At 42.4% G+C, this 260,338-nt stretch overlaps 13 protein-coding genes across 17 annotated transcripts; 4 read left to right on the top strand and 9 right to left on the bottom strand.

Moving 5' to 3' along the window:
• Nucleotides 1–2,590: 2,590 nt before the first annotated feature.
• On the top strand, nucleotides 2,591–8,379 carry LOC306981355 (prostaglandin E2 receptor EP4 subtype-like; the record flags this gene model as incomplete). Its single annotated transcript, XM_079580948.1, has 2 exons — nucleotides 2,591–3,506; nucleotides 8,044–8,379. The coding sequence occupies exons 1-2, from the start codon at nucleotides 2,691–2,693 to the stop codon at nucleotides 8,377–8,379; spliced, it is 1,152 nt and encodes a 383-aa protein (XP_079437074.1). The 5' UTR covers nucleotides 2,591–2,690.
• Nucleotides 8,380–16,244: 7,865 nt separating this feature from the next.
• On the bottom strand, nucleotides 16,245–29,654 carry slc35e1 (solute carrier family 35 member E1). The gene is made up of 6 exons (XM_079580946.1): nucleotides 29,266–29,654; nucleotides 26,368–26,438; nucleotides 22,533–22,670; nucleotides 20,279–20,404; nucleotides 18,661–18,906; nucleotides 16,245–16,562 (listed from the first exon to the last, which is right to left on the bottom strand). Exons 1-6 carry the CDS (start codon nucleotides 29,591–29,593, stop codon nucleotides 16,317–16,319), a joined length of 1,155 nt encoding a protein of 384 aa, XP_079437072.1. The 5' UTR covers nucleotides 29,594–29,654; the 3' UTR covers nucleotides 16,245–16,316.
• A 5,006-nt stretch (nucleotides 29,655–34,660) lies between these two features.
• Nucleotides 34,661–41,444, bottom strand: LOC306981720 (mediator of RNA polymerase II transcription subunit 26). The gene is made up of 3 exons (XM_079581365.1): nucleotides 41,322–41,444; nucleotides 36,879–36,953; nucleotides 34,661–35,922 (listed from the first exon to the last, which is right to left on the bottom strand). The coding sequence occupies exons 1-3, from the start codon at nucleotides 41,391–41,393 to the stop codon at nucleotides 34,912–34,914; spliced, it is 1,158 nt and encodes a 385-aa protein (XP_079437491.1). The 5' UTR covers nucleotides 41,394–41,444; the 3' UTR covers nucleotides 34,661–34,911.
• Nucleotides 41,445–43,368: 1,924 nt separating this feature from the next.
• smim7 (small integral membrane protein 7) lies at nucleotides 43,369–45,658 on the bottom strand (the record flags this gene model as incomplete). Of its 2 annotated transcripts, XM_079580993.1 has the most annotated exons (5): nucleotides 45,593–45,638; nucleotides 45,352–45,393; nucleotides 45,031–45,083; nucleotides 44,794–44,884; nucleotides 43,369–43,641 (listed from the first exon to the last, which is right to left on the bottom strand). In XM_079580993.1, exons 1-5 carry the CDS (start codon nucleotides 45,616–45,618, stop codon nucleotides 43,626–43,628), a joined length of 228 nt encoding a protein of 75 aa, XP_079437119.1. In that variant the 5' UTR covers nucleotides 45,619–45,638. The 2 variants fall into 2 exon arrangements, with proteins under 2 accessions (XP_079437119.1, XP_079437120.1); XM_079580994.1 differs by lacking the exon at nucleotides 43,369–43,641 and having other exon boundaries at nucleotides 44,790–44,884; nucleotides 45,593–45,658.
• A 1,255-nt stretch (nucleotides 45,659–46,913) lies between these two features.
• nasp (nuclear autoantigenic sperm protein (histone-binding)) lies at nucleotides 46,914–58,396 on the bottom strand. 3 transcript variants are annotated; one of them, XM_079581357.1, is made up of 13 exons: nucleotides 58,180–58,396; nucleotides 56,584–56,625; nucleotides 55,476–55,589; nucleotides 54,364–54,444; nucleotides 54,169–54,290; nucleotides 52,076–52,125; nucleotides 51,875–51,945; nucleotides 51,735–51,808; nucleotides 51,376–51,564; nucleotides 49,807–49,979; nucleotides 49,660–49,731; nucleotides 48,273–48,344; nucleotides 46,914–47,077 (listed from the first exon to the last, which is right to left on the bottom strand). In XM_079581357.1, the coding sequence occupies exons 1-13, from the start codon at nucleotides 58,215–58,217 to the stop codon at nucleotides 47,051–47,053; spliced, it is 1,125 nt and encodes a 374-aa protein (XP_079437483.1). In that variant the 5' UTR covers nucleotides 58,218–58,396; the 3' UTR covers nucleotides 46,914–47,050. The 3 variants fall into 3 exon arrangements, with proteins under 3 accessions (XP_079437483.1, XP_079437482.1, XP_079437481.1); XM_079581356.1 differs by lacking the exon at nucleotides 46,914–47,077 and adding an exon at nucleotides 47,771–47,972 and having other exon boundaries at nucleotides 55,476–55,586; XM_079581355.1 differs by lacking the exon at nucleotides 46,914–47,077 and adding an exon at nucleotides 47,772–47,972.
• Nucleotides 58,397–66,221: 7,825 nt separating this feature from the next.
• Nucleotides 66,222–91,088, top strand: plppr3b (phospholipid phosphatase related 3b). Its single transcript, XM_079580933.1, has 9 exons — nucleotides 66,222–66,370; nucleotides 70,533–70,626; nucleotides 75,151–75,336; nucleotides 77,089–77,215; nucleotides 82,449–82,644; nucleotides 84,652–84,709; nucleotides 86,859–87,032; nucleotides 88,232–89,047; nucleotides 90,223–91,088. Exons 2-9 carry the CDS (start codon nucleotides 70,543–70,545, stop codon nucleotides 90,754–90,756), a joined length of 2,175 nt encoding a protein of 724 aa, XP_079437059.1. The 5' UTR covers nucleotides 66,222–66,370; nucleotides 70,533–70,542; the 3' UTR covers nucleotides 90,757–91,088.
• A 17,686-nt stretch (nucleotides 91,089–108,774) lies between these two features.
• Nucleotides 108,775–136,206, bottom strand: misp (mitotic spindle positioning). The gene is made up of 7 exons (XM_079580795.1): nucleotides 136,149–136,206; nucleotides 131,547–131,630; nucleotides 120,900–121,164; nucleotides 117,171–119,048; nucleotides 110,237–110,724; nucleotides 108,986–109,024; nucleotides 108,775–108,895 (listed from the first exon to the last, which is right to left on the bottom strand). Exons 2-7 carry the CDS (start codon nucleotides 131,601–131,603, stop codon nucleotides 108,809–108,811), a joined length of 2,814 nt encoding a protein of 937 aa, XP_079436921.1. The 5' UTR covers nucleotides 131,604–131,630; nucleotides 136,149–136,206; the 3' UTR covers nucleotides 108,775–108,808.
• A 730-nt stretch (nucleotides 136,207–136,936) lies between these two features.
• On the bottom strand, nucleotides 136,937–174,523 carry LOC306981357 (paralemmin-1-like). Of its 2 annotated transcripts, XM_079580955.1 has the most exons (9): nucleotides 174,403–174,523; nucleotides 168,309–168,342; nucleotides 167,206–167,286; nucleotides 158,022–158,149; nucleotides 155,729–155,792; nucleotides 155,620–155,641; nucleotides 155,474–155,536; nucleotides 145,674–146,321; nucleotides 136,937–137,090 (listed from the first exon to the last, which is right to left on the bottom strand). In XM_079580955.1, exons 1-9 carry the CDS (start codon nucleotides 174,405–174,407, stop codon nucleotides 137,068–137,070), a joined length of 1,068 nt encoding a protein of 355 aa, XP_079437081.1. In that variant the 5' UTR covers nucleotides 174,408–174,523; the 3' UTR covers nucleotides 136,937–137,067. The 2 variants fall into 2 exon arrangements, with proteins under 2 accessions (XP_079437081.1, XP_079437080.1); XM_079580954.1 differs by lacking the exon at nucleotides 136,937–137,090 and having other exon boundaries at nucleotides 145,426–146,321.
• A 5,937-nt stretch (nucleotides 174,524–180,460) lies between these two features.
• map1sa (microtubule-associated protein 1Sa) lies at nucleotides 180,461–204,956 on the bottom strand (the record flags this gene model as incomplete). The annotated part of the gene is made up of 7 exons (XM_079580920.1): nucleotides 180,461–180,679; nucleotides 183,304–183,515; nucleotides 184,752–187,704; nucleotides 189,925–190,065; nucleotides 192,671–192,753; nucleotides 195,746–195,847; nucleotides 204,779–204,956. The coding sequence occupies 7 exons, from the start codon at nucleotides 204,954–204,956 to the stop codon at nucleotides 180,524–180,526; spliced, it is 3,825 nt and encodes a 1,274-aa protein (XP_079437046.1). The 3' UTR covers nucleotides 180,461–180,523.
• A 2,325-nt stretch (nucleotides 204,957–207,281) lies between these two features.
• On the top strand, nucleotides 207,282–215,086 carry trmt13 (tRNA methyltransferase 13 homolog; the record flags this gene model as incomplete). Its single annotated transcript, XM_079580794.1, has 11 exons — nucleotides 207,282–207,400; nucleotides 208,957–209,006; nucleotides 209,441–209,507; nucleotides 210,724–210,780; nucleotides 210,875–210,944; nucleotides 211,119–211,225; nucleotides 211,517–211,684; nucleotides 211,919–211,991; nucleotides 212,271–212,345; nucleotides 212,603–212,963; nucleotides 214,900–215,086. Exons 1-11 carry the CDS (start codon nucleotides 207,290–207,292, stop codon nucleotides 215,084–215,086), a joined length of 1,326 nt encoding a protein of 441 aa, XP_079436920.1. The 5' UTR covers nucleotides 207,282–207,289.
• A 2,148-nt stretch (nucleotides 215,087–217,234) lies between these two features.
• On the bottom strand, nucleotides 217,235–227,376 carry lrrc39 (leucine rich repeat containing 39). The gene is made up of 8 exons (XM_079581375.1): nucleotides 227,356–227,376; nucleotides 225,538–225,770; nucleotides 224,197–224,462; nucleotides 221,650–221,786; nucleotides 220,710–220,855; nucleotides 220,464–220,616; nucleotides 218,953–219,161; nucleotides 217,235–217,383 (listed from the first exon to the last, which is right to left on the bottom strand). The coding sequence occupies exons 2-8, from the start codon at nucleotides 225,660–225,662 to the stop codon at nucleotides 217,358–217,360; spliced, it is 1,062 nt and encodes a 353-aa protein (XP_079437501.1). The 5' UTR covers nucleotides 225,663–225,770; nucleotides 227,356–227,376; the 3' UTR covers nucleotides 217,235–217,357.
• A 4,889-nt stretch (nucleotides 227,377–232,265) lies between these two features.
• Nucleotides 232,266–244,267, bottom strand: dbt (dihydrolipoamide branched chain transacylase E2; the record flags this gene model as incomplete). Its single annotated transcript, XM_079580934.1, has 11 exons — nucleotides 232,266–232,513; nucleotides 233,699–233,770; nucleotides 235,295–235,486; nucleotides 235,598–235,675; nucleotides 236,957–237,123; nucleotides 238,103–238,346; nucleotides 238,548–238,675; nucleotides 240,161–240,342; nucleotides 242,163–242,238; nucleotides 242,427–242,559; nucleotides 244,223–244,267. 11 exons carry the CDS (start codon nucleotides 244,265–244,267, stop codon nucleotides 232,346–232,348), a joined length of 1,485 nt encoding a protein of 494 aa, XP_079437060.1. The 3' UTR covers nucleotides 232,266–232,345.
• Nucleotides 244,268–245,313: 1,046 nt separating this feature from the next.
• On the top strand, nucleotides 245,314–260,091 carry LOC306981525 (uncharacterized protein). Its single transcript, XM_079581133.1, has 9 exons — nucleotides 245,314–245,396; nucleotides 245,540–245,617; nucleotides 247,695–247,856; nucleotides 250,388–250,570; nucleotides 252,813–253,016; nucleotides 254,519–254,650; nucleotides 256,937–257,074; nucleotides 258,134–258,268; nucleotides 260,014–260,091. The coding sequence occupies exons 1-9, from the start codon at nucleotides 245,322–245,324 to the stop codon at nucleotides 260,047–260,049; spliced, it is 1,143 nt and encodes a 380-aa protein (XP_079437259.1). The 5' UTR covers nucleotides 245,314–245,321; the 3' UTR covers nucleotides 260,050–260,091.
• Nucleotides 260,092–260,338: the final 247 nt, after the last annotated feature.

Here is a 260,338-nt window from a genome sequence, read left to right as displayed (position 1 = left end):
TGCCAATGGGGTCAGCATTTTTTTTCTTGCTAAGAATTCTTATTTCTAGAATATTTTTCTCATCATAAAACAAGGAAGAAACACTAAATTTAGGCAAATAAACAGCTAGAATTAAGCAAAATGTCCTCAGAAAATGGAATAATTTAAGGAAAACATTCTTATTTAGTGAAAAATTGTGGGTATTTTACTTAAATGTTGCTTGATTTAAGTAAAATGTTCTAAATTATACCCATTTATGTGCAAAATGTTCTTAATAAATACTAATATTTAAGGAAAATATTGCCCAGGGACCCGTCTCCATGATGTGCACTGCAAAAAGTATTTAACTAGATCAGTATAAACATCTCAATTTGAGCACAATAATCCAAATTGTAGTTGTTTTGACTAGTTAAGAAGTTCTTGGGCGTTTGATCTAGATTATTTCACTTGTTCTGAGATGTTTCTGACTCGTTTCGATACATTTCGTCCTTATTTCAGGTCATTTTCTTTGCCAATGGGGTAAGAAAATTGGTCTTATCTCATTGGCAATTTTACTTTCTTATTTCAAGCGAGATTTACCCTAGAACTGGTCTGAAATGTCCTCAAACAAGCAAAGTAAACTTGGTCCGATCAGGAAAAGTGTCTAAATGAGTGAAAACCGCTCAAAACGAGATACATTTCCTCAATTCAAGTCATTTAAGCCAATGCTTGATATTTACTTTTTGTAGTGTGGAGCCAGGCTGATGGTCAGAATCACCTGCTGGAGGATTCACCTATTGTACATGTTTTTAGTGGTAGGGGAAACGGGAAATGGACTATCACTTTTTCAATTAAAGTGATAGTCTAAATGTTTTTAAATGTTATAAAATGTGCAAAATCCACCACCTAGTCTTGCATTTTGACTTAAAGTTATATACATACATCACATACATTACATTATTTGTAAAGTCCCGCCTTCCCGGATCTCAGCGACCAATCAGAGTCTCGCACACTGCAAAAAGTAAATATCAAGCATTGGCTTCAATGACTTGAATTGAGGAAATGTATCCTGTTTTTGTGCGTTTTTCACTCATTTAGACACTTTTCCTGATCGGACCAAGTTTACTTTGCTTGTTTGAGGACATTTCAGACCAGTTCTAGGGTAAATCTCGCTTGAAATAAGAAAGTAAAATTGCCAATGAGATAAGACCAATGTTCTCACCCCATTGGCAAAGAAAATGACCTGAAATAAGAACGAAATGTATCGAAACGAGTCCGAAACGTCTCAGAACAAGTGAAATAATCTGGGACAAATGCCCAAGAACTTCTTAACTAGTCAAAACAACTAAAATGTGGATTATTATGCTCAAATTGAGATGTTTATACTGATCTAGTTAAATACTTTTAGCAGTGTATCCTTCTGCATTGACCAACGAGACGAGCTCTTCCTGTGAACTGGCCTGTCAGGTCCAATCAGGAGAAGGGGGAGGAGCTTGATCGTTTACTTTTGACCATTCTGCTTCTGTTGTCCTCATTTTTCACAAACTAAGAAGACCTTTCTGGTTAAAGAGGGGAGGAATTTGATTGTTTGCTTTCAAATTTCACGATCTCTCTCTCCTCACTTTGCAGACTTACAGATTATCACTTTAACACAATAAACCCATTCCTCTCAAACATCGTTCACAAATCTGGGTCAGTGAGCGCTCCATTCTCCCTCAGAGACGTGGCTCATCGAGGTGCTGATCGGACCGCACTAAAAACATGTACAATAGGTTAATCCTCCATCCAGTTTCCCTACAGGGATTGAGCAAGAATTACACAACGAGGAGCCAAAAACATAGTGAACACAACTATATTTAAGTTGTTGTTACCCAGCTTTCTGTGGTTTGACCATTTCTGTTGATCATGCACGACCCCATGTTGCAAGGATCTGTGCACAATTCCTGGAAGCTGAAAACGTCCCAGTTCAATCATGATCAGCAAACGCACCGGATGTCCTGATACACATTTGTGAGGGGGGGGGGATAATCTCAACAGAGGAGAAGTGCTCACTACAGATTTAAACAGATCTGAGAAAAGCGCAAAAGCACAACCACTTCTATGTTTATCCATTCAGCTGGAGCTACATGAGCCGTTAAGGATTTGTACTTAGACCTTATTACTTTTCACTCATTTCATGGTAACGTTTTTCCTACTTAAGTAAATATTATGCCTAAGTTTTATGTTCATTGTCCAGCAGTAAAATGGAGTGAAAATATGACTGATGTAAAGTGATCTAAAGTCCACACGGGCTTCACAGGCTCTTGCCGATGTATAGATGGAGTCAGAGCCAACACTAAGTCTCCCCCGCGCGCAGACGTCAGCCCAGGTGACCCTCAGCGTCATGTATGCGTCCATTCGCATAAATGACGCTCCATGTCCATCCACGCGCTCCATCTCCACACGGGCCTCTCTGAGCAGCACTTGCAGATGCGTGGGAAAAGTCTGCTTGAACTTGAGTCGAACCCTCCCCTCTCTCTCCCTCCCCTCTCTCTCTCTGCTGACCCCCTCCTCTCCTCTCCTCTCCTCTGCTCTTACGCAGTGTGTGATGACGGCAGCTCTTGCAGAGGATATGAAAGTATACAGACTGAGTCCTCCTCGTGGGGCTTGGCTGTGAGCGGATCACTGATGGTGCGGGAGTCACTTTAAACCCCGCGCAGAGCGGACCTGGCTGCAGCGCGCGTTCACTGAGGATGTATTTATCGGTGCCAAATAACTTTACGCAGGAGCGCGCGCCCAACAGCACGCGAGTGGACGCTTCCCTGGCGCACGGAGCGGGGCGCGTGCTGCTGCCGGTGCTCATGTTCGTGGTGGGGGCGGTGGGGAACCTCGTGGCCATCGCTGCGCTGTCGGTGTCACGGCGGGAGCGGAAGTCCTCGGCCTTCTACACGCTCGTGTGTGGGCTCGCGGTCACGGACTTGTTGGGCACGTGTCTGGCCAGCCCCATCACCATAGCAACATACCTGGACCCACACGTGCTCCTGGACTCGCACCTGTGCGCGTTCCACTCTTTCCTCCTTCTGTTCTTCAGCCTGGCAGGACTCAGCGTCATCTGCGCCATGGCGGCGGAGCGGTACGCGGCGATCTGCTGCGCGTTCACGTACCGCCGCTGGCACGTGGGCCGTAGTTTCGCACAGAGGGTCCTCCTGGGCATCTACCTGAGCCACGCGCTCGTCTGCTGCCTGCCGGCCATGGGCATGGCGCGCAGTGAGCGGCAGCGCTCGAGCACCTGGTGCTTTATCGAGTGGCGCTCACAGGCCGCAGTGGCCACGGCGTACACGGTGCTGTACGGAGTCACGAGCCTCCTGCTCATCCTCGGGACCATCGTCCTGAACCTGGCCGTGTGCGGAGCACTGCTGCTCATGCGCAAAAGGACCGTGACGCGGCCCGTCACCAGAGCCAGTGTCCGGGAGCGCTGGAGAGACCTGTCCTCCGCCGCGGAGACGCAGATGATCGCTGTGCTCGTCACGACCTCCGTGATAGTGCTCACGTGCTCCGCTCCGCTCGTGGTGAGTGATGTACGCATGATACAGTAAGAGTGGGTTGAATATGGGTAAAGTGGGACACTTAACTTTAATCATGACTATTGTTTAATGTGTCCTATTATTACTAAAAATAATAATACAAATAAGGGAGAGGAGGATCCGGCCGATAGTTGAACCTCGGATCCAGGAGGAACAATGCGGTTTTCGTCCTGGTCGTGGCACACTGGACCAACTCTATACCCTTCATCGGGTACTCGAGGGTTCGTGGGAGTTCGCCCAACCAGTCCACATGTGTTTTGTGGATCTGGAGAAAGCGTTCGACCGCGTCCCTCGTGGTGCCCTGTGGGGGGTGCTCCGGGAGTATGGGGTCCGGGGCCCTCTGCTAAGGGCTGTCCGTTCCCTGTATGACCGCAGCAGGAGCTTGGTTCGCATTGCCGGCAGTAAGTCAGACCTGTTCCCGGTGCGTGTTGGTCTCCGCCAGGGCTGCCCTTTGTCACCGGTTCTGTTCATTACTTTTATGGACAGAATTTCTAGGCGCAGCCAGGGGCCGGAGGGTGTCCGGTTTGGGAGCCTCAGAGTCTCATCTCTGCTGTTTGCGGACGATGTTGTTCTGATGGCTTCAACGAACCAGGACCTTCAGCACGCACTGGGGCGGTTTGCAGCCGAGTGTGTAGCGGCCGGGATGAGGATCAGCACCTCCAAATCCGAGGCCATGGTTCTCCACCGGAAAAAGGTGGCTTCCCCTCTGCGGGTCGGTGGGGAGTCCTTGCCTCAAGTGGAGGAGTTCAAGTATCTCGGGGTCTTGTTCACGAGTGAGGGGCGGATGGAGCGTGAGATCGACAGACGGATCGGTGCGGCGTCAGCAGTGATGCGGTCGCTGTATCGGTCTGTCGTGGTGAAGAGGGAGCTGAGTCGGAGGGCAAAGCTCTCGATTTACCGATCGATCTACGTTCCCACCCTCACCTATGGTCATGAGATTTGGGTAATGACCGAAAGGACAAGATCGCGAATACAAGCGGCCGAAATGAGTTTCCTTCGCAGGGTGGCTGGGCGCACCCTCCGAGATCGGGTGAGGAGCTCAGTTACCCGGGAGGAGCTCAGAGTAGAGTCGCTGCTCCTTCACGTCGAAAGGAGCCAGCTGAGGTGGCTCGGGCATCTGTTTCGGATGCCTCCTGGTCGCCTCCCGCGGGAGGTGTTCCAGGCATGTCCTAGTGGGACAAGGCCTCGTGGAAGGCCCAGGACACGGTGGTGGGACTATGTCTCCGAGCTGGCCTGGTGTCGCCTCGGGGTCCCCCCAGAACAGCTGGAGGAGGTGTGTGTGGATCGGGAAGTTTGGGCATCTCTGTTGAGACTGCTGCCCCCGCGACCCGGCCCCGGATAAAGCGGAAGAAAATGGATGGATGGATGGATGGATGGAATAAGGGCCGATACTTTTATCGACTAATTACGATTAATTAATTACATCAGGTTTAGTGCGATAAAAAATATTACTATAAATTAATCACACTTAACTTTCCACACCTGCAGACGCTGCTTAGGCACAAACAACAGTAGAGCCAAAAACTATTTGAGACAGTTGTTTATTCACACAGTTAAGCGCCAACATAAATTTGAAATTTATTTAAAAAGATCATTCTCCAAAAAGTGTTTGAAATGTTCACACAGGCCTCAGACCTCCACTTCAGTGAGTTCAAATGCCGGAAAATACAAAGAAGCTTCTAAAATATAATAAATACACACAATGCATAACTACAATCCCTAAATAAATGATGAGTCGAGTCCCACCACTATTAAAAATACAAACACACCTAATAATTAGAATGTGCAGGAGAAGAAAAATAATGGTTCTGTGGATATGACTTAAGATAAGATAAGATAAGATAATCCTTTATTGATCTCACAAAGGAGAAATCACTTGTTACAGTCGGCGTTCAAGAAGATCACTCAGAGTTAATAAAGTGCAGCTGATACAGAGACTTCACTTCATATGACATGACAAACCATAATCTACGACCAAGTAGTAAGAAAGCGGAGGTGTGTCCAATGACAAAGCATTTGGGGATTTATGCTTCAGCTTCATATTGGCAAAGTGGGACAGTGTATTTTTGTGGAAAGTTTTAACTGTAGCTCTTGTTAACTCTGTCTTGATCGCCATTTAGCATTTCAACATTAAGTTGTTCTTTGAGGTTTCTAAGTTCTTTAATTAATAAAATGATACATATATATATTTATATATATATATATTTTAGGGCTGTTAACGTTACTCGCGATTAATCAAATTAATCGCAAAAATAATTAATATTAATTTAATCATCCTATTTCAACACAAAAAAAAACAAATTGTCCTTAAAAGTTTGCCGTTTCTGTCCTAAAGGTTCAGCACAAAAGAACATGTCTCTAAAAAGTGAGTTATCAACCCCGGGATCCTCAGAAGTGGCTGAAGATCCCGGTTCTCAGCTGTTGGGCTTCTCACATAAATATGAAACTGTGGATTTGGTCAATGAAATGTGCAATCAGTAATTACATGCTTTCAATGTAAGTGTTTTATGATGGATAAAACATAAAAACATTAAAAATTAATATAATTATTAGAAAAAATTAATCACCCCACGCCACATGTCTCACACCACAGTTAGAATGGTTATTATTATTCAGAACCTCTTCACATTTTCATAAAAGTAGTTTCTACAATAAAATTAATCATTTTGAATACAAAAATGACCACGTTAATAGTGTCCCACTTTACCAATAGCACTTCGAAAAATGTGTCATTAGACCCACCTGTGTTTGAGGCAAAATTATTACTTCTGTGACTTTTTTTCCTCCACTGGTGTAAAATGTATAGAACATTAAAGACTTTGGCATTTAATTCCAAACAAAAAATGAGGTTTCAAAAAGTGTCCCACTTTACGGACTCTGGGTCTATAGTCTCGTTTACAGAAATCCACTTTCATGCTCTGAAGGTTTGTTTTCTGATTCACAGCTCTTTTGATGTTCCCACAGAGAGAATTTATAAATGGAAATATTCTAGACCAATGGTTCCCAAGGGCCTTTTTCTGCATGGTCAGAGGGTCAGGTCACAAGAGATATTAAGTCAAATACTGACAGAGAAGTAGCCGATGTGCAAAAACACTCATTTCATATGTTTGAAACGGCTTGTTGACCATGATTTTACGTTTTGATGCATTTGTGGGGGTTTGAGACTGGCCTGACTCCAACACACAGGGTTCTTCAAGGAAACCAGTTTGTGAACCACTGTTCTAGATCATTACAGTTTACACATTGGTCTGGTTGGCCCACAGTGTGTTTGATTGGTCAGGTTGGCCCACAGTGTCATTGATTGGTCAGGTTGGCCCACAGTGTGTTTGATTGGTCAGGTTGGCCCACAGTGTCATTGACTGGTCAGGTTGGCCCACAGTGTCATTGATTGGTCAGGTTGGCCCACAGTGTCATTGATTGGTCAGGTTGGCCCACAGTGTGTTTGATTGGTCAGGTTGGCCCACAGTGTCATTGATTGGTCAGGTTGGCCCACAGTGTGTTTGACAGGTCAGGTTGGCCCACAGTGTCATTGATTGGTCAGGTTGGCCCACAGTGTCATTGACTGGTCAGGTTGGCCCACAGTGTCATTGATTGGTCAGGTTGGCCCACAGTGTGTTTGATTGGTCAGGTTGGCCCACAGTGTGTTTGACTGGTCAGGTTGGCCCACAGTGTGTTTGATTGGTCAGGTTGGCCCACAGTGTCATTGATGGGTCAGGTTGGCCCACAGTGTCATTGATTGGTCAGGTTGGCCCACAGTGTCATTGATGGGTCAGGTTGGCCCACAGTGTGTTTGATTGGTCAGGTTGGCCCACAGTGTCATTGATTGGTCAGGTTGGCCCACGGTGTGTTTGATTGGTCAGGTTGGCCCACAGTGTCATTGATTGGTCAGGTTGGCCCACAGTGTCATTGATTGGTCAGGTTGGCCCACAGTGTCATTGACTGGTCAGGTTGGCCCAGTGTGTCATTGACTGGTCAGGTTGGCCCACAGTGTGTTTGACGGGTCAGGTTGGCCCACAGTGTCATTGATTGGTCAGGTTGGCCCACAGTGTCATTGACTGGTCTGGTTGGCCCACAGTGTGTTTGACTGGTCTGGTTGGCCCACAGTGTCATTGATTGGTCAGGTTGGCCCACAGTGTCATTAACTGGTCAGGTTGGCCCACAGTGTGTTTGATTGGTCTGGTTGGCCCACAGTGTCATTGATTGGTCAGGTTGGCCCACAGTGTGTTTGACGGGTCAGGTTGGCCCACAGTGTCATTGATGGGTCAGGTTGGCCCACAGTGTCATTGATGGGTCAGGTTGGCCCACAGTGTCATTGATTGGTCAGGTTGGCCCACAGTGTGTTTGATCTGTCAGGTTGGCCCACAGTGTCATTGATGGGTCAGGTTGGCCCACAGTGTGTTTGACTTGTAAACTTTACTCGCAGCAGCTCAGAACTAGCCCAATATTTGATCTATTTCGTTGCACGATTGTATAAAAACAATAAAGTTCTTGATTCATTCACATATTCCGTGTCTTGTTCCAGGTGCGCGTGTTCGTGAATCGCTTCACGCTCAGGAATGATCCGGACGCGGACCTGGCCGCCATCCGCATCGCCTCCGTGAACCCCATCCTGGACCCGTGGATCTACATTCTGCTGCGGAGGTCCCTGTTCCGCCACCTGCGCACCGTGTCGCAGCGGAGGCGGAGTGGTACGCGCACCAGCCCCCCCTCGTCACCACAGACCAACCTGTTCTACCCAGACCTCTCGAGAGACAGTCATGTGATCACTCAGCTCATGTGCACGGCCAACGTCATCACGCAGCTGCCCACGGCCGTCAAAGTCCCCGCGCCGACCAAAGAGTGGCGGGTCCGGACGTGACGCACACTGTGTATGAACTGGAACTGTGCGCATCAGACAGTGTCCCGGCCGAGGAGGACACGGGGCGGACACTTCCCGGAGAGGAGGACACGGGGCGGACACTTCCCGGACAGGAGGACACGGGGCGGACACTTCCCGGAGAGGAGGAGGTCACCTGTGCAATGAACAAGCTCCTCATCTGAGAGAACTTCTGCCCTGTTTGCAAAGGGACGTCCGAGGGGGACAATCGTTGCTGCCTCTCGGCCCAGGCAGATTTTTGATCTCAATGAGATTTTTCCTGGTTAAATAAAGGTTTGAGTTAAAGAAGCACCAAAATGGTAGAATTCTGTTCAATGATGTGACCATGATGGGACTCATAGGAAAAATATGAGTGTTACCATAATAATTCAAAGTCAAATATTCTAAAAGGAAAAATAGTCACGTGACTGAAGCCCATGCAGTGTGTGGGGCGGCAATAGGCCAGGATTCATGTCGTGTGTGAGTGAGTGAGTGAGTGAGTGAGTGAGTGAGTGAGTGAGTGAGTGAGTGAGTGGTGGTTGTCAGAGGGGCCGATGGCACAGACTGATAGCTTCACTTCCATTAGTCTACCCCAATACACTACAAAAAGTACCCTCCTAAAAACAAGGGAAAAAATCTTAAAATAAGACATTTTGTCTTGTTTTAAGAAGAATTCTGCCAATGGGGTCAGCATTTTTTTCTTGCTAAGAATTCTTATTTCTAGAATATTTTTCTCATCATAAAACAAGAAAGAAACACTAAATTTAAGCAAATAAATAGCTAGAATTAAGCAAAATGTCCTCAGAAAATGGAATAATTTAAGGAATACATTCTTATTTAGTGAAAAATTTGGGGGCATTTTACTTAAATGTTGCTTGATTTAAGAAAATTTTTCTAAATTATACACATTTTTGAGCAAAATGTTCTTAATAAATACTAATATTTAAGGAAAGCATTTCCCGCGCCCCCGTCTCCATGATGTGGAGCCAGGCTGACGGTCAGAATCACCTGGCCGGAGGATTCACCTATTGTACATGTTTTTGGTGGTAGGGGAAACGTACGCAGACGCAAGGAGAACATGCTCCACACAGAAAGGTCCCGTCCTGGTGGGAATTGAACCCAGGACCTTCGAGCTGGGAAGCTGAGGCTCTAACCACTGTGCCACCGAGCCGCCCACTTTAAAGAATGGAATGTATTTTCTCTCTGTGAGAATCAGTTCTGACATTAAGAGTTGTTGATCTTAGTTTTTCTTAAAATAAGAAAAAATATTCTTTGTCTAAAGCTGAAGAAGATTCAAAAAGTTTTTCTTTCTTGTTACAAGAAAATTTTGCATGTTTTTTAGCAAATATATCTGAACAAGAAATGGCTAGATTTTATTTCCTAGAATGAGATTTTTTTTCTCAAGAAAACTTTTCTCGGCAAGACATTTTTACTTTCTAGGGAAAAAATAAGAACTTGTTTCTTAAAGTAAGACATATTTACTTGCCTAGAATCCACTTTTTGCAGTGTAGTCACTTACCACCGAGTATGGGGTGAATGAATAATGACATAAAAACGATTAGAAACTTGTGCAAGCCACAATTATTATTATTAACTCTTACAAAAAATTCAAATTGAGCAATTGCATGACTTTTGGGTTATTTCCAATGAACCAGGAGAGGGTGCAATTCTACCACCTAAGTTCACTTCATGTCTAATGTTACATCTTAAAGCAGATTGGTAAGAGGTCAAAGGCATCAGCGTCTACCATGACAAGAAGCATCCGAATAGGGCTGTCAGTTAGGAAGGAGGTAGGAAAAGGAGCCTCAATGCTTCCTATCATACCTCCTTTAGCATAGGGACCTCTGGTGGTTCCTCACCGGCGAACCAAAGGACAGGATTTGGTGGAATATTTGTCTAAAGCATCATTTGTTTCTGTGATGAAGCCGTAGGTGTGGCTTCATGTGATTATTGTGGTTCATATTTGAGCCTTAACCAAATGCATTCTGTCCTCTTTTGGCTGTGTAACACCTCATTTGAAAGCTAAGACCCACAAAACTGACCTTTTTCCTTGCGCTGTTGCTTTGCTCTGTCACCTTTTGTATGTTTTTTTTTCTTTTACATTTTTGTCACATTTTTGTTGAATTTTTGTCACTTTTTGGTTGAGTTTTTGTCAGTTTTTGTTGAATTTTTGTAATTTTTTTGTTGAAATTTTGTCACATTTTTGTTGAATTTTTTGTTGAGTTTTTGTTGAATTTTTGTTGATTTTTTGGTGAATTTTTGGTGAATTTTTGGTTTGAGTTTTTAATTATTTTTTCTATCACTTTTTGTTGTGTTTTTCTCATGTTTTCATCCTCTTTTTCTCGTTATTTTGATGCTTTTCTTTTTAGCTTTTAGATTTGGGTAAAGCTCGGTTAAGGCGGGACCGGTGGCCCTAGAGCCAGTGGCCCCTCTGTGCTCTTCCAGAATGGACATATGGCCAGTCCGCCCCTGGATTGAGCAAATGCAGCTGAAGCTCTAGTCCCAAACTGCAAAGGGATCGAACAGTTGACCTTATCATGTCACAACGGATCAGGACATAGGAGATTTGAGGAGTTCAGACGCAACCTAAGCCTTTCCAAATGCCCTTTTGTTTTTAACACAAAGACATATTTATTTTATCTCGCAAAGTGTAAGACTATTATCACATTCTGTCAGGGGCGGACTGGCCATATGTCCATTCTGGAGGAGCACAGAAGGGCCACTGGCTCTTGGGCCACCGGTCTGGCCTTTCCACTTTCTCCTCTTATCCCCCGCCTTAACCGAGCTTTACCTAAATCTAAAAGCTTAAAAGAAAAGAATCAAAATAGCGACGAAAATGAGGATGAAAACGGAACAAAAATGTGCCAAGAAAAGCAACAAAAACCCACAAAAACATGACAAAAAAGAGACGATAACACAACAAAGCAATGGAAAAAAGCAACAAAAAAAGCCACAAAAACACAATACGAAAGTGACACAAAAGTGACGAAAAAGCAACAAAAACATGACAAAAATGTGGCGACAACGTGACAAAAAGTTTCAAACACTTTTGTAAGTCTTAGCTTTCAAATCAGGCATTACACTGTTGCTCTTCAGTCAGGAAGCTTTTAGATTTGGGTAAAGGCGAACTGGAGGAAATGCACTCGGTTAAAGGTTAAATATGTATTTGTGGAAGTGTTGCATCACCAGGAAGTTGCTGCTTTATTTTGACAAAAGCACATTAGTTTGATGCATAAAATCATGATTGAACGAATTAAAGCAATCTATAATTCAAATTCGATTTTGTTTTGCTAGCCATTCAATTACTTACATCCTACAGCAAGGCCTTTGTAATCCTTAAAAAAAATATAAAGTAAAAATGATTGTCCAGTAGAAGATGAAAAAAAGCGGGAATCACGGGCTAGCAAACAGGCTAAAAGTGTTTTTGGCTAACTTCCTGATGCCAGTGTAGGCTAACAACTACTTCCCCTCCATATTTATGATTGTTATCAACAAATGAAAGTAAAAGAACATTTACATTTTATTTAAAAATATAAAAGCTGATTAGATTGCAGCGCAATTCTAGCATTTGTTAGCGTCAAACCAATGTTAGCCTTTAGCAGCTGAATTTCTAATCAAGAATGAACACAAGAAAACACACCGTCGTACCCACAATGCATTTATTCTCCATTTAAAAATAGCTCTTACTAAACTTAAGCTGACATTCCAGTACGTTACAGTAAAAAAAAAAAGATCTAGAAACGTGTTGAACCTCTTTTTCAAGTTCAAGACGCACAAAAATAAAAAATATTAGCCTGTACAAGTTTTACAAAGTCACTGCAGTTCGTTCATCACATCCCAAAAAAAACAAAGAAAAAAATGATACGAGAAAATATTCAGATTGCAAGCGTGTGTTCGTCCGCTGTTGTGCAAAGAAGGCGGCCATTTTGTTTGAAGGAGCAGCAGAATTTGGCAACGTCGACATTCAGACCGCAGTGTGTGTGAAATGGAGGGAAAACTGGAACAAACTGTTGGTAGGGGCCGTTTTGAGCAGCAATTGCTAGCTTACTGTTATATCGGTTTTAGGTCTCAAAGTAAGTTTACCTTTCATTTATTATTTATTTGATTTATTACCATAGCAGCTGCTAGCTAGCTCCGTCAACAAGCGGAGTTTAAGACATGTCATAACGGGGGAGGAAGTGAGTGTTTGTGACTCTTTTTGGTGCAATACCAGCACAATATCCTCCAGATATATCAACCTTAGTCTTACCATGGCTTACAAGTTAGCAGTCGCTCTTTTAAGCTTTGTTTTTCAGCTCTGACACTAGTTTCTATGGCAGGAAATCCAAAGAATGTCTGAAAGCACCGGTTGCTATGAGGTATGAGTGGACAATGACCTAGGGATGGGCGGATCGATATATCGATACCAAACGGCTACTTTTTAAGTATCGATATTGGGCAAAAAGTATCAATACTAATTTGCATATGAAAAAGGAAGGCGGGGCAGCAATTATCAACACAAAAGGATGATTTATTTCTTTGTTCTGAGCCAAAACAGTCACAACAGCAAAGGATTGAACTGAGCCAGGCATATCATTCTGGTTTAGGTTCTATTTGTCAATTAAGCATTAATTTTAAATGTTGTTTATGTATTTAATTTCACATTAGCATTGTTTAATTAACCAGTTAATGTAATATAATTTTAATTGACCAATTAATTGAAAATTGAAATACATTCATATGAAATGACCAGTATCGGTATCGACAAAAAAGACCCCAAAAGTATCGGTATCGTATCGATTCCAAAAAATGTGGTATCGCCCATCCCCACAATGAACGTTATAGATACAGACGGCATCTCGTCATAGAAGGGGGCGTGGCCTCGCTGAGGGGGAAAATAGAATCTTTTGGGAAACTCAATTTTCCACTCTTTTTTTTGCCATTTTCTGGTGGAATATGAACTTATTTATCACATACAAATACAGTCCATTGTAAATCTGGCCCATATGGATATTTTCTCACAACAGATTGTTCAGTAGAAGTGAAAAAACGGCTGTTGTAGCTAGCGCTAGCTAACTGTTAGCATTAGCCCGATGCTAACATGTAGCATTATGTTAGCATTCTCCGTTATTCATGTATTTATGGGCTGTTGAACCACTTTGCTCCTCCCCATGTCTTTGTATCTTTATTTAGTAGAAACTATATTCATAATTCAGCGTTTGTTACAGTAGTTTTTGAATAATTAGAGAAAGTTTATACTTTTTCAAAATTGTTTTCCCCCTTAACTGTTTTCAAACATGACCTTATATGGGCGAGTCCAGAGATGCCGTCTGGATCTATGGGGCAGGGTTTTGTGTGTAGATAATACTCCCATTCCTGTTTATTTGTTGTACGAGGCCCTTTGTGGGAGCTGCGTCTTTGGACTGACTGCAACATTCACATTGGGAGCATCTTTTCTTTTTTTACTTAGTTTTACTTAGAACGACCCAGCGTACACCCTGCCAAATCTGATGCCCGTTTTGACTTTTCTTTTCTTTTTGCCAGTTCTGCCACGCAAACCCAAGGACCTAAGGAGGAAGAAAACACACACAGATACGCAGAACACGCCTTCATGATGTGCAAACTCTGCCTTTGGTGTCTCACACACAATAAATAATTCATTTAAAAATACTTTTAAATCAATTATCTGAGCAAACACGTCCTCGCACTTCCAGTGATACTTTACTCCGCCCCAGACAGGAGCGCAAAAACAAACCATTTGCATAAAATTATTAACTTGTTTTTTTTTTATTCATTTCACAGCAACGTCTTTTTGAAAGTATGAAACTACTCTATAGGTCATAGACTGTTCTCGATAACAGAACATCTCACAATTTTTAAAGGTTTTCATGGATTTGAATGATTTACAACTTTTTCTCAAGCTGCGCAGAAAACAAGAGCCTGATGACTGAAGTTTGTTCTAATGAGGCCGCCGTACAGAGCACAAAATAGTTCTACCATTTCTGCTGCTATTTACAATGTAGCGATGCGGTGTCCTGAAGGCCGTGTCCAGACTCCGCCCTGGAGAACCCGCTGCAGTCTTGGTGCTACATATGGCCGCCTCGCACCAGCGCCTCCTTAGTCCCCAGCGCCGCTCCGCTCGCCGCCGGCGGATTGAGGAAAGAGAAGAGTTTAAAGGCTGTAACATAAAGGCTGGTATCCATGTGTCAACGTTATTTCAAAATATCAGTACTGGTGCGGTCAATCCATTCATTTTTTAAATTGCGATTAATCACACACTTGTGACATTCAGTTCATTGTGGTAACATTGTTCTCTAGCCTAATAATTATGTTCATTATTAATAATTGGCTGATATAAAACACTAAAATTTAAAGCATTTTCTCACATTTCATGAACCAAATATTCAGGGTTTCATAATTCTATGGGAAAAGCCCAACGCCCTATAACGTGGGTTCTCGCTCGCCCAGGGCTTTAAAGGAACAGGCCACCGTTTTTACATACTGAGATATGTTCTTACCTTAGCTTTGACGAGTTTTTTAGGACCTGTCTGATCTTCACCCGTTTGGCATCCGCACAGTAAAGTGAAGATTACTGCGCGGATTTCAAACTACTCCCGGTATTATTACGCCTTACAATATAGTCCCCCCTTTTATCCGCTTAGAAAATCCACATTGTTTAATTTTGTGTAATTATACTTTGTAGTGGAACACTTCACGTAACCATATTTAAATAGGGAAAACGTGGAAGAGCTTGGTAGCTTCTATCTTGACCTGTTTTGGAGCTATAGTGGAGAGAGGGAGAGGCTAAATGCTAACGCCGTCTGCGCTGTGTTTACGTGACTGAAGGCACGGGTGAAGATCAGACAGGTCCTAAAGAACTCGTCAAAGCTAAGGTAAGAACATATCTCAGTATGTAAAAACGGTGGCCTATTCCTTTAACATTACTACACGCGCTTAATAAGTCACATTTTAGATTTTCTTTCTTTAGTGCTGAGGGCGCTGCAGCACCCCCTGGTGGATAGTTTGTGAACTGCAGGCAATATTAACCCCTTAACTCCCACCTGAACCGAGCACATTTTCTCCAGCTTTACCCCCAGTCCAAAAGCTTCTGGAAAAAAAGGTGTAAAAATAGCAACAAAACTGAGACGAAAACAAGGATGAAAATGTGAAAAAAGTGAGAAAACATTGACGAAAAAGTGACAATTTTTTTTACAAAAAATGACAAAAAAGTGAGAAGGATTTTACGAAAAAATGAGAAAAATTTGACGAAAAGTGACAAAAATGGACAAAAAAGGACAAAAATTTTACAAAAAAGTGAGAAAAAATTGACGAAAAAGGGACAAAAATGGACCCAAAAAAAAAAAAAAAATGGATGAAAAAGTGACAAAAAAAGTCACGAAGACTTGACGAAAATGAGACGACTGCCCAACAAACAAAAGTGATGAAAAAAAATCTGGTGTGAGGAAAAAGATCTATTTAGTTTTGTAGGTCTTTCAAATGAGGTGTTACACTGGCCTACAGGATTTGGGTAAAGCTGAACTGGAGAAAATGCTCTCGGTTCAGGCGGGGGTTAAGAGGTTAATAAATAGGATTTATGCACAGAAAAAGTATTTTGGGGGTAAATTGGGGGTATAACAAGGGTGAAATGAGAGGTTTGTCGCCTGTGTCTATATGGAGCACGTGTGACCTGAGAGGCAGAGATCGTTTTCACTTATTACTTACTGAAATGTGAGCGAATGCTTTCAATTCGAGCGGTTTAGTATTAATAACGAATAGAATAATTACATTTAACATTTCAAAAGTGTGATTAATCTGATTAAAATAATAATGGATTGACCAGAAATCGCCTGCGCCTTATTTTTTTGGTGTTTCAAGGTGGCGTGGCGGCGGCGGGACTGCGCGGCGTCTCCTTTGCCTTCAGTCTGTGGCGCATGCGGCGGCGGCGGCGGCGCTGGCCTCGCTCAGACCACGTACTGGTGATTGGCGCCGCTGTAGCCCGTCGTGTAGGTCTGCCGGCTGTACTGGAAGTGATCGGGCAGGCCGCTCCACTGGCTGTGCTGCTGGGGGGGCGCGAGGGCCGAGGACAGCGGGGGCGGGGGGGCCGAGCCGTTGGCCTGGGGGTGGGCCAGCGCCGGGTTGTCGTAGAACTGCAGGTCCGATTTGGAGGTGGGCAGCAGCTTCTTCTCCCGGTTGGCGTCGTACTTGGCCTGGGGGGCAGAGGAGGGTCAGTCAAAACTGTGTGTGTGGCAAAATTTGCAAAATATTAGAGAATTCTCCATCATTGACATATTTTTCTTTCTTTTGGCTTTGACAGAAAATGCTAAAGGCTGTCAATTTCAGATTTTGGTATTGATGGGCACCGAAATCTGGAATCATAACGGCCCCGGGGCCACATGTGCCGGTCGACCCAGCCTTATTGGTCTTTTAACGGGGTTGCTCAGAGCCGTGGGAAGATATTTTCGCTAGGGGGCGCTGAGGGACAAAATGTACCCCCAAAATACTTTTTCTGCGTGTATTTCCTATTTATTAACCTCTTAACTCCCGCCTGAACCGAGAGGATCTTTTTCCTCACGTCATCAGATTGTTTTTCCATCATTTTTTTGTTGGGTATTCTACTCATTTTTGTAGCTTTTTTTGTCATTTTTTGTCACATTTTTTCATCCATTTTTTGTCACATTTAAAAAAAAAAAAAGTCACATTTTGTCACATTTTTTGTCATTTTTTCGTACATTTTGTATCAAATATTTGTCATTTTTTCGTGAATTTTTAATCAAATATGTGTCATTTTTTGTCACATTTTTACCAAATTTTTGTAGTAATTTTTTTGTCACATTTCTCAATTTTTTTGTCATTTTTTTGTCATTTTTTCATCAATTTTTCGTCACTTTTTTGTCACATTTCCATCATTGTTTTCGTCTCAGTTTTGCTGCTATTTTCACACCTTTTTTCCAGAAGCTTTTGGACTGGGGTAAAGCTGGAGAAAATGTGCTCGGTTCTGGTGGGAGTTAAGGGGGTAATATTGCCTGCTGTTCCCAAACTATCCACCAGGGGGTGCTGCAGCGCCCTCAGCACCCTGGGTTCCCACGGCCTTGGGTTTGCTGCGTTGCTGCAGTAATCACACGCGCTCAAATAAGGCCACTAAAAAGGCTCACTGCTCCCATGGATGCATCCATTATACTGTAGCTGTGGTTTGTACAAAAGATCTGTCTAGAATCAGCAACATGCATTTATTTTTATTATGAAAAAATAAATATCAATCAATATAAGTATGTGTTGACGTCAAGTGGAATGCTTTTTTAGCCTTCCGTGCTGCACATGAACACAATCACAAGTTTCTGTGAACAGGACACTCATTTGAGAGCTAAGAACCTCCAGAGTTCAGTCACTGAGCTTTATATTATTATTATTAATAATTGGAGGCTGCGCTGGCTCTGACTGGAGCTGGGATTGAGGACATTTATTTCCAAACTGGTTTAAGGAGCTCATTCTGCTTTCTGATTGGATAACTGTCCTTAAACATAGACAGATCATATTTATGAAATCTACAAAGTACAAAACACTCTACAGATGCTCACTTTAAAGTAAAAACAGCAAAAATCAAATGAAAAATTATAGTCTGAAGATTCATGGATAACTAAAATAACAACTATTTCAATAAACGATTAGTTGTTTCAGCCCTACTGTACAGTCAAACCTATACATTGTGAGGATATAGGCTGGTTATTTCACTACACTGAATCGAGAACAGCAGGGATGTGTTAATTTCATCGACTAAAATATCTAGTCTTAATTTTAGTCAAAGTGTCTTTTTTTGACGACTAAAATTGGACTAAAACTAAATTAAAAGTTTCTCATGAGACTAAAACTATGACGTAAATGTCCAGATATTTCAGTCGACTACAATAAGACTAAATAAAAATGAAAAGGAGAGACTAAAATCATCCAAACTTCTATTGAGCGTCTGAAAGAGCCTCAGATCATGTAAATTCTCTGCCAAAGGATCAGCTCTGAGCTTTGTTCATGTGGAGCAGCTCCATGAAGCAGAGGAACAACATTAAATATGATTAGAATGAATGTTATCAATGCAAAGTCGACTAAATTCGTCTTAAATTTAGTCGACTACATTTACTGTAAGTTTAGTCGACTCAAACTAGACTAAAATTGAAGATATTTTTTTGACTAAAACTAGACTAAAATTGAATTACATTTTTATCAAAAGACTAAGACTAAAACTAAATTAAAATATGTTGTAAAAATTACCACTGCAGCAGGGATGTGCTCCATGAATACTTTTGCGTGTCTGACCTTGTTGTAGAGGAACACCCCCACGATGGCCGTCATCATGCCCATGACGTTGGTGAGGGTGACCGGGTTGCGCAGCATGAACAGGGAGATGCTGATCACCATGATCCTCTTGGTCGCGTTGGCCACGGCGTAGCTCAGCGGGCTGACCAGGTTGAGCACGCTGAAGGCGATCACGTTCTGAGCAAAGTTACAGAAGCCGCTGACCAGCAGCAGGAGGAAGGTGCCCGTCCAGCTCGGCATGTCCGACTGTGGAGAGCACAGACACTTACACACTTACAGTACAGTGGAGCACGTTCACACCTTTGTTTGGTCTTCACTTTGAATCACAGTCAAATTAGGATCTGTAAAGTTTTGCTCCAAATCAGCCTGAATCGATTATGAAAGTCGGCACAAAATAACTCAACATTCTGTGAAAATAGTTGAAAAGTCCCCGAGAGCAGCATTCATATACATTTTTGGAGTTTGCACCACAAAGTGAACAATTCAGGCCCCATTCTCTTTCCTCACAGAAATGGGACAGCCCTTACAACAAACAAGCAAATATCCAGGTAGAGTTTGTGATTGTGGCCAGAAAAAAAACACATTGATATCCAACAAAAAAACAGTTCAAGTGATCGGTGATAAAGATAAGATGCTACCCACTTAATCGCATTATCTGAAAAGTTGACATTAGAAAGCTTGGAGAGTAAGATTTTATGATTAACAGTGTCAAAAGCTTTCCTGAGATCTAAAAAGATGGCTCCAACAACACTGTTCTTGTTAAGTAATGACTTGGCAGTTAGCGGTCTCTGTGGAATGGCCTAAATCCAAATAGTAGTGGATGGAGGGAAAAGACAGTGTTGTTGAGGTGATCTTTTCCAGAACCTTTGACATTACTGGCAAGATACTAATAGGTCTGTAATTGGAAATGATTTGTCTGTCTCCAGATTTAAATATAGGGGAAACAATCGCTGACTTCCACACATTTGGAAATTCCCCCTTGGAGATAGACTGATTTATAATTGTTGAGATGGGAGTGATTAGTGATGAGCCTAGATCTTTCAGCATTGTGGTATCCATTCCAAACACATCTTTAGCTTTAGATGTGTTAAGTGACCTGATTAAGGCTTCTATGTTTCCTTCAGAGGCACTGGAAAACACAAGACTGGGCTCGATGAAACTGAACACATTGTCGTGTCTATCTGTGAAAAACACATTGCAATAGATGCAACAGAGTCAACAAAATAGTTGTTAAATGCCGTGGCAACAACAGCTGGATCAGAGATACGTTTTCCATCTAATAAAAGTTCAACAGGTTTTCTTTCTTTGTGGTTCTGTCCCATCAGTTTTTTTTTAATTGGTCCCAGATCAACTTCGAATTGCCCCCTGCTTTGCTTATTATACTAAGAAAAAAGTCAGCCCTTGACTTTGTTCCTCAGCATTGTAAAATGGCGTTTATCATGACATAGTTTTGATTTATTAGCCTTTTTTCTTGCAAGGTCACGTTCTTTCAATACTTTCAGGATTTCAGTATTAATCCATAGCAGGTCTGCAGTGAAAAAGATCATCAGTAACTTAAGGGTCCCACTGTGAGCTTGACTCGATGATGTATCTTTCGAAGAGCAGAAATGAGGCTCACCAGATCGGAGTCCACGAGGAAGGAGGACAGGTCCACCAGGATCCACGTGGGCAGCATGAAGATGACGGCGTTGAAGCCCAGCACGTTGAGCAGCCGCAGGTGGTGGATCCGCGTGTCCTTCAGCACCTGCCGCACACAGTCACCTTGTTTCACGCATTGTAGCTGACGTGAAGCTAAAGTGAGGAGAGCTCCACACTGAGAAATTACACTTGAAGACGAAACACAAGGACATTTACACATTTCTGTAAGAGTGAGTTAGAATGAGTGTCGTTTCCATGTTCAGCTTCCTGTGCGAACCATTCCATCTCTTCACTAAATCTGCAATTCCTCACTTTCAAAATATGTGCTAGATCGATGTTGAGGTGAGAAACACGGGAGAGGGTGCGGAAGTTAGGGCTAACGTCAGTCAAACATCAGGGTAAATGTGCCAGAACTGTGTCATTATATGGGACGCTCTGGAATGATCTTCCGCCTTCCATACGCTTGCTTGATTCTGTCGATATTTTTAAGAGGAAACTAAAAACCTACTTGTTGCGGACGCTTTTTAATTCCAGTACATTTAAGGATTGCTTTGTGACCGTCATATTTTGTAGGGATGCACCGATACCACTTTTTCTAAAACTGATACGAGTACGAGTACTCGGATTTAAGTACTCGCCGATACCGAATACCGATACGAGTACAAGGCATTTTCTTCAACATTCTTACTTTTTTCACAGCAGGTTGGTTTGTAATTAGCAAATTTACTCATTTACATTTCCTTAAGTAAAGTAGGCGACACATTTAAGAGCAGTTATATTAGAATTGTGCTGATGCCATTTATTCATTTATTTTTATTTTCATTCAATATAATTTTTAATTTTTATGTCTCTGTCCATCATAGACAGAAAAGCCCATGTCCAAAAGCTCCCAATGCCTGAGCTTTATTCATTTATGTGTTTTTATTTAACAATAGTATTGAGATGTTACTTAAATGGTCTCTTTTCGTCTTTACTTCAGCTCCTGTAGATTTTCCCGTGTGTTTGTAGCAACTTAGCGAGAAGCTACAGCGTTTTCATTGTTCTGCTGCAGCTCATTTTCCCTCAATATAAACATGCTGTATGTCTTTGATTTGGATTTTCTGAGGACTTTTTAGTCGCTGGGTTAGTTTTTCAGATGAATAAACCCCTGGGCTTAAAACGGCGTCAGAATGGCCAAAACTGCTAGCCGCGAGTTAGCATCGTTAGCCTGTATCTTGTAAACACTGCAGACGCTGCAGCACGAACAACATTAAGCTCTGGTTAAATCCAGCTCAGACTCTGGTTTAGAGAGCGCAGTCTGTAATAAAGTCAGCTCTATGTGGATTATCGTATTTACACTAAACAATTCTCCAGTTTGTTGCTTCTTCTCTCCTCAGCTGAGAGGTGCGCCTCGTAGGTGCGCTGGCCGCACTTCAAATGGTATCGGTTTCTGGTATCGGGACCTCATGAATGAGTATGAGTACAAGCATGTGGTATCGGCCCGATACCCGATAATGGTATCGGCGCATCCCTAATATTTTGTGACCGACAGTAACTGTAGTGTATTTCTCTTATTGCTGTCCAAAATATCGGTGCAGTGTTGACTTGTTGGTGCAAATGAACATCGGACATTTTACACAAATCAATCTACTGAACATCAGACTTTAGCGGCGAACATTTTCCCTCGTTCTCAGCTTAATGAACGGACTTAGCGCTCTACCGGAAGTGTCAATACAATGGAAGTGCCGATCGGTGGCAAAAAGAGGCAAAAGTGGGCAGAATAAGGTGAATATAAATACACTTTACTTACCATCTCTGTAGCACAACCATAAACTTGGTTCCTTACTAAATAAATAGGCTAATGCTAAAGCAGCCACTGCTAACATCCACAGCAGTCCACAAATACACTCACTGAGGAAGCTCTGTCGCTAAAAGCATCATTATTGCAGGGAAAGGATGACCTTGGCAGTGCTTCCATGTTGCATTTAGAGTAGAGAGAACACTTATAGAGTAAAAGTATGTCCTTTTGTCGATGCGTATTAAGTACCCATGTGCTCTGGGTGCAAATGCCTGTCACGGTGAGGGTTTAAATACAGCATCTGTGGTGTTTAAAGCATAACTCGACTCAACAAGCATGTATTTCGGAAGTAAGGAATTGTATTATTCACAACAGTCCTGTTCTGATCTGCATCTTTATATTCCATTGTACTGTGTCATCCTAAACAGTATATATATAACATTGTGCTGTCAGAGACCTTTTTGGAGAAGATGTTCTGCAGGGAGAAGCAGAGCGTAGCGGCCAGAGCGCTGACGAGGCCCGACATGTGGAAGGACAGCTCTGTGACGGTGGCCAGCAGAACCCCTCCGATGATGGGGATGAGAGACACGTACACCTGCGGGGAGGGGGCACAGGGACACACCCGCCGTTAGCACAACATTCGGTTCAGTGTCATTTGGAAGAGGTGACAAAAGGATTTAGCAAAACTCCATTAAAAATCATACTTACACCTCGTTCGCAAGGATTATGCAAATTGTATTTCGGTGTCATAAAAAAAAAAGAAAAACTCATGGATGTTATTGTGTCTCAGGGCTCTTTGAATCACCTGAGACACCTGTAATGATTAGTTTTCAGGTTAAGCCCAGTTAAGGAAAAAACTACTGAAAAAGGACGTTCCACATTATTAAGCTGACCATTTTCAAGCAATATGGGAAAGAAAAAGGGTCTGTCTGCTGATGAAAAGCGTGAAATTGTTCAATGCTTTGGACTAGGTATGAAAACCTTCGATATTTCATGAAAGATGAAGCGTAATCATCGTACTGATAAGAGATTTGTGGCAGATTCAGAGCACGCATGGGTTTGTGCAGATAAAGCCACAATGAGGACAGTTTCTGCCAGACAAACACATCAGATTAAGAGAACAGATGCTACAAAACAGCAGTTAATTGAAGCTGACGAACAGAAACGGCTGCAGTGGCTCAGAAATACATGGACACATTTTCAAACAGTCACTGATGAGGCCGTGTGACCCTGGATGGTCAGATGGATGGAGTAGTGGATGGTTGGTCCACTCCCAACAAGGCTGTGATGTCACCAAGGAGGGGGCGGAGTCATGTTTTGGGCCAGAATCACGGGGAGAGAGCTGGTCGGCCCCTTTAGGATCCCTGAAGGGGACAATGGTTGACTCTTTTGCAGTAGTTTTTTCCTTAACTGACTGTCTGAGATTGATGCCAGTGATTCAAAGAGCCTGGAGACACAATTTGCATAATAATTTGCAACATACTTTACTTTTGAATCATCATTGGGGGGTTTTCATCAACCACGTTCAAATGATCCTCTAACAGTTAAAGACGTGAACATTTTGCTGACTGTCATTTGAGTTGACAATATAAAAATATACTTGAATAGCCACAATATGAAAATCACAAAGGCAGATGCTCGTGAGGTACGCAACATCCTGGTCGTATCGATCGAATGGGGCACGGCAGACCTGGAGACACAGTATGAGATCAGCCACACCAGTGAGTGATGATGGGGTCATGGGACGTGCACTTGTTACCTCCTCCATAACGCATGTCTGCAAAATTCTAATTGTGACGAAAACCATAAACAGTTTCACATACATAAAATGGAAGCAAATTTATGTCAAAATGCACTGGAGGAAACATCCATCTCATGAACCATATGAGCAAAAGACAAGTGTTTTTTCTATGAGGAAATATAAATTGTGATTGTTTGCCAGATTGCCAAGCGTCATGTTCTGAAAGGTATGTGACTCTTGTATTAGTTGAGCATTTCAGATTCCAGTGACTCATGAGGCGAAAAAAACATTTGTAATTAGGCATTTTTCCAAGATGGAGCATGCTCCTTGGGTGTAGCAGCTAGAAAAGAGTGTAATTTTAGACGTGGAAACAACTAAAGGCCTCATTGTGTTTGGAGAGACATTCCTGTCCCACTTTAGCTCCAGCTCACAGGACCAGCACTGTCAACACAGCAGGTGTGTCTGAGTGCACGGACACATTACTGTGGACTGGGTTTGATACTGAGGAATAGAGTTCCCAATCAAACCACCAGGGCTTCATGAAAGAGCGGAATCATTTTGGTGAAAATGTCGAACTGCAGTTTTTCTGATAACAGCGATTTGGTTTCTTATGGGATGCACCGGTCTAGCTTTATTGCTTCCAACGCCGATACTGGGGGTTTGAGTATCTGCCAATATCCGATATTAACGATACCAAGAGACTTCCTTAGAAGTAGTTCATTGCTCCTCAGAGAAAAAGTTGCTCCTCTTTTCTCCATTGTGAGATCAATATAGTCTCATTGATATCACTTATAGGCTCTCTATGAATAAACTGTAATGGGAAAATACTAAACAAGAACAACTGGGACTTTTCTACACTAAAGATATGACCGGCTATTTAGGTTATATTAATATGAACAACTCAAATAAACTTGATCATTGCAACTTGTGCACAACAAATACGTTTTATCGGTATTCCTCAAAAAATGAAATACAAACACGTGGCCATTGACGGTAGTGGTCGATATTATTATTATTTTTATTAGGCTACTTTAGGTGATCCAATCAGTTTCTGACCCAGCCTTGACTAGCTCTCGTCAGCATTAGCTTGCTGCTACTAGCTTTAGCACACTGCACGTTTGCATAGATTCAAACTAACTCTGCGATTGAATTCTCCAGCTTCTTGTCTTCATAATGATTCACAGCCTGCCCCTTATTCCCTGAGTTTTAGTTGAAAGGTGTGTTTTTAAAGCGGTTTGAGCCAAATCTGGTATCAGTTCAGTATTGGATATTTGCCGACACCAGATATCGTGTTTTTTCGGGCATTGGCTCCAATCGTTGCAGCCCTAATCGTGAGTCATGACCATAAAATAAAGCATCGACTTATTGTCGACTTCTTCCTATAACCAGAAGGAAATGGCGACTGGCACCGAAAGTTCCTGACTCCTATGGACTTTTGCATTTAAACTTTTTAGCTCCCCTTTAAGTTATTAAACGCAGGCTTGTCATTCTGACCTCTACGTGTTTGTCTTAAAGGAATAGGCCACCGTTTTTACATACTGAGATATTCTTACCTTAGCTTTGACGAGTTTTTTAGGACCTGTCTGATCTTCACCCGTGCCTTCAATCACGTAAACACAGAGCAGACGGCGTTAGCATTTAGCCTCTCCTGGTAGCTTCTATCTTGACCAGTTTTGGAGCTATAGTGGAGAGAGGGAGAGGCTAAATGCTAACGCCGTCTGCGCTGTGTTTACGTGACTGAAGGCACGGGGGAAGATCAGACAGGTCCTAAAGAACTCGTCAAAGCTAAGGTAAGAACATATCTCAGTATGTAAAAACGGTGGCCTATTCCTTTAACACTGTGCAACATCATCAAATTTCAGAATTGTACTATTTTTATTTTCGCCCTCTTCTAGATAATGAAACTGGTCTAGCCAAATTGCTAGCATGAAACGAGCTTCAGCTAGCCTGCTCTGAACGCTATGGAGGAAGCATCGCTCCTTCAGGCCATTCTTAAATTTGTTGTTCTGGACTGTCCCTCATAAGCCTTTATCTAGGACAAACTATGCTAACAATGTGATACAGTTTACTTTGGAGCCTTTATATAAAAAAGAAGTTGAGTAGAACGCCATATTTGTCTTTCAAATGTAGAAGCGAACGTAATCAATACAGATCCTGAAAACTCTACTGAAGTGAATTTGCTTAGTCACTGGCCTCCTTTAAACAAACCCTGCTCTTTCGGACGTCACTCTCGGTTAACAGCTCGGGCCTCGCCTTTACACACAGGGCCAGCAAAAAAAGGCAGCAGGTGTTGAACGCGAGAATTGTCCAGATGTGTGGGTAAACTTCTTATGCCCCACAGCTGTACCTCCTCTTTGGTAAACAGGACCTGCTCACGTCACCGGCTCAAGAACCAGAAGGCAAATATCGCAGGCACCTGTCAGACCCAACCAGCCCCAAAGGAGAGTCAGTCAAATGCTCTCTCAATAACCCTTAAGACAAAGACAAGGAGGCGGGAAAATGGATTGAATAAACGGAATCAATATTATGTGATTAGTGCACATGAACTCACCCTTGTGGTCTGCTTCTCTTTCATGATAATCCTCGACAGGAGCACCACCCAAATCGGCATTGTGGCTTTAACTGTGAAGAAGAATGACGAAACAGTTACCGAGGCATAATGAGAACGCCAAAATGTCACGCGATGTTGAGGAAAGGCCTCACAAAAAAGGCCTCCATGAAGATTCGGACCAAATAAGACAACAACAATGGGGAATAGGGGTTTGTGGTCACTCTGCTTTGTATGGTGATGCAAGAAAACAAGGCGTCACACTTCATTATTGTTGTTAAAATTGCGAAAGCCACTCATTCAGAGCTTCACAAGATTGCGAGTGGGGATAAGTGTCTATATATATATATAAAGCTGAACACAATTTGTTATTTATCATCATATCGACAGGCATTTCTCCAGATTGTGAGAAGTCTGTGCAGCTTTTCATAATGTGGTCTCCAGAGCTTCCCTCTCCCGTCCTGGCAGAATTCTACACCACGTTGTTCACCACTGACTTGGAAAGCAGTGGAGCGCTGAAGTCTCATTAATATGCAACACGTACATTTCCGGGTTTTCAATGCAACTTTTTTATCACAACCAAAATGTATTACAGCGACATCACAGTGTAACTGTCCCAGCTCAAGTTAAAGGTTGTTAAACTTGCAGAAGTTCCTCCTTGAAGGCCACTCCTCTGAGGTCAAAGCTCAAAGGAGGAGGTACTTTTGATGAGTTGATGATTTTAAATTAGGAGCATGAACTTTTGAAAGAGACTAAAAAATTAAGGACAGAGTTTTGGCCGAGTGTTGCTAAATTTAGAGCCCACACTAACTGAATGGTTAATCCAATATTATGTTCACATGAGGTTTCATTTAAGTTAACTTGAAGCTGAAGGTGGATCTTATTTAATTATTATCTGTGGGGGAGTTAGTGCCGACTTTCAGCCAGAGGCTCTGACTGTGGAACTGGTCCAACAGGTGACAATGAGGTGAGATTTCCAGCCCTACAAACCAAAGTGTATGATCGCAGCAACACACTTTCTTCCAGCCTCGAGAGATGTACAAGTTTATCACTTATTTAGACAGTGGTAAACTTGATTTATTTATTGGTATTCTGTAGTTTGTTGTGCTCAATATAAAACTAAAACACCCTCGAATTCAGGAAAAATTTCAATTCCTTTGAAAATGATAATGAAAAATATACAGATTCAACTTCCAAGTACCCCCACTATGTGTTTGAGTGTAGTGTTTCTCAACCAGGGGGACGGGGACCGCAGGGCATACTAAGAATTAGAAGAACTAAGAACTATTTCATTATTGCTTTTCAGCAAAGGGTTGAATTTGAGCGTATTTTCATTTTGTTTTGGTTTAAAACTTTTAGTCACGTCGCTGTTTTGTGTGCAACACGTATCGCATCGGCGCCCAAGTATCGTGATACGTATCGTACCGCATTCGCAACTGAAGTGGATCACGACACATCTTCTGTTTACGAACAATGAAAAGGGGAGGCGTTTTTAGTTCTCCAGTCTCATTTCTAACTTTACTAACTCCCAAGCACAGGGAACGCAGATGGACACTAGCTAAAGCTCAATCAGGTATAGAATTCGGGAATATCGCTAAGCATTATGGGATGAGCAGCCATTGTAAACTAATGGAGATTTTAAAAGTTAAAATACTGGAGTTATTGTTCACATTAAAACACTTGGACACTACAGTGTGTTCGATGTATTTACCAGCAGTATCTCAGCAGCTAACGGAGTCATTCCACTGGTTTTTTCTCCACTTTTTATACTGTTTTTAGCTAATGTTAGTCTATGGAAATGTATGCTAACAGCTGCAAAGATGGCGGATCTCCATGGTAACTGTGGACATTCCCGAACTCTATAAAGCATCTTTTACTAATGTTTTTTGCAGTGTCCCAGGTAAATAAACGTGTTAGCATGTTTGAAAAGCAGTACTATCACTTTAATGCTAACGACCACTAGCCTGCTGGTTCACCATGGTTAAAAATACGGTGTTTTTTTTAATATACACATGCAAAATACAAGAGACTGGACAAAACACATTTTATTCCAGTGCAAGAAAAAAAAAAGTCAGGCTGTCTACAAGGCCTACAGTATTTTCGCCCCATTAGAACTACAAGTAACATTTTTTATGCTGACAAGAGTCATTTTCTAATCATTTATTTGGCACGGCAGCGGAGCACGAGCGGACCCTCCCCCCTGACGTAGCGCTAATTCAGTGGCTAACGCTAGCAACAATGCCAATTATTATTTTATCAAGAATTACTTTTAACATTTAAACCTCTCGCTGTTGCGCCACGTCGGGGATACACAGCGATTAAAGTCACTTTCTTTATATAGCCCGTGTGGCGGAAATGTGATACGGGCCCCGGCTGCTGCGGCGTAACAGTGTTTAGCTGCGTTAGCGTTAGCCACATGCTAATATCAGCTGAGCGGACACGGCATTTCATCCGGGGGCGGGGCTTAACTTTCTATGACACCTGCATAGTTACTGAACGTATATATTCGGCGATTTTTTATTAATTTAACAATATTTTACTTCCCTGGCGCTAATCTTCAATCAAACCCCTGTTACTGAATCGAATTATTACCGTAAAACCCGTTTGTGAGTTGCATTTTGCGCATGTTCCAGCTCCAAAACCCTAATCTCAACCAGTTTGACAATTGAGTTCAAGCGTGTTATTTTTTTTTTTTATTATTGACCTTTATTTAACCAGGTGTCCACAAGTTTTGCAAAAATCACCGCGGTAAAAGATACCATTCACGACACTTGGACCAAATGCCGAGTATTTAGCGAGTCTCGCGCACAGACAAGACACATCACCAAGTTGTTTCCAAACCAGGCTGCCACGTTCGTTCATCCATCCACGCAGCCAGCACCAAACAACAGCCGTACTCACCCGTGTGCGCGTACGACACCGGGACCTTCCATATGCTGAAGTGAGCCGACACCGAGGCGAAGTACTTCCCGAAGGCGAGCGGCAGGATGTACCAGCGGTAGTACCTGTTCGGCACTTCGGTCTTCGGGACTCCCCATGCGCGCAACAGCGGCGGCAGGAAGACCACGATGGAGAGGATGTGGAAGAGGGAGACCGTGACCGGGTAAGGGAAGCCGTTCAGGATGATCTTGTTGACCACGTTGCCCCCGGAGCTCACGGTGTACCAGAAGAAGCACAGGCACGCTATCCGGATGCCTTCTCTGACCGGGGTCCGCTCCACCACGGCCATCTTCAGAGCGGAGTGACGACGCTCCTCCGGCGGCAGCGTGCGTCTGAGCCACCCGGGTAGGAGATGGGAGGAGAGGGGGGCGGACACCAGCCGGTTCCGGTCACCGCCTCCAAAATACACGCTTTATTTATGTTTGTGTGGTTAGGTTCTCTGTTGTTTGAACTGTTGGGATTTGTAATTGTTTTTTGACGCCATTACTTCGGGTGTAAACGTGCTTTCAACGCTACGATCACAATCTTAATGCAGATTCATCAGTTATATATTGGTAAAAAATTATTTACTTTACAACAGGGGCGGACTGGGACTGAAAAACAGCCCTGGACTCTGACCAGCCTGGCCCAAATTAGCGTAATTGTGACACTTCCACAAAGACATATTTTAACCTCTTACCCCCCGCCATAACATTAACGAGTGCATTTTCCCCAGTTTGTCTTTTTATTATTATTTTTTTGATCGGCATCATCAGCAAAAAGAGCGGGAAAGGTGGTCGTAGAAACAGAAGCAAAATCATTCATATAAATAATAAATAATAGTGGTCCCAAAACTGAACCTTGTGGCACACCATACTCCACGGAATTCCTTTTAGATTCGTGTTTTTTTATACTGGGCTTTACCCAAATCTAAAAGCTTCTCGACTGGAGAGCAACAATGTAACGCCTCATTTGAAAGCTAAGACCTACAAAAGTGACGGAAACTTTTCGTCACGTCGCCACATTTTTGTTGTTTTTTTGTCAGTGTTTTTCTCACGTTTTTGTTGACTTTTCCTCCTCTTTTTCTCGCTATTTTGATGCTTTTCTTTTCAGCTTTTAGATTTGGGTAAAGCTCGGTTGAGGCGGGACCGGTGGCCCTAGAGCCAGTGGCCCCTCTGTGCTCTTCCACAATGGACATATGGCCAGTCCGCCCCTGCTTTACAACAACAAAAAGTCAAGTATCCCAGTTTTAACCCCCACCTGCAGGAGGAAGGACGAGGTGGAGCTGACCAGTGCAGGACACCACGCTCTGAAACAGGGACAAACCCAGGAGGCGCTGCAGAGGATCAGAGGAGACTAAAGGCAGTACTCTGGTTACCCATACCTCCACAGTGGCAGTGCGGCTCAGGACTAACACCTGAACACTATTTCAGGTGTTAAAAATGGTTGTAAAAATGACCATTAAAACACTAACTTCAAGGGGCTAGACGCAAGTTAGCCATTTTATACTCACCACTGCCACCTCAGGTCATATGTGTAACTGCAGCTTCTATATTAAGCTCCAGGGGCGGACTGGCCACATGTCCATTCTGGAAGAGCACAGAAGGGCCACTGGCTCGAGGGCCACCGGTCCCGCCTCAATCGAGCTTTACCCAAAATGCAAAAATGTGCCGGAAAAGCATCAAGAAAAGTGACAAAAAATGTGATGAAAAGTCAACAAAAACACGACAACAGAGCAACGAAAAGGCCACAAAAACGTGACAGAACCATGACCAAAAAATGATAGAAATAATGTGACAACAATGTGACAAAAATTCAAGAAAAATGTGACAAAAATTCAAGAAAAAGTGACAAAAATTCCTCAAAAATGTGACAAAAATTCAACAAAAATGTGACAAAAATTCAACAAAAATGTGACAAAAAGTGACAAAAATTCAACAAAAATGTGACAAAAATTCAACAAAAATTCAACAAAAATGTGACAAAAATTCAACAAAAAATTGACAAAAATTCAACAAAAAATTCAACAAAAAGTGACAAAAATTCAACAAAAAGCCACAAAAAGTAATGAAGAAACAACAAAACTATGACAAAAAATGCGGCGACTTGACAAAAAGTTGCAATCACTTTTTAGGTCTCAGCTTTCAAAATGAGGTGTTACACTGTTGCTCTCCAGCCGAGAAGCTTTTAGATTTGGGTAAAGCCGAACTGGAGAAAATGCGCTCCGTTAAGGCGGGTGGTAAGTGTCACATTTACGCTAATTTGGGCCAGGCTGGTCAGAGTCCAGGGCTGTTTTACAAGAGCACTTGTAGAAAATAAGCTCAATAAAAATACAGTAATACAAACTGGAATGTCCAATAACTTTAATATTTCTATTTAATTCAAGTGCCAATATTATTCACCGTCACATCTGGTTTCCAAATGCTTTTGTATGCAGACATCTCCAGAAACATCAACTACATATAAAAGTACAAAAAGGAAGACCGTAAAAGTTCATTTGAATAGAAGCAGCCCGTGTGAGGACGTCGTCTTTTGCATCCACCCCGGGCTTTTTTAAAGGTACTGTACGTCTGGAACTGCATCAAGTATTCGCCCGACATCTCGTGATTAATCTCAGTACAAAAAGTGTAGCACAAACGTATAAAACTTTAAAACACTCTTAAAATATCAAGTATAAATAACAATCAAAAAACGTCACAGTTTTACAAAAGGTTATAGATGATTAGTTACGGATCGTACAAACTATTCTATTCACATGGAATGGGCGGTAAACGTTGTTCCATCTTAGGCTGGTGTGTTTTGACCCATCCTTGTATGTGGGTTTATTAAAGTGATGGGGCGACACAGACCTATGGCCCAGTTCACCCTTTCACCCTCAAAAAGGAATTATTTTTAGTATTTGTAAATGAAACAATGAACAACTTCAAGTATGTTTTGGACTGGCAGACGACTCAAGTCTGAAGTATTGATGGGAGCAACATCCGGGCGCTTTTGCCGAGGTCCCGCCCCCTCTAGGTGAAAACAATTGATGATTCTCTGGTTCTTAAAACGCAGATTCAGAGCCGTGGGAAGGTATTTTAGTTAGGGGGCGCTGAGGGACAAAATTTACCCCCAAAATACTTTTTTCTGTGCATAAATCCTATTTATTAAACTCTTAACTCCCGCCTGAACCGAGAGCATTTTCTCCAGTTCAGCTTTACCCAAATCCTGTAGGCCAGTGTAACGCCTCATTTGAAAGACCTACAAAACTAAATGGATCTTTTTCCTCACATCAGATTTTTTTTCATCACTTCTTTTGTTGGGCAGTCGTCTCATTTTTGTCACATTTTCGTGACTTTTTTGTCACTTTTTCGTCCATTTTTTCTCCATTTTTCGTCAAATTTTTCTCACTTTTTTGTCAAATTTTTGTCAAATTATTCGCATTTTTTTGTTAAATTCTTATCACTTTTTCGTCCATTTTTTCCTAAATTTTTTGTAAATTTTTTGTCAATTTTTGTCACTTTTTCGTCCTTTTTTTTGTCCTTTTTTTTAGCAATTTTTTGTCAAATTTTTGTCATTTTTTGTTATTTTTTTGTCACTTTATTCACATTTTCATCCTTGTTTTCATCTCAGCTTTGCTGCTATTTTCACACCTTTTTTCCAGAAGCTTTTGGACTGGGGTAAAGCTGGAGAAAATGTGCTCGGTTCAGGTGGGAGTTAAGGGGTTGATATTACCTGCAGTTCACAAACTATCCACCAGGGGGTGCTGCAGCGCCCTCAGCACCCTGGGTTCCCACGGCCTTGCGCAGATTAGCATTAGCAATAGCAGCTAGTAGATTAGCTCTCACAATCATTGTAGGCAGCAGACATTTGATTTAAAAAAAATATATATAAAAGGGAATAAAGAATAAAAGCTGTAATGACATTATAAACCAACAAGTGAAAAAGTTACACAAGTAAATGTATGTAATGTCACGGGAGTTTCAGCTGCTCGGTTTAAAAGCGCTAACCGTCTTCTCTAGGAATGATCTGAGGCAAGAGATCACTTCCTTTGCATCCTTTTCATATTTGACAAATAAATATAACAAGTAAACCTTTTTTGTTTTCAGATGTAAACTAGAATTTCTCTGACGCTGGGCGAGAGCTTCCGTTTCACCCACAGGGGGCGCAGATCGTTGCTCCCATCGATGATCTAGTGCTGACGTAATCCCACAACACAACGAAAGCTGTGAAATTTCTCATTAATGAACCTTAAAATTTGTGAAGAACATAAGTAACAATAAAGACTTCTTTATCAACATGAACTCCAGTCACTTAAAGTAATAAGAAATTTCAGAACTCAACATTGACATTTGGCGTCTGAGCTATGCAGTTGCTATGAGGACATCATTTGCATAACATGGAGTTTACAGGCTTCATCGCGCTTCATGCAGTGGAGTGAAAGTCGGTTTTCAATCAAAATAAATAATGTCCAGATCCTTAACATCGGTTCGGGATGGCCAAAAATGAGGTAAATAAATCTGCAATTCCTAGTCCTTACAAAATACATGCAAGGTCAATATTGAGGCAAACTGCACATGTGCAAACACGGGGACAGTCCAGCAGCTGGGATTGATGTCAGTCAAACGTCAGTTTAAATGTGCCAGAAAAGTCAGAAATGTGTGCGGAACAGAGGATTTACAGTCTAAAGGTATCGTGAAGTAGCATGGAAAAGTGTCAGTGTCAGTGTCACTCAATTAAATCACTATTTATCATATTGGGTCATGCTGTTTGCTATACCATCTCTGTAGTACCACCATAACCATGGTTACATCATGAATAAATAGGCTAACACACATGATCTGTGTTCGCCTGGATCCACTCCGCCCGGACCTCCGCAGCTATTGTAACTTTAAGAACCCTTCCACATCCTCCGCTCAGAGGGGCATCAGTCGCCAGCCCGCCTCTCTGCTAATCCCCCAGAAAAATACAGACCAAATCTATATTGCAGCTCCGTCAGAGACCGCCGGTTTTCAAAGTAAATACCCTCCTCATGGACTCTATTTTAACGAAAATGTCACTACTTTACACAATATAGCCTCGATATTTCACACGACCCGATAAAGCGTTCACAGAACTTTCTGTCTGCCCCTCTCTCCCTCGCACAGGAGGGGGGATAAACCCCGAACTAGTGATAGTGAAAGAGATGTGGTCTGGCTTCAACGATCGGAGTTCATAGCTCGCTTGCCCCTGAGAAGTTGTTTATCATCTTATTAGAAGTTTTATTGTGGATGTTGCTGCTGTTCGGAGACGTCCAGGAGCGAGTGGAGCCGAGCGAACAGGCGGATGATGTGGAATCTGGGAGTAATGTTACCGCGGCTAGTGCTCCTGTGTTTGCGCATGAAACAACCTAGCATGTATTTCAGAAGTGAGGAACTGACTTGACTATTACAGTGGTTATGAGCCATTTGTGAAATGATAGTTAATTTATGATGGAATTTGTATTGATTGTAACAGCAGCCTTGATACAATAATATGTCGGGCCCTTTGAACTTTTTGCTTGGGCCCCAAGACACCCTTGCTGAGAACCGAGGACCACCTCACTGAAGCATTAGCCCATCGTTGACATCTCCCCATCCCGCACAGATAAGTTAACCCCCCGTCGAGCTCTCAGTCCAGACACACATACGGCAGAACCTCCAGCCGGCTCCCGTCCTCGTGTGCATCCACAGACACCATCTGTGTCCAGTCCGACCAGTTCCCCCTGGCGTCGAAGAAACCGTTCACCCCTGCCCAGCGCTGCGTGTGCAACCTCTCCACGTCCTCTGCGCTCACCTGAGTGCCCGCCCCCGCCAGGAAGTCGCAGTTTTGAGGGTCCGCCTTCACACTTTGGTCAACGCTCGCTTCTTCTAGTAAACATGAAAACTTTGGCACTTTGGCCTCTGAAGACAACATACTACTTTGTTGATTGAGGTATGTTTGTGTACTTTCACTTTTCGACAGCTCTTTCCAGTCGCTTCGCTCCGAAACACTTGCTGTAAAATGACTGTTGGGAACTGAAAGTCGTCCGCTGTTTTCCCGTTTACCCTCATTACTGCATTTAACTAAAATACCACTTTCTAATACAGGTTTTGAGGGCTCTGAACTACTTTGCGAGATATTGTCGTTGCAAGGTTGTTGTCTCTTTCTCTTTTTCTTACTGCGCTGCCCTCTAGTGGCGGCCTGCTGCTGGATCACGGATGCTTTCAGTAGCAGGGAAGTGCTCAGAGGCTTGTTGGAACGCAGCCCGTTTGCTTTCAGGCCGCTGATTCCGTTGCTGGTGTTCGATAGCTTTAAGCGAGGTCCTCTGACGGGAGTCGTCTTGGAACATTTAGTGTCCAGTTGCGCATCGTGGTCCGTCTTGCGCTTCGTTCTGGGTTTCTCTGCGTTATTGTTGTAGTCACTGCGGGTTTTGAGCTCGCAGACCGTTTTTCTGGAGGAAGACACCAAGGAGGAGGAGATGTTGGGACAGTTGACTCCTTCAGAAGAAGGCCGGGGGACCTTGCGCTCAGTCTTGGTGGATCCTTCCACAGGCTGGATGAGCTTCTGCCAGCTGCGCACCAGGCTCTTCGCTCGCTTGGCCAGGTCGGGGTTCTGGGATTTTCTCCGGATGTCGTTGATCAGCTTGCCCAGACGAGTTTCCTTTGAACAAATCATTGACACAAAATGTTGGTTTGTTGAGATACAAGGGCTGCACAATAAGAGAAAGAAGTGATATTTCATAGTTGTTTTGAACACTGTGGTAAAGATACTTCGATTTCTGTACATAATATTACATTAAAGGAATAGGCCACCGTTTTTACATGCTGAGATATGTTCTTACCTTAGCTTAGACGAGTTCTTTAGGACCTGTCTGATCTTCACCCGTGCCTTCAGTCACGTAAACACAGCGCAGACGGCGTTAGCATTTAGCCTCTCCCTCTCTCCTCTATAGCTCCAAAACAGGTCAAGATAGAAGCTACCAAGCTCTTCCACGTTTTCCCTATTTAAATATGGTTACGTGAAGTGTTCCACTACAAAGTATAATTACACAAAATTAAACATTGTGGATTTTCTAAGCGGATAAAAGGGGGGACTATATTGTAAGGCGTAATAATACCAGGAGTAATTTGGATTTCGAACTACTCCCGGTATTATTACGAAAATCCGCATTGTTTATTTTTGTGTAATTATACTTTGTAGTGGAACACTTCACGTAACCATATTTAAATCAGGAAAACGTGGAAGAGCTTGGTAGCTTCTATCTTGACCTGTTTTGGAGCTATAGAGGAGAGAGGGAGAGGCTAAATGCTAACGCCGTCTGCGCTGTGTTTACGTGACTGAAGGCACGGGGGAAGATCAGACAGGTCCTAAAGAACTCGTCAAAGCTAAGGTAAGAACATATCTCAGTATGGAAAAACGGTGGCCTATTCCTTTAATGTTTTCAAATTAAAATAAAGCATTTCATGTGAAAGCATGGCATAAACAGTCTAGAACTGTGGCTACAAAATCTAGATAATGGATAGAGCGAGGTCTGTCTTCCGCCCACCAAAGGTTAAGGAACCACTGCTCTATGGCAACATCTCATTCAGAGTGATTGACTTTATGTGACTTTTTACCTCCAGCGCCTCCTTAGTGATGCGATACTTCTCCAGGAAAGAGATCACGTCCAGAACAACCGCCATGTTGCAAACCTGTCACACAGCAAAAAAAAAATTACAAAAATAATAGAATTGTGTGGACTGAACTTATACATCTACAAGGCCGTGGGAACCCAGGGTGCTGAGGGCGCTGCAGCACCCCCTGGTAGAGAGTTTGTGAACTGCAGGGAATATCAACCCCTTAACTCCCGCCTGAACCAAGCACATTTTCTCCAGCTTTACCCCAATCCAAAAGCTTCTGGAAAAAAAGGTGTGAAAATAGCGACAAAACTGAGACGAAAACAAAGATGGAAATGTGAAAAAAGTGAGAAAAATTTGACAAAAAATTGAGAAAAATTGACGAAAAAGTGACAAAAAAATTACAAAAAAATTACAAAAATGGACAAAAATTTGACAAAAAAGTGAGAAAAAATGGACGAAAAAGTGATAAGAATTTGACCAAAAAATGCGAAAAATTTGACGAAAAAGTCACAAAAAAGTCACAAAAATTTGACAAAAATGAGACGACTGCCCAACAAAAAAAGTGATGAAAAAAAAATCAGATTTGAGGAAAAAGATCAATTTAGTTTTGTAGGTCTTTCAAATGAGGTGTTACACTGGCCTACAGGATTTGGGTAAAGCTGAACTGGAGAAAATGCTCTCGGTTCAGGCGGGAGTTAAGAGGTTAATAAATCGGATTTATGCACAGAAAAAGTATTTTGGGGGTAAATTTTGTCCCTCAGCGCCCCCTAACTAAAACATCTTCCCACGGCTCTGTACGTCTACAATCTACAATCCTCCGGCATTTCAATATTTCTCCAACAGCCTTGATGCGAGGTTCAGATTTGAATGCACTTTCAGCATCTGCAGGTGTATTCAAAACAACAAAAGCTCTAGTTTCAAGTTTCACGATCGAAATGATGAGCTGAAAGCGGCTGTTTGCGTGTGGTTTCAGGTCAGGAGTGGCGGTTTCAGTAATCACTGCTTATTTACGAGACACACAGGCCGATATTCATGCTTGGGGTCATCTTGGACCTATTAACAAAGAAACATGTGATCTGGAAGGGGAGATAGACAGAGTTATTGTCATTGTTCACCAGTCTGACGGCGGAGGGGAAAAAACTGTTCATGTGGCGGGAGGCGAGGCGTGAATAGTTCGTGTACAGGGCGAGAAGGGTCAGCTGTGAGATCTGACCCACACGCCTCTGGGTCCTGTAGGGGGGGACAGGTCCTAGATAGGGCTGGGTACCGTTAAACGATGCCAGTACGGTATCGAAAATGAAGGTGTAGGTACTACCGGTATCGGAAAAATAAAAGTATCGAGAGCAGGTACCGAAAAGAAATATCAAATCTTTGAATTCAAGTTTTCATGCTGTTGGTTGTACAAATTTAAAAAGAAAAAAAAGTGAAAGAGAAGTAAAAAAAAAATAAATAAATAAATAAAAATTGGGTTAAATTTGGGAAAAATTTGGGGAATCAAAAATATCAAAAAGGGAAATAATGTGGGGAAAAAATGGAAGAAAAAAATTGGGGGTAAATTTGGGGAAAATTAGAAAAAAATTTTAACATTTTTCTTTTAAATTGTTAAAAATGGGGGGAAAAATAAGAAAGTTTTTTTCCGCCTGTTGTTAAAGGAAGTCTCATCTCAAACAACTAATACAAATGTAAAAGAAACTAAATGGAAGGAAAAGAACAAATCAACATTATTCATCTGTTTTATGGTTCTAAATGAAAAATAATTAAGTATCGGTATCGGAAAAAAGTATCGTTCAGGTATCGGTCCCGAAAACTAAGCATCGTTAAAGCACCGGTATCGAAAAAAATGTAACGGTACCCAGCCCTAGTCCTAGAGAGATGGGAGCTCACATGCTTGCCCCGGGCTGTAGCGCCGGGGAACCACACAGTGATGGAGGAGGTGAAGATGGACTCGATGATGGCCGTGTAGAACTGCACCAGCATCAGTTTCCTCAGCCACCGCAGAAGAACATCCTCTGCTGGGCCTTCTTGCTGAGGGAGCTGATGGTTGGCTCCGATTTGAGCTTGTCCTGGGTGATGGTGGTGCCCAGGAAACGGAAGGAGATGGGGGCGGGACAGTGGTGCTGTTTCCTGAAGTCCACGATCATCTCCACTTCTGGGCGTTCAGCTCCAGGTTGCTGTGGCTGCACCAGGACGCCGGCCGGTCGCTCCTGTAGGCGGACTCATCACCGTCCGAGATGAGCCCGATGAGGGTGGTGTCGTCCGCAAACTTGATCAGCTTAACGGACTGGTGACTGGAGGTGCAGCAGTTCGTGTACAGGAGAAGAGCCAGGGGGAAAGTACACAGCCCTGAGGAGCTCCAGTGTTTGTAGTCCGAGTGTCCGAGACGTTCTTTCCTAGCCACAGGTGCCGTCTCCGGTCCGTCAGGAAGTCAGTGATCCACTCTCTCATAAAGGGGCTTCTGAACCGTTCTTTGTCTGACCCGTCGCCTCGGACCCGTTTGCCATGGGCGACAAAAACGTGCCGGAAAAGCAACAATGACACAATAATAAAACGACTAAATAGTGATGAAAAAGCAACATAAAAGCCACAAAAATTTGATGAAAAAGAAACACAACATAAACACAACAAAAGAAGCGTAAAACCAGCAAGGAAAAAGATGTAAAAGCAACAAAAACACGGCAAAAACAAAACGACAAAAGCACAACAAAACGAGTGGGAGTTAAGGGGAGACACTACAGGCAAAACTCAATTTTTTCAGTTTTCAGGTTTTGGGCCAAATTGGTCTCTGAACATATAAGCTTTCACCCGGAAACAGAAAATATGCCTAATCTTCACAATAACATGTTTAAATATTGCGCTGATTCAATGTTCCCCCATAGACTTATATGGGAGAATGCAATTTCAAGGGCCTTTTTCTCAAAACACATTTTTCTGTCATTGTGGCGACACTATGTCCACGTCAGTCGGACCTGAAGACTTCACATTTTCCAGCCTTGGACTGAACAATATTTGGAAGATTTTTTCAGAGGGATTTTTTATTATTTAATCCCTAAGCCCCATTTATTGAGTTTTTGAATGTCAAAAAATAAGGTGAAAATTACATTTTTACAAATTTTTCCACTAAAAAACAGCTTATTTTAAAACTCAACAAGATATCCTAAATCCCCTCTGAAAAAGTCTTGGTAACTCATTCATCAACAGGGGCGCACTGGCCATATGTCCATTCTGGAAGAGCACAGAAGGGCCCCCAGTCCCGCCTCAACCGAGCTTTACCCAAATCTAAAAGCTAAAAAGAAAAGCATCTAAATAGCGAGAAAAAAAGAGGATGAAAAGTCAACAAAAACGTGAGAAAAACACGGACCAAAAAAAACAACGACAAAACGTGAGAAAATCACAACAAAAAATGATTAAAAAAACAACAAAAATATGACAAAAATGTGGCGACGTGACGAAAAGTTTCCATCACTTTTGTAGGTCTTAGCTTTCAAATGAGGCGCTACATTGTTGATCTCCAGTCGAGAAGCTTTTAGATTTGGGTAAAGCCCAGTATAAAAAAACATGAATCTAAAAGGAATTCCGTGGAGTATGGTGTGCCACAAGGTTCAATTTTGGGACCACTATTATTTATTATTTATATTAATGATTTTGCTTCTTTTTCTACGACCACCTTTCCCGTTCTTTTTGCTGATGATACCAGTCAAAAAAATTATAATAAAAAGCCGAACTGGGGAAAATGCACTCATTAATGTTAAGGCGGGGGGGTAAGAGGTTAAAACATGTATTTGTGGAAGTGTCACAATTACGCTAATTTGGGCCAGGCTGGTCAGAGTCCAGGGCTGTTTTTCAGTCCCAGTCCAGCCCCCGTTCATCAATAAAATGAAACCATACATTTGAATGTAGCTCTATCCATTATTCAGATTTCGTCGCCGAAAAGATGGGAAATTTGGGGCATTTTTAGGCATAAAACACCTTGTTCTTATATGAAAAGATAAAATGACAGAAAACTTGCAATGCATTTTTTTCTCACATTTATGCCAGTGATCGACAGCAACAGTTTCAAATTGATATCTGTAAATATACATGTTTTTCCCTATTCACCTGCAGTGTCTCGCCTTATTAAGAGGTTAAAATGAAATAATTAGTCAATATTATAATTCCACCAGTGCATGGTTAGTTAGTTAGTGTTATTGTCAAGCCCTTGTTTGTTTTTTCTAACATGAATGAAAACCAGTTCTAAACAATGATGATGATGATGATGTGAACAGCAATGTGCAGGAATGCCATTTGTTATTACCACACTGCTGGCCACGTGAGCGTCTCAGCATCATTCACAGACAAACACGAGCGCACATTCTGTCCGCGTTCACCAAAGATCCCCCAGCTTCGCCATTCCACTTTGACCTGCTACAAAAAAAAGAAAAAAAAAAAAAAAAAAAGACTCACGTTGTTCTGGCTGTCGATGGCCTGGAGCAGTCGGTCTCTCGCCGCCCGTGGAGAGGCTGGCACGGCTGTCATCCTTATCCCCACCTCCGGAGTTCACCGCGGGTCAGAGACACCTCAGCCTCGACCCTCGGCTCCCGGGCTCAGCGACGCGGCGTGGGGGGCGACATGGCCGTTTTTTTGTGTGTTTTTTTTCTAGGATGCCGTGAACTTTCTTTCTTTCATGACTGTCGCGTCGCGCTCCTGGACGAGGCTTGTCGGTGAGGTCTGCTCCTTCTTCCGTGCGCACCGGCCGCCTCCTCCTGCCTCCTCCTGCCCCCACCGCGCTCTGTCAACGGGCTTTTGTTCGGCGGCTCCAGCGAAAGGAATCATGGGAGCTTTTTTTTTTTTTTTTTTTTTACGCGCACGACGTCAGATTCGCTGGTAAACAGTGGAGACGTGAGAGCCAGGCATGGGTCTGTTATTAAAGGTGGTGAATGGAGTTGATATCAGGAATAAGACGAGCTCTACAAAACATCACAGGCTTATTTTAAAATCTAACAACTCCTGCCAGCCTATTATTCCGTTCAATTATTTTATAACAAAGAGGAGTGCATTAAAGTGCATGTGACAGGTTTGAATTATTTTTGAAAACATGACTTATTTAAAAGGATAGGATGCATAATTATCATTTCATTTCAGTGAAGGGGCAATTTTAGTGAAATGTTAGGCAGAAAGGTTTTTATTGGAATGTTTAAGCTGCCGACAGGAAGCGACAGTTTGACTCGTTTCCCATTTACTTTAAAGGAACAGGCCACCATTTTTCCATACTGAGATATGTTCTTACCTTAGCTTCGACGAGTTCTTTAGGACCTGTCTGATCTTCCCCCGTGCCTTCAGTCACGTAAACACAGCGCAGACGGCGTTAGCATTTAGCCTCTCCCTCTCTCCTCTATGGCTCCAAACGAGATAGAAGCTACCAAGCTCTTCCACGTTTCCCCTATTTAAATATGGTTACGTGAAGTGTTCCACTACAAAGTATAATTACACAAAACTAAACAATGTGGATTTTCTAAGTGGATAAAAGGGGGAACTATATTGTAAGGCGTAATAATACCAGGAGTAATTTGGCATCCGCGCAGTATAGTGAAGATTACTGCACGGATGCCAAACTACTCCTGGTATTATTACGCCTTACAATATAGTTCCCCCTTTTATCCACTTAGAAAATCCACATTGTTTAGTTTTGTGTAATTATACTTTGTAGTGGAACACTTCACGTAACCATATTTAAATAGGGAAAACGTGGAATAGCTTGGTAGCTTCTATCTTGACCTCGTTTGGAGCCATAGATGAGAGGCTAAATGCTAACGCCGTCTGCGCGGTGTTTACGTGACTGAGGGCACGCGTGAAGACCAGACAGGTCCTAAAGAACTCGTCAAAGCTAAGGTAAGAACATATCTCAGTATGTAAAAACGGTGGCCTATTCCTTTAAGTTGCTAGGCCTACATAATGTATTACCCCACTGGCGTGAAAATATTCATTCTTTTGCAAGAAAGCTGACAAAAATCTAGAACATTTATTTTTAGACTGTACATTCAGTCAAAAATTAGACTTGTTTAATTATCATAACTTTCAACCTTCCAGACTGGCAACTGAAATTAATGGTTAATCTATTTTATGATACATTTCAAATCCATTAGGGCTGCACGATATTGAAGTAACTTCATATGTGTTACAGCAGTGCAACATTGTGATATTATTGCAGTATTTTACCATGACATGATCTATTAAAATGAAACACAAATCGCACGTTTTTCAGAAGTCGTCATCAGAAAATACAATCGAGATCAAAACAAGGGTAAAATTTAAGATCTGTGAATTTCAAATGAGATTAAACCTGAAGTGTCCAAACTAATCATAAGTTCATAATGTATCTTTAACGTACCTCAAACTACTGGATTACAATTTTTTAAACTTAAACCCACTATATTCAGGTGGCCTGGGTAATACAACATTCACACAATCCATATTCCGAACAAGAGAAAAACATAAGAAACTGCTTGTGATAGAAGACATTGATTTTATTACAAAAAGTAAATAAAGTCACCCATGATCAACACCACGACACACCGGAATGAACCAATCTAAAGGTAATACAATAACTCCTAGTAATGCAAGCGCGTCTATGGAGTTAGAATAAATAGGGTCATCTTGTTTTCTGGGGTTGGTAAGCGCTTGTAGACGGGAGCCGGGCGATGACCTCCTCGACACTGGTGGAGGTGGTGAAGAGGAGGAGGCTGAGGCGGCCGTCCCGACAAAAGCCTCTCAGGATCCAAACAAGCTGTAGGAAGAAAGTGAAAAGGCGGACACATGGGTGGGCTGTGCTTCAAACGCAACAAGTAAAGTCTCGGCATTCGTTAAAGGTGGATGATGTAACTTTTTATGTGTGGTGGTTAGCTTAGCGGTGGTTAGCTTGTTTTTCAGGGTTTTTCAGGGTTTCTGGTAGGCTTTCTGTATGGAATGTATAGATACAGACGGCATCTCTGGAATCGCCCATATATGGTCATTTTTGAAAACAGTTAAGGGGGAAAACAATTTTGAAAAAAATGTAAATTTTCTCCAATTATTCAAAAACGACTAACAAACGCTGAATTATGAAGATAGTTTTCTACTAAATAAAGATACAAAGACATGGGGAGGAGCAAAGTGGTTCAACGGCCCATAAATACATGAATAACGGAGAATGCTAACTTGATGCTACATGTTAGCATCGGGCTAATGCTAACGGTTAGCTAGCGCTTGCTACAACTGCCGTTTTTTTCACTTCTACTGAACAATCTGCTGTGAGAAAATATCCATATGGGCCCGATTTACTCTTGACTTTATTTATGTGTGATAAATAAGCTCATATTCCACCAGAAAATGGCTAAAAAGAGTGGAAAATTGTGTTGTTGTAGCTAGCGCGACCTAACCGTTAGCATTAGCCCGATGCTAACATGTAGCATCAAGTTAGCATTCTCCGTTTTTCATGTATTTATGGGCCGTTGAACCACTTTGCTCCTCCCCATGTCTTTGTATCATTATTTAGTAGAAACTATATTCATAATTCAGCATTTGTTACAGTAGTTTTTGAATAATTACATGATGACTTTACTTATGTGTGATAAATACGTTGATATTCCACCAGAAAATGGCTAAAAAGAGTGAAAAATTGTGTTTCTCTAAAGATTCTATTTTCCCCCTCGGCGAAGCCACGCCCCCTTCTATGACGAGATGCCGTCTGTATCTATAGCCCCGTTTCCATAGAGGCTGCCGTCATGGGAAGTAAAAGTGCCATGTTAACCACCCATACAGCTCCTGGGTCACTGAAAGGTTCAAATCGCAATAATATCAACTTTTTTTCCCCCCACATTCAAAGCTACATAATGCACCTTTAAATCCAACAGCCAAAAAACACAATCTCGAAACCTGACCGAGTCCAGCGTCAACTTACACGATCATGCAGAACATCATGAAGATATTCCACAGGGCGATGAAAATGCGGAAGTATCGGAGGCTGAGCAGGAACTCCCGGATGTTGTCGCCTAAAAACACAAGTCGTTGGGTTAGGACTGGCAGCATGCGGCACTTAAATATCAACCCAAGATAAAGTACATGTTGTAATATTTTTGTTGTTATTTGAGTGAGTAACAAGGACGCCATGATCAGAACATGTTTCTTTCACACTGACCTGTGGTTGGCGCACCAGAGTCATCCCCAAATCCTTGTGACTCTTTTCTCTTCCTGTTGACAAGTGGAATAATTACATTAACATGGGGTTGGTGTTTGCTATTTTTATCATTAGACTTCGATTTCACTTGATTTTATAGCAACTCGTGTTATAGACTTCCCTTTGTTGTGGAATTACATGTTTTTCCCTTTAGTTTATGGTAAAAGTTGACACATGAGGGGAAACTTTGGGCATCTAGGGCCTTTAAATCTATTTACTGTTGTTAGCATCAATACATATGAAAGAATATAAACGTATTATCCGGTATTTAAGGGTACTTACAGTTTGAAATTCAACACAGCTCCTGCGTTCACCAATAATGTCCTAAAAACGGGAAACAGTGAGAACCTAGTTAGTATTTACCTGAACTAGCTTTAGCCTAAGTCTACGGGCAGACCAGAACCACGGGATTTCGCTTCCATTTTTAAGCATAACAAACATGGTGGAGTGCTGCAACTATTCATCTCAAAGACATACATTTTTAGTTGGTAAAAGAGATATGACATAAAAAAAAAAAACATACCCGAATAATAAGAGATCCCCGATCATTTTGTCCACATCACAACACCAACCACTTCCGCGTTGTGGTCCTGGGATGAGCCAATCAGCGCTCACGATGACGCTCAAGTTACGTCCCTGAGTGTAGTCTGGCAGGCCCAGTCCAAAAGGCAAATATTTCGCCTTCTAAAATCATTCGTTTGATAATAATCCTATCCTATTGCGTCTTTTTTGGCACTCTTAATGTTGAATGATAACAAGCAGTGTTAATTTTGACAACATATTTTAATTTAGTTTTAAGTTAGTCTTAGTCTTTTGACGAAAATGTAATACGATTTTAGTCAAAAAAATATCTTCAATTTTAGTCTAGTTTTAGTCGACTAAAATTGCAAGTAAATTTAGACTTTAGAGAATTTCGGCTAAACTTAAGACGAATTTAGTGGACTTTGCATTGATAATATTCATTATAATCATATTTAATCTTGTTCCTCTGCTTCATGGAGCTGCTCCACATGAACAAAGCTCAGAGCTGATCCTTTGGCAGAGAATTTAAATGATATGAGGCTCTTTCAGACAGACAGTAGAAGTTTGGATGATTTTAGTCTCTCCTTTTCATTTTTATTCAGTCTTATTTTAGTCGACTAAAATATCTGGACATTTTAGTCATAGTTTTAGTCTCATGAGGAACTTTTAATTTAGTTTTAGTCCAATTTTAGTCAGAAAAAATATCACTGACTAAAATTAAGACTAAATATTTTAATCGACGAAATTAACCACTGGTAACAAGTGAATTTCTCTATTGTGAGATCAAGTCTTAAGTTAAGTCCCCTCACTGTATGGAGAATTAGATTGAATTATACAGAACAACAAAAACTAACCAAAAATAAAGCAAATAATTCTTCAACAATTTTGTTCACAAAAAGCTGAACATGGGCGAGTCTAGGCATAAATGCTGACAAAACTCATTTAATTGCCTTTGCCACTTCGGGCATTTATTTTCTATCTGCATTTCAACATTTCCCCAATTATTTTCAGTGTAAACATTTTTTGCAATGGGTGTTTCTCATCCAAATTGCATTGCAGCTTTAGCACTCAAGGCATATTTGAAAATAAAGTGGATGTGCCTTTACCCACATCTGAAGGGCTTGGTGCCCCAAACGTCGCTACCCGGTGAGCTATATTTAAAATCCTTTCTTCATTATTGCCATCTTTGATCCAGCACACTGACAGTGTTATGTGCGTGCCTTTACCCACAAAACATGCAAATCTACATTTAGAAAATTGGAAAGCTTATACAACTGACTGAAACTACTCAATAGGCAGGAGTCAAGGGGCATTTCACTTTTGCAAACTCTTTATTTACTACAAGTAAATACAAAACTTGGACAGACAAATCTATGAAAATGGTTATTTACAAAAACAAGTGTCAATGACAGGCATGCTGTGCTGGTTTGAGGTTCAGGTCAGGAAAGAGGGAGGAGCTTCACGCCGCCGTTTCCGTGGAAGCCGACTGTAATGGGAGAGAAACAGTTAAAAATCTGACTGTAAAAGCATCATGGCAAAAGCCTCAAGGCTGGCACCAGGGAACAGCTGCTTTTAGAAGGTTGAAACTTAACATACTCGCACCAACCAAACATTTAATAATGAGACAAAAAAAGGAAAGCTCAATTTCAGATTTCCATTTGTCTTTCCAAATAGAAAAAAAAAAAAGTACCAGCCCAGAGTTTATCCAGTGAGTACCAGGGATACTTTCATTAAACATTGTAGAACCATTATAATAAATATTGAAGTCCATCATTATATATTCGCCAACCTATTTTACCAAGAGCTACTTTTATGCAGCAAAGGTGGCCATAATTGGACTTCACACTGGAAAGTTATTGGCAAGTCTTTTAAAGTGATGGAAAGATCTTTGGTATACAATTATATACCTAAAATAGTAGAGCAGATAGTCGTATTTTTGGCAAAACTGTTCACTTAGGTCACACCAAATAGGGCATAAATCTTGCATTAGACCTTTTCCTTTCCTTAAAAGCCAATGAGCGTCATTTTGATTTTTTGCAGCCAACTGGCACTAATGCCCTTTGTGATGGTCGTAAAGTTTGGCTTTTCTTAAAGTATGTCCCAAAGTTAATCATCTGCTCCACCTCTAAGCCTTTGGGTGCTACAGGTTGGAGATCAAAGCTTTACCGTAACCAACACTTGGCAAAAAGAAGCATTGGGAGTTCAAGATGGGCCTAAACTACGACAGCAAATCCTACAGAGAACCTCCTCTCTCTCCTCCGGGGCAGAGAAACCCGACTCGCCTCCTGTTGCTCGCTGCTAGAGTCGCCGTTGCCATTTAGTTCCCGTTTGGCCTGTTTTGTCCCCGAGTCCTCTACTGCGCTGTCCTCGTCCGGTTTCCTCTGTCAAACAAACCGGACACGTCAAACTGACTACCGCCCTCCCGCAGATCGGCATGCACACAAGCCCCACTCCTCAGAAAGCGCCGACAAAAAACACTCACAGAAGCGCAGAGGTGGGTACCAGCAGGGGGCGTGTTACTTTGAACCACTCGTTTATGCACGGACTTGCTTGAGAAACAAAATTAAAACCGCATTTTTTGCCTTTGCCAGTTAACCCACCTCTGAAACCATCCAACCACAGAGAGAATCTACACACCGAGCATGCAGAGACTGTAGCGGCGACCGACTCGGGAGCTTTACCTTTTTCCTGACCAGGTGAGAGATGTCCGTCACCGCGGAGGACGACGAGCTGGCTGCGGGTTTTACTGGAATCTAAAAAAGGACACAAAACCCAAGAGTCATTACAATTTATTTAGTTAGCCTATTTGACCTTGTGGCGACCCAGCGGCCTGGGACTGAAAAACAGCCCTGGACTCTGACCAGCCTGGCCCAAATTAGCGTAATTGTTACATATTATATACATATTTTAACCTCTTACCACCCGCCTTAACATTAACGAGTACATTTTCCCCAGTTCGGCTTTTTATTATTATTTATTTTTATTTTTATCATAAGCAAAAACTGGAAAGGTGGTCGTAGAAACAGAAGCAAAATCGTTAATATAAATAATAAATAATAGTGGTCCCAAAATTGATCCTTGTGGCACACCATGCTCCACGGAATTCCTTTAAGATCCATGTGTTTTTTTATACTGGGCTTTACCCAAATCTAAAAGCTTCGACTGGAGAGCAACAATGTAACGCCTCAGTTGAAAGCCAAGACCTACAAAAGTGATGGAAACTTTGTCACGTCATATTTTTGTTTGTTTTTTTGTCCGCATTTCTCATGTTTTCATCGTTTTTCCTCGCTATTTTGATGCTTTTCTTTTTAGCTTTTAGGTTTGGGTAAAGCTCGGTTGAGGCGGGACTGGTGGCCCTAGAGCCAGTGGCCCTTCTGTGCTCTTCCCCTGCTGTACCGGATGAGAACAAATGCTGCCCTCTGGTGGGGTTATAGAATCATTCAGGAGGTGACAAGGCAAATACTAGGGGAAAGAAGCAGCTAAAACTATATGCCTTATTTACACCATGTACGTCATGCCCACGGCCCATTTTACGTACGTTGGCCATAAGAATTAAATAAACTTAATCTGGTGGTCTACATCAGTCAGTCATGTGCCAATGGCTTTTTTCTGCAGCGCAATAGTTAGCCATGTGCCTGACAAGGGGGAAACACAGGATAACCACCACCACTTCAGAAATCCTGGAAAAAGTTTTGTCTGTGACCCACGTCTCGTCTGCACATACTCAGCCAAAATGAGCTAAAGACGGGTCTGTCCACCATGACTGCATCGAGACCCATCGCACTGCCTCGCTTTCCTTCAACCCACCCCAGGCACCGGACTGTAGTATCTGCCCATAGAAAAATGGCTCCAGGATCAATTGTTTGGAAGGTTTTCTCTGCTGACGAAGCCTCTCACCAGAGCACCCACAAAACAATTGATCCTGGAGCCTTGTAGAGGCCAGTGTGACAGAAGGTAAAGGTGCCATGCTGACCATACAGCCACTGCAGGATCAAACAAACAAAAACTTTCTTGCATAAACCCTAACATCTGACATATGGAGAGTCAATGCAGTTAACCAGTTCTAACCTGAGAGGCTCCGAATGCCGACGAAGACGAGCTGCCGTTTTCACTGAATCCTGAGGATGTGGAAGCCCCGCCCTGTGACGAGAACAAAAACCTTAGAAACGTTTGGCCCTTTTGAGAATTCCGAGTGGGGGGAACAGCGACCCGTACGAGTGTCTGCTGGATGGCCCTGGAGGCGGCAGTGGCCGTCCTCTGGCTCTCTTTAGCGTCCTCCACCTTCTCCCTGATCTCCGGCAGCAGCAGCCTCAGCTCATCCAGCTCGCCCTTCTCCTTCGCCGCCGCCTCCTCTCCCTCCGCTTTGTCGATGGCCTCCTGCAACATGGCTGCGGAGAGAGGATTGAGAGAACATGAGCTCCTTTAAGCTATGGGTTTAGCTCTGGTCTGAGTTGTATAGATGTGTTGATTGGGGTACGTCCATGTGACACCTGCCGGTCTCCATCGTCTCTCAACTTTATGTTTTAATTTGAGCCATTGTTTTTTTTCCCCCCCCTCAACATTCTTTCATTAGAAATAGCCGTGTTTTTGGACCCACTAAAACGCTCGTGTAGTGCTCGGCCTATGCATAAATGCATTGTTATTGATGAGCCACATTCATTACATTTTTAATGGCTGGTAATTTACCGTAAATGCTCTAGTATAGGCCGGGGCCCTTGTTTACTCAAGGGCATGTAGGACCAGGCCTTTATTGGAACCAGGCCACAATTAGAGACAGGCCTTTATTTCTATTTGAGCAAAACGGACGACCAGGAAAAAGAAAAACGTGATTTGTGTCCATTTGCACCTAAAATATTAGGTTCATTTATTAATGAACATTTCAAACCCTCTCCCAGCGGCTGGAACATTGACGCCTTTTATTTTGTCGGGACAACAGGAAGTGTTTTGTTGCTGTTAGCGGAGCTTTGACATCAATGTCACTGCAGGTTTCTGTTTCGTTTTTACCGCGGACCGGATTATTTGTTGTTATCTTGTGTAAAAGGCGAGTTTAGACGGAGCGTTTGTGTTTGTGATCGATCATGAGACTGACCCGAGAGAAGACGAGACGCTCGCGCTGATGGGACGAGTTATTTTGAGGCGTGGGACTGACCTGCACACGGAGCAGCTGGGCGTGCTTTGAAGACGCGATGGCGACTTTATTAAAACCCTGGAGGGTCACACAGCATTTGTTGCCCTGTTTCCAAATATCGTCACAGGAGGTTTGAAAAGTGAATAAATCTGTGTCAAAGTTACGCTCGGATCAGCTCCTCCGCAGCGTCCCCATCGGCCCGGGTTCCCGTTTGTTACTTCCTGGACGCGAGTTTTCCTTTACACGAGTATGAGACAAATTCCTAACATGGGGAATATTTCTACCGCTATAGTTTCTAATAAAAGCCCCGGCCTGTTTTAGAGACCGGCTTTAATTTGCCTCCGCCAGCCGCGAACCCGGCCTCTGTTAGAGACCCGGCCGCTAATGGAATACAGGCCAGTGTTAGAGAATTTACGGTACATTTAGTTAGAATAGTTTACACAGTGCGAGACAGAGTTTGTTTAACGACTGCGGAAAAACTTGATACTCCTGAAGACACTTCAGATTATCCAGCAGCCAAAGAAAACAAAGACTTGATTTGGCATGCCTGCCTATCACTCAACCTTGAGGTTACGGTTGCCACAGCAGCTCATATCTCAATTCCGATCTGATAAAAAGGTTAATCATATCATTAACCAAAGCTGAAAGCGCCTCACCCAGCCTGGCCTCGATGACGGTGACGGAGCTGTTGTAGTGCTGGATGGCCATGGGGTACTGGTCCATGTAGCAGAGGGTGGTGGCCACATGGTAGTGCGTCTCGGCCAAGAGTCGGCTGTGGGAGGGCAGGTGCTTCAGCTGCAGGGACAGGCACTCCTGGAAGTCCTCCAGCGCCTGCGGGTAGTTACCTGTGGAGAGGAACAGGCAGCCAAACTTCAATTTAGTGCACAAAACTCTTTGGAAAGATGCCGTTTTAAGAACATCCAGAAATAGATCTCACCAGTATCTAATAGGCGTATAACTCACTGTTTTCAATGAAATACTAGTGTTACTACAGAGTACATGTTTCAACACTAACCAGACTCTGCGCTGACTTCTCCCAGTTTAAGATAAGCCTGCGCCGCCATCAGCTGGTCCTCTTTGCTCTCCTTTCTGTAAAGACCATTGTTAGCCCCTAGTTGTCGAATCTTAAAGCATCACCGTAAGACCCGCACATACCTTTTGTAGATCACTTTAGCAACTTCCAGCATCTCCCAAGCCAGCTGCAGATTCCCAACCTCTTCCTCCTCCTGTTGCAAAAGTTTTAAAAGGTCAGTTTGCTGCTCCAGAACTGTGACGAGGAAAGTTCCAGATGGGTCTCCTTTAAACCCAAAGCAATGGCAGCCCATGTTTTCAAATCCTCAAAAAAACGTAACTTACCCCATTTTTCTCTCCTTGTTCATCTTCCTCATCGTCGTCGTCGTCGTCGTCTGTAACGAGCAGAAGGTTTAGCCAGAGAACTTGCAACCACACTCAAAACAGACACCAAGATCCCCACAAAGAACTCCCGAAAGTGCGGTGCGTTTTAGCCAGAACAATCCAAACACCCGTGTGGAGGAACCTCGAGCGCCCTTTTAAAAACTACTTAAAAATTGCCTTCTGGCTCCTCCTCCTCCATTGACCCTTCTTCCTCATCGTCAGCGGAAGGTTCTTTCTCAGGGGACTCGCATGCCTCTTCCTTCACTTTAGGAGAAGCGCTCTCGGCGGCCTCGGAAGTGGCTCCGTCCTTCGCTGGGGAGCTGGCGTCTCCTCCGGCCTCCTCAGCCCCGTCTTGGCTCCGTTTGGCCTCGGCCTGGTCCTCCTCGGCCATGGCCTCGTACACCTGCTTTCGGAGCTCATCTCTAGTCTTCTCTGAATCGGGACCGCCACATTTGAATACATGGGGAAGACATTACGGCTCTAACTATGGATTTTAAACATTGTACTGTCTCAGAAATACTATTAGAAAATAGGAAGCACTGCACAAGAATTAAGATCATTGAGTTCTTTTATAGACTGTGCAGCTGGGGTGCCACAAGGTTCCATTTTGGCACCCCTCTTGTTCAGGACAAATAGCTGGAAGAATATTTATATAACACACACTGAAATTCTCATAAATGGAAGTCCTCATGAATGTCTTAAAAACGGTAAAATCCCAAAGCGTGTCCTCAGCTTTAGATGTGTTGGAGACGGACAATGACCGCTACTGGATGTGGCAGAGTTTCAGTTGATTTCAGGGTGAAATCCTAAGATGCAAGTGGACAAGAGGTCTGTCATTTCCACTAAGCTGAAGTTGTGAGCGCCAGTATTTTCTGTTCCATTTATTTCCAATGGAGATTAGCAAAGACCTGTTTGAATAATCATTTTATTTAAAGGAATAGGCCACCGTTTTTACATACTGAGATATGTTCTTACCTTAGCTTTGACGAGTTCTTTAGGACCTGTCTGATCTTCACCCGTGCCTTCAGTCACGTAAACACAGCGCAGACGGCGTTAGCATTTAGCCTCTCCCTCTCTAGCTCCAAAATAGGTCAAGATAGAAGCTACCAAGCTCTTCCACGTTTTCCCTATTTAAATATGGTTACGTGAAGTGTTACACTACAAAGTATAATTACACAAAATTAAACAATGGATTTTCTAAGCGGATAAAAGGGGGAACTATATTGTAAGGCGTAATAATACCAGGAGTAGTTTGGCATCTGCACAGTACAGTGTAGATTACTGCGCAGATTTCGAACTGCTCTGGTCCTAAAGAACTCGTCAAAGCCAAGGTAAGAACATCTCAGTATGTAAAAACGGTGGCCTATAACTTTAAGATTCTGTGATACAGTTCCTCCTAGATGATCACTTACTGCATGTTTGTTTAAAAAAAAAACAGCTGTGGAACGCACTACCCACAGAACTTAAACTTAGTTTAAAATGTTCACTTCTAGGGTTAAGTCCTGGCTAAAAACAAACCAAAGCTGTACCCATTTGTAAATAGCACCGAGTCTGTGTGAATGTAGGTGTGAGTGCATAGTGTGACTGAAAGTTTTCTAGTTTTCTATGTATTAATGTGTTTTATTTTTGTAAACTGTGTAGAAAGGCCCAACCAGGGACATGAGCTGCGAATTACCACTAGCTACAAGCGCTTCATGCAACGCATCAGCTGCAAATATTAATTGCAACTATGTTGGTTGTATCGTCCCTGACAAATAAATAAAAACTTTTGCTGTAGTTTTTATTGCATGTTAGCATTTAGCTGTGAGACGCACAGTTTTGTTCATATTTGCGGCACATTTAAATGCCTCTAGCTTTAAAAACAAACGGGACTAAGCCAATCTCCATAGGAATAATAATAAAAGTACTGCCACTCACAACTGCAAGTTAGCAGAACCAGTGAAGCCACACAATGAGCTAAATAAACATCGTAATGGCCGAGTTTGGTCGATTGTTTTTCCTCTGGCAAGGCAACAAAGAGCCAAACATCCCAGAAATGACCTGCTCCAACATACCGTCCAGATTGTTTGCGCTCTCGATGTTGGGGTTACTGGGCTGCTGCTCGTCATCATCGTCGTCATCTTCGCCCTCCTCTGGGACTCCCTCCAGAGCGTTACCCAGGACAGTGTTCTCCATCCTGGACGCAGCAGACAGAGAGCGAGGGTGAGAAGATTTGAAATATAATGTAAATAAAATCATAGAGTTCTCACCTGGCGAGCTCCAGCAGGGACTTCCCACACAAGAACAAGGCCTGTCCGCACTCGTCTGCAGTGTCTCCGTATCTCGCAGCCCTGGGGTTAGACATTAGAACAGGGGGGGGGGGGAATTAGAATTCAGAGACGTCCATTTGAAAAGGCCGTTGTAGATCAGTGGAATGTCAGGGTCACTATCACATTACAAGCTTTCAGGGTAGGAATAATGTTAAGTATAAGACTGGATTTTCGGCAAAACTAGGCTATAATTAGTCCACTGATATACCGTCTATGCCAGGGGTGTCCAAACTTTTTTCACCGGGGGCCGTATATAGACATGTATAAAGCATGGAGGGCCACAGATCAATGCATTCAAATGTTCAACTGTGTATTTAAGAGAGGTTTAAACCATTCACACACTTTTATTTAGTCTTAGAACCATAATGCCAGCCCAGTCCCACAATAAATGTTCATTTGAGGTTTTAATTGCGTGGAATTATTAAAATTGGAGTAAAAAGACAATCTCTGGCAATGTGTGGCAATAAAACAAGAAGGCTGTGGGCCACCAAAAATTGGTATTAGGGCCGCACTTTGGACACCCCTGGTCTATGCAAACACAATTTCCAAACCAAGTGGCTCTGAAGTTCCTTGCTCCAACAGACTTTTGCATTTAAACTTTTTGCCTCTTAAGTCAGACTTGTCATTCTTACCTCCATGCGTTTAGTACAATGCTGAGCATGTTGTTAAGACATAGTTTTCCAGTCGCTATTTTCATTTTTGCCCAAGTCTAGATTGTAGCAGACTCCAAAAACCCAGCATAAAACTGCTATGCTTTAGTTAACCCCAGATGAACGCTATGGGGAAGCCCTCAGTCACAGATATACACAGTCTGAGAGTTTATAGGAACTTCTTTAAGGAGAAAGAAGGTCATCACAATGTGTTAAATGTGGAAAATGGAAGCTTCAAAGACATTTTTTTCCTCACAAATGATGTTCCTTCATTCAGCTGATTTAACGTGAATTATAGTTACTTTAGTTTTCAGGTAAAGCTTATACAGTACCAATCTGGCCCAAAACCTGAAAGTCGCCTGTCATTTGTCCTCTTCATGTACATTAGGCTCAGTCACTCACAGCATGCCACAGGCGTCCTGGAACACAGCCACCGCAGACACCACGTCTCCCATCACCAGGTGCCGGTTGCCGGTGCCGATCAGCTTCTTGGCCTCCTCCATCACGTCCGTGCTGCTGAAGATTTGCACACATTGCGAGTTAATATTCCACATCCTTTTCTGCTGAAGTTTGCAATTGTGGCCAACGAGACAATATGTTAGGGCTGCACAACGGGTCACCAAACCATTGTCATCACAACAGGTCACGCAACAGATCCTGATACACCACAAGTTATTGCAAAAGTAAACATTTTTCTCATTAACAGCAACAGCAAAGTAAACAGAGCTGACAAATTAGCTAAAGGTAACCATTAGACACAATTTACCTTAGTTTAATTTTAGCTAGTACACTGTATAGATACAGACGGCATCTCTGGAATCGCCCATATATGGTCATGTTAAGGGGAAAACAATTTAGAAAAAATGTAAACTTTCTCTAATTATTCAAAAACCTCTTAACGAATTCTGAATTTAGTTTTAAAGTAAAAAAAGAAACAAAGACATGGAGCAAAGTGGTTCAACAGCCCATAAATACACAAATAACACAGAATGCTAACTTGATGCTACAGGTTAGCATCGGGCTAATGCTAACGGTTAGCTAGCGCTAGCTACAACTGCAGTTTTTTCACTTCTACTGAACAATCTGTTGCGACAAAATATCCATATGAACCAGATTTACACTTGACTGCATTTATGTGATAAATAAGTTGATTCCACCACAAAATGGCTAAAAAGAGGGAAAAATTATGTTTCCCAAAAGATTCTATTTTCCCCCTCGGCGAGGCCACGCCCCCTTCTATGACGAGATGCCGTCTGTGTCGATTACCTTTATTTTGAAACTAAGCTAAAATATAGATTGCTCATGTTTAAATAGTTGGGTAAATATCCAAGACTTACAAATGTTTTTCTTTGTGCAGCCCCACTAGAGACAGTAAATATATGCTAGACAAAGCAGGGTTACTTAAGCTTTTGTGAATGCAATTCTTATTTTACATCAGAAATGAACAGCCTGCCCTGCACTAAAATAAGGCTCCAGAAAATCCATGGAAAACACTGCATTACAAACTAACCTGTCTGAGGCGGACGTAGACGAGCATGGCTTCTCCTCCATACTGCATGAGAGAAAAGAATATAATGCACACGTTATTAAATTGACATTGACATGCTATATTCACATTACTGCCCCCTCTCCCAATGCAGTGGTTCAGGTTCAGGTATAATCTGCACTGTGTGGCTAGAACCCACAGAAAAAGCAGACTGCTACAACTATTCTTATTGCATGCACCAACAGAGCCAAACAGCAAACATATTTCATTGTTTATAATCCGTTTTATGGTTTGATCCTTGGTCATTCTGCAGTTTGACATTGTTGATTGAACATAAAAAGGGCAAAAGTAATAATAATAAAATTGTTATCATGAAATAACGTGATTCATTTTTGTACAAACATGACATTTTCTTGAAATAACGAGAAAAAAAGAAAGAAAAAAAGTGAGTCCAGGATAATTCTGTATAGAGTTAGGGAATGTCCACAGTTACCATGGAGATCCGCCATCTTTGCAGCTGTTAGCATACATTTCCGTAGACTAACATTAGCTAAAAACAGTATAAAAAGTGGAGAAAAAACAGTGGAACGACTCCGTTAGCTGCTGAGATACTGCTGGTAAATACATCTAACACACTGTGGTCTCCAAGTGTTTTAATGTGAACAATAACTCCAGTATTTTAACTTTTAAAATCTCCATTAGTTTACAATGGCTGCTAATCCCATAATGCTTAGCGATATGACGTCACATTCCCGAACTCTATTTGTATGGTTTTTTTTGGACATTTTTTTTCCCATTTAAAATTATGGAGATGGATATCTATATCTTTGTATAGTTTTTTTGTGTGCAGCACTTCGTTTAAACGTGCTAGATAAATAAAGCAATTGGATCCATTTTATTCAATTACTTCTTTAAACTGGGGAAAGCCGAGAAGTCTTGTAATGATTGGTTTCAGGTGTTCGGTTTAGAAGAAAACACGGCCCCCTAATGCACGTGCTCAAATGGTCACGAGGTGAGGTAAACTTTCAGCAAATATTAAAGTTCAATATAGCAGAGTGACAGAAATACACGCTTTAATTCAAAAACTACTGAAAACATTGCCACATCTGTCCATGCCGGATCAGTTTACAGCCCCGCTCTGCGCATGCGTGCAAACAGAAGCATACGGCTACACCGCTAACTCACAATTCAACACATTGTTTATCGCAATTATGATTTTATTGTCGTTCGTCTTTACTTATGAGCCACGCTTTGGGTTTCACACTTTTAACAGCTTCAGTGGCTCACTTCATTTGACTATTAACATTTCCAACATAGAAAGTTACGATTTTTTCAACACGAATTAACCCGATAAGCTTGAAGTTGATTTTCATGCAGCATATTCAACGTTCACTTCCACATTAGCATCGTTCGGTCACTTAACAAATGCAAAGAAAACCGTGTAATCTTAACGTGTCGGTTCGGATTCACGCAAAAAAACGCAGAAATAAGTAAAAACATCTTGAATAAAAGATGTGCATTCGAAGTACAGCTTTGACAGACCAGTTTGTAGCAACACGCATGCTAACCCCCCAGCCGTCCTGCGGGTTCTTGCGACCGATCAGTCCGACCGTGGCTCACCTCTCCGCGGCGGACGGGGTGGACGTTTCCTCGGGCATTTCTTCACGGGGGGATGGAGGATACGCGGCGGTGCAAAAGAGGACAAAGGGACGCAGAGACGTGGTGCCAAACCCCGGGCAAGACCGCTGGTGCTGGTGGGCTTTGTTGGCGCGCTTAAATAGAGGGAAAAAACACACAGCTATTTCCGCTTGAAGTTCGGACGCGGGAGATTGTTCTTAAAGCGGCCGCAGCCTGTCTGCGCGTGAGGCGTTCAGGGTCAGTGGCTGCCATGGGGACAAGTAGCATCGTCCTCCACCAGAAGGCAAAAGTATGTGATTATTTTTTAGTCTGTTTTTTTTCTACTTGGCTATATATATGTTTGTTTGTTTTTCTTTAATAGTCACGTGAATGTAGCTACGAGACATGAGCGCGTAACAGAAGAACGAATCCTATTTATTAACCTCTTAACTCCCGCCTGAACCGAGAGCATTTTCTCCAGTTCAGCTTTACCCAAATCCTGTAGGCCAGTGTAACACCTCATTTGAAAGACCTACAAAACTAAATTGATCTTTTTCCTCACATCAGATTTTTTTTCATCATTTTTTGTTGTTGTTGGACATTCATCTCATTTTTGTCAAATTTTCGTCCATTTTTTCTCACTTTTTTGTCCATTTTTTCTCACTTTTTCGTCAAATATTTCTCATTTTTTCGTCCATTTTTTCCTCACTTTTTGGCCAAATATGTGTCCATTTTTGTCATTTTTTGTAAATTTTTTGTCACTTTTTCGTCAAATTATTCAAATTTTTTTGGTCAAATTCTTATCACTTTTTTGTCCATTTTTTTTCCAATTTTTCGTCAAATTTTTGTCCATTTCAGTCATTTTTTGTACATTTTTTGCCACTTTTTTCACATTTTCATCATTGTTTTCGTCTCAGTTTTGTTGCTATTTTCACACCTTTTTTTTCCAGAAGCTTTTGGACTGGGGGTAAAGCTGGAGAAAATGTGCTCGGTTCAGGTGGGAGTTAAGGGGTTAATAGTGCCTGCAGTTCACAAACTATCCACCAGGGGGTGCTGCAGCGCCCTCAGCACCCTGGGTTCCCACGGCCTTGGAATTATCAATTTTCCCTACAAATCATTAATGTAATTTGAGATTATAGAGTTCGGGAATGTGACGTCATATCGCTAAGCATTATGGGATTAGCAGCCATTGTAAACTAATGGAGATTTTAAAAGTCAAAATACTGGAGTTATTGTTCACATTAAAACACTTGGACACCACAGTGAGTTATACTACGTATTCACCAGCAGTAGCTCAGCAGCTAACGGAGTTGTTCCACGTGTTTTTTCTCCACTTTTTATACTGTTTTTAGCTAATGTTAGTCAATGGAAATGTATGCTAACAGCTGCAAAGGAAAGTGTACAGTTACCATGGAGATCCGCCATCTTTGCAGCTGTTAGCATACATTTCCGTTGGCTAACATTAGCTAAAAACAGTAAAATAAAGTGGAGAAAAAGCCGTGGAACAACTCCATTAGCTGCCGAGTTACTGCTGGTGAACACGTCTAACTCACTGTGGTGTCCAAGTGTTTTAATGTGAACAAAAACTCCAGTATTTTAACTTTTAAAATCTCCATTAGTTTGCAATTGCTGCTAATCCCATAATGCTTAGCGATATGACATCACATTCCTGAACTCTATAGCCATCTAGTCACGAGAATGAATGTAGCTTCAAGATGGAATGACTTAAAAATACGCATGACATGATGAATTTACAAACTTTACAAACTGCTATGATATACTCGTTCTCAGCAGTTTCGTCAGTATTTCATAGATGTGCACATTGACGAAGATGTATCACAGCTTTGGGCTTTCTGTCTCCGAACTGACGTCGCTGACGCTGACGCTGACGCTTGGAGTGGTGCATCTCGTCTTCGTAGATGATCTTTGACGCCTTCCGCTTTCGTCGCCTCGTTGGCGCAGTAGGCAGCGCGTCAGTCTCATAATCTGAAGGTCGTGAGTTCGAGCCTCACACGGGGCAGATCTTTTGAAGTTGTTTATTACCACGGTGGCATTATTGGCTATAGCTTAATCTTTATGTCATATTTAAACTATGAACCGCAAAGCAACACCCTGGCGCTTTCAGGATGAGGTCACAACACTGAAACACTGTTAAGTTCTCAGAAACATAGATGTATTTATTTTATTGAACAGGAACTAAACACAAGGCCGTGGGAACCCAGGGTGCTGAGGGCGCTGCAGCACCCCCTGGTGGATAGTTTGTGAACTGCAGGCACTGTTAACCCGTTAACTCCCACCTGAACCGAGCACATTTTCTCCAGCTTTACCCCCAGTCCAAAAGCTTCTGGAAAAAAGCTGTGAAAATAGCGACAAAACTGAGACGAAAACAAGGAGGAAAATGTGAAAAAGTGAGAAAACATTGACGAAAAAGTGAGAAAAATTTACAAGAAAATGACAAAAATGGACAAAAATTTGACAAAAAAGTGAGAAAAATTTTGACGAAAAATGGAGGAAAAATGGACGAAAAAGTGAGAAATTTTGACGAAAAAGTGACAAAAAGTGACAAAAAAATGACAAAAATTGACAAAAATTTGACAAAAAGTGAGAAAAACTCGATGAAAAATCTAGGAAAAAATGGACGAAAAAGTTATAAGAATTTAACAAAAAAATGCGAATAATTTGACGAAAAAGTGACAAAAAATGACAAAAAATGACAAAAAATTTAGAAAAAATGTAGAAAAAATTGACGAAATAGTGATAAGATTTTGACCAAAAAAATGCAAATAATTTGACGAAAAAGTGACAAAAAAGTCACGAAAATTTGACAAAAATGAGACGACTGCCCAACAAAAAAAGTGGAAAAAAAAAATCTGACGTGAGGAAAAAGATCAATTTAGTTTTGTAGGTATTTCAAATGAGGCGTTACACTGGCCTACAGGATTTGGGTAAAGCTGAACTGGAGAAAATGCTCTCGGTTCAGGCGGGAGTTAAGAGGTTAATAAACAGGATTTATGCACAGAAAAAGTATTTTGGGGGTAAATTTTGTCCCTCAGCGCCCCCTAACTAAAACATCTTCCCACGGCTCTGACTAAACGCTACAAAAAAGAAATAGCTTCTGCAAATGAACACTTGAGGGCGCTTTTATTCCATGTATTCGGCTCCTCGGGCATAGGGCGAAATCATCAATAATGGAATAATATCGCCTGTTGAGAATTCTTACATTTAACTCAGTCTAAAGTTTGTCAGAGCTGCTCTAATGACTGACTTTCACCTTTTAAACTAGATTAAACAATTCTTAATATATGTGATGCAAGAAAACTAAATGAAGTCAACTTTGAGTCAGCGTCGATCTGTCACATGAAGCCTTTTCAGGTCAGTTAAACATTAGTAAATAGCAGGGGCTGGACTGGGGACTGAAAAACAGCCCTGGACTCTGGTCAGCCTGGCCCAAATTAGCGTAAATACGACACTTCCACAAATACATATGTTAACCTCTTACCACCCGCCTTCACCGAGAGCATTTTCTCCAGTTCGGCTTTACCCAAATCCAAAGGCTTCTTGACTGGAGAGCAACACCGTAACGCCTCATTTGAAAGCTCAAATCTAGAAAAGTCATGGTAGCTTTTCGTCACGTTGTCGCTCCGTTTTTGTTCGTTGTTTGTTTGTTTTTGTTGCTTTTTTATTACTTTTTTGTGGCTTTTTGGCCTGTTTTCGTCACTTTTTTGTTGTGTTTTCGTCTCTTGATTTTTTGGGGGTTTTTTTGTCATGTTTTTGTTGGTTTTTTCACCGCTTTTTTCATTGCTTTGTCATCACGTTTTCGTCACGTTTTGTTGTGTTTTTGTCACTTTTTTGTCACTTTTTTGTTGCTTTTCCAGCACAGTTTTGTTTTTGAATGCTTTTCCTTTAAGCTTTTAGATTTGGGTTTGTAAGTTTGTAAGTTTATTTATGGAATGCCCCTTGAGATGTTCCATCTCGTTTGCGAGGGGGTCCATTAACACAAAACACTATTGACACAGTAAAAGACAGGACACAGACATGACAAAACACACATTAGGACAGTCACACAGACAAAACAAACTTGCTCCATAGTCCTCCCAAACCCCTCCAAAATACTTAGACAAAATTTACAAAAAATAAATAAATAAACAACCACAGAAATATAGTCAAAAGGAAAACAATAGAAAACAATTCCAAGAGATGAGGTAAAAGTACAAAATTACAAATACACTTAAAGACATAAACAAGGTGTTTTTAGGTGAGAAAATAAGGAGGCTCTAAACAAACCAAACAATGTTAAAGAACGACTGGATAAAGGTAAACTATTCCAATCAGAGGGGGCTTTGAACTGAAAAGCTCTGCGTCCTATTTCTTTATTAATACGTGGGACAGTAAAAATAAGTAAAATAATTTGGGTAAAGCTCGGTTACGCCCGGGGGTAAGGGTAAGGTAAAGAGGCCAGACCGGTGGCCCTAGAGCCAGGGGCCCTTCTGTGCTCTTCCAGAATAGACATATGGCCAGTCCGCCCCTGGTAAATAGTAATCAAGTGTTTTATTGCAGATAGATCGGGATTATTTTCCTTTGAACATCCATCCATCCATCTTCTTCCACTTGTCCGTTGCCGGGTCGTGGGAGCAGCTGTTGGAGCTTCCCAAATCACATTGCACCAGCCCCTATGGCGCCTCCTGCAGGTGGTGGGTCCACAGAAGGACGGCCTCATGGTTCCAACCGGGCCTGTTGGTCTCTCATAAGGGGCGTCTGAACCGCTCTTTGTCTGACCCGTCATCTATAGGACCTGTTTGCCCTGGGAGACCCTACCAGGGGCACCAAGCCCCCAACAACAGAGCTCCAGAATCATTCGGGCGCTCAAACCCCTCCACCACGTTAAAGGAATAGGCCACCGTTTTTACACACTGAGATATGTTCTTACCTTAGCTGTGACGAGTTCTTTAGGACCTGTCTGGTCTTCCCCCGTGCCTTCAGTCACGTAAACACAGATCCGCCATCTTTGCAGCTGTTAGCATACATTTCCATAGACTAACATTAGCTAAAAACAGTATATAAAGTGGAGAAAAAAACAGTAGAACGACTCCGTTAGCTGCTGAGTTACTGCTGGTAAATACATCTAACACACTGTGGTCTCCAAGTGTTTTAATGTGAACAATAACTCCAGTATTTTAACTTTTAAAATCTCCATTAGCTTACAATGGCTGCTAATCCCATAATGCTTAGCGATATGACGTCACATTCCCGAACTCTATAGCTCTAAAACAGGTCAAGATAGAAGCTACCAAGCTCTTCCACGTTTTCCCTATTTAAATATGGTTACGTGAAGTGTTACACTACAAAGTATAATTACACAAAATTAAACAATGTGGATTTTCTAAGCGGATAAAAGGGGGAACTATATTGTAAGGCGTAATAATACCAGGAGTAGTTCGAAATCCGCACAGTAAAGTGAAGATTACTGCGCGGATTTTGAACTAAAGAACTGCTAAAATAACTCTAAGAAGAAGTATATGGTTACTTAAGTTACTCGAGTTGCCTGAATGAATATGACTCTGTCTGGTCGAATCAGAAATCAGCAGGGACCAGTTTCATGTTCTTGTAGAAGTGGGAACAAACAAATTCAGGTAAAGTGGGACACACACAAAAAAACACCAAAACATTATTTTTCTGAGATAATGTCAAGGAAGACGATAAACGGTGATAATGAGGCTCTCACCAAAATACAAAGGTAGCGCGAATCTGGAGAACACACACACCGCCAATTATTTTAGCACAAAATACACGTGACCTACTTTAGGGACAAACAAGAATCACTGTGATGGATAAGAAGAGTTTTTTTTATTGCCATTGTTTGAGAACGGGTTCACAAACTAGGATTTTTTTCTCGACATGCAACAAATAACACAGAATTTAGATACAAATAAGTGATAAAACACTCAACTATAAGGCTATGGGGGCAAGAATATTAAAATAAATAAGATATAGAATAACACAACAACAGTTTGACATCTGAGGGAGAGGGGTGAATAGTCCGTGTGCAGGGTGAGAAGGGTCAGCAGTGATCAGACCCACACACCTCCGGGTCCTTGATTGATTGATTGATTGATTTCTTCAGCTGACCTGTTGTTTGTCCAGTGCTGTGGAACAAGGTCTTCTGTCTTCTGAAGGGGAAAAGGCCCAAATCCCATCGGAATGAACTGTCCCACTTTATCTGAACAGACGCTCCGACCGAGGGAGGGGACTTTATCGATCACAAAGGAGGACGGCTAAGAAAAATAAGTCATTTTCCACTCGCATCAACAGTTAAGCTTTACAACGAGACCTAAAAGTTTAGGAAAAGACACAACAAAATGCAAGTTCAAATGTTTTTGGATGTTTCTTGGAGCTTCGACCAAAAAGTGTCCAGCTGTACCCGAATTCACCCCTATTTATTTATTTATTTACTTATTTAATCGATCTACTTTTTGGATTGAGGTAGAAAGCTCTTGGTTTATATGAAATGTATTGTTCAATGAGATGAAGCCAGTGGCCGACTGTTGATCGAGAATCGTCCGGCAAGACGAGCATTTTATCGATTAAAGTCATTGAATAAATGTAAAAAAAGGCTGACGATTCAAAAAGGACTAAATGAATTGTATTGGTTACAAATAGCATTACTAGTTATGTCAAACTTACTAGTTTAATTCATTTGTCTTGACCGGAACCTGCGTGACAATGCTGATCGTGATCGTCGCTGCGTTTTGTTGTGTTGTGGTCCATTTTTTGTCATGTTTTTGTCACATTTTGTTGCTCTTTTGTGGCTTTTTCTAACCGGGCTAACACTAGACTAAAATCACAAGTGATATTTAGCCTGGGGACCACCAATTCATTTTCTCGTATAGGAGAGGTGTGGTTTACGATCGTCCATAGTCGTTTATTGGGCGATACGAGAAAAAAAAAAAGTCTATCATGCACGTAGCCACAGCCAATCGTATCATCGTATGAGATGACGTGTGACGTACCCGCTGTAAACTTTTGAGCTAAACTATTTAGAACAAGGTCTAAAGCTTGATCGAAAAATACCGTCGCGTCTGCTGCTGTCATGTTGGATCCGTAAATAAACTACAAGCTTCCGTATATCGAATAGAGTTCGGGAAAGTCCACAGTTACCATGGAGATCCGCCATCTTTGCAGCTGTTAGCATACATTTCCATAGACTAACATTAGCTAAAAACAGTATAAAAAGTGGAGAAAAAAAACAGTGGAACGGCTCCGTTAGCTGCTGAGATACTGCTGGTAAATACATCTAACACACTGTGGTCTCCAAGTGTTTAAATGTGAACAATAACTCCAGTATTTTAACTTTTAAAATCTCCATTAGTTTACAATGGCTGCTAATCCCATAATGCTTAGCGATGTGACGTCACATTCCCGAACTCTATAGCGCGTCATCGTGTTGCCGTCGCCGTCCCTCCTCGCTCTGTGATTGGTTCCCAAATCCATGCGAAAATTTCGGCCATGGTCCCCAGGCTGTTTGTCATCGCTTTTTTCATGTTTTCGCTTCCGTCACTTTTTTGTCCCATTTTTGTTGCTCTTCCTGCACTTTTTTTTTTTTACGCTTTTTTTCGCTGCGTTTTCATTCTCGTTTTCGTCGCTCTTTTTTTTTTTTTTTTTTTTCAAGCTTATAGATTTGGGTAAAGCCAAACTGGAGCGAGAGGTTCAACGAATATCAGTAAATGTAAAACTTCCCCCTCTTCACCTGCAGCGTCTCGCCTTGATTCTGTGTTTTCTCCCCCCCCCCCCCCAGAGACATTGCTCCATGCAGACTCCATCCTCATTCACCTCCTCTGTATCACCCACACCTCCGTGGCTTCCGCAGCGCACACACACACAGGCACGCGCACACACACCACCGCCACCACCACCACCACCACGGCTCAGCGGCGCGCGTGGAGAGCAGCTTCCCTTTTGATTTCCTCCAATAACCTCCTCCTCCCTCTTCTCCCCCAAAACCAGAACCTGCACAGAAGAGAAAAAAATAAAACCCTCCGCACGCGCGCGCACACCGACAGGACCCGGAGTCTTCTATACCCGGAGACGGGGGGGGGAAGGCGTGGAAGCGGAGAGTGGACTGGTCCGGTGCTGGAGCTGGAGCTGGAAGACACATCGATGTGCGCCGACGTGGGCACGAGCTGCGAGGTTTGACAAGGTAAAAGATTTTTGCGTTAAGGCTTGCACGTGCGGGGGTTTTTTGGTTTTGTTTTTACGCGTGAAAATCGGTTCCTTTTTATTTATTTATTTTTATTTATTTTTTTTCGGTAACGGCCGATCGATCATCCCCGTCTCATTCACGGTGAACGGGATCCACGCACGCAGACTGCCGGGCTGCTGCCGCTGCTGCTGTCTGCGGCGTGCGCGTGTGCTGCAGTGCGCGTGCGTGAGGCGTCTGTCTGACTTTTTTTCCTTTTTTTCCCTTTTTTTTTTTTTTTGGTTAAACGGAGATTTACGGGCTACGGAAATCGCAGCCCCGCGCTCTGATTGGTCGGGGGCGTTAATTGATGCTGGCGCGCGCGCACACACACGTTTCTTTCGCGCTCCGGAGGTTTTTTCCACACAGCCCCCCCGGCGTGTGCGCGTGCGTGGGTATGTAATCTATCAGCGATTCCACACAAAAGGGGACGACCGGGACCTGCAAAAAGGGGGGTCCGAGGTGCGACGGAGGAATGCTATAGGTCGAGCCGTGGGTTCGTTGCTGTGGTCAGGGCGATGTTGTGGTTGTCCAGGTGCCGACGTATAGAGCAGAGCGGCGAAGGTGCCTAATCTTAATCAATAGCAGTGGGGGAACATAGGTACCGGGGAACATAGGTATCGGGGAACGTAGGTACCGGGGAACATAGGTACCAGGGAACATACCAGGGAACATAGGTACCGGGAACATAGGTATCGGGGAACATAGGTACCAGGGAACATACCGGGGAACATAGGTACCGGGGAACATAGGTACCGGGGAACATAGGTACCGGGGAACATAGGTACCGGGGAATATAGGTACCGGGGAACATAGGTATCGGGGGACATAGGTATCGGGGAACATAGGTATCGGGGGACATACTGTAGGTACCGGGGAACATAGGTATCGGGGAACATAGGTACCGGGGAACATAGGTATCGGGGGACATAGGTATCGGGGGACATACTGTAGGTACCGGGGAACATAGGTATCGGGGAACATAGGTATCGGGGGACATACTGTAGGTACCGGGGAACATAGGTACCGGGGAACGTAGGTACCGGGGAACGTAGGTACCGGGGAACATAGGTATCGGGGAACATAGGTATCAAGGAACATAGGTACCGGGGAACTTAGGTATCGGGGGACATAGGTATCGGGGAACGTAGGTACCGGGGAACATAGGTATCGGGGAACATAGGTACCGGGGAACATAGGTATCGGGGGACATAGGTATCGGGGAACATAGGTATCGGGGAACATAGGTATCGGGGAACATAGGTATCGGGGGACATACTGTAGGTACCGGGGAACATAGGTACCGGGGAAGATAGGTATCGGGGGACATAGGTACCGGGGAACATAGGTATCGGGGAACGTAGGTACCGGGGAACATAGGTATCGGGGAACATAGGTATCGGGGAACATAGGTATCGGGGAACATAGGTATCGGGGAACATAGGTATCGGGGGACATAGGTACCGGGGGACATAGGTATCGGGGAACATAGGTACCGGGGAACATAGGTACCGGGGATCATAGGTATCGGGGAGCATAGGTATCGGGGGACATACTGTAGGTACCGGGGCACATAGGTACCGGGGTACATAGGTATCGGGGGACATAGGTACCGGGGAACATAGGTATCGGGGAACGTAGGTACCGGGGAACATAGGTATCGGGGAACATAGGTATCGGGGAACATAGGTATCGGGGAACATAGGTATCGGGGAACGTAGGTATCGGGGAACGTAGGTACCGGGGAACATAGGTACCGGGGAACATAGGTACCGGGGAACATAGGTACCGGGGAACATAGGTACCGGGGAATATAGGTACCGGGGGACATAGGTATCGGGGGACATAGGTATCGGGGGACATAGGTATCGGGGGACATACTGTAGGTACCGGGGAACGTAGGTACCGGGGAACATAGGTATCGGGGGACATACTGTAGGTACCGGGGAACATAGGTATCGGGGAACATAGGTATCGGGGAACATAGGTATCGGGGAACGTAGGTATCGGGGAACGTAGGTACCGGGGAACATAGGTACCGGGGAACATAGGTACCGGGGAACATAGGTACCGGGGAACATAGGTACCGGGGAACATGGGTACCGGGGAACATGGGTACCGGGGAACATGGGTATCGGGGAACATAGGTATCGGGGGACATAGGTATCGGGGAACATAGGTATCGGGGAGCATAGGTATCGGGGGACATAGGTATCGGGGGACATAGGTATCGGGGAACATAGGTATCGGGGAGCATAGGTATCGGGGAGCATAGGTGCCGGGGAACATAGGTATTGGGGAACATAGGTATCGGGGAGCATAGGTATCGGGGGACATAGGTATCGGGGAACATAGGTATCGGGGAACATAGGTATCGGGGAACATAGGTATCGGGGGACATAGGTATCGGGGAACATAGGTATCGGGGGACATAGGTATCGGGGGACATAGGTATCGGGGGACATAGGTATCGGGGAACATAGGTATCGGGGAGCATAGGTGCCGGGGAACATAGGTATTGGGGAACATAGGGCTGACCCCGTTGATGCGTACCTGTCTGGTCTTTGTGCGTGCTCTTGGAAGAGCTCGGTCGCTTCTAATTTTAGCTATAGGAATATCCTGGGAGGGGCCAAAGGTTAACAACATCTTGGGTCTTTTTGCGTGACTGAGGGCACACAGTTCTTCCATACTGGGACATGTTCTTACCTGAGCTCAGGGGCGGACTGGCCATATGTCTATTCTGGAAGAGCACAGAAGGGCCACTGGCTCCAGGGCCACCGGTCCCGCCTCAACCGAGCTTTACCCAAATCTAAAAGCTGAAAAGAAAAGCATCAAAATAGCGAGACATAGAGGATGAAAACAGAACAAAAATGTGCTGGAAAAGCAACAGAAACATGAGTAAAACACCGACCAAAAAAACTACAAAAACGTGATAAAAACACAACAAAAATGACGTGACAAAAAGTTTCCATCACTTTTGTTGGTCTTAGCTTTCAAATGAGGCGTTACATTGTTGATCTCCAGTCGAGAAGCTTTTAGATTTGGGTAAAGCCCAGTAAAAAAAGAATATGAATCTAAAAGGAATTCCGTGGAGTATGGTGTACCACAAGGTTCAGTTTTGGGACCATTATTATTTATTATTTATATTAATGATTTTGCTTCTGTTTCTACGACCACCTTTCCCGTTCTTTTTGCTGATGATACCGATCAAAAAAATAATAATAAAAAGTCGAAAATGCACTTGGTTAAGGCGGGTGGTAAGAGGTTAAAATTTGTATTTGTGGAAGTGTCACAATTACGCTAATTTGGGCCAGGCTGGTCAGAGTCCAGGGCTGTTTTTCAGTCCCAGTCCGCCCCTGCCAGAGCTTAGATGAGTTGATACGTACCTGTCTGGTCTTTGTGCCTGTGGAAGAGCGCGGTCGCTTCCAACTTCACCCCCGTTTGGAGCTATAGGAATACACTGGGAGAGGCCAAATGCTAACAACATCTTTAGTCGGTGTACGTGACTGAGCGCACGCACAAAGACCAGATCAGGTACACATCAACTCATCTAAGCTCAGGTAAGAACATATCTCAATATGGAAAAACGCTGGCCTGTTCCTTTAAGAAAAAGGCTACTTTGTGGGGAAGATTGTCCTCAGTGGTGCTGCAGTCTGGGACAAACTGTGAGGAGCAGGGGGCGATAGGTTAGCTGTTGGTTTTAGTCTGTATGTTGTGCATGTTTTGGGTTGATGTGGGATAAGAAAGCACTTGTGTTGCGCTTTACAAGGTTGAGGCAAGTTTATCTGTAGAGCACAATTCATAAACAAGGCGATCATCACACAGTTTCACCAAAGTCATTTCATATCTTCTGGAGTTTGTTCCAAAATAGTTCTAAAAATAAATCAGCAAAAACAGTGAGGCTGCGAAAGGTGAACCGCGTTATAGTGAGGGACCACTGTAGTCCTTGTGGATGATTGCCCTATTGTGCATGTTTTAAGGAGACCCAGAGGACACTCACACAGACTCAAGGGAAACATGAAAACAAAACAAAGTATGTGAGGCGAGCTACTCTGCTATCCACAGCTTCCGAAGAATCTGGGTTTGACGCAGTAACAGATTTTCTCATCACTCTGTGTTGCAGATCAGTCACGATGATGATGACGTCTCCAGAGAAACTCAAGAAGAAGCCGCCGAAGGACAGTCTGACGCTGCTGCCATGCTTCTACTTCGTCGAGGTCAGAAACGTCCAAAATGATCAGCAAAATACAGTATTTACAGTGCACTGAGTGACGTGGGGTTTCAGTCAGGGCCTTTTGTCTCATTCACTCAAACGTGCATTAACTAGTCCTAATCCAAACCTTCGGTAACACTCGTAATGTACAGACACACACGTTACATGACAGGTAGAGATGAGCGCATGTTATTCTGAGATGTTTTGTTGACAGAGGGAGACATCCAGAGATCAAGTTTGGTGCTATGTGGGATGCCTTTTTGCAGTTGTGGTCCCGTACCTGTTTTTCCCTGGCCGAGAGTGGCTGACGTGAGGAAACCCTTCTTCCGTCCCCAAACTCTTCTCCTGCCCAGGGCCAAACCCTTCTCCTGTCCAAACCCTTCTCTTGCCTGGCCTGCCCAAACTACATGCTTTTTCATGGATATTTCAAAGACATATAGTCTGGGAGCGAGCATGATCTCAACAATTCCCCTGTGGCCGTGATTGACAGACGGCATCAACTAATCAGAGCAACGTTAGACACGTTTCAGTAACAAGCGGCAGGAAGCCTTTCCAAAAACCTTTTTTTTTTTTTACAAGGAAGGCTTCTTGCTCCAGTTTTAGGGATTTTATGTTTTCCAAATAATTTAAAACAGACAAAAGAGCAGAAGAAAACAGTGCATCGGTCGCCTCACCGCCATCTTTAATGTTTTGGAAGCCAGGTTTTGGTGATGGCTTCCGTCTCGTGGTGCGTGATTGGACCGATGTGGGTAAAATCGTGAAATGATTGGCTGCGAGCAGCCGCCCAGACGGCTCTTCTTTTGATCAGGAAGGAGGAGTAACGTGCAGGCCAGGCAAACCCTTCTCCTGTCCCAGGTCAAACCCTTCTCCTGTCCCAGGCCAAACCCTTCTCCTGTCCCAGGCCAAACCCTTCTCCTGTCCAGGGCCAAAACCTTCTCCTGTCCAGGTCCAAACCCTTCTCCTGTCCAGGGCCAAAACCTTCTCCTGTCCAGATCCAAACCCTTCTCCTTGTCCAGATCCAAACCCTTCTCCTTGTCCAGGTCCAAACCCTTCTCCTGTCCAGATCCAAACCCTTCTCCTTGTCCAGATCCAAACCCTTCTCCTTGTCCAGATCCAAACCCTTCTCCTTGTCCAGATCCAAACCCTTCTCCTTGTCCAGATCCAAACCCTTCTTCTTGTCCAGGTCCAAACCCTTCTCCTTGTCCAGATCCAAACCCTTCTCCTTGTCCAGGTCCAAACCCTTCTCCTGTCCAGGTCCAAACCCTTCTCCTTGTCCAGGTCCAAACCCTTCTCCTGTCTCAGGCCAAACCCTTCTCCTTGTCTAGGTCCAAACCCTTCTCCTTGTCCAGGTCCAAACCCTTCTCCTTGTCCAGGTCCAAACCCTTCTCCTTGTCCAGGTCCAAACCCTTCTCCTTAGGTCCAAACCCTTCTTCTTGTCCAGGCCAAACCCTTCTTGTCCAGGTCCAAACCCTTCTCCTGTCCCAGGCCAAACCCTTCTCCTGTCCGGGGCCAAACCCTTCTCCCTTGAAGTAGGAAAGTACAGTTACACCTCCAATATAAGCAACTGAACTGCATAATATATTACACAAATAAATGACAAAGTAAATAAAGCTCACACATTTTTCCCTCCATTTTTTGCAGGAAGGTAATTGTAGAATCTCGAGCAAATATTTCACAAACACCTCCCACTCGGTCTAAAATTGGAACTCACTTTTGGGACGAGCCTAAACTCTTTGCACGGCCTCACCTCGGCGCAGTGCAGTGCTGCTTTTTAAAGTGGAATAGTGTGTGTGTGTGTGTGTGTGTGTGTGTGTGTGTGTGTGTGTGTGTGTGTGTGTGTGTAAACAGATGGAGCCAAACTGAAAATAGTTCCTCCATCTGCTGCATCTCAAACATCTCACAGTCTAAACAGCTCCTCCTCACGCCGACACCAGGAGAAAGAAAACGAGGAGACACGAAGAGGGCCCACGTCAGTTTAAGACATCGCTCAACCTGATTGATTTACAGCTTTGTTTTGTTTTGTTTTTTATGGACAAAATCTGGAAAAGCGGTCAATAGTCTAGGCAGTGGTTCTGTCCTCAAGGTTGTGGGTTTAAGAACCAGCTCTGACCACTTGCTGAAAGTTTCTCTCGTTTTTCACTCTGGGCTGTTCTGTCTGAATAAGTGCTCGATTTGTCAGTTTTCATTCCGTTGCTGAAAATATCGATAATGTTTTTTAATTGGATTTATCGCACTTGTGACATTCAAATGATCACGATTAGAGTGATAGGCTGTTAGTTTGCAAAGTTAGGAGAAATAGAGTTTCTCCTAACTTTGGCTCTGAGTAAAACACGTTTGGAACTGTTAAAAAAAACTGTTCTCTGTCACCTGCACCTCACTCTGCTGCCATAAAGGACACTTTTATAAAATATTGGCACATTTTAACATCCAACCCTGAACTCTCCACTACCTTCAAGGAACCCCCCCTTTTTGTCATTAGGAGGGGAAAAATTTAAAGGACTATTTGGTCCGTGCCAATGTCAGTCCCAAAGTCACATCTACCCAGACATTATTGACACCGATCCCTAATGGGAATTACAGATGTGGGAGTTGTGCGCAATGTAACAGCACTTATAAAACCTCTTTCTTCCAGCATCCCCACAGTGGTAAAAAAATACCCATTCTATTTATTGCGTGGCCCTTGTGGTTTAGCATATGTGGGAAAAACCATATGAAAATTAAAACAAAGAATAAGCGAGCATAAAAGCTTGATACGCAGAAATGACAGAGAATATCCAGTCGCCCATTTCAACGATGCACATCGTGATGTAAGTGCTTTACGGTTTTGCTGTATTGAACAAGTCTCTCCTCCTTACAGAGGAGGAGACCATGACAAACTTTTGAAGAAAAGAGAAGCCTATTGAAACTTTACAGACCCAAGGGATTAAATCATGAGCTTGTTTTGAATGTTTTCTATAGAGGTTCCAGTGTCATGTTCTGCATTAACTTCCTTGGTGTACATATTGATTTGCATATATTTAGGCAGATCTTCTCTATCTTTGAGCTGTCTTATATATTCATTTCCCATATGTTTTGCATGTGCCACTAAACGTTTTTACTGTATATATGTACATATGTATATTTTTGACTGCTTTATTCACTATATCCTGGCTTTGTTTTCTGTGTTTGGATGTATGTTGTACATATGACAGCATCCTGTGATGCAGCCTGAGGCCACACCCTATTTAAGGATGGCTTCTCATTCATAAAAAACATTTTGCCTGACAAAGGCCACTGGCCGAAACGTTGCATTAAATAAAGAAACACTGGAGTTGCAAGTACAGTGTGTGCCAGAGATTTTTCCTGTTCTAGGAGAAATGGAGTGAAATTTGAAAGTAAAGCGTCAAACTTCTCTTTAACCAGAAAGTCCGTAGAAACATAGGGCCAGATCTCTTGACGAGTTATTTTCCGAGTGGTGGAGCTATATGCACTATTCGCCTCCGCCACTTGTGAGGCGTCTTTAGCCTTAGGCTCTCACAGGTCAAACTAAAAACTGTGTTTACCCCATCGTGAGCTAAACCATGTTCACGTCTGGAGAGAAAAAGAGCTGCAGCCTTCGCTGTGGCGCGGATCGGCCCGCGATTGGCGTGAACGCGAAACAAAACAAATGCACATGTTCACCCCCCACTCCCCCACAGCCCCTCTCCCGACTGCGGAGTCGATCTGGTTAGAGGAAAATGTGTGTCTCCACCCACTTAAAAGAGTGGCAAGATCACAAAGTGGCTCCTACTCAGTGCAAATTGTCAGCTTTAGTTTGCGTTTTGAGACACAAGATCGAGCCCATAATCTTCAAAAGGAAAAGATCAAGCTCCTCCCCCTCCCCTCCTGATTGGACCTGACAGGCCGGTTCACAGGAAGAGCTCGTCTCATTGGTCAAAGTGGGTTCCCAGGGATTCGAAATAGTTGCTGTAATCAGTGAAGGGAGGGACTTTAGACAAAATATTATTATTTAATATTACTCACATTACCTAAAATTTCAGCCCCAGGCACCCAATTACACATAATCTATTACATTTGTAAAACATTTAAACTTACAGACTATTACTTTAATCGCGATGCATTTTTCTTTAGCCTAAAACTTATATTCATCATCAATTGGCCGACGTATAAAAGAAAAGCCCAATAGCTTTTAACAGGGATCTCGCTCGCCCAAGGCTTTAACATTTCTCCACGTGCCTGATAAATCACATTTTAGAGAAGCTTCCTTCGGTGCTGAACATAAAGTCATTTTTGTTTAAATAGCAGAGTTACACAAGTCTTTGATGCATAAGTAGTTCTCTGCTCATCGTGTTAAAGTTTGGCGACCCCTGGTTCACAATAACACAAGTGCTTTGTCTTTCAGGTCATGTGTGTGGTCATTCATGATCAATGCACTAGTTATTTTTGCGATTGATTGTGAGTTAGCGCTTTGACTTTGACAGCCCTACTAAACACACATTTTTCCCTCTGTTCGTGACCGCCTTTGACTTGAAGTGCTGTGTGTTTGCAGCTGCCGATCGTGGCGTCCTCCATGGTCTCCCTGTACTTCCTGGAGCTCACAGACCTGGTGCAGCCCGCTCAGGTGGGCTTCAAATGCCACGACCGCGACCTCAGCATGCCCTACGTGGACGGAGGGGACGAGCTCATCCCCCTGCTCATGCTGCTCAGCCTGGCCTTCGCCGGACCCGCCGCTTCGGTGAGCTGCAGTCCTGGTTTACACCTGGTAGCTTTTACGGGAACATAGAGCTGATTGTGGAGGGGTGGGACTGCCAAAGTTTTAGTTTTTTTCCTTTTCTTTTTAGGGGCTAGATGCAAGTTGGTCATTTTATACTCACTACTGCCACCTCAGGCCGTATGGTAACTGCAGCTTCTATGTTAAGCTCGTGCATGACGACACTTTGGACCCGAATGAACACCTTTTGAGTGACTTTGGGCTCATTCTACACATTAGGACATTGCTGGAAAATACTTAATTTTAACATTAGTCCCTTTAAGCCCCGCCTTAACCATTTTCTCCAGTTCAACTAAAAGCTTCTTGAAATAAAGCATCAAAATAGCGACAAAAACGCAGCAAAAAAAGCTTGTCAAGAAGCTTTTAGAACTGGAGAAAATGTGCTCAGTTAAGGAGGGGCGTCAAGAGGTTAATAGAGTTCAAAACGTATTTCTAAACTTTAAAGCTGCACTTCCTGAACTATTCCGTTATCAAACAGTGAAAGTTGTAGGTTGTCGGGTAAAATCTCACAGCAGTTGCCTGAACTCGTTTCTCGCTGAACATCCCGATGGTTCACTTGAGTTCATTCAGAGCCGTGGGAAGATGTTTTAGTTAGGGGGCGCTGAGGGACAAACTTTACCCCCAAAATACTTTTTCTGTGCATAAATCCTGTTTATTAACCTCTTAACTCCCGCCTGAACCGAGAGCATTTTCTCCAGTTCAGCTTTACCCAAATCCTGTAGGCCAGTGTAACGCCTCATTTGAAAGACCTACAAAACTATCATTTTTTTTCATCACTTTTTTTGTTGGGCAGTCGTCTCATTTTTGTCAAATTTTCGTGACTTTTTTGTCACTTTTTCGTCAAATTATTCGCATTTTTTTTGTCAAATTCTTATCACTTTTTCGTCCATTTTTTCTCAATTTTTCGTAAAAAAATTCTCACTTTTTTGTAAATTTTTTGTCATTTTTTGTAAATTTTTTGTCACTTTTTCGTCAAATTATTCGCATTTTTTTGTCAAATTCTTATCACTTTTTCGTCCATTTTTTCTCCATTTTTTGTCAAAATTTTTGTCACTTTTTTGTCAAATTTTTGTCAATTTTTGTCATTTTTTTGTCAAATTCTTATCACTTTTTTGTCAATTTTTTCTCAATTTTTCATCACATTTTTCTCACTTTTTTGTCATTTTTTTGTACATTTTCTGTCACTTTTTCGTCAAATTATTCGAATTTTTTTGTCAAATTCTTATCACTTTTTCGTCAATGTTTTCTCACTTTTTTGTCACGTTTACATCCTTGTTTTCATCTCAGTTTTGTTGCTATTTTCACACCTTTTTTCCAGAAGCTTTTGGACTGGGGTAAAGCTGGAGAAAATGTGCTCGGTTCAGGTGGGAGTTAAGGGGTTAATATTGCCTGCAGCTCACAAACTATCCACCAGGGGGTGCTGCAGCGCCCTCAGCACCCTGGGTTCCCACGGCCTTGAGTTCATTAGAAGCTCGTCTCAGTCGGAGTTCATAGCGAGACCAGATCGGGCCCTTTGAGTGTTATATAGTGCGTACAGTGGGGAGAGGAAGGAGGTGGTTTGGGAAAAGGGCCTGTGCACCCCTGTCACCACACCCACAAAGACACGTCCACGAGTAAATGAAGCGTGCGAGTCGCTTCAGTCAGTCCACCCCCGAGCGGCTCTTTTGCGCGGCTCGTGGACTGTGGTCATTGTTCTGTTTCTCGGCCTCGTTGCAGATCATGGTGGTCGAGGGCCTCATCTACTGCCTCCAGTCCAGGCTCAAGCTGCGCCGGCCCGAGGGAAGCATCAACGCCGGGGGCTGCAACTTCAACTCCTTCCTCCGCCGCACCGTCCGCTTTGTAGGTACGCAACCGGGAGGCCGCCACATGGAGACCTGTGGGCCCTCTTCCAATCGGAGGGGGAAAGTATCTGGTCTATTCTCTATTCAGTCCTGGTTCAGTCCATGATTTCTGGAGATGTTTTTTTTTGGCTAATGCAAGGCTAGCGCATGTCTATGGTATCAGCTAGCCTGCATTAAAAACAGTCTGACCCGCTCCACAGAGCACCTGAGGCAAATCACTTATAACACCAGACTAACCAGAAATCAGCAACACTCTGGATAACTAGGAAATGAGGCCCTTTGTTAAAAATCCTGAAATATCCTTTTAATAACATAAACACAAGCACAAGTTTCTGGCTCCTCTGTAAAAACTAAATGACAGCACTCCAAAGGGCACAAGGATCTTTTCTTTGGCATTAGTACATTTATTAGCGGCTGCAGAGCGTCCTCAGTGAATGTTCAAGCTGCAGCTGTTAGCTAGTTAGGCTAGTGATAGTAGCTTAGCATTAGCGGGGCTGCTGTAAACCTGCAGGCCGGAGCCACCGCAGATTCATGGCTGTCTTCTGGTAGATTGAATCCAATGTACTGTAGTCATAAAATCGATACTCTCATAACTAGGGCTGGGTACCGTAAAAAAAATGTAGATACCGGTACTTTAATGATACTTAGCTTTCGGTACCGATACCTGAACGATACTTTTTTCAGTACCGATACTTAATTATTTTTCATTTAGAACCATAACACAGATGAATAATGTTAATTTATTCTTTTCCTTCAATTTGTTTCTTTTACATTTGTATTAGTTGTTTGAGATGAAACTTCCTTTAACAACAGGCGGAAAAAAACTTTCCACGTTTCTTATTTTTCCCCCCATTTTTAACAATTTAAAAGAAAAATGTCCCCCCTAAATTTTTCTTCAAATTTTTCACCAATTTTTTGTGTGTGTTTTTTCCCAATTTTCTCCTTTTTAAAAAAAAAAAAAATTCCCCAAATTTCCCCCAAATTTTTCTTCTTTTCCCTTTTTCCCAAATTTAACCACTACTATTTGCATTTTTTTTTTTCTTGTCTTTCACTTTTTTTTTCTTTTTAAATTTGTATAACCAAGAGCATAAAAACTTAAATATAAAGGTTTTATATTTCTTTTCGGTACCTGCTTTCGATACTTTTATTTTTCCGATACCGGTAGTACCTAAACCTTCATTTTCGATACCGTACTGGTATCATTTAACGGTACCCCATACTGATATTGAATATCGAATCAGTACATCCCTGACCTGACATTTTTTTCTTATTGTAAGCTAACAGTCTTTTTGCCCTATAAAAGTATGTTGTAAAAGTAGTAATTTGCGAAATAGCCAAACCTCAGATGGTCTTAAAGCAGTACTAAGTAACGCAGGGGTGTCAAACTCAAATACACAGTGGGCCAAAATGTAAAACTTGAACAAAGTCGCGGGCCACCATTGAACAAATGAACCTTTTAATATGGACCCAAACAAGATTTGCTTTAACATTGAATATGGAACAAGCAACACTTATTACTATACAATATATAACTTAACAGTCCAGATATGCAAAATCGAATTTCAAATAAAAAAAAACATCAATGACATTCCATCCATCCATCCATTTTCTTCCGCTTTATCCGGGGCCGGGTCGCGGGGGCAGCAGTCTCAGCAGAGATGCCCAAACTTCCCGATCCACACACACCTCCTCCAGCTGTTCTGGGGGGACCCCGAGGCGACACCAGGCCAGCTCGGAGACATAGTCCCACCACCGTGTCCTGGGTCTTCCACGAGGCCTTGTCCCACTAGGACATGCCTGGAACACCTCCCGCGGGAGGCGACCAGGAGGCATCCGGAACAGATGCCCGAGCCACCTCAGCTGGCTCCTTTCGACGTGGAGGAGCAGCGACTCTACTCCGAGCTCCTCCCGGGTAACTGAGCTCCTCACCCGATCTCGGAGGGTGCGCCCAGCCACCCTGCGAAGGAAACTCATTTCGGCCGCTTGTATTCGCGATCTTGTCCTTTCGGTCATTACCCAAATCTCATGACCATAGGTTAGGGCGGGAACGTAGATCGATCGGTAAATCGAGAGCTTTGCCCCGACTCAGCTCCCTCTTCACCACGACAGACCGATACAGCGACCGCATCACTGCTGACGCCGCACCGATCCGTCTGTCCATCTCACGCTCCATCCGTCCCTCACTCGTGAACAAGACCCCGAGATACTTGAACTCCTCCACTTGAGGTAAGGACTCCCCACCGACCTGAAGAGGGGAAACCACCTTTTTCCGGTGGAGAACCATGGCCTCGGATTTGGAGGTGCTGATCCTCATCCCGGCCGCTACACACTCGGCTGCAAACCGCCCCAGTGCGTGCTGAAGGTCCTGGTTTGTTGAAGCCAACAGAACAACATCATCTGCAAACAGCAGAGATGAGACTCTGAGGCTCCCAAACCGGACACCCTCCGGCCCCTGGCTGCGCCTAGAAACTCTGTCCATAAAAGTAATGAACAGAACCGGTGACAAAGGGCAGCCCTGGCGGAGACCAACACGCACCGGGAACAGGTCTGACTTACTGCCGGCAATGCGAACCAAGCTCCTGCTGCTCATACAGGGAACGGACAGCCCTTAGCAGAGGGCCCCGGACCCCATACTCCCGGAGCACCCCCCACAGGGCACCACGAGGGACGCGGTCGAACGCTTTCTCCAAGTCCACAAAACACATGTGGACTGGTTGGGCGAACTCCCACGAACCCTCGAGCACCCGACGGAGGGTATAGAGCTGGTCCAGTGTGCCACGACCAGGACGAAAACCGCATTGTTCCTCCTGAATCCGAGGTTCAACTATCGGCCGGATCCTCCTCTCCAGCACCCTGGAGTAGACCTTACCGGGGAGGCTAGCCTCAATGACATTCATTTATTTAAAAAATAATAATAATAATAATAATAATACATTTTAAAAATAAAATAACAATAATAAATCGATCAACCATTCAAGCCCATGTCTTGGAGTAGCAAGAAAAAGTGCAGAAAATGTTAATTATTGCTCAGTTTGCTACACATTGATCTAATCTGATACCTGGCATCTCTTCTTGGATGATAGTTCATCAATGTCTGGGCTCAGGCTTTGAGCTGAGGCAATCCTCAGTGAGCAAGGCATTATGGGATTTGTATTATTAGCGATGAATGAATGCGCTGTATAATACCGGTGGGTCAGCTCGAGTAGTCATTTGGTATAGCCTCGCTGGCCAAATTTGGGCCGCGGGCCAGAGTTTGACACCTATGAAGTAACGTGTTTACCTTAATAAATCCTCCCCGTAGTCCCTGTGGGGGTAATACAAGTGTTTATGGGATGATTGGAGGGTCTTTCATCTCCCCCTGGTGTCTCTGGACAGAAAACCATGTTTACAACGTGACTGCCACCGGTCCGGAGAAAGCAATACACACTAATGGAATCACAAAGAAGAAGCTAACATGCTAACGGGCAAAGCTAACTGCGGGCTAACGTCACTTTAAACAGTATTTACAGCCAAGTTTGTGTGAAAAAAAATATTTACATTGTATAATCCTGTCAGCGTAGTATTTACTCTCCAAGACAATTAATAAGTTAAAAAATCGTAACTTGCTACTACACCTGCAGTTGCGCTTATGGCCTCAAGGGGGAAGAGTTACTTAGTACTGCTTTAAAGGATCTGTATCATGCTATATTAGCCATTCCAAAGTTAAGTATAGGCATTTATATGAATGATTGTACCTCTACCACTATTGAGCACTCATTATTGTGATAAATATAAGTGTTTTCTGGAGGTATTTTTCAAACCTGGAAGACACAACGCTTCGATTCAGTTAACTCCGCCCCCTCTCTCCGCACATACTTTACCGTAATATAAATAAACAACAATAAGTGAAGATACTTCACAATGCAGTTATAAGGAGTTGACATCTGCAACACAGCTTCATAAATGGCTAACACACATGCTAATATGCTAACACACAAGCTAACACGTGTTTTGATCAACTCACCACTCTGGTTCATCGCTGTTTACATTATGGGACTCGCGTTGGTAATAAAAGTTAATCCACTTTGATTCAGGTGAAGGTTCACCAAACATCCATCAGAGACAGTCACAGAAAAACAATATCCCAGAGAAAAAAACAACTTCTGACGGGAGTGGCCTCTTCTTTAGGAAGGTTGAATCATAGACTGTATATATAGTCCTGTCCTCGTAGCCAAACGCGCTTCTTTTTCTCCGTGACATGATCGTTAGGTAAGAATAAAGAACAGGTGTGTCCAGAATAGGTTATAACGAGCTCCATCTTCAGCTGCAGCGCAAACATGACTGATCTGTTCAGGTGCTCATGTGTTTGTTTTGGCCACAGCTGACCTGGAAGCACCTCGGGCACATCCTTTCTTTTTTTTTTTTTTTTTTCCTTTTCCTTTATTTATTTATTTCTTACAACAGAAATAATGGGTAATAATAAAGGGTGGTTTACAAATTAAAATCAGGCCGTAAACATAGAATTAAGACATTACATTACAGACGTCGAGCACTTCCGTTCCGCTGTGACGACACAACTGAACACTCAGTCGTTCACCAGGAGAGGGAGGAGCAGCTGCTCAGAGAGCAGGATTCAGGAGGATTACTGAGAGCTGCATGAATGAAGCCACAAACCACTCTGGGGGTGTTTTTGATAAGGAAATAGCATAATAACATGGCTAAAAGCTCCAAAATGTCGATTTTGCATGATATAGGACCTTTAAGTTGTGCAGCGACTTCACCTCTTTGCTGGCCTGTCCAGCCGTCCAGTCCTTTTGGAGCTTTGTCTCGACAAGAACTGAATGAACCACTTGTAAAATATTTTCCTAAATGTGCAAGAATGTACCTGCTTCATCTTCTCTAAGAGGAATTTTCTTCTTGTTGCCATTTATTGAAGGTTTTTTTAATTTTAATGTGCTACTAGCTAAAGCGTAGGACACATACCACACATTTCTGTTTTATCCTGGGAGCACAAGTGGCTTCATTATGTAGGTGAAGTCTCTGTGTGAGCCTTTGGTCTAGAAACAGACTGTCCTCTTTAGCCAGCCAGGGCATCACCGAGTCTTTGGAGGAAACAGACAACAATGTGCTTCCCCCATCATCCACGTCTGATCCGAGCCGTCCCTGTTTCACTCATGACTCTCGCTGCACCCTGTAAAGAAAGTCCTTTAAGAATGTCGCTAACAAAACCCTCCCCCTCCTCTTCGACTGCGGCAGGTGTGCACGTGTTCGGCCTCTGCGCCACCGCCCTGGTCACTGACATCATCCAGCTGGCCACGGGATACCACGCCCCCTTCTTCCTCACCGTGTGCAAGCCCAACTACACCCAGGCCGGCGTGTCGTGCGACCAGAACCCCTACGTCACCAAAGACATCTGCGTCGGGCACGACCAGCACGCCATCATGGCCGCCAGGTCAGGACAGCGCCGAACGAGCGTGTTGTTTTGGGGGTTTTATGGTTTATCGTGTTTTTTTTGTCGCTCACTAGCTTGGTGAGTTGATGAGCCTTTTGTATTTTCTTCTCTATTTGTTTTGTGATCATCTTTCACCAAAACAATCATGCAAAAAGAGACGTGTTAGAATGGCCTTTGAAGCATTTACAAAGTGCTCATTAATGGCTCACACATGAAGAGAAACATGTGTGAGCCATTAATGAGCACGAACATATACAGGAGAGAGTGGGGCAAGTCAAGCCCGTGGGTAAGTTGAACCATCCACTACATTTTGAAAATAAAATATTTTGATTTTTATGTGAGATTATAGATTTCATCGTTACGTGGTTTAAACCAGTGGTTCTCAACCTTTCGGAGCCGCGACCCCCATTATAACAGTTAATTAGGATCGTGACCCCCACCCGGGTCTGACCATGAAAAACAGGGACTTTAACCCCTTAACTCCCACCTGAACCGAGCACATTTTCTCCAGTTTGGCTTTACCCCAATCCAAAAGCTTCTGGAAAAAAGGTGAGAAAAAAGCAACAAAACTGAGACGAAAACAAGGATGGAAATGTGAGAAAAAAGTGAGAAAACTGATGAAAGAGTGGCAAAATTGACAAAAAATGACAAAAAAAACGACAAAAATTTGACAAATGATAAAAAATGATTTAAAAAAAAAGACAAAAAATGTGACCAAAAAATGATGAAAAAAATGACCGAAAAATGATGAAAAAAATGATGAAAAAGCTACAAAAATAAGTTGAATACCCAACAAAAAAATGATGGGAAAAAATCTGACGTGAGGAAAAAGATCCTCTGGGTTCAGGCGGGAGTTAAGAGGTTAACTAATATAACTCTTAAAAAACAAAGAAAAAACAATGGCTAAAATAAAGATGAATTAAATTTAGAACAAATAATGGCACCCTGGTAAAACAGCACGTCTGCTACGACACCATAATAATAATATTAAAATACATATTTTATCTATATGCTCTGGCGACCCCCCCAAATTTGTCTGGCGACCCCCTAGTGGGTCCCGACCCCCAGGTTGAGAAGCCCTGGTTTAAACATACAGACAAAATATTTGAAAAATTTGCCATAAAAGTAAACTTATGGCAGATTTCTTCTTAAAACATTTTCCAATAAATGAATAATAATGCCGATTTGGTCCAAAGCCCGACTGTAGCTTCATAAATGTTACATTGTAGTCATTATTCATTCCTTCCACACTCTATGGTGGTAGACAAATGCAGCAATGGCAATGGCAACTTTATTTATAATGCACTTTAAAACAACTGAGCTGACCAAAGTGCTACAAAGGTCAAACATAACATAAAATACAATACAAAAGGTGCATCGAATACAAATGAATAAAATCTGGTAAAATGTCAAAAACTCAAGCTGTGTTAAAAGCCAAAGTGAACAAGTGCGTTTTAAGAGCAGATTTAAAAACAGGCACAGAAGAAGCCTGTCTTATGTGCAAGGGCAACTCGTTCCATAATTTTGGTGCAACCACCGCAAAAGCCCGATCCCCTCTGAGCTTTGGTTCGGTCTTTGGGACGCTGAGGAGGAGCTGATCAGCCGACCTGAGAGACCGCGAAGGCTTGTACGGGTGTAAGAGCTCAGAGAGGTACAGCGGGGCGACACCGTGAAGACATTTAAAAACAAACAGAAGCAGTTTAAAAAGGATCCTAAAGCGCACAGGCAGCCAGTGAAGTGAGGATATTGTAGCCAAAAGCCGCCCTTGGCGTCATTTACCACGTGGCTCTCATGTGCTGTTTATATTCTGATCTAATATTCAGATTTTTTAAGATGCAAACAAATAGAAACATCACAAAATGTATGTAAATATTTTAAAAATGCACAGCAGGGAGAGGACGTTCCTAGAGCTTTGTGACTCTTGCTTGAATGAATATCTTAACTCTTTACGTCCACGTCCATCGATCATGTCCTCCTCTCCTCTAACAGTTTGTTTGTGTCTGACAGGAAGACGTTCCCCTCTCAACACGCCACTCTGTCGGCCTTCGCAGCCGTCTACGTCTCTGTAAGTTCACCTCATTAACCCTCTCATTACGGCAGGGAGACGCCTCCAGAAAGCTCACCTCAAGCACCCAACTTTAGCAACTGATCATTTTATGCAAACATATTCAAACATTTTATTTGTTTCTTTGGTCGGGACAGTGCACTGTTAATGAACATGCACTGTGAACATGCACTGTAAATGAACCCGACCATGTTTTTAGTGGTGGAGGAAACTGGATTGCGATGGGGAGAACATGTACAATCCACACAGAAGGGCTCCGTCCATTTCAACTGAATACTTTTATTCCTTAAAGGGGCTAGATGCAAGTTGGCCATTTTATGCTCACTACTGCCACCTCAGGTCTTATGCGTAACTGCAGCTTCTATATTAAGCTCGTGCATCACTGAAGTGACAGTGCCGGATTTTAGAGGCAGTTGTGGTGATAGTTTTAACATTTTTAAACTCTGTATAGTCCCTTTAAGCTCTCAGGTTCCTCTGACCTTTTAACATTGTTTTAAAACTTGTCGGACCGTCCATTATTTAAGCTATAATTGCACCATTACGGCACGATCACGTTACTCCAACTCAAATGTTACTGTTTTTTTATCCATTTAAAGTAAGTATTAAAGTCGAGCTACTGCTGTTTTATGAGAAGAGCAGATTACTCCTCCTCTTTATTTACTCCTCCTCTTTATTTACTCCTCTTTATTTACTCCTCCTCTTTATTTACCTCCTGATTATAATCTGTCCATCCAAACATTTTTTTTTATTCATTAAGCCTTTATTTAACCAGGTTAGTCCCATTTTACAAGAGAGACCTGGCCTCGATGGGCAGCAACATGGTTTCATACATTTTAAAGACATTAATGACCTGTGAAAACGAGGTGTTATGTCGCATTTGCGTTCGTTAGCGCATTTATCATTGAAAACAAAGCAGTTCAAAGCTCATGCTAATCTTGTAAATCTACTGTTTGCCTTTTGCCAGCTCTAAACCAACTCTCAATCTTCAGTCTGGCCTCATTTGTTCAGTATAAGGTGCTGTTAAAGTGACTATTTTTTGCAATTCCAAAGCTTCAAACAGAGCAGTGTGTCCACAGAGAAGTTTATCAGATTTGTTTAAAGTTAAAACATGTAACTTAAACAACATGGTAGGCTACATGTTTAAATAAAAAATACAATCATTAGTAGCCTAGCATATTCCCAGTGTCAGTGTTTCCAATTAATAGAGGACATGGGTGAAAGTATAACAATAAGTAGGTCTGAGTAAATGTTTAGCCAAAATCCAAATGACATTTCATTCCAACATTGCATTTGGTCTTTTTCATATTTTTCTAATAAAAGGGATTGTTTTTCATCCTGGTGTGTGAGACGTGTCCCAGGCATAAGCATAAAACATTCCAATAATGGAGCAATTTGCAAACTTTACCACATTTGAGCCTTTCTATTGATTTTTAACGTCGAAACAAATATCGGCAAATATGGGATATCGGCCACAGCAGCGAGGCAAATATCGGATATCGATATCGGCAGCAAATTTTCATATCGGACCATCCCTAAAAACATACACAGCATTAGTTAAAACATTGACACACAGATGATCTGGACTGGACCTGAAACTATTCAAAGGAACAGGGTCTGTGATTGTGAAGTCCTTCTGCAGTGAGTCGGAGTAACTTAGTGTAAATGGAGCCGAGTAATTGAAAGCAGTCTTTTCCAGTTCAGTCCGCACTCCAGGCTTAACTGCAAGGTGTCATTAGAACGATGCATACGCCGACTCTGCCCGATGTTTAAAAGAAAAGATACAAAAACATTAGAAGAAAATAAAAACATACCAATGAGATGGACGAGCCTGGAGTCCGACCCAGTTCACTTTAGAGTAAAACAAACAGTGGTGAGTGAGAGGCCCGACAGTTGGTTATGTAGATTCCACCAAACTCTTCTTTACAGAGAAAGATTCACCTAACAATGGCTGCAAAACAAACTCTCAGCCTTTGAGACAAGCTGGCAACACAAACAGATTTGGCCCATTTTGCATCAAGGATTAGCACGATTTCAACAGCAGACCCAGTCACTGATGCAAACCATGACATTAGCTAAAACAATATGAATCTGTCTGGAAAAGACTCCGCCTCTTCCCTCATTGGCCTGTGTCTCTCCTGGCGTGTCACAGATGTACTTCAACTCCACCATCTCGGACAGCACCAAGCTGCTGAAGCCCGTGCTGGTGTTTGCGTTCGCCATCGCGGCGGCTCTGACCGGACTGACCCAGATCACTCAGCACCGCAGCCACCCCATCGACGTCTACGTGGGCTTCCTCATCGGGGCCTTCATCGCCGCTTACCTGGTGAGTCCGAGAGAGTTCTAAAGTGCTCTTTTACGCCTGGTCACAGTGTGGAGAATACACCTGACAGCAACACAATGAGTCATTTATTTGTTTTAAGGCAAGATGCTGCAGCTGAAAACATTGACTTCTCACACAGCGGTCAATGTTGAGAGTTTTAGCTAGTTTTCTCCCTTAACATCTTATTTTTAATGTCAGAATAGGAAAATAACAAAACAATGTATCCTTTACTGTGCCTGTGCAATTTCCCAGAGATAACAACAACTTTGCAGCGCAACAGCCATTTTCCCCACTCTTGACTAAAAATATAAGCAAAATGCCTGACTTAAAACAAGTCAGAAACAGCCCTGTAAGAGGACGTAAAAGATCTTCTATTCTGCACCAAGAGAACAAGGAAACCTTTGCAGCTTTTTACATTAATTAAACTTTATCTATAAAGTAATTATTCATCTTTAATTACAATTGAATGAATACATTGGTCTATGTATGTCTTTCTCATACACTGGCTAATGTCACTGTCCCATCATTTTTGTTATTATTATGTAACATTCAGTTCAGTTCATCTTCCAGCCAATGGAACATTGGCAAGAGCCAGACCGGTAATACAGAGCCAGTAACAAAAGCACTGATATCAGTCTAGGACCATTCGGGAAAAGGACTTTTAGAGCAGCATTTGCTGCTGATCCACTGCAAATCCTCTCAGTGTTGAGTTTTGAAAAGAGTTTGTGTTATATGTTGCCGTATACTTTGTGTTTTTTGTCATTGCTGTGTTGTTAATTAGCGTCAGTTTGGCCCAAACCAATTTTGGTTTGGATCTGAACAGTGAAGGAGGGAGCGCTTCAAGATTTTCACGTGTTTGTAAACTCACATACAGCGTGAGAATTCAGCTCGCTGGCAAGAAGATTCATTGAATGAGCAAATTGCTAGATGTTAAATACTGTGGCAAAAAAGGTGATCACAAACATGAGCTATTCTGCAACACATAAGACGAACACACACAGCTGTTTTCAAAACTAAACATTGAATGGATTTGCTGTGTTCTTCATCTCCAAACATACAACCTCCCCCTGAACTCTTCCAGCCAGCGCGGTCCCAGATTGCTGTCAGTGATGTATATACTGTAACACTGGATCTATCTGGCTCTTGCCTGGTGAGGGAATAGCACCACTTCATCCATTTAAACCTGTCTGATCCTCCTGCAGGCTCTCCACGCCGTGGCCAACTTCAAATCCTCGGAGGACATGACTCCGCCTCCCCTGCCTCCTCACCCTAAAGAAGACCCTCTCCGCGCTCTGACTGAACGTGGTCACGACTCTGTCTACAACAAGGGCCCCGCGTCGGCCTCCGAGAGCAACGACGAGATCGCCACTAACCCCGCGCCCCTGAACCGCCTGGAGGGGCTGGGCCAGCTGCAGCGCGACAAGGGCTCGGTGGAGAACCTCAAGCGGGCCAGCGTGGACGTGGAGCTGCTGGCCCCACGCAGCCCCATGGGGAAGGAGACCATGCTGACGTTTAGCAACACCCTCCCGCGCGCCAGCATGAACGCCAACGGAGTCCTCGGAGCGAGCGACAGCGGGGAGGAGCCTGTGGTCCAGCCGGTCCAGCCCGTGCAGCGGCGGCTGAAGGCGGTTCAAGTCCCCCTGGACCCCATGCGCTCGCAGCAGCTGGTCTCGGAGTGGAAGCAGAAGTCCATGGAGATGCGCGGGCTAAAGGACGATGGGGACAGGGACATTAGCGAGGACGGTTCGGAGGTGGGGTCGGTGGAGACGGACGACGGAAGCTCCCACGCCCCCCTTTACCAGCCGCGCTCCGCCTCGTCCAGCCGCACCTCCACCCCTCCACCGGGCGGCGCCAAAGCCGTGCCCACGCCCAGACCGCCGCAGATCATCCCCGAGGCAGGGCCGCCGCCCGTGTCTCCCAAAAGCGCGCTGACCCGCGCCAAATGGATCGCCATACGGGAGAAGACCACGGGGGACTCGTCGGCCCGGGCGGCTGCCAACCAACCACGCCTCATGCAGGTGATCAGAGTTTGTTTTCAGAGCTCGTTAGCCTTTTCAGTGGATTTTTCCTGTTGCCTTTAGAATGAGCCTTTTCAATGGGTTTTCCTACAGCCATAGGTCCAGTCTTGCCTCGGGGGCCACATTGGCTTGGGCCGGCCCGAGCATATTGTCCACCAGAAGTGAAAAAAAACAGCACTTAAGGCTAGCTGTTAGCATGTAACAATGTTGTATGATGTGTGCGAAATGTGCGGTATAAATAAAGTTGCCTTGCCTATTGTAAAACTTGGCTGTAAATACTGTTTAAGCGGCGCTACCCCTCAGTTAGCTTTGCCCGTTAGCCTGTTAGCTTCTTCATCGTGATTCTATGAGCGTGTATAATGTTGCTCCGGTCCGGTGGCAGTCAAGTTGCAAGTGTGGTTTTCTGGCCAGATACAACAGGGGGAGATGGTGTCTCTGGCCAGAAATCATCCCATTAACACTTACACTTACACTTACACTTAACACTTACTTAACATTACCCCCAGAGGGACTACGAAGAGGATTTATTAACGTAAACAAGTTACTTAGTGCTGCTTTAAAGTTCCGTTGGACCCGGAAGTGGAGCGATGACGTCATCACTTAACAAGCGTATTGAACGTTAAAAGAAAACCGGTTTGGAAAGCCGTTTACGATTTCGATTACAACAGTAAACGATTACAAAATTAGCATAATCGCAAAAAATCAATTATAATTTTAATTTTTTTTCTATTTTTTTTATTTTTTTGTTGAGCAGACAGCACGGCGCTGGGATTATTTTCCCTTCGCTTTTCTCGTGCCGTGGCTCACGCTTTTGTCTGACATAAAAACAAACGGCGCTGTGTGATGATGTCATCAGGCCGCGCTGCTCAGTTTGCTTGCGCAGGTGTGAGGGCTGGCCAGCAGGGGGCAGGTGTGAAACAGAGACCTCTCTTTAATCAAGGCGTACTTGAAATCATTTGTACTTTTATGACTGTCCAGAAAACATAAAGTGTAGTGTTTTGATTAATAAATAAATAAAATGAAGATAGACTTTTTTTTAAAGGCAACAAATAATCGTTTGAATAATCATGATTTCAATGATGACAAAAATAATCGTGATTATTATTTTTTCAATAATGGAGCAGCCCTATGTGTAGGCTCAGCTCACTAACGGCGTGTCTGTGATGTGTGTGCAGGTGATCGCCATGTCCAAACAGCAGGGCCTGCTGCCCATGTCCTCGTCCGATACGGCCAAATCGTCCGAAACCACGTCCACTTGCTCCGGCGGGTCCTCGGCGCACGAGTCCCCGCACTACCGGGCCAACTCTGAAAAGCACGCGCGCGACGGCCCCGCCATGGTGACGGTGGACGCGCACGCCCCCCATCACCCCGTCGTGCAGGCCGCGCAGATCCCCCAGGCCCCGCCCCTCTCCGGCAACCCGTGGGAGTGGGCGTCGAACGGCGCGGATAATCGCGACACGTACGACCTGAACAACATGAAGCGGCGGGACCTGGCGGCGCAGGGGAGCAGCTTCCGGCCGGGCCAGCGCTCCGGCTCGCCGCTGTCGGCCATGCTGGCGGAGGCCCACGCCGCAGACATGGAGGGGCAGCGGCGGGAGATGGCCATGAGGCGCAAAACGGCCCTGGTGCTGCTGGACCGCGACGTGCGGAACCAAGCCGACGCCGAGAACTATTACAAGAGCTTACAAGGACGCAGGTACAGGGAGTAGTGTCTTTTCCTTTCTCAGTGAAAGCCTTATTTTTTCGGTGGCGGTGGTGGTGGTGGAGGGGAGGTTTTTCAAAAAGGACCAGGATGAACACGGTGCTATGCAGAAACAAGCGGGGAAAAAAACGAGCCTCTCAGTCTGACAGATTTCCCCTTCGCAAAGCCATCCCCTCAGCTGCCGCAAAGCCTCATGGGAGCTGTAGTGTTCAGAGCCATTTGACAGCCAAGAGGTGAGAGGAGATCTGGACAGGAATAGCATCCACGGGGAGGAGGACTGAGGGCTGTGCTCAGAGGCAACACATTTCATCTGGAAGTGTCGAGCAAAACCAAGCTCCTCACCATAGGCCCCGTCACCAACATGGCTGCACATTCGGCTTCAGTCACGCCGGTTTGAGTGATATAACAGGTCATTTCTTCTTCTACTGCTGAAGCACTCGTAAGCCTAAGTAAAGGTGTGGGGCACAGTTTAAACCTCTGCTTAATACACTCAGTCTATGCTTCAATACGCGGCTCTCCATGAAAAGTTTGGACACCCCGGCCTGCATCCTTTCTGTCCCGGTGGCCTCTAGGACGCTCCAGGACCAATTTTATCCAGGTTCTTGAGGGTTTCTGGTAGGTTTTCAGGATGGAATTCATGCATATTTCCTCAGACAACCGAAGATTCGCTTGGATACGAAGCGTTGTCTGAAGAGTGCAGGCGTTTCCACTGTTCACTGTAGTAGCCTTGCACCTGGTGTATATTTATACTGCTTGCTGGAATAGATACAGACGGCATCTTTGGAATCGCCCATATATGGTCATGTTTGAAAACAGTTAAGGGGGAAAACAATTTTGAAAAAATCTAAACTTTCTCTAATTATTCAAAAACTACTTTAACAAATGCTGAATTATGAATATAGTTTTCTGCTAAATAAAGATACAAAGACATGGAGAGGGGCAAAGTGGTTCAACAGCCCATAAATACATAAAAAACGGAGAATGCTGACATGATGCTACATGTTAGCATCGGGCTAATGCTAGCGGTTAGCTAGCGCTAGCTACAACTGCCGTTTTTTCACTTCTACAGAACAATCTGCTGGGAGAAAAAATACATATGGACCCGATTTACCCTTGACTTTATTTGTATGTGATAAATAAGTTGATTTTCCACCAGAAAATGGCTAAAAAGAGGGAAAATTGTGTTTCCTAAAAGATTCTATTTTCCCCCTCGGCGAGGCCACGCCCCCTTCTATGACGAGATGCCGTCTGTATCTATGTTAGCATAACCATGGCGAAAATCGAAAATCGACCAGAAATCCTAAAAAAAACGACTGGTCCTGGAGTGTCCTAGAGGCCACCGTGATGGAAAGTAAATGTTGACCACTCGGGCTGGACGACACACTTTTGTCATGTTTCGATATGTATCACGCTGCTCCAGGGCTGATCCGATACATACTGCGATACAGTAAGTAGTTATGAGTATTATGTTTAACAAGAAAACAGTCGTGTCCAAAGTTTGACGTTTATTGAAGTGTTAAGATAAAAGGAAATGTGGCAAAGTGCTGTTACTGGAAAACAAAGGTGTGCAGGATAAAAATGCCTTCAAACACAAGTATTGAAAGTGCTGCGATACTTCATAAAAGTGTTGATACTTGGTATTGCAGCACAATGTATTGCGATGTGATGCAATATTTTGTTCCAGCCTCACTAAACACCCATGCAGTCGTTGTGTCACTGCATAAAAAGTTGCGTAATGCACCTTTAAGTTTTCCTGCAGTCAGAGCCATGGGAAGATGTTTTAGTTAGGGGGCGCTGAGGGACAAAATTTACCCCCAAAATACTTTTTCTGTGCATAAATCCTATTTATTAACCTCTTAACTCCCGCCTGAACCGAGAGCATTTTCTCCAGTTCAGCTTTACCCAAATCCTGTAGGCCAGTGTAACGCCTCATTTGAAAGACCTACGAAACTAAATGGATCTTTTTCCTCACATCGGATTTTTTTTCATCAGTTTTTTTGTTGGGCAGTCATCTCATTTTTGTCAAATTTTCGTGACTTTTTTGTGACTTTTTCGTCAAATTATTCGCATTTTTTTGTCAAATTCCTGTCACTTTTTCGTCCATTTTTTCGTCCATTTTTCGTCAAATTTTTGTCAATTTTTTTTCCATTTTTTGTCACTTTTTCGTCAACATTTTCTAAATTTTTGGTCAATTTTTTGTCATTTTTTCTCACTTTTTTGTCACTTTTTTGTCCAATTTTTGTCAATTTTTTCTCAATTTTTGGTCAAATTTTTGTCATTTTTTTCTAAATTTTTGGTCACTTTTTTTCGTCAAATTATTCACATTTTTTTGTCAAATTCTTATCACTTTTTCATCCATTTTTTCCTCAATTTTTCGTGAATTTTTTCTCAATTTTTTGTCAATTTTTGTCATTTTTTTGTAATTTTTTTCTCACTTTTTCGTCAACGTTTTCTCACTTTTTTGTCACATTCCCATCATTGTTTCCGTCTCAGTTTTGTCGCTATTTCACACCTTTTTTCTCCAGAAGCTTTTGGACTGGGGTAAAGCTGGAGAATGTGCTCGGGTCAGGTGGGAGTTAAAGGAATAGGCCACCGTTTTTACATACTAAGATATGTTCTTACCTCACTTTAGACGTGTTAATATATCCCCGTCTGGTCTTTGTCCGTGCGCTCTGTCACGCAAACGGAGCACATACGCAGCCTCTCCCACATGTCACATAGCTCCGAAAAAGCTCACGATAGAAGCTACCAAGCTCTTCCACGTGTTCCCTATTTAAATAAAGTTACGTGAAGTGTTTTCATGCGAAGTATATTTACACAGAAATGTAGCATGTCGATTTTATAAGCAAATAAAAAGGGGGACTATATTGTGAGGCGTAATGATACGAGGAGTAAAACGTCCGCGCAGTAACTCCTAAAGGTTATTGACGGAAGTGAGCGGGGGAAGTCTTTAGGAGTTACTACGCGGACGCTGTGCTCCTCGTATCATTACGCCTCACAATACAGTCCCCCGTTTTATTTGCTTATAAAATCAACATGCTACATTTCTGTGTAAATATACTTCGCATGAAAACACTTCACGTAACTTTATTTAAATAGGGAACACGTGGAAGAGCTTGGTAGCTTCTATCGTGAGCTTTTTTGGAGCTATATGACATGTGGGAGAGGCTGCGTATGTGCTCCGTTTGCGTGACAGAGCGCACGGACAAAGACCAGACGGGGATATATTAACTCGGCTAAAGTGAGCTAAGAACATATCTTAGTATGTAAAAACGGTGGCCTATTCCTTTAAGGGGTCAATATTGCCTGCAGTTCACAAACTATCCACCAGGGGGTGCTGCAGCGCCCTCAGCACCCTGGGTTCCCACGGCCTCGCCTGCAGTTCTGTTTTAGGCTGTTTCACCTCGGTCAGATGAAAGACCCCCCTTGCAACGACGATAATAAGTTGACATTGATCAGGTGGACACCAGCTCTGTGTTCATATGGTGTCTCTCAGCACAGCCCTCCCCCCCTCACGCTGTGGCCCTCTCTATAGCCTAAACCATTCTGTTCTGTGAAACTGGAGCATGACTCAGCACGAGGAGGATTATCGTTCTGCCGCTCAGATTACGCCCGGGTAAATTAATTTTCCCGAATGAGGCTCGGTGTGGAGAAAAAAAAGAAAAAGATCTCATTTCGGACTCGCGTGATCTTCGCCGAAGAGGAGGACCGTCATCGAACGGGGGAGCGGAGTTTCCATGGCAACGTGGTGTCGCCATGGTTGAAAAGAGGGGGACGCCGGAGAGATTTTCCGAAAGAGATTTTTGAGAAAAAGACTTTTTTTGGAGAAAGCACAAACATGCAAAGGAACTGAAGAAAAAAAACATAGCCGCTTCCCACCCTGCACACTCACCGGGTCAGGGCGAGCGCAGGCGTCTTTTTATGAGAATGTGCTAGTTTCTACTCCACTACATTCCCACAAAAGCTCCAAAGCCTAAACTTCATTTGTCCATGTGTTTTTTTTACATTTTAAAAGCCTAATAATTCACACTCCGGAACAGTAGGTGGCGCTGTTCAGATGTCCTATCAAATGACACTGACCCGCAACAGGGAAACGTTTATCTTTGGATGGATTCACTTCGTCCTATGCAGATTTAGCTTGTATCGGAGTCTGATCAGCAGTTGAAGTATTTGCTGTAGAAAGTGCCCCTTGTACGGCAACAAGATGGGGACAAATCTTCTTCCTTGTGGTGAGTCTGTGGCAAAGATCTTTAATAAAAACTCTAGATAGGATGTGGCCATAGTAATTCTTTGGAAGGAATGGCAATTCTGGCGGCCATCTTGCGACTGGCCTTTCTGGCCCAGTGCAATGTAGTCAAATGGGAAACACCACTTATTTCCAAGATACTGTTTTGATCTATTTTTAGTTATTTCCTGACTCTTTGATAATTGTGACTGATCTTATGTCATATCTAGTGTTGGGAGTAACGTATTACAAAAGTCACGAGTTACAAAAATGTATAGCTTTTTTCAGTAGCTAAGGAATATTACATGTTACTTAGACAAAATGTGCATTTAAATGTATGAACGAAAAAATGCCAAACTCCCCAAAAATAAGGCAAGGCAAGGTAATTTTATTTATACCGCGCATTTCGTACACAAGGCAACTCAATGCGCCTAAAATAAAATAAATAAAAGGCATCACACCAAATCAAGTTGGACACCGGTGTGTAAGATCTACAGCTGCGTGTCACTAACGTCATAAAAAAACAAACATGAGAGAAAGGGGAAATCTTTGACTGTACTTTTGCTCAGAATATATTACAATTTTAAAATAACTTGCCCAACACTGGTCATATCTGGGAAGATATATATGCAGTTTTCAAATGTTGTTTCAGTTTTATAGGAGGCATAGACTTCAGCTCCATTTGGTTCAAGGTTGAGGTTCAAGGTTCAACTTTATTAATGTCCCGAAGGAAATTATTATGCAGCAGGAGTCCACACATAATTTGTTCTTGGATTTTTCTCTGTCAAACACTTGAAATTATTCACTTCTATCTATATCAAATATAACATTTGTTTCCAACTTTAAAACAGTATTTCTGGTACTTTTTAGCACAACATGACCAATATTTATTGAACATGGGACAGTGATACAGACGGACTGGCCATATGTCCATTCTGGAAGAGCACAGAGGGGCCACTGACTCTAAGGCTACCGGTCCCGCCTCAACCGAGCTTTACCCAAATCTAAAAGCTAAAAAGAAAAGCATCAAAATAGCGAGAAAAAGAGGATGAAAACATGAGAAAAACACGGACAAAGAAACACAACAAAAATGCTAGAAAAATAATGAAAAAAACAACTAAAACATGACAAAAATGTGGCGACGTGACGAAAAGTTTCCATCACTTTTGTAGGTCTTAGCTTTCAAATGAGGCGTTACATTGTTGATCTCCAGTCGAGAAGCTTTTAGATTTGGGTAAAGCCCAGATAAAAAAACATGAATCTAAAAGGAATTCCGTGGAGCATGGTGTGCCACAAGGTTCAGTTTTGGGACCATTATTATTTATTATTTATATTAATGATTTTGCTTCTGTTTCTACGACCACATTTCCCGCTCTTTTTGCTGATGATGCCAATCAAAAAAAAAATGGCTTTACCCTAATCAAAAAGATTCTTGGGAAAAAGCACCAAAATGTGACAAAAATGCAACAAAAATGTGACAAAAAAAGAAAAGAAGAAAAAAAAAACATACAAAAGGTGACAACACAGCAACAACGTGAGGAAAAAGGTCAGTTTTGTGGGTCTTAGCTTTCAAATGAGGTGTTGCACAGCCAAAAGAGGACAGAATGCATTTGGTTTATGCGGGTGGTAAGAGGTTAAAATATGTATTTGTGGAAGTGTCACAATTACGCTAATTTGGGCCAGGCTGGTCAGAGTCCAGGGCTGTTTTTCAGTCCCAGTCCAGCCCCTGGACTGAATGGAGAAGACAATTATAATACGGCTAAACAACACGAATAAAAAAACGAGACATTTCAAAGGAATGAGCTGATCCTGCCTGAGATACGAGACTTAGAAGTAACAAACCGATCACAAACAACGAGTGTGTCTCACATTCTGCCGTTGGACAATGAAAATGTTCCTGGTTTACTTTGGTTGCTATGGGGTTAGCCTCGCCGGCCAGTCACAAGATGGCCGCCACATTTGCCACGTCAACGAGCGTCATGTCCAATCTTTATCGTTTAATTAAATATTTTTGGTCAGTGGCATTTGACAGTGCAGCTGTGCGGCGCCACCTACTGTTCTGGAGTTTGAATTACTAGGCTTTTAAAATGAACCAAACACATGGACAAATTTACTTTTTACTTTGGAGCCTTTATAGAGATGTAGTGGTGCATTACATCCATCTTTCAAATGTAGTCGGGTAAAAGTAATCAGTTCCTAACACAAATACTACTCGAGTAAAGTACAGCTCCTAAAAAACTGCTTGTATTTATTTCATATATTGGAGGAAATATTACGCAGTGTGGCTTTAAGTTACTTTTTAGGAGCCTTGAGTCTAGATTGTATTATTGATCCATGATTGTTTCCCACCCAGAGCCGCCCTTGGGCCCCCCCTGTCCCGGTGCATTGTGGGAAAGCGAGTCCAGACTGTATAATACTGTGTGTTGTTGCCTTTTTCGTTGTGACGGTGCGCTCGCTGTAGTGACTCTCTCGGCATGTCGTCGCGTTCGTATCGGAGATGAGACAGAGATTCGCGATCGGGGGGCGGGGCATTGCCGCTCTGCGTTCTGATTGGATGAGGCCGTGTGTGTTGCGCTTTTTTCCGAGTGGATGTGGAGTTTGGCGTGTGCGTTTGGTGAGAATGGGCGGAACCTTTTTCTAAGTCACACAATATGAAAAATATGAGGCTACGATGTCCGACCTCGTCCCTCTGTCGCCGCTGGATCACACCGGCCTACTCACCAGCTTTGATCCTCTGAGATTGAAAAACATATGCAGTATAGGCAAAATATTAATGACTGATTGGGTAAAATCACTGTTTTTTATCGTAATAATCAATCCCAATTTCAATTAATTTAGTATTTCAGCCTTAAAACAGGTAAATGGCATTGATGTCAAGCATTTCAATCGACAGAGTTCCCCAGTCGTTTGCTCCATTGAGTGATAATAGTCCAGCGTCTGCGAAATTCCGCATGAGAAATAATCAAATGCATTTGGCAGGACTCAGTTTGCGGCGTTCGACTGCAACCTGCCAGATTTTTGCCTCTGGAGATTGTTTTTGTTGGACAAATGTGGAAAACTGGAGCTCAATGTTCAATTTAACTTTATTATCCCCCATGGGGCCATTTAGTCACATACCATCAACACTACGGCTGAGCGATATGGCCCAAATTTCAAATCTCGATATTCATGCCAGATGTCTCGATATTGATACGATGCGACATAACTATGGGTTAGGTGAAAACCAAGCATGTTTCAGAAAATTAAAAACATTATTCACCTTATTCCGGACGTTCGCGTGGGCGCCGCCATGAATTGTGCCCCTTTTCTCCTATGTGTTAACATGGGGCTGGAGACGTCCACATAAAATCAGTCACTACACGAAAACAAAGCCATTTTTCGGCCGCGCTGAGAAACTCTGCAGTGTCGACATGTCGGTGCAAATGAACATTGGCCATTTTACACAAATCAATCGACTAAACATCAGATTTGAGAATATTTTCCCTCGTTCTCCGTTAAAATGAACCGGCTTCGCGCTCGAGCAGAAGTGTCTGGACAACGGAGGTGTCGAGACAACGCAAAAAGTGGCAAAAGTGGGCGGGGCGGAATAAGGTGAATAATAAAGAGTGCAGTTTAATGATGAAAATCTACATCGTTTATATCTTGCTTTTTTCAGTTTTAATGATTTGATGATGATCTTGATATCAATACAATAGCGATATATCGTTGCTTGTTCGATATTAATATCTTGAATGTTCATATCTTGATATCGATAACAATATATCTTTCAGCCCAAATCAACATAGTACAAAAGCACATCATACAATTCTATATATTACACATAAAACATGCTCATTCATTTAAAAGGCCAATCGCCACTGGGATCATGTTTTTAAGGCGAGACACTGCAGGTGAATAGGGAAAAAATGTATATTTACAGATATCAATTTGAAACTGTTGCTGTAAATCACTGACATAAATGTGAGAAAAAAAAAAATACATGGCAAGTTTTCTGTCATTTTATCTTTTCATATAAGAACAAGGTGTTTTATGCCTAAAAATGGCCCAAATTTCCCATCTTTTCGGCGACGAAATCTGAATAATGGATAGAGCTACATTCAAATTTATGGTTTCATTTTATTGATTAATGAGTTACCAAGACTTTCTCAGAGGGGATTTTGGATTTCTTGTTTAGTTTTAAAATAAGCTGTTTTTTAGTGGCAAAAATTGTAAAAATGTAATTTTCGCCTTATTTTTTGACATTCAAAACTCAATAAATGGGGCTTAAGGGATTAAATAATAAAAAATCCCTCTGAAAAAATCTTCCAAATATTGTTCAGTCCAAGGCTGGAAAATTTGAAGTCTTTAGGTCCGACTGACGTGGACATAGTGTCGCCACAATGACAGAAAAATGGGTTTGGAGAAAAAGGCCCTTGAAATTGCATTCTCCCATATAAGTCTATGGGGGAACATTGAATCAGCGCAATATTTAAACATGTTATTGTGAAGATTAGGCATATTTTCTGTTTCCAGGTGAAAGCTTATATGTTCAGAGACCAATTTGGCCCAAAACCTGAAAACTGAAAAAAATTGAGTTTTGCCTGTAGTGTCTCCTGTTAAATGTACTGGTGTTACACGGTGCAGACGCTGATGAGCCTTCTTTCAGACTGCTTGTACCTATAGCTGCTCTGACAGTCATACCGGACTAACTTCACTGAAACCCTCCCCCGCTCGTGCAGTAGGCAGCTGTGTGATCCCCCCGCTCCTCAGGGGACCGAGGTCTGGCCCTATCCGTTTTTTTTGCTGGGGTTTTCGTGGCTGCTGTCGTCGCTGTGTCGTTTGCATGAGTCTGTGAACACGAGGGCCAGCTCATCTCTCATCTGAATGTCCACACACGGCGCATCTTCCCTCCAGAAGTCAGTATTTTGTGGAGAAATAAAAAAAAGTTCAACGCTGCTCTAAAAACAGTCTGTGGGCGGACGGACCATGCATGCTCCAGGACGAGACCAAACAATAAAACTTGTTCTGATCAAAACACGATGGCTTGAAGTCTAATTTATATTCTCTTAAGGGCAGTTTGTTACTTCCTCGGCTGGTTTTGTCTTTTAACATCTTTGTTTTGATGCCAAACTAGGGCTGAAACAATTAATAGTTGGGCAAAATCCAACCCTCCACCATCGAACCACTGAAACAAAAAGGAGAAACAACGTTCGATCCTGGTGTATGTGGACAGTTAGCGAGTCGGCTAGTAAACTGACCCAGGGTAACAAACTACAGCACAGTTTAATGCACAATCCTATAGTTTTTTGCATTGTTTATTGGTGGTTCTGGGTCTGTTGAAACCATCCATCCATTTTATTCCACTTTTCTGTTGCCGGGTCGTGGGGGCAGTTGTTGGAGCTGCCCAAATCACATTGCACCAACCCCTTATGGCTCCTCCTGCAGGTGGTGGGTCCACAGAAGGACGGCCTCACGATTACCCGGGCCTGTTGGTCTCATATAATTGACTTCTGAACCGCTCTTTGTCTGACTGGTCACCTAGGACCTGTTTGCCCTGGGAGACCCTACCAGGGGCACGAAGAGCTCCCAAACCCCTCCACCACGTTAAAGAGGGGGTATTCTGCTTTTTTCAATCACATAGCACCAGTCTATATCACACTACAATGATGACCAAACCTTCTGTTGGTCTGTAAATGCAGTAAATTAGAATAACTGCCTTGTATAAAATGTCTCTCTCAAAATGGCTGTAGTGAATGTCTTGAAATAGGCCTCTGTCTCTTTAAGAACCTCTGACTGAGGAGCAGTGGTTGGTTACTCGGCTGGTGACGAAAGCTCGGAGGCGTCTCCAGGAGGTGGGGGCGTTCCTAGGAGGACTCGGGCAAACCTATCCCTAAAATGGCCGCCATCAGAGTTTTTACAGATTACTCAGAAATACGTGAATGTGCCAAGGCAACACTTCAGGCATGTTTTTAATGAGGGAGTGACAGAATAACATGAAGTAAAGCTTGAAAAAGTCGATTTTGCATAACACCTCCCCTTTAAGGTGGCGGTTCCAGGAGGGGGTCTGTAGAAACAAGCAAATTAAAACTAGATAATACATTACATTATTTGTTTTTTGTCTGCAGAAGGAGCAGATGAAAAGGAAAATATATTTTGGTAGAATAAAATTGCTAATGGGAAACACTAAGACTTTATGATGTTTAATGTCAACCAACTGTTCACCTTTAAAGCAGTACCAAGTAACTTGTTTACCTTAAAAAATCCTTTCCGTAGTCCCTCTGGGGGAAATACAAGTGTTAATGGGATGATTGAGGGTAAGAAGAAGCTAACGGGCAAAGCTACCTGTGGGCTAGCGCCACTTTAAACAGTATTTACAGCCAAGTTTGAGTGAAAGCAATTATTTCCATTGTGTAATTGGATGTACAATATCCCTCTGTCCCTTTGTCTGTCAGCGTAGTATTTACGGACAATTAATGAGTTAAGAAAAATCGCAACTTGCTACGACACCTGCAGTTGCGCTTATGGCCTCTTGGGGCAAGAGTTACTTAGTACTGCTTTAAAGACACACTGCACAACATTTTGGACTACACTGTTGCCTAACCAGTTTAAATCCCAAATTCTGCTGACTTTAGTCACATCTCCATGGAGACGAGCCGGAGACGTCCCCACTTCTACAGTCATGCCTTATAGAGATGCCTTATGTTATTTGTTGGGTAGAATTCTGTGTGGTGCGGCTCTAAATCTGGTGTTTTTTGCTTTTTGAAGCACTGACATCTTTCAAAACTGTGAGTCCAGTTTTGTGCTCTGTCCAAATCCGCCCAGAGGAGTTCAGAATTCAGAAACTGAAGCCACATTTTTTGCCTTTTGAATTGTTGTTACATAACCCGGTGTTTCTGAACTTCTCTCCACTGTCAGCCGTATCTCAGGCCTTGCACATGCACTCCGAGTCTGAACCGCCGCACACCTCCGGGCCCATTATGCAGTTTCCATGGCGACGGTGTCCACGTTCACCGAAGCGCCCACCCGTTTCCGTGGAGCACATCGCAGACCCATAGATACAACCAGCAGCCTCGCAGTATAGCAACGACTGCCTCCCGTGGGATTATTGTCAGAGGTAAATGTTTGGAGAGGAGTGCTGTCCTCACGGCACAACGGTCCCATCGATATATCGCTCAGAGGATTTATGGACAGACGCCATGTCAGCAGGAAATGACAGAAATATGATCACACGAAAATACAATATCTCACAAAAGAAACATTTCTGTAAATATGTCATATGTTTTCATGGGACAACACTGCTGTGTTGCCGCGGGAGGTGTTCCAGGCTTGTCCTAGTGGGACAAGGCCTCGTGGAAGGCCCAGGACACGGTGGTGGGACTATGTCTCCGAGCTGGCCTGGTGGCACCTCGGGGTCCCCCCAGAACAGCTGGAGGAGGTGTGTGTGGACCGGGAAGTTTGGGCATCTCTGCGGAGACTGCTGCCCCCGCGACCCGGCCCCGGATAAAGTGGAAAAAATGGATGGATGGATGGATGGATGGATGGATGGATGGATGGATGGATGGATGGATGGTTGGATGGATGGATGGATGGATGGATGGATGGATGGATGGATGGATGGATGGACCGCTGTTTTAGGGTCTATGGCAGGGGTACTTAAAGTGCAGCCCGTGGGCCAAATGTGTCCCTCAGATACATTTTTAGGGGCCCTCAGGCATCTTGTTGAATTGGCACCCATCGCCAGAGATGGAACTTTTTACTACAAGTTTAATCATTTTATATGATTAAACCGTCAAGATGAACATTGAAACAGAACAGCTTTAAGGTTCCAAGCCTAAATGAAGGTGTGGGGAAAGGTTTAAACCGGTCTTAAATGCTCCCAGTTGAAAGTTTGACTGCATTGACCACCGATCTGTGGCCCTGGATGTTGAATACTCTTAAATATGTGGCCCTCAATGAAAGAGGTTTGGACACCCCAAAATGATGCTGGGTTAGTGGAGTCTAAAGCAACAACAGGATACCTCACAATGTCGGCCTTTTACTCCCAGTATTTCCTCTGTGTCAGCTCAGTAAAAGCAGAAGAGTCTGGCTAAAGTTTGGGCGGTAGGACTGTCTGTAGCCCGTGTCCACTCAGCCCACAGGTGGGACTGAGGCAGAAACGGGGGCGGAGCTGACATAGGCAGCAGTGGGACTGGGGCCCCACAGCAGAGAGGCAAGGGGGGCCCTGTTGGGACAGAATGTTGACTTAATAATAATGATGACTTAATAATACTAATATAAGCACGTGCACTTCACAGCTGGACGGTGGAGGCCTTTCTGTGTGGAGTTTGCATGTTCTCCCCATGTCTGCGGTTTCCCCGACCACTAAAAACATACACAACCAGGAGATCCGACCATTAGCCTGGCTCCACATCTGGAGACGGGTTCCCAGGCGTCTGAAGTCATGAATGAAAGTCTCTGCAAAGTCTTACTGCATCGGTGAGAAAAGAAGAGCCAAACGATCCGGCTCGTCATGTGCTCAGGCTGCCGTGACGCCCCCTGGTGGCTGCAGCCCTGCCTCTCACTGACTGGAAACTCCATAAACCCCCTCTTCCTCCTTCCACTAATCTGCTCTTTATTTACTCTCATCTTTTTCATTTCTGCGGGCCTTTTTCCAAACCGGCCTGTTTCCATGGCGACGGCAGCCCCGGCACACCGGCGGAGAGCGTTTATCATCTCATAACTGCTGTCAGTGGGTTAGTGAGGCCAGGCCTGAGCAGGATTTTCACACAGGACGGTGCCTGGGACATTCTCAAAGACAGACATTTTGATTTGTGTTAATATTAAAGTTTATTAGTTTTAAAACGTATCACCTTTTGTCCTTTAAGCCCGTGCTCAGCTCAGCCCGTGCTCAGTCGTAGTGAAGCTCCGGTGGTCCTTTTGCCTCTCGGCGCTCCACTGTGGGGGGATGAGCATGTGCTGCAGGATCAGACAGTATTCCAGTATTGTGTGATGTTGCAGATGGAGCCGTGCCTCAACATCAGCAAAGCCCGGCTCAAACGAGGCATTTGTAAGACAAAGTTGGATTTGGGCTGGGGATGGGGGTGCGCCGGCGCCTGCAGAGCGTCGGATGTCTCCTACAGCGGTGATTAGGAGGCGCTTGTTAGACCCAGATAAACAGGCGTGTAATGAGCACCACCACAGAGCCACTACAGGAGACAAACAGCTCGCAGAGGGAACTAAACACGCCGCTTTTCTGCCTTTTAGTCACAACAGACATTTACTAACTCTTCATTTACAGCTGCGGATACAGCGGGCTCCATCCTCTCTGACGATACAGACAAACAGAAAGGGTTATGGTCAGTTACAAAGGAAATTGACTTAAGTTGTGAACGATTGCTCAAAAAATCAATGTTTTATAACGTTATATTGTCATCCAATCAGATTTCTTTGCCCGTTATTGCCAAATCCACATATCTCTTGGCTTTCAGATTGAAGCTAGCCTGGCCTTAGCCATCCGTAAACTCCGGTCAATTATAATTTCCCTACATGTACATCTGGGTCTGATCTCAGTGGCCGCATTACATCGGTTGAATTTCAACCATTCAGCGAGCGGGGGAGGCGGGACCTGTAGGTAGCTATGATAGAGCTATGATAGAGTTATGATAGAGCTATGATAGAGTTATGATAGAGCTATGATAGAGTTATGATAGAGTTATGATAGAGCTATGATAGAGTTATGATAGAGCTATGATAGAGTTATGATAGAGCTATGATAGAGTTATGATAGAGCTATGATAGAGCTATGATAGAGTTATGATAGAGCTATGATAGAGCTATGATAGAGCTATGATAGAGTTATGATAGAGCTATGATAGAGCTATGATAGAGCTATGATAGAGCTATGATAGAGCTATGATAGCTGCTTCACTCACTCGGGCTCATTACATTTGTCACGACCAAACGCTAGCTATGCAATCGTTTCAAAGGAGTTCACCCCACCTGATAACGGAGCTCAGTTTAGAACAGGGGTGTCAACATACGGCCGGAGATGATTTAATCCGGCCCCTGCCCTGTAGAGCATAAATTCCAGAGTATGTCACAAAAAAAAAAGTAAGTCTCTAGCCCATTCCTGTGCGGAGTTATGAATTTTTAAAGAATAACCAGAATGCTCATTCTAGCCACTAGGGGGCATTAAATTAAAAAAAAAAAAAAGGATACAGTTCCACACGTGTCCAGCAGAGGGCACTGACATAATAAGAGCTCAGGATATGAACAACACATTATATAGCCATGTGGTAAATGGACAGTCTGCCCCAGGGCGGCTGTGGCTTCAATAACAGTTTACCACCACCAAGTGAATGAATAATGACGACTGCACTTTCAGGAACTTGTGACACAGGCTTGTAAAGTGCAATACAAGTGTAAGCCGTTGTCATTAATGAAGCTACAGTCAAGTTGGGGCTTTGATCAAATCACAGCTTATTATTATTCATTTATTGGAAACATTTTCTATATTATATGTGGCCCGCGACCCGCCGTGGGAGCTGAATTTCGGCCCGCGACCCAAAATGAGTTTGACACCCTTGGTTTAGAAGGTCCAGACCCTTTGTACGAAACACAATGAGTACGAGGGTTTGGTAAAACCAGGCTAGAAAGCAGAACTAACTAACTTGTGCCCCTAGAGGCCACAGGCGCCTCTGCAGCTGGAGGGAGAGTGACGCGGAGCATGGAGGCCTGTTTATTGTAAGTATTGGTTTCTCTTGGTTTCACTGCTCAGCCCTCGGTCCGAACCTGTGTTTTCATAATCAGGTTATTTGCTCTGCTTTGAATTCTGCACGCTGTGCTACAGGAACCCTCCAGCCAATTGGTTTATGAGGTTTACACGTCCCCAGGGCCGGCTAACTGGCCCAAGGGGACGTTCACACATCTCTCTGAGCAAAGCTGCTGTCAATCAATCGCACAGTGACGGCCAGCGAGCTGTGTTTGAAAGGATGCGGCTAAACAACTGACACAACATTTGTTTTTACTCTTGAATGGCTGAGCTTTGGTGTAATCTATGTGTTTGCAGTCCCTAATGCTGTTGTTTATTTAAAACTGGACTTTGTTTGGAATGGCCCAGTCCTGGATTGTGCTACCCAAAACTGGGGCTTGTCCGGACTTTCAACCCTCGAAAGAACAGGGGCTCATCAACCGGTGTCTGGATGGTCACTGTATAATCGCCTGTATTTAGTTTTCCTTTTCTTCACTTAGCATGTAGTTTTATGTCAAATACTGCACATATACCACAAAATGTTTTTAACATGTTGCTAATAAAGTAAAAATAGTCCTTTATCTGAAAGTCTTGCAAATGCTCCTTTATATGGAGTGTTACTACACCCACAGTCTGCAGTGTCACCTAGTCTGTTTCCCGGGATAAAGTTCCATCTCCTGGGGGGCCGGGTGCTCCCACATATGGGGTGAGGAGTTGTGCGACCAGGAGGAGGTCTGAGTAGAGCCGCTGCCCCACCACATCTTCAGCAGCTCAGGCGTCTGTTGTTTGAGATGTCCCACTGGGAAGGAGGCACCAGGGGAGACCTAAGCTGGGTGCACACTTGGTCGAAGGATACATTAATATCACAATATAAAAAAGAAATATCATGATAACAATATATTTGGCGATATAATTGACCAAGAGCACACAGCTACGCAGACATGCAGACGACTTACGTGAGATCAGGAAGAAGACGCCACAGATGAAAGGGATAGACACAGACGGCATCTCGTCATAGAAGGGGGCGTGGCTTCGTCGAGGGGGAAAATAGAATCTTCAGAGAAACACAATTTTTCACTCTTTTAAGCCATTTTCTGGTCTTATTTATCACATAAATAAAGTCAAGTGTAAATCGGGCCCATATGGATATTTTCTCACAGCACATTGTTCAGTAGAAGTGAAAAAACGGCAGTTGTAGCTCGCTCTAGCTAACTGCTAGCATTGGCCCGATGCTAACATGTAGCATCAAGTTAGCATTATCCGTTTTTTATGTATTTATGCGCTGTTGAACCACTGTGCTCCTCTCCATGTCTTTGCTTCTTTCTTTAGTAGAAAACAATATAATTCAGCATTTGTTAAAGTAGTTTTTGAATAATTAGAGAAAGTTTTGATTTGACAAATTGTTTTCCCCCTTAACTGTTTCCAAACATGACCATATATGGGCATATATATAGTTTTCTACTAAATAATGATACAAAGACATGGGGAGGAGCAAAGTGGTTCAACAGGCTATAAATACATGAATAACGGAGAATGCTAACTTGATGCTACATGTTAGCATCGGGCTAATGCTAACGGTTAGCTAGCGCTAGCTACAACTGCCGTTTTTTCACCTCTACTGAACAATCTGTTGCGACAAAATATCCACATGGGCCCGATTTACACTTGACTTTATTTATGTGATAAATAAGTTGATATTCCACCAGAAAATGGCTAAAAAGAGGGAAAATTGTGTTTCTCTAAAGATTTTTTTTCCCCCTCGGCGAAGCCACGCCCCCTTCTATGACGAGATGCCGTCTGTATCTATATCATTAGATAGATTGTAATCCCTTTTACGTGGTGGTTTTCTTTGCAGCCAACAAATGCTAGTATGCGCTGAGCCTTTCCTTGCAAAGATGATCTACTCAAGCAATAGAGAAGCCATAATTAATTTAATTTTATAAGTGCCGGCCCCTAAAGTCTCCTGTCATGTTTATGCTGCTGTAGCTAAGCGTAGCATTAGCGTAGCATTGTGCTCTTCATCCCGACTCCAGTCAAAGCTAAATATATTGCGCCTACAGTCGTAATACAATTTACACAGGTGTTTTAGTCTGAAACACATATTATCAGTCGACTCAAACTTCGATCTTACGCAAATGCCCGTCACGCGCATCAAAACACACGGTGCAGTCATTGATTCTAAACATGCTTTATTGAAGTTGCTTTATTGAAGAGCTCGGTCATTTTTCACAACAGCAGATTCAAAGTCAGCCTGAAGATCACTCGGTTCATTCCCGGTTACTGGTTTGTGATTGGATCGCTTGTATTCTGATCAGACCAATCAGAAGCAGTCTTTTCAGGAAGTCACAATACATTTCAAGTCCAAAGGTCAAATCAACAGAGGTTAATGATGGTTGATTCCTGCGCCACACTGCCCCCGCTGGTGTGGCTGCTGTACAATAGTGTGCAGTGATATATCTCCTGTGCTTCCGCCGGCTTTCAATTTTTCTCACTTTTTTATCAAATTTTTGTCAATTTTTGTCATTTTTTGTACATTTTTTGTCACTTTTTTCGTCAATGTTTTCTCACTTTTCCTACATTTTCATCCTTGTTTTCGTCTCAGTTTTGTTGCTATTTTCACACCTTTTTTCCAGAAGCTTTTGGACTGGGGTAAAGCCGGAGAAAAATGTGCTCGGTTCAGGTGGGAGTTAAGGGGTTGATATTGCCTGCAGTTCACAAACTATCCACCAGGGGGTGCTGCAGCGCCCTCAGCACCCTGGGTTCCCACGGCCTTGGTTGTGGAACAGTTGTGGGAGTTTTGGGAGGAAAGTTGTGGGACTGATTTGATGGAGTTTGCTTGATTTTTGCGTTAATAGCCAGAATCACAACATCGGGAAATCCTGGAGGGTCTGATGTTAGCTACTAAACTACATCACTCCACCGCACGCCGCATTGTTCACCACAGCGGAAACTCTTTCACCACGACAGCCCTGGTTTCACTCTGGCTTCTTTGCTTGTCCCCCGTTTTGACGACCTGATCCTTTTTCTGTCCGAGCCGGGATTACGAATGGGGGGCGTTCATTGTTGTTGTCGTCAGGGGTAAAAAACAGTGGCCCCCGCTGGTGTGGCGTGGCACTGCACATCCTGTTAGTCCTGTTGGTTGGCAAAGAGCCCGGCCTCCCACTGCAGAGCCCTCTGGTTCTTGTGCCGCGCCACACGGGTCGACTCCACCACCTCGAAAAGTTCAAACGCTCCGGTAAGTTTTCAGATATTTACTGTATGTGAAAATGCGGATAAATGTGACGCTTGTGTGCAAAAACATACCTCATTGTTGACCGAGTCTACTGGTTGGATTCCAGCGTACTGCAAAACAGAAACGTGCTTCAGCTGCGAAAGGCGTTTTGTAAGACCTGACCAGAGCAGTTTTTATGGACGATAATTAGGGATGCACCGATACCAACACCAGTATCGGCTCGATACCACATTGTACTCACACCCATTCATGCGATCCTGATGCCACACGCTGACACCACTTGACCTTGATGGGCATGAGGAGGGCAAAGAGAGGAAGAACTGGAGAATTCTCCTGTGTGTTGGCTAAGTACTATATTCCACTGACTTTAATACAGACTGCACTCCCAGAGTCTGTGCTGGATTTAACCAGTGCTGTGTTGTCTTCATTGTGCCTCAGCATCTATTTATTTTTATTTAAGTTTATTTGAAGAGGGACAAGTATGTCACATAAACTCATGTTACATACTACAACATTTTAGCCAAAGTTAATTCTCAAGGTCCGTCCCCAGTTCCACAGTTCTACAGTTTGTAGTACAAGATAGGCTAATGTTGCTAACTGCTAACGGGTCTGGCGATTCTTAAAGCGGGGGTATTATGCAAAATTGACTTTTTCAAGCTTTCCATCATGTTATTATGTCATTCCCTCATTAAAACATGCCTGAAGTGTTGCCTTGGCACATTCACGTATTTCTGAGTCATCTGTAAATCCCATTTTAGGGATAGGTTTGCCTGAGTCCTCCTAGGAACGCCCCCACCTCCAGGAGACGCCTCCGAGCTTTCGTCACCAGCCGAGTAACCGACCACTGCTCCTCAGCAGAACCCCCTCCCCACTGATGCCACAGACAGCGTGTGGAGGGGGCGTGTCGGAAAGGGTCAGAGGTTCTTAAAGAGACAGAGGCCTATTTCAAGACATTCACTACAGCCATTTTGAGAGAGACATTTTATACAAGGCAGTTATTCTAATTTACTGCATTTACAGACCAACAGAAGGTTTGGTCATCATTGTAGTGTGATATAGACTGGTGCTATGTGATTGAAAAAAGCATAATACCCCCTCTTTAACACTCTACACACTTCGTAATGACAAGTACTTGAGTCAAAGTACTTGTACTCGTATTGATTTTAGAAATAGTGGTATCAGTGCATCCCTAACTATAATAGTGCAATACTCTGTTGTTTTTTTTATGGATCTTTTTGAGACTGACTAACTGACAGCCAAGCCTTCGCACTGACACATTTGTAGATGAAGCGTCTTGCCCAAGGACACACGACAGCACTCACCGCGCCCTCCTCCAGCTTGAGTTTGCTGCGCCGCTCCTCGAAGTCATGCAGCAGGGTGTGGGTGAGGCCCCGGACAGCGAGCGGGGTGGTGGGGACCGTGGTGGGAGTCTGGGGGGTGAAGGGGGTCTGGGAGGTGAGTGGAGTCTGAGGGGTGAGGCGGGTCTGGGGGGTGAAGGGGGTCTGGGGGGCGAGTGGAGTCTGGGGGGTGAGGGGGGTCTGAGGGGTAAGGCGGGTCTGGGGGGTGAAGGGGGTCTGGGAGGTGAGTGGAGTCTGAGGGGTGAGGCGGGTCTGGGGGGTGAAGGGGGTCTGGGGGGCGAGTGGAGTCTGGGGGGTGAGGGGGGTCTGAGGGGTAAGGCGGGTCTGGGGGGCGAGTGGAGTCTGGGGGGTGAAGGGGGTTTGGGGGACGGGAGACCAGGGCTGGGGGGACATCAGCGGAATGCCGGACAAACGCACGATGGGACGAGAAGAAGATCTGAACTGGGCTTTATCTGCAGACCAAAAAAAAGAAGATGTTTAGAGTGGACGTTCTACACAATAGTTGCTAATAACTCAGTGCTACTATTCTGTAATGTAAGGTGAGACGAGATATCAAAGTGAAACATAGATAAATATGAAGTAAATATATTATAATAATCTGAAGAGTATTAAGTTACAACAAATTGCTTTGAGGGGATTTTGGATCTTGTTTCGCCCTATTTTTGGGGTTCAAAGCTAAATAAATTAGACTAAAAATTGAATTAGAAGTTGATAATCCCTTCTGAGCAAATACAAGACTGGAAATTTTGGGGTCTGTAGGTGCTACTAAGTCGTTGCTTAATTTGTCTGCAACATTGTTTTTTGAGAAAATGCCCTTGAATTTACAGTTTTATATAATTCTATGAAGAAACATTGAATCAACACCTTAGGGGTGTCAAACATACGGGCCTGATCCGGAGTATGTAAAAAAAAAAAAAAGTCTCTTGCCCATTCCTGTGCGGAGTTCTGAATTTTTAAAGAATAACCAGAATGCTCATTCTAGCCAATAGGGGGCATTACATTAAAAAAAAAAAAACTGACTATGTAGTACTTTAAGGAACTTGTGACACAGGCTTGTAAAGTGCAATACAAGTGTAAGCCGTTGTTATTAATGAAGCTACAGTCAAGTTGGGGCTTTGACCAAATCACAGCTTATTATTGTTCATTTATTGGAACATTTTTCTCTATTATTTGTGGCCCACGACCTGGCGTAGGAGCTGAATTTCGGCCCGCGACCCAAAATGAGTTTGAACGTAGACATAACGTGGACGTAGCATCGCTATTGGCTGCTGAAGCCTAACAGGAAATGGGGGCCGGCTCCGGAAGTTCCCCGCTCTAATTGACTTTCCAAACACTACATCGTCCTATTTTTCCATCAAAATGTTTTCTTTTTGCCGTATTCTAAATATAGGAGTGCGTTCCAGAAACTCAGCCAAACTGTTAGCATGAACAAGCTTCAGCTAGCCTGAGCTAAAGGGGAATTAGTCCCTCAATTAGTCCATGGCTATTCTACAGTCTATGGTTTGGAAGAGACACTTAATGAGTCAGGTTAGGGTTACAGTACGTGCACCCTCTGCTGGCAGCACGGAGAATTAATTATGGTAGACATAAATGAAAGGCACCAATTTTGGTCGGCATGCTAACAAATCAATAATGCCGCATTTTGAGAGCTCAAAATAGAAAACAATAGTTCTTTTTATTATTATTTTTAAGATTGAATCGTTTGTTAAATTGTTTTAATACACCTTATAGATTTACTCACTGTGGGCCAAACAAAGTATATCGGATTACTCAAGTAAAAGTAAAAAGTACTGCCTGAATAAAGTACTATATGAAGTAAAGATACATCAAAAAGACAATGTAAGGTTGAAATGGTTATGGACACTGTGTAATATCAAAGGTTTTTCAAAAGTAACGTTTTTGCTAGGATGGAGCGTTCCTGGATGACTGAGAGCTTGCACAATGATGTTGCCCATAGTTACACATTAATGGCAATACAAAGCTCCAGCTGGACCTTGATCCACTCAGTTACTCATTGTCTCCTTTTGCGAGGCGTCAGTGAACTCGGCTCACATCAGCTGACGGGATTCTCCAATATGCTTTATTCAGGCCTGCGTAAACTGCTTTGGACACTGGATCCTTGGCATTTCCAGTTGTAAAACGCGGAGTAGCCTTGTTCAACCTCAATGCAATAAGCCTCCCCAGGCACTGCACAAAACTGAAACATTAAATGCAGCAAATTATCAACAAGAAAAATATCCATCCTTTTCAGAGCTTTTACCAGCGGACTCCCATCTCACCAAATTGATGTAAAAGTTCTGATTTCATTACCAATGGATTTACATGAAAAGTCATTTTTTATTTTTTTATTTATGGTGTTCCGGTTGCCTACCCAGGAAATGTCCTGTTTCGATGGATCTAGGGGAGCAGGCCAAAACAGTTCTCTCATTAAACACCATTATATCAGATCAAATCTTTGCTGGATCCTCCTAAATAGTTCCCAGGTCCTTTACCCTGGGGATTAAATCAAGCACTGTCTGTCTGTAATGGAAATCATTATTTTGCACTCGTTTTAGATGTTTTCTTTTGCGGATGACTGTAAGCATATTCAGCACACACACAAACAAAGTGTTGTCAACATCAGGTCTGTGTCAATCAGTGTTAATTTTGTCGACTATTTAGTCTTAATTTTAGTCAAAGTGATATTTTTGATGACTAAAATTGGACTAAAACTAAATTAAAAGTTTTTCATGAGACTAAAACTATGACTAAAATGTCCAGATATTTTAGTCGAGTAAAATAAGACTAAAGAAAAATGAAAAGGAGAGACTAAAATCATCCAAACTTCTATTGAGCGTCTGAAAGAGCCTCAGATCATGTAAATTCTCTGCTAAAGGATCAGCTCTGAGCTTTGTTCATGTGGGAGAAGCTCCATGAAGTCGAGGACCTGATTAAATATGATTATAATGAATATTATAAATGCAAAGTCGACTAAATTAGTCTTAAATTTAGTCGACTAAATTGGCATGCAATTTTAGTCGACTAAAACTAGACTAAAATTAAATTACATTTTAGTCAAAAGACTAAAACTAAATTAAAATATGTTGTCAAAATTAACACTGGTATCAATGTGTTGACAAGGCAGATTATCCAGTAGACGTGAGAAACCGGCGCTCAAAGCTGACTGTTAGCATGCAGCACGTAGCAGTTCCTGTTGTCCTTCCGCGTGAGTATTAACCCGTAAATCTCTAGTACTATGACAAAAGAAAAAGATTCCCCCTTGGCTCCCTAGGCTAGCCTGGTGGCAGTTGTCACGAGGTTAGTATAGAGTTCGGGAAAGTCTACAGTTACCATGGAGATCGGCCATCTTTGCAGCTGTTAGCATACATTTCCATTGACTAACATTAGCTAAAAACAGGATAAAAAGTGGATAAAATAGCCGTGGAACAGCTCCTTGAGCTGCTGAGTTACTGCTGGTAAATACATCTAACTCACTGTGGTGTCCAAGTGGTTTAATGTGAACAATAACTCCAGTATTTTAACTTCTAAAATCTCCATTAGTTTACAATTGCTGCTAATCCCATAATGCTTAGCGATATGACGTCACATTCCCGAACTCTATAGAGTAAAGTCTCCTGTTTGGCCGTGTTTTACCCTTGTTTTACCCCTCTTGGAGCTTGGTTGGGGTGCAGTTCATAGCGGTCACCGGAAAAAATGTCTCTTATTTTGAAATCTACAACTTGACATGTGGTGTGATGTAGCATGAAGCTAGCGTTAGCGTTATGTTTAGCATTCCCTGTTATATGTACAAATGTGTGCCATTGAAACACTTTGTCCCTCTTTGTGTCTCTATTCGGAAGGAAATACATCCACAATTGGCTTGTTGCACGGTGTGGCTATGCTAGTTCCTCTGACCTGAAGTTGTGAGCCAGTACTTCTTGTCTGTATTCTTTTCCTGGAATAACAATCATATTGTCTATAACGGAGACACCTGTGATCATAAAGGCTTGAGCTTGTCTTGAAGCTAAAGGCTAACATGCTATTAAAAAAAATGAATAAAAGGCACTATTTCAAATTGTATAATGCATGAAATTAATGTTAGCCTTTAGCTTCAAGACAAACTCACTGATCCTTATAAACATAGACGTCTCCTCTACGGAAATATTTACACTGTACAGCAACTCGTTCACCTGCAGGAAGTGATCGTCTACCAGGAACTCACTGTCCACCACAGAATCTTTAGGAAATACGATGATTCGAACAAGTCTAAGCTAATTTTAATGGAAATGAATACGAACAGGAAGTGCTAGCGCCCACAACTTCAGGTTAGAGGAACTAGCGTAGCCACATTGTGCAACAAGCCAATTCAGGAATTGTTCAAATTGTGGTGAACTAATAGGTGAAAGGGAGTGTTTTTGCCATTTGTTATCGGGCAGAAGATTTGGCGTCTGGCGCAAAAATAAGAAGAAGATCAAAAAATACTGAACAAGTAAAGTGCAGCTGCTCAAAAGTGAACTTACTCGGTTCATGCTGAGCACCTCTGCATTCCAGTCCCTGGTTAGTTTCAGCTGAGGTGGTGTGACACAGTGGTGAATCACTGGCCTAGTGATTGCAAACATGCCTCTTGTCACCTTTGATAAACAGCTGCATAATTCATTGCTGAAATATTCGTTCACATCTTCGGTTCGCATTACCGCTTTTCTCAGTTGATGGGACAGCGTTCCTGACACGTAGCACACATTTTCCTAAACACTGTGGGCTGTTTTCTGCATTCGGACCGAATTCACAAATCCCTGCACTCTTTGGTCAAAAGTGCACTTATGAAAAATCCTGAATTGTGTTCAAGGTTTGGATCTGAAGAGTCCTGTTTGAGAAATGACTCACCGTAAATTCTCTAATACTGGCCTGTATTCCATTAGAGGCCGGGTCTCTAACAGAGGCCGGGTTCGCGGCTGGCGGAGGCAAATTAAAGCCGGTCTCTAAAACAGGCCGGGGCTTTTATTAGAAACTATAGCAGTAGAAATATTCCCCATGTTAGGAATTTGTCTCATGCTCGTGTAAATGAAAACTCACGTGCAGGAAGTAAACAAACAGGAACCCGGGCCGAGGGGGACGCTGCGGAGGAGCTGATCCGAGCGTAACTTTGGCACAAATTTAGCCACTTTTCAAACCTTCTGTGACTATATTTGGAAACAGGGCAAACAAATGTTTATGACCCTCCAGGGTTTTAATAAAGTCACCATTGCGTCTTCAAAGCACGTCCAGCTGCTCCGTGTGCAGGTCAGTCCCACGCCTCAAAATAACTCCTCCCATCAGCGCGAGCGTCTCGTCTTCTCTCGGGTCAGTCTCATGATCGATCACAAACACAAACGCTCCGTCTAAACTCGCCTTTTACACAAGATAACAACAAATAATCCGGTCCGCGGTAAAAACGAAACAGAAACCTGCAGTGACATTGATGTCAAAGCTCCGCTAACAGCAACGAAACACTTCCTGTTGTCCCGACAAAATAAAAGGCGTCAATGTTCCAGCCGCTGGGAGAGGGTTTGAAATGTTGATTAATAAATTAACCTAATATTTTAGGTGCAAATGGACACAAATCTCGTATTTCGTCGTCCGTTTTGCTCAAATAGAAATAAAGGCCTGTCTCTAATTGTGGCCTGGTTCCAATAAAGGCCTGGTCCTAGATGCCCTTGAGTAAATGAAATCCCCGGCCTATATTAGAGCATTTACGGTAAATCATGTGTTACTTGGTGTAGTGAATGACAAAAAGTGTCTTGTCAAGGAAAAAAAACTGCAAGATAATGTCGTTGTAAAACAAAGTAATAGATGCTTATTTCCTTGTCTAATGTCCATTCTAGTTATAAACTGGCTCCTCTGCAGATAGATAAATGCATTGTAAAAATCATGTTACTAAACTTGACTGTGCATTGTCTCTAAGCCAGAGCTGTTGATAGTGATCGAAATCGTGAACTTGGGTCCCAATTAAAGTCAGTGGAAGAATGTCATAAGGAAGTGGCCGTGAGCTGCTATCATTTTGGCTCAAACGGAACAATTCTCTTTTATGACATTTATGGAGAACGAGGCCTGATTATGCAATGCTTAGATGCTCGGAATAGACTGCCGTATTCCACCCACACTCAGCAGATCGTGCTATTTACAGCTGCCATAGAACGTAGAGATCATTTGGAAAATACTGCAGACTCACATGCCAGTCAAGACCATCTTTTTATGGAAAATGGTTGGACTGCAAAAGACTCCTACGCAACAGCAAACCTAGGCAATGTGCTACTGCTATTGTTGACTCTTGCTTGTTTTCAGACAATATTTGCTCACGTTCAACATAGGGATGGGTGATATAATGCTGAAAATCTATTCGTGATCTGATCTCCATGACGATCTTGTTTTTTAGTTACATCGTCACATCGTGATTCATTGGTTTTTATGTTCAACGCAGCTCTGAGCTCAAATACTGACACTTGTCTCCACTCAATGCTTCCACTGGCTGGATTAAACCGGAACCAAACCAGGAGACTAGAGCTAAACTAGGTCTAAACCAGGTCTAAAATCGCACAATATCACGGACTGAATCTGGATTAGACTGAAACCAGATTAAAGCAGAGACTGAAGTCAAGGTTTGGCCCAGGACTAAACCAGGAACAGAACAAAATGAGGATTACCCAGGTCTAAACCAAAGGACTAAATCTGACATAAACCAAGAGAGAACTGGGTCTAAATCGGGTCTAAACCTGGACAATATCACAAACTGAACCAGGATTAAACCAGGACAAACCATAGAAGAAGCAAAACTATGCAAGGACTGAAACACGGACTAAACCAGGACAACACCAGGTCTAAACCCGAGAAGAATACATATCGTCCAGCCCTACATCAACATCCCTAAAATGACCTCTCTCACCCGTCCTGACTTGTGGGTAGAACTGCGTGGTGGCCATCTTGTCCGCCTGCTGCACCAGCGTCTGCGGGGAGTACACCTGCCTTCCCTGGGCCTCCCGTTCCTCCCTCAGCTCCTGCTCCCGTCTCAGCGCCTCCTCGATGTCCCTCTCGATGAAGCCCGCCGCCCCCTCTCCTCTGGTCTGCAGGCCGGTCTTCTCCAAGGTGCCCCTCCACGGTGGGGCCTGAGGGTTCCATCGACTGGGATCGTCCTGCTCGGCCCCTTCGGAAGCTTTTGGATGTTTGTGCGGCGACGGGAAGACATCGTCGCTGATCGATTCTACTCTGGATCTTTCCACAACGCTTGTATAACCATTTTCCATCCCGCCCCCATTTTGGTTGTGACGTTGCCATCGTTCTTCCGTGTTTACATAGCCCTCGAATTCGGCCTTTCTCGCTAGTTCCTGATCATTTGGGAGCTTATTATTTTCTGTTTCCTGCCTTGCGTTACGTAAATAAGGCTCAACATACTCCTGAAGTAATTGGGTGCTACTTTGCCGATTGTCTTGATAGCTTTGCTTTTGTAAGGCGTAGTCAACAACATTAAACTTTTCTTCTTCTACACTTTCCTTAAGTGTCTCGAACACCCGGGCAGTCGCGGATTCCTTTTTGCTTTGCGCGGCATCGCTTTCAGCAGAACTGGCCTCTAAGATTTCAAAACTGCCCGCCCGCTCACGCCTCGGACCTGCTACGTCTTGCCCGGCGCTGCCTTGCTTGGTCGCTTCTTCCTTTCTTTGGATTTCCTGGAAGTTGAAGCTAACTCGGCCCTTGTCTTTAGCTCGCAAAGGCGTCAGCGGCGACGGCGACTGCAATCGTTTGGTTTTGATCTCCACCATTTCTCCGCTGACGCTGTGCTGCAAGCCCCGCGATCTGCGCAGATTCTCCTCGCGTTCCTGAGCGATCCTGATCTCTCGTTCGATCGGCGTTTCGCGCTCTAAGGTAAACTGGGTTGCGCCATTTTCCGGGACGATTTGTTCGCCGGTCAGTCCGTCATCGCTGCTGTAGCTGACTCGTACGTTTAGCGGGAGTCCGTCGGATTCTTCGAAAATGCTGCTTTGTCGACTGCTGCCACTTTCGTCCTCCTTCACTTCAGCATCAACTACATCTTCTACCTTTGGTTTGAACGCTTGCTCCTCCCTGCTAGCTTCCTTGTCCCGCAGATTCTGTTTTGGCGACGTCTTGACTTGAATTTTGCGAGGCCGGATGATGGGGTCCAACTTGTTTTGCTCCATTTGAAGAAACTGCTTCCTCGCCGCATCAAAGTCGATCTGTTCTTCGTTGACGGTCGAATCAACGACGACAGCGGGTTTAGCGATAACATGGCTATAGCTAATGCTCAACCCCTCGATCAGTCTGCTAGTATCACTGCCCCCATCTTTCTCAAATAGTGGATTTTGTTTTGGCGCTTGGTTGCGAATGATCTCCTTCCGAAGTTGCCTCTCTTCCTGCTCGCCGACCACCTCGTAGCCATGAATCTGGTGGATTCTGTATTGTGAGTCCGCGCTTTCGTCTTGGAACAGGCTCCCCGGTGTTGTGTGGCGGCTGTAGCTCTGCAGTTTGTGGCTGTTCTTTTCCCTCAACGTGGCGAGTTGCGTTTGGCGCTGGGGCGAGACCATCCAGGCCTCGTTGTGCTCGGCCTCCGGGCTTAAAGGGTCCTCCACGAAGGAGTAGAAGCCGCTGTGAGAAGCGCCGATGCTGCTGCTGCTGCTGCACGGGCTGAGGGGCAGGTCTTCACTGCCGCTGCTTCTGCTGCTGCTGCTGCTGCTGCTGCGGGCGTCGTCATCCTGGGACACGGACACCTGTCGCGCCTCGATCACCACATCCGAGGACGAGTCTCTTTGGCCTAAAGAAGAAGGAGGTACATCAGTTAAATAAAGCTGCACTTTCAAGCCGTGATAGTCGGAGGCAGTTGAGCAGAAGGGGTTAGCTTTTGCCCTAGATCATTTTTTCACTCTCACAAACTAAGCTCAGGTAAGAACATATTTCAGTATGAAAAAAACGGTGGCCTGTTCCTTTTAATTTATTTTAATTTTTTATATGTGCGGCGGTGCCATTTGGTTCCGCTTGTTTAGCTCTGTAGTTAGCGCGCCGGGGCTCAACCACAAGACTGCCAGTTTGATCCCGACCTCGATTTTTTTTTCTTCCTTTTTTTGACTGGGCACCCACTGGGAAGAAGTGTAATGACTTGAAAAAAAATATCTAAGTAAGGTTTATGGTTATGTTAATCAACAACTAACTTAAGCCAATCAGCGAAACACTTTGAACATTTTGGTGAAAAATGGTTCAAAGCTATTCATTCATTCATTCATCTTGATATGTAACGACGTACAGCAACATGGCTTTAACCCCTTAACGCCTATTGGCGTAAATCGGCAACATACCTCTTCTTGCCAGACTGTGGCTAAAATAACGCACGTTTTCCCTTGATACCTGTTTGCGCACATCCATGCCGTACCTAGGAACGTTTTGCAAGCACTAGTTTCTCGTAGGACCGGTCAGAGAAGGAACCACAAGCGGGTCATGGTAGCTATTTAGCGGAAATAGCATTTCTGCAAATCGAGGCAGCAACTTTGATGAAATCTTCAAATGTAAATTGAGTTGTGCTAAAATAAAATTATGCAGCAGCTCCTTGTTTCCATCTTTAGATTATTGATTGGAATGAACTTCGTGTGATGGATTTTTTTTTTGTTATTTGAAGATTTAGGTACGTTGCCAATCGGCAACATCAGGCCATAAAGGAAAACTGCAGTAGCTCCATCTGGTGGCCACAGTGACCGCATTTTAGTAGTATTTAGATGTATTACAGTGCTAAAACGTTTTTTAGAACATGCCATTTTAGTGAAATTATATAATCATTGTAACAATAACATACAAAGATATAAAAAAAAAAGTTAGCCCTTTTTTTACACAGAACAAAATGAAACCGTTGGTGTTGTTTGCAAAGCGACCACAAGGTGGACCTACTGGACCACAAACAAGAGTTCCACGTCCGAAAATAATGTGCAATTATAATATAATTTGCAAATAAGTAATGGTACATAGAGGTATCTGATGTACAATGTATTATAAAACCTCAGGAAAGGGAGCAAAATCTGATAATTAGTCATAAAAATTGTAGATATTTTGTAGATAAATTGTCTGCACCTGTATTACGTGCTTTTTTTCTCCTCCCTACATCAGGTGATGAAAGCAGCAGCAGCAGGGAAGGCACTGATGACAGGAACAGCAGTAATGAAGATGTTACTGAACATCCTGATGCCCTTCCTGTTACCAGAGCTGCTGCTGCAGGACGGCATCAGCTGCTCAAAATCAACACTTTGCAAGAATTTAGTGAAAAGCGTTAGCTCTGTTTACTGTTCTAATATCCTAACCTGAATACACAAGTGTTCAGTGTATCTTACAGTGCATTTACATTTGTAATAATTGTGAATAAATACATTTTGTCATTTTCATACATTTACAACTTTTGCCTGTTGTTGCCGAATTACAACATACCCAAAATTGCACTTATGCCTGTTGTTGCCGATTGGCAACATACCTAAAACTATATCTATACTATGTGCGACATAAAAATTTACAATCTCCACTTAATTTAGCATCAGCTTGAAAGCAAAAACACTGATAATAAATTTTTTTATATAATGGGAAATTAGTTCAGGCGTTAAGGGGTTAATAAAATCACACTCCTGCTCACCTTCAACGTAAACCGCGGACTGGCTCCCCACGATGGAGATGCTCTCGGTGAAGAAAACGCCGTTGTCTCTTTGGGCGTTGATGGAGCGGAGGTCAGAGGGCTGCAGGGACGGCGAGAGGGGCCGGAGCACCCACTGCCGCGGGGTGCTGTCCATGACCAGGGCCCGGGCCGAGCTTGGGCCGAGGCAGGGGTGGTGTGGAGGAGACCGGACTGAAGAGGACGGCTGCAGGGAGCTCAGATCATCCTGACGTCCAGACGACACTCTCTGGAGGACAAGAGAGTCACAGCAACACATCAACCACCATGATGGAAACGAGCAAATGAAAAGCTTTATTGGCCTGAAATCAATTCAATATTACTCAGTTACATTTGCTTAAGTAACTTCTTGAAGTACCTGTCCAAAAATTAGACAAAAAAAAGCCACAAAAAAAAGTGCCCCCACATATATTGTAAAGGAATGTGGCCTCATAACTGACCATTTACCACGTGGCTATAATATGCTGTTTATATCCTGATATATCTCTTATTATGTTAATGCCCTCTGCTGGACACGTGTGGAATTCTTTCCTTTTTTTTATTTAAGCTGCCCCCTAGTGGCTGGAGATTTCTTTAAAAAAATCCATAACTCCGCACAGGAATGGGCTCGAGACTTTTTTGACATGCTCAGGAATTCAGGCTCTACAAAGGGCCACATTAAATCATCCCGGGCCTTGACCTTGACACATGTGTTTTACGGTTTCTGGTAGGTTTTCTGAAAGAAATGTGCACGTAACCATGGAGATGGTTCAATCAGCAGTGAAAACCTTCCAGAAACCTAAATAAACAACTGAGGGCACAACTTGAACAACTATAGGCTATAGGAATATACTGGGAGAGGCCAAATGCTAACAACATCTTTGGTCGTTGTGCGTGATTGAGCGCTCTCACAAACAACAGAGAGTACGCATCAACTCGTCTATGCTCAGGTATGAACATATTTCAGTATGGAAAAAACGGTGGCCTGTTCCTTTTAGTTAATTTATGTGCGGCGGTGCCATTTGGTTCCGCTTGTTTAGCTCTGTAGTTAGAGCGCCGGGGCTCAACCACAAGACTGCCGGTTTGATCCCGACCTCGATTTTTTTTTCTTCCTTTTTTTGACTGGGCACCCACTGGGAAGAACATAAATCAGCACCTATGAGTTAAAGGAATAGGCCACCGTTTTTACATACTGAGATATGTTCTTACCATAGCTTTGACGAGTTCTTTAGGACCTGTCTGGTCTTCCCCCGTGCCTTCAGTCACGTAAACACAGCGCAGACGGCGTTAGCATTTAGCCTATAGTGTTTACGTGACTGAAGGCACGGGTGAAGATCAGACAGGTCCTAAAGAACTGGTCAAAGCTAAGGTAAGAACATATCTCAGTATGTAAATATGGTGGCCTATTCCTTTAAGAAGCTATGCTAACCACCCAAGCAGTATTATAATAGTATAATATTTACATAGTGTTACATAGTGCACCTTTAAATGCCAGAAGTTGGAGTGGAAAGTTTTTGAGAACCACTGATCTTACCATATTCTTTTTCTGTGAGCGACAACTCAAGTCGGCTATTTTACATTTTGAGCTCTCCGTAGGTTTACAGCCCTATTCCCAGAACACCGCTGCTCAACTGTTACTCACTGTCTGCTGTCAGAATGTGGAGCACAACCACACACTGCACTGTACGAAACTACTCTTGAAAATACTTACTGTTTTACCACTATTTCATTTCATGTTTTCATATTAAACCCAGGATTTGTTACGACGAAATAGTCTTATGATGGGAACGGGCGTGTAACCATGGGAACGGTGTAAAGTTAGACCTCAGATATGTGTAAGAGTGAGTCGCCATGGAAACAGATGGCGGGCCCCGTGTTTATTATGTGAAGTGTGCTCCTGTCAGAACATGAACCTGCTGCCAAAGGAGAAATCTGCCATTTTGACTCAGGCTGTAGCAAAGATTACCATGAGCTAAAAACAGAGGAACAACAACTGACTACTAGCAATATGTATTAATCCAATAAAAGTAAGAAAATAAAAACAAAAAGTCAAGTGAAAGAATTTAAGTTGTTGTATTCAAGTTATGACAAAATTACTGCGGCTTCAAAAATGCTTAAACTTGGAGCTGGAGTAAATGCTGGTCAAATCAGAATCAGTTTTAATATGAATATTCCATTTATCTGTGGAGTTGCATAACCATATATATTACACATACATAGAGTGATGAAGATCTCCGCTCATCATAGGCATGACGAGGTGAGCCGTGTTGAAAGGCTTTACACGTTACATTTGACCCGCCTCCAGCAGTGCATTATATCAGCCAGTCATTCTTTCAACGTTTTCATTCTGTTACTCATCAGCGACTTGAATTGATTTCCAATGTGAAAGAACTTTGTCCGTCGTCATGATTGTAAAGGCAGGAATGCCAATAAAGTTGGTGATCATAGATCACAGATAAGAGAGACATTTACTGTAAACCTCTGCCATATAATCAGCTTTGATATTACAGCAGCAGCTGAGCCTGGCCAGTCTGTGACTAATGCTGCGTTTTAGACAACTGAACTTGAACATTTTGACTCAGAACCTCAGAGCTTCCACAGAATAAACTTATGGAAACAAACCGGCTCATCGCTTAAACAATGGTGACATCACATTACGCTGCAGTGGGACATAAGGGACACCACAGGGTTGATCGGCTGAGATCGGCATCACATGTGAGGCACGCTGGTGCAGTGGTTAGCACTCATGCCTCACAGCAAGAAGGTCCCAGGTTTGATTCCCACCTGGACGGGCCTTTCTGTGTGGAGTTTGCATGTTCTCCCCGTGTCTGCGTAGGTTTCCTCCGGGTACGACCACTAAAAACATGTACAATGGGTTTGTTCCCCTCTGGGGCCAGGAGATCGTTAATCTCAATGTGACTGGTTAAAAAGAGGTCAAATAAATGACCATCACGTGTCATGTGACCGATGCTTCAACAGTTAGCTAATAAGATGCTAACGTTATATATGAACGTTTTTTCCCACCGAATATAACTCAAAACATGCTACATAATGTCACATAGATACAGACGGCATCTCTGGAATCGCCCATATATGGTCATTTTTAAAAACAGTTAAGGGGGAAAACAAGTTTGAAAAAATTTATATTTTCTCTAATTATTCAAAAACGACTGTAACAAATGCTGAATTATGAACATAGTTTCTACTAAATAAAGATACAAAGACATGGGGAGGAGCAAAGTGGTTCAACAGCCCATAAAGACGTGAATAACGGAGAATGCTAACTTGATGCTACATGTTAGCATCGGGCTAATGCTAACGGTTAGCTCACGCTAGCTACAACTGCCGTTTTTTCACTTCTACTGAACAATCTGTTGCGACAAAATATCCATATGGGCCCGATTTACACTTGACTTTATTTGTACGTGATAAATAAGTTCATATTCCACCAGAAAATGGCAAAAAAGAGCGGAAAATTGTGTTTCTCTAAAGATTCTATTTTCCCCCTCGGCGAAGCCACGCCCCCTTCTATGACGAGATGCCGTCTGTATCTAAGTAGACTGTGAAGTAACTTTCCCTTCACTGATGCACTGATCCCCATAGACCAGGTGTGTGATAAATATGTTTGTCGTCCAACAGAATCTGGATACAAAGAGTAAAACATTGTGATTCTTGTATGACGTGGGGCCGTCTGTCTCTATACCATAGTCACTACAGCATGACCACAGAGAGCGTGTTGCCATGGAGACCTGGCTGTGCGCGGGGCATGGCGACGTACAGTTCTGGTTGGGACAGTGTGTGGAGGTCTGTCAGCCGCAGATAAGACCCTCCTCCCAGGGCTCGCTCTGCTCTGGGCCGATAACTGTTTATGAAGCACACGTCACACTCACACTGCACCGTGATGGACGCCACTCACTCCTCTTTGTTTTTAATGCATCTACGCCAGAACTGCAGCAGTGAAAAAGTACTTTATCAAATTAAACGTATCTGTCCTCATGACACAAACATACATGTAGAGACAGTTTGGATTCTACAGCGACGAAGCCAGAAGATTGAAAACATAGAGGCCAGTCTTGTTTGTTTTGAGATACTGTCATTTAGCTTTTCTTTTTTAAATAAAGCTACAAAAAATATACCAAAGCTGTGAGCTGAAGCTTTTGGTGTAACGTGTTTTGTGGTGGAGGCGACTTGAGTGCAGAAAGTCCGGTGAAACTGACACAAAGAAGTGGCGCCTGATGGAATCACCAGGTAGAAAAAGTACTTGGTGGAAATACTACCTACTAGGGCTGGGACGATGCATTTTTGTCACGATCTAATACGGATCACGATACCGATATGTGTATTGCGATACAATACTGTATATTTCAATGCATGAAGGGTTAAATGTATTATTTTTTATAGACTGTGACATTTTACCACTAATCAATTTGATAAGAAAGCTCAAGTTGAGTTTCCAAAGTGTCAGAACTTTAATGATATCGATTAAAACATTTTGAACACAAAGAAAAAGAAATGGCAGAAGCTTTTAGTTTGAACCAACCAGGAGCAAATCTGGATTTAGCAACAACTGAATTAAGCACCAACACTTTTGCGATAGTTTCCGATATCAACAAATTTCAGTTTATTCGGTCAAAATTATGACAAAAGATTTACATTCAGTTAAGTAAACTTCTTCACAACATAACATACAAAATGACCGAAAAGGTATAGGCTGAAGCTAATGCTTATTTTGCCTACCTTTGTTGTTTTTTTTAAACTTACAGCACTTACTTACTTGTTAACTTTCCAACATATGATACACGCATCACAATTATTAAAGTGTCGTGATAAAGTGCAAAATTAGATTTTGTCCCAGTCCTAATGTTTACAAAGAAACTTCAAATCAGGAATGAAAAAAGCTGTTGGTTTTTTTTGAGCTGGGTGATTTTTTTAACTTGATTTACGATTCGATTCGAAAAATCGAGTTTCCGTTGCAAATATAAATGTCCTCAAGTCGAAGTTGTAGTTATAATAGGCAGAGGTGGGTAGAGTAGCCAAAATATTTACTCAAGTACAAGTAAAAAGTAGTAACCCAAAGTAAAAGTACTGTGAGTAGCTTATTAAGTTTCAGTTGTGACATAAAAGATGAGAAATAAAACTGCTAATAATGTGAAAATCCTTATATTTCCAAAGAAAATACCATAAAAATATATATTTTTGAAGAAAAGGGAGCATGAAACACAAACTAAAAAGTACTGAATGATATAACTACTCTCATAAGTACAATTTCTTCAAAAAGTTACTACCTGTACTACCTCTGCTACCCGCCTCTGTATGAGGTCAGTGCTGGATCATAAACTCACTTGTTACAAATCCCTCATTCTTCCACATCTGAGCTTTGGAAATGCAGAAATAACAACATTTTCATCCTGTTATTCTCGTATAAATTGTTGCACATTTTTCGAGTTTGGCTTTACCCAAATCTAAAAGCTTCTCGAAAAAGTGTGACGACAACACAACACAAGAACATAGAAGAAGTAAAGCAAAAAAAAAATGACGTTAAAGCAACTGTAAACGACAAAAACACGACAAAAAAACTACGAAAACATGCGGTGACAACGCAGCGAAAAAGTTCAGATCCGTTTTGCAGGCCTGAGCTTTCAGATTTGGGTAAAACCGCACGGGAGGAACTGCACTCAGTAAAGGTGGGGGTTTAGAGGTGAGGAGTTCTAGATGTGTCGCCTCTCATCCAACAAGCTTCCACAGATACCAGGGGCGGACTGGCCACAAGTCCATTCTGGAAGAGCACAGAAGGGCCACCAGTCCCGCCTCAACCAAGCTTTACCCAAATCTAAAAGCTGAAAAGAAAAGCATCAAAATAGCGAGAAAAAGAGGATGAAAAGTCAACCAAAACATGAGAAGAACACAACAAAAAATGATGGAAAAAATGATCAAAAAACAACAAAAATATGACAAAAATGTGGCGACGTGACGAAAAGTTTCCGTCACTTTTGTAGGTCTTAGCTTTCAAATGAGGCTTTACATTGTTGCTCTCCAGTCGAGAAGCTTTTAGATTTTTGGGTAAAGCCCAGTATAAAAAAAAACATGAATCTAAAAGGAATTCCGTGGAGTATGGTGTGCCACAAGGCTCAATTTTGGGACCACTATTATTTATTATTTATATTAATGATTTTACTTCTGTTTCTACGACCACCTTTCCCGTTCTTTTTGCTGATGATGCCAATCAAAAAATATTAATAAAAAGCCGAACTGGGGAAAATGCACTCGTTAATGTTAAGGCGGGGGGTAAGAGGTTAAAATATGTATTTGTGGAAGTGTCACAATTACGCTAATTTGGTCCAGGCTGGTCAGAGTCCAGGGCTGTTTTTCAGTCCCAGTCCAGCCCCTGACAGATACTGTATTTTGGTCAACATCAAACAACACCAAAACTGCCAAGTACGGATGCCGGCTCCTGTAACCTTTGTCTGCAATGGTTTATAGATCACCCAAACGTGCAATAAGAAGTCCGACTGCTTCAGAAAGTACCCAACGAAATGTGACAAAGCTAAGACAAAAAGTGAATTGAGCAGAACAAGGCTCTAAACTCTATACTATCAGAAGTTAAATCAAGCTAAATCCAATTTAAGTTTTGAAGAATAGTCAGAATATGAAGTTTTCAAAGAGCCAGTGAGTTCTTACCTGCTGTGAGCTCTGTGCCGCGGTTCAGACTGAGGCCCGACTGATACAAAGTTCAGTTAGAGTCAGGCCCCGCCCACACACAGCGTAACCTCCCCCCCGTCATGGGACATTAGTAACACTGAGAGCCAAGGCCGTGGGAACCCAGGGTGCTGAGGGTGCTGCAGCACCCCCTGGTGGGTAGTTTGTGAACTGCAGGCAATATTAACCCCTTAACTTCCACCTGAACCGAGCACATTTTCTCCAGCTTTACCCCAGTCCAAAAGCTTCTGGAAAAAAGGCGTGAAAATAGCGACAGAACTGAGACGAAAACAAGGATGAAAATGTGAAAAAAGTGAGAAAACATTGACGAAAAAGTGACAAAAAATGTGTAAAAAATGACAAAAATGGACAAGAATTTGACAAAAAAGTGAGAAAAAATTTGACGAAAAATTGAGAATAAATGGACGAAAAAGTGATAAGAATTTGACAAAAAAAATGTGAATAATTTGACGAAAAAGTGATAAGAAATTTACAAAAAATGACAAAAATTGACAAAAAAGTGAGACAAAATTGAAGAAAAATTGAGAAAAAATTGAAGAAAAAGTGATGAGAATTTGACAAAAAAAGTGACAAAAAATTGACAAAAATTGACAAGAATTTGACAAGAATTTGACAAAAAAGTGAGAAAAAAATTGACAAAAAAATGTGAATAATTTGACGAAAAAGTGACAAGAAAATTACAAAAAATGACAAAAATTGAGAAAAAATTGAGAAAAATTTGACGAAAAATTGAGAAAAAATGGACAAAAAAGTGATAAGAATTTGACAAAAAATTTTACAAAAAATGACAAAAAATGACAAAAAATTGACATAAAAGTGAGAAAAAAATGGACGAAAAATATAGAAAAAATGGACGAAAAAGTGACAAAAAAGTCACGAAAATTGGACAAAAATGAGACGACCGCCCAACAAAAAAAGAGAGGAAAAAAAATCTGATGTGAGGAAAAAGATCAATTTAGTTTTGTAGGTCTTTCAAATGAGGCGTTACACTGGCCTACAGGATTTGGGTAAAGCTGAACTGGAGAAAATGCTCTCGGTTCAGGCGGGAGTTAAGAGGTTAATAAATAGGATTTATGCACAGAAAAAGTATTTTGGGGGTAAATTTTGTCCCTCAGCGCCCCCTAACTAAAATATCTTCTAAAATAACTGCTCCTGGTGATCATTGGAAATGTGATTTGATTAGATTTGATTAAAGTTAGTCCCGTTCACGACCTGTGCAACACCCTCTGTCAGCCTGAAGTAAAGAGTGGCCTTAAAGAGAGTTCCTGTTGCTGTTTGTGTGTCTGCGACCGCGGTGACACTGTTGGACGGCACCGCGGTCATTGCCCTCGTAACGAGTGTGGGCAACTGGTCCAGAGATACTGTAGGGTCAAGGCACGTGGTCAAAAAAGACTCCACTTTTCAACATGGTCAATGGAATTACAATCACGGCACAATCCTTAAGGCGAGACACTGCATGTGAATAGGAAAAGTGTAAAAATGTATTAAAATTCGCCTTATTTTTTGACATTCAAAACTCAATAAATGGGGCTTTAGGGATTAAATAATAAAAAATCCCTCTGAAAAAATCTTCCAAATATTGTTCAGTCCAAGGCTGGAAAATGTGAAGTCTTTAGGTCCGACTGACGTGGACATAGTGTCGCCACAATGACAGAAAAATGTGTTTTGAGAAAAAGGCCCTTGAAATTGTGTTCTCCCATATAAGTCTATGGGGGAACATTGAGTCAGCGCAATATTTAAACATGTTATTGTGAAGATTAGGTATATTTTCTGTTTCCGGTTGAAAGCTTGAGACCAGATTTGGCCCAAAACCTGAAAACTGGAAAAATTGAGTTTTGCCTGTAGTGTCTCCCCTTAAAGCCTTGAATGAAAATGTTATGGCGAGACACTGCAGGTGAATTCTTTTTTATATTTATTTCAGTATCCATTTCATCAATCATTTCATCTATTTCTTCAGCTTTATCCGAGACTGGGCAGCCAAGGCAGCAGTCTGAGCAGAGATGTCCGGACTTTCCTCTCCATGCACTTTGTTGCCCCTCTTTAAGTCATGATGGAACACAGGCTTGTCATTCTGACCGAGACGTGTTTGCCTTAATCCTGCACAACATAGTCCTGATTTCATTCACTCTTTTCTAAATATGGACCTGGCTCCAAAAACGCTGTCAAATTGCTCGCATGAATGAGCTTCAGCTAGCCCATGCTGAACGCTGTAGGGGAAGCCATGCGCCCTCAGTCCATTCTTATTTTTACAGTCATGAATTGGAGAAAGTACTCAAAAGTGCTCGAGAAGTAGTCGAACCTTGGATCCAGGAGGAACAATGTGGTTTTCGTCCTGGTCGTGGCACACTGGACCAGCTCTATACCCTTCATCGGGTGCTCGAGTGTTCCCAGTGCGTGTTGGTCTCCGCCAGGGCTGCCCTTTGTCACCGGTTCTGTTCATTACCTTTATGGACAGAATTTCTAGGCGCAGCCAGGGGCCGGAGGGTGTCCGGTTTGGGGGCCTCAGGATCTCATCTCTGCTGTTTGCGGACGATGTTGTTCTGTTGGCTTCAACAAATCAGGACCTTCAGCTGCTCTGGGGCGGTTTGCAGCCGAGTGTGTAGCGGCCGGGATGAGGATCAGCACCTCCAAATCTGAGGCCATGGTTCTCCACTGGAAAAAGGTGTCTTCCCCTCTTCAGGTCGGTGGGGAGTCCTTACCTCAAGTGGAGGAGTTCAAGTATCTCGGGGTCTTGTTCACGAGTGAGAGACGGATGGAGCGTGAGATCGACAGACGGATCGGTGCGGCGTCAGCAGTGATGCGGTCGCTGTATCGGTCTGTCGTGGTGAAGAGGGAGCTGAGTCGGGGCAAAGCTCTCGATTTACCGATCGATCTACGTTCCCGCCCTCACCTATGGTCATGAGATTTGGGTAATGACCGAAACGACAAGATCGCGAATACAAGCGGCCGAAATGAGTTTCCTTCGCAGGGTGGCTGGGCGCACCCTTCGAGATCGGGTGAGGAGCTCAGTTACCCGGGAGGAGCTCGGAGTAGAGTCACTGCTCCTTCACGTCGAAAGGAGCCAGCTGAGGTGGCTCGGGCATCTGTTCCGGATGCCTCCTGGTCGCCTCCCGCGGGAGGTGTTCCAGGCATGTCCTAGTGGGACAAGGCCTCGTAGAAGACCCAGGACACGCTGGTGGGACTATGTCTCCGAGCTGGCCTGGTGTCGCCTCGGGGTCAGAACAGCTGGAGGAGGTGTGTGTGGATCGGGAAGTTTGGGCATCTCTGCTGAGACTGCTGCCCCTGCGACCCGGCCCCGGATTAAGCGGAAGAAAATGGATGGATAGATGGATGGTTTGGTTCTGGAGCACTGTGGAGGCTCGTAGCCGGTCCGCACCCCCATGAGGACTGGGCTTTTAAGGAACATGCTTGGTAGGAGGTGCGCCATGCTATTTTCACGAAAACCCCGTCTATCTCTGCTATGTTATATCCATGGTAGATACTGGCCAAGTCTGGAGGTACTACTGAGGAAAAGGATGAGTTTATCTGGTTTGATGCCCTGGACAATACCCTCATCTACAAAGCCATGCCGTGCCCCGACACTTCTTGACCTTCTGAAACACCAGGACAGGTGAGTGTCCGTTGTTTCATCATTAGCCCTCCAAACGGCTGAAATCAATCTCTACCTCCAGGTAACAGTAGGTCTATTACGTCTCAGGGTTTTCTCAACAGAACCCATAAACAACACGGCAGGAAGCACAACATGTCACGTGACTTACCCGAGCAGCCATCTGTACTCCACAAAACTATACTCCAGATGATCAGATATAAAAACAAGTCTGTGGTTTTCACATCATTTTCTGCATTGTTGTAGTCGTGGTTCCCCCCCCCCCAAAATATAGGACCTTCATTGAGTTTGTGGGACAGAATTCTGACCTTGTGCTGGTCCAGGCTGAGGCACAGCACCTGCCATGGAGCCGTGTACTTGAACATGTCACGCCTCTGCCGCCTCCAGCATCACTGTGGACAGACAGAGAGACGAGCACATTGAGAGACATCTTACATCGTCATCACATCCAACGGTAACTTCAAAACCGACTAACCGAGGTCAGCAAAAGTAGTGACCCAAAGATATTTCATCAAACTCGAGATCGGACATGTAGCGTGGCATCAGTCGTGTGTGTTGATAGGCTAATATTGACTGACTGCCATTTGTTCCAACGTATAATTATGGTCATGTCCTATCGAGAGTTTTATGAAAGAGAAAGTACTAGTTTGTAAGTAAATAAAAAAGTGAGGGAAGAATAATAAAAGTCATAGAGATATATAAATCAAGCTATATAGTCCACTCTGCTTACTAATCTGCCATTGTTGTGTAATGGGCCCCAATTCCCATGAGGCTTTGCATGAGTCAGACGACAGCACTTATGACCTGGGCATCCCCTAAGCATCAATGTCAAAATCCTCTCTCATAGCCTATAGGGCTTTTCCACCAAGGTGTTGGTTCAGAGCTGGTTCTGGTGCCGGGTTGGTTCCAGACTGACTTGGTTTTCCACCAAAATGAGAGCTGTGCCTATTGTCATGGCAACGCTTTGGGAAGTCAACATCAAAAATGGATAGAAACATCTTACTACAGCCACTTCTGGTTATAAAATACAGAAAAATAAATTTATGTTTCAGTCACAGCAGCCGTTAACATTTCGATTTCTTCTTTCTAACTCTTGTTTTAGCTAAAGAGCAGAAAGCAAAACAACAGTTTCCTCCACAGAGACTGTTTTGGCTTCTCCAGGAAGTTCTAAGCACAAACTAACTAATATTGATTGTTTGTTGGAGGAGAGAGCCACGCCCCCAGCCGCTGACATCACTGGTGCTCGTTTCTTGGTCCAGCTTTTAACTGGTTCCCAACCGGCACCAGATTTTGGAACCAAGAGCCAGCGTTTTTTTCAGTGGAAAACGAAAGAACCGGTTCTGAAACTGGAACTGGCCCAGAACCAGCACTGGCACCAGCCTGGTGGAAAAGGGCTTTGAGTCTGTTATCAGAGGCTCAATTCAGTTAGAAGTCGGTTTTCAAAAACGCTCTTCTGTTTCTAAAAGATTTGAAAATGCTAACGTTAGCCTAGCTAGATGCTGTTGCTCCGCTACAAAAATAAGACAAAAAGTGACAAAAGCGCCAAAAACGTGACAAAAAATAGTAAAGAAAGTGATATAAAACTAACCAAAACGGAAACAAAGAGTGTTTTTTTAAAAAAGGGTACAAAAAAGCATCAAAAAAGCATCAAAAAAGTGCTGCAAAAAAGCATAAAACAACAACAAGAAGAAAAATCTTAGCTCAGTTTTGTCGGTCTGAGCTTTCAAACGAAGTTTTCAAATGAAGCTCTTAGCCCAGTGGTTCCCAAAGTGGGGGTCGGTAGAACACAGTATAGTCGTGGCTTACATTGTACATCCTCTAATACTGGCCTGTAAATTATCAGAATGCTCACTCCAGCCACTAGGGGGCATCCTAAATAAACATGTCCAGCAGAGGGCACTAATAAACGATCAGGATGTAAACAACACATTATAGCCATGTGGTAAATGGACAGTCTGCCCCAGGGCGGCTGTGGCTACATTAGCAGAAACTTGTGACAGAGGCTCGTAAAGCGCAATACAAGTTGTTTTATGAAGCTACGGAGTCCGGATCGTTATTAGTCATTTATTGAAAAAGGTTTCTTCAATAGAATATTCACAATCATAAAGAAAAGCTTGTTTATGGTCCCCGGTAATACACCCCCGATATAATTTTGGCCCCCAGGGCAATTTACTTGGAGACCCCTGGAGTAGTGATGCCAGGCCTGTGATTGTAAGAACATTTTTTGTAAGAGACGAGAGTATTTTTTGTAAATATTTTCAGTGCAGCAAATAAAAGATTAAATGGAAAAGAGTTGTTGTTTTTTTCATACATTCTTTTCTCATATTTAGCTTGGGTGCCACGTTTTCAATGCATTTAAACCTGACGTGTACCTGCTGCCCTCTGCTGCTCACTTTGATATTGCACATTTCTATCACGTTTTTACTTCCTTCTTTAAGTTGAAGCTCAAGGCCGTGGGAACCCAGGGTGCTGAGGGCGCTGCAGCACCCCCTGGTGGATAGTTTGTGAACTGCAGGTAATATTAACCCCTTAACTCCCACCTGAACCGAGCACATTTTCTCCAGCTTTACCCCAGTCCAAAAGCTTCTGGAAAAAAAGGTGTGAAAATAGCAACAAAAGTGAGACGAAAACAAGGATGAAAATGTGAAAAAAGTGAGAAAACATTGACGAAAAAGTGACAAAAATTTACAAAAAATGACAAAGATGGACCAAAATTTGACAAAAAAGTGAGAAAAATTTGACGAAAAATTAAAAAAAAAATGGACGAAAAAGTGACAAGAATTTAACAAAAAAATGTGAATAATTTGACAAAAAAATGACAAAAAATAAATAAAAAAATGGACAAAAAATTGACAAAAAAGTGAGAAAAATTTGACGAAAAATTGAGAAAAAAAAGAAAGAAAAAGTTATAAGAAATTGACCTAAAAAATGCGAATAATTTGACGAAAAAGTGACAAAAAAGTCGCAAAAATTTGACAAAAATGAGACGACTTCCCAACAAAAAAAGTGATGAAAAAAAATCTGACGTGAGGAAAAAGATCCATTTAGTTTTGTAGGTCTTTCAAATGAGGTGTTACACTGGCCTACAGGATTTGGGTAAAGCTGAACTGGAGAAAATGCTCTCGGCTCAGGCGGGAGTTAAGAGGTTAATAAATAGGATTTATGCACAGAAAAAGTAATTTGGGGGTAAATTTTGTCCCTCAGGACCCCCTAACTAAAATATCTTTGCTTCTTTATGAGGAAACATTTAGACCATAGTTCAAATGTGCTGGAAGAGAGGACTTTGTGACACTTTTGTATTTTTTTAATGTAAATAGGCCCAGGAGTTACAGAGAAATAAGCAATAAATTAAGATTACAAAACCGCATTTTGACTGTTACCTTAGTTACCAACATGGAATTGTCACCTGCCCCCCGTCTCAGTTTTAAAGTGCACATGACAGGTTTAGAAGGATAACATCAGTTGCAAGTTCATCAGTTGCATCATTTTTATTTTAGTCCAGCAGCAATTTTAACAAATGTTGGGCAGAAAAGTTATTTTTATTTGAATTTTTAAGCTAACAGGAAGTGACATAGACGAAGGTAAAGTTCCAGAGCAGTTTGACTCATTTCCCATTGATACAGACGGCATCTCTGGAATCGCTCCATATATGGTCATGTTTGGGGGAAAACAATTTGGAGAAAAATCTAAACGTTCTCTAATTATTCAAAAACTACTTACTGACTACTGCTACAACAAATGCTTAATTATTGATATAGATTTCTACCCAATAAAGCATATCCGTGGGAAGACAATTTAGTTAGGGGGTGCTGAGGGACAAAATTTACCCCAAATCCTTATCCTTTATCCTATTTATTAATATGGTTTGCAGTTCCCAAACTATCCAACAGGGGGTGCTGCAGCCCCCTCAGCACCCTGGGTTCCCACGGCCTTGTAATAAAGTTACAAAGACATGGAGAGGCGCAAAGTGGTTCAACAGCCCATAAATACTTAAATAACAGAGAATGCTAACATAATGCTACATGTTAGCATCGTGCTAATGCTAACGCTAGCTAGGACTGCCGTTCTTTTACTTCTACAGAACAATCTGCTGTGGAAAAAATATCCATATGGACCCGATTTAGACTTGACTTTATTTGTATGTGATAGGGCTGTAAACGATTACAAAATTAGCATAATCGCAAAAAATCGACTATAATTTTTTGGGAGTTTTTTCACATTTTTTCTTTTTTCTTTTTTTTTTGCAAAGCCGACTTGCATTATTTCACAGCGCTGGGATTATTTTCCCTTCGCTTTTCTCGTGCCGTGGCTCACGCTTTTGTCTGACATCAAAACAAACGGCGCTGTGTGATGATGTCATCAGGCCGCGCAGCTCAGTTTACTTGCGCAGGTGTGAGGGCTGGCCAGCAGGGGGCAGGTGTGAAACAGGGACCTCTCCTTAATCGAGGCAAACATGAAATCATTTGTACTTTTGTGACTGTCCAGAAAACAGAAAATATTCAGCATCGGTTTTTTAAATTAATAAATATATAAATAAAATAAAGACTTTTTTCAAAGGCGACAAATAATCGTTTGAATAATCGTGATTTCAATTATGACAAAAATAATCTTGATTATTATTTTTTCAATAATCGAGCAGCCCTAACACCTCCATGGAGACAAGTTAGCGATGTCCCGCAGTAGTGAAAATACATGCAAGTATTCTTTTTTCTTTGTATTTGTAAAATGTTGTGCAGTGCGGCTCAAATACTCGCATCTCAAACACTAAAGACGTCTAGTGTTTGAGATGCTAGTACTTGAGTATTTGTAGCTAACCCCCGGGGGCCGCCTGAAGAAGCCCAAGTTCCCGCACGGTTCGAGACCCGCTGCTCTCGTCTGGACGCTTTCAGAATCTGACGGCGCGTACTTACCGAGTCCGGCGGTGGTCGTTCTCCTGGATTCCTGTTTGTTTGCCAGTCAGGCCGGTCCCGCGTGGGTCTAAGCCAACGTTCCGGGGAAACGCTGACGGCTCAAAACAAGAACAATAGCCTGTTCCATTCACAGCATGTTCGTGACTCTGCTTTGGGCATCACTGGTCTCTCTCTGTGCTCTCTATGGGCAGGGGCGCTTCCACACGCTCCAGGGGTCCCGGGCAGGGTCTCGGTAATCACCCATTTAGTGTCTCAGGGTTTATACAGGCAGACTGCGTTTTAATACCCAAATACTGTATCTTAATGCCACGAACACAGAAAAAAATCAGCACATATTTCATTTTTTTAACCTTGGTATGTACGGGGGGAGGGAAAAGTATGTGAACGCTTTGGAATTTCTCACATTTCTGTCTAAAATGGTTCGCAAATGGTCATCAAAATCACAAGGATGAGTAAACAGTGTCTCCTTAAACTGATACCACCCAAACATTTACATTTTATCATGTTTTTATTGGCCATGACATGTAAACAATCACAAGATGGCGTGGAATAAGTGAGTGCACCCCCTGAATCTGGCTGAACTGCAGCAGTTTTGTAAAGAGGAATGATCTAAGATTCGTCTGATCGTTGTGAGCGTCTGATCTGCAACTACAGAGAAGATGTTACTGTTGCAAAGAAGGAATGAATGTGAATGTCTCAGGTTTTTTGGCAAAAATATCTGATGACAAATATGAAAAAGGGCTTTAAAAATAAAAATAAATCACTCGAACAGTTGTGTGTGTGTCGTATGGCTCTTTATTCACGTTACTTCACGGTGTTTGGATTAAGGCGCGGCATGCTTTGCTTCTCCAGGGGGCGCCACAGGCTGGGTCAGCAGGTTTCCATTGAGCGAGAGCTGGGGCGGAACAGGAAGTGGTCTTCAAAATAAAGGCTTCAGACAAACTGCACACACAGGACACAGTCAGGGAGCGACTGAACAACATCCCTGCAAATGCCAGACAATCCTCAAGCCTATTTTAGACGCCTTTTACAATACAGTGTTTGTTTTCTCTATTCCATAACAAATCATTTGATGAAAGAAATACTGTAGATGTGACTTTTCCATTGTAACTGATCAAACTGCCAGAAAGACACAGTGGTTAGTGAATGAGGTGCAAAGCGATGGAGGAGAGCGAGATTAAAGCGGGGCAAACATGCTTTTAGTCATTTCACTTGCTTTGCATCACTCTGGAAACTAGAAAAAGGTGGAAGTGGCGACCGTCATATCGATCAGCAGCATCTGCACTCCCAACGTGATGAAATACGGGCACTGACGCCATCGCGATCGCGGATACAAAACTAAATATAGAGTCTTCTCAGTCACTGCTTTAAAGGAACAGGCCACCGTTTTTACATACTGAGATATGTTCTTACCTGAGCTTTGACGAGTTCTTTAGGACCTGTCTGATCTTCCCCCGTGCCTTCAGTCACGTAAACACAGCGCAGACAGCGTTAGCATTTAGCCTCTCCCTCTCTCCTCTATAGCTCCAAAACAGGTCAAGATAGAAGCTACAAAGCTCTTCCACGTTTTCCCTATTTAAATATGGTTACGTGAAGTGTTCCACTACAAAGTATAATTACACAAAATTAAACAATGTGGATTTTCTAAGCGGATAAAAGGGGGACTATATTGTAAGGCGTAATAATACCAGAGTAGTTTGGCATCTGCACAGTAAAGTGAAGATTACTGCGCGGATTTCGAACTATTCCTGGTATTATTACGCCTTACAATATAGTTCCCCCTTTTATCCGCTTAGAAAATCCACATTGTTTAATTTTGTGTAATTATACTTTGTAGTGGAACACTTCACGTAACCATATTTAAATAGGGAAAACGTGGAAGAGCTTGGTAGCTTCTATCTTGACCTGTTTTGGAGCTATAGAGGAGAGAGGGAGAGGCTAAATGCTAACGCCGTCTGCGCTGTGTTTACGTGACTGAAGGCACGGGTGAAGACCAGACAGGTCCTAAAGAACTCGTCAAAGCTAAGGTAAGAACATATCTCAGTATGTAAAAACGCTGGCCTATTCCTTTAAACATCCAGTGAACACGCAAGGAGACTTTCCTGTGGTACTTGGATTCCAAAATGGCCACCGTTTCGTCTTTTGTAACTGTATTTCAATTACAAAACACGAAACAGCGGCCATTGACATTTCCAATTGGCCGCCATATTTTTCACGGTTGCAATTCCCCAGACTTTATCATTGATTTGTGTTTTCAACAGAGTTTGGGATGGAATGTTGTGTATTCACTGTTACCATGGAAATCCGCCATGTTTGTGGGATTAGCAATAAAAAGGAGAAGTGGCGTTCAATTGTAACGTGTGCAGACGGCGGACAGTTAGCGAGTCGGCTGTTTTTTCGTGTAGTGACTGATTTTATCTGGACTTCTCCAGTCCCATGTTAACAGATAGGAGAAAATGGGCGGGCACAATTAATGGCGGCGCCCACGCGAACCTCCGGAATAAGGTGAATAGACCTTTTGAGGTTTCACTCAAGATATGAATTGACGCATAAGGGTGTCCTCTGAGCTAAATGAACAAAATGTATTTGTAGGAACAGGCTCAGATAGATACAGACGGCATCGCGTCATAGAAGGGGGCGTGGCTTGGCCAAGGGGGAAAATAGAATCTTTTGGGAAACACAATTTTTCACTGTTTTTAGCCATTTTCTGGTGGAATATAAAGTTAATTATCACACACAAATAAAGTCCAGTGTAAACCGGCTCCTTATGGATATTTTCTCAGCACAGATTATTCAGTAGAAGTGAAAAAATGGCAGTCGTAGTTAGCGCTAGCTAGCCGTTAGCATTAGCACGATGCTAACATGAAGCATCCTGTCAGCATTCTCTGTTATTTATGTATTTATGGGCTGTTGAACCACTTTGCTCCTCCCATGTCTTTGTATCTTCATTTAGTAGAAACAATATTCAGAATTCAGAATTTGTTAAAGTAGTTTTTGAATAATTAGAGAAGGTGGGGAGGAGCAAAGTGGTTCAACAGCCCATAAATACATGAATAACGGAGAATGCTAACTTGATGCTACATGTTAGCATTGGGCTAATGCTAACGGTTAGCTAGCGCTTGCTACAACTGCCGTTTTTTCACTTCTACTGAACAATCTGCTGTGAGAAAATATCCATATGGGCCCGATTTACACTTGACTTTATTTATGTGATAAATAAGTTCAAATTCCACCAGAAAATGGGTAAAAAGAGTAAAAAATTGTGTTTCTCTAAAGATTCTATTTTCCCCCTCGGCGAGGCCACGCCCCCTTCTATGACGAGATGTCATCTGTAGCGCATTTGTATGGTTGTGGGTACTAGCAAACGTTGTCCGGTCCGTAGACTAACATAAGCGAAAAACGCATAAACTTTTTTTGTAAGCATCAGCTGCAAATCCCATAATGCTTTGCAATATGACATCACGGTCCTGAACTCAATTGTGATAATTCATTGAAAAACATTTGCTGACTGGAACTCGGATCAGTTTGTGCCAAAGATAAAGATAAGTAACATATATATAGGTACTGGACCTTTCCATATAGACCTTCGAGAGCTTTATATTACAGACACCAATGCATTTTTCAATAATTATTTGCAATAAAAACGTTAATGCAGGCGATGCAAACTGTCCGCGGTTTTGGCTGAGCTGTTTTTCAAGTAATATCAGTTATGTCTAGCTTATTTCTGTATAGAAGTCGCTATTTTGACTTATAGGTACAGGGTTTGTGTGTTTTTTTGTTTTTTTTTAGCATCGCGCCTGAACTGAGCACATTTTCTCCAGTTGGGCATTACCCAAATCTGAAAGCTTCTTGGAAAAAAGCGTCAATTAAGCGAACGAAAACGAGGACAAAAAAGCGTCAAAAGAGTCACCACTATGACATGCCAGGAAAGCAACAGCAACACAATAAAAAATGGACTTAAGAGTGACAAAAAGGTGACAAACGTGTGATGAAAACACAATAAAAAAAGACTCCAAAACAACAACAAAACAACACAAACACGACAAAAAAGTGGCAAAAACTAAACAAATAAGTGACAAAAAAAGAGACAAAAGAGAAGCAATAAAAAAGCAACAAAAACATGCCAGAAAAGCAATAATACAACAATAAAAAAACGAAAACGTGACAAAAAAGGGATGAAATCACACCAAAAAAAAAAAAAAATCCAAAATGAGACAAAAATGCAGCCACAATGCAAAAAGGATCAGTTTTGTAGGCCTTAGATTTAGATTTGGGTAAAGCCGAACTGGAGAAAAGGCACTCAGGAGGGGGGCAACCAGGTTAAGTTGCCCCTGGGCCCGATATCACATAATAAAGCCCCTTCACTGTCTGGAGAAACATAGGACCTGTTAGCTCTTTTTTTTTTTTTTTTTAAAGGAACAGGCCACCATTTTGTCCATAATGAGATATGTTCTTACCTGATCTTAGACGAGTTGATACGTACCTGTCTGGTCTTTGTGCGTGCTCTCAGTCATGCAAAACGACTAAAGATGTGATGTAATGTGTTCCTATGGCTCCAAACGACCGCGCTCTTCCACGGGTACGCACGAAGACGAGGACAGGTACGTATCAACTCGTCTAAGCTCAGGTAAGAACATATCACAACATGGAAAAACGGTGCCTGTCCCTTTAAGAATCATCGCAGCCTTTGTGAAGAGCTGATCAACCTCGCTACAGTGTCAGAACAAACATTGAATCACCAGACCACTCTCTTTTGCCAAACTTTAATCTACAGCAGGTATTAGTAGCCCTTTTTACATGTTAAGGCTTGGTTTCCATGGCGACATCAGCAAAGGCTTATGGGCAAAACACCGGTACAGGACACAGAGACGAGACACGGGACAGTTTGCTTTAGAAAACGCTCACAGTAAAAAACAGTAAATCATCTTTACATTCCTGATAAGACACAACAACAACAGAAGAACATACGGTCCGACATGTTAGTGAGGAGCAGGTTTAAAGCGTGATACCAAGTTTAGTAGCACATGAATGAGTTAGAATACTGAAGATGAACGTGCTCTGACAAAATGGAGCTTCAGTTTTAAGTTTAAATAGGAAATTGCCTTTCAAATCCTAACTTTTTTAACACCCCGATTCTCCACAGGGATGATTATGTGTCACAACCTTTAGGGAGGAGAGTGTGGTTATCAGAGCCGTGGGAAGATATTTTAGTTAGGGGGCGCTGAGGGACAACATTTACCCCCAAAATGCTTTTTCTGTGCATAAATCTTAACCTGAACCGAGAGCATTTTCTCCAGTTCAGCTTTACCCAAATCCTGTAGGCCAGTGTAACGCCTCATTTGAAAGACCTACAAAACTAAATGGATCTTTTTCCTCAAATCAGATTTTTTTTCCTCACTTTTTTTGTTGGGCAGTCGTCTCATTTTTGTCAAATTTTCGTGACTTTTTTGTCACTTTTTCGTCAAATTTTTCTCACTTTTTTGTAAATTTTTTGTCAAATTTTTGTCAATTTTTGTAATTTTTTAGTAAATTTTTTGTCACTTTTTCGTCAAATTTTTCTCCTTTTTTTGTAAATTTTTTGTCCATTTTTTGTCCATTTTTGTCATTTTTTTGTACATTTTTTGTCGCTTTTTCGTCAAATTTTTGTCATTTTTTTGTACATTTTTTGTCAAATTTTTGTCATTTTTTGTACATTTTTTGTTGGGCAGTCGTCTCATTTTTGTCAAATTTTCGTGACTTTTTTGTCACTTTTTCGTCACATTTTTCCTCACTTTTTTGTCAAATTTTTGTCCATTTTTGTCATTTTTTGTACATTTTTTCTCATTTTTTTTCACATTTTCATCCTTGTTTTCGTCTCAGTTTTGTTCCTATTTCCACACCATTTTTCCAGAAGCTTTTGGACTGGGGTAAAGCTGGAGAAAATGTGCTCGGTTCAGGTGGGAGTTAACGGGTTAATATTGCCTGCAGTTCACAAACTATCCACCAGGGGTTGCTGCACCGCCCTCAGCACCCTCGGTTCCCACGGCCTTGGTGGTTATGTCCACATTCCACATGTTCCACCATTTTGTAGTGGGGTCCAAATGTCTCTAGAGAAAGAAGTGCATTTTGAAAAAAGCAGTGAGCAGCGATGGTCTCTTTGCGCGAGTCAGAAGAAAACGGCCAACAGCGACACGTCTTTGAAGTACACGAATGACAACACAAGTCACGTGCTGTGCATTGTTCATGAATTAACCACTTAAATATATTAGCAGCTCACCTTTAGCTTGCGCTGCTAAACGATCGATAGCTTACACTCTCAGGCAAAAAGGTAATAATCCAGTTTTCTTCGTTAGTGTAAAATCCGTACTAAATAAACGCACAAGGCTAATTGTTGTTAGCATCAGTGCTACTTCTGGATTTACACGATACGCAAATAATACTTCAGACAGTAGGTGGCGGACACAAACGTCTGCGAACACAATACACCAACTAGTCTATAAGAGGGCAACGAATAAAAAAACAAAATCTGGTACAGTGCCTTTACTTTACTCACTTTCACATTATGTCATCAAAACAAAAATCATTGAGAGCGACAAAAAGTCTTTTGGAAATCGACTGCTACAATAGTAAAAAATAAAATAAAATTCATGTTATACATTTTTATTCAACTTCTTTTACTTCAAAATGTGTTTAACGTTTTGTTTTTAACCCCCAATAACGATTCTTTACCATTTTAGCAAGTGAATCTATCAAGGGAAAGATCTGAAAGTGCCGTTTTCTATGCACTGACAGATCATCGAGTAGTAGTTTCTCAACGCGATGATCCTTTTAAACCCAAACCAGCAAGCAGCTCCTCTCACAGATAAAACGAAATAAATACTCTGGGGTTTAGCTTACGCAACACTGTTAGCTTACAAAGCCAGTCGAGCTAATGCTAACTTAGTGCTTCATACAAAAGAGAATAGAAAAGTAAAGAAATGCTTATAAAAGATGGATGAAAGGTAAAAAGCTCAGTCTCCAGCGGGCAGTGAACAAACAGCACGGAAGACGAGTCATGTCTGTTTACAGTGACAGGGTAGGCTACATTCAGCGTGTTCTGCTAGCGTTTACATTCTTGAGCGCTATAGCATTTGTTGTTCAGCTAACGGTGCAGATGGATGGGCAAAAAGGATTATACGAGATATCAGTGTGTAGCTTTTCCTGAAGAGCAGGGCCAGACAGGCTTGGGGGCCAAATCTGGAGAAATATTATTACGCAAATAAGAAATCAAATACCCGTTAAAGCAGAACTAAGTCACTTTTTTACCAAAATAAATAAATAATACATTTCTGAGGTTTATGACATGGTACAGATAAGTCCTGACTGTATTCTGTCCTCAGCTTTCAGTTTGTTGATGAACCTTTTTGCAAAACGGAACTTGGTTTATCACGATCAGAGGAAGCTAACAGGCTAATGGGCAAAGCTAACCACTCAAGCAGTATGTACAGCCAAGTTTGAGCGGGAAAACGATATCCCCATTGTAATTCTTCGCACAGACAATTAACGAGTGGAAAAACGCAACATGCTACGACGGCTGCAGTGGCGCTTGTGGCCTCTAGGGACAAAAATGACTTAGTTCTGCTTTAAAGTACTCTAATAACGCGGTGGATACTGTCAGTATTTTTTTTGAATTTCCTGGCAGAATAGTGCATCTGGCCATATATGCAATTGCTGAACATGTTTCTTTACTTTGGGCTACAACAATGGTGAGGTTCGGCCCTTGGGGTTTTTGGCAATGGAAATTCGGCCCTCTGTGACACAAACTGGGCTACTCCTAAGTATGACATCAATGTAGGAAAAATGTTGGTTTATTTTATTTCACATATATTTGGGAAGCATGAAAAGAGAGACATCATTTAAAAACTCCCAGATTGAAATGATAAAAGCCCATTTTGTTGACATACATAAAGGGACTTTGTATTTCATTTAGAATAAGCATTTAAGGCGAGAAACTGCAGGTGAATAGGGGGAAAAAAATAAATGTAGAGATTTCAATTTTTGCTGAACATCACAGATATAAATATGAGAAAAACATGTATTGCACTTTTTCTGTCATTTTATGTTTTCACATAAAAAATAAGGCATTTTGAGCATTAAAATGGCCAAAATTGCCTATATTTTGGGCAACGAAATCAAAATAATGAGCCAGATTAAAATGTATTGTTTTATTTTATTGACATATTAGTAACTACGGTTTTTTCAGAGGGGATTTGGGATATTTTGTTCAGTTTTTCAATAAACTAATCATCAGTAAAAAAATCTGTAAAAACTCAAATTTCGCCTGTTTTTTTGGTTTCAAAGTTGAATAAATCAGGCTAGGAATTAGATATTAAAAAATCCTTCTGCAAAAACCTTCAAAATATTGTTAGGTCTCAGACTGTAAAGTTTGGAGTCTGTGGGAGCTTCTATAAGGGCTCAGGCTCTGCCCGAGTGCGGCTTCTCTCATTCAGAGAAAACCAGCCCTGAAGTTTTGGGCGAAAGCGTCATCACGGGGCCCCTTAGCAGGACACGTGGATGTCAAATCTGTCAATATTTATGAATGAAAACCCGCGGGAAAGACGGCCTTTCTACGCGGCGCAGCAGCTACTTCCGGGTTACCTCCACCTCGCAGACAAAACAACATAAAATAAACATCATGCGGGTGAGTTTTGTCATTTTTATATCTGACATGAAAACTAAGATGTAAAGGGAGGAAAATAGATAAAAATCTCCACTTCGACCACTGCGTGAAAAATCAATACTTTCACCTGCCGTGTCTCGCCTTAAAATGTTGCCTTTGATTACATTTTATATTAAATACTCTCAACTAACGTAACTTCCTATTTGGCCGATGCCATATATCACGCTGCATCAATCCACAACCAGTCTGCGATTGATTGGTACCACTGGACTTGCCGACAAAGTGGCAACCATAAGCAGCAGGAAACTGGTTGACGACAATTTCAAAAAGAGGAGATTCTGTCCCTAGAGTGTGATAATAATAAACGCTGTACGTAGTGTGGACGTTTCTCTGCACATATTAAGGGTAGATGGGCCCAAAAACGAAAAATCATGGAGCTAAGGCGATAAATCTACGTGTACATGAATCGTTGTCAAAATAAAACCGCGATCTGGCGTTTAAGAATGCTGACATCATTCTTTTGCCATTTCACCCACCCTCTTTTTACGAGTAAGAGGTGCAACCAACCTTGCCAAAGTTTCCAAAAGCCGACAACTGGATTGGGTTGTCAGACAGAGTTTTTATAACCCTCTCGAGAGCGGGAGATGCCTTTGTGACGAGGCAAAACGATCTGAACTCAAACAACCCAGTCCAGTTGGCGACTCTGGATCTTTCGTACGATGCGGTTCCCACTTTCACTGCCGGCTGAAGACATGTTGTTAGAGGCTAAGGGCAGTGGGAGTTTAGTTCATGTAGTCTCTGTTTTTTTCCAACTTTTTCTGACATTATTAAATATGGCTTCAGCGCCGGAGCTCCCCCTGCTGCTCACATGATGGTGCAGCACTTACACGGCTGCTTCTTCTTCTTCTCCGCGTCCTCCGTCTCCCCTGCCCTCTCCTCCACCTCCGCACTCGGCGTCGTCTCCCCGTTCTTCCCCTCCGGCGATTTCTCCTTCTCCTTTGGAGCGCTTTCGGCCGCGGGCGTCGCGGCTTCTTGCGCCGGCTTTCCCGCCGACTTCACCGCCGCTTTCTGCTCCACGGGCGACGTCTTCCCCTCCGCCTCCTCGATGACGACCAGCTCGGCTTTGACAGTCCCTTTGAGGCCCAGAACTTTCTTGGTCTCGTCCTCGTCTTCCACGTTTTGGTAGCCCATGAAGACCATCGTGACCGGGTTGTCCTCCGTGGCCTCCGACATGCTTGGCTCCTTCTCGGGTCTAGCCTCCAATCCAGTGATCTCTACGCTGGAAACGGCGCCAGCATCCTCCGCTTTGGTCTCGTCATGCTCCTCCTGAAGGTTCTTAGTTGTAGTAGTAGTAGTTGCAGTAGTCGTAGTAGCATCAGCATCAATAGTAGTAGCAGTAGTGATGGTAGAGGTGGTGGTGATGGCACAGATGGTTTCGGACTTCATAGAGGCCTCGCTCGCTTTGTGGATGAGATCGTCCACTTCCATTGACGTTAGAACCATTCTGGCATCTTCGCCGTTCATCTCGTGGACCACTGTGAGACAAGAGCAGAGTTAGAAGTATGTATGTAAAGTCTCCATTCCATCTTTCCTCAATCCTCTATCAACGGGGCTCTCTCTCGGGACAAAGCCTGTTTGAGAGGCAGCGCCTATGTCTGTATTTATGAGACGAGAATCTGCCTCGTATTCACTGGAAACAATGAGAAAGAAGAGTTAAAAGGTCAATTGATGACCTTTAAATCCACAAGAAAGAAAACCCACCAAAAACCTGAAAACGAAAGGTCACTTGCAAAGTGGAAAGGTAAAAGGAAAAACAACCCAATGGCAATATGGTGTCAGATTGTGCCAATTCATTTCCGAAATACTTGCTAGGTCAATGATAAACTGAGTCGCAAATACAGGAGAGAGACTACACTGCAAGAAGTAATTAACAAGATCAGTATAAACATCTCAATTTGAGCATAATAATCCAAATTTTAGTTGTTGTGACTAGTTAAGAAGTTCTTGGGCAGTTGTCCCAGATTATTTCACTTGTTCTGAGATGTTTCTGACTCGTTTCGATACATTTCGTCCTTATTTCAGGTCATTTTCTTTGCCAATGGGGTAAGAAAATGTGTCTTCTCTCATTGGCAATTTTACTTTCTTATTTCAAGCGAGATTTACCTTAGAACCAGTTTGAAATGTCCTCAAACAAGCAAAGTAAACTTGCTCCGATCAGGAAAAGTGTCTATATGAGTGAAAACCACTCAAAACAAGATATATTTCCTCAATTCAAGTCATTTAAGACAATGCTTGATATTTACTTGTTGCAGTGTAGAAGTTGGGACGAGCATTTAAACCCCCTTTAACCACTACAGCAAGCGGCCGCAGATGCTCTCTCGACTAAGTATGCACCCGGAGCACATGACTACTTAATATGCGGAAACAAAAGGACATTCTGGAGCTCCCGTTTACAGCTGTTGGAATCTACCAGAGTTTTGCTTTCATTTTTGAACCCCATGAGGTCCATGCTTCTGCCATCTACACTAGAAGAGAAGTTCAATCTTGCCGAGGGCGAAGAACGCAAATATTTCTACAGTTCTGGCACATTTACGCTGACGATATATTCCCAACTTCTGGTCTTTCTCATGTGTTTGCAACATTGACCAAGCACGCATTTCGGAAATGAGGAAAAAAACAACAACAACAACAACACATTGCCAGACAGTGAATGTCACAATGGTGCTTATTATAATGCTAGTTTTCATTTATTTGTATATCATAATCTATGTCTCCAGTCTTCTGATTATGCTTGGGAGTTTTGTGGAGAATCTCCACTTTACAAAAACATACCTAGAGTCCTGATTGGTTGAAATTCATGTCAATAAAATACATGACTTCCCTCCCATTGTTTACCCAAGTAACACCATGGACGGCAGGGGCGGGACTGGGACTGAAAAACAGCCCTGGACTCTGACCAGCCTGGCCCAAATTAGCGAATTGTGCACTTTCACAAATACATATTTTAACCTCTTACCCCCCGCCTTAACATTAACGAGTGCATTTTCCCCAGTTCGGCTTTTTATTATTATTTTTTTGATTGGTATCATCAGCAAAAAGAACTGGAAAGGTGGTCGTAGAAACAGAAGCAAAATCATTAATATAAATAATAAATAATAGTGGTCCCAAAATTGAGCCTTGTGGCACACCATACTCCACGGAATTCCTTTTAGATTCATGTTTTTTTTATACTAGGCTTTACCCAAATCTAAAAGCTTCTCGACTGGAGAGCAACAATGTAACGCCTCATTTGAAAGCTAAGACCTACAAAAGTGACGGAAACTTTTCGTCACGTCGCAACATTTTTTGTTGTGTTTTTCTCATGTTTTTGTTGACTTTTCATCCTCTTTTTCTCGCTATTTTGATGCTTTTCTTTTTAGCTTTTAGATTTGGGTAAAGCTCGGTTGAGGCGGGACTGGTGGCCATCGGAAAACAAGGAATCCAAACTGAACTGCAGACTCGTTCATTTGACCGGTTTTACATTTTGCTTTCTGCATTTTTGTGGAAGAAAATGCTAAAAATGCTAAGTTGCGGTTCAAATGCTACAGTGAGATGTCAAATTTAGCGACTGAACCACCCGTGGCCCCCTTGACCCCGCGGTGTGTCCTGAGAGCCTGTGGGTCACCTTTGCGCTCGTCCTCGTACACTTTAACCCCATGCCCGGGGTCCATGGGCAGAGTGGTCTTAGCCGACAGGACGCGAGTCTCTCCCGTGAGGTTGTCCCGCTCCACTCGCATCTCCACAGAGTACATGGCTGAGGGAGGGGCACAGGCTTTTTACTCCACTGCGGGCGGACAGCAAACCAGGGAGGGGGGCTCACTCACAAAAGCCAAACCGGCAAATCATATGGGGTAATGGAAGCCACAGAAGGCGTTTCAGAATGGGAGAAACTGAACCAACGGCGCTTGCTCCCATAAATGTATCACATTCAGGTTAAAAATAAAATCCATGGAGAGGCAAACATAAGGAAAGAACAAAACAGAGGCTTGCACATAGTATCTGTACAAAACACAGGCTTCTTATTCAATAAAAGCATGACACTTATAGGGAACATGCTAACTGGCAACAGGCGTTCTCCAGGGCTGTGTCCAAATGCCCACATTATTCTCTACAACTATAATCCTTTTCTAAACCGCAACCCAAATAAGAATTCAATTTCCTATATATCAAGTTGAAAACTATATTTTCCCCACAAACTAAAGCAATACCAAGTTATTTGTTTACCTAAATAATTCATTTTCGGAGTCCCTTTGGGCGTAATACAAGTGTTAATGGGATGATTGGAGGGTCTTTCATCTCCCCCCCCTCTGGCCAGAAAACCACTTGACTACCACTGGACCGGAGCCACCAATACACACTAATAGAATCACGAAGAAGAAGCTAACATGCTAACGGGCAAAGCTAACTGCGGGCTAGCGTCACTTTAAACAGTATTTACAGCCAAAAAAACATATAAAGCTATTTCTACACCTTTATAGAAGATACATATTGAAAGAAATGTACTCTGGAAAAGGCTCGCGACCCACTGATTCTGCTTTTAGGTCCCGATCTTGAGAACCACTGCGCTACATAGTCCCGCCGTTATGTAGCGGTGTCCGAATATCCAGAGAGAAAACAGTAATGCACTCAAAATCTCCCACAGTGCATTCTAGAAAGTAGTGGGCTATGGTGATCACTAGACCACAATGTCAATATAGACCACAATGCACTAGTAGAGTTGGAGGTGAACACACAGCGACAGGACAGCTGTTGCTAACATGTAGCATTATGTTAGCATTCTCCGTTATTCAAAGGAATAGGCCACCGTTTTTACATACTGAGATATGTTCTTACCTTACCTTAGACGAGTTCTTTAGGACCTGTCTGATCTTCCCCCGTGCCTTCAGTCACGTAAACACAGCGCAGACGGCGTTAGCATTTAGCCTCTCTCCTCTATAGCTCCAAAACAGGTCAAGATAGAAGCTACCAAGCTCTTCCACGTTTTCCCTATTTAAATATGGTTACGTGAAGTGTTCCACTACAAAGTATAATTACACAAAATTAAACAATGTGGATTTTCTAAGCGGATAAAAGGGGGAACTATATTGTAAGGGGGAGAGGCTAAATGCTAACGCCGTCTGCGCTGTGTTTACGTGACTGAAGGCACGGGTGAAGATCAGACAGGTCCTAAAGAACTCGTCAAAGCTAAGGTAAGAACATATCTAAGTATGTAAAAACGGTGGCCTATTCCTATAATCGGGTGTTGCGTATTTCTTGGATAATCCACTTAAATATCAACAGTTTCGATTAAAAGTCACTAACGTTAGCTGATGACCTTTAGCTTAAGCTGCTAAATGATTGATAGCTTCTTCTCTCAGGCAAAACGGCCATAATCTAAGTTTCTTTATTCACGTAGACCACATGTTGAATAAAACTAATACTTATCCATATATAAGAAACTGTCTCTTGAATTTGGTTGTTTTTTTATCACAGAAATCCAATATTACTGAAGTTTTGTACACTCATTCTGTCGGCCATTCGGACACGTGAGGGTTAAGGTGTACTTTATGGTCCCCGTAGGGCAATTCGGACACAGCCCACGTGTGCTACTCTGATTTGAGAAAACTATCCCTCCAATCGGAGTTCTGTGTTACAGCAGCTCAAATATTCCACGTTGACGTAAACCCAACAATGGTCTGATGATGTTAGTGCTCTTCAAGGGTAATGTGGGGTGGTCTGTGGGAGCTTACATGCAGCCCTTTACAACAACACTGTAAAGAATAAAATGAAACTGCAAAGGTTTTTTTTTTTTTCACATTCCAAACAACCGCAACAAAATGATGAAGCAGAATGATCAAGAAACCAGGCTGCCACAATTCCCCAAGCACTCAGGACAGAGACACAACACACAACAGGTTAGACACAACTCTTAACTCACTTTACTTTTAGTGTATGACCAATTTTCTGACAGATAATGAGCACTTCTGCATATAATAGTACGTGAGGTGAGGCAGCAGCTTCAGCTTCAGTGTGAGATTTACTCTCTATTACGGGAGCTCGAGAGCCTGGCAACCCATCTACGCAGACTCTCTTTTCAAACACAGGATCGTCTGGAATCGCGGTCATGGCCAAAGATGGAGGGGAGCAACATTTACGTCACTGAGAAGGTAAGTGCCCCCTTTGAGTGAAACAGAAGCTCTCGTCCGTTGAAATGAATGTGGCAGAGAAGAAGTGACCACGCTCTTTCACAAAGACCAGACGGGTACGCATCAACTCGTCTAAGCTCAGGTAAGAACATATCTCAGTATGGAAAAAACGCGGCCAGTTCCTAAGGCGAGACACTGCAGGTGAATAGGGAAAAAATTTATATTTACAGATATCAATTTGAAACTTTTGCTGTCGATCACTGGCATAAATGTGAGAAAAAAATACATTGCAAGTTTTCTGTCATTTTATCTTTTCATAAAAATGCCCCAAATTTCCCATCTTTTCGGCGACGAAATCTGAATCATGGATAGAGCTACATTCAAATTTATGGTTTCATTTTATTGGTAAATGAGTAACCAAGACTTTTTCTGAGGGGATTTTGGATTTCTAGTTTTAAAATAAGCTGTTTTTTAGTGGAAAAATGTGTAAAAATTTAATTTTCGCCTTATTTTTTGACATTCAAAACTCAATAAATGGGGCTTAGAGATTAAATAATAAAAAATCCCTCTGAAAAAATCTTCCAAATATTGTTCAGTCCAAGGCTGGAAAATTTGAAGTCTTTAGGTCCGACTGACGTGGACATAGTGTCGCTATAATGTCAGAAAAATGTGTTTTGAGAAAAAGGCCCTTGAAATTGTGTTCTCCCATATAAGTCTATGGGGGAACATTGAATCAGCGCAATATTTAAACATGTTATTGTGAAGATTAGGGATATTTTTTGTTTCCGGGTGAAAGCTTATATGTTCAGAGACCAATTTGGCCCAAAACCTGACAACAAAAGAGTTTTGCCTGTAGTGTCTCCCCTTAAGCAAGGTTTAAAAGATTTATGATGCCACAAGCGGCCACAGTGTGGAGCTATTTCCCCAGTATGAGCCTTGACATGGCCTTAATAGATAGTGGCGATGGATAAATTAGCTCATAGATTTTTTAAAAGGCTCCTGATCGTCTTCTGACAGTGAACTGACGCGTCTGTAGCAAGAACGGACATTTTCCGGTGGTTCTGATCACTGGCTCGGAATATTTTATCCCCCAGAACGAGAAGCGATCCCTGTTCTCCCATACACGCCAATGTCATTCAAAGGCCTGGTTTTCACACAAAGGGCGCAGGGACTCAGCAAAAGTTCCCGGATGTTGCTCCCATTTATTTGCAGAGTTGCTCAAATGTGGAACGAGACAATTTAGCAAATATTCCTCATCATTCATAGCAACTTAACCTTATCTCTCTGGTTAACATCCGCTGCTCCGCTCGCACTCACCTCTCTTCATGTCAGCACCGCTGCCTCTAGGTATGCCCATTCTGGGGGCTACGTGACCTTTAACCTCTGTGAAGGCTCATGGGAAATGAAGTTAAAGAAGGGAATGGCAAACATAATGGAAGACAAACACAGAATTAGGGTCCGTTTAATGCTGGAGAGTCGATGTACTGTAAACGCTGGCAAGTTGGATTCTCCTGGAAACTTTGCATGTCATGAAATAAACATGCCATACTTTTATTAAAGGGCCGATATCGTGCTATTTTACACCTTCCAAGTCAACTATAGGCACATATATGTCAAGCTTTTACCTTTTTTCCAATATGCACTATAGTTTTTTGTATTGGAAAGCAGAGCCGTGGGAAGATGTTTTAGTTAGGGGGCGCTGAGGGACAAAATTTACCCCCAAAATACTTTTTCTGTGCATAAATCCTATTTATTAACCTCTTAACTCCCGCCTGAACCGAGAGCATTTTCTCCAGTTCAGCTTTACCCAAATCCTGTAGGCCAGTGTAACGCCTCATTTGAAAGACCTACAAAACTAAATGGATCTTTTTCCTCACATCAGATTTTTTTTCATCACTTTTTTTGTTGGGCAGTCGTCTCATTTTTGTCAAATTTTCGTGACTTTTTTGTCACTTTTTCGTCCATTTTTGGTAAATGTTGTAACTTTTTTGTCAAATTATTCGCATTTTTTGGTCGAATTCTTATCACTTTTTCGTCAATTTTTTCTCCATTTTTCGTTACATTTTTCTCACTTTTTTGTCAAATTTTTGTCAATTTTTGTCATTTTTTGTAAATTTTTTGTTATTTTTTCGTCAATGTTTTCTCAGTTTTTTCACATTTTCATCCTTGTTTTCGTCTCAGTTTTGTTGCTATTTTCACACCTTTTTCCCAGAAGCTTTTGGACTGGGGGTAAAGCTGGAGAAAAGCTTTACCCCAGCTTTTGTGCTTGGTTCAGGTGGGAGTTAAGGGGTTGATATTGCCTGCAGTTCACAAACTATCCACCAGGGGGTGCTGCAGCGCCCTCAGCACCCTGGGTTCCCACGGCCTTGCTGGAAAGAGCTCGAGCAGAGCTTTAAAACGAGCCCAACACACAACTTCCAAGGGGAGCAGAGAAACATCAGTCACAAGTTTGTTCACTTATTTTATGTGGTAAACTTTGACGTATGAAACCACGTGGGTCTTTGTGGCAAACGTTTTAAAAGTTGTCGGCCTGTTGCTGCTCAGCCCGGCTTTTTGTTCTATTTTGGAAACGCTCTCTCAAATCCCATTTTTAACGTAAATGTAAAAGGACTGAGCTCAAGAGGTCTATTGCTATATTACGTCTATGGGATCTTCGCAAAGCTGAACAAAGTCCCACACCTCTTTCTGCCGAACCACCTATTAGACATGTTTAGCTACAAATGAATGAATTATTTTGTATGTGGAGAGAAGCCTGATCCTGAAACCAAATAGTCTGCATTAGCAACAGGCGCAGTTAGCCCAGACACTTCTATGGACATATATATATATACACCATGAGATTTTGTGTTTACATTAAAGGGGTCGATCTCTGGAATGACTGTACAGAGGATCTCAAATTATGTCCCTCTCTCCTCCACCTAAAGAGAATGTATAAAAGTATTGTACTTGAAAAATACCTTAATTCTGTTTACCAGTTTGTTTAAGACTGTCAACTTACTTAAAAAAATAAATATATATATATATATAATAAAATAAAATCCTTTTGAATGTCTGATGTTATGTTGGAAAGCTAACAAAAACACGTGCTGTAAGTTTAAAAAAAAAAAACAAGGGTAGGCAAAATAAGCATTAGCTTCAGCCTGTACCTTTTCGGTCATTTTGTATGTTATGTTATGAAGAAGTTTACTTAACTGAATGTAAATCTTTTGTCATTATTTTGACCGAATAAACTGAACTGAACTGATTTGATGTTCCAGTCGGGTTGTCGATAGTGTTGACGAATCAATCCCTTGACACTAAATCGATGCTAAAAGTATTCATTGGAACAGGTATTGATACTTTCTGTGTTTCCTCAGGGCTGTGCACAGAGCGGCCCCTCCATAATACCAGGAGTAGTTCGAAATCCGTGCAGTAATCTTCACTTTACTGCGCGGATGCCAAACTACTCCTGGTATTAATACGCCTTACAATATAGTTCCCCCTTTTATCCGCTTAGAAAATCCACAATGTTTAATTTTGTGTAATTATACTTTGTAGTGGAACACTTCACGTAACCATATTTAAATAGGGAAAACGTGGAAGAGCTTGGTAGCTTCTATCTTGACCTGTTTTGGAGCTATAGTGGAGAGAGGGAGAGGCTAAATGCTAACGCCGTCTGCGCTGTGTTTACGTGACTGAAGGCACGGGGGAAGATCAGACAGGTCCTAAAGAACTCGTCAAAGCTAAGGTAAGAACATATCTCAGTATGTAAAAACGGTGGCCTATTCCTTTAAAGTACTCACTTAAACCCTGAATAAAGTCCTAAAACTAAAAGCATTCCATTGTTGAAATGTAGAATCTGATTACTGCCGCTACACCAGGTCGAAAGGAGCAGGCGTTTAGCCGCACTTGCAAATTCTATAGTTTCTAAAGTTTGCTTAGCGGCCCATTCATTCCTATGGCGCAGCCAAGCCTGGCTTCACATGATGGTCTTGGGCCAAAGCCAGTGTAGTAAATAGTTTATATAACCTTGACTTTAAAGGGGCTGGATGCAAGTTGGCCATTTTATACTCACTACTGCCACCTCAGGCCATATGTGTAACTGCACCTTCTATATTAAGCTCGTGCATGACGGCAATTCGGGCCGAAGTAACACCTTTTTGAGTGACAGTGCAGGATTTTAGTGGCAGTTGTGGTGAATATGTCTGGGCTCATTCTACACATTAGGACATGGCTGGAACATGTAGGGGGAGGAAAATACTTAATTTTAACATTTTTAAACTCCCTATAGTCCCTTTAATTAAAGAGAACAAATTAGACCTTTTCCTCAAGATCATTGCAAAACCAAATAAGCTAATATATTGTTGAATGTTCTGCAATGTAGATAATACAGGGCAGATGGAGAAAGGGCAAATATAGTATAAATATTTAAAATAGATTTTTTTTTTACTGTATCAAAATCGATATCGAGAATCAAGTTAAATTTCCAGTATCCGATTCCAGCTACAAAGTTCTCCCCCATGCCTCTATAACTGTGGCCTCACCTGTGACCGTGCTAACCACAGCTGCTTTCTCTGGCTCGGGTTGGACTTGGAGCAGCTCCACGTCTGCGACAGAGAGGACAGAGACGCGTGGACAAACGTGGACAGACTACACAGCCAAACACAGCGGAGGGCGGGGGGACGTTTACCTTTGATTAGCTCCGTCTGGACCTGTGCACAAGAGACATGAGGGACATGAGGGTTAGGACAGTGAGGGCTTTCCACACGGACGCTCGGCTCTGCGTGTGCGGCACTCACCACGGGGGCCGGGGTCACGGTGGGTCCTCCTCCGGACTCCAGAACAAGCAACTCTCGCTCCAGCCTGGAAAAACAACAACAGGCATGTTCACTGTGTCTTCTTTCACTGGTTTAAAGGAACAGGAAACCGTTTTGACATTAGACGAGTTGATGCGTACCTGTCTGGTCTTTGTGCGTGCGCTCAGTCAGTATATTGTAAGGCATAATAACACCCTAGGAGCACTTCGACGTCCGCGCAGTAATATCAGAATTCTATAGGAGTGAAGATATTACTGCGCAGACATCGAAGTGCTCCTTAGGTATTATTACGCCTTACAATATAGTACCTCTTTTTATCTGCTTAGAAAATCTTTTCATTTTGTGTATCTACACTGCAAAAAGTGGATTCTAAGCAAGTAAAAAATGTCTTACTTTAAGAAAAAAGTTCTCATTTTTTCCCTAAAAAATAATAATGTCTTGCCTAGAAAAGTTTTCTTGAGAAACAAATTCTTATTTTAGGAAATAAAATCTAGCCATTTCTTGTTCAGATATATTTTCTAAAAAACATGCTAATTTTTCTTGTAACAAGAAAGAAAAACTTTTTGAATCTTCTTCAGCTTTAGACAAAGAATTTGTTTTCTCCGCCTCCGCTTCACAGCTTGAAGGTCCTGGGTTCGATTCCCACCAGGATGGGGCCTTTCTGTGTGGAGCATGTTCTCCCTGTGTCTACCACTAAAAACATGTACAATAGGTGAATCCTCCAGCAGGTGATTCTGACCATCAGCCTGGCTCCACATCATCATCATTTTGCTTAATTCTAGCTTTTTATTTGCTTAAATTTAGTGTTTCTTTCTTGTTTTATGATGAGAAAAATATTCTAGAAATAAGAATTCTTAGCAAGAAAAAAATGCTGACCCCATTGGCAGAATTTTTTACTTACTTTACTTATTTTAATATTTTTTTTCCTTGTTTTTAGTAGGGTTCTTTTTGCAGTGTACACTAGGATCATGTAGCTGCTCACGTAACCGTATTTAAATAGGGAAAACGTGGAAGAACTCGGTCACTTCTAACTTCACCCCGTTTGGTTCCATAAATAAGAGGAGAGGCTAAATGCTAACAACATCTTTGGTCTTTCTGGCTGACTGAGTTCACGCACCAGACAATTACGCATCAACTCGTCTAAGCTTAGGTAGGTCCAGACACTGCTAATGAATAGGGGGCGATAAATGATTTGGAGAAATCAATTTGAAACTTTTACTGTAGATTATTTTTAAAAATATGAGGAAAAAATGTATTGCCAGTTTTCTGTCATTTTATGTTTTTATATATAAAAAATAAGTACCCAGATCCAACAACCGCAATTTTCGGAGTGGTACACACTAATGTTAGAACCTCAAAGGGCCAATCACAGTTAATAGCCGTCTCTGCTCTACTGGCTCGTCGTTTAATCCTTTCTAACTGGAAGTCCCCCTCACCCCCCAAACACTCTCGCTGGGTGAGTGACACCGTGTCTTTCCTTCAACTTGAAAAGATTCGGATCACAGTCCAAAATTCTGTGGAAAAATTATATATAGTATATAGTATTTGGCAACCCTTTTTGGATTATTATGAAAAATGTGTTCGATGCAGACTCCTTAGACTAGCAATTTAAGACAGTATATCCCTGTTTTTTTGTTTTTTTATTTTATTTATTATTTATTTTTTGTATTGTATCTATTTATTTTATTATTATTACCATTATTATTATTATTATTTATTTATTTTTCATTTGTCTGTTTGTTGGTTGTAGAGTTGTTTTTCTTTTCAAAGTTATGAGATATTTATATGTACATTTGATATATATATATTTTTTTTTCTTTTGGGGGGGGTATTATTACCCTGGGGTGGTTATGGTAAACATAAGTTTATTCAAGAACTTTGTACTTGACTATTTGCCCCAGTATGACAATGGAGAGTACATTGATGTGTGTTTTCTGTACTTATTTTCAAAAATAATAAATACATTTTGAAATAAAAAAAAATAAGTAATCATTTTATGCATAAAAATGGCCAACATCTAATAACGGATAGAGCCAAGTTTTATTTTGTTGATGTATTAATTGGATTGGCTTTAGTTTCAATAAGTGAAAAAATCTCTAAAACGTCTCTCCTACACCGTGAAGAACAGACAGAGGTAAACTATACAACTTTAAAACTATAAAACTGTTGAAAACACAGGTTAACTGCATCGTACCAGATTGCTCATCCAGATGACAGAAACAGGCCAAACCGGCTCTGAATGCTATTTGACCAGAAGTACTGTATCTGTACTGACCTGCTGATGGTGTCCTCCAAAGCTCTGGTCTTCTCCTCGTCCTGCTGCAGCCGCCTCGTCACCTCCGCGTGCTCCGATCCACCAGAGGGCACTCCGTCCAGCAGCCACCGCTCTCTCAGCGCTTTGGACTGCGCGACAAACAAGGGAAACAAACAAGGGAAACACAAGTGGTCATTATCAAAGGAACCAGTCGCATTGTTTCATGGTCTAAAGTTATTCGTCTACAGCAGGGGTCTCAAACTCATATGGCACGGGGGCCAAAAATGCAAACCCAGTGTTGATCGGGGGCCGCAACTGACTTAGCCTTTTTTATTAAGCCAATTATGATTTAGCAACGTTTTATTGTTTTCTATAATATACCTTAAAATAGACTGTACATTAACTATCTGCACATTTTTAAGCTGTTTTAGTTCAGGGCATCAAAGAATGATCTTTCAAGAGTCAGGTTTAGTTTCTGTCTGTTAGCCTATTTAGAAAGAAAGAGGGACTGGAGTCGAAAATGAGCAAAAGCTACTTGCGTTGTACTGTGTTCATTTACAATTACCCTGTGAAATAAATACAATGAATGCGTAAACAAACTACAGACTCGATTGAGCGGATCCCGGCTCATTACGATGTGTTCACTTTGCAATGTCTTAAAGGTAAAGATGGTAAAGGTGCTTATTGTCACGCTGCTCATGGGAAATGTAGCTCTAATGTAGGGCTGTGCAATTAATCGAAATTCGATTAAGATTTCGATTACAACAATAAACGATTACAAAATTAGCATAATCGCAAAAAATCGATTATATATATTTTTTTCAATTTTTCAATTTTTTTTTTTCAATTTTTTTTTCTAATTTTTAATTTTTGTCTTTTTTTGTCATTTTTTGCTGGATTTTAGTTCATTTTTTGCTGGATTTTTGTCTTTTTTTGATGGATTTTTATCACTTTTTTGCTGGATTTTTGTCACTTTTTTGCTGGATTTTTGTCACTTTTTTGCTGGATTTTTGTCATTTTTTTTGCTGGATTTTTATCACTTTTTTGCTGGATTTTTGTCACTTTTTTGCTGGATTTTTATCACTTTTTTGATGGATTTTTGTCATTTTTTTAAATGTTTTTTTGTCATTTTTTTTCTGGATTTTTGTCATTTTTTTAAATGTTTTTTTGTCATTTTTTTGATGGATTTTTTTAAAGGCAACAAATAATCGTTTGAATAATCGTGATTTCAATTATGACAAAAATAATCGTGATTATTATTTTTTCAATAATCGAGCAGCCCTACTCTAACGTGTTCAATGCAATTTACCGGTGGGCCGCATATAATATAAATAAGAAATAATACACAAAAAAATACCTGGCGGGCCGCATTTCTTCACAAAAGAAATGTTCGCTAGCTAGGAGTTTAACGCATGTCATAATGGGGCAAATTTGGTGCCATACCAGTGCAATATCCTTCAAAATATGCAGGGGGACAGCACAACTATTGAGGCTAAACAGTGTGATGGGAAATCGGAAAAAAAAACCTGTGTGTAGCTTTTACAGTCAGTCTGGGGCCGGCTCAAGTCGCAGATTTAACATGACGTGCAGGTAGCGGCTAGCAGACACGTGAGGGGACGGCTTCTCGCCACTGGGTTAGCATCGGCAAAGATACTCCAGTGGAAGAAACTGCTTTTTTGTCACAATGTTCAGAAACAACTGCTCATGAAACGCTTGGCAAACGACAAGATGGACGGTGAACAAGTATTACCCAGGCTAAAAAGTTAGCGGGCCGTGTTTTACAGCTTGTTTTTTTGGCATTGAGCGGTGAGAAGCAGGCCCCGCGCTCCTTTAGTTTCTATGGGAGGATATTCGGGGAATGTCTGGTAGAGGCATGATTGGACAATACCCATTTTGGGGGCGGGGGTTTACGAAAGGTCAATTGCAAGAGAAAAAGCTCTGATCACAATCCCCGGTTTCTGTCACAACAACAACAATGTCAGACCTTGGAAGCTAAGCAGGGAAGGGCCTGGTCGGTACTTGGATGGGAGACCCTTTGGGAACACCAGGAAGCCTAGCGAATGTAGTGAGTGAGTGAGTGGTTGGTGGTGGTCGGAGGGGCCGATGGCGCAGACTGGTTGCCTCGCTTCCGTCAGTCTACCCCAGGCCAGCTGTGGCTACAATACTAGCTAACCACCACCGAGTATGGAGTGAACGAATAGTGCAATGTAAAGCGTCTTTGAGTGTCCAGAAAAGCGCTATATAAAACCAATCCATTATTATTATTATTATTAAATCTCAGGGAGACACTTTTAACTGTCAGCTGGTTTATGGTTGATGTTTGGGTAGTTTCTGGGACATGAAGCAAAAACTGGGATGAAGTTCAACGTCTTCTCTTTCAGCACAAATGAACTGAGGTGATTTTTGTTTTATTACGTTATAAAGCAGTGGTGCTATTCTCACAGAGACTGGCTACAAATGAGGACCTAAGGGACCCACAGGTTTCACTAAAGCTGAGTCTACAAGTCTATTAGTCTACACGTTTTTTCAGTCTTCAGAGATTTTTTGGGATGGGAATGGAGGCTCCACAGTACACAACTGAATTTAACGTGATTATAGAACGCCTGGGGGTTCGCGGAAGTGCAGTCAGCTGGATCACGCAGTTTGTGCTCTTTACTTTCTAACAAACTCTGGACTAAATTGATCAGTTGGACATTTTTTACTGTTTGGTGGATAAACACTGGACTCGACACACACAGCACGTTGGAAGTGCCGCTGTAGTGGTGGTTTAAATCGCCTAAGTGCAGGCACCGATGGCCTGTACTGACAGCGATTAGCCCCGCCGCCGCAACTCTATGGAGTATATACCCCAAGCTGCACACAAGGGGAAACCGCCTACGCCCTCGAGGAACCAGGACTGGGCATCGACCGGATCACCACGGCTGACAAAGCTACAACCTACACCGCATCAAAATATATCATAGACAACAAAGCTCTTTATACTATATACTGTTCACTTATCCTTCCCCATTAAACATACTGTGTAGAGATTTGTATTCCCTTCAACTTTCCTAAATAAAAAATTTGTAAGTGTCTATCAAGAGTTTACCAGTGCCTATCAAAAGTTAAACTGTAAACAACGTTAAAATATCACAAACTGCAGCTTCATGTATGATAAGTCAGGGGTGGGTTTTACATAAGTGCTGTGAACTTCAACATACTCATTTTGAGTGTGCAATGCTCTCCTTTCTCCTGTGAAAACATCTGTTGTCTGTACCTTGTTTGCTGCTCAAATAGACTCATAAACTAAACTAATCTACACTACACTAAACAGACACTGGAGCTCCTCAGGGGTGTGTACTTTCCCCCTGGCTCTTCTCCCTGTACACAAACTGCTATGACTGAAAGTATTTTATCTGCACTCTCGCCTTTTACTGTAATTGATTAATTTTATGTTGATGTTTTTTATTGATTCTATTTGTTTTCTTGTATTTATGCAACTGTGAAGCACTTTGAATTGCCTTGTGTATGAACTGTGCTCTACAAATAAACTTGCCTTGCCTTGCCTTGCCTACAGGAGAGAGGTGGACCGGCTGGCGTCCTGGTGCAGCCACAACAGCCTGGAGCTGAACGCCCAGAAAACAGTGGAGATGATCGTGGACTTCAGGAAAGACACAGCCCCACTGTCCCCCCTCGCCCTGACAGACTCTCCCACCCCCAACTACAACGTGGACTCCTTCCGTGGACTCCATCGTGGACTCCACCATCACCCAGAACCTCAAATGGGAGCCAACCATCAGCTCCCTCATCAAGAAGGCCCAGCAGAGGATGTTCTTCCTGCAGCAGCTGAGGAAACTTAAGCGGCCACCAAGATGCTGGTGCAGTTCTACACGGCCATCACCGAGTCCATCCGCAGATAAAATACTTCCAGTTGTCATATGCTCGGGCAAAAAGAACTGTTTTCAGCCTGGATTTGAACATTGTCAGAGTTGAGGCCTGTCTCACATCCTCGTGAAGACTGTTCCAGATTTTAGCTGCATGAAACTGAAACGCAGCCTCACCGTGTTTAGTCCTGACTCTGGAACCACCAGGAGGCCCCTCCCTGAAGTTCTCAGGGCCCGAGATGGTTCATACGGCTCTAACATGTCAGAGATGTACTTTGGAGCTAAAACATGAAAAGACTTGTAGACAAGCAGAGCTGTTTTAAAGTCGATTCTCTGAGTGACAGGAAGCCAGTGCAGAGACCGGAGCACTGGACTAATATGGTCATATTTCCTGGTTCTTGTCAGGACTCGAGCAGCAGCGTTCTGGATGTTCTGCAGCTCTGATAGCTCGTTTAGAGAGGCCAGTGAGCAGCCGTTACAGTCGTCTAACCTGCTGGAGACAAACACATGGATAAGTCTCTCTAAGTCTGGTTTTGACACTGTTCCTCTGATCTTAATGTTTTTCAAATGGTAAAAAGCTGCTGATGCAGATTATCAACATTAGAACATGGGGCATTTTCAAATCTGATCATCTCCATAAACTTCCATAGATCCCGCCACTTGAACAGTTGTTTCCCCCACTGCTGTCAGACTCAGGAACGATAAAGAGATCTAATAAGTGTAATCTGCTCTATTGCACTATGTGGTATATCCGCACTTAGATCAACTATCACTTATCACTGTATTACATCACTTTATCACTTTAAACACCTACACAATATGTAAATCCAATCCCGTTGTTGTTCTATGTCAATTGTTCCCCTCTGTCCCCTGTAGTCGGCGCTCTCTCCCTCCCCAGATCAGGCTGCCATGTGCTTTGTGTGCGGGTCGGGGGGGGGCGTGAACAGCCGTGTGGAGCTGGGGTATAAATAAATACTCCGTTATGCGACACAGCTGAGAGTATGTGGAACAAGTGCGCGGCAGGGGGTCCACTTTCGCTGGAAACCTCACAGCACGAGGAATGAGAAAAGTGATTTGGTTTTTCCACAGAACCTTTGGCTTCGTGAGTGACGGGCCTGATACTGTTGGATTGAGTTTGGTTTTTGGCATGTGTTTTGTGAACGCCTTTTGACGAAAACGCTACCAATAAAAGCTGACCAAAGGATCATCAGCTGGGTTTCACGTCATTACAGAGTGTGTATAAAAGCATCTCCAGACAGTGACCTCCTGTTTCTACGCCTCAGAGATCTCAAAGCTTTAATCTTGTCGTTTAGAACTCGTTTAGAAGCACGTCCAGCTGCTCCGTGTGCAGGTCAGTCCCACACCTCAAAATAACTCCTCCCATCAGCGCGAGCGTCTCGTCTTCTCTCGGGTCAGTCTCATGATCGATCACAAACACAAACGCTCCGTCTAAACTCGCCTTTTACACAAGAGAACAACAAATAATCCGGTCCGCGGTAAAAACGAAACAGAAACCTGCAGTGACACTGATGTCAAAGCTCCGCTAACAGCAACGAAACACTTCCTGTTGTCCCGACAAAATAAAAGGCGTCAATGTTCCAGCCGCTGGGAGAGGGTTTGAAATGTTAATTAATAAATGAACCTAATATTTTAGGTGCAAATGGACACAAATCTCGTTTTTCTTCGTTTTCCTGGTCGTCCGTTTTGCTCAAATAGAAATAAAGGCCTGTCTCTAATTGTGGCCTGGTTCCAATAAAGGCCTGGTCCTAGATGCCCTTGAGTAAATAAAGGCCCGGTGTAACAGGCCAGAGTATACCCCCATCCAGACTACACCCGGGGTTAAAGGGGCCTAGGCCATTTCATACCCCGGGTATATTATGGCCTAGGCCATTTTATACCCCCCCAGGCCAGATTATACCCCCAATTATAACAGTAGTTTAGGGTGATAGAGTGGGTTGTCCTTTAACCAGAAGGTTGGTAGTTCAAATCCATGCTCCTGCAGGTACAGGCTGTTGTTGTGTCCTTGGGCAAGACACTTCGCCTACCTATGCATGAGTGAGTGAATGAGTGAAGGTAGTGAGTGAATGAGTGAATGAATGAAGGTAGTGAGTGAATGAGTGAGTGAATGAGTGAATGAATGAAGGTAGTGAGTGAGTGAATGAATGAAGGTAGTGAGTGAGTGAATGAGTAAAGGTAGTGAGTGAATGAGTGAATGAATGAAGGTAGTGAGTGAGTGAGTGAATGAGTGAGTGAGTGAATGAGTACAGGTAGTGAGTGAGTGAATGAGTGAAGGTAGTGAGTGAATGAGTGAATGAATGAGTGAAGGTAGTGAGTGAATGAGTGAATGAGTGAGTGAATGAGTGAGTGAGTGAGTGAATGAGTGAAGGGAGTGAGTGAATGAGTGAATGAATGAAGGTAGTGAGTGAGTGAGTGAATGAGTGAGTGAGTGAATGAGTACAGGTAGTGAGTGAGTGAATGAGTGAAGGTAGTGAGTGAATGAGTGAATGAATGAGTGAAGGTAGTGAGTGAATGAGTGAATGAATGAAGGTAGTGAGTGAGTGAATGAATGAAGGTAGTGAGTGAATGAGTGAGTGAATGAGTGAGTGAGTGAATGAGTACAGGTAGTGAGTGAGTGAATGAATGAAGGTAGTGAGTGAGTGAGTGAGTGAATGAGTACAGGTAGTGAGTGAGTGAATGAGTGAAGGTAGTGAGTAAATGAGTGAGTGAGTGAGTGAATGAGTGAAGGTAGTGAGTGAATGAGTGAATGAAGGTAGTGAGTGAGTGAATGAATGAAGGTAGTGAGTGAATGAGTGAGTGAATGAATGAAGGTAGTGAGTGAGTGAATGAATGAAGGTAGTGAGTGAGTGAGTGAATGAAGGTAGTGAGTGAATGAGTGAGTGAGTGAGTGAGTGAATGAAGGTAGTGAGTGAATGAAGGTAGTGAGTGAGTGAGTGAATGAAGGTAGTGAGTGAATGAAGGTAGTGAGTGAATGAAGGTAGTGAGTGAGTGAGTGAATGAAGGTAGTGAGTGAATGAGTGAGTGAATGAAGGTAGTGAGTGAGTGAGTGAATGAAGGTAGTGAGTGAATGAGTGAATGAGTGAGTGAGTGAATGAAGGTAGTGAGTACTCACTATTTCACTCACTCACTACCTTCATCCATTCACTCATTCACTCACTCATTCACTCACTACCTTCATTCATTCACTCATTCACTCATTCATTCACTCATTCACTCACTCATTCACTCACTCACTACCTTCACTCATTCACTCACTCACTCACTCACTCATTCACTCACTACCTTCATTCATTCACTCACTCACTACCTTCACTCATTCACTCATTCACTCACTCATTCACTCACTACCTTCACTCATTCACTCATTCACTCACTACCTTCATTCATTCACTCACATTCATTCATTCATTCACTCACTCACTACCTTTACTCATTCACTCACTCATTCATTCACTCACTCACTACCTTCATTCATTCACTCATTCACTCACTACCTTCATTCACTCACTCACTCACTACCTGTACTCATTCACTCACTCATTCACTCATTCACTCACTCACTCAAGCCCAAGGACACAACAACAGCCTGTACCTGCAGGAGCATGGATTTGAACTACCAACCTTCTGGTTAAAGGACAACCCACTCTATCACCCTAAACTACTGCTATAATTGGGGGTATAATCTGGCCTGGGGGGGTATAAAATGGCCTAGGCCATAATATACCCCGGGGTATATTTTGGCCTAGGCCATTTTATACCCGGGGTATGAAATGGCCTAGGCCCCTTTAACCCCGGGTGTAGTCTGGATGGGGGTATACTCTGGCCTGTTACACCGGGCCTATACTAGAGCATTTACGGTATTCCCTGCAGTGTCTCCCCTTAAATCCTCATTGGAACGATTAAATAAATAAGGACTTGTGCCATAAAACAACAATAGCGTCTGCAGTCATGTCGAGAGCAGGGCGTGTGAAGGGTATATTTTGGCAGTGCAGCTGTTATCTCGTATGCGCTCACGTGTGCTCGCTCTCTCACTGACGGAGGGGTTTACGTCACATTACTGCTGTGTATTTCCACTCAGACAAACAGTTTAACATGTTAATGTATCGCACACTTGACCTGGCTGTCTGTCCCCCATATACGAGTTCCGCTTTTATGAATCAAATAGTCATTATACTGACATCTGACACTGCCCGGAGGGTTGGATGCATCTCCTTCACATGGATGGTGTCAATGGTGCGTCTGAAAGCTGTGCATTTCCCCTGAGCCCCACTGAATCCTGGGTAATGACTCTGAGCTATTAGAACCGTTGTATCTACAATTAATAATGCATGGATCCAGCTCGGACGCGTTTTAACTCCAAAACTCCTGGGCTTGTTTGTGTAGGGCTGGGTACAGGCACTTTTTTGCCCCGATACTGGCACTTTAAAGGGACTATACAGAGTTTCAAAATGTTAAAATTATGTATTTTCATCCCCCTACATGTTCCAGCAATCAATGTCCTAATGTGTGGAATGAGCCCAGACCTGTTCACCACAACTGCCTCTGAAATCCTGCACTGTCGCTCAGAAAGGTGTTCATTCGGGTCCGAAGTGCCGTCATGCAGTTACGCGTAAGACCTGAGGTGGCAGTAGTGAGTATAAAATGACCTCTTTAACAATGCTTGGTTCTTGAGCCAGAAAACAAAACAATAATGTGTGGAAGATCTGCCAATTTACAATGTCAGGTTTATCTCCTATGTCAGGAAATGTGGGACAAATTGGGAATAATTTTGGAAAAACTGGCATGAAATTGGGAGGGAAATGGGGAATATGGAAAAAATGGTGGAAATGTGACAACAAAATGTGCTTTTTGTTATTTTTTTTTTAAGAAGGGAAAGAAAGAAAGAAAGAAAGAAAGAAATATGGCAAATATTGAACAAATGACGAGCAAACAACGCGCTCAACTTAAAGTGCTAGGAGTGCTAAGTTAATCCTGACTAGGACTGAGATATGTTCTTACCTGACCGTACCTGTCTGGTCTTTGTGTGTGCTCTCAGTCACGCACAACGACCAAAGATGTTGTTAGCATTTGGCCTCTCCTAATGTATTCCTATGGCTCCAAACGGGGGTGAAGTTGGAAGCGACCACGCTCCTCAGACAGGTACGTATCAACTCGTCTAAGCTCAGGTAAGAACATATCTCAGGATGGAAGAACTGTCCGGACACTTCAAGTCCAGAAGGAGAAGAGCCTTTCACCGTCTCTGGACTCTGAATGCCTCTGATCGCCTCACAGCGGGAGGGTCGAACACCGAAAGGAAAGGGTGTAGTGTCACCGAGCGGGCGCACCTTGAGATGTTGCAGAGCTCTCCTGTCGTCCTCCAGCTGTCGCCGCTTGTTCTCCATCTCCGTCTGCCACTTCCTCTTCTCCTGCGGCATCATGGGAAACGGGAAGTCGGTAAACGCTTTGTAAATAGAAACAAACCTACCAACTGTCGTCACCCATTGCGCCTCCCACCATCATCCTTTGGCCCAGAGGGACAAAATTTACCCCCAAAATACTTTTTCTGTGCATAAATCCTATTTATTAACCTCTTAACTCCCGCCTGAACCGAGAGCATTTTCTCCAGTTCAGCTTTACCCAAATCCTGTAGGTCAGTGTAACGCCTCATTTGAAAGACCTACAAAAATAAATTGATCTTTTTCCTCACGTCAGACTTTTTTTCATCACTTTTTTGTTAAGCAGTCGTCTCATTTTTGTCACATTTTTGTGACTTTTTTGTCACTTTTTCGTCAAATTATTCGCATTTTTTTGTGAAATTCTTATCACTTTGTCGACCATTTTTTCGTCAAATTTTTCTCACTTTTTTGTCAATTTTTTGTCCATTTTTGTCATTTTTTTGTAAACTTTTGGTAAATTTTTTGTCACTTTTTCGTCCATTTTTTCCTCCATTTTTCGTCTTTTTTGTCCATTTTTGTCACTTTTTCGTCCATTTTTCCTCAATTTTTCATCAAATTTTTCTCACTTTTTTGTCCAATTTTTGTCCATTTTTGTCATTTTTTTTGCACATTTTTTGTAAATGTTTTCTCACTTTTTTCACATTTCCATCCTTGTTTTTAATATTGTTTTATCTGTCTGTGAAGCACTTTGGTCTTCCTTGTGTTGATGTAAGGTGCTATACAAATAAACTTTGATTGATTGATTGATTGTTTTCGTCTCAGTTTTGTCGCTATCTTCCCACCTTTTTTCCAGAAGCTTTTGGACTGGGGGTAAAGCTGGAGAAAATATGCTCGGTTCAGGCGGGAGTTAAGTGGTTGATATTGCCTGCAGTTCACAAACTATCCACCAGGAGGTGCTGCAGCACCCTCAGCACCCTGGGTTCCCACGGCCTTGCCAGACGGTTTACCCCACGACGACGCTAACGAGAGGTCTGCGAGTGGGCAAGACTCACCGCGATGACGTTGATCCGGTCCGTCTCGATCACTCTGGAAAAGAAAAGGGCAGAAATAATCCACACGTGCAAAGGAAATAGGAAATATAGGAAATATCGATGGCAAAGGGGCGGGTACAAATCGCTCAACGTTATTGTAATGGGACGTACCGCAGTCCCATTACAAGTGAAGACCAAGCCGCACTGTGGAGGACCTCGAACCAGCCGACAGGTGTAACTGAAGGAGGTTTTATGAAGAAAATAAAACAGCCATCGAGCGCTGCCTGCACTTCCAGCTTTATATATAGCGGAGATGTCTTTCTATATTTGTCCCATTGTAAGCGCGGACGTACACACCAGAGAGCCCGCACACTCTCAGGACTGTTCTGGTGGGTTTGATATTGGATTCGGGACCAGGACGAAATGAAACCGGGACCAAACCAGCGCAATAAATCTGGGGCCAGGGCTAAAGCGAGACTTAAAGGAATAGGCCACCGTTTTTACATACTGAGATACATGTTCTTACCTTAGCTTTGACGAGTTCTTTAGGACCTGTCTGATCTTCCCCCGTGCCTTCAGTCACGTAAACACAGCGCAGACGGCGTTAGCATTTAGCCTCTCCCCCTCCTCTATAGCTCCAAAACAGGTCAAGATAGAAGCTATTAGCTATTAGCTTTACTGTGCGGATGCCAAACTACTCCTGGTATTATTACGCCTTACAATATAGTCCCCCCTTTTATCCGCTTAGAAAATCCACATTGTTTAATTTTGTGTAATTATACTTCATAGTGGAACACTTCACGTAACCATATTTAAATAGGGAAAACGTGGAAGAGCTTGGTAGCTTCTATCTTGACCTGTTTTGGAGCTATAGAGGAGAGAGGGAGAGGCTAAATGCTAACGCCGTCTGCGCTGTGTTTACGTGACTGAAGGCACGGGGGAAGATCAGACAGGTCCTAATGAACTCGTCAAAGCTCACGTAAGAACATATCTCAGTATGTAAAAACGGTGGCCTATTCCTTTAAAGGAACACACTGCACTCCCTAAAAAGTTATAATGTCTTGCCTAGCAAAGTTTCCTTGTTTATTTGTTAAAAACATGCTAATTTTTCTTGTAACAAGAAAGACAAACTTTTTGAATCTTTTTCAGCTTTAGACAAAAAACATTTTTTCTTATTTTAAGAAAAAATACAACAACTCTTTATTTTAGAGCCTCAGCTTCACAGCTCGAAGGTCCTGGGTTCAATTCCCACTAGACCGGGGCCTTTCTGTGTGGAGTTTGTATGTTCTCCCCATGTCTACCACTAAAAACATGTGCAATAGGTGAATCCTCCAGCAGGTGATTCTGACCGTCAGCCTGGCTCCACATCATGGACATGGGTCCCCGGGTCGTGGGCAATACTTTCTTTAAATATTAGTATTTATTAAGAACATTTGCTCAAAAATGTGTGTAATTTAGAACATTTTGCTTAAATCAAGCAACATTTAAGTAAAATATCCCACAATTTTTCACTAAACAAGAATGTTTTCCTTAAATTATTCCATTTTCTGAGGACATTTTGCTTAATTCTAGCTATTTATTTGCTTAAACTTAGTCTTTCTTTCTTGTTTTATGATAAGAAAAACATTCTAGAAATAAGAATTCTTAGCAAGAAAAAAACGCTGACCCCATTGGCAGAAAATGTCTTATTTTAAGATTTTTTCCCCTTGTTTTTTAATAGGGCACTTTTTGCAGTGCAGGCCACTTTTTTCCCATACTGAGGTAGATTTACTCCCCATATAAATGTTATTCTAGCTATTCTGGTACCTTTTTTACTTACATATCAAGAAAAAGGCTCCAAAAGGTCAAGTTTGCCTTGACCTTTTGTACCTCACCCTTCAGTACAAATAAAAGTACAAAAATCTGTGCTTGTTACTCGCAGATTACTTGTACTTTGGACTACTTGGACTAAGCCTAAAGGCAAAGCGTTTAGAAATCGTGTGTCCTCCTGTCCCGATAACTTCTTCCTGCCGACGGTGGCAGACAGCGCTGATGCGTGCGGACTCTTGAGTTTTTGTGTCCGCCGAGCCCCGACAAAGCCCCGGCCGTCACCATGGAGACCGGCCCCTGCCGAAAAAGCATTTCCAGGAAAAAAACGGAACAAAAAAAAAAGGCGCAGAGTGGGAAAGGGAGCTGGCGGAGGAGAGAGAGAGAGAGAGAGAGAGGGAGAGAGAGAAAGAGAGAGAGAGAGGGAGGGAAAGAGTGAAAGAAAGAGAGAGAGGAGAAAAAGAGCGAGAGAAATGGAGAAAAAGAGCGAGAGAAAGAGAGAGAGGAGAAAAAGAGAGGGAGAAGGAGAAAAAAAGCAAGAGAAAGAGAGAAAAAGAGAGAAAGCGAGAGATGAGAAAAAGAGAGAGAGAGAAAGGGAAAGAAAGGGAGAGAAAGAGAGCAAGAAAGAAAGAGTGAGAAAGAGAGAGAGAGAAAAGGAGGGAAAGAGAAAGAAAGAGGAGAAAAAGAGCGAGAGAAAGAGAGAAAGAGAGAGAGAGAAAAGGAGGGAAAGAAAGAAAGAGAAAGAAAGAGAGAGGAGAAAAAGAGCAAGAGAAAGGGAGAAAAAGAGCAAGAGAAAGGGAGAAAAAGAGCAAGAGAAAGGGAGAAAAAGAGAGAAAGAGAAAGAAAGAGAGAGGAGAAAAAGAGCAAGAGAAAGGGAGAAAAAGAGCAAGAGAAAGGGAGAAAAAGAGAGAAAGAGAAAGAAAGAGAGAGAGGGGAAAAAGAGAGGAGAAAAAGAGAGAAAGAAAGAGAGAGAGGAGAAAAAGAGAGAGAAAGAGAGAAAGCGAGAGAGAGAGGAGAAAAAGAGAGAGAGGAGAAAAAAAGCCAGAAAGGGAGAAAAAGAGCGAGAGAAAGAGAGAGAAAGAGAGAGACAGAGAGCGAGAGAGAGAAAGAGAGAAAGAAAGAGAGAGAGGAGAAAAAGAGAGAGAGAAGGAGAAAAAAAGCCAGAAAGGGAGAAAAAGAGCGAGAGAAAGAGAGAGAAAGAGAGAGACAGAGAGCGAGAGAGAGAAAGAGAGAAAGCGAGAGAGAGAGGAGAAAAAGAGAGAGAGGAGAAAAAAAGCCAGAAAGGGAGAAAAAGAGCGAGAGAAAGAAAGAGAAAGAGAGAGAGAGAGAGAGAGTTGAATGGCTTCTGCAAAGATTCACTCAACAAAAAAGTAGCCAAAATGTTGGTGTGGGGTTTGTGGATCTTCAGTGGGAGCTGGATTTCTGATCATGGACACAGACGACGACTCTTCATACAAGGGGGCGTGGCCTACAAGGGGGCGTGGCCTAGCCAAGAGGGAAGAAAACCCCTCTCATGGGAATCACCTGTCAAATTATAACATATTTAACCCACACAGATGAATGTTTGTCCACAGCATAAGCTAGTGTTAGCATGAGTAGCATGAAGCTAAACTAGCGTCCGGGTTAGCGTTGAACCGCTGTGCTCCTCTCCATGGGTCGCCCTAATCATGGCTCAGGCACCAGTTTGAGAACAAGAGCTTTCTAGAACACGGGGAACGATGAAGGAGCGCCGCCATTTCTGCTGTTACTTCCTGGAAAACGGTAAAGCGCTGCTCCACAAAATGACGAGAAGAAAACTGGCTAAAATGTCCGCCCTGACCGCCGTGTGAAGAGTCCAGCGTCTGTAATAACGTCTTCATAAATTCCCCTCGGCTGGTTGCTCCGCCGTCTCACATATGACCCAGAGACCCCTGACCCGGTTTCGGGCTCGTTCCCAGACGACCCGCGGACTCCCCGTTTGTTAGGTCTGTTTCCGTGGCGACGGCGTGATGGACTGACTGGCTCCCTGCGGCGACGGGTGAGTTTTGAGTCGTGGATTTCAGTGAAACTAGTGGGACGGTTTGTGTCATGTGGGCAACAGGCATAAGGCTGGGATTTTGAAGTAGTTTGGCCATCGTCAACTATATCGTCAAATATATCGCTCATATATCGTCGTGAAACGTAACCTTTTACCCCCCGCCTTAACATTAACGAGTGCATTTTCCCCAGTTCGGCTTTTTATTATTATTTTTTTGATCGGTATCATCAGCAAAAAGAACGGGAAAGGTGGTCGTAGAAACAGAAGCAAAATCATTAATATAAATGATAAATAATAGTGGTCTCAAAATTGAGCCTTGTGGCACACCATGCTCCACGGAATTCCTTTTAGATTCATGTTTTTTATACACTGGGCTTTACCCAAATCTAAAAGCTAAAAAGAAAAGCATCAAATTAGCGAGAAAAAGGGGATGAAAAGTCAACAAAAACATGAGGAAAAACACAACAAAAAATGATAGAAAAAATAGCTCAAAAAACAACAAAAATATGACAAAAATGTGGCGACGTGACGAAAAGCTTCCGTCACTTTTGTAGGTCTGAGCTTTCAAATGAGGCGTTGCATTGTTGCTCTCCAGTCGAGAAGCTTTTAGATTTTTGGGTAAAGCCCAGTATAAAAAAAACATGAATCTAAAAGGAATTCCGTGGAGTATGGTGTGCCACAAGGCTCAATTTTGGGACCACTATTATTTATTATTTATATTAATGATTTTGCTTCTGTTTCTACGACCACCTTTCCCGTTCTTTTTGCTGATATTCCCGCTAATTCCCATGGGAACACAACGGGCTTCGGCAAACCGGCAGAAATCCCTCACTGATAGGGCTTTTCCACCAAGCTGGTGCCGGTGCTGGTTCTGGGCCAGTTCCAGTTTCAGAACCGGTTCTTTCGTTTTCCACTGAAAAAACGCTGGCTCTTGGTTCCAAAATCTGGTGCCGGTCGGGAACCAATTAAAAGCTGGAGCAAGAAACGAGCACCGGTGATGTCAGCAGTTGGGGGCGTGGCTCTCTCCTCCAACAAACAATCAATATTAGTTAGTTTGTGCTTAGAACTTCCTGGAGAAGCCAAAACAGTCTCTGTGGAGGAAACTGTTGTTTTGCTTTATGCTCTTTCAGCTAAAACAAGAGTTAGAAAGAAGAAATCAAAATGTTAACGGCTGCTGTGACTGAAACATAAACTTATTTTTCTGTATTTTATAACCAGAAGTGGCTGTAGTAAGATGTTACTATCCATGTTTGATGTAGGCGTTGCTATGACAATAGGCACAGCTCTCATTTTGGTGGAAAACCAAGTCAGTATGGAACCAACCCGGCACCAGAACCAGCACCTTGGTGGAAAAGCCCTATCATAGGGCTTTTCCACCAAGGTGTTGGTTCTGGGCTGGTTCCGAGCTGGTTCTGGTGCCGTAATGACTTGGTTGGAGGAGAGAGCCACGCCCCCAGCCGCTCTTGGTCCAACTTTTAATTGGTTCCCAACCGGCACCAGATTTTGGAACCAAGAGCCAGCGTTTTTGTTTTTTTTTTCAGTGGAAAACGAAAGAACCGGTTCTGAAACTGGAACTGGAACCCAGAACCGGCACCGGCACCAGCTTGGCGGGAAAGGGCTAACTATTGGACCCCCGGCTTGCAGGAGCTCCTTTAGCCTATTGCGCATGTTTCGGATTGATAGTGGGAACCAGAGCACCTGCGGGAGGACCCACCCAGACCCGCGGAAGAAAAGCCACACCGCGGAAGGGAATCGAACCCCGGCCCTTCTCGCGGCGAGGCTCATCCACTGCGCCACCAAGGTTCTCCTCTTGACGCCACACCTCCACCCAGGCTCGAATCAATGAAAGCGAGACTTTTATTGTGAAGGTCCACGAACAGGAACACGTCCCCTGCCCATATCGATCCCAAATCCACTCGTTTCTGCTCAAATCGGATCAATATCTAATTATCGCAACTCATCGGCTCAGAACGCGCTTTTCCTCCCACTGTGTCCCTTCGCTTTTTGAAATTAAAAGTAGGCCACGCTCGTCCGAATCAACTATTTCCCACCCTTTTTTCACCCCAGTGTCCGAAGCGCAGCGCTCTTTTGACAGAGAACCAGTGTATTGCGCATCTCGAAGCTCCTGACTCAGCGCGGCGTGGCCCACGGATGGATGCGGCACCGTCGGCACGCAGGGCACGTTCGCCGACAAAACAAAGAGGGATCCTTCCCCAGGGCAGGAAAGTGAGGGGAACGTGTAAAGAACAACACAATAGGGCTGAAGGTAGAAGGGAAAAGGGGGGTACTCACTCCATTTTGTGTTGTTGAAGAGCGAGCGGTCCGTTCGCATCCGAGCGGAGGCAAAGGCGAAGAGAGGCGCGTTACGTACGGAGCCCGGGCCGGGACAGACACGCCCACAGCGCGAGGACATAGCATAGTGAGAGAGAGAGAGAAGAGAGAGAGAGAGAGAGAGACAGAGAGCGATAGATAGGGAATGAGTTGGGGAATGAGAGAGAAAGAGAGAAAGAATAGAGAAGAGAGAAAGAGAAGAGAGAGACAGAGGGAAAGAGAGGAGGGAGACAGAAAGAGAGAAGAAAGAGAAGATACACATAGGGAAAGAGAAGAGAGAGAGAGAACGAGAAATAGATAAAGAGAGGAGAGGGACAGAAGCTGAGAAAAAGAGATAGACAGAGGAGACAGATATGGAAGGTGAGAAAGATTAGAGAGAGAGAGAAGAGAGAGGAGAGAGAGGAAGAGAAGAGAGAGAAGAGAAAAGAGGAGAGAAAGAGAAGAGACAGAGAAAGAGAAGAGAGAGAAGAGAAAAGAGGAGAGAGAGAGAAGAGAGAGAAAAAGAGAAAAGAGAAGAGAGAGAGGAAGAGAAGAGAGAAAGAAAGAGAAGAGAGAGAGGAAGAGAAGAGAGAGAGGAGAGAGAGAGGAAGAGAAAAGAGAAGAGAGGAAGAGAAGAGAGAAAGAGAGAAAGAGAGAAAGAGAGAAAGAGAGAAAGAGAGAAAGAAAGAAAGAAAGAAAGAAAGAGATTCCCAGCCTGATTTATTGAGCTCTAACACCCATAAAACAAGGCAGAATGTGGCAACATTGTCAATTTTTACGCATAAAAGGCAGAGAAGCCGAGACGTTTCAACAGATTAACCGACATTCAACAGGTAATGGTGATGCTGAAAGCCGGCCCTCCACAACACAAACTCGACGACCGCATGACAGAGCGTGGGTAACACCAGATACATTCAGAATGTTTAGAGAAAAGGATCCTCTACGTGCAATTTCGGCCTTTTATTGGAGTGGTTAGAGAGCATGTTGTGATATGTTTTAAATAAAGATTATGGCGACACAAACATATGTACGTACCACGATACAGGTGCCTCGGTACGATCTGCATATCGTCATGTACTCCTGTAAACAGGGGCGGACTGGGGGGCCACTGGCTCTAGGGCCACCGGTCCCGCCTCAACCGAGCTTTACCCAAATCTAAAAGCTAAAAAAAAAGCATCAAAATAGCGAGAGAAAGAGGATGAAAAATTAACAAAAACATGAGAAAAACACGGACAATAAAAAACCTACAAAAACATGGGGAAAAAAAGAGCTTTTAGTATGAAAAACATGAATCTAAAAGGAATTCCGTGGAGTATGGTGTACCACAAGGTTAAATTTTGGGACCATCATTATTTATTATTTATATTAATGATTTTGCTTCTTTTTGCTGATGATGCCAGTCAAAAAAAATAATCATAAAAAGCCGAACTGGGGAAAATGCACTCGTTAATGTAAAGGCGTGGGGTAAGAGGTCAACCTCTTAACTCCCACCTGAACGGATCCCATTTTCTCCAGTTTCATCAAAAAGATTCTTGGGAAAAAAGCACCAAAAATGTGACAAAAACCCAACAAAAATGTGACAAAAATGCAACAAAAATGCAACAAAAATGTGACAAAAAAGCACAAAAAATGTGACAAAAATGCAACAAAAATGCAACAAAAATGTGACAAAAATGCAACAAAAATGTAAAAAAAAATCTCAACAAAAATGTGACAAAAATGTGGCGACGTGATGAAAAGTTTCCATCACTTTTGTAGGTCTTAGCTTTCAAATGAGGCGTTACATTGTTGCTCTCCAGTCGAGAAGCTTTTAGATTTGGGTAAAGCCCAGTATCAAAAAACATGAATCTAAAAGGAATTCCATGGAGTATGGTGTACCACAAGGTTCAGTTTTGGGACCATCATTATTTATTATTTATATTAATGATTTTGCTTCTGTTTCTACGACCACCTTTCCCGTTCTTTTTGCTGATAATACTAGTCAAAAAAATAAGAATAAAAAGCCGAACTGGGGAAAATGCACTCGTTAATGTTAAGGCGGGGGGTAAGAGGTTAAAATATGTATTTATGGAAGTGCACAATTACGCTAATTTGGGCCAGGATGGTCAGAGTCCAGGGCTGTTTTTCAGTCCCAGTCCAGCCCTGCCTGTAAATATTGATATGCATCTATAAATGTTTTTACTTATTCACCTGCAGCATGAACATAACAGATAAATAAAATAATAAATAAATTAAAGGTGCTGTATCCAGTTAATAACCAGTGATTTAGACAATCCGAACTGTAGTCTCTAGTATCTACAGGATGATGCATCAAAATCTGAGCTTTCCTGCTGCCCTCCATCCCTGTGGTCGTTCCCGTGCAGTCCAGCAGAGGGCGGCACATCCCTGTATAATCGAACTTCAAGGATTTTATTAAAACGAACTAATATGATAAACAATGAGCGATGTGAAAACGTAAGAAAAGTCAAAGAAAAGCCAGCGATTTCCATGGGATATGTTTATTAAAGTTAGTGTTGGACAAATCTGTGCATCTTTGGACTAAAAGTTCTTTTAAGAGACATCTATATGGCTTCACAATCTTCCCCACAAAGATCCTCTGCAGTGAGATGGAGCCACCGTGCCTTAAATCCTTAAAAAAATAAAACACTCATTGGCGTCAGCTCGGGGTTCGGTCAAATACTAAAAACAGAAATATTAGGAAAAGGCGGAGACAATTAAAGAGTTGCTGTATTGATTTAAATGGAGAGAGAGAGAAAAACAAATACAGAATACGCTCCCTTGTAAGACGGGCTGTGTGGTTTCGCCCGGTGGTTCTCAACTCAAGGGTCGGGGCCCCAAAAGTGGGTTGCGTGGCCCTATGGTTGCCTATTAAGTTGCCTAAATTGATCTTAGCTTTAAATGGTTCGTGCTCCACAGCTGCAAAGTCACAGGTTCAATCCGCGAGCTTCCGTCAGTGTGACTGTGGCTGCAATAGTCGCCTACCACCATAGAGTATGATGTGGATGAATAATGAAGCGGTGTAGTGCTTTAAGAAACTCGGTAACACAGGCTTGTAAAGCGCAATACAAGTCTAAGCCGTTATTAAAGAGGGGGTATTCTGCTTTTTTTCAGTCTATATCACACTACAATGATGAGCAAACCTTCTGTTGGTCTGTAAATGCAGTAAATTAGAATAACTGCCTTGTATAAAATGTCTCTCTCAAAATGGCTGTAGTGAATGTCTTGAAATAGGCCTCTGTCTCTTTAAGAACCTCTGAGCCTTTCGGACACGCCCCCTCCACACGCTGAGGAGCAGTGGTTGGTTACTCGGCTGGTGACGAAAGCTCGGAGGCGTCTCCAGGAGGTGGGGGCGTTCCTAGGAGGACTCAGGCAAACCTATCCCTAAAATGGCCGCCATCAGAGCTTTTACAGATACTCAAAAATACGTGAATGTGCCAAGGAAACACTTCAGGCATGTTTTTAATGAGGGAATGACATAATAACATGATGTAAAGCTTGAAAAAGTCGATACCCCATAATACCCCCCCTTTAATATCATTAACTAGCTTCAAAAGTAAACTAAAAGTCATTATTGGACTAAATCTTGGCTAAAACAAAATGCTATTTTGGATAAAAAGGGATTATTTTGGTCATCAATGAATCTACAGATTATAATGATTGTTTTTACGATTAATCGCTCGGCTGTGAAAGGTGTATGTTTATAACGCACAAAACACTGCATACTCCAACTTTAAAAACAAAGTCATTTCTCATCGAACACACTATATTTTCATGTCATTTGCTTTCGCTCTATTCGTGTCTGTGTTTACCAGAAATTGATTCATCAATTACTAGAATAGTCAGCTATTTCAATCATCGATTAATTGTTTCAGCCCTATCATTAACAGATAAAGACAAATTCAAAGCAATGTTCCTCAAGAGTCAATATTTCGGCCGCCAAAGAGCCCCAGAGATTGAGAACCGCTGGACGAGCCCATCTCACTGCAGACACATGATATGTAAAGAAAACCCTCGGGGCGGCCTCAGGTGGGACACTTTGAAACGGCGCTCGAGGGGGGGGCTTCGGGACGCTCGTACCAGCATCGTGGATTCACAGGAAACTAACAAATAAATAAATAAATACAAGGATAACGTGACGTGGATTTGAATGGATTTCGGGCAAAACAAAAACCACATGCAGGAAATGTGTGGATAGAAATCAATCGGACGGACAGTTTAAAGCCACAGTACGGAACATTCCAGGTTTTATGTCGATTACAAACTCAAGACATTGACACGATGAGCTCCGTATTGATAATGCGATATAACAGAGGCCACGTCTCCATGGAAACGAGCCAGCGACGTCCCACTCCTGGCAGAATCACGCGGCGAGATGTTGGCGAGATAAACTCTGATATTTGATTCTATTTAATGAGAGGAATGTTCCGCGGTGTGGCTTTAAGAAATGTGATACACGATACACACAGCAGGAAATACGTCAAACTAATGTAAAACTAAGCTAAAAAGATCAAATTTGAAATGTCGAAATGTTGAAATGTAGGCGACTCCGCTTTTCAGACTTTAGAGTGAATGGCAAAAACAAAAATATACCATTTCAAAATCCGAATGCACTCGGAATGACCCTGTTTAAAACACTTTAAAGAACTCCCTGGGAAACGATCCGACGCGTGGCTGTTCTGTTTCGAACCGAGCAATATGAACATGCGTGACTACGGAGCACAAGCGTTTACAGGAGGCTTCAGACAAGGCCGTGGGAACCCAGGGTGCTGAGGGCGCTGCAGCACCCCCTGGTGGATAGTTTGTGAACTGCAGGCAATATCAACCCCTTAACTCACGCCTGAACCGAGCACATTTTCTCCAGCTTTACCCCCAGTCCAAAAGCTTATGGAGAAAAGGTGTGAAAATAGCGACAAAACTGAGACGAAAACAAGGATGGAAATGTGAAAAAAATTGACGAAAAAATGACAAAAAATTGACAAAAATTTGACGAAAAAGTGAGAAAAATTTGACGAAAATTTGAGAAAAAATGGACGAAAAAGTGACAAAAAAATTACAAAAAATGACAAAAATTTGACAAAAAAATTGCAAAAAATGACAAAAAATGGACAAAAATTTGACAAAGAATTGAGAAAAAATTGACAAAAAAGTCACAAAAATTGGACAAAAATGAGACGACTGCCCAACAAAAAAAGTGAGGAAAAAAAATCTGACGTGAGGAAAAAGATCAATTTAGTTTTGTAGGTCTTTCAAATGAGGCGTTACACTGGCCTACAGGATTTGGGTAAAGCTGAACTGGAGAAAATGCTCTCGGTTCAGGCGGGAGTTAAGAGGTTAATAAACAGGATTTATGCACCGAAAAAGTATTTTGGGGGTAAATTTTGTCCCTCAGCGCCCCCTAACTAAAATACCTTCCCACGGCTCTGGCCTCAGCAGAATAATACTTTCGAGCTTCGACTTTCCTCACGGCAATGCAAAACCTCAACATCATTCCCTCATCGGATTTACGTACGGCAGGAGTAAACGAGGATCTGCAACACAGGTGTAGTTTCCTTCTCGTGTAAAATCGACTTTCTTTAGTGCTTCTTACCAATGATACAAAGTTGTTCTCTCATAAAAACAGACCTGGGGCTGTTTCTTCGGCGGCAGCTCCCAAAAGGTCCTATGTATCCAGATAATGCTTTCCTCGCCTCTTCATCTCTTGCTAAGCTCGATCCTTTCATCGCTGAGTAAAAACGCAAAAGATTGAAAGATTAGTTTTGATGAAGGAACAACTTTGCACTATGGTAAAAGCTCCAAAAATGTTGCCTAATACTTTAAGCCTCTATGAGACAAGAGGTGTCCACGTTTATGTCCATTGATTGTGCAGAACTACCGTATTCCCCAGTCCTTATTCAACAAAGCATTACCCAACGAGATCTGACATGTCTATAGGATTGTCGAGGTCCAGGTTCTTCCACACTTTCACGTAGCCCATCCTTCTACCGGTGCCTCATTGGGGTTTTCAATTTAGAACGATTACCAAAAGGAAACGACTCGGTGCCACGTGTGACCAGGGACCCCCGGTATCTGCGGAACTCCTCCGGGCCCGGTGCCGTGTCGGAGCTCAGAACTCCACCTTGCAGGCCGGGAAGGTCTCCTCCTGCATGGCCACGGTGCTGTTGCTGCCCAGCACGGTGACGTTCAGCTCCTTCTGCCGCTCGTGCGTCTCCTGGTACCACTCGTGCATCGCCAGCGAATCGAACGTCGGGATCAGCGTCACCTGGAGGAGATCAGGGGGGATCGCTTTTGGTGAGCAGTGTTAATTTTGTCAACATATTTTAATTTCGACTAAATTTAAGGCTAATTTAGTCGACTTTGCTTTGATAATATTCATTATAATCATATGTAATCTTGTTCCTCTGCTTCATGGAGCTGCTCCACATGAACAAAGCTCAGAGCTGATCCTTTGGCAGAGAATTTACATGATCTGAGGCTCTTTCAGACGCTCAATACAAGTTTGGATGATTTTAGTCTCACCTTTTCATTTTTATTTAGTCTTATTTTAGTCGACTAAAATATCTGGACATTTTAGTCATAGTTTTAGTCTCATGAGAAACTTTTAATTTAGTTTTAGTCCAATTTTAGTCGTCAAAAATATCACTTTGACTAAAATTAAGACTAAATATTTTAGTCGACGAAATTAACACTGTTGGTGAGATTAAGGGCTGAAACGACTAATCGATTAATCGACGACTAATCGATTAATCGACGACTAATCGATTAATCGACGACTAATCGATTAATCGACGACTAATCGATTATTGAAATAGTCGACAACTGTTTTAGTCATCGATTAATCGTTTTCTGGTTCACACAGACTCAAATAGAGCAAAAAAGACATGAAAATGTAGCATTTTTGATGAAAACCTACTTTGTTTTTAATAGTAAGGGTCTGTAGTGTTTTGTATATTGTAAATTTCATAAATATCCGTCTGTGTCTCGTCCAATCCGAAGCAGAATTAAGCGCCAAGAGCCTCCAACAAACATTCACTTTAAGTTTCCTCCATCAACACGTCGCCACTTTAGCTTTATGTGATTTTTTTTTTTTTAACCATTCACAGCCAAGCAATTAATCGATTAATCGTAAAAATATTCTATAGATTAATCGATGACAAAATAATCGTTAGTTGCAGCCCTAGTGAGATAGTGCTTTCGCTTGCGTCCGACTGAGACTGACATAATTGTTTTGGCTAAAATAGCTTTGAACAAAAACATACAGTAAATTAAATGTGTGCAATACTTCATGGTCATCCTAATTTAGTTCCATTTTCGCCTTGCTTTGCTCCCGATTTAGCATAAAGGGTGTGTACTAAGGCTGTAACCAACTATATATTGAATTTAATCACTTGTCTTGCTACCACAAAAGGCTTAAGTGGCGCCGCTTGAGGAGTTGGAGTTTATAGGAGCGTCTTGGTGCTTTTAAAATAGTAATTTCAGCTGAACTTGGTTTGCTCAGAGCTGCACGTCAACACAAACACAAGTCTCTGTGAACAGGCCATTTCTCATTGAAAGCCAAGAACCTCCAGAGTTCAGCCACTAAGCTTTAACAACTGGATACTGCACTGACTGGGACTTCATCAGATACAGGAGCTGGGATTGAAGAACTTTATTTTCAAACTGGTTTAGACTCATTCAGAAAACCGTTCATCCATTGCTAAAATAGTAGTAATAGTAGTAATAGTTCTTCTTCTAGTTCTAGTTCTTCTTCTTCTTCTAGTTCTTCTTCTAGTTCTTCTTCTTCTAGTTCTTCTTCTAGTTCTTCTAGTTCTTCTTCTTCTTCTAGTTCTTCTTCTTCTAGTTCTTCTTCTAGTTCTTCTTCTTCTAGTTCTTCTTCTAGTTCTTCTTCTTCTAGTTCTTCTTCTAGTTCTTCTAGTTCTTCTTCTAGTTCTAGTTCTTCTTCTAGTTCTTCTTCTTCTAGTTCTTCTTCTTCTAGTTCTTCTTCTAGCTCTAGTTCTTCTTCTAGTTCTAGTTCTTCTTCTAGTTCTTCTTCTAGTTCTTCTTCTTCTTCTTCTAGTTCTTCTTCTTCTAGTTCTTCTTCTAGTTCTAGTTCTTCTAGTTGTAGTTCTTCTTCTAGTTCTTCTTCTAGTTCTTCTTCTAGTTCTTCTTCTAGTTCTTCTTCTTCTAGTTCTTCTTCTAGTTCTAGTTCTTCTTCTAGTTCTAGTTCTTCTTCTAGTTCTTCTTCTAGTTCTAGTTCTTCTTCTAGTTCTATTTCTTCTTCTAGTTCTAGTTCTTCTTCTAGTTCTAGTTCTAGTTCTTCTTCTAGTTCTTCTTCTAGTTCTTCTTCTAGTTCTTCTTCTTCTTCTAGTTCTTCTTCACAACTAACCTTTATCGCATCACAATTGAGGTCTAAGCCACTGCGGTAACCTGACCAAGTGGCTGAGGTTTTCTTTGTTTCCCTGTGCCGCCTCGGTTTGAGAGTGATATGTTGTCATGCCCCTTGCAGATTTCCATCTTGTTGCTACATACAGTAATGCTGAGATCTAAAAAGGTGAGTCTCCTGATGTGCAACAGCAGTTTTACAAGTGTTTGTGATATGAGGGTATACATATAAAATTACAAATCTAATTGCATGTTTTGTTGTCAAAATCATGCAGCCCCACTGTATTAAGCCTTGTTGACAAAATTTGATGATAAAACACAAAGCTTTTCAGCCATCACATATGGTGTTCAGGACGGCCTCAAGAAACCTGTACCAGCATTGTGGATCTACAAACCAAAGGGCCTTTGCTTACACTGTTAAGCCGCTTCCATAAAATATAAAAACAAATATTTGACCACCAGGCCTAGAATAAGATCAAATCAGGACTAAACCCGGTCTAAGAGGACATTTTCGTTAGTCATCACCTGGAGTTGTGGCCAGCTGCTCTTCCCCTCCAACAGAGCGTCCAGGATGGGCCTCATGAACTGCTCCTTCACAGAGTCCTGCCCACTGATGATGTAGTAGACCGAGCGCAGCCTCCTGAACCAGTCCACATCCAGAGAGGCGGCGGCGGCGCCGGAGGGCAGGTAGGCCAAGTCCACGTACACCGCTGGGCCTTCACACACCACCTTGTTAGCTGGAGACATAGCACGGATAAGATTTAGCATGGGCTTAGAAACTACAGCAAAATGCAATAAAGCAGTTCTGAAACATCACAAATGCTCCATACTCAACAAACTAGGCTTTTTTGGTTGTCTTTTTGGACTCATACTCTCAAATCAGCCTAGTTAGTATGAAAACTGATGGCAGGGAGCTTAGTGGGATTGATAATAGGTTTAAGAAAGTAAATAAGAAATAACTACCGTAAATGCTCTAATATAGGCCGGGGCCTTTATTTACTTGAGCGCATCTAGGACCAGGCCTTTATTGGAACCAGGCCACAATTAGAGACAGGCCTTTATTTCTATTTGAGCAAAACGGACGACCAGGAAAACGAAGAAAACATTTGCAACTAAAATATTAGGTTCATTTATTAATTAACGTTTCAAACCCTCTCCCAGGGGCTGGAACATTGACGCCTTTTATTTTGTCGGGACAACAGGAAGTGTTTCGTTGCTGTTAGCGGAGCTTTGACATCAATGTCACTGCAGGTTTCTGTTTCGTTTTTACCGCGGACCGGATTATTTGTTGTTATCTTGTGTAAAAGGCGAGTTTAGACGGAGCGTTTGTGTTTGTGATCGATCATGAGACTGACCCGAGAGAAGACGAGACGCTCGCGCTGATGGGAGGAGTTATTTTGAGGCGTGGGACTGACCTGCACACGGAGCAGCTGGACGTGCTTTGAAGACGCGATGGTGACTTTATTAAAACCATGGAGGGTCACACAACATTTGTTGCTTTCCCTGTTTCTACAAATAGTCACAGGAGGTTTGAAAAGTGGCTAAATCTGTGTCAAAGTTAAGCTCGGATCAGCTCCTCCGCAGCGTCCCCCTCGGCCCGGGTTCCCGTTTGTTTACTTCCTGCACGTGAGTTTTCATTTACACGAGTATGAGACAAATTCCTAACATGGGGAATATTTCTACCGCTATAGTTTCTAATAAAAGCCCCGGCCTGTTTTAGAGACCGGCTTTAATTTGCCTCCGCCAGCCGCGAACCCGGCCTCTGTTAGAGACCCGGCCGCTAATGGAACACAGGCCAGTATTAGAGAATTTACGGTAATAATTAAAATGGATGAATAATATTACGTATATTATGTAAAATATTTCAGTAATTTGAGGTCTGTTTTTCTGTTCTGTGTGTGGACTTCATGCTGTTTCTAGCGTAGATCATAAGCAAATGCATTTTAGTCGCTTCTCCATAAATACCAGCTTACCTAGAGAGAGCTTAGTCGGTCCTGTTTTTGAACCCCCCAGTGAGTTCCTCGTCGCTGTTTTCGCATCCAGATTGGGCGCCATCCGCAAAGACCCAGTGGCGCTCCCCGCTTTAGCCTTTCCATTCTGGGCTGAAACACCGCCCGCTGACGCCTTCTGACCGGCACTTCCCGGTCTCTTACCCTTTGTCGTACTCGGACCTTTAGCGTTCTTGCTGGAGAGATCATTGTCAGGGTCTGTCATGCATGCGCCGGGCTGAGGGGGCAGCGGGGGGAGATCTTTGACCGGTGCGGGAGGAGGGTCGTGGGAATAGTGAAGGTACAGATTACTGGCCTCGTCTTCAGAGTCCAGATCCGCGGTGATGGAAGGACAGTCCTCCGTTTCGGGCGGGACGTCGGAATCGGTCGCGGTTTGGAGAGACTCGCTGACCGAAGTGGGGGGAGTTTGTTGACTGATCTCCGACTCGCTGTTGCTTTGGTCCTGCTGGATGTTGTTGTTCTCGTTGGTTGCCGCGGAGGTGCTTGACGCTTTGGGATGCTGGAATTCGCAAGGCGTCACTAGACACAAATCGACGTCGTGCGGGATGTCGGCTAAAAGATCGGACATTCCGTGGATGTGATCACTATTGCTGGAGCAACCGTTTTGACAAGGTAAGGTGCCATTCGAATGCCCGTTGGCTACAGCGCAAGGCATACCCTGATCGAAGGAGATGGACAAGGATTCGTCGACTTCCGTAGAGTGTGGCGAGCCAACTTCGGCAGGCATGGACGTCATTGTGGGAGAAGAGTCGGGCATTATATCCTTAAACGGACTCAGTGTTAGGAGACTTGACTGTTTATCCTGGGATGACGTCGAGTTTTCCAGCCCTTCTCTCAAAGAACTCAAGTCGGACGTCCTGCAAGACCCACCCTGGTTATAGTCCTCAAAACCCAAACTAGACCCTCTCGCGCCGAGGCCACTATCCTCCCCCAGTCCTTGCGTCTCCTCGTCCGGCGATTGGTGGAAAGGGGTATGCCCTGCGCTGTTTGGGGCAGAATCGACCGAAGACAGAATGGTTTTGTCCTCTGTGCTAATGCTGGCTCCGTCTTGACGTTTCTCGGGGTACGTTGGATTGAGATCGAAATTAACGCTCAAATCACCTTTAGCTACTTTTAAAGACGAGCTACCATTCGACTTTCCAGCACCAAGCACTTCTGCGTCTCCGGCACAATTTTTCCCATCTTTAGCATTTTTCTCCTCCAGCTGAAGCTTCTCAAAATCCGCCGTCATGTCTTCTGGCGTGGACGCTTTTGACCGTTCCCTGTTGTCGGCGACTTCTTTGGTCCCAGCTTTACCTTTCGTACTTTTCGTAGGAGCATCTTTCTTAGGTGGTTCTTTCTTTAAAGAACCAGTTTTGGCAACGCCCTTTTTCAGATCGGCGCTTGCTACCGAAGACTGCGTACTTGAAGCCACACCTGATGTTTTCTTGAGCTCTTTAACAGGAGGCTTTGCTACTTTCTTATCGTCCGTTTTCACGTCCTTCTTCCCATCCTTCTTTGGATCGAGCTTGGCGTCTTTTTTTGGTTTGGCGCTAGCTTGACTTGACACGTCCTTCTTAACAGCTTCCTTTTTGTTATCCACTCCTTCATTCTTCTTCAAAACACTAGCACTTGCTGTGTCGTCTTTTTTCTTCACGTCTTTTTTCCCGTCGTCTTTCTTCGGAGCGAGCTTGTCTCCCAGTGGTTTTGGCGGCTTTGCTTTCGAGTCCAAGTCTTTGGCTTTTGGCTTCTCCTCCACATCCTTCTTGTCCTTCAGAGTATTCTCGCTTGTCACTTTCGGTTTGGCTTTCACATCCTGTTTTTTCACATCTACCCGTGCAACCTTATCCTTCAAGGCACTGCTTTTAAGGCTTTCGCGGCTCTCGGCACGCTTCGGGAGCGATTTGGCCGTTTCCAAATCCTTCTCGCACACTACGGGTTGCTTAAGGCAGTCGAGGTGTTTGAGTTTTTCGAGACCTTCCAAGATTCTGGCTTGCGGCGCACAACCCGGGAACAGGACTCTGATGATCTTCTCCTGAGGATTGGACGGATGCCAAATCAACAAGGCACAGATTGAGACGAGGCACGACAACGGGAGATTGGAATTTTTGGATTCTGAACTGCTCTCTGGCCAACTTTTCCGGAAAGTCTCGAGTTCCTTACTACCGCTGATCGGATTGAGGATGTACATCTCCAAGCGGCCAACGCCCATTTTCTGAAACAGGATGACCGGTTCTATTGACGACCCATTTTGGCGCAGTAGAGGATCCGGTTTGATCGCAAGTGTCCCCAAGTTCTGCAAGGTCAGTGCAACTTGATCACAACTTCGCAACTCACTCATATCGCTTTGGCATGATTTGAGTTTATCAGGAATGTTAAGAAAGACCACACCGATTTCTGGAGACACTAGGTACTTCATCCAGTCCTCTTCGGCATGAGACGCACTTTCTGCATCGTTTTGTTCCGCTATTTTTCTCTGTAGCAAACTGTTGAATCCCGGGAGATTGTCAACGCCGATGTGAGTCAACAGAACGGAGTCTATTCGGTCCAAATGTCGAACAAGTTTCCAGAAAGAAGAGCGGGGATCAGAGCCGGCGTTGACCAAGATGTTAAACCCGTTGACAGCGAAAAAAGCAGAGTCGCCTCTTCCACCGGGGAAGATGTAGCAGCACGGCCGGGACAGCTTTAGAAACCCAACCGTGCAGGGGGGCTCAAGGAGGTCAAAGGGCGACTCGGCCTCCAGCGATTCTGAGAGGTATTCTGTAAATTCTTGAAGCCCCTCCATTTCAGGGTAAACAGGAGCGGGATTTATTTGGATGTCAATTGATTCCAGAAATCTGTGGCCCTGCAACTTGGGGTCCTTCCAGAGACCATAGTGCGGGCAGCTCAAAGTGAGTCGGGGCTTCGCCGCAGATTTGGAGCTCAACGCCTCCACAACCTGAAAAAACACAAGGAAAAAGACAAAAATAAGTATGAAGACAAGGTAAATTACCATCAAGACAAGTGATTGGGCACAATTCCATCCAATTAAATTCAGAAAACCTTGCGGCGAAAAAACTCATGTAAAAGAGAAGATAAACAAACTGTTCACTACAATGTCTATTACTTTCTATTAGACTCTTGAAACAAAGGCTTTTCAGTAGCAATGGCCAAATACTGGTGCTCCTAAACATGTGTACTGCTGAATACGGAGCAGCAGAAAGACCACACTTTTGAACTGAACATCAATATTAAGTTGTCTGTGCAAATAACCAAACCACGACATGATTGTTTAGTATTGTAATGAGGAGGCACACTAACAAAGTTTGCGCCCAAGATGTCAGAGTTCAAACAGATTGAATAAATTATGAATCTTTGAGCAAAGCCTTTAAAGCAGTACTAAGTAACTCTTCCCCCTAGAGGTCATAAGCGCAACTGCAGGTGTAGTAGAAAGTTACGATTTTTTAACCTATTAATTGTCTTGGAGTAAATACTACGCTGACAGGAAAGGCGAAGGGAGAGAGGGTTACTGTGCATCCAATTATGCAATGGAAATATTTTTTTTCACACAAACGTTGCTGTAAATACTGTTTAAAGTGACGTTAGCCCGCAGTTAGCTTTGCCCGTTAGCATGTCAGCTTCTTCTTCGTGATTCTATTAGTGTGTATTGCTTTCTCCGGTCCGGTGGCAGTCAAGTTGCAAACATGGTTTTCTGGCCAGAGAAACCAGGGGGAGATGAAAGACCCTCCAATCATCCCATAAACACTTGTATCACCCCCACAGGGACTACGGGAAGGATTTATTATGGTAAACACGTTACTTAGTACTGCTTTCAGTGCCACATAGCTTTTGTTTGTAGTGTTTCATCTCAATAAGTACATAATCTGGGATTATTATTTATGGATTGGGGACTGTTTGTCGATTTTGCATTATGACCTCTTACGAAGTGACTTTAGCCACAGGTAGCATTTCACACATTCTCCATGCTAACCAATGATAACGTGTGACCGAACATGGTACATCATAAAGTAAAGAAAAAAGAGCTCCTTTTCTATAGTGTCGGCACTAAAGGCTCAATGCAGTTATTGTAGTATAATATAGGGCAGGGTGTGCCGCTCTGACCTCATGTGTTTGTAGAACATAAAACAGAAGCCTCAAAGCGTTCACATTTCGTGATAAGCCACATCACAGTCACGATTTCCTTTTCTTTCTTTTCCAGTGCAGACGTAAATGCAATAGACTTCCAATCAGATCAACCTGGCAGGACACGTTTAATGTACCGGTACTATTCATTCTGTTTATTAGGTAAACTGTTATGCTTGGTGGTTTTAAACATTTCCTCATTTAACACATTGACTTTTTTTTATTTAATACGAAACCAGACACTCTAATACACCTTATGTGTGATTTTGGTAGCTCTGTGATGAAAAAAAGTGAAATAAATGACGATGAAAAACTTGGATATTTCATATGTATTATTGCGTTTCTTTTCTTTTTGATTTTAGTTCGAGGGGCGTGTTGTTGCGTAGCGAAGCTGTAAACCCGACGCTTCTCTCTTGCGAAGCAGAGCGGCTTCCCATGGAAAGATCTAAACATTTCTCTGAGTTTTTAAATGGTTTAAAAGGACGGCTGAGAAACATCCTGTTAAAGTCTTCAATCCGAGAACCAGGCTGTTTAAATGCACACGCGATTAGCAAAACCTGTTTTTGCCTGTTGGTGTCTGTCCAGAGAGGAGGGCGGAGGAGAGAGTTGGAGAGAGGAGTCAGTCAGAAAGGAGAGTGTTTCATTAGAGAGTGTTTCTAGAAAAAAATCTGTTATTTTGATAAAAACTAGCCTCTGTTTAGCTTAGATTTCTCAGGAACCGAGGCACGTAGCATTAAATTGTTTTCACCTACGGAGAGCTTAGAGTCATCTTCCAAACAATAGCATTGCATGTGTCCACAGATATAATAAAGAATATGCTGTGGTGCCAAAAATATCATGAAAAATTATCTGGATTGTTGGCACTCTACAGCTAAAACCCACAAAACAGTGCGGCACTCAATGTGTTAATTATCTTATTGTGAAATCGTGACATCTTATCTTACGTATCTACCAAAGGACAATTCAGTAACAGGAGGCGCCCGACAGGAGGCGCCCGACAGGAGGCGCCCGACAGTAGCCTGATGACGTTTCCTACCTCTTCATCGCTGAATGTTTGGACCAAGTCAGTGACAGAGAAACACCCTTTCTGTAGCACGAGGTCTCCGGTCTCCTCTACGCACTGTCCCGCCAAAATGAGCAGCTTCTGTCGGGAAGGCTCGCAGATCAGCCGTCGCACCTAATAAAAAACAATCACGGATCAGCTGTGAAAATCATACTATCAAAGTGTGCTAACATCATTAAATCTGTGCCGAAGAGGACAGTAATACACAGCAGCCGAAGAGAAAGACTTCACGTGGGACCGAGAAGGAGGAGGCATTGCTGATTTAAACACATGATTTTATTTAGAGATTCAGAGCATTTAAGAATGATCAACAAGGACAGTTGACCCAGCAAGAAGTAGTAATTTAAGAGGAATACGTTTTTGCAGTCGACTCCTGTGAAGACTGTGTGGTCATTTTTAGGGTCAGGACAAAATAAATGTGGGAGCTGCTGAACTAAAGGAAAGAAGCTGTTAAAGGGCACACAAAATAAAATAAAATGAATAATGCATTGGTTTTATATAGCGCTTTTATGGACACTCAAAGATACTTTACATTGCATTATTCATTGACTCCATACTGGTGGTGGAAAGTGAAGCAGCCAATCTGCGCCATCACCCGCTCCGACCACCAACCACCCACCAAGCACCCAACCCACCAACCCACCGCTTCGCTTCAGAGATCTGACAGGATCAGGCCGAGCAAAGGCGCTATGGCCACAAACACATACTAACAGACATGATATGACATGAATGAAAATAATGTAAACATGCTGGATTGCATCTCAAGGCTAATTTCACTCTCAACCCAGAGGAAGACAGTCCCGAAATGGGACCGTGGTCCAATGTGCTAGCACCAAATAGAAATTCAGAAAAATTGGAGTAGATGAGCATGGCAAAGGGAATTTCACACCCGAGAGACTCCACCAAGGTGTCCTAATATTTTTTAGGATTTTTATGTTGTCCTAATATTTTTGTTTCTTCTGCAAACCTTGTTGCTAAACTCTGGACAATTACATTTACCTGGAGTTGCATCTACAGTCAACATGTAAACGGGTGTGACTCTCAAGAAATGTTGCTGATTTTAAAAACAATATCAATCTATTTACACCATAGTATACAAGAGATAACCGGTGTTCCATTCAGCCTCATTCATTGTAATAGTCCCGAGTCGTCTGTGAAGCTTACATGGCTGTTCAATCTCCTCCTACACAGCCTGCTCCTTAAAAGGGCAATAAGGCGGGAAGCCTCACCCTCGCGGGGTGGGCGGAGCCTCCACCGAGCTCTAGAGCTTGATTGACAGGCTCTGGAGCCAGTCAATGCGCTGAAAAGGCTTCCACTTTTGAGTGCTGATGTACAAAAACCAGCGTGGTTAAAAATATTTCACCCAGTCCAGCTTTGTCACATGGGTCATAGCAATTTTTTAGAAAAAATTAAACTCTTTGGAGCCAGGCTTTAAGGCAGTGCTAGGGAAGATCAAAGTGCTAATTGAAACGCTGTCTACCGAGCCGTCCCTGGCCACCAGGGGGCGGTACTACAGCAATGTCCTCCTCGCCATGAGGGTCATAGAGAAGCGTTCCTCGCCCATTGGTTTTAACCAAAGGAATAATACATATTACCAATCTAAGAGCTTTATTAACCGTATTAATTTAAAAGCCTCCATGTGTGACTTTGTTTTACAAACACTGCATGAGGAAGCGCATATATTTGAGTGAGCGAGTTAGTTGTGTTCCAAACCTCCAAACTCATTTCTAACTTTCCAACCAGACAGAGGTCTGCTTTTACACTTAACCAAAGTTTCCGAATAATAAAGTACACCTTAAGGTAGAGGGCTTTCAACGCATTATAGATACTTTAACTGAGGCTAATGATGACACTCGAGGAAAACACCACCATCTGTGAGTTTAATATGTTTAAACTCTGAATGAAAGAGAGGGAAGAGACAGAGGTAAGTGTCTGTAACAGATAAATATGTCTCTTCTCTTTACTTAATAATTCAGCATATTTTGTGATCTAAACTTCAATTTGTTTGGTTTTGTCCTTTTTGTTTAAGCAGTGAACACTGATAAGCCTTGTGTTAACACTGTGCTGGTTGTAGCTTGAGAGCTCTTACACAGACATGTGATTCATCAGATGCTGATTGCAGTAAGCCAGTGTGACAACCAACAACTGTCATGTGTGAGCTTATTCTTTCACATTAAGAGGCTCAAAGCATATATAGTTTGTCTATTAGCCCCATTAGGGGCTCCCCAGGGGACGGTCCTCTCTCCCTTTCTGTTTAACAGTGGTTGCCAACCTTTCTTCCTGCCACCTGTAAAATTTCTCTGACTCTGCAGTGCTTGGAGATACATGTTGGGTGAGATTGAGAGTTCAGGCGTGTGCAATATATTTTAATATTATTAATAGCTCGACAGAAACCACCTTAACTACCAGATTTCCTGGGGGAAACCCTGCATTCCTTTAGGCCTTGATTAGTTCATACTAGTTTTAGCAAAGCTTCAGCTTTCAATGATTGGATTGAGTTGGAGAAAGTTCCGCTTTAAATGGTGACTCTCTTTCCTTAGGCATATTGTGAAAAAAATCCAGCTAACCTTACAGTAAATTATGTGAATGGTTCTTATTAAGTCTTCTCTCAAATGTTACAGCCATTAAAAAAAATGTGTTCTTAACTTCCTCCAGCTAAATGCTAAAGGCGGCGTTTGAATATCAAATCGATGAAATCCATTAGTTTGAAGAGTCTTACCTCTGAGCAGACGAAGTCGTAGGCTGGGTTGACCACGACCTGTGTGTCCAGAACGTCTCCCGAGTGCTGCAGCGTCCTCTGGCCTGAAACAGACGGTTTCTGGAGTTGAAGTATCGTTCACTTCCCCTAAGTATAGCCAGAGGAGAGTGGCTCAACTCAGTGAAAGCAGAAGTGTCACATATAAATAAGGACATGGGGTGTTGAGCGAAATGCGTAGGATTCTTTAATTAGTAGTGATTCATGTTTCAGTCGCTCAAATGTTAATGTTCTTGAGCTTATTTGAAAAGTGCAATGTGAACCGAAAATTATTTTTGTGTGTATGAATCGTCCAGCACAAAATAGGCCAAGTATTCAACTCTTCAACTAGTTGCGTTTCAAATTGTTTAAGCTGACAGACAGTTGGATGCTTCATGTCAGCCCTTTTATCTCATCCTGTTCTACTGTGAGCAAAAGGAAGTGCTATATTTCCTTCCTGTAGACGCTCCAAAAAAGGACAGTCCTCACACTGACAGGCTTGTTCAATAAAGAATTATATCCCTTTTAAAGAAACTTCCAAATAACACTATAAACCCAGTCCTGTGGTTTTAGTTTGGCTAATCGAAAGCGCAATCATACCGTGTTTGAATGGTTTTGTAAAATATATTCAGCACAGTCATGGAACATCAGTTTTTATTTATTGTGGAGGAGTTAGCACGTTGCGTTTTTTTACTCATTAATTGTCCGTGAGAGTAAATACTACGCTGACAGAAAAGACAAAAGGAGAGTGGGATATTGTACATTCAATTACACAATGGAGATAATGGAGCTAGCCCGCAGTTAGCTTTGCCCGTTAGCCTGCTAGCTTCTTCATGATTCTATTAGTGTGTATTGGGTAGAGCTGGGCAATTTCTTTCCCCAAAATTTTTTAGCGCATTTAAAACAAAATAACTGCAAACTACATATTTAAAAAAACATGTATTTATTGTATTTAATTAAAGTGCATCGACATAAACAATTCAATAAGAGAAAGGGTTTGCCTTTGCAATTTTGTTTGAGTTATTACGTTATTGGCTCGACAGAGTTATTACGTTATTGGCTCGACAGAGTTATTACGTTATTGGCTCGACAGAGTTATTACGTTATTGTCTCGACAGAGTTATTACGTTATTGGCTCGACAGAGTTATTACGTTATTGGCTCGACAGTTATTACGTTATTGGGTCGACAGAGTCATTACGTTATTGGCTCAACAGAGTTATTACGTTATTGGGTCGACAGAGTTATTACGTTATTGGGTCGACAGTGTTATTACGTTATTGGCTCGACAGAGTTATTACGTTATTGGCTCGACAGAGTTATTACGTTATTGGCTCGACAGAGTTATTACGTTATTGGCTCGACAGAGTTATTACGTTATTGGGTCGACAGAGTTATTACGTTATTGGCTCAACAGAGTTATTACGTTATTGGCTCGACAGAGTTATTACGTTATTGGCTCGACAGTGTTATTATGTCTTGTGTTGTGTTTTAGTGTCTCGCCAAAGGGCACAACGGCAAAATGTGGGGGTTGTGTTTCAGGGTCATTCAGTTCATTTAAAAGCTTCAGATCCTGACAGTATTAAAGAAATGCGGGCCGGCATGTAAGAGGTCATATGACGCACACACCAATGAAGGTCTAATCAGCTGATGGTGTTTACAGCTGATGACACAAGAAGGCACTGTCCAAAAACAAAGCAGCTTTCATCGCTCACACCGAACTGGCCCCAAGGTGAACACTGGGAAACTGGCTTATTCCAGATCCTGATATTTTATCATTATGTCATAAGTGTGTAACTGAAAGGCAACACACATTCATCAGCAGCAGTGTTGGACGTAACGAGTTACAAAGAAACACGCTATAACAAAACTACTTATTCCGGGAAAAAGGCTCGGAGCTGCTTGAGCCACATTAAACTATTTTTTAATTGTCTCTACCGGAGTATCAGGACAGTAGTTTGGCGAATAGACGAGAGTAAAGCCCTCGTCCGTGGCCTTTTTGTCTCAAAGGGGAGTTGAATCCACACGGTTCTCATGAGCTCAGGTACTTTCAGTAACTCTAGTTCTCTGAATGTGCACAGTCTTGAACGAATTACTGACAGGCTTATTCTCAGTGGTCAGACAGAAATAACCAGTCAGGTGTAGATTTCAGTTAGTTTTAAATCAGTGGTTCCCAAACTGTGGGTCAGGGACCAGAGGTGAGAGAATGTCACCATTTTTAAAAAGTGGGGGAAATAGGCCAGTGTCGTCCTAAACCCCAGTCTGGCAGTGGCTAAGTGGTTAGTGGTTCTCGCACAGACGGGCAGGGCCTGAATTGAGGTCATTATGTTCCACTTCTGCCCTGCTATATCCATGGGGGTGCGTAGGTACTGTAGGGCCCCAGTGTGGATTTTTGCTTAGGGCCCCAGAAGGGCCACCACAAAGCTCTCCAGAAAAGGAACATAAAAGTAACGCGTAACCAAATAAGTTGCTTTCTTTAGAGAGTAACTAAGTAAAGTAACAGGCTACTTTTTAAACGTATTTACAAGTAACGAGAACACTGATCAGCAGAATATTTGTATTTATTTGCTAAACTGTTGCTAAAATTTACAGTGCAGATGTTTTACTCCCCCCGGGTGTGTGGTCTGTCATTTATCTGTCTCAATCTTTTGTAAACTTCTTAGTAATGGGAAATACTAGCCACGTTGATGCTTCTACTGCTTCACAGATTTCCACTAATTTTAATTTTTACATGGTGATTTTAAAAACACGGAGAAAAGTAAATGCCATCCATCCATCCATCCTGCATGTACCCTGTAAAAGAGATCAACTTTTGGGAGTTTTAAGCATTATTTCACTACATTCACGCAGTTGTAATCCGACCCTGTTTCATCTTCTACTGTGTCAGCGCTTCATTCTGTACTTCCTCGATGCAGTTGTGTCGTCGTTACAATTTAATTCAAATTATAAAACGTAAAATATCGTGGCTGATGCACCTAAATAATGTTTTAACGTGTATCTAAGCCCCATTTGCAGGATATGTCCAGAAACGGTCCATGTAAAAAAAAAAATTACCACTGACCTTTGACCTCCTGAGAAAGGAAGGCGGAGTGACGCGACACAAACAGCTTCAGTTGTTGGTCCAGGACAGACACGTCCAGGTCCACCGCCCACCGACGCACTCCTGAAACACACAGTCACGGTCAGGCGGGGCAGTAAACGCATCTCACTGCAATTTTATACATGCAATTTTTGACACTAGTAACGACACTTGGTTTCCGACACCTGAACTTAGGCCTGTCACAATAACAAAATTAGAAGTTTGTTATATTAAGGCAGGAAAAAAACGTGCTAAACAATATAATCCCTTGTTCAGAAAGTACTTCGTAACAAATCCTTTATAACAAACTGTAAATAAATGTACCAACACTAAATATTGAGCCTTGAAATATATAGTTATTCTGCCATTTATTGGACGATAAGGTAAGGCTGAACAATGCTTTTTCCCGATACCTATAATCAAATATTTGCCGTCTTAAACGTACTTTCTTTAGTGCTGTCACCAAACAGGCATCAAAATAAGGTATCTAAAGAAAGGGGAAAAAAAAGAAATTTGGTTCCCGTTTTCAATACCATTTTTTCACCTGGTACCATAGTGGTTTCGTTTAACAGTGCCCAGCCCTAATCAGAAAATGAAAAAGCTAGATTTAGAAGATGCATTTGGAGAGAAAACTGACATACTGTACATAAACACACACAAAGACCCCATATTCTGGTGCCCCCTCCGGTCAGAAACACGCACTGATCTTCGGTAGGCCTAGTAAAATTTTGCAGGGATTGCATTGTAAATGAAGTCACAACTATAACTAATATGCACGCTAGTTTAAAGAGGGGGTATTATGCTTTTTTCAGTCACATAGCACCAGTCTATATCACACTACAATGATGACCAAACCTTCTGTTGGTCTGTAAATGCAGTAAATTAGAATAACTGCCTTGTATGAAATTGCTCTCTCAAAATGGCTGTAGTGAATGTCTTGAAATAGGCCTCTGTCTCTTTAAGAACCTCTGAGCCTTTAGACACGCCCCCTCCACACGCTGTCTGTGGCATCAGTGGGGAGGGGGTTCTGCTGAGGAGCAGTGGTTGGTTACTCGGCTGGTGACGAAAGCTCGGAGGCGTCTCCAGGAGGTGGGGGCGTTCCTAGGAGGACTCAGGCAAACCTATCCCTAAAATGGCCGCCATCAGAGCTTTTACTGATTACTCAAAAATACGTGAATGTGCCAAGGCAACACTTCAGGCATGTTTTTAATGAGGGAATGACATAATAACATGATGTAAAGCTTGAAAAAGTCGATTTTGCATAATACCCCCCCTTTAAATAGCCTGCCGGAGACGTGTTAGCCGACGCAGCGCTGCTCCGTCTCTGACCACGCGGGGCTCTCTCTCTGAAACAGCATCACTGTTTAACACTAAGTGGTTTCGCTTTGCTTTTCAGTCACAAACTAAACAGCTCTAAAGTGCCGTGATGGTTATCACACCGGAGCTAGCTGAGAGAGCATGGGTTTGGATATTCTCATAAAGGACCGAGAGAAAAGAGAGAAGAGAGAAAGAGGCGTGGTGCAGGAGGTAAGAGTGGCCACGTAGAGCAGCAGCTTACGATGGCTACGATGCACTCTGCTAAATACTGTCCCGTTCACCCACTGTTTCTTAAACATTACATTAAAATTGACAAAATGCAAATAAATAAATAGCTCTGATTTACATTTGTTTTAGTGTAATACGAGCCTTGATATTAAGGAGCAGCTGACGCTCTGAATAAGCCGTCGTCCTCTGAGACTTTTACACACGAGTTTTGACGCATGTCTTGTGTTCCATGACTCTAATCAGATCATTATCATTATATGCAGCCTGGACTATGTCATCGTCCATCATGATGATTCACTGTAAACATCATAAACTGCAAATTAAGGGGACATCGCCCATCTTACACACCAGCAACAAGAAGAAGTCGGCTCCTGTAACGGCCTTCACGTGGGTCCAGGATCCTCCGGCTCAGTGCTGGGGACATTTTTTGGGGTCTTTTAGTTGACTTTATTGTTTTAAAACCCTCAGGATCTTTTCAGAAATTCCAAATGACTGTGTTGCTGCGTCCCGCCTCAGCAGTGATGGCGCGCTGCTAGAGGCTCAACAATCCAAACACGGTCTAAACTAGATTTTTTTTCCTTTGCCATGAAAACCTGACAGAAAATGGACACAATACAGCCAAAATGTGCGTTTGCCTATGAGGGATGAGCTCATTCACCCTTCCCAAAGAAGAGGCCACTCGCCTGTAGTTGGAATTTCTCTCCAGGATACAGCGACTATCAGCCAAAATGTGTTGTCACTTCACCGATGGATGAACTGGATTCACTTTTATAACCGGCGCGATTTTTCATAGTTTTGCGGGGGGTGTGTCTTATACTCCGAAGAAGCGACTAATGTGCTGCAGGCTAATCGAGCAGCAGAAAGAAAGTTTGGAGTGAGCGAGAACTCTTAGAGAAGAAAACAAAACAAAGCTAATCACGGGCTAAAAGCTCGATGGCCACAGCTAGAGGAACGAATTCGCAAATGAGAGCTTGAAAAACGCGCTGCCGGGAGAGGCTTGTCAGCGGTGCAGTTTCGACTTCACGCCTAGTTCGTTGTTTATGCTTCATGTAGCTAACAATCAATGTGTTAAGCTAGCATACTGTACGCCTATTCAGCCGGTTGTTTTTTTCTTTTTTCTCATTAGACATTTTTTGGCTAGTGCCTCTTAAAGCAGTACTAAGTAACTCTTCCCCCTAGAGGCCATCAGCGCAACTGCAGGTGCTGTAGCAAGTTACGATTTTTTAACTTATTAATTGTCTTGGAGAGTAAATACGCTGACAGGAAAGGCGAAGGGAGAGAGGGTTACTGTCCATCCAATTATACAATGGAAATATTTTTTTTCACTCAAACTTGGCTGTAAATACTGTTTAAAGTGGCGTTAGCCCGCAGTTAGCTTTGCCCGTTAGCATGTTAGCTTCTTCTTCGTGATTTCATTAGTGTGTATTGGTGGCTCCGGTCCGGTGGCAGTCAAGTTGCAAACATGGTTTTCTGTCCAGAGACACCAGGGGGAGATGAAAGACCCTCCGATCATCCCATAAACACTTGTATCACCCCCACAGGGACTACGGGGAGGGTTTATTAAGGTAAACACGTTACTTAGTAATGCTTTAAACTCCGGAGTGACTTATAGTAGGGAAAATACAGTACTCAAAAAGTTTTTTGTCTCCCATTCTGTCTTATATACCGGTATTGAAGTTCTATTCGGAACCTTGTTAAGATCCAACTAGGGCTGCTCGATTATAGAAAAAATAATAATCACGATTATTTTAGTAATAATTGAAATCACGATTATTCAAACGATTATTTGTGGCCTTAAAAAAAATCTTTATTTTATTTTTTTTATTTTTATTATTATTTTAAAAAACAACTATGGACTACATTTTCTTTGGACAATAAAAGCATTTTTTTTTTATATGCTCACGTTTCTAAACTATATACCTGCCCCCTGCTGGCCAGCCCTCACACCTGTCCAACAGAGCCGTTGTTTTTATGTCAAACCAAAGCCTGAGTCTTTAGCTCGTGAAATGCGAAGGGAACAGAAACAATCATCTCAGCAGTATGAAGTAATAAGAGTTTGTTTGAGCTCCATTGATCTGCTCCTGAAGAGTTTTAGACTTTTATACTAAACAAAACCAGGGCCTGAGCAAAGGATGTCGAGGCTTCTAAACAGCTGTTCTCCTTCAGCACAAGTAATCACAGAGAAACTGACAGTCACTGCTCTTCTGCTGTGTTCAGCCTATCTGTGGTATTATCAGACAGGAAGCTCAGGCCATTTAAAGAGACCTGCTTCCTGGTTTATAAAGAGCAGAGTGCACAGATAAAGCAGGCCGCTCTCAGCAGAAACACATTCAACACAAGGCAGCGGCCATTTAATGTTTACAAGCTCCAGCATTCTAAAGAGTCTAACCCATTCAGTATTCTAAATGTCAGAATAGGGCTGCTCGATTATTGAAAAAATAATAATCACGATTATTTTTGTCATAATTGAAATCACGATTATTCAAACGATTATTTGTTGCCTTTAAAAAAAAACATCAAAAAAGTGAAAAAAATCCATCAAAAAAGTGAAAAAAATCCAGCAAAAAAGTGACAAAAATCTAGCAAAAGTGACAAAAATCTAGCAAAAAAGTGACAAAAATCCATTAAAAAAAAGACAAAAATCCAGCAAAAAAGTGACAAAAATCCATTAAAAAAGTGACAAAAATCCATTAAAAAAGTGACAGAAATCCATTAAAAAAGTGACAAAAATCCATTAAAAAAAAGACAAAAATTCAGCAAAAAAGTGACAAAAATCCAGCAAAAAAGTGACAAAAATCCATTAAAAAAAAAGACAAAAATCCAGCAAAAAAGTGACAAAAATCCAGCAAAAAAGTGACAAAAATCCAGCAAAAAAAGACAAAAATCCAGCAAAAAGTGACAAAAATCCAGCAAAAAAGTGACAAAAATCCAGCAAAAAAGTGACAAAAATCCAGCAAAAAAGTGACAAAAATCCATAAAAAAAAGACCAAAATTCTGCAAAAAAGTGACAAAAATCCAGCAAAAAAAGACAAAAATCCAGCAGAAGAAAGACAAAAATCCATCAAAAAAATGAAAAAAATCCATCCAAAAAGTGACAAAAATCCATTAAAAAAAGACAAAAATCCAGCAAAAAGTGACAAAAATCCAGCAAAAAAGTGACAAAAATCCAGCAAAAAAGTGACAAAAATCCAGCAAAAAAGTGACAAAAATCCATAAAAAAAAGACAAAAATTCTGCAAAAAAGTGACAAAAATCCAGCAAAAAAAAGACAAAAATCCAGCAGAAAAAAGACAAAAATCCATCAAAAAAATGAAAAAAATCCATCAAAAAAGTGACAAAAATCCATTAAAAAAAGACAAAAATCCAGCAAAAAGTGACAAAAATCCAGCAAAAAAGTGACAAAAATCCAGCAAAAAAGTGACAAAAATCCAGCAAAAAAGTGACAAAAATCCATAAAAAAAGACAAAAATTCTGCAAAAAAGTGACAAAAATCCAGCAAAAAAAGACAAAAATCCAGCAGAAAAAAGACAAAAATCCATCAAAAAAGTGACAAAAATCCAAAAATTAAAAATTTGAAAAAAAAACATACAAAAAAAAATTAAAACAAAAATAAAAAAATTAAATTGAAAAAAAAAATTATAATAGATTTTTTGCGATTATGCTAATTTTGTACTCGTTTACCGTTGTAATCGAAATCGTAATCGAATTTCGATTAATTGCACAGCCCTATGTCAGAAGTATGATTTGTATTTCCTGGTTCATGGCTAATGTGTCACTAAACAGACACAAAGTTGAATATTTCCACTCACAAATGAAGTTGGGTCCTAATGGGTCCTAATGGTCTTTTTTTTGTAATGTCCATGATAATAATCTAGCCCTTTGAAAGTGATTAGTGAGAAAACAGGGGCGGCAGTGAGGAGCACGAGTGAGTGGGAAAGCATCTGCTCGGGCCTCAGGGAGTTAAAAAAAATCACATTATGAGGATCCGATGGTGCACACGTAATGCACATCAGTCCTGCTCTGTGATGGATCCTCACAGAGCCCGACTCTTGCTCTCCGCAACAAAAGGCCCCGCCTAAACTCAACCAAACTGCTACGAGATGGAGAAGACGTCGAATGGGTTTACGGGGCAATCCTGGCCTCAAACAGGGCCAATAAAACATGTTTTTTAAGAGTTAGAGGAGGACATTTTCACAGACACCGAATAAAACACACAATAAAAAACACAAAAACCCACCAGACACAGCGGCGTGGCTGTGAGCGCTCTCGTCTCACAGAAAAAAAGGTCTTAACTGTGTTTTCTCACTTTAGGCACTGGATCAGCAGCCAAACCCACCCACACGTTTGCAGATCCACCACGCCCCTTCTCTCTCATACACAGGAGAAGCTTCTGTGATTGCCTGGGATTTGAGGGTTTGTCAAGAGAAGGCTAAATATATATCATTTTACATGGGAAATAGCAAAACTCGCAGACACTTTTTTATCCAGTGTTGTTTTCGTCAACAAAGACGATAACACCTTTTTTTCAGGGCAATTTTTGTTTGTTTGTTTGTTGGAAGCAAGACCAGCAAATCAGGCAAATCTCTGCAATGCAAATGACAGCAACATTACACGCTTTCTGTGTGGCGCATCGAGACTGTCCACAATGAGTCACGCAGGCGGGCGGGGATCTGATCCCCAACATGAGAACACTGTACATTTAAAGAGGGGGTATTATGCTTTTTTCAGTCACATAGCACCAGTCTATATCACACTACAATGATGACCAAACCTTCTGTTGGTCTGTAAATGCAGTAAATTAGAATAACTGCCTTGTGTAAAATTGCTCTCTCAAAATGGCTGTAGTGAATGTCTTGAAATAGGCCTCTGTCTCTTTAAGAACCTCTGAGCCTTTAGACACGCCCCCTCCACACGCTGTCTGTGGCATCAGTGGGGAGGGGGTTCTGCTGAGGAGCAGTGGTTGGTTACTCGGCTGGTGACGAAAGCTCGGAGGCGTCTCCAGGAGGTGGGGGCGTTCCTAGGAGGACTCAGGCAAACCGATCCCTAAAATGGCCGCCATCAGAGTTTTTACAGATTACTCAAAAATACGTGAATGTGCCAAGGCAACACTTCAGGCATGTTTTTAATGAGGGAATGACGTAATAACATGATGTAAAGCTTGAAAAAGTCGATTTTGCATAATACCCCCCCTTTAAGGTTAAATCACATCTTTAATGGAAAATGCTGTTGTCATTTCAATATAAGGAACATTTACACAGCTACCTGCAAGTTGTTCTTCCTGCATTTTTGTTGACTTTATATTGGAGTAGAGCTGCAACTAATGATAAATTTGGTAATCGATGAATCTACCAATCGTTTTTGCGATAAATCGATTAATCGTTTGGCTGTGAAATGTTCGTGGAAATTTTATTTTTTCAAATTTTTGTACCACATGAATCTAAAGTGGCGCCGCATGTTGATGGAGTAAACTCAAGGTGAACGTTTCTTAGAGACTCTTTGTGCTGCTCATTCTGCTTCTGATTGGATAAGACAGACAAATCTTTATGTACAAAACACTACAGACCCTACTTTAAAAAGTAGATTTTCATCAAAAATACATAATTGTCGTGTCACTTTACTCCATTTGAGTCTGTCTTTGCTAGAATACAATTAATCGATTACTAAAATATTTGTAAACTATTTCAATTTCAAAAAGGTATTTTCATTTAAACGCAGCAAATTATTTATTATTAGAAGTTCCAGGTTCGAGTCCCACCAGGGGCGGGGCCTTATTGTGCGGAGTTTACATATTCTCCTCGTGTCTGCGTAGTTTAACTTTCCTCCACCACTAAAACCATGTATAATGGGCCAGGATAAATGTGAGTGTGTTTGAGAGCGCGTATGGGGGACGACAGATGAAAATTAGCCCACGACTACAATCCGGTGTGGCGTGTTTACATGCATGAGACCAATGTATGTTCATTAACATGCACTGTCAAATAAACAACAGACTAAAACTAAACTATAGGTACCAAAAGTAATGTTTCCTAGGTTACTAATGTATCAATGTATGTTTGTGTTTTATTTTGGGCCCCATATATAAGCTAACTGTTGCTTCAAGGGTGTCCCATTTATGAATATGCATTATTCATTGAACAAATATGTAAATGTTTTTACTGTATATTCATAATAAACTTAACTGAACTAAGAGGGCCGCCAAGAACAACACTGTTTCTATAACGTGTCAGTCTTACACAACTAGGGTTGCACAATATAGCACCAAATTATGTAATATTAGGTGACACAATATCAATATCGCTGGAAACCATGACTCTACAAGTTGCAAAATCACTTATTTTAATCAACCAGCTATATTTTTTTGCCGACAAAAAGTTCAGCTCATAATTTTTCCTGCTTTTGGTCCTGTTTCAGCCTGGTTATGATCCAGTCAGATTATACATAGCACAAAATGCCATGCACACACATACACGCATTTCAATACCTCATGGCCTGGCCTATTCTCAGGAACCTAGTTATAGAGTTCGGGAATGTCCACAGTTACCATGGAGATCCGCCATCTTTGCAGCTGTTAGCATACATTTCCATAGACTAACATTAGCTAAAAAGTTAAACAGTATAAAAAGTGGAGAAAAAACAGTGGAACGACTCCGTTAGCTGCTGAGTCACTGCTGGTAAATACATCTAACACACTGTGGTCTCCAAGTGTTTTAATGTGAACAATAACTCCAGTATTTTAACTTTTAAAATCTCCATTAGTTTACAATGGCTGCTAATCCCATAATGCTTAGCGATATGACGTCACATTCCCGAACTCCGTAAAACCGTAAAAATGTTTTGATTTCTCTTTGACTTCCCGCAGTAAAGAACTTTCAAAATAAAACCACTACTTTCACCGTGTTTATACGCAACTCAATAAGTTACATGATGGAGTGATTCAGCAGAAAACAAACGCTCGTCTTTGACTGAAACTTAGCCACCGTGTTTTGATGTAATATGCAGCAGAAGCAGCCCGGGAGACGTTCGCACAGGATGTCCCGTCTGTCCGCTGTGATACCACGGCTAAAATTATCCACCGAACTAACAACAGCTGCATCCCGAGCGGAGGAAGCCACAAAACCTGAAATAACCCATACTGTGCAGGAAGAGACGTGGGAAAGGGGAGATCTAGCTACGAAAGCGCGATGAGGAGTTATATGGATTTATTGGCTACGTTCAAAGATATGGCATCATTATTTTGTTCACAACTTGCTCTTAAAAAAAGGTCTAATAAAACAGACAAGTAAATTAATTATCATGTAGGACATCTGCCTCTGAAATATGTATAAAACGCGGATATAAAATAGGCTAAAAAAAAAACGATGTTTCTATGAAAACTTTGTCCTGAGCTTTTACTGTGAAAGGAAGCGGACACTTCCGGCCGTGTGGAGCGGGGAATCGGGGCGCTTTCTTCGGCAACTTTTGCCGAACTCACCCGAGTCTATCTGCCGCAGGACGGGCTCGAGCAGGCCGGGTGTCTGCAGGGCCCCCACCACCACGAGCACCGAGTAGTCCGCTGTGGCCGTGCCCGCTGCAGGAGACGAGCCTGGCGGGGCAGGAATCGTAGATGGACCGGGACCGACGCCTCGCTCTGCCACCACCGCCGCCGCCATTTTGGGCTGGACCACTGACGTCATCACAACATCTTTCTCGGTCTACTTTTGGATTTTTCCTAGAGGTCACTAATCTTTATGCCATATTTATATTGTTGCCTATTTTATGTATGTATGTATGTATGTATTTATTTATATTTATATTTTATGAATTATGAATTATTGAAAAAATAATAATCACGATTATTTTTGTCATAATTGAAATCACGATTATTCAAACCATTATTTGTTGCCTTTAAAAAAAGTCTTTATTTTATTAACATATTTATTAATTAAAAAAAAAATGATGCTGAATATTTTCAGTTTTCTGAACAGTCATAAAAGTACAAATGATTTCAAGTACGCCTTGATTAAAGAGAGGCCTCAGTTTCACACCTGCCCCCTGCTGGCCAGCCCTCACACCTGCGCAAGTAAACTGAGCAGCATGGCCTGCTGACATCATCACACAGCGCCGTTTGTTTTTATGTCAGGCAAAAGCACGAGCCATGGCACATGAAATGTGAGGAGAAAATAATCCCAGTGCCGTGAAATAATGCAAGTCTGCTTTGCCAGAAAAAAATGGAAAAAAAAAATTGGAAAAAATGTTTTGAAAAAAAAAACTTTTTTTTTTTTTTGATTATGCTAATTTTGTAATCGTTTAGTGTAATAATCGAAATCGTAATCGAATTTCAATTAATTGCACAGCCCTACTACATAACTTGTTTGGGTTTCCCCCCCCCCCCCCCACTAAATTACACACACGCTACTGTGTAAAATTATCGTTTTCCATAATTTTTCTTTTCTGTCATTGTCACAAATTAGGCCTAAATATACATCCAAGCCAACTCAGAATAGCACCACCTTGAGAAATAGAAAATAAGTTTCCTGTGTGTGTTTTTTGTTTGCTCATTCTTAGCGTGTGATTTACTGCCAACAGTGGATTGTTTTGTCATTCAGTCAACAATAAATGTTTAAAGACTCAGGGACAAAGGTCACTTTGATTATTAAAGGAACAGGCCACCGTTTCTACATACTGAGATAAGTTCTTACCTGAGCTTAGACGAGTTGATGCGTACCTGTCTGGTCTTTATGTGTGTGCTCAGTCATGCAAAACGACCAAAGATGTTGTTAGCATTTGACCTCTCCCAATGTATTCCTATAGCTCCAAACGAGGTGGAGTTAGAAGCGACCAAGCTCTTCCACAGGCACGCACACAGATGTATAGAGGTACGTATAAACTCGTCTAAGCTCAGGTAAGAACATATCTCAGTAAAGAAAAATGGTGGCCTTTTCCTTTAAAGTGCATTTATTGATAAAACATTTTCAACGGGAAGGCAAGCAATGACCCAATCAGAGTAACTTCATGCACTGAAATATACAATTGCCTGCCTTGATGCATTTTTAACCTCTTAAAGGGACTATATGGAGTTTAAAAATGTTGAAATTGAGTATTTTCCTCCCCCTACATGTTCCAGCCATGTCCTAATGTGTAGAATGATGATGCTTAATATAGAAGCTGCAGTTACACATATGGCCTGAGGTGGCAGCAGTGAGTAAAACATGGCCAACTTGCATCCAGCCCCTTTAAATGCACTCTTACCTGAATTTATTTTCTCCAGTTCGACTTTACCCAAATCTAAAGCTTCTTGACTAGAGTTTACAGCCTTTAGCTAGACCAGTGTGACGTCTCATTTGAAAGCTAAGCTCACAAAACTGATTGTGACTTTTTTGTTTTGCGTCGTTTTGTTGTTGTTTTTTTGTCTTGTTTTTGTCGGGGTTTGTTGTCGTATTTTAGTCATTTTGTTGTTGCTTTCGTCATCGCTTTTTGACGCTTTTTGGACATGTTTTCATCACATTTTCGTCACTTATTTACATTCTTGTTTCTTTTGTCACTTTTTTGTTGCGTTTTCATCCTCTTTTTCCCATCACCAGGTTGATGCTTTTTTTCAAGAAGCTTTTAGATTCGGGTAATGCCAAACTGGAGAAAATGCGCTAGGTTCAGGTGGGGGTTAGCACAATGAATTAGCCTACCACCACACTTAAAATTCTAGAATGTAAAAGTGCCTTAAAACTATGTGAAAAAATATCTGTATATATGAGCTAATGCCCTGATGTTTTTGTAACAAATTTTTTTGTTTATATTTTTGTTTATTTTTTGATGCTGCTTAGATTTTCATGCACAGCAGTCATTTGTATTGCCTTTTTTGATTAAGATACATTGTCATTTGACTTTGCAATAAAATAAATAAATAAATAAATAAATAAAAATTAAAAAAAACTATTTTGGGTTTCCAGGTGTAGTTGACGGGGGACCCCTGCAGGCGGCAGTGTTGCGCCCTGTCAGCGTGTCCAACATGGCGGCGCCCGTGCCTGGCCGATGCGCCTTCTTCGTGGAGCGAAAGAAGCGCTTCTGTAAAATGATCGTGGGCAAAGGCAGGCGCTTCTGTGGGGAGCACGCGGCGATGGTGAGTGTCTGCGTGCTGCTCCGCGCGGAAGAACATCTGGCACGTTTACGCACGTCGCTTTATGAGGGGGAATGCTCTTGGGTCACGTGGATTTTTGCTTGTAATGGGTGTTATACGCAGAGTAGTGAGTTACGTACTCCAGTAGCGCGTGCGTACATGTACTTGAGTTTAACATAAATAAATAAAGGTTGTTGTTGTGGTTGTTGAGTTAATAGGGTTCGGAAATGTGACGTCATGTCGCTAAGCATTATGGGATTAGCAGCAATTGTAAACTAATGGAGATTTTAGAAGTTAAAATACTGGAGTTATTGTTCACATTAAAATACTTGAAGACCACAGTGAAATAAATGTATTTACCAGCAGTAACTCTGCAGCTAACGGAGCTGTTCCACGGCTATTTTCTCCACTTTTTATACTGTTTTTAGCTAATGTTAGTCAATGGAAATGTATGCTAACAGCTGCAAAGATGGCCGATCTCCATGGTAACTGTGGACTTTCCCGAACTTTTACACAATAGAAAACAGACCTTGTTGCATATGTCTTCTCCCTCATCTTTATTTAGTGATTTATATTGGTGGTGCTTCCCTTTGTTACGCGCCTATAATTAATTTGCTTGAAGAATTCGGGTGTGCAGGTGAGGGATTGTTCCAGCTAGAAATGAGTTTGGGTCAAAACTAAACATTTCATCCCTAATTTGAAAGCTAAGAACCTCTAGAGCAGGGGTCCTCAGGCTTTTTTTTCTCTGGGGGGCCACATTATTGTTCCTGACTGTGATGGGGAGCCGGACCGGGTTGGCTTTAACATATAATTGTATGACCCAGAGCAAAATGCCTCATTGTGAAGTAGAGACGACCCCAAGACTATATCCACAAGATCAACACTTGATTCAGGCACAGATTTGTTTCACTGTAGTGGTTTGCAAAAATAGTCATCAAGTCTTCGCACTTTGTTTTAGTTTCCATTTATTTTTATTTTCAAATAAAACATTATGTAATGTGACCAAAGTAATAACTTCTTACACTTGTATTGCACTGTCGTCATTATTCATTCTCTCCACACTCTGTGGTTAAGCTTCATTTACCACGTGGCTATAATGTGTTTATATTCTGATCTCTTATGTAAGTGCCCTCTGCTGGACACCTGTGGAATTATTTTTTATTTATTCAAATTGCCCCCTAGTGGCTGGAATGAGTAAACTGGTTATTTAGTTAAAACATCCTAACTCCGCACAGGAATGGGCTAGAAACTTACTTTTTTTTTTACATACTCAGGGATTTGTGCTCTACAAGTCGGGGGCCGGATTAAATCATCTCGCGGGCCGTAGTTTGAGGACCCCTGCTCTAGAGCTTTAACTACTGAGTCTGCACTAGCATTAACGTGATTGTGGGGACACATGACGTGATTCTAGAAGTAGGAGAGATTCGCTTCATGCTCATTCATTACTCTCCCTTCTTATTGGATAATTGTTTTGAGCACCAAAACAAAAATGTAAGCATGGGCCGCTTGCATTTTTGTTTTTTACATCTTTAATTAAAAAGTAATTCTTTTGTTTCCAGGAAGAAGGAGCTGGCAGCCGGAGGATAGTATGTCCTTTAGACCCGAAACAGTGAGTCGTAGTAGTTTTTAAGTCAGTATGTGTGTGTTGTTTCCTCATAGGTTTGTGTGATTCATGTGTCACTGCAGCCCCTTTGTGACGGGCATTATAACATAAACATCAGTGCTCATGGTATACACAAAAAATACAGTCCCTTACAAAAATTAAAATATGTATATAATAGACAAAGAATGCCGAAATAATTATAAGAAAAGAGGGAAAGACAGAAGAAGAATGAAATGTCCTAATCCTGGCATTGTCATCTTGGAGTTAGTGTTGACATACATATCGTTTTTAGCTTGTGGTGTGATTATGCCCAAATGAAGGGGAACATGTATGAATCAGAATAACAGATTAAACAATCTTGATGCTTGGTTTGAAAATGTGAAAGGTGGTTTTGAATATTTGTGTCATTTTCTAACGCTGTCTTAACGGTTTGGTTCCAGCACAGTGGATGAGGACAAGCTGGAGAAACATCTGAAGAAGTGCAACTCCCGAGAGAAGCCCAAACCTGTGAGTATTTCCTCCTGCGCAAACGTCACAGGAATTAGTGTATGGAACAATCGTTAAGTTTGTCCACAAGAGGTCAGCGTTCAGACAGAATGAAGCGGCTCAGAGACTTCGAAGCTTAAGCCTCAAAGTGTTACAAGGCTTCACTCGCCCATCTTTAATGAAAATTATGCTTTTTGTATATTGTAAATACTGTACATAAAATACACAAAAATGTCTGTAAAACTAAATATTTAGAGAATTGGACATGAACGTTAACAATGCAACAACAAGTAAGTGATTGTAAAGTTAACAAAGGGGCAGATATCATAAGATTGCTCTTCTCTCTGCTCCATCATTCAGTGTATACTGTAAATTCTCTAATACTGGCCTGTATTCCTTTAGCGGCCGGGTCTCTAACAGAGGCCGGGTTCGCGGCTGGCGGAGGCAAATTAAAGCCGGTCTCTAAAACACGTGCAGGAAGTAAACAAACGGGAACCCGGGCCGAGGGGGACGCTGCGGAGGAGCTGATCCGAGCGTAACTTTGACACAGATTTAGCCACTTTTCAAACCTCCTGTGACGATTTGTAGAAACAGGGAAAGCAACAAATGTTGTGTGACCCTCCAGGGTTTTAATAAAGTCACCATCGCGTCTTCAAAGCACGTCCAGCTGCTCCGTGTGCAGGTCAGTCCCACGCCTCAAAATAACTCCTCCCATCAGCGCGAGCGTCTCGTCTTCTCTCGGGTCAGTCTCATGATCGATCACAAACACAAACGCTCCGTCTAAACTCGCCTTTTACACGAGATAACAACAAATAATCCGGTCTGCGGTAAAAACGAAACAGAAACCTGCAGTGACACTGATGTCAAAGCTCCGCTAACAGCAACGAAACACTTCCTGTTGTCCCGACAAAATGAAAGGCGTCAATGTTCCAGCCGCTGGGAGATGGTTTGAAATGTTAATTAATAAATGAACCTAATATTTTAGGTGCAAATGGACACAAATCTTGTTTTTCTTCGTTTTCCTGGTCGTCCGTTTTGCTCAAATATAAATAAAGACCTGTCTCTAATTGTGGCCTGGTTCCAATAAAGGCCTGGTCCTAGATGCCCTTGAGTAAATAAAGGCCCCGGCCTATATTAGAGCATTTACGGTATCGTATCACGGTGTTTTGCACCATGTGTCCTCATACTGTATTTCCCACCTGTGCGTTTTTCAAAGTGACTTCTCTGTTTGCCATAGGTGTACTATGTGAAGGACAGAAACGCGGGGTCGGACGGCGAGGCTGAGACCGCAGAGGTACATGTGCGCTCTGATACATTGATGCCGGCTGTGCTGTGGTCCCTCACGCCCTGCTGATGTGTATGTGTGTTTGTGTGTGTGTTATGAGCAGGTCAGTCTGTGTCAGCGCAGTCGGACTGAGCTCGAGTCTCTGCTGGACAAGCTGAAGGCTGCGGTCAAAGGTCAGCGCACTCACACCGGTGTAGTTTTTGGCAACCCTTAATTAATATCTGGGCTTTGTAGCTTTTGACAAACAGATCGCACCACAACAGGCACTGGCAGAAGTGTCATTGTGATCATGTTCATCAATATAAACATCCTCACTCTGTGTTTACGTGTTGTTGGCTTGTCTGCAGGACTACAGTGTGACCTGGAGGAGGAGATCTTGTCCCACAGCGCTCTACAGGACGAACTGGACAACCCCAAAAATGGAGAGGCGGCCCACAAGCATCTCAGACAGCAGGTACCGTCTCAGGGCAAGGTGAAACTTCCAGCCCACAGCCATTATAAAACTGTGATAACTTTTAGAAGGAAAGTCACCTTAACAAAAATTTCAGTCCAGCTTTAAATCGAAGCACAGTACTGTGCTTTGTTGTTGTGATGTATTTTAATGTAAAGCACTTCGGGCAGCTGTGGTTGTTGTATGTATGTGTGCGATAGAAATAAACTTGACCTTGACCTTCAGCTGAAATAACCAAGAATGGTCACTGTCCAAGTTCTTGATGTGTGTGATCACGTGAACTCTGTCGCGCAGGCGTCCATCCTGGCTCACATGGCAGGCCTGGGGCTGCTGGCTGGAGGCAGGTGTTTTGTGGAGTTCGGGGCGGGGCGAGGGAAACTGTCCCACTGGATCCACCAGGCTCTGAGGGAGGAGACGGGGCTTCAGCTGCTGCTGGTGGAGAGGAGCAGCACGCGCTTCAAGGTGAGATCAGACGTCATCCCCAGAGCTGCAGCGTGTCCAAGTCTAAGAATGTAATAGAGATATTTTGGTGTTAGAAAGTCAGAAGCACCAGAATATTGGTACGTTACAAATTTTAGAAACTAGTCATTTATACTATTGAAGTGTAGCTACTAAATACATTTTTCTAAATAAATGCCACACTAAATAGCAAGGGAGAGGCGTCTAGGGACCATTAAAGTGTCTGTTTCGTTGCAGGTGGATGGGAAACATGTGGACGCCGGAGCTGAGTTTGAGCGTCTGCAGGTGGACATCCAACATCTGGATCTGAGTAGGTTTAAGATGAAGCTGTGGGCTCATGGTTTACTGGAAACCAGCAACGACCGGAGGGTCCCCCAAGCACATACTATCAGACATTTCTCTCACGGTTGTGTTTCCTCAGAGGGGGTCAGAGATGAATTACACACCGAAACAGCTACTGTCTTTTTATTCCTATGGGGCACTAACAATTAAGTATTTCCGATCGAACATCAGGCTTTGAACGTGTCGGCAGTGATTACTCACCTGTATGTCAGGGTGGGGGTTATGTGTGTCTCCTTTGTCATCCCAGGCCGAGTCCCTCTGCTGAGAGAGAAGAGGCTCCCTGTGGTGGGAGTGGGGAAGCACTTGTGTGGAGCTGCTACAGGTAAACACCAAAGTCCTCCATCTTGTCCTGGCCCGTGATACAAGTCACTCAAACAATGACTGTATAAAATATGGATTCAAAGTATGATATTGCATTGAAATGATCAAAGTATTGTTGAAACAAATGTATCAAAGAGAGGAATTTCCCTGCTCCCCGGCATCAGTTCCTTTAAAATGTCTATGTCAGTTCAAATTGAGAGAATGTTTTCCCTTTATTGCCTTTTGAGTTTCGCCGCTTGATGATTTCCTTTTGATCAGACCTAGCCCTGCGCTGTTTACTGGAGAACCCCCCCTGCGAGTCCACCGAGCCTCCGTCGAAGCGCCCCCGATCCGCGGACCCCGGCTCTCCCGCGGAGCCCCGGGGTCCGGCGGTGGCTGGCCTCACGGTGGCGCTGTGCTGTCATCACCGCTGCCAGTGGAGGCACTACGTGGGCAAGGACTTCTTCAGGCGGAGGGGGCTGGACGCGGGACACTTCTCCGCTTTCTGCCGCATGTCCAGCTGGGCCACGTGCGGACTCAGACCGACCAATCACGACGCTCCGGCTCACGGTCCAGCCAATCAGAGAGAAGAGGAGGACGAAGAGCACGAACCGGCCCAGGAGATGGAGGATGTTAACGGGTAAAAAGAATACATATATACGTACATGTAACACAGAATTTATATAAAAATAAGCTATAAAAACATTAAAACTATGAGGCTATAAAGAAGCCTAAAGAAGATTAAAATAAATTCATAAATTAGGGCCGTTTTCAAGTTTTTCATTAACCGTTAACCGAGGCCCTTAGCAGTTAATACTCGGTTAACCATTAGCATGCGCGCTAACCCATTAATATGTGATATCCTCCTATATTCCTATACATTTCTATGATTGAAACCTTTACTATAATAATACATGTTTAGTATATATATATGTACTCCTATAATATATTTCTGGGTTGATTTATTAAAATATGCCTATTTAAAGAAGTAAAGCATAAACACCCCTCTTCACTAAATGATTTGGTCTGATGTCTCGTAGCTGTTGCTCCGCCCCCTCTCCTCACAGCGCTGTCGCTTCACAAGGGAAACTATATTGGCGTAATAACAGGTGTGTTTGAGATGAGCCAGACTGACACAGTTTTGACAGCCGACTGCAGACTCTCGGTGCCGGTTAGATTTCTGTCCGACTTGCTCCAGAGGCTCTGATGTCACGGCCACGTGGGGCACGAAAAGATCGTGAGACCCCAACGAGAGCAGCCGACTGGATCAGCCGCTGCATCTCTCCAGAGGCAACTGCAGCGGCTCCACGGCCCAGTGCATGATGGGAAAACACCCACCTGTCCTCATGCTCAGGTGATTGGATACGAGTCTGCTGTGATCAGAAACGTGCTCCTCGCCCCCTCCCCTCTGCTCTTTAGATCTGAACAAATAAACTATGACTGAAACTATTAAAGTTATGCATCGCCCCTAAAATAGAGCTCATGTTTGATGCTTTTCAGAACAAACCAATGATTTAAAAGGACGTATTTATCTCACAAGCTTGAACAAACGAATGGGAACGTTTTCTCTGATGTAGAATGATGTCTCTGGAGTAAAGGAAACAGAGCAGGAGGTGAATGACTTTTATTTAGGATAAACTTTAAATGAACGTGATATCTGAACGAGACGCTGCGTGATCTGAGGCCGCTCTCGTTGTTCTGCATGTGGAGTGGTCGGATTGGCTTCAGACTTTTTTTCTCCGCCCCCTGTTGCGCCGGCTACTCTCGCCGATCATCCAGGCGAGACACAACCGCATCTCGAACACACCTAATACCAGGAGTAGTTCGACATTGCCTGGCTCTGCCATGCTCTTCCCTGTCCATTCCACGCAGGGAAGGAGTCTGGTCACGGAGCAATTGGAGCAGTTTGAAGGGGCGGGGTCTAACGTGCACAGATCAGTCAGTGAAATAAACCAATTAGCGGACGTGAAGACAGCCGTGTCCAATTAAAAACATATGAAGTGAATATAAACTCACGCGGAGAACGTGAGGCAAAATCCTCGACTACTTCATCCATGATTAGTTTTGGTGAATGTTAATGTTAATTGAACTAACAACATATTGGTGCAGCGAGTGAGATGACCTTGTCATTTATCTCTGACAGTCGTGATTGGTTCGGCCTTAGCCAATCAGACACTTGTTTACCGTGTGTGGCCACACCCACCTTCTTCCACGCAGAAAGAGGTGGGTGTCGTTTATCAGGCTAAGTTCGACATCCGCGCAGTAAAGTGAAGATATTACTGCGCGGATGTCGAACTACTCCTGGTATTATTACGCCTCACAATATAGTTCCCCTTTTTATCCGCTTAGAAAATCCACATTGTTGAATTTATGTAACCATACTTTATCATATAACACTTCACGTAACCGTATTTAAATAAGGAAAACGTGCTTGGTAGCTTCTATCTTCACCTCGTTTGGAGCTATAGAGGAGAGGAGGAGAGGCTAAATGCTAACGCCGTCTGTGCTGTGGGGTGTATGGGGGTGATTTTTTTCGCTTTCACTCTTTTTGTGACTGACGCCGGTTTGTCTGGCAGGTTCCTGAGCCCGTCGGAGCGAGAGCGCGTGGGGCGGCTGTGTAAGCTGCTCATCGACTGCGGCAGAGTGGACTATCTCCAGGACAGAGGCTTCACCGCACGCTTGAGCAGATACGTCAGCTCCGAGATCACTCTGGAGAACGTCCTGCTCACCGCTGTGCCTACGCCTACGCCACAAGCAACGTGAGCCGAAACTGGACTGTACACCTTTTTTTTAAATCTTTTTATTTGATACTTTTAATGCTTGAACTTGTATTGTCCTGACACGCCTTAAGGACATTGTATTTCAGATCAGTTTTCATGTTCCTGTACTGACTTGACTCGCATATAAAAAGACATTGGTCGAACCTTTGCAGCTTCATCTCTTCTGAAAAGGGAGTCCACAAGGATTAGGAGTGTGTTTATGGGTATTTTTGTCCAGATGCTAGGTCACACGCTGATGCTGGACGAGAAGTCTCTGCTCTTTATCCCAAAAGAGACTCCGTCAGGTTTAGCTCAGGACTCTGCACAGGCCAATCAAGTCCATCCATATCTTTCTCGACTGTGATGTTGGCCATGTTGGGAAATAGATAACGAATTATGGATAATGATTAAGATTGCAAAATGAGGTGAGATAGTCATTTCAAAAGTAAACAATTAAGTCCCCCCTCTGACCTGAAAGCCCGTTCCTAGTTTTCAAAATGAGGAGAGAGTCACACTATAGATACAAACGGCATCTCGTCATAGAAGGGGGCGTGGCTTCGCCGAGGGGGAAAATAGAATCTTTAGGGAAACACAATTTTCCACTCTTTTTTGCCATTTTCTGGTGGAATATAAACTTATTTCTCACACATAAATAAAGTCAAGTGTCAATCGGGCCCATATGGATATTTTCTCACAGCAGATTGTTCAGTAGAAGTGAAAAAAGGCAGTTATCGCAAGTGCTAGCTAACAGTTAGCATTAGCCCGATGCTAACATGTAGCATGAAGTTAGCATTCTCCGTTATTCATGTATTTATGGGCTGTTAAACCACTTTGCTCCTTCCCATGTCTTTGTTTCTTTATTTAGTAGAAAACTATGTTCATAATTCAATATTTGTTAAAGTAGTTTTTGAATAATTAGACAAAGTTTAGATTTTTTTCAAAATTGTTTTCCCCCTTAACTGTTTTCAAACATGACCATATATGGGCGATTCCAGAGATGCCGTCTGTATCTATATTTCAAAACGGTCAAGCTCCCTTCTGATTGGACCTGACAGGCCGCTTGACTGGAAAGCTTGTCTCATTGGTCAAAGTAATGGCACCGGGGAATCTGATTAGTGTCTGAGATCAGCAAGGGGAGGGACTTAAGAAAAAATATATAGTATTATTAGTTTTACGTCACATTGCAGGCCCAGGCAGTCATTTACATGTGTATTCATTTTGTAAAATATATAAACTTTAAACACTTTCTACAGAGTACATGTAGCTTGATCGGATTAGGTTGAAACAAACTCCAAACTATTAAACCCTCCTCACCAAACTTTACACTTGACACAGTGCACTCAGGTCCTGGTAACCGCCAAACCCAGACCTCTAGAGTCTTTGCATTTTGCACTTGGTGATGTGTGGCTTGGATGCAGCTGCTCATGAAACTCTCTTCACACTGTTCTGGAGTTAATCTGAAGGCTACATGAAGTTTGGAGTTGTGTCACTACCACAGGCTTATATTTATAGACTGCCGTTGCTAATTTCTCCTCATTTACATCAATCAATCAATGGTTTTGTATAGCCCAATCACAAAAGGAGTTGCCTCACCGGGCGACACCAAGCAATTTGCCTGAACTCTACATTGTACTTTTTTATTAAGTGTCCAGGCAAACATAAAGTCCAAGGCCGCGTGGGTGTCATCCTCTCTAGCACGGCGAGAAAAAACCCAGCGGGAGAAAAGAGAAACCTCAGGGAGAACCACAGAAGGACCGGACATTTGAGAAAGAATCCATAATAAATAATATGAAAAAACAACATTGTATTTTTTTGCAAAGTCCCCATTGGTTTTCATGTTAGTCAAACTTTTGGAGTTGCCCCTAACCACTAGGGGGTGGTATAGCAGCAACATCAGCACCCCGCCACAGGACCAAGGAGAAGGGCTTTCTTCGCCCATAGATCCCGACTTTCCCAACGTTCCCACGCCCCATCTTATACGATTAGGCAAGGCAACTTTATTTATACCGCGCATTTCGTACACAAGGCAACTCAAGGCTATTGATATTGATTTTTTTCATTTTTATTTCAATAATTCTTCAGAAAGGGCATCAAGTATAATGGCTTATTCTACAATGACATGACTATACAGTAAAAACAAACAAATGCTCTATAAAAGGAATAATAATAAACATTGAAACAAGCTTCATAGTAACAATAGGCAGCTGTTCTAAAAATACTGGGCTCAGTGGCATTCACAGTAGGCTCGCACCGGTCCAAGCAGCTGCTGAGGAGTTCACTGGGCAGGGGCCTCATCGGGCTCTGAAACACAGGGCGAAAAACAAAATCAAAGAGAGGAAATGCATTTTACAAAGTGAGAATCGCGCGAAATATGGATACGTGTTAAAGTGAGTGTTAGAAATGGAGACGAGTACCTGGAAGTAGTCTCCTCTTCAAACCAGGTGTTTACTAGTCTGTGTTAATAAATGAGGGATTATGAGGAAAAAGGTTAAGACTAGTGGACAAAATGTGACATGATGAAAAGGGCAAGTCTCAGAGAGGATGGTAGTGCTAACGGCAGGTACAGTGTTTAGTACTATCAGTCGGTGCAGTGTTAAAGGAATAGGCCACTGTTTTTACATACTGAGATATGTTATTACCTTAGCTGATTTTTTTTATTTATTTATTTATTTATTTTTAATTTAACAATTACAAACTGTAAGGCACATAACAGTTCACAGCATGTCATGTCAAGGCACATTCGGTTGAGTAGAAGAAAATTATAGTGCAATATTAAGGCAATTGTAAAAATTAAAACATAAAAAGACAGCGTTCAAACTCAAAGAAATAATAAATAAATAAAATTCAAAAATATATATATATATATATATACATCTTCAGGTTTAAGGGTCAGTTAATTTATAATGTTGTATTTGACTCAGAAGCTCCATTGCTTTTTAAAATTTCATAACTTTTAAAGATTTGCAGTACAGATTAAATTCATTAATGAAAGCTCTAAATGCAGGTGGGGATTTGAAAAATTTTGATCTATGTAAATAGTGCTTTGCCAATATGAGGATTACGTTTACCAGCAAGTTATCTAATTCGCTTTCCAAAACCATTCCATATAAAATATCTACATGCGATGTCAGGTTAACTGATACACTCTTTCTCTCCAACCATTCTTGGATCTGAGACCAAAACACTTTAACAAATTTACAATCATAAAAAATATGACAAGTGGTTTCCACTTCAGTTTTACAAAAAGAACATGCATTACTATCAAAGTTAAATCTTAGTCTTAAAAATTCGCTTGACAGATATATGTTGTTGAGAAGTTTAAAATGAATTTCCTTGGATTTTGGAAGAATAGGATATTTTAGATATTCTGTTCTTAATTTCTTAACCTAACCTGTCAGCATTTAGCCTCTCTATAGCTCCAAAACAGATCAAGATTGAAGCTACCAAGTTTAATGTTGTGTAATTATACTTTGTAATGGAACACTTCACGTAAACATATTTAAATAGGGAAAACGTGGGAGAGCTTGGTAGCTTCTATCTTGACCTGTTTTGGAGCTATAGAGGAGAGAGGGAGAGGCTAAATGCTAACGCCGTCTGCGCTGTGTTTACGTGACTGAAGGCACGGGTGAAGATCAGACAGGTCCTAAAGAACTCGTCAAAGCTAAGGTAAGAACATATCTCAGTATGTAAAAACAGTGGCCTGTTCCTTTAAGTACTAATGGTAGGTACAGTGTTAAGTACCAACGGTCGGTACAGTGTTTAGTACTAACGGTCGGTGCAGTGTTCAGTACTAACAGTCAGTAAAGTGTTTAGTATTAACAGTAGGCACAGTGTAAAGTACTAACGGTAGATACAGTGTTTAGTACTAACGGTAGGCACAGTGCACGTTGAGGACGGCGAACGCTCTTTTCCTGGACTCGTGGATGTACAGCTGCATAAACTCTTTTCCAAACATCTCCCGATCGTCCTCCTCTTCGTCCTCCTCCTCCTCATCTCCCTCTTGCTTCTCAGTTCTCCGTGGCGTTCTGGGAGGCAGGGTCACCTCCAAAGTGAGAGGGTTGTCCCGGAAATTCACAAATCTGAAATGGACGTATTAGATTTGCATTAGACCCTGTGTTTTACTGTGACTACCTTGCTCTTTGAGTATCAAGTTCAGGGCCAATGTGGAAGAGCTGCAATATAGCTTTAATAGCGTTTAATGAACTTTCTTTCCCCGTATGGAATAGTGAAGCTAGGCCCTATGGCAAGGTAAGGTCCTTTTCATGGCATTTATATACTGTACGCCATTCTTAATTGTATAATTCGTTAAATGTAAAAACAACTAAGCCCCAGATTGGAGTCTTTTTTTGTATTGCAGTGAATGGAGCCCTGCTTTACTTTCGCCAGGTTTAATATGGCGCCCTCTAGTAAGTAAGTAAGTAAGTAATCTTTATTTATATAGCACCTTTCACAGGCAAAGGCCACAAAGTGCTTCACAACACAGTAAAAGCAGAAATTACATACATTACATACATTATAAAAAGGGGTCACAACAACACAGAAATCATAGCAGCCCAAAAGTAGCTAATTAAAAGCTTGAACAAATAAATGTGTCTTAAGTTCGCTTTTGAAAGAAACAACAGAGTCAATACAGCGCAAAGAGGGTGGAAGATCATTCCAGAGCCTGAGAGCAACAGCCTGGAAGGATCGGTCACCTCTAGTACGAAAACCCGTACGTGGAACCTTTAGCAGATTCTGATCCACAGACCTGAAAACAAACTGTTACAATAGTCTAAACGTGAAGACACAAATGCATGGATGATCAGCTCCAAATCATTACGTGAGACCATATTCCTAAGTTTAGAAATGTTCCTCAGTTGAAAGAAGCAGTTTCTCGTTAGCTGCTCACAGAGCTGCACTAATGACACGTCTTTGTCAAAAATAACTCCCAAGTTACGAAGGCTTGGTTTCGCAGACTGGCCTAAGTCACCCAGGAACTGTTTAATCCCTGGAATTGAATCATCAGGTGCGATTACCAGGGTTTCCGTTTTGCCTGCATTGAGCTGCAAAGAGTTATCGCTGAGCCATTGTTTTATTTCCACTAGACGATGGAGCAGAGTTTGACTTCTGGATTTCGGACGGTTTAAAGGAACAGTAAAGCTGGATATCGTCGTCAGCAAATAGGTGGAAAGAAACATCACTGAACCTTTGGATGATCTTTCCCAAAGGGATCAAGTACAACAAAAATAAGACGGGACCTAAAACGGACCCTTGAGGCACTCCACACAACAAACCCACAGACTCGGACATTATTTGGTTAGCTGTAACACTAAAGCTACGTTAAATATGAGGAGAACCACTGTAGAACTGACCCCGACGATGATTATAGATGATTATAGTACCTGAGGCGGGTCATGCCCTCCATCAGAGAGGGTATGTCCCGGAGTTTGTTTTTGCTCAGGACCAGTGTGTCGAGGCTGGCCATGCAGCTGATGCCGTCGGGCAGTTTCTCCAGTTCATTCCTCTGGAGCCACAGCGTGTGCAGCTTCTCCATCCTCACAACACACAGGAAGCAAGTGTCATTATTTATACAAGCCTGACGCAAAAGCTACTACTGTCTGTGCAAGTCTCTCCTGGTTCTTCCTGACCTGTAGATGTCATCAGGCAGGGTTTGAAGCTGGTTTCCCCCCAAGTCCAGCCACTCCAGAGCGGGCAGGTCCAGCAGGCACTCTGGGAACTCGCTGAAGTCGTTCATGGACAAGTCCAGGTGCTGCAGCCGGCTCAGGCTCTTCAGCTGAAGACACGGACAACCCATGAACTTTCAAGTCAAGTCAAGTCAAAGTGCTATTCATAACAATACAATACAATGTTTTTAAGCCTTCAAATGGATGATTATTGAATTGTTTTGTTAGTCTTTGTTGGTACTTGATTTCATAACTTGAGTAAATGTTCAGATAGTCCTGGTTGTAATATAGTATGATGTATAAAAGTTTGTCAAAATATTACTCCAGGTCAAGTAGCCTGAAGTAATTTTTGAAGGAAATAGCTACCAATTGAAAGAAGAGTTTTCATGTGGATCATCCGCCTGTACTACAGCAACACCACTGGGACAAACCTTTCTCCTTGAGGTGAGCCAGGACTTCCATCTGCACAGCGCTACTTACACTGCAAAAAGTATTTAACTAGATCAGTATAAACATCTCAATTTGAGCATAATAATCCAAATTGTAGTTGTTTTGACTGGTTAAGAAGTTGTCGGGCATTTGTCCGAGATTATTTCACTTGTTCTGAGATGTTTCTGACTCGTTTCGATACATTTCGTCCTTATTTCAGGTCATTTTCTTTGCCAATGGGGTAAGAAAATTGGTCTTATCTCATTGGCAATACTTATTTCAAGCGAGATTTACCTTAGAACTGGTCTGAAATGTCCTCAAACAAGCAAAGTAAACTTGGTCCGATCAGGAAAAGTGTCTAAATGAGTGAAAACCGCTCAAAACAAGATACATTTCCTCAATTCAAGTCATTTAAGCCAATGCTTGATAAAAAAAAGAGAGATCCTCAAAATCTCTAAGCCCGTTTGTGGTGTACCTGGAGCGGCAGTGCGGACAGGTCCCGGTTCATGGCCAGCTCCAGCCTCTCCAGACTCTCGCAGAGGCCCAGCTCCTCGGGGACGCTCGACAGCCTGTTGTAGCTCAGCAGCAGCTCTCTCAGGCGGCTCAGCTTTCCTGCCAACAACGCCAATAACAGCAGACCACGTGGGCCTTTATTTCCCTTTAGTGATTCCCACAGAGGAGCTGAATGTCCGTGTGACGTTTAGACGCTAAGTTAAAGAATAAAATAGAGATTTGGAGAGTCCCTAAGTGCGGATCACCAAAAAGTCCTCTGGAATCCCATGAGTGGTCAGCATGGCGTCCATCACAGTGGTCTCTAGGACGCTCCAGGATCAATTGTGTGGGAGGTTTTCACTACAGAACACCTGATCCTGGGGCGTTGTAGAGACCACCGTGATCAAAAGTAAAGGTGCCATCCTGACCACCCATACCGGGTCACTACAAAGGTCAAATACACACAAATATCAACTTTTTTTTCCGCATAAAAAGTTGTGTCATGCACCTTTAAACCTCTTAACCCCCACCTGAAGCGAGGCCGTTTTCTCCGGTTCAGCCTCACCCAAACAAAAAAGCAACAAAAGAGTGACAAAAACACAATAAACAAGCGACAAAAACATGATTTAAAAAGTGACCAAAGCACAACAAAAAGGTGACAACAACAATAACGCGACAAAAAAGCGAGGGAAAAAACATGATAAAGAAAGCAACAAAAACACGGGGAAAATAACTACGAAAAACACAAACACAACAAAAATGCAGCTCTTAGATTTGGGCAAAGCTGAACTGGAGGAGGTGGAGGTGGTCTTAAGAGGTAAATCACTGAAAAATGTGCAAATGAAACTAAACATGGGGATAATATATTATTAGTTGCGTGGTATAGGACCGTACATGTTTGGACAACTTTGGCTTCTCAACAAGAAAATGAAAAGGCCAGAGGATCGCAATAATTTTAGCCATAATTAAAGGTGCATTATGTCACTTTTTGTGTGGAAAAAAATATATAAAAAGTTGCATAATGCAGCTTTAAAATCATAATTATTTAAAGGTTTTAACAGAGAAAGCATGAGAAATCATATGTACTTGATATATTGTAAAACAGACCATTAAAGGTGCATTATATAGCTATTATTTGAGAAAAAAAAAGTTGATATTTGTGCGTAATTGACCTTGTAGTGACCCATGGCGCCTTTACCTTTGTCTCTACAACACCCCAGGATCAATTTTTAGGTAGGTTCCTTTATTTGTACCCGTAGGTGAATTTGTCTTGCAATTTCGAGAAAAACTGGTCAAATATATAAACACACTATACAAGATAAACATATATTGTATAAGCTTGTAAGCGCTCCACATACTAACACACTGCAAAAAGTGGATTCTAAGCAAGTAAAAATGTCTTACTTTAAATAATAAGTTCTTATTTTTTCCCTAAAAAGTAATAATGTTTTGCCGAGCAAAGTTTTCTTGAGAAAAAAAATCTTATTTTAGGAAATAAAATCTAGCCATTTCTTGTTCATATTTGCTAAATAAAAACATGCTAATTTTTCTTGTAACAAGAAAGAAAAACTTTTTAAATCTTCTTAAATCATTAGACAAAGAATATTTGTTCTTATTTTAAGAAAAACTAAGATCACAACAACTGTTAATTTAAGAACTGATTCTCACAGAGAGATGATACATTCCATTCTTTAAAGTGGGCGGCTCGGTGGCACGGTGGTTAGAGCCTCAGCTTCACAGCTCGAAGGTCCTGGGTTCAATTCCCACCAGGGCGGGGCCTTTCTGTGTGGAGCATGTTCTCCCTGTGTCTGCGTACGTTTCCCCTACCACTAAAAACATGTACAATAGGTGAATCCTCCAGCCAGGTGATTCTGACCATCAGCCTGGCTCCACATCATGGAGATAGTATTTATTAAGAACATTTTGCTCAAAAATGTGTGTAATTTAGAACATTTTACTTAAATCAAGCAACATTTAAGTAAAATACCCCTAAATTTGTCACTAAATAAGAATGTTTTCCTTAAATTAATCAACTTTCTGAGGACATTTTGCTTAATTCTAGCAATTTATTTGCTTAAATTTAGTGTTTCTTTCTTGTTTTGTGATGAGAAAAATATTCTAGAAACAAGAATTCTTAGCAAGAAAAAAAATGCTGACCCCATTGGCAGAATTTTTTCCTTAAAACAAGACAAAATGTCCTATTTTAAGATTTTTTTCCTTGTTTTTCGTAGGGCACTTTTTGCAGTGCGGGATGTGCCTTTGCTTGCTTTGGAAGGTTTTCACTGCTGCCGGACCCTCTTACCTCTGAAAACCTCCAAAACAACTGATCCTGGAGCGTTGTAGAGGCACCATTATCAAAAGTGAAGGCGCCAGGCTGACCAGTCACACAACCGCTGGGTCACTACAAGGTCACACACGCATCAGAAGTGACACAATGCACCTTTTCACTTTTTTTAATGAATTCAAATAATTGTACAAAGACGTCACCTTATGCCTAAACCCCGTATGACCACGTTGTCCCCCCCCGTACCGATCTCCTTGGGTATGTGTGCCACGGCGTTGCGGGACAGGTCTATGACGAGGAGGCTGTGGAAGCTGTGGATGAAGCCGGGCAGGGCCTGCAGACCGGTGCGGTGCATGTGGAGCTCCTGCGCCTGGGCCAAGTGCACCGCGCAGGGGGGCAGGGACCTCCACTCCTCCTGCTCCAAGCGCAGGACCAGGCGGCCATCTTCGGTCTGCAGCTTCTTCCTGAGGCGGGCCAGGAGGGCGCGGTCCTCCCACACGCCCACCCCCAGCCTGTGCACAGCAAGAGTTACATTATTCCACTGAAAAATCTGGTCTAAACCTAAACCTAAAGACATTTTGATCTAAACTGAGCGTAAGGTATTTGAAGCCAACTTTAAAGAAACACTGTGGAACATGTAAACTTGTCCCTGTGAAGAATTGGGATGCTACAAATGTGTTAGCAAAGTTTGGAATTAGTGTGGACCTTTTGAATTTAGGAGCTTCCCCTTTCATTATTTTTAATTTAAGGCGAGACACTGCAGGTGAATAGGTAGAAAATGTATATTAACAGATATCAATTTGAAACTTTTGCTGTCGATCACTGGCATAAATGTAAGAAAAAAATACATTGCAAGTTTTCTGTTATTTTATCTTTTCATATAAGAACAAGGTGTTTTATGCATAAAAATGCCCCAAACCTGAATAATGGATAGAGCTACATTCAAATGTATGGTTTCATTTTATTGATGAATGAGTTACCAAGACTTTCTCAGAGGGGATTTAGTATTTCTTGTTTTGTTTGAAAATAAGCTGTTTTTTAGTGGAAAAATTTGTAAAAATGTAATTTTCGCCTCATTTTTTGACATTCAAAACTCAATAAATGGGGCTTAGGGATTAAATAATAAAAAATCCCTCTGAAAAAATCTTCCAAACATTGTTCAGTCCGAGGCTGGAAAATGTGAAGTCTTTAGGTCCGACTGACGTGGACATAGTGTCGCCACAATGACAGAAAAATGTGTTTTGAGAAAAAGGCCCTTGAAATTGTGTTCTCCCATATAAGTCTATGGGGGAACATTGAATCAGCGCAATATTTAAACATGTTATTGTGAAGATTAGGCATATTTTCTGTTTCCGGATGAAAGCTATGTATGTTCAGAGACCAATTTGGCTCAAAACCTGAAAACTGAAAAAATTGAGTTTTGCCTGTAGTGTCTCCCCTTAAAAAATCAGATCCTTTAAAGGGCCTTGACATAGTAGCCTGGCCAGCTATACATTCCAAAGAAAGCAATCTGCAGAAAAAAACAGGCTGTTTAAATACAGAAGCTTTCTTTGTTTAAAATGTCAGTGCAGACAGAGCAAACATCACCGGTCCGAGGCCTTGTCCCTGGGGGCTCTCCTGCTCTGCTCCTCCTCCCGGTCCTGGCTGATCTTGCGGATGCGTGTCTCCCACAGAGCTTTGATGGACGACACCGAGCTGACCACCACCACCATGACGACGACGACGATGACGACGATGATGTCACTGTAACCGCTGACCCTGCAGACACTGGCTCCGCCCACAAGTGCTCATCGTGTAAGCAGATCCGGTACAGCAGCACACTGGGATTAAATAAAGAGATGCCTTTTGGCCGAAGAGCAATGTCAGAGAAACAATGCGAGCTTACTGTGTATTCATGGGTTTCAGCCACACTTTCAGCTTTCCCTGCTCTGACCCGGAGCGCCAATACACACTGATGGGATTACAAAGAGCAGGCTAACCGGCAAAGCTAACTGTGGGCTAGCACCACTTGAACAGCATCTACAGCCAAGTATGAGTGAAGTAAAAAAAAAAGTATAACCATTGTGTTGTACTCATTTACATTTACTCAAGTACTGTATTTTTTGCAAGTAGTTATTTCATAGTACAGCACTGCAAAAAGTAGTTAACTAGACTAGTATAAAATCTCAATTTGAGCATAATAATCCAAATTTTAGTTGTTTTGACTAGTTAAGAAGTTCTTGGGCATTTGTCCTGGATTATTTCACTTGTTCTGGGATGTTTCTGACTCGTTTCGATACATTTCGTCCTCATTTCAGGTAATTTTCTTTGCCAATGGGGTTAGAAAATTGGTCTTATCTCATTGGCAATTTTACTTTCTTATTTCAAGTGAGATTTACCCTAGAACTGGTCTGAAATGTCCTCAAACAAGCAAAGTAAACTTGGTCCGATCAGGAAATGTGTCTAAATGAGTGAAAACCGACAAAAATAAGATTCATTTCCTCAATTCAAGTCATTTAAGCCAATCAGAGTACTTTGAGACAAAGTATTAAAATGAGAGTACTTTTTACTTCCACTTAAGTCATATTAAAATGAAGTATCTGTACTTTTACTTGAACAAAAAGAAAATGGTACCTCGCACCAAAAAATAGATGCATCTTGTGCTTTGTTTACTTGATTCTTCAGAATGATTTGAGTTACTTTTATATATTTACAGAAGCAAAATCATTAATATAAATAATAAATAATAGTGGTCCCAAAACTGAACCTTGTGGTGCACCATACTCCACGGAATTCCTTTTAGATTCATGTTTTTTTATACTGGGCTTTACCCAAATCTAAAAGCTTCTCGACTGGAGATCAACAATGTAACGCCTCATTTGAAAACTAAGACCTACAAAAGTGACGGAAACTTTTCGTCACATCGCCACATTTTTGTTGTTTTTTTTATTATTTTTTCTAGCATTTTTTGTTGTGTTTTTCTCACGACTTTTCATCCCCTTTTTCTCGCTATTTTGATGCTTTTCTTTTTACCTGTTAGATTTGGGTAAAGCTCGGTTGAGGCGGGACTGGCGGCCCTCGAGCCGGTGGCCCCTCTGTGCTCTTCCAGAATGGCCAGTCCGCCCCTGGCAAACACACTGCAAATGATGCCACGACCCACTTTTACACTTCTGAGTCTCGCCGGTTTATGGCTAATGCTCATCACTGGCACAAATCACAGAGTCAATAAAAAAACGACTGTCTCTTTAAGAACACAGGACGTATCTTTCCTCAGTGCCCTCCAGACCAGGCACTGTCCCGAGTCCTTTCAGTGCAGACAAAATGGTAGAAATCCCCCTTTATTCTTCATTCAACTGCGTCCTCTCGCATGGTCTTCTGTCCCAATTCTTAGCATATAATAGTAAAGTGTTTCCGAAGTGGCCTCACCTCACTGCTCCGGGCTGTGGTCCTCCATGTCTGTGAAATCTGACCCCAGACCAGCGTCAGAATTAGCCTCTGGTCATGTGACTCAGTGCCATGTCCATGATATTATTAACCATTAAAAACAAGAACTGCGTCCCAACAAGTCTTGTACTTAACACTATTTCTTTGGAGGGATTTGTTGGCAGAAAAATTGAGCTTTTATCCACCAAAAAAAAAAAAGTCTAAATATGAATTTCTTGTGTCGTATAATCACAAAGTGTCTGAGAATAGCACGGGCTTTTGTGTGTGGGGGGGGGTTTACAGCGGGATTTAGGAGCTCACGCGTTGGCTCCTGCTGTTAATAGAAATATGTCCCTAATCTTTAAGATAAGGGTCAGGAGTGCCAGGCCGCGACGCGTTCACTGACCCTGGGACAAAGTGACGCTCCATGACCACAGCGGAGGGAGCAGTGAGCAAGGACTAGTGCATCCCCTTTTCTTTTGGTCTTCCTTTCGTTTATTTATGCAGCTCCATCATATGTTCTACTGATCGACATATTAACAGTTTCTTTCCTCAAGCTGTGATCACTTTAAACAAGGCATTTTAAAGGAATAGGCCACCGTTTTCACATACTGAGATATGTTCTTACCTTAGCTTTGACGAGTTCTTTAGGACCTGTCTGATCTTCCCCCGTGCCTTCAGTCACGTAAACACAGCGCAGACGGCGTTAGCATTTAGCCTCTCCCTCTCTCCTCTATAGCTCCAAAACAGGTCAAGATAGAAGCTACCAAGCTCTTCCACGTTTTCCCCATTTAAATATGGTTACGTGAAGTGTTCCACTACAAAGTATAATTACACACAATTAAACAATGTGGATTTTCTAAGCGGATAAAAGGGGGGACTATATTGTACGGCGTAATAATACCAGGAGTAGTTCGAAATCCGCGCAGTAATCTTCACTTTACTGTGCGGTGGAAGAAGATAGATGGTTTAACCCCTTAACTCCTGCCTGAACCGAGAGGATCTTTTTCCTCACGTTATCAGATTTTATTCCATAATTTTTTTGTTGGATATTCAACTCATTTTTGTAACTTTTTTGTCATTTTTTCTCACATTTTTGCGTTTTATTTTTTGTCAATTTCTTTTTATTTTTTTGTCAAATTTCTATCACATTTTTGTTACATTTTGTCACATTTTTGTCATTTTTTCATCAATTCCTTTTATCAAATTTTTGTCATTTTTTCTCACATTTTTGCCTTTTTTTTTGTCAATTTCTTTTTATTTTTTGTCCAATTTTTGTCATTTTTTTGTAACATTTGTCATTTTTTTGTCCAATTTTTATCACATTTTTTTCACATTTTGGTCATTTTTTCATCAATTCCTTTTATCAAATTTTTGTCATTTTTTTGTCAAATTTTCATCACATTTTTGTATTTTTTTGTCAATTTTTTGTCAATTTCTTGTGACCTTTTAGCCACTTTTTCATCCATTTTTCGTCACTTTTTTGTCAATGTTTTCTCACTTTTTTGTCACATTTCCATCATTGTTTTTTTGTCTGTTTTGTTGCTCTTTTCACAGCTTTTTTCCAGAAGCTTTTGGACTGGGGTAAAGCCAAACTGGAGAAAAATGTGCTCGGTTCAGGTGGGAGTTAAGGGGGTTAAGAACTCCCCATGGTTATAACCTCAAAAACTTACATTGTATTGAAGGACAGAGCTAACAATGGTTCAAAGCCTAAATAAAGCACAGCCGATTAAAACATTGAGGATTTAAGGCCAATGCTACAAAATGCACAGCCAAATCAAAGTGTTTATACTTTTTATTTTCTTTATTTAAAGTCATTTAGCAGTAGTCAAACAATTCACGCGTTTCTGACACATTCTACTATTCCCCCAAATACAAAAACACTAATATTATGTATTCTGATAATTCTTTCCCATATAGTTTAAATTAAAACCAGACGACTAAAACACACCTGTGCGGCATGTGCTTTCACCGAAGACGCGGACAAAACACGGAGTTAGTTCAGATGCTTCACATGTGACGAAAAAAAAAAAAAAGACAAACAAACCCATCACTCGTAATTTAGAGTAAAACGGAAACATTTCTACCGTCTTTTCTTTGTTCCCAGTTCGATCGATTTCATGTTTGTTAATACATTACCTTTAAGTACAGTAAAGTTGCGGTAAGTCTACGTTAGAGAGACCTGGCTGACCTGAGAGTGGCAGCGGTCAAAAAAAATGTAGTTTTGAATGATAGGAACAAAAACAAAGCACAGAAAAACAAAAAGAGTGGAGAGACATTTACATCGACACTTGTGCATTTGGAAGAACCGCACGCTGGCTGTATGCGCTACTTTTGCCTTCCATATCGGTAAAAAAAAAGAAAGAAAAAGATCGTTTCGCTGTTTGTTTGGGCACCTCTGCCTTAATAATTAACGTTCCATGATTTTAAACGAATTTGTGCGTATAGGAAAATATATTTGATGAGTGAGAACAGCCTTTTAAAGAGTGGGGTGTTATGCAAAACTGAATCCGGAAGACAGGCCGAGGGGAACTTTGAAAAAGACGTTGTAGGTCAATATAGAATTTCGAACCGACAAAGTGCAAGATTGTGATCGAGATGTGTTCGAAATGATAACAAATTGGTTTGTTGCATGATGTGGTTATGCTAGCTCCTCTGGCCTGGTTAGGCTAGCTCCTCTTGCCTGGTTATGCTAGTTCCTCTGGCCTGGTTATGCTAGCTCCTCTGGCCTGGTTATGCTAGTTCCTCTGGCCTGGTACTGCTAGCTCCTCTGACCTGGTAATGCTAGTTTCCCATGGCCTGGTTATGCTAGCTCCTCTGACATGGTTATGCTAGCTCCTCTGGCCTGGTCATGCTAGTTCCTCTGACCTGGTTATGCTGTTCCTCTGGCCTGGTAATGCTAGCTCCTCTGGCCTGGTTATGCTAGCTCCTCTGGCCTGGTTATGCTAGCTCCTCTGACCTCGTAATGCTAGCTCCTCTGACCTGGTTATGCTAGCTCCTCTGACCTGGTTATGCTAGTGCCTCTGGCCTGGTTATGCTAGTGCCTCTGGCCTGGTTATGCTAGCTCCTCTGGCCTGGTTATGCTAGCTTCTCTGACCTGGTCATGCTAGCTCCTCTGACCTCGTAATGCTAGCTCCTCTGACCTGGTTATGCTAGCTCCTCTGGCCTGGTCATGCTAGTTCCTCTGACCTGGTTATGCTGTTCCTCTGGCCTGGTAATGCTAGCTCCTCTGGCCTGGTTATGCTAGCTCCTCTGGCCTGGTTATGCTAGCTCCTCTGACCTCGTAATGCTAGCTCCTCTGACCTGGTTATGCTAGCTCCTCTGACCTGGTTATGCTAGTGCCTCTGGCCTGGTTATGCTAGTGCCTCTGGCCTGGTTATGCTAGCTCCTCTGGCCTGGTTATGCTAGCTTCTCTGACCTGGTCATGCTAGCTCCTCTGACCTCGTAATGCTAGCTCCTCTGACCTGGTTATGCTAGTGCCTCTGGCCTGGTTATGCTAGCTCCTCGGACCTGGTTAGGCTAGCTCCTCTGGCCTGGTTATGCTAGCTCCTCTGGCCTGGTTATGCTAGCTCCTCTTACCTGGTTATGCTAGCTCCTCTGACCTTAAGTTGTGACCAACAGCACTTTCTGTCCGTATTCATTTCCTATGAAGATCAGCTCAGACCTGCTCGAATAAGCACAAAGGTTCCTGTGTGAGTTCCTGTGTGTTAAAAACTTGATGTAAACAGTTCAGCAGAGGAAACACCTGTGTTTACAAAAGGTCGGATAAGTTTGTCTTGAAGGTGCAATAAAATAATTAATTAAAATAAATACCTATATGCAATTAACACAATAGGAAAGATGATTGTTTTTATGGAGTTCACATTTGCGGCACTATTTCAAATTCTATACAATGAAATTAATGTTAGCCTTTAGCTTCAAGACAAACTCTCAGAGCTTTATAAACGCTGGCGTCTCCTCCACTGAAATATTTACGTCCTACAGCAAGATTGAAGTGATTATCGACCAGGAACTCGCCGTCCATCCCGGAATCTTTAGAAAATATGCCCATATGCTACAAACCGGTCGAAGCTAATCTTAATGGGATACAGACAGGAAGTGCTAGCGCCCACAACTTCAGGGCACAGGAACTAGCGTAGACACAACTAAGCCATCTTGTGCTACTTGGAGTGCCCTCTGCTGGCAGGAGGGGGTATTAACGCATACGCACAACGCATTGAAATACAATTCACCATCCCTAGCTAACGGCATGCTAGCAAAAGTGCTCGGGAACAGGTCTGGGAATGGTTGATGGGCTTGAACCAGGAAGAGGAGCGAAGGGAGATTTTGTAGAAGCCATTTTAGATCCCTACAGCTTATTCTAACCAACAAGGTGCAAGAAAAGTTGAGATCATGAAGAAACACCTGCAAAAGCATAACACACACTCTTTTAAATGACTGGCTCATCATAATCTTATAATGCGTTCAAAAAATTCAGGAAACAAAAGCCCATAGTGTGACTCCTTGCATCATTCTCCTCTGTGCTACATACAGAGGCGACAGAACTCCAGTCAAAGGTTGCTCAAAGGCATCGAGGAAGAAGAGTAACAGGCACGCAGCGGAGGACAGGAAGTGGTGTGGGCCCGTCCGTCCTTTCAAAATAAAGTACAGTGCGCACAGTTTGTAGGCGCACATCTCGGGTTTTTCACTAGAAGAGCCAGTGGGGAGCTGTGAGCTAACGTTCCGATTCAGGTCTGAACCCATTGTTTTAGTGAATTTTGATTCATTTTCATTAATTCATCTCTCATTATACGCATTTTTTACATGTTTAATGAGATATATATAACCATTATTTATGTTTGGAGGATAAACGGAACTTCCTCTTGGATACTTTGCCATGATAAAGCTGCCCTGCTCAAAAAAAAACTTGATTTCACTGCTCCCCATTGGAACCGTCGTGAGATCCTCGGGTTGTGTGACCCACAGAGCCGGGGCTGATGGGAGTTGTAGTGCTCTACTTGAGGTGCAGCAGCATCCGCTCGGGCGTCTCCAGGTACTCCCTCCACAGGTTGGAGAAGCGGCACATGGTGGCCCCGTCGATGATGCGGTGATCGGCCGACCAGCTGACCTTCATGATGTGGGCGGCCGTCACCTGACCGGAGGCGTCGAACCGCGGCAGGATCTACGGGAACAGAATGATCATTTAAATAAACGCGCGAAGGCCGGGTAACGTCGGCTGCAAACGCGCAAACAATCCAGGATGTCGGATATCGGACGCTCAAACCCCCAGTATCGGAATCGGAAGCAACAAAGCTGGATCGGTGCGCCTCTTTTTCTAACCTCTTAACCCCCACCCGAACCGAGCACATAGATACAGACGGCATCTCGTCATAGAAGGGGGCGTGGCTTCGCCGAGGGGGAAAATAGAATCTTTAGAGAAACACAATTTTTCACTTTTTTAAGCCATTTTCTGGTGGAATATGAACTTATTTATGACACATGAATAAAGTCAAGTGTAAATCGGGCCCATATGGATATTTTCTCACAGCAGATTGTTCAGTAGAAGGGAAAAAACGGCAGTTGTAACAAGCGCTAGCTAACCGTTAGCATTAGCCCGATGCTAACATGTAGCATCAAGTTAGCATTCTCCGTTTTTTATGTATTTATGGGCTGTTGAACCACTTTGCTCCTCTCCATGTCTTTGTTCCTTTACTTTATTTATAATTCAGCATTAGCTATAGATTTCTACTAAATAGTTTTTGAATAATTAGAGAAAGTTTAGATTTTTCTCAATTGTTTTCCCCCTTAACTGTTTTCAAGCATGACTATATATGGGCGATTCCAGAGATGCCGTCTGTATCTATTCTCTCCAGTTTGGTCTTCCCTAAATCTGAAAGCTTCTTGAAAAAAAAAGGCAAAAGAGCACCAGAAAAGTGAAAAAACGTGATGACGAAAAAGTGAGCAAAATGTGTGATGAAAAGGCAAAAAAAAAGCAATAAAAAAAAGGAAACACGGCAAAAATGTGAGGAAAATGATTACTTTAGATGAATTTTATAGGTCTTAGCTTTCAAATAGGCGTTTAGATTTGGGTAAAGCTGAACTGGAGAAAATGCACTCGGTTAAGGTAGGGGTTAAGAGGTTCCAGGGGAGTCCTGGCTCAAGAGGGGAACCTATTGTACATGCTTTAGTGGTAGGGGAAACGGGAGTACCAGGAGGGAACCTACGCAGACAAGGGGGGGGCATGCAAACTCCACACAGACAGGCCCCGTCCAGGACCGTCCAGACGCCATACCGCCCAAATACTAGACACACATCTCTAATACTACAGACATTTTAAACAACTCTCATGTCACAGTGTTTGCTGTACCTGGATCTTTCCAAGAGCTCCAATAGCGACCTCTGGTGGCAGGATCACTGGTTTAGCATATGTACCTCCAATCTGCACAGGATAGAAAGGAACAGATCAAATACTATCCAGATTGCAAACCAAAAAGGAATCAGTGACCTCTGAATATCTCAGGTGTGACTGGAGATGCTTCTCATATATTTCTATAATTGGCCCTCTGACAAGAATATGAACAAATATTGTCATTTTAAGGTCAGCACCCACTACACGACTTTTCTAGTCGTAAACGATTTTATATAGAATGGGGGGTCCACACTACACGACTGGATTCAGTGTGATTTTCGAACGTCTGGGGGTTCACACTTAACGACTGAGAATCGTAAGAGCGACACACGATTCTGACAAACAGCTGATGTTTTATAACACAGCGCGTCTGTCGTCTCTACGGCTTCCAAAACTGACCCCAAATCCGCAAAGACAGGCCTGTGTTTGTGAGCGCGGGAAAATGTGTGTGTCCCGATTGGTCAACGGTGTCAACAATGTCACAACACCGCAGCGCTAGCTTACTGCTACTACGAAGCTTCAACTGGGCTACAGTTCTGTCAAATGGAGATAAAAGTTGGCGACAGGAAGAATTGGGACGTATTTCAGTGGATTTAATAAGAAAAGGAGACGGGCGTCAACCTCAGGATGGAGGAGACAGCGGAGGAGACGGAGGAGAAAGCGGGGAGGCTAGCCGCCGCCGTTAGCAGCGAGGTGAAGCTAAACAGTTCGTCTCCAAACACAGTAAGTGCCGCTAAACTCTGTTCGTGGTTGAAATGTAGCTGGAAAAGGTGGTTGTCGTGAACTTTTGGTGATATAAAGTTGTGCTGTGTCTTGTGTGGGGCTGTGGCCGTGAAATGAGTTGTTTGTGCCGCTGGTTTAACAGAGAAGTGAAAAAAGGAGGCGCGGCGGTGTTTTTCTGTCTTTATATCACTCTGTCATTCACATTTGTGTCGGTAAAATCACCCACGTTTCTCCCGTGCGTCCAAAATCGGGCTTAAAAATCAAACATGTTTGATTTCCTATGACTGAAGTCTAGTTGCGTCTTTCTACCGCCCACACTACACCACACCAACTTGCACATCTTGGAGTAATCTTTGAATCTTCCCTGGGGGGCTGCTCCCATCACCGTGGCGGCAGCTCCAAAAAACTCTCGCATCTTCACTACAGCCACATGGTCTATTTATTTACTTTTCGTTTGTTGAAACAGCTCCGCAGCAAAAGGGAGGAGTGGGAGGGGCTTAGGTTGAGATCACTTGAGAAAGAGGATCTGATATTTTGTTTCAGATGTCTAGAATCTAGAATATTTCATTTTCTAACCAACGAAGAGTAAGATAGTGAGAAAGATGTGTTTGAGATTATCATCAAACACACGGAAAAGCATAAAAGCCCCTCTTTAAATATTAAATGGCCGGAATAATGCGTTCGGCGGAAAAGTGTGATATTTGAGCATTGCATTAGAGCAGACGTTTGCCTCCAAGGAAAGAAAGTGTCACAAATATTTTCTTCTTGCCACAAGCCCAAATGTCTGAGGTTATTTCTTTATTATTACTACGATCTGAATAAGCGACTGACCGATCCGATGTTGGACAGGGTGAAGGTCCCTCCCGTCAGCTCGGCGGTGCCCAGCTGACCGGCCGCTCCCAGGGTCTGCAGCCTGTTGAGCTCCAGCGCGATGTCCAACACGCTCAGCACCTGCACGTTCTTCACGTTGGGCACCAGCAGCCCCTGACTGGTGTCCATGGCCAGCCCGATGTTGTGAGAGGCCTACACACACACACACACAAATTAGATGTGTCATAAACGTGTGCAAGAAAGATACGGGAATGAAACGGCAGTAAAAACTCAGAGAAACCCTTTTTGCATTTGAATCTGTACCTTGTATGTGATGTTCTGACAGGCGTCGTCCAAGGAAGCGTTGAGGCTGGGGAAGTGCAGGAGGCCCAGGGACGCAGCCTGCAGAACCCACAGCAGACAACAGTTACTCAACAATTCAATATCACAGCTTTACTTTCATTTGATCACTTAGAAAATGTAATGGAACTGATCTGCAATAAAACATCTGCCTTGTCTAGAGTTTTAAAGGTTCAATATCATGCAAAATCGACTTTTTGGAGTCCATGTTATTAAGGTATTTCCTTCCAGAGTGGTTTTTGGCTTCATTGCAAAAAGTCAATATCAAGCATTGGCTTAAATGACTTGAATTGAGGAAATGTATCTTGTTTTGAGCGGTTTTTACTCATTTAGACACTTTTCCTGATCGGACCGAGTTTACTTTGCTTGTTTGAGGACATTTCAGACCAGTTCTAATGTAAATCTCGCTTGTCAATGTCAAAAAAATGTCAAAAATGTGACCAAATGTGATACAAAAATGACAAAAAATTGACAAAAAATGTGACAAAAAAATAAGAAACTTTTATTGTGTTTATTGTACATATTGTTATTGTTCTTGTACAGCACTTTGGTCGACAATGGTTGTTTTTAAATGTGCTTTATAAATAAAATTGACATTGACATTGACAAGAAAACATTGACAAAAAATTGACGAAAAATTGTCAAAAAATTGACAAAAAATTGACACAAAATTGACACAAAATTGACAAAAAATTGACAAAAAATGTGACAGAAATGTGACAAAAAATGACCAAAAATTGACAAAAATGTGATAAAAAAATGACAAAAATGTGACAAAAATGACAAAAAAATGATGAAAAAGTTAAAAAAAAATGAGTTGAATACCCAACAAAAAGTGATGGCAAAAAAATCTGATGACGTGAGGAAAAAGATCCTCTCGGTTCAGGCGGGAGTTAAGAGGTTAACCTATATAACTCTTAAAAAACAAAGAAAAAACAATGGCTAAAACAAAAATGAATTAAATTTAGAACAAATAACGGCACCCTGGTAAAATAGCATGTATGCTACCACACCATAACAACAATATTAAAATATATATTTCATCTATATGCTCTGGCGACCCCCCAAATTTGTCTCGCGACCCCCAGGTTGAGAAGCCCTGGTGTAGAGGTACAATATATCCAATAAATGCCTCTAGTTTACTTTGGGATGGCTGAAGTAGCATGATACAGATCCTTTAATCTTCGTTTTATATCATTTCTTGTTAGCCATGAGCTTTAAGACAAACCTTTTACCACCTTTACAAACACAGATGTCTCTCCCACTTAAGTCATTTACTACATGAAGTATTAAACACGCAGTAATAATCTACTGTGAGGGTACCTTGATGAAGAAGGGCATGTAGCTGAGCTTGACTCCCTGGGCCTGTGTCACCGGCTGCAGGTCTTTGCGGAGTCTGACCAGGCGGCTCAGGTCCACCTCGTCGCAGTACCCGAAGTGAGGGATCTTCAGCGCCGCCGTCATCGTCTTCACCATGGCCTTGTGGAAACCTGCATTAAAGGGAAGACGAGCGCTTGAACGGATGGAAGAGGCGGCAAATTTGACTCACTTATAGGTTGTCGTAGTAGATGTGAGACATATGTGTAGAAAAATGCAAATTAGCGGCTTCAACTACAACTTCAACTTCAACTTCCATTGAATTTCTTTTACGCTCACACACCAAGAACAACAACAAAAGGGCCTTTTTACCTTTTCTTTCCAATTTTTGTCCTTTTTCCCAATTTTGCACAATTGTTACTCCAATATTTCCCCAAGTTTTCCAAATTTCCCTTCAATTTCATAATGTTGCGTTTCACACATCATCAGATTTTTTTTTCATCCCTTTTTTTGTTGGGCAGTCGTCTCATTTTTGTCAAATTTTCATGACTTTTTTGTCACTTTTTCGTCAAATTATTCAAATTTTTTGGTCAAATTCTTGTCACTTTTTTGTCACTTTTTTTCCACTTTTTCGTCCATTTTTTCTCAATTTTTCGTCAAATTTTTCTCAATTTTTTGTCCATTTTTTGTCACTTTTTCGTAGAATTATTTGCACTTTTTTTGTCACATTCTTATCACTTTTTCGTCCATTTTTTCCTCAATTTTTTGTCCAATTTTTCTAACTTTTTCGTCAATGTTTTCTCACTTTTTTCACATTTTCATCCTTGTTTTCGTCTCAGTTTTGTCGCTATTTCCACACCTTTTTTCCAGAAGCTTTTGGACTGGGGGTAAAGCTGGAGAAAATGTGCTCGGTTCAGGCGGGAGTTAAGGGCTTAATATTGCCTGCAGTTCACAAACTATCCACCAGGGGGTGCTGCAGCGCCCTCAGCACCCTGGGTTCCCACGGCCTTGTACAGTTTGCTTCAATTTTCGAACGTAAGGATGTGTCAAAACATTCGTAAGGACCCAAATTTGACTCAACCTCGTCTGAGTGAGCTAAATATATTTATAGTCAGCCAGAAACCATCACAGAATCATGCGCTTCTGATGCACCTTTGAGCGGCTCGGTGACGTCCTTCCCCGTGAACACAGGTTTGGGCATGGCGGGCACAGGTTTGACTGCCACGGGGATCTTCGCTGTGGTCGCCATGGATGCAGGTGCGGGAGGCGGGGTCTGGATCTCCTGCATCGGCGCTGGGGGTATGATGGCGCCCGTCTGTTTGGACAGGAAGTTCAGGATGTCTTCCTTCAGGATACGGCCGTCTTTCCCTGTGCCCACCACCTCACTCAGCTTTATCTGGAAACCACGACCGGCACGTTAGTATGAACAGTTGGAAAGTACATACAATTACAAGGCAGGGCTGGGATGATACATATAACGATACTCAGGGGCCGATATGTACTGCGATACAGAAAGTAATTATGATAAGTAACACGTGTACCTTGTATAATGTGTGGTGCTGTCGACCCTGCTGTTAAAGGAGTGTGTGGTGCTTACGTTGTTCTCCATAGCCAGGCGCCTCACAGCAGGGGTGGCCTGGGTCTTGTGCCCCTTTATCTCCTGATGGGTGTGCTCCTCTCGGGCCATGGCCGGGGTCTCCACCACGTCCTCCTCCTGGGTCACCTCTGCACAGATTTATAAGGCGAGTCTATATAGTGCTTTACCCCAGTGTTAATTTCGTCGACTAATTTTCTTAATTTTAGTCAAAGTGATATTTTTGTGACTAAAATTGGACTAAAACTAAATCAAAAGTTTCTCATGAGACTAAAACTGTGACTAAAATGTCCAGATATTTTAGTCGACTAAATTAAGACTAAATAATAATGAAAAGGAGAGACTAAAATCATCCAAACTTCTATTGAGCGTCTGAAAGAGCCTCAGATCATGTAAATTCTCTGCCAAAGGATCAGCTCTGACCTTTGTTCATGTGGAGCAGCTCCATGAAGCAGAGGAACAAGATTAAATATGATTATAATGAATATTATCAATGCAAAGTCGACGGAGTTCGTCTTAAATTTAGTCGACTAAATTTACTTGCAATTTTAGCCGACTAAAACTAGACTAAAATTGAAGATATTTTTTTGACTAAAACTAGACTAAAATCGAATTACATTTTTGTCAAAAGACTAAAACTAAATTAAAATATGTTGTCAAACACTGCTTTACCCAATGCTCTAAAGCGCTTTACAACAGCACGCGCTATTTATTCTCCATAACGAGTGGTGGTAAGATACAATAGTAGCCACAATAACAGTAGGAAGCGAGGCCGCCAGTATTATGTGCCATCACTCTGACCACCAGTGATACCCATTAGGGTTGAAACGACTAATCGATTAATCGACGACTAATCGATTATTGAAATAGTCGACAACTATTTTAGTAATCGATTTATCGTTTTCTGGTTCACACAGACTAAAATGGAGCAAAAATGACATAAAAATGCAGTATTTTTGATTAGATCCTACTTTGTTTATATAGTTAGGGTCTGTGTACATTTTGTTCATTGTAAATTTCATGAATAAAGCCTCCAACAAACATTTCCCTTTAGTTTGCTCCATCAACACATCTTCAAGCAGCGCCACTTAAGCTATATGTGATTAAAAAAAATAGAAAAATTAGAATTTTCCTACACCGTTCACAGCCAAGCGATTACTCGATTAATCGTAAAAATAATCGATAGATTAATCGATTACAAAATAATCGTTAGTTGCAGCCGTAATACCCATAAACATATTAGTATCATTCCTCACTCCTCCCCATTACAACAATAACACCAGGCAAGAAAGAATGTATAATGGCTTCTCATACAGGTGACGCAACAGGGTGGACGGTCCACTTGAAATAAACTTGAAAACTTTGGATTGAATGAACTAAATTGAAGTAGCAAATTGAGATAGAAATCAGTTTTAAAAAGCTAATTTTCACTCCTGGTAGATATGTGCATGTGCAATATCTTAAACGTTTGTAAATAGAGATTATTACTCCATTTAGTCCTAAAGTTGGCCCCTTTAAGTGGAACAAGTGTGCGCTAGGAGTGGCAACGTGAGAAGTGAAATGACGAACGCTCTTGGCGCTGCACAGGCCGCATTTATGTCGGTGAAAGACCCGACCTGAGCTGGACTCGGTCTCGATGTCCACCAGGGGCGTGCCGACCAGAGCTGTGGCGTCCACCTCATAGTAGAGCTTCCTGATGACCCCGTCGTATCGGCTGGTGATGGTGACCGAGGCTTTGTCACTCTGCACCTCACAGATACTGTCGAATTGGGACACCTTATCCCCCTCCTTCACATACCTGCACAGACACACAAACAGCACAGGGGTTAGCACGTGGGCTTTCTCTATACAACAAATTTGACCTTCCAAGTTCCACCAGGCCCACAGATCAAAACAGCACTAAACTGGACTGACTGCTCTCGCCCAGATGCTCCACTGAGCGCTACAGGGGCGCTTTACTCCTGACAGTTTTAGACTGCGCTCCTCCACTCTCTGAGTCACCTTGGACTATTCACCCTGTTTTAACTTTCTGATTTATTGTCCCTGTAGAACTTAATTATTAGAGCTTTTATTCTTGATGGATGTGCTGTTTTTCTGGGGGGGATATTTGTTGGAACAGCAGCAAGTGTGTAATATCCCTTGGATTAAAGGCCCTATACCAATTCTTTTCAATTACAAACAATTAAACGGGGAGCCAGAAAATTAAATCATTAGATGTGTCTCAACTCAGTCATAACTTTCTAACAAATGTGCAGCATCCCATTTCCTCACAGGGAGGTTTATACCGTAAATTGTCTAATACTGGCCTGTATTCCATTAGCGGCCGGGTCTCTAACAGAGCCCGGGTTCGCGGCTGGCGGAGGCAAATTAAAGCCGGTCTCTAAAACAGGCCGGGGCTTTTATCAGAAACTATAGCAGTAGAAATATTCCCCATGTTAGGAATTTGTCTCATACTCGTGTAAATGAAAACTCACGTGCAGGAAGTAAACAAACGGGAACCCGGGCCGATGGGGACGCTGCGGAGGAGCTGATCCAAGCGTAACTTTGACACAGATTTAGCCACTTTTCAAACCTCCAGTGGCCATTTGTAGAAACAGGGAAAGCAACAAATGTTGTGTGACCCTCCAGGGTTTTAATAAAGTCTCCATCGCGTCTTCAAAGCACGTCCAGCTGCTCCGTGTGCAGGTCAGTCCCGCCTCAAAATAACTCCTCCCATCAGCGCGAGCGTCTCGTCTTCTCTCGGGTCAGTCTCATGATCGATCACAAACACAAACGCTCCGTCTAAACTCGCCTTTTACACAAGATAACAACAAATAATCCGGTCCGCGGTAAAAATGAAACAGAAACCTGCAGTGACATTGATGTCAAAGCTCTGCTAACAGCAACGAAACACTTCCTGTTGTCCCGACAAAATAAAAGGCGTCAATGTTCCAGCCGCTGGGAGAGGGTTTGAAATGTTAATTAATAAATGAACCTAATATTTTAGGTGCAAATGGACACAAATCTCGTTTTTCTTTGTTTTCCTGGTCGTCCGTTTTGCTCAAATAGAAATAAAGGCCTGTCTCTAATTGTGGCCTGGTTCCAATAAAGGCCTGGTCCTAGATGCCCTTGAGTAGATAAAGGCCCGGGCCTATATTAGAGCATTTACGGTAGGCACATTTCACAACTTGCAAGGTCACTTTTCAGGGTCATAAAAATGCAAGAAAACTGATTTACACAAATGCTTTATAATGGCCTTAAAGGCACTGTAATTACGCCTTACAATATAGAACTCCTTTACATCCGCTTAGAAAATTGACAAGTTTAATTTGTGTGACTATACTTGGGTCGTGTAAACGCTCACATTACCGTATTTAAATAGGGAAAACGTGGAAGAGCTTGGTCGCTTCTAACTTCACCCCGCTTAGCTCCATAGAGGAGAGGAGGAGAGGCTAAAAGCTAAAAACATGTTTGGTCTTTTTGTGTGACTGAGCGCACGTGTAAAGACCAGGCAGGTACGCATAAACTCGTCTAAGCTCAGGTAAGAACATATCTCAATATGGAAAAACGGTGGCCTGTTCCTTTAAGCCAATGTCGCCAAATCGTAGCAATAGAGCCATGATCACATTCGGTACGCACCACTCCTTAACGGTGACCTCCATGATTCCTTCTCCGATGTCCGACAGTTTGAACTGCACGATGGGCCCATGGTTCACTGAAAGATCAAACAAAAAGGGTCTGAGGTGAAGTCTGAAAACGAGTTAAAGCTTTCCCAGTTTAAGTCCATTTTAACTTTAAATGACCACTGAAACAACAACAAAACCAAAACTAAACCATCAAAATAAAACAATTGAATGAGTGTTATCTGGAAAACACAAGTCATCGCGAGGGCCCAGTATTTACCCGTGTTTGTGTGAAGCGTCCTCCAGGCGAATCGGCGCAGGGTTCTGTCCCGTGTGAAGGCTAACGTCTGGACGCTGCGCCCCGAGCTGACGCACTGCGGGCGGAAGCAGCGGCGGCGGTACTGCTGACTGAGCTGCGACAAGACACAAGCTTCAACTGTTATTTCGCATCTATTTTGTTGCCATTTATATTTTTTCTAAGACAGTGAAATGTCAAGAGTTCAAGAGCACAATTTATTTACTGCAGATGTATGATACAGAAACATGTTTTAAAGGTAGGCATGTACAATTTGTAATAATAAGTCACAAATAAGAGCCAGTAAAGGCGTTTAGTAGGCAACTGAATGAACTGAATCAAAATGCAATCTGAATGATTAAAGTTCCTATACATCATTTCATCCTATTATATTGTAAAAACAAACATTAGTGGGAAGAGATGACCTTTGTACTGTGAACGAGAAGCTACATCCCTGTGAATAGGGCTGTGCAATTAATCGAAATCGAAATTTTTGGGGGGTTTTTTGGGGGGGGTTTCTGGCCAAGCAGACTTGCATTATTTCACAGGATTATTTTCCCTTCGCTTTTCTCGTGCCGCGGCTCATGCTTTTGCCTGACATAAAAACAAACGGCGCTGTGTGATGATGTCATCAGGCCGCGCTGCTCAGTTCACTTGTGCAGGTGTGAGGGCTGGCCAGCAGGGGGCGGGTGTGAAACAGAGACCTCTCCTTTCCAAACTTGAAACTGTTCAGAAAAGTTTAGTTTTTTTTAATTAATAAATATATAAATAAAATAAAGACTTTTTTTTTTAACGGCAACAAATAATCGTTTGAATAATCGTGATTTCAATTATGACAAAAATAATCGTGAAGAATTGTGTGGGCGTCACAATAATGTCAAATTGACACATGACTACAGGGCCTACAAGGTGCTGTCATGGCTGTCGTAGTATCCAGTTTTCATGGTCTGTTATGTCAAGACCTCCAAGTATGTATTTTTAGGAATATTTCAAAACGTGCTCACCGAATTAAATCTTGCTTTTAAAAAATATCGTAATCACAATCAGGGTAGTTGCCAGAAAACGATACAAGCAGCCAATTCAAAACAGCATTTCACTTCTATAAAAAAATAAATATATACTTATATGGCTTACATGAACGTTTTACCATATACTTTGCTTTACACATGTAATGCCGTGTGATGTGTAATGGCTGTCTTACCATGTTTCGTCTGCGAGCACTTAAAAGCTTTTATGACTCATTGCCCTTCCGTGCCCTATGCAGTCTTTATCATCTAAATAACCTACACTTATGGGTGTATTCCGTCTGAATCCATATATCCATTTGCATCGGGGATAAGTCAGACACAAGGTACATATTTAGTTGTGCTTTTCATTCATCGGCTCATTATAAAACCTGACTGACAGGTGAAATGAGGACGCAAGGAGGAAGAGGACAGGGTAAAATCATCCACTAAACGTATAAATAATGAACTATGATCTCCTGTCTCTTATGCTTTAAGGGTGTGACAGTAAGTTCAGGCGGTTGACAATAGGACTCAACAGAGGATTACTTAAAAAAGACCACTACTTGTCACATCATGCCATGCTTTCCTGTGTGTTTTGGTTTCTGCCTCTTGATGTTAGCATTAGCAACCCCAGCATTAACATTGAGGTTGCATCTCCTTGAAACGAAACAAAGGGGCCGATGTAATGACTGATACATGTAGACACTGCAGCGGTGAACACACAGGCACAATGAGACGGCACATCACCGGATAGATTCGTGTTTTATTCCTCACCAGTCGTCTGAAAACAGTGAAGGAGCCTCTCGTCACCGCCGCCATCTTTATCCCCCGTATGTGTCACTCCGCACTCCCCTCACAGCAGCCAATCAGAGAGAAGACACGCGTTTCACGTGCAAACACTGACACCTAGCGGTCAAACGCGGCATCATAATTGTTTAACCCCCTTAACCTTAAACCATATAATAAACGGGCGCATTTTTCTTCAGTTCAGCTTTACCAAATCCATAAGGTCACGCCTCATTTGGAATCTAAGACATATATTACAAAACTCATCTAAATGGATATTTTTCCTCGCATTGTTGTCACTTTATTTATTTATTTTACTTTTTTCTCCGATTGCTTTTTTGAGGGATTTCATCACATTTTTGCCACATTTTTGCCTCATTTTCACTTCATTTGTTGCGTTTTTGTCACTTTTTCACTGCTCTTTTGTCACTTTTTTGTTGTTTTTGTCGCATTTTCACCCTTGTTTATTTTTTGTTGCTATTTTGACACTTTTTTTTCAAGGCGCTTTTAGATTTGGGTAAAGCCCAACTGTAAAAATGTGCTCGGTTCATGTCGGGGTTAAGAGGATAATTTACTTTTATGATTTGGCTGCTACAGTATTATAACATCTGATCTATGTACACAACTACTGTATTTAGTCTGTGTTTTGATATGATAGAGGTTGATATGATCAAAAATCCTTATTTATTTATTTACTTATCTATCAAAATATGAGGACTTGACCTTGGTTTAGAAGGCGACAGCATAAACTTTGTAGGAAATATTTTATTTACTTCGGCGTCACCTCAGTTAGGCCGGCAAAAACAATCTCCTTCGCAACTCTCCTGCTCACTTCCGGTTTTCACAATAAGAGCACCATAAAACCGTGATGCATACTTCCTTTCCTTGTAGCCACAACACAGAAAAGTGGCTTACATGAGTAATAGTAGGAGCCATACTGTTATTTTGCATTCTGTCGTTTTTTGTTTTTGCTTCTTTGTTTGTTTCATTTCTACTTCTAGCTTTTATTCTGAAGAGCGCATTTCCGCAGCGGCGCTTTTTTCCGCTGCAGCGCGTGAATGGTGTGAACGAACCACATTCACCTCAAATGTTTCTGAATCTGACGCGTGACCGCATGGCCGAAATGATTGGGAATGGGAATCTTCTCGGAGTCGCGAAGTCGGTATGTTTATTATCATCCAAAAAAATACAAACAGAGATGAAAATAAAAAAGTCTGTAGTTTGTGTACTTTGGCGTGCATCAGTTTACCATTGCGGAGCTGATGCTAATGAAACACGCTAAGCTAACGTGTGTTTTTGTCTCAGGGGGAGACTGACACTGGGACAACCACCGTGGAAATCTCTGTGCTTGATGATTTTGAGGATAAAATAACTATATCTAAGGTAAAAAATTAAGATGAATGATGAAATGATTGTAACATTTTGGTCACGACTTGTTGTGAATTCGTGAACTTGAACGTTACCCTCCCAAGTTTATGATACATATGAACTTAGATGGACATTATTATTGTGATCAGTGAGTTGTCCCGCCCTCCTCCCGGTGCCGGAAGTAAAAAGTTCGTTACAAATCTCTTCAGACTTGGTGAAGAGTTTAATGTCATGACAGGGTTTGAATGAATGTTGCATGTATACAGTTCGGGAATGTCCACAGTTACCATGGAGATCCGCCATCTTTGCAGCTGTTAGCATACATTTCCATAGACTAACATTAGCTAAAAACAGTACAAAAAGTGGAGAAAAAACCAGTGGAACGACTCCGTTAGCTGCTGAGTTACTGCTGGTAAATAAATCTAACACACTGTGGTCTCCAAGTGTTTAAATGTGAACAATAACTCCAGTATTTTAACTTCTAAAATCTCCATTAGTTTACAATGGCTGCTAATCCCATAATGCTTAGCGATATGACGTCACATTCCCGAACGCTATTTTCTACTGAACATAGTGCGGAACTGCAGATACTTTTTATAACCTTTTGATAAATAAAGTTTTGAATTAATCTTCGATTTGGGAAATTTAGTGATTAGTTTGTTACTGTAGCTGATTTACTGCCATTGTTAAATTAATAATAATTTTGTCCAAAAGTCTGTGGGGATCAGTGTTAATTTTGACAAAATATTTTAATTTAGTTTTAGTCTTAGTCTTTTGACGAAAATGTAATTCGATTTTAGTCAAGTTTTAGTCAAAAAAATATCTTCAATTTTAGTCTAGTTTTAGTCGACTAAAATTAAAAGTAAATTTAGTCGACTTTGCATTTATAATATTCATTATAATCATATTTAATCTTGTTCCTCTGCTTCATGGAGCTGCTCCACATGAACAAAGCTCAGAGCTGATCCTCTGACAGTGAATTTCCATGATCTGTGGCTCTTTCAGACGCTCAATAGAAGTTTGGATGATTTTAGTCTCTCCTTTTCATTTTTATTTAGTCTTATTTTAGTCGACTAAAATATCTGGACATTTTAGTCATAGTTTTTGTCTCATGAGAAACTTTTAATTTAGTTTTAGTCCAATTTTAGTCGTCAAAAATATCACTTTGACTAAAATTAAGACTAAATATTTTAGTTGACGAAATTAACACTGGTGGGGATTTTACAACCCATTATTCTTGCATTATTATTGACTTGAGCCGTGCTAATCTTTTTTTCATTTGTTTGTCTGTGGAAGCGTACAGTTTTTTGGAATTTGCAGAGGTAGAGCATGTTTGCAAGTTGGATGCACAAATCAACTTGGTTATTAATTCTGCAACTTGTGTGACAAAAAGAAATGTTCAGTTTTTATAAAATATCTTTCAATATTTATTTTTCATTGGGCTAGTCTGTTAAAATGACTTATGATTAGTTGTTTTGGTCATTATTTCAGCTTTATGGGTTTACTTAGTGCTTTAATCGTGTGTGTTGCAGTGTTAATTTCGTCGACTAAAATATTTAGTCTTAATTTTAGTCAAAGTGATATTTTTGACGACTAAAATTGGACTAAAACTAAATTAAAAGTTTTTCATGAGACTAAAACTATGACTAAAATGTCCAGATATTTTAGTCGACTAAAATAAGACTAAATAAAAATGAAAGGGAGAGACTAAAATCATCCAAACTTGTATTGAGCGTCTGAAAGAGCCTCAGATCATGTAAATTCTCTGCCAAAGGATCAGCTCTGAGCTTTGTTCATGTGGAGCAGCTCCATGAAGCAGAGGAACAAGATTAAATATGATTATAATGAATATCATCAATGCAAAGTCGACTAAATTTGTCTTAGATTTAGTCAACTAAAACTAGACTAAAATTGAAGATATTTTGTTTGACTAAAACTAGACTAAAATCGAATTACATTTTTGTCAAACGATTAATTAAAATATGTTGTCAAAATTAACACTGGTATGTTGTAATATATTTGACAAACTCACCTGGGTTGGAATATAATGAACGGTCCGTGAGCTGTTGTAATTTTCCTTTCTTTGTTAAAGGTTATTTGTGAGCCAGCGCCTGAATTGGAAAGATGTCAAGGTCTAACCACAGTGCAAACTAAAGAAGAGCCTCTTCATGCCAGTCCTCCACCCCCTATAGAAAACCTGCTTCTTGAGACGAAGGCGCCCATCCCCACTGCAGCCCAGCCTGGAGAGCCTAAGGTGAGACTCAACATCAATGCCAAGGATCCATTTGTAAATATATGTTTGGTTAGGGTGTTGGGCTGGGTGAACAGGCGAAAACAAACCTACAAATGAAACACTATTATAGCACATATTTTATGAATTCTCGAAAATAGCATTTAAAGTATTTACAGCCAAGATTGAGGGAAAAAATATATGTCCATTGTGTAATTGGTGGTTACTTAGTACTGTTTTAAAAGCAACACCGTTTTTTGCAAAAATTGTTAAAATTGTCAGACAGCGATACACTTTAATGAATGACAAAAAAAATGTTTAAAGAAATGATTCAAAACACATTTGTTGGTACTTTTCAACACCTGATAACGATGATAAAGCTGCTTCTCAGAAAAGTTATTCTAGAATATAAACGTACTGTTTGATACGTACTGTTTCAAAAATCCCTGATGCTTTTTGGGTGATATCAATGTGCACATAATGCGGTTTCATTGCACAGTGAGTCCAAATGTTACAGTTTAAGCTGTGTTAAATATGGCTTAAGGCGAAAGCTGACACTGACAAGACATTTCCAGTCAAGAAAACCAACATATTTATCGTACCGTAGCTTCAGACACCGACCATCAGCTCCCGAAGCATCACTGAGAAGATCTGAAGCCACGAGGGTCTTCATCCGCGGTTGCAGTGTCAGACTTTAATTACAGAAGCAGGTAAAGGTTCTCGAGTCTTCACCTGTACTCTGCAGTTTAAGTGTCAGAGTTTAACTACAGAAGCAGGTAAAGGTTCTCGAGTCTTCACCTGTACTCTGCAGTTTAAGTGTCAGAGTTTAACTACAGAAGCAGATAAAGGTTCTCGAGTCTTCACCTGTACTCTGCAGTTTAAGTGTCAGACTGTAACTACAGAAGCAGGTAAAGGTTCTCGAGTCTTCACCTGTACTCTGCAGTTTAAGTGTCAGACTGTAACTACAGAAGCAGGTAAAGGTTCTCGAGTCTTCACCTGTACTCTGCAGTTTAAGTGTCAGAGTTTAACTACAGTCAAACAGACTCCAGTCAAGGTCGTGGCTTCAGATCGCCTTCTCAGTGATGCTTCGGGAGATGACGAGCCAGTGTCTGACGCTTCAGGGCGATGAATGCGAGTGTTGGGTTTTTTGTGAGCTGGAAATTAGGATTATTGAAGGCCTGTCCGCTGACGACATGTCATTGGTTGATCTTTGTCATTGGTCGATCTGTGTCATTGGTTGATCTCTGTACTTTTGTCAGAGTCTCTTCATGTTTATCCCTAAGCATTTTGTCACTAGAGGAACTGTAGGTGATAGAAAAAGGCACTGAATTCTGTGATTTAAATATGAAGTGGGTGTGATTGACTTTTGTGATTGTTTTTGATTGTGCTCATAGACTTCCACTGAGATCACTGTTAAACCCTTCTGTTATGTTACAGGTCAAGATCTAGGAAAATAATTCAAAGTATTTTTTCTGTGTGAAACTTCTTCTGCTTGCCTTAGTGTAATCTACATATAATATGAAAATGGTTCATCTCACATATTTGCATGTTTATATCACATAGATACTGTTCGGGTCAAACTGGAGGTAAAAGGGTGTCAAAAATATCAGTGTATTTCTTTGTTTGCAACTGTGAGACAAAGGACGCCGCAATTTTGGGTTCAATGATTTATAAAAAAGAAAAAAAAAGAACATGTCACCACTCACCAGTATTGCAGTATTAAAAAAAAAAAATCATTCACAGCGCACATTTGTAACAGGTTTCTCTGAAATTATGTTTGCAGTCTGGTTTAGTTGTAATTAGGGCTGAACAATTTTTCAATATTGCGATTTGATTTTATTGCGATTTTCCGCTAATAACTTTTTGTTGCACTACATTTAAATATTTACGACTGATTTAATAAAGCATTACTTACTCTTAAGTCCTTTATAATCACATGGAATATAATTTCAAATAGTCCTCATAGTCTACATAATTTCCAATAATCATATACTGAATTTTTTTGGGGGGTAAATAGCCTAAATAATTTCTTGCTATTTGCTCTTGTGTTTTAGTCAGTGTTTGTGAGATAAGTTCTTATCTTTATCCAAAACATTCCCAAACATAAGCCTCAAAGTGAGACTCAAAGGACTCTGAACATCAGCTCAGGCTCAGCTTCATCTGTGTGGAGGCAGAGACATGTGACTCCAGAGGAAAGTTTCTGTGATCAGAGCATCAGAGCGTGTAGCGCTGCAGCTAACGCAATGCTAACGGAGGAAACGGCAATAGTCCTGAGCGGTGGCTGCTTTATACACGCTGATATTTTCACAGTACAACCACGATCTACCGCACACCTTAAATAGACTGAGAAGTAAACAAAAGCCTGTGGTGGAGCGCGGAGTGGATCCTCTCAATGAAACAAAGTGCCTCTGCGATTTCGAAATCGCGTTGTGTAATATCGCGCTAAAATTGCAAATGCGATGAATCGTTCAGCCCTAGTTTTAATAATATGATGATAAAGGTCTCATGGTCATGGGTTTGCCAGTGTAGCACTTTGTAATGTTGTTTGTGCTCAGCCTCAGTGGACCGTGGGGGCCCAGTGCCAGGCCGTGTGGTCAGAGGATGGGAGGGTGTATGCTGCCAGCATCCAGTCCATAGAGGGAGAGCGCTGCAGGGTCCGGTTCGAGGGGTACGGAAACGAGGAGGACCTGCCTTTGAGCACACTCAAACCGCCAGAGCTCCAGCCCAAGACCACTCAGGTACGTCGGACCCAGGGGCACTGCTAGATGTTCTGGGCCTTATGACAGAAAAAAGTCACCTACACCTTGAACGGTGAATTTAAATGTTTAAATGGTGTTGCTCCACCTGAATTTTTTTACTGAACAGACTGCATTTCCTGCAATTACAGTCTGTGCCTTTTAGAGGTGCCCCAGCAGGTTAGCATGGTTCAAGTTGTGTATTTTAATTTCCATGAAATGCTGTTGTTTGGCTACATTTTATTGATGCGATAAAGGCTGGTGTTGCCAATTAAAGATGAACAAGTAAAATATTTCAGCACATAGTGGAAAAATAATGGCGCACGTGAAGATTAAAATCAACTTATCGTCTGAATTCCAAAATATTCTTTTATTTTTGACAAAACGCTGCTGCGTATCACTCTGAGTGAGTGGAGGCCGAGATCCCCAACCCTCTGCAGCGTGTGTTTCACCCCTGCTCTTACCTTCAGGGGCCGCCTCACACTGGTCTGTGAAGTGCGGACCCTGACTCCAGTCGCCACTGCTTTAGTCAGGACATTTGGTATCATTTTTTATAGCCTTTGTAACAGTTTGACTGAAGTACAGTGAAGTGAATGACACTTATTATGGACTTATCAGCTGTTGGCATTCGGGCATAGATCGATGGCTGATACTGGACTGGGCCGCTGTCGGGGATCAAAAGGCGCACGGCGAGCTCCAAATAGGGCAAACTTCACAATAAGTTGCTATTTCCTCGACATCTCATCCCTCTCTCTCTTTCGCTGTCTCTACCGACAGACCTGGTTCCCTCTACACCGTGTTCCAAATTATTATGCAAATTGTATTTCAGTGCCATAAAGGTAAAAAATAAAACTTCTTCAATGAAACTCATGGATGGTATTGTGTCTCAGGGCTCTTTGAATCACTGACGTCTCAGAAGCCTGGGATGATTAGTCCAGTTAAGGTAAAAACTACTGAAAAAGGACGTTCCACATTATTAAGCAGACCATCATTTTCAAACGAAATAGGAAAGAAAAAGGATCTCCCTGTTGATGAAAAGCGTGACATGATTGAATGCCTTGGACTTTTTCTTTTGTACTATATTTATTTCTGTAAAGCAAACACTGTCTTGCTTTGCGACTGAGAGACATATTTCACCCCAATCACACACACACAGGAATAGCTCCGGTCTTTTTTTCTGCTGCTTGAAGCTTGGAACAGTTTGTGTCAAAGCAGTGTTGAACTCACACCGTAAATTCTCTAATACTGGCCTGTATTCCATTAGTGGCGGAGGCAAATTAAAGCCGTTCTCTAAAACAGGCCGGGGCTTTTATTAGAAACTATAGCGGTAGAAATATTCCCCATGTTAGGAATTTGTCTCATACTCGTGTAAATGAAAACTCACGTGCAGGAAGTAAACAAACGGGAACCCGGGCCGATGGGGGACGCTGCGGAGGAGCTGATCCGAGTGTAACTTTGACACAGATTTAGCCACTTTTCAAACCTCCAGTGACTATTTGTAGAAACAGGGCAGACAACAAATGTTGTGTGACCCTCCAGGGTTTTAATAAAGTCTCCATCCTGTCTTCAAAGCACGTCCAGCTGCTCCGTGTGCAGGTCAGTCCCGCCTCAAAATAACTCCTCCCATCAGCGCGAGCGTCTCGTCTTCTCTCGGGTCAGTCTCATGATCGATCACAAACACAAACGCTCCGTCTAAACTCAACTTTTACACAAGATAACAACAAATAATCCGGTCCGCGGTAAAAACGAAACAGAAACCTGCAGTGACATTGATGTCAAAGCTCCGCTAACAGCAACGAAACACTTCCTGTTGTCCCGACAAAATAAAAGGCGTCAATGTTCCAGCCGCTGGGAGAGGGTTTGAAATGTTCATTAATAAATGAACCTAATATTTTAGGTGCAAATGGACACAAATCTCGTTTTGCTTCGTTTTCCTGGTCGTCCGTTTTGCTCAAATAGAAATAAAGGCCTGTCTCTAATTAAGGCCTGGTTCCAATTAAGGCCCCGGCCTATATTAGAGCATTTACAGTAACTTTACTGCAAGGTCACTGTCGAACAGGTCAACAGCTCATGGTTCCAGTTCGCTGCACCGTGGGCTGTAAAAGTAGGCAGTATAAGACGGCAGTAAAAGAAACACCTGAACAGTCGGAGTGCAAATGCTCCACCTGAATACAAGTACGTCTAAAACGCTGTGACCCTTGTGTTGCTGGAATGCCGCCTGCATAACCCCTGTCGTGTGTGCCAGACTGTGCTGCAGTGTCAGGAGTGGAGAGCAGGCTCGCGCTGTAGAGCCCGCTTCTCGGACGGCCTCACTTACCCCGCTGCGGTGGCGTGGGTCCACGGGCGGCGCTGCGGGGTCCGCCGTGACCACGCCGACGTCGAAGAGGAGCTGGACGTGAGCAGCCTGCTGAGCCCGGACGAGCTGTACGGGCCGGGGCGCACGGGCAGGGTGAGAGTCAGAGCGAAGGTCTCACGGCGGCAGACCGGACCGGGCACGTTTGGCTCCTTCACGCCCGTCAGTTCATCCTCCTGAGGGGATGAGTGAACCACGTTTGTTTGTGAACATTGGGGATGTGTGCGAGGTCCGGGAGAAAAAATCCAAGCAAACCTACTCGTCTGGTAAAGTAGTGCTAGTTGGTCAAATGGTCATTCAAATATCTTAAGTGTCTTTGGACCAAACGCCTGAGAGTGGCAATAGTAAATGTACATACCAAAACAAATCAAAGCATTGCGAGCTCTATGGTTCTGCGACATTAGTGTGGAGTTTTGGGTACGGTTGCAAAGGAGTAGAAAATTCACGATAAATTTGAGAACTTCTTCCTGGAACCGTAGCTTAGAAATGTTGGGAAATTTCACAATGTTCAAACTTCCATTCAAACATGGAATAGATACAGACGGCATCTCGTCATAGAAGGGGGCGTGGCCTCACCGAGGGGGAAAATAGAAATCTTTTGGGAAACGCAATTTTTCACTCTTTTTTTAGCCATTTTCTGGCAAAATATAAACTTATTTATCACATACAAATAAAGTCAAGTGTAATCGGGCACATATGGATATTTTCTCACAGCAGATTGCTCAGTAGAAGTGAAAAAACGGCAGTTGTAGCTCGCGCTCGCTAACCGTTAGCATTAGCCCGATGCTAACATGTAGCATCTAGTTAGCATTCTCTGTTTTTTGTGTATTTATGGGCTGTTGAAGCACTTTGCTCCCCCCCATGTCTTTGTTTATTTAGTCGAAAACTATATTCATAATTCAGCATTTGTTAAAGTCGTTTTTGAATAACTAGAGAAAGTTTAGATTTTTCTCAATTGTTTTCCCCCTTAACTGTTTTCAAACATGACCATATATGGGCGATTCCAGAGATGCCGTCTGTATCTGTGCGTCTATTCCATTTCCAAAAACCCGTATTTGTATCAGCCACAACCTTAAACACTGCCCTGTTTTTAAAATATCGTATAATTTGAGCACGTCAACACTAATGACAAACGGTACTTTTGCTTCTTCACTTGTCATTAACCCATAAAACTACACTATACTGATCAAACAGAACCGTTTAAAGATGAAATAATCACAGTGAGTAACAATTCTGCCCCAAATACTGTAGTACGAGGGTAACGTGTGTTCAACCACAGGCATAAGTTCCTCTCTTTCCTGGAGAGTAGTTGTGTTTGAAGTTTTGTTTGAAGTTCTGAAGTCTTTTCTCCAAACTCTACTCTGTGTTTATACCTTTTATTTCAGTGCTCAAACTGCCTTCCCTACAAAGCATTGATCTGCTCGTGTCATGTTGGCGATGTCGTTAAGCTGATGTGTCTGGTCAAAAAGCTGCACTTCCCGCTGTTGCCAAGAGAGGGCAGTAGTAACCCTCCAAGTTCAAGCATTGAGGAAAAGTGAAAAGAAAAGTGGACAACAATATAATAAGTGTGATCTGGTCCCTGCTGTGTGTTTGTGCAGGGCGCCACCTGGAGGCCGTCGTTTGGAGGCGGAGTCAGGAGGAGGAGAGAGGTTCCTGACGTGGCAGACAAACGAGAGGCGGAGCGAGGAGGGCGGGACAGGGTCTGGAGAGAGCCTCAGCACGGCAGCTGGGTGAGACACACTCTGGGGGTGTCTTATTGTCCATTTTTGGAGTAGTATTTGTTTCATTCACACAGTTTGTGTAGTCATGTGATGCCAACATCATGCAGTGTGTACACTCGGCTTCACACGCACAGATTGACAGGGAAATAAAACCAATCAGCAAATGGCTGACGTGACGACTGAGAAGAACAGAGGAGTCCATCAGCGTTGGCCTGGGCTGCTGTCCACTGTAAAGGAGCTTATCAGGAGCCGCAGCAGAGAGCGCCGAGGCTCTGTCTCTGGTTTGTTGTGGACTAAATGTCTTTGAATGACAACCTAAGAAGACAGTGTGAACCTTTACAAAGGTCATTAGACACTGTGAGTGACTAGGTTTGGGCGACAAATCAAATTAATTCAATGAATTTATGCTTTTAAAAACAGACGTTTTGGAAAATGGCTAATCGTAAAATCGAGTCCGCCGCTCCATGTCCCCCAACGTGCGGCCGGTTTAGCAGCGTTTTAGACGCTCTGTAGCAAAATGACTCCAGTGGAGAAGCAGCGACTTTCTGACCTGCTGCTTCACAAAGACCGTGTGTTGTGTTTTAAAGGAATAGGCCACCGTTTTTACATACTAAGATATGTTCTTACCTCACTTTAGCCGAGTTAATATATCCCCGTCTGGTCTTTGTCCGTGCGCTCTGTCACGCAAACGGAGCACATACGCAGCCTCTCCCACATGTCACATAGCTCCAAAAAAGCTCACGATAGAAGCTACCAAGCTCTTCCACGTGTTCCCTATTTAAATAAAGTTACGTGAAGTGTTTTCATGCGAAGTATATTTACACAGAAATGTAACATGTCGATTTTATAAGCAAATAAAAAGGGGGACTATATTGTGAGGCGTAATGATACGAGGAGCAAAACGTCCGCGCAGTAATTCCTAAAGACTTCCCTCCGCTCACTTCCGTCAATAACCTTTAGGAGTTACTGCTTATAAAATCGACATGCTACATTTCTGTGTAAATATACTTCGCATGAAAACACTTCACGTAACTTTATTTAAATAGGGAACACGTGGAAGAGCTTGGTAGCTTCTATCGTGAGCTTTTTCGGAGCTATGTGACATGTGGGAGAGGCTGCGTATGTGCTCCGTTTGCGTGACAGAGCGCACGGACAAAGACCAGACGGGGATATATTAACTCGACTAAAGTGAGGTAAGAACATATCTCAGTATGTAAAAACGGTGGCCTATTCCTTTAAGAGGACACAATGGAGTTTTCTGCCGCTAAAACAGAGTTTCCCACTTTCCTCCGCTCTGCTCCTCTGCCTTTCTCTGCCTCTGCTCTGAGCGGACCATTTAACTCCGCCCCTTTCCCTTGAGTCTCCAGACGAGCGATCGCTGTTATTGTTTACTTCCGCAATTTTCGCCGGATGTTTTGGTGAATGGTCGGCAACAGCTGATGCTGTTACAGCGCAAGAGAAGCAATGCACTGTTTATGGACAATGTTTTTGCTGATTATAGGATTTTAATAAAATGTTTATCAAATATGAAAATGTAAAATGCCGATTACGGCCAACGGATGTGACGACATCGCGATCGCTCGTATGGAGACGGTTGTCAATCACAGCAGAGGCATGAAGACGATAAAGCTAAGACACTTTTAAAAACTCCATGGTTTATTAAGAGGTTTTACTTTTGAGAGCAGACAAGGAAGATCTAAAACAGAAATAACTATTTTTAAAGAAAGGGTTATGTTTTTTTAATGGGCCTTATTGTAGCTACAGTTATATCACCCAAACTGAGTAAAAAAATGTTGATTTTATTTTTTGCCCATATGGCCCAGCACCATGAGTGACGTTCTCTTGTGAATTTCATGCTGTGATTGGTTCAGTTATGAGACAGCCGGTAAACAGAAACCTGTCGTCCGTGTGTGTCCAGGCCTACTTTCTTTTGTGTAGAAAGGAAGTGCGTCTCTTTCTCTGGTTTATTTACAGCACAGGTGATTCAATCCTAGTTTCTGCCCCAGCTTTGATTAGTTTCCGTTAGCAGTAGCATTATACCATTAGCATTAGCGTGTAAAATGACATGCAGCATGTCCATATTGACTCAGGTTTAGTGAACGATATTTCTCTGCTCCCCTGAGGCCTAGAACGTTGTGGGAGGACTTGTTTTAAAGCCCTGATTAAGGTCTTTCAATATTGTAAAATCCCTTCACAAATCACAGATAAGATTATGATAAACATCTCCGCAGTGATCTCTTATTTCCCCAGAGTGTGTCCTGAATCCCTAAGGTTCTGTGGTGCCTGTGTCCACAGCCGTCCAAAGAGCGGGTCCCGAGTCAGAGCCGAGAGGACCGAGAGCCTGAGGAGAGGAGACCCTCAGACCGACCCTTCAATCCAACCTTTCTGCCATTCGCCTCCTTCCCCCCGCCGCCCTTTCCTCACGTCCCCGGGGTAACGACAACACTCTCATCCACACACATCCGGGAACCAGCTGTCACTGAACCTGAAATCTGGCAATGTTTCCTGGTTCTGGTGTTTTTAATCCCCACGTGACCTCTGCTTCCTACACCAGGGCTGTTCAATTAATCGAAATTCGATTACGATTTCGATTACAACAGTAAACGATTACAAAATTAGCATAATCGCAAAAAATCGATTATAATATTTTTTTTTCTATTTTTTTTTCTTTTTCAATTTTTTGTCAATTTGGGGTTTTTTTTTCCAATTTTTTTCAATTTTTTTTTTTTTTTTCTAATTTTAAATTTTTGTCTTTTTGTCTTTTTCTGCTGGATTTTTGTAATTTTTCTGATGGATTTTTGTCATTTTTTTGCTGGATTTTTGTCACTTTTTTGCTGGATTTTTGTCACTTTTTTGCTGGATTTTTGTCTTTTTTTTGCTGGATTTTTGTCTTTTTTTTGCTGGATTTTTGTCACTTTTTTGCTGGATTTTTGTCTTTTTTTTTGCTGGATTTTTGACACTTTTTTGCTGGATTTTTGACACTTTTTTGCTGGATTTTTGTCACTTTTTTGCTGGATTTTTGTCACTTTTTTGCTGGATTTTTGTCACTTTTTTGCTGGATTTTTGTCTTTTTTTTGCTGGATTTTTGTCACTTTTTTGCTGGATTTTTGTCACTTTTTTGCTGGATTTTTGTCTTTTTTTGTTGGATTTTTGTCACTTTTTTGCTGGATTTTTGTCTTTTTTTGTTGGATTTTTGTCACTTTTTTGCTGGATTTTTGTCACTTTTTTGATGGATTTTTTTAAAGGCAACAAATAATCGTTTGAATAATCGTGATTTCAATTATGACAAAAATAATCGTGATTATTATTTTTTCAATAATCGAGCAGCCCTACACCAAACCTTTGTTATAGGAGAGAATCATGTTTGGACCTTAAATCAGATCTGTGTGGAATTTGAACCGATTCCTGTAGAATTCCTCACTTCCGAAATCCGTTGAATAAAAGTATCTCGTGTGTGTGGAGCGCTCCTCTGACTGTGCTGTGCTGTTGCAGGACGGCCCGCCCTACGTGCCCCCTCCCCCTCCGTTCTGGGCGTTCGGCGCTAAAGAGCCCAGCGCCGCCCTGGACCCCACCTCCCACATGCTGATGCTGTGGTACATGTGCGGCTTCCACACCGGCTCATACCTGGTCAGTACAACGCCGTCTCGCAGTCGGTCACTTTAAACACAGGTACTGGTACTCGAGTCGCAATTTTCGGGACTTGAGACTTACTTGACCAAAGCTTTGACTCTCAATGACTCGCTGTGACTTTATAGTTATTATTTATTTGAGTGAAACTGTCGAAAGATCGGGATTCATTTCGTAAAAGCGCCGCATCTATGTTTTGAGATTTATGGACAGGAAAACGTTTGAAACAATGGGCTGGACCTACAGCGCAGACGGAGCCTCCAGAACCACGATGCGTAAGAGCTGATTAATCAACAGAAATCTTGAGGTTTTTTCGATGTTTTAAGTCGTTCACACAAAGTTTACAGCATTTAGAGGTTCTTTTACGCATCTGCACAGAGCCTACGCGGAATCTACTTTGAGCAGGGGCGAATCCGAGTATACAGGGGCCGGGGCATTACAGGGGAACCACTGACAGAAAAACTGCCAGAAACTAACAAAAATAAAAAGATTATTTTATATTTGAAAAGTTCATTTGCAAAAGCAACAGATGCCACTTATGAAGCGGAAGTTGTGTGAATTTAGTAAAGAACAAGTGACTTAATATTTTTATGGCACTGAAACAAATCGGGTAATGAAAAACACTGTTATGTAAAGAGAAATGTTGAAGCATACGCTGAGTTTTTTCAATGGCACTTATCTGTTTTTGCAAATGAACTCTTCATTTATATTTCATACTGTAAGGAAAATGCTGTCCCAGTAATTTTGTACATAGATACAGACGGCATCTCTGGAATCGCCCATATATGGTCATGCTTGAAAACAGTTAAGGGGGAAAACAATTTGGGAGAAAAATCTAAACTTTCTCTAATTATTCAAAAACTACTTTAACAAATGCTGAATTATAAATATAGTTTCTACTAAATAAAGAAACAAAGACATGGGGAGGAGCAAAGTGGTTCAACAGCCCATAAATACTTAAAAAACGGAGAATGCTAACTTGATGCTACATGTTAGCATCGTGCTAATGCTAACGGTTAGCTAGCGCGAGCTACAACTGCCGTTTTTTCACTTCTACTGAACAATCTGCTGTGAGAAAATATCCACATGGGCCCGATTTACACTTGACTTTATTTATGTGATAAATAAGTTGATATTCCACCAGAAAATGGCTAAAAAGAGTGGATAATTGTGTTTCTCTAAAGATTCTATTTTCCCCCTCGGCGAAGCCACGCCCCCTTCTATGATGAGACGCAGTCTGTATCTATAGACTGGAGCATTTAAAATATACATAGATTGAATTTTATGGTGATTAAATATTAATTCATTAATTAAGACTTTAAATCCAAATCCATGAGATTGTTCAACATTTTCAAAATCTAAATCTTGAGAAAGCACTTGTTATTTTCAAGATTAAACACATGAAAAGTAAACACGCTGGCGTTTGTGACCTGAGGTGACTTGACGGCTAAAGCAAGACTTGACTTGACTTGACAAAAGCTATGACTTGACTTGACTTGAGCCCATGACCGATTGACTTGGACTCTCTTGGGACTTGGACCTTCTCGACTTGGACTTTGACTCGAGACTTGCATTTAGTGACTTACTCCCACCTCTGGGTACTAGTGATGAACGGGTCGCAGGTTCCACCGCGGGTCGGGTCGAGAAATTCTCCTTTGATGGTGGACTTAGCTTTAAAGTCCTCGGCACTACCAACCTTTGACTGTGCTTTTCTAAATGAGTTAAACCGTGTTCTCTTCCTCCAGGCGCAGCAGCCGGCCAAGTCCTCGACCAGAGACTGACTCAAGCTTTTGATTTGGACGTTCTGCACCGTTCTGTTCTTTACGTTAAAAAAAATATACATATTGCACTAAGTTTCCACGCTTTTTGTTTTTATATCAACTTTTATTTATTCATTCATGAATCACTTTTGTTTCAAGTCAAAACATTTAGTTTGCTCGTTTGACCATTTTGAAATGAGTTCTGTTGAAACTTGTGAAATGAAATAAAAGCACTTGACGAGTGTTGATGATTCTCCAGCTTGGAATTTATGTGACAGTGGAAAGTTAAAGGGATGTTTGGCTTAGGGCA

The sequence above is a fragment of the Gobius niger genome (assembly GCF_951799975.1).
Source record: "Gobius niger genome assembly, chromosome: 22".
NCBI classification, from domain to species: domain Eukaryota; kingdom Metazoa; phylum Chordata; class Actinopteri; order Gobiiformes; family Gobiidae; genus Gobius; species Gobius niger.
The sequence above is the reverse complement of the archived record's forward strand: the minus strand, read 5'-3'. Positions and strand labels throughout refer to the sequence as shown.

Excerpts from the sequence above, each read along its gene's own strand:
- LOC306981525 (XM_079581133.1), top strand. The coding sequence starts at position 245,322 with ATGTTTCTGAATCTGACGCGTGACCGCATGGCCGAAATGATTGGGAAT. Across the intron at positions 245,618-247,694 it reads ATAAAATAACTATATCTAAG|GTTATTTGTGAGCCAGCGCC; the intron begins GTAAAAAATTAA and ends TCTTTGTTAAAG. Across the intron at positions 258,269-260,013 it reads TCCACACCGGCTCATACCTG|GCGCAGCAGCCGGCCAAGTC; the intron begins GTCAGTACAACG and ends CTCTTCCTCCAG.
- LOC306981357 (XM_079580955.1), bottom strand. Across the intron at positions 167,287-168,308 it reads ACCGGATCAACGTCATCGCG|GAGAAGAGGAAGTGGCAGAC; the intron begins GTGAGTCTTGCC and ends ATGATGCCGCAG. Across the intron at positions 155,793-158,021 it reads TTGGAGGACACCATCAGCAG|GCTGGAGCGAGAGTTGCTTG; the intron begins GTCAGTACAGAT and ends TTGTTTTTCCAG.
- plppr3b (XM_079580933.1), top strand. The coding sequence starts at position 70,543 with ATGATGATGACGTCTCCAGAGAAACTCAAGAAGAAGCCGCCGAAGGAC. Across the intron at positions 77,216-82,448 it reads CCGCACCGTCCGCTTTGTAG|GTGTGCACGTGTTCGGCCTC; the intron begins GTACGCAACCGG and ends CGACTGCGGCAG. Across the intron at positions 82,645-84,651 it reads CACGCCATCATGGCCGCCAG|GAAGACGTTCCCCTCTCAAC; the intron begins GTCAGGACAGCG and ends TGTGTCTGACAG.
- nasp (XM_079581355.1), bottom strand. The coding sequence starts at position 58,217 with ATGCCCGAGGAAACGTCCACCCCGTCCGCCGCGGAGAG. Across the intron at positions 55,590-56,583 it reads TCTACGTCCGCCTCAGACAG|CAGCACGGACGTGATGGAGG; the intron begins GTTAGTTTGTAA and ends GCAAATCTTCAG. Across the intron at positions 54,445-55,475 it reads CAGGACGCCTGTGGCATGCT|GGCTGCGAGATACGGAGACA; the intron begins GTGAGTGACTGA and ends GTCTAACCCCAG.
- slc35e1 (XM_079580946.1), bottom strand. The coding sequence starts at position 29,593 with ATGGCCGTGGTGGAGCGGACCCCGGTCAGAGAAGGCATCCGGATAGCG. Across the intron at positions 20,405-22,532 it reads AGAACATCTTCTCCAAAAAG|GTGCTGAAGGACACGCGGAT; the intron begins GTCTCTGACAGC and ends TGTGTGCGGCAG. Across the intron at positions 16,563-18,660 it reads GGGTGTTCCTCTACAACAAG|GCCAAGTACGACGCCAACCG; the intron begins GTCAGACACGCA and ends TCTGCCCCCCAG.
- misp (XM_079580795.1), bottom strand. The coding sequence starts at position 131,603 with ATGTTCAAGTACACGGCTCCATGGCAGGTGCTGTGCCTCAGCCTGGAC. Across the intron at positions 110,725-117,170 it reads CTACCCACAAGTCAGGACGG|ATAAAGCCCAGTTCAGATCT; the intron begins GTGAGAGAGGTC and ends TTTGGTCTGCAG. Across the intron at positions 109,025-110,236 it reads TCAAGCTGGAGGAGGGCGCG|TACGCTGGAATCCAACCAGT; the intron begins GTGAGTGCTGTC and ends TCTGTTTTGCAG.
- lrrc39 (XM_079581375.1), bottom strand. The coding sequence starts at position 225,662 with ATGGTGGTGGTGGTCAGCTCGGTGTCGTCCATCAAAGCTCTGTGGGAG. Across the intron at positions 224,463-225,537 it reads AGGGACAAGGCCTCGGACCG|GCTGGGGGTGGGCGTGTGGG; the intron begins GTGATGTTTGCT and ends TGCTGTGCACAG. Across the intron at positions 220,856-221,649 it reads TGTCCGCACTGCCGCTCCAG|CTGAAGAGCCTGAGCCGGCT; the intron begins GTACACCACAAA and ends CCGTGTCTTCAG.
- LOC306981720 (XM_079581365.1), bottom strand. The coding sequence starts at position 41,393 with ATGACAGCCGTGCCAGCCTCTCCACGGGCGGCGAGAGACCGACTGCTC. Across the intron at positions 36,954-41,321 it reads CCATCGACAGCCAGAACAAC|GTTTGCAACATGGCGGTTGT; the intron begins GTGAGTCTTTTT and ends GCTGTGTGACAG. Across the intron at positions 35,923-36,878 it reads TCACTAAGGAGGCGCTGGAG|GAAACTCGTCTGGGCAAGCT; the intron begins GTAAAAAGTCAC and ends ATTTGTTCAAAG.